At 42.0% G+C, this 276312-nt stretch overlaps 1 protein-coding gene and 1 long non-coding RNA gene across 7 annotated transcripts; one reads left to right on the top strand and one right to left on the bottom strand.

Moving 5' to 3' along the window:
- The first annotated feature begins 53151 nt into the window (after nt 1–53151).
- TBC1D30 (TBC1 domain family member 30) lies at nt 53152–176990 on the top strand. Of its 5 annotated transcripts, XM_075856890.1 has the most exons (15): nt 53152–53274; nt 54425–55383; nt 103473–103637; nt 117902–117963; nt 119334–119399; nt 130414–130539; nt 146610–146795; nt 161801–161969; nt 163438–163606; nt 164300–164405; nt 164911–165023; nt 165250–165389; nt 172816–173022; nt 173572–173628; nt 175067–176990. In XM_075856890.1, the coding sequence occupies exons 2-15, from the start codon at nt 54891–54893 to the stop codon at nt 175813–175815; spliced, it is 2808 nt and encodes a 935-aa protein (XP_075713005.1). In that variant the 5' UTR covers nt 53152–53274; nt 54425–54890; the 3' UTR covers nt 175816–176990. The 5 variants fall into 5 exon arrangements, with proteins under 5 accessions (XP_075713005.1, XP_075713006.1, XP_075713008.1 ...); XM_075856891.1 differs by lacking the exon at nt 173572–173628 and having other exon boundaries at nt 53153–53274; XM_075856893.1 differs by lacking the exons at nt 53152–53274; nt 54425–55383; nt 103473–103637 and adding an exon at nt 116772–117228.
- Nucleotides 176991–230479: 53489 nt separating this feature from the next.
- On the bottom strand, nt 230480–241038 carry LOC142747887 (uncharacterized). 2 transcript variants are annotated; one of them, XR_012882080.1, is made up of 3 exons: nt 240965–241038; nt 240392–240499; nt 230480–230656 (listed from the first exon to the last, which is right to left on the bottom strand). It is a non-coding gene; the product is annotated as an uncharacterized LOC142747887 (long non-coding RNA). The 2 variants fall into 2 exon arrangements; XR_012882079.1 differs by lacking the exon at nt 230480–230656 and adding an exon at nt 236790–237044.
- Between the last annotated feature and the right edge of the window lie 35274 nt (nt 241039–276312).

Below are 276312 nucleotides of genomic sequence, written 5' to 3'. Positions count from 1 at the left end.
ACTGTATGGGGGTATTATTCAGTCACTGTGTGGTTATGGTCTGGTGGTATTATTCAGTAACAGTATGGGGTTATTATTCAGTCACTGTGTGGTTATGGTGTGGCGGTATTATTCAGTAACAGTATGGGGTTATTATTCAGTCACTATGTGCTTATGGTGTGGTGGTATTATTCAGTAACAGTATGGGGGTATTATTCAGTCACTGTGTGGTTATGGTGTGGCGGTATTATTCAGTAACAGTATGGGGGTATTATTCAGTCACTGTGTGGTTATGGTGTGGCGGTATTATTCAGTAACAGTATGGGGGTATAATTCAGTCACTATGTGGTTATGGTCTGGTGGTATTATTCAGTAACAGTACGGGGATATTATTCGGTCACTAGGTGGTTATTGTGTGGAGGTATTATTCAGTAACAGTATGGGGATATTATTCAGTCACTGGGGTTATGGTGTGGAGGTATTATTCAATAACAGTATGGGGGTATTATTCAGTCACTATGTGGTTATGATGAGGCGGTATTATTCAGTAACAGTATGGGGCTATTATTGAGTCACTATGTGGTTATGGTGTGGTGGTATTATTCAGTAATAGTATGGAGGGTAATATTCAGTCACTATGTGGTTATGGTGTGGAGTTATTATTCAGTAACAGTATGGGGGTATTATTCAGCCACTATGTGGTTATGGTGTGGAGGTATTATTCAGTAACAGTATGGGGCTATTATTGAGTCACTATGTGGTTATGGTGTGGTGGTATTATTCAGTAATAGTATGGAGGGTAATATTCAGTCACTATGTGGTTATGGTGTGGAGTTATTATTCAGTAACAGTATGGGGGTATTATTCAGTCACTATGTGGTTATGGTGTGGCTGTATTATTCAGTAACAGTATGAAGTTTGATCTAGTCACTATGTGGTTATGGTGTGGAGGTATTATTCCGTAACAGTATGGGGGAATTATTCAGTCACTATGGGATTATGGTGTGGTGGTATTATTCAGTAACTGTATGGGGGTATTATTCAGTCACTGTGTGGTTATGGTCTGGTGGTATTATTCAGTAACAGTATGGGGTTATTATTCAGTCACTGTGTGGTTATGGTGTGGCGGTATTATTCAGTAACAGTATGGGGTTATTATTCAGTCACTATGTGCTTATGGTGTGGTGGTATTATTCAGTAACAGTATGGGGGTATTATTCAGTCACTGTGTGGTTATGGTGTGGCGGTATTATTCAGTAACAGTATGGGGGTATTATTCAGTCACTGTGTGGTTATGGTGTGGCGGTATTATTCAGTAACAGTATGGGGGTATAATTCAGTCACTATGTGGTTATGGTCTGGTGGTATTATTCAGTAACAGTACGGGGATATTATTCAGTCACTACAGTATGTGATTATGGTGTGGAGGTATTATTCAGTAACAGTATGGGGGTATTATTCAGTCACTATGGGATTATGGTGTGGCGGTATTATTCAGTAACTATATGGGGGTATTATTCAGTCACTAAGTATGCAGGTAATTTTTAATCTGGTATAGTGGTATGATTTAATAACTGTATATGTATATATTTCAGTTTTTTCTGAGGGGGTATATATGCTTAGGGGCTTGCAACATTCCTGGACACGCTAGAAAACAGCGATGCAGTTCTCTCCTTCTGAATTGACTGCATTATTGATACAGTAATTCAGAATTTGGGGCCCCACATTTAACTTTGTCCAGGGCCACACTTTGTCTAAAACCGTCCCTGCATATATGTTAGATGAATGTTGTAATAGTAGTACCACATGCTGTGCTTCCTGAGAATAGTGTCATAGGCTATGCCCCATACAATTAATAGTGCCCTACACAGTGCCTCCTGTAGATAGGGTTCCACACAGTCCCCCCTGTAGATAGGGCCCAACACAAAGCCCCCTTTAGATAGTGCCTATCTACTAGGGGGCAGAATCCCCAGCCAGAGCATTGCTGACGCTCTGGCTGGGGAATCTGGCATCACAAAATTTGGACAGTATGGACAGTGACGTCAGGGGCGTCTACCTGGCCAGAGCTCTACTGACGTTCTGGCTGGGGACTCTGGCATTGAGTAGCTCTTGACATACATAGACAGTGATATAAAGGGCTCCACCAGAAATAGAGTCCCCGGCCAGAGCGCTTACAAAGCTCCTGGCAGCTCCGGCATTGTAGCTCCTGAGATAACTGTCCATTTGCCTGTTACTAGGGTTTGTGACTGTTATTCGTTTCCTGTATCTAGGCAGCAACTCCCATTGAAAAGGGGGGGGGGCAGCACTGGCATGCTGTGAAATAAAGAACCACACCATGCCACTTCTCAAGAACGCTGAGGGTGGCTTTGCTCTGGTTCTGAGGGGCTGGCTACTGCAAAATGCGAGGGTGGGTGGGCAACTTCGAACGCTCTGCACTGATGGTAGATGCCACCTGGCACCGCCTCCACCTTTTCTGAATGCATCCCCTACTCTCCTGCAAAAGGGAAGGTGATGCTTAGTGAGAAGGTAAAAGAGGCGATAGCACAGAGCTTCCAGGCCAGGTGTTTTGCCCGGAGCCCTGGCGACTGCTGCATTCAATTGTATCTGCGTCCTCAAGATGCAGATACAATTGAATACTATGGCGGAGCAGGAAGCTATCAGCTCCCTGTTCCACCACTCACTAGGCTACAGGCCAAGTTAGGCCTGCAGCCTATAAGACGCTGGGACCGGATCCCTGTGCAGGCTGGCACGATGATGTCACTGCATCGAGCCGGTCTACGCAAGGGTCCGTCTCATAGGCTGCAGGCCTAACTTGGCTAAGGAGAACTGATGTGCAGCTCCGTCCTGCACCCCTGGTCCTGTGTCATTTGCTGTTATTAGGGTTCCTGCAGCTGTTACCGGGGGTCCACGAGCTGTTACTGTGGGTCTGTGGATGTTATTGAAACACAGTAGCTATCGATGTTAGAGTGGAAGGTATCTTGGCATTTGCAATATTTTCCCGAAAATCTGATTGGAAATTCCGCCACCCTTTCCCAATGCGGTAATGGAATGAGAGCTTATTCTCTCATCCTAGGTGTTTTCCATCAATGGCACTTTTCATATAGATCTTCTTATTGTTTCCTAATGTATAAACTGGATTACTATCAATCTTATCTACCCATTTGTTTTGTTGCCAGTTGTATTGCATTCTTTTATGAAAAAGGTTGAAATCAGTCTGATAAACCCAATTTTTTTTTCTTCTTCAGATAGTTCCAAATGTTGCTTGGGTATATCTGTCATTGACTTCCATTATATATTAAATTATAACTTTGTGGTACCAAATAGCGTTGATGACTACACTTTTCAGTAACCCAAAAAAAGGCATCCGACATCAACCCTTCCAAATGCATACATTACCAAAGTACGCACTTTCGGTATATGTGTGTTCCATAGAAAAGTGATGTGAACTATTTCTTTACCATTCGACAAAATTCACATGGTAAATCAGCACTATGTCTAAACATCCTCTGGTCGCAATCTTGCATTTTTTCTGCAAAACTGAAAATGGCAATGATGGTAAGGCTGGGTTCACACGAGCGTGTGCTTTTTGCGCACGCAAAAAACGTGGTGTTTTGCCTGCGCAAAAGGCACTTAACAGCTCCGTGTGGCCTCAGCATATGATGCGCGTCTGTGTGCTTTTCGCGCAGCCGCCATCATTATGACACTCCGTTTGGATGTTTGTAAACAGAAAAGCACGTGGTGCTTTTCTGTTTTCATTCATCCTTTTCACAGCTGTTGCGCGAATCACGCTGGTCGCACGGAAGTGCTTCCGTGTGACATGCGTGGTTTTCACGCACCCATTGACTTCAATGGGTGCGTGATGCGCGAAAAACGCCCAAAGAACGGACATGTCATGACTTTTTTTCAGCGGACTCAGGGCAGATACAGACGGACGTTGCGTTTTTGCGCGCGCAAACAACGTGGCGTTTTGCGCGCGCAAAAAACATTTGACAGCTGCGTGTGTCATCCGTGTCTGATGCGCGGCTGCGTGATTTTCGCGCAGCTGCCATCATAGAGATGAGGCTAGTCGACGCCCGTCACTGTCCAAGGTGCTGAAAGAGCTAACTCTTTCAGCACCCTCGACAGTGAATGCCGAACACAATATCGAAAAACCTGTTGAAAAAAAAGAAACAGTTCGTACTTACCGAGAACTTCCCGGCCGTTGCCTTGGTGACGCATCCTTGGTGACGCGCCTCTCGACATCGGGCCCCACCTCCCTGGATGACGCGCCAGTCCATGTGACCGCTGCAGCCTGTGCTTGGCCTGTGATTGGCTGGATCTGTCACTTGGACTGAATTGTCATCCCGGGAGGTCAGACTGGAGGAAGAAGCCGGGAGTTATCGGTAAGTCAGAACTTCGTTTTTTTTTCTACAGGTTCATGTATATTGGGATCGGAAGTCACTGTCCATGGTGCTGAAACAGTTTAACTCTTTCAGCACCATGGACAGTGACTATCTCCTGACGTCGCGTACCGATAAATTTTTTGCCGGGTTCGGCCAAAACGAGTTCGGCCGAACCCGGTGAAGTTCGATTCGCTTGTCCGGCTTCGCTCATCGCAAAGACACTCCGTTTGGATGTTCGGAAACAGAAAAGCACGTGGTGCTTTTCTGTTTACATTCATCCTTTTGACAGCTGGTGCGCTGTTTCAGTTGGTTCGCACGGAAGTGCTTCCGTGCAACCTGCGTGGTTTTCACGCACCCATTGACTTCAATGGGTGCGTGATGCGCGAAATACGCAGAGTTATTGAACCTGTCGCGCTTTTTGCGCAGCAGACAAACGCTGCGCAAAAAGCACCGACTGTCTGTACTGCCCCATAGACTTGTATTGGTCCATGCGTGGCGCGTGAAAACCACGCGGCCCGCACGGACCGAATACACGCTCATGTGAATCCCCCCTTACGCTGAGTAAAAATCACGCACATGTCTGCATGGCCCCATAGACTAATATAGGTCCGTGCGATGAGCGTGAAAATCACGCGCGTTGCACGGATGTATATCCCGTTCGTCTGAATAAGCCCTAATAGTAAGGTTACAACACAAAAGTATCATTGATGTACATTCTTAATGATAATGATCTCAGAACACTGTCACTTGGGGTGGAATATTAACTATGTTAATGGTCTTAATATTATCGATTTTATAAATTGAAAGATTAGATGTGATAAAACTGTCGGAAAAATGTCTACATTCACCTGAAGCCCAGGCTGACACAATGGTCTATTGAAAATTCAAGCCTTTAAATAAACGGAGATCCTTTGTTAATCTAGACTGGAAGGCCATGGTAAACATTTTTATTTTTTTTAAATCATTGACAGTCTTGTGTTCATCGGTCAATAGCAAATAATATAATGAAGAAAGGTAAACAATATAATCAAGCTAAGAAGATGAAATGCCGGGAATGTATAAAGGAGCGCTCTCCAAGTTTATTAATTTTACAGTAATAGCCTGTATAGTGTTTATTTAACACCACAGATCTTATGATAAGTTTTTACACAAGATTTACAGAACGGTGAAACATCCTTGCACACCATCATCATAAATAGTTGAAATATACATGTGCCATGCCATTTACAAGTGCTAAAATAGGACCAGGATTTGCTCCTTGGATCAATTTGATATTAAATAGAACTTGAGCCACATGGGGTCTCAATGGTGTGACCGAAAGCTACACCGTTATTGCACTGAAAATTTGCCATTTGTGTTTTTGGAGAATAAATAGTTCTATAAATTTTTCCTAAACTGTTTCTTTTGCCAATCTCCGGTAGATGGGTATAAGGAAAATATATTTCTATTTTGGGCCCCTTATGGCGTTTTATCTTCATTATTGTACAATGTAGAATGGAAAGCAAACAAAGTATTGCGATTGTTGGTGTGGTTTGCTGTTAATTTTCCCCACTAGGTGGCACTTGTACAGTGGTGGATCCGGCCACTGACTGAATGCTGCAGAAGAAAATATGCCAATAGAGGTGAAGAGGGTGGTTAATCCGGCCACTGAAGATGTCGTGTACAAATTTCATTGTGATGCATTATATGGATGTTTACATCAGGTAAGACAAAGGTGCTGGGCTTGCTGTGTCAGGTAAAATAAGTTGCCGGGATGTACGGCACGAATGCCATTTTAGGGCTACATCAGTCGCTTTGTAATAGCATGATGGCAGACAAATAAGCATGCATTTGTCATCACATTTCGGGGTGGCGCGTAATGTATAAAAAGCCAACCAAAATGTGTTCAGTAGTCGGGAGGAGTTGGTGTGACCTGGAAGAAGAGGAAGCTGCTGAAGTGAGAGACTGTAGTAAGAAAAACAGTTCTGACCGAGGAGACTGCATTTGTCCTGCGAGACTGTTAGGACAGTGATAGTACCGTTCATTGGGCTTGTAGGCAGAGATCTCCCCAAGAATTATTGTTCGGCCAGTTATTGGCCTGTTTAAGTTTAGGGCCACATTGAGAATTTTTGTAGCGCTACTGATAGTCCACAAGATTGCATGCAACTCAATGTATTAATTTGGACTGCAGCTGGAGCTTAATATTTTAATAGATTAAAATCAATCAGTAGCATTACAAAAAGTCTCTTACAACTCCTAAACTCCAGGGTTACTAAGGAGGAGGTAGATGGGGCTATTAGGAACTTAAAAAATGGGAAGGCGCCTGGCCCAGATGGTTTGACTGGAGAATTTTTTAAAGCAATGAGGCAACAGGTGACTGAGACTTTGGTCTCTTTGTTTAACAATGCTTTGGGATGGGCGACATAGAAATTCAGCGGACAGGTATTAAGATAGCGCCATCACACATAACGTACCTAGGGATCCAGATAGGGCAAACACCGGAAACACTGTATAAACTGAACTTTGATCCGCTCTTTCAGAAAATAAAAACGGAACTTGCTAGATGGGCGAATCTGACGCTTTCGCTGTTTGGTAGATGTCATTTAGTCAAAATGATATCGTTCGCGAGACTGCTGTACCCGCTCCAGACCTTGCCCATTCTTTTGAAGCATAAAGATGTCTAAGATTTTAATACTAGCATCTTAAAGTTTATTTGGTCAAATAAAAGGCCTCGAATCTCAATGGCCAAGCTGCAGGGCTATCACTGGCAAGGTGGGGTAAATATTCCACACTTGAGGGGATACAATATAGCCAGCTTGTTCCGACATGTCGCAGATTGGTTGCATCGCTCCAGTCATTATTCAAATTATGATTTAGAGGAGGCATTAGCGGGAACTCATGATCTCATTGCACTGCTACATACTAGGCTAGCATCGCTCCCTAGGCAAGTAAAGGGTTCTGTGTTATTGCGGGATACTATCATGTGTTTGAAGGAGGTAAGGAAAAAGATGGGGCTTTCATTTCAATTGTCCAAATACTTACCGTTATGGTCTCACATAGATTTTCCAGCTGGGAAGTCTAGTTCCCTCTTCGCTGTATGGAAACAACGGGGAATATCGACAGTGGGCCACATACTGCATGCCTCGGAACCCCGATTGAACACTTTGCCTGAGTTGGTGGAGAAGTTTGGGATCTCCCCGAATCACTTCCTCCAATATCTACAAATTAAATCTTTCTGCACAAAGTTGGTGAGGAACTTGGAATCAGAAATTGTAGACAATGTCTTTGATGAGGTTATTGGGGATGAATCACATAGAACATCACTGTCTATGTTATATAAAACAATTCGAGATTTGTATATTCAGGTAGCTCCGAGAGCTCATTTTGCATACTGGAGGCCCACTCTGAATATGCAAGACATTAGGGCCCCTGTCTTGGAGGGCTGGAAGACAGTACGGAAACATGTGGTAAATGAGGTGTGGAGGGAGTCTCACTTTAAACTTATGCATGCGGCAATATATGCCTTCAACATCCCCTTAACGGCTGCCAGCCCACATCGATTGCATGCATGTCCAAAATGTGACCAACCGGGCACTGACTTATATTATGGCATATGGTCATGTCCTGAGACAAAAAAAATTTGGAAGGAGGTTTTGGACTACATACAGTTACTCTGGGGCAGAGCGTTGCCGGCAGATCCTATGCTGCTTCTTTTTCACTCTATGGCCTCAATTGATGTGGAAGCAGTGGGGTCTCCAATATATGTTCCCTCCCTGATGCATATCATATTTATCATTGCCAAAAGATGCCTGTTGAAATTTTGGCTGGAATCGACCACACCACCATTGCATCATTTAACCCAACAAATGAGGGTCTGCATGTTTTCAGACAAAGTAGAAGCGACAAAACACAAGAGGCAAAAGACAGCAGGGTTTTTTAAAAGGTGGAGGCCATTTATTGAGCAATTGCCTGTAACAGAAATTGGGGTAGTGATGGAGAGTTTCAAACACACATCCTCACGGAAGACATTAAGGGGACTCTGGGAAAACTAAAAGTGCTTTAATTGGGATGGAGTTGTAGATGTCGCATGACCACCTGAACGGCCGAAAATATTGCGATGCAGGGGACTAGAATAGGCGACTAGAGGCTGGACGAAGACGTAGGATATGCTGGGACACGTTGATAGTGGTAATAGTGTATTGACTTATCTACGGGGCACTGTACCATTGTCATGAGTAAAGGAGACTATAATGCAATAAATGTTTAGTTTGTATGGCTTATAACATTTACATTACTGCCATGGAAGGTGGATAGAATACATGTACTACTGTTATGATGATATGTGACAACGCTTCAAATGTTGGACTATGTATGCTCCTGCGTGAGTTGAAAATTGCAGCTGTCTTCTTGTTAATATACTGTTTTGTATTGTTTGTACTGTGATTATATGATAAACAATAAAAATGTTTTTTTTTAAAAACAAAACAATGCCACCATCAGCAGACACGTCTTATGTGAAATTATTGTTAGAACCTGGAATGGACCCCCTATTGCCAGGGTCGTATAGGCCCATTTCGCTTATCAACGTAGACTCCAAGCTCCTTTCTAAAATTATTGCGGATAGGTTAGCGACTATAATGCCACATCTCATAGCCCTGGAACAAGTAGGCTTTATTAAAGGTAGGTCGGTGGTCACTATGTTAGATAGGGTACAGCATAGCCCATTTCCTAAGGAACATCCAGCATTACTTTTACTAGATGCGGAGAAAGCTTTTGACAATGTCCGATGGAAATGGTTGGATGCTGTCTTGGATAGGATGGAAATAACTGGGGCTTTCAGGGCTTTATTACACCACATTTACAAGGCCCCTAAGGCTAGAATTTCCACCCCAGGTTTTTTATCACAACCATTCAGTTTGTGCAAAGGTAATAGGCAGGGATGTCCGCTGTCTCCTCTATTGTTCAATCTGGCTTTGGAGCCTCTGGGGCGCTACTTGGCGTCATCCAATTTGTATAAGGGTATAATGGTAGGGAAGATGGAGGTCAAGGAAACGTTATTTGCAGATGACATACTTTTATTTCTCTCAAATCCCCTACAGGATGTTCCGCGTATTTTCCAGGCATTGAATGACTTTGGGAGCTATTCAGGTTACAAAGTTAACACGTCAAAATGTCAGTTATTGGATTTGGGGATGCAGGATTCCAAATTTCGGCGGTTCCTAGCCACCTTAGATGTTGAGATTGCAAAATCTAATATAACCTACTTGGGTATCAAGGTGGGTCGGGTACCTAACTCCCTTTATGATTTAAATTATCCTCCTCTGATTCATGACATCCAAGCGGATCTTTTGAGATGGCACAGCTTACCTCTTTCATTCTTGGGAAGGTGTTGCTTGGTCAAAATGTCGGGGTTTGCAAAACTACTTTATCCACTTCAGACCATCCCTCTTCTGGTTAAGCACTCGGATATTAATATACTCAATTCATCCTTTACCAAATTTATTTTGGGGGGAAAGAAACCGAGAATAGCGCTCACAACCGGGGGTATAACCTGGCGTGTTTGAGCAGACACCTGCTAGATTGGAAACATGACACAGGGTTTCATTTTAACACTAGATTGGAGAGGCAGCTAGCAGAACCTTGGGATCTCATAGCTCTGGTGCACACAACATTTGCATTTCTCCCGAAGACAGTCAAGAAGTCGTCTCTTTTATGAGACACCATCATTGCCTAGAAAATATTGGGCAAACATTATAATTTTTCTTACCGTATCTCAAAACATATGCCCTTATGGCAGCACCCTGAGTTTGAAGCGGGAAGATCTAACAAACTATTGTCAAAATGGAGAGAGGAAGGGATAGCAACTTTGGGGGATATGTTTCATGAACAGGATAAGAGGTGGTTGACCCTGCAGGAACTTCAGACCAGATATAAATTTGTACAGCATCAGCATTTACAATATTTGCAAATACTAATTCACTGTAAAACTAAACTTGCAGATATAGCGGATGAGGTTCCTTCTAACTTGTTTGACTCGTGGTTCTCGGGCACTCATAGACGCTCCATTTCCCAACTATATCGTTCTATCAGACCGTTACTACTGAAGATGTCCCCTGCACAGGCCTTTGGGTGATGGGAAAAACTGTTTAGCTTGTCAGGTATTGAAAAGCATATTGAAATAGGGTTGGTGGACTTCAGGGCTCATGTTCAAAACGAGAATTGGAGGGAAACCCATATAAGTTTGGGCACACCTTTTCATCCCATGGTTTTTCTTGCTTTTTCTTATTTTCTACATTGAAGATTCATATTTGTAGCACCGGCAGCTGCTGGTCTCACTCACCCCAGCAGCCACCAGCCTCTTTGTCCTCTGTGCCCTGCTTCGGGACGCCGGCGTACTCTGCTCTCTCCACCGCTCTGTGCCAGCAGGGTGTGCGCGCTTGTCCACGTTCTTAAAGGGCCAGCGCGTGCACCAGGAATATTGACCCCAACCTATCCCAGCACACCCTGGACATTAAAAGGAGCCCTGCCCACTACCTCTTTGCCTGAGCAATGTTGGGTCTTTCCCAGTGTTTGTCTGCAAAGGTTCCCTAGCTGTATCCTGTATTCCCGTATCCAGTATCTGTGTATGGTGTCCAAGTCAAGTGTCCGAGACAACTGCACTATCCACGTCCGGTGTCTGAGCCAAGTCAAGTTTCTGAGACGTCTGCACTATCCATGTCCGGTGTCCGAGCCAAGTCCAGTGTTAGAGATGACTGCACTATCCATGTCTGGTGTCCGTGTCAAGTGTCCGAGGCGTCTTCAGTGTTCAAGTCCAGTGTCTGTGTCAAGGCAAGTGTCCGAGACGACTTCAGTGTTCAAGTCCTGTTATCCAGCATGTTGAAGCCAGCTGCCCAGATACCCTCGCCCTAGTGTCTGTCATAGACATTCCATTTGACCTTTCTGAGACGTCTGCACTATCCATGCCCGGCATCCGAGCCAAGTCCAGTGTTCAAGATGACTGCACTATCCATGCCTGGTGTCCATGTCAAGTGTCCGAGGCGATTTCAGTGTTCAAGTCCAGTTTCAAGGCAAGTGTCTGAGATGACTTCAGTGTTCAAGTCCTGTTATCCAGCACAAGCCTGCTTCCGATAGTCCGGCACAAGCCTGCTTCTGCTAGTCCGGTTCAAGCCAGCTGCCCAGATACCCTCGCCCTAGTGTCTGTCATAGACTTTTTGTTTGACCAGCTGCTACTCCGCTGTAGCGGAGCTGCCTAGTGGGCCCACATACCCCACAGCCGTGACAGTTTGCTCAGGCCATGGACCCCGTTGGTCAATCCAAGACGCCGGTCCAAGCAATGCAAGCAGATATGCGAGATCTCCACGCATGCCAGGATCAGCTTCTGCTAGCGGTCAATGCCATTGCTACACACTTGGATTTTGCTTTAGTTGTTGCCCCACCTACTTCATTGCCCGCCATCACTCCACTCAGTTCTTGTTCTGGAATTTCGTTGCCACTTCCACCTTGTTACAATGGAGATGCAACAACCTGTAAGGGCTTTCTCAAACAGTACATGGTCCACTTCCAGTTGCATGAACACCTCTTCCCCTCTGATCTTACCAAGGTTGCCTTTATTGTCTCCCTCCTCTCTGGCAAAGCTCTAGCGTAGGTGAACCTAATCTGGGAACGTGAGGAGCCGGAATCTTCCAACCTACAGCTACTCCTGGAAAATATTCGCACAGTGTTTGAAGAACTGGACCGAACATCTTCTGCAGCTGCTTCACTTCCAGTTCCGTACTTTGGCAACAGAGCTTGCCTGGAATAATGAGGCCTTGGTGGCAACCTTCTGGCAAGGATTAGCTCCTCAGATAAAAGATGAGCTGGCAGCCCGAGATCTTCTCTCTACCTTAGATGCCCTAATTCTTCTGGCTACACGGATCGACACGACGTTTCAAGAACACACCCAGGAAGTTCGTAGGGCAAAAAGGTCCTACAGACTGGCGCCTAGGTTCCAGAGACCTCTGCTACATCCTTCAGTTGTTGACCCTGAAGAACCGATGCAGGTGAACAGACTCAGACTGTCTGACCACGAGCAGCAGCACAGACTTCAGCAAGATTATGTTTGTACTGTGGCCATAAGAGTCATTTTGTGCGTCCATGCCCCCAGAAGCTGGCAAACTCCAGCACCTAGGGTTGATAGGAGAGACTACCCTAGGTGGACCGACGCCTGCTGCGAAATTCCCAAATTATCGATTCTTGTGACAATCTCCTCTGGTGAAGAATCACACTCTGTTTCCGTTTATCTTGATTCTGGAGCGGCTGCGAATTTGATCCAACAGCCCTTAGTAGACCGTCTCCACTTGCCCACGACTCCTCTGGAGAAACCACTAGCAGTCACTTCGATGAATGGTCATACCCATTCCAAACCTACGGGTTTACTCCAACCTTTGCCTGTTCCTCATTGTCCTTCCTCCTTCTGCTGGTTGTACCACTGTCTGCGTCGTGGTAGATTGTTTTTCTAAGATGGCACATTTTGTTCCTCTGTCTGGGCTACCCTCAGTTCCTCCTCTGGCAAATTTGTTTGTTCAACATATTTTTTGTCTACACGGACTGTCCCTCCATATCGTGTCTGATCTGGTTGCACAATTCACGTCTAAGTTCTGGAGAGCCCTGTGTAAACTCTTGGATGTAAAATTAGACTTTTCTTCTGCATATCACCCACACTCCAATGGCCAAGTTGAAAGGATTAATCAAGTACTAGAAAACTATCTTTGTAATTTCTTATCTGTTTAACAGGACAATTGGGTGCATCTTCTTCCATGGGCCGAATTCTCTCACAGTAATCACACGAGTCAGTCTAATGCTTCTTCTCCATTTTGTGTTGTTTACAGCCAACATCCACATGTTCCTCTCCATGTACCAGCAACATCTTAAGTGCCTGCAGCCAATTCTTCACTCGGAAGCTTTCTTCAGGTCTGGCAGCAAACCAAGTCTGTGATCCTGCAGGCAGTGAATCGCATGAAGAAATATGCCGATATGAAGAGAAGACTTCCCACTCAGTTTCTTACCGGAGTCAAAGTCTGGTTGTCTTCAGAAAAATGTTTCAGTCCCTTTGAAGTACTGCAACAAATCAACCCGGTGTCTTACAAGTTACGTCTACACTCTACTCTCAAGATTCCCAACTCCTTCCATGTGTCCCTCCTGAAGCCTGTGATCTTCAACCACTACAGTAAATCTCCTGGCTCTGCAATTGTTCCCAGTAGTTCTTCTGACGTCTTCGAGATCAAGGAAATCCTAGACTACAAGAAGGCAGGAGGGAAGAGGAATGTGGATGCTCCAGCTCTCATCCAAAAATTCCTCTTCCGCTCTGAACCTAAGAAGAGGGGGCGTAAGAGGGGGTAATGTAGCACCAGCGGCAGTTGGTCTCACTCACCCCAGCAGACGACAGCCTCTTAGTCCTCTGTGCCGGCGTCCCCCTGCTTCGGGACGCCGGCGCATTCTGCTCTCTCCACCGCTTTGTGTCTGTAGGGTACGCGCGCGCCCCGTTCTTAAAGGGCCAGCGCGCACCAAGAATATTGACCCCAACCTATCCAAGCACACCCTGGACTTTAAAAGGAGTCCTACCCACTACGTCTTTGCCTTATCAATGTTGTGTCTTTCCCAGTGTTTGTCTGCAACGGTTCCCTAGCTGTATCTCATATCCTGTATTCCCATATCCAGTACCTATGTCTGGTGTCCGAGCCAAGTCGAGTGTCCGACACGACTGCACTATCCGTGTCCGGTGTCCGAGCCAAGTCAAGTGTCCGAGACGACTTTAGTGTTCAAGCCCAGTGTCCGTGTCAAGTCACGTGTCAGAGACGACTTGAGTGTTCAAATGTAAAGGATCTGCCAGACACAGCTTCTGTGTCGACGCCCGTGGTTAATCAGTCTGCACCTACTCCTTAGTCTGATAGAGTGACTCGATCTGCTAGCACTCAGGCTAGTAGGCTCAGGAATGGGAGAACCTATAACAGCCTGGCCAGGCAGTTCTAGCTCCCGCCCTCGGTCTATTTATACCTTCATTTCCTGCTTGTCTTTGCCTGTGATTCTTTCCTGTTTCCTGGCTCTGCTGCTCCTGCTATCATTATTGACCTTGCTTCATTTTGACCCTGGCTTTACTGACTACGCTTCTGCTCTGCGTTTGGTACCTCGTACACTCCTGGTTTGACTCGGCTCGTTCACTACTCTTGTTCCTCACGGTCTTGCCGTGGGCAACTGCCCCATTTCCCTTAGCTTCTGTGTACCCTTGTCTGTTTGTCTGTCGTGCACATATTGAGTGTAGAGACCGTCGCCCAGTTGTACGCCGTTGCCTAGGACGGGCCGTGCAAGTAGGCAGGGACTGATTGGCGGGTAGATTAGGGCTCACCTGTCTGTCTCCCTACCCCGTCTTTACATAATCACAGGCCCATATACCTTTTCTACCCTGGTCACTGTCACAACTATGGACCCACTTGAGACCCTGGCTCAGCAAATGCAGGGCCTCTCCCTACAGGTCCAAACCCTGGCTCAGAGGGGCAACCAGCGTGATGCTACCCTGGTAGTAACCCCCACCTCACCTCTTGAACCTCACCTCAAGTTGCCTGACCGGTTCTCAGGGGACCGGAAGACATTTTTCTCCTTTCGGAAGAGTTGTAGGCTCTATTTCCGTCTAAGGCCCCACTCCTCAGGTTCTGAGAGCCAGCAAGTGGGTATAATTATGTCCCGGCTCAAGGACGGGCCCCAAGAATGGGCCTTCTCCTTGGCTCCTGACGCCCCTGAACTTTGCTCTGTCAATATTTTTTTTCTGCTCTCGGGCTCATATATGACGAGACTGACAAGACTGCCTTTGCCGAGAGTCAGCTGGTGACCTTACGTCAGGGTAAGAGACCCATTGAGGAGTACTGTTCTGACTTTAGGAAGTGGTGTGTAGCTTCTCGGTGGAATGACCCTGCCTTGAGGTGCCAGTTTAGATTGGGTCTGTCGAACGCCCTGAAAGACCTGTTAGTTAGCTATCCCTCTTCTGACTCTCTAGATCAGGTTATGGCTTTAGCGGTACGTCTTGACCGACGTCTCAGGGAACGACGACTTGAACGTTTTTGTGCTTTCTCCTCTGGCTCCCCCATGATGGCTCCCGAGGTTCCGTTGCTTCATTCTTCCACGGAAAACTCGGATGAACCAATGCAACTCGGGGCCTCCGTGTCTCCCCAACAATGTAGAGAGCTCCGCAGGAAGAATGGTCTCTGCTTCTACTGTGGGGATGACAAGCATCAAGTGAACAACTGTCCTAGGCATAAGAATAAGCAGCCGGAAGAACTTCCGTGCCTAAGTGACCATCGGGGAGGTCACTTGGGCGTACAGGTATTTCCCGTAAATATGAAACCTAATAAGATCTTGCTTCCCTTTCAGGTCTCTTTTGAGGGAAGGTCTGCTACCGGCAGTGCATTCGTGGATTCAGGGTCTTCTGCTAATATTATGTCTGTGGAATTTGCTTTGTCTCTAGTTATGCCATTGATTGATTTGCCTAAACCTGTCCCGGTAGTGGGTATCGACTCCACTCCACTTGCTAATGGTTATTTTACACAGCATACCCCTGTTTTTGAACTCCTTGTTAGCTCCATGCATTTGGAGCAGTGCTCTGTACTGGTGATGCAGGGATTATCGTCCGATTTGGTTTTAGTCCTTCCCTGGTTGCAGATGAATAATCCCACGTTTAACTGGAATACTGGGGATCTTACCAAATGGGGTAATGAATGCATGACGTCCTGTTTTTCTGTTAATTTTATTTCTCTCCCTGAGGAGGTGAACACTCTACCTGAGTTTATTCAGGACTTCGCTGATGTTTTTTCTAAAAAGGCCTCCGAAGTGTTACCTCCTCATAGAGAATACGATTGCGCAATCGATTTGGTACCAGGAGCTAAGCTCCCTAAGGGTAGGATATTTAATCTCTCTTGTCCCGAACGTGAAGCCATGAGAGAGTATATCCAGGAATGCCTGGCCAAGGGTTACATTTGCCCCTCTACTTCTCCGGTAGGTGCTGGCTTCTTCGTAGGGAAGAAGGATGGTGGTTTTGGGCCGTGCATCGATTACCGAAACTTGAATAAGGTCACTGTAAGGAACCAGTATCCCCTTCCTTTGATTCCTGATCTCTTCAATCCGGTTCAGGAGGCCCAATGGTTCTCTAAGTTTGATCTTCGGGGGGCTTATAACCTTATCCGCATCAGAGAGGGGGATGAGTGGAAGACTGCGTTTAACACGCCCGAAGGTCATTTCGAATACCTCGTCATGCCTTTTGGGTTGTGTAATGCTCCCGCGGTCTTCCAGAATTTCATAAATGAGATTTTAAGAGACTACCTGGGGGTATTTCTTGTAGTGTACATTGATGACATACTTGTGTTTTCCAAGGACTGGTCCTCCCACATTGAGCATGTCAGGAAGGTACTCCAGGCCCTTCGGGAAAACAAACTCTTTGTTAAAACCGAAAAATGTGTGTTTGGGGTGCAGGAGATACCATTTTTGGGTCAAATCCTCAATCCTCATGAATTCCGCATGGACCCTGCCAAGATTCAGGCTGTGGCTGAGTGGGTCCAACCTGCCTCCCTGAAGGCGTTACAGTGCTTCCTGGGGTTTGCTTATTATTACAGAAGATTTATTGCTAACTTCTCGGTCATTGCTAAGCCTCTTACGGATCTTACTCGCAAAGGTGCTGATCTCCTCCACTGGCCTCCAGAGGCGGTCCAGGCTTTTGAGGTCCTTAAGAAGTGCTTTATCTCTGCCCCAGTGCTGATTCAGCCTAACCAAATGGAGCCATTCATCGTGGAGGTTGACGCCTCCGAGGTGGGAGTGGGTGCTGTCTTGTCCCAGGGTACCCGGGACACTGTGGCACTATCTACATGAGCATTGTGTGTGGCACTATCTACATGTGACACTATCTACATGGGCACTGTGGCACTATCTACGTGGGCACTGGCACTTTATATATGGGCACTCGCACTTTATATGTGGGCACTGGCACTAGGGGCAGCTAGGGGGCATTATACTATGTGGGAGGCACTATGGGAGCATGATAATTGTGAGCTGAACCGGGCAGGGATTGGGCTGGATTAGAGTCGTGGTTTAAAAGGAAAAAAATTGCCCTCTTTTTTATACTTGAAATTTGTGAGGTATGAGTAAGGGTAAGGCCACACAGAGTGGCATTGACAAGGCCATGATGCCACCACGTAGAAGTGATCTTAGCACCCGTACCCCCACCAATTAACTTAGATGTGATCGGTATTAGGGTTTTATAAGCTGTCAGAGTCACACAGTAGCCGCCATCAGCCGAAATGTCAATGCTGCTCACTGACAAATTTGGTTTAAATCGCCAACATGCAGCTTCTATGTAAAGTGGATGCATAGAAGCAGCATTTCTAAAAATAATCATAATTATTGTTTTTAAAAATATAATGTTTTTTAGTCAATAATACTCTTCATTTTTTTTAAAAACATAACAGTTAAGCTTTTTTCTATAAGGGCTTATTCACACGAACTGGTGTCAAATTGGCCTTGAAAAACTGCTGTTTTTCACGGCCGTCTTGCACCCGTGTGAGACCCGAGTTGACAGATCCCTCATAGATTTGAGTCTATTGAGGGATCCGTGAAAACGGCCAAAAATAGAGAAAAAAAGAATGGCCTTGTGAAAAGCCCCATAGAAATGCACTAAATTTAATTCAGCCATGTGACGGCCGTAAAAAAATGGCCAACTATCCCGTTCAGGTGAATAAGCCCTTACACTGCATAACGTCACATTAACGACACATACAGAGATGGAATACGGCACATACATCCCCATAGTGAATGCGAACGGGAGCCGTTCCATTCACTATAGTGTACGCCGTCTGTGTGGGAACGGTGCATGCGCCGCTCCCACACAGTCCACAAGGAAGGTCTTCGGCCGAGCGACATCCAGCGCCATTTTCATGTGGACCGGAAGCCACGGCTGGACAGTAAGATGACTACTTCCGGTCGCGGCTTCTGTCCATATGTTCAGAAGCAAGGACTAGGAGCGCAGGGAGCGGCGGCAGCGGCAAGAGAAGCTAAGTTATGTTTGTGTATGTTCGTGTTTTACTGTGTAATTACCACTGTATCTAAGCCTACTACACTGTGCATTCGCTCAAAAAATGGCGGCACACAGTGTAGGAGGTTTGAACATTCAACCCCCTCCTTTCTCCTGGCACTAGCCAGGATAAAGGAGGGGGATTGTTTGAGCACACTAGAGCGAGTATGTCTTCTCCAATTTTGCAGCATAAAGCAATGACGTTGCTTTACCACATGTCAATGCTGCAATTTTGGGAATTGCTCCCTCTAGTGACCAGCACATGGACATGTTATAAATTAGAATCTAATTTATAATATTTCCTGATTTGTGAAAAAATAAAAAAAAATTAGAACAATGTGTAATCATGTATATACTAACTGTTTAACAAAAAAATAAAAATAAATTTCTAGCGACACATTCCCTTTAACATGGTCCATTACAATATAATTATTCATTGCTTCCTCATAAAGTGATGGAGCCAGTTGTTAGGTATATCTTGGAGAACTAGAGACATAAAGAGAGGAAAAAGAGGAAGAGGAAGGAAAAAAAAAGGATGAAGTGTGGTATAAGGTATACAAGTTAAAAAAGACATCTAACATTAGGCCTAAGCATTTAATAGTACATACAGACGGATGTTCACGGGAAGGAGACTGCAGTGAACTCCTATCTGAATGCCTCATCCTTGCTTTCAAAGCACATAATCAAATCTGTCCCTACAGGACAATTCCTGAGCATGAAGAGACTTTGTTCATCCGAGGAAGACTTTGAAAAGCAAGCATTAACCCTTTCAAGACCGAGCTCATTTTGACCTTCATGACCAGCCCCATTTTCTCAAATCTGACATGTGTCTCTTTATGTGATAAAAACTCCTGAATGCTTTTGCCTATCCAAGCGATTCTGAGATTGTTTTATCGTGACATATTGTACTTTATGTTAGTGGAAAAATTTGGTCAATAAATTCATTGCTTATTTGTGAAAAATTATGATTTTTCTCATTTTAAATGTATCTGCTTGTAAAACAGATAGTAATACCACACAAAATAGTTACTATTTTTAATATTCCATATGTCTACTTTATATTTGCATAGTTTTTTGAACATTATTTTATTTTTCTAGGACGTTACAAAGTTTAGAACTTTAGCAGCAATTTCTCACATTTTCAAGAAAATTTCAAAAGGCCATTTTTACAGGGACCAGTTCAGTTCTGAAGTGGCTTTGAGGGCCTTATGTACTAGATAGACCCCATAAATCACCCCATATTAAAAACTGCACCCTTCAAAGTATTCAAAATAGCATTCAGAAAGTTTCTTAACCCATTAGGCGCTTCACAGGAATTAAAGCAAAGTAGAGGTGAAATTTACAAATTATTTTTTTTTTTTCTGAAATTCATTTGTAATACATTTTTTTCTGTAACAGAAGGTTTTACCCAAGAAATGCAACTCAATATTTATTGCCCAGATTCTGCAGTTTTTAGAAATATCCCAAATGTGGCTCTAGTGTGATAATGGACGGAAATACCGGCCTCCGAAGCAAAGGAGCACCTAGTGGATTTTGGGGCCTCCTTTTTTTAGAATATATTTTAGGCACCATGTCAGGTTTGAAGAGGTCTTGTGGTACCAAAACAGTGGAAATCCCCCAAAAGTGAGACGGTTTTGGAAACTACACACCTCAAGGAATTTATCTAGGGGTATAGTTAGCATCTTGACCCCACAGGTATTTTGCTATATTTATTGGAGTTTGTCTGTGAAAGTGAAAATCTACTTTTTTCTGAAAAAACATAGAAATGTTTAATTTTTACAATGAATAAAGGAGAAAAATTACCCCAAAATTTGTAAAGCAATTTGTCCTGATTACAGCAATACGCCATATGTGGTAATAAACTGCTGTTTGGATCCACGGTAGGACTCAGGAGGGAAGGAACAATATTTGGCTTTTGGAGCTCAAATTTAGCTGGAATGGTTTTCGGGTGTCATGTCGCATATGCAAAGCCCCTGAGGTACCAAAACAGTGGAAACCTCCCAAAAGTCCCTTTAGGGGACTGGAACGAGCGATCATTAGGTTGCTGGTACAATACACTGCAATACTAATGTATTGCAGTATAATGTCATTTTACAGGCTCCTGTAACAGCGCGATCGCTGTTCCTGTCCATTAGTCCCGGGTTTCAGCTGTAATACACAGCGGACACCTGCAGAATATGAAGCGTGCACAGCGCATGAGCCCGCTCCATAAATAACCCCTCGCACCACGACATGCTATTAAGTCGTGGTGCGCCAAGGCGTTAATGCGCAGCGGATGGTGCAAAGTGAAAATTTAAATTTTCCACTGATGTGCCATTTTAATGCACAATATATTGTGCCCAGTTTGTGCCACTGAAGACAAATACCTCATACAATGTTGAGCGGGTTCTCCCGGATATAAAATGTCATATATGTGGACGTAAGCTGGTGCTTGGGCACTCTGTGGGGCTCAGAAGGGTACCATTTTAGGGTACATGCGATTTTTTTTAATCACTTTTTATTAGATTTTTTTGGAAGCAAAGTGACAAAGAAACATAAATTCTGACAATGTTTTTTGTATTTTTTTTTTACAGTATTCACCGTGCGGTATAAATGACATTTTACTTTATTCTGCGGGTCGGTACGATTACGGCGATACCATATGTATATAGGTTTTTTATGTTTTGTGGCGATTGCGCAATAAAATCACTTTGATAAAATTATTTATTTTTTGTGTCACCATATTCTGAGAGCCATAACGTTTTTATTTTTCCGTCAAAAAAGCGGTGTAAGGGCTTGTTTTTTGCGGGACGGGTTGTAGTTTTCATTGGTACTATTTTGGGGTACATGCGACTTTTTGATCACTTTTTATTCTATATTTTGGGAGGGTTGATGACCAAAAAAAAGTGATTCTGACATTGTTTTTTAATTATTTTTTTTGCGGTGTTCACCGTGCGGGGAAAAATAATATTATAGTTTTATAGTTTGGGTCGTTACGAACGCGGTGATACCAAATATGTGTACTTTTTTTTACATTTTCATTTTTTTCCTATAATAAAAGACTTATTATAGGAAAAAAAGCATTCTTTTTTTTTGTAACTTTTCTAACTTGTTTTTACACTTTTATAAAACTTTTTTATTACTTTATTTTTTACTTTTTACTTGTTTTACTTGAAGCCTGGCAGCACTGATCGCTGCTATAATACATTACAATACCTAGGTGGTGTAACGTATTATAAACTGTCAGTGTGACGCTGGGAGTCACACTGACAGGAAGCTTATGAGAACCAGCATCCAGCTGGTTCTCATAGGCTGCTGTGCATGGCAGACCCGGGGGCCGTTATATGGCCCCCGGTTCTGCCTTGTAACCGACTGCAGCACCAGCAATCGGTCCCCGGGAAAGTTTGTTGTAGCAACAAACTTTCCAGTTCGTTGCTACAACACACTTTCCCTGCGATCACATGACCGGGACCTGAACTAATCAGGTCCCGATCATATCTCAGGGACCAGAGGCAGGTGATAACAGCGCGATCCGGGTGTCAGCGCTACTCTGAGACACCCGGATCGCGCTTTTAACACCCACCGTGAATTCACGTCGGCACTGCACAGAGCCCAGCAAGTGCCGACGTGAATATACAGTGGGCGGTCGGGAAGCGGTTAATCTTGAAACAACGATTCCTGGAGAGAGGATACAGCAAAAGGTGTATTGGCAAAGCGTATAGCGGAGCCCAGAAAAGCATACGTACACAATTAGGGTATGTTCACACTCAGTGGTTTCAGACGTAATTCGGGCTGTTTACTCCTCGAATTACGCCTGAAAAAACGGCACCATTACGCCTCCAAACATCTGCCCATTGCTTGCAATGGGATTTACGGTGTTCTGTTCCCACGAGGCTTAATTTTATGCGTCGTTGTCAAAATACGGCGTTTTTCATTGACTCCATTGAAAAACAGTTCCAATAACGGCCATAAAATACACCACGAAAAAACGTGAGTTGCTACAAAAACGTCTGAAAACCAGAAGCTGTTTTCGCTTGAAAACAGCTCCGGATTTTCAGACGTATTTTATTAAGCATGTGAACATACCCTTACTTCAACCTAGAGTCAAGAAACCAATCTGATACATGTATCAGGTATGTTACAACCTATCATGACAGATGGGGTGAAATGACACAATTCTTTTCTAAATACTGGCCCATTCTGCAGACTGATCCAATTTTGTCATCAATACTAACCCCAAGACCTGCTGTTGTCTCTAGACGGGCGAGAAATTTACAGGACACACTGGTTCAAAGTTACTACAATCCCCAGGGCACTAAACCAATATTTGGAGCACGTAAACCCAAGGTGGGGCTGTCGCCCGTGTGGTCAATGTATCACCTGCCCCAAGATTGACACAAGTGAAGATTTTTGTGACTCGGCTGGTTTAGCAATATATAAAATCACATGGCCCATCACTTGTAGTACAAGGGGGGTCATTTACTATGCCAAATGCCCTTGCACAAAAATATACTTTGGCCTTACGACTAGAGATCTAAAAGTACGGATAAGGGAACATGTCAATGGAATTGAGGCAGCAAGAAGCACTGTACCAGATATGGTGGAATATCTTAAAACGATACCTAGGCACTTCCTTCTGTACCATGATGTAACTTTAAAGCCTTACGTGTCAAGGGTATTGATCATGTGGAAATGGATTTAAGAGGTGGGTCCCTTATGAAGAGTTTATTGAAACTAGAGGCCCGCTGGATATGGAAACTAAATACGGTGCAACCATTGGGTTTAAATGAAAACTTGGGTTTTGCAGCATTCCTATAAGTGGTGTAGGGGTCTCCCTTGTGAGGTGTTTTTAAGGTGTTCAGTTACAGTCATAATTTTTTTTAAATTTGATTTTAATTATGTATGTATCTCTTTGTTTTTCAGAGGACCACTGTATGGTCCTTTGAATCTATTGTTACATATCCATCATTTTGACAAAGTCGACTGGAACATGAATCTGATATGACAGATATATGAAGATCTGCTCTTGGTGTCTCTTGTTTGGATCTCTTTCACCACATACACTTGTTTTTCAAAAAATGCCAAATACTTCTTAAGTTTTATTTTTAATTTTGAGTGTGGTGCGTGTGTATAATGTATGCGCACATGCACATTTCTCCATGTGAGACACACACACTTCAGTGGTCTGTTGACCTCGACTGCACTAATGTCAATGAGCAAGCCATAGCCTTTATGCCCTGTTAAACTCCTCCACATTTATTATATTATTTATCGTGGTCAATGCGCCCACGCAGTTTTTCTATAAAAATTTCTTTCTAATTTATTTTCACACATCACACACAATTTTTTACATATGCTTTTTAATTGGGTCACCGATTATGTGATTTTTCGCAGCCATTGTATTATTTTACTTTTTCGATGGTTGTGATTTATATAGTTACACATACATATATATTTATCTACAATGGCCCCTACAGGCAATGTTCCTTTATTTCAGTGCACGTGTCATCATTGGGTCACTAATTTAGGGTATCTTTTTCCCAAATTTATCCCCATATTCGCCAATATTATGCACGTAGAAATTGCACACACACTAGCATATACTGTTTTCTTTATATACATAATAGTTTAATTTTACATGTAGGCATGCATTGAAGCACGCATGCACATGGATGTGTATACATGTTTCTTACACATCCTTTACAAATTTCACACATTTATTTTTCCTCTTTCACATATTCTTGATCACTTATACTAATTTATTTAGTTTACTCATTCTAACTCATGTGCAACACTCATTTATTCACATTCCTAACTTTTTTTTACACATTTTTTTATTTTCTCTGCACCTTTTGATCTCTTTTTTTTCATCCTATTTTTCACAATTTTCTTCACTTTATGTTCTTGATAGAATGGTTTTCATGTGGGATGTGTACCACTCCCTTGGGAGAAGCTATGAACTATTTACGATGTAGGGCGAGAACAGGGACAGGTTATACCATATATATATTTGTTGTGAGCAATATGAGGCTATGGTTGTATATATATACAGTGAAGGAAATAAGTATTTGATCCCTTGCTGATTTTGTAAGTTTGCCCACTGTCAAAGACATGAAAAGTCTAGAATTTTTAGGCTAGGTTAATTTTACTAGTGAGAGATAGATTATATAAAAAAAAAAAAAGAAATATATTTATGTATTTTGATGTGATGTTGTCCCAACACTTTGCTATCTGTGATAATTCTACTATTCTTGGGGCACACACCCTGCTTACGCGATCTTCCTCCATTCAGCACATGTAGAGTTAACCATGGGGTCATGTGACTGCAAGCATGGTTACTCCCCCTTCTTGTGTAACTCGCACAGTCCCTATGTGCGGGTGTCTTTGGGATGAGCGGTTTGACGCATGCGCACCAGCCGGCTTTCAGTGGCGGCCTCCGCTGTCATGTGATGTGTCTGACGCATGACGCTTAGCGTCGTGGCATCTAATGTCATCAGTGACATTCCGGATGTCAGACCGATGACCTGGTGGGGACGTGATGCGTCTCATACCGACTTGTACTCACTCTTTATTTCATACAGCTGCCATTGGTAAGCGGATCTATTTTCATTCATCCATTTGGATTTAAATATGTCGCTATGACCGTCTGGCACCACCCCCAGACAAAGGCTTTCAGCCGAAAACGCACATCGGTGTGTGACACCAGGGTAAGTTTCCATCATAATTACACTGTCATGCATCGCTTCATGGACTGACTTTGTTATTTTTTTAACGTGATTTAAACAGCATCTAACCATTTAGACCGCTAGATGTGGGAGGGAGTTTACATTATCTCCACCATTTGTTGCCAGTACAAAACATTGTTTAACAAATAGAGCGTGCAACATTTGGTTTAATGCTGCGATACAATATATTGTGTATCCATGTCTATCTAAGCTTGCTGCTACCTGGTGTCCACTAACACACTGTGGCAAATCATCTCTGTTTTTATATATTTATACATATGTGTTTTACATTTTTTGGAATTAATACAATTTATACTTTTTATAATGAATTGGTGCCCAAAACACTTTTTGGCCGGCAACTTTCTAATATATTTTGTTTGGATTTATACCTTTTGCCCACCCCATGGAAAATTCGGTCCATATGCATTAAGACAGTTAATGTACCTGCTCTCTTTGATGGCACTGCGCGCTCCTGCTGTAGTTTTTATTGGTACCATTTTGGGTTACATGTGTCTTTTTGATCACTTTTTATGTCATGTTTTTTGGCAACTAAGGCAACCAAAATACAGCAATACTGTGGTTTCTCTGTTTTAATGTATTTCACAGCGTTTGCCGTGTGGGTTAAATAACATTACATTAGAATAGTTAAGACTTTTACAGACGCAGCAATACCAATTATATTTTTTTGTCTTACATTAGGGGAAAAATGGGATGTGGAAAACTCTTTGGAATCGGCGTGAATTTTCCGCCATGTGAACAAGGCTTTAGAGTCTCTTTTTTGTAAGAAGCCTACATGTGTGCCCTTTGGACATTATCAGAACATGTATTCCGTCTCTGATTATTTCTGTTCGCTGACAGCAAACAAAGATCTAGAAAATGGTGAGGAACTGAAATACAAAGGAGCACAATTATGAATAGTGTTGTTATAATTTACAAAGGAAAAATGTGATTTTTTTATTTAAAAAAATGGTGCCAAATTTATTAAAATGGTACACGCAACATACTTTGCACACTTCGCAAACATCCCTTTTCTGGTGCATTTCATTTGATAATGCATGCGTTAAGTTCCATAGATTTCCGCCAGTAGATTTCAAGAGGCAGGATTTAAGATATTATCCCTTTGGTACAGGGTACCTTCCAGATTGCATGCTATGATCCCGGCGGCCTCGCCACTATGCTGGAGATGTGGGGATCATGTGGGTACAATCCTGCATATTTTCTGGGACTGCCCACTCCTGACTGGGTTCTGGACCGAGGTGTGGCGTATTTCCGCAAAGTTCACGGATTGTCCTCTCCCGCGATCTCCGGGCCTCTTCCTGCTTCATTTGTGCGAGGTCCCACTGCCCTTGTATAGACGTTCGGTAGTTCGACACCTGGTAAACGCGGCTAAGGCATGTGTTCCTGCACTGTGGAGACAGTCCTGTCCGCCGACGGTGGGCATGTGGTTCGGCAAGATCCAGGAGATCATGAGAATGGAGGACCTCACGGCATCAATGAAGGGGACTCATGCCTCCTTCCTAAAAACATGGCGTGAATGGATTCGTTTCCAAACGACCGAGGAATATAAAACCATCATGGCCTCGTGAATACCCGTCTAGACACGGTATGTCAGGTCAGCTCCCCCCCCTCCCCTCTTTTTTGTTTTCTCCCCCTCATTCCCTTCTCTTTCTTTCCTCACTATTTTTGTCTTTTCTTCTTTCTGTCTCTGCATCTCTCTTCTCCTTTGATGCACCTGTGCGCACTCAGGATATATCATGCACGGCTGCGGGTTCAGGGTGCATATCGGAGATTCCTTAATTAACTGTATTTAGCGACATGGTACTTTCAGGTGACCCCATGTACTTATGCGGGGCAGATAACTGACCAGTGAAACGTAGACTGTTTTTCATTGCCTTTTTTCGCACTGTGTTGTGTATATTCTGTACAATTTGTAATATAAAAAACAAAATGACAAATAAAAGAATTTATAAAAAAAATAACAAAAAATAAAAAAAGTTCCATAGATTTCCAATATGCAATTATTATGCTTTAGTAAGAAAGAAAAAACACTCCAAAACCCCAATAAAAAGCTGCCTGCCTATACAAGCAAAAATATTATTTATCAAAATATAAAACATTCAATTTAAACATCAATTACCTTTCCTTTATTCAGTATACAACTCATTGTACAATAGGACACTCCATTTCAGTGCACAATGACTCCATAGACGTATAGGAATTTTCTAATTAAATAGGAATTGAAGCTGTGCAAAGTTCAGTAGGAGTAATGTTGTCACTAAAGGCCATTGTCTTCCCCTGCGGCTGAGTTGGTATGCTATTGATTTTGCTGGAACCCAGTGGTGTACTATTATATGTGACCTGGAAACACATCTCTATTGTTGCCATTTTCTCTACACTAGAAATATACAATATAATTATGATGGAACATTGGAAGTGGATATTTTAATACCAATTAACATTAATGGCTTAGTCTGGAAATCATACAAAATATGAATCCCTTGGCGGAGCAGCCATTTTCTGTTTTTGTCTCCCTGCATTCCAAAGGTCATAACTTTTATTTATTTTTCCGTCGATATAGCCATACGAGAGCTTATTTTATGCAGGACTAGTTTTTGTTTTTAATGGCACAATTTAATATACCATATAATGTACTGGGAAACTGAAACAAAACATCTTTGTGAGGTGGAATGGGGAAAAAACAGCCATTCCTCCATTGCTTTTTGGGTTTAATTTTTACGGCATTCACTGTGCGGTAAAAATGACATGTTTTTTGCAGGGTGAGCTGTAGTTTTTATTGGTACCATTTTGGGGTACATGCGACTTTTTGATCACTTTCTATTCTATTTTTCTGGCAGCTAAGGCAACCAAGAAATACCAATACTGGTGTTTTCCCTACTTTTATAACGTTATATTATAATAGTTCAGACTTCTATGGACGCGGCAATACCAATTATGGTTTTTTTTTGTGTGTGTTTTATACATTAGGGCGCTGTAAGATGGGTGTAAGCTGGCACTGCTTTCTCCTGAGGGCCCCAGCAAACAGTATCACACGCGACAGTCTTAGATACAAGACCCCGGCAGTCAGTATCACACATGATAGGCTTAGACACAGGGCCCCAGCAGATAGTATTATACATAATAGACTTAGATAGCAGGCTTCAGCAGACTGTATCACACATAATAGGCTTTGATACAGACTTCAGCAGACAGTATTGCACATGATAGGCTTTGATAGAGACCCCAGCAGACAGTATCACACATTATAGGCTTAAATACAGGGCCCAAGCAGACAGTATAACACATGATAGGCTTAGATTCCGAGCCCAGCTGACAGGGGTTTGCTGTGCTACGCTGTTTCCACACCTCCCGTAGAGGTGAATGGGAGTTACAGAAATAGACGAGCGCCTATCAACATGCTATATTTTCGAGAAGCGTTTGCTTAGCATGTAAAAGGGCCCTTAGGCAGGGCCTAAAAGGCTCACTTACATGGCAGACTTGGGAGCCTTTATTAGATGATGGGCTTACAGAGGGAGTCCAGCAATCACTATTGATCTTGGCATCTAAGGGGTCAAGTGTCTGGGATTTGAGTTATTCCAGTATTGCAGTGGGTGTCAGCTATACATTACAGCTGACACCAACTGCTGATGACGCGGACAGAAGAAGTATCCGCTTCCTATACCATACTATTAATGAGCCGTGTGGGAAGGGATTATTGGCAAAAGTAAAAAATAATATGAATATCATAACAAGAGGTATAATATTTAGCACAGTTTTAACATTAGGATTGTGGTATTCTTTGTTTAAACCGAAGTACTGACCTTTTTATTTTTCATCTCATTTTACTAGAAATGTTCAGTTTAACTGAAAAGTAAGTAAACACATGACAACTGTAGTAATGGCAGTAAAGGTACAAAATAAAAATAAAGAAATAACAAAAATATAGATAAACTGAGGTTCCATCGAGTACAAAGATCACAAAAGAATAGAATCACACTTTGGCCGCTATGCAGACATTTTTTAATTTAAAAAAAATAAATCTTTTATTTGATGATTTTACTTAAACTAAAGGAGGAAAAGTTTACATACGATACACTGCAATACAAGCATTAATTCTTTAGCCTTAAAGGACAACAATAACATAAAGATTCCGTTGTTTTTGACAGAATCAATAGAACAATCAAAACAACGGAACCCTGTCACAACGGTGACAAACGGAAACCATTAGCAAAGTTTCCATCAGCATTGAGATCAATGGTAATGCAAACGGAAGCTAGGGTTTCCGTTTGTCTTTCCGTTAAAGGGTTAACCCGACGCAAAGCTCCGATGGAACCCCTCAACGGAAAGAATACGCTGATGTGAACACAGCCTAAAACAAAAAAACAAATTAGGTAATTATAGATTAGTGTTCCGTAGACAAGTAGGAACCATTCCCAGGGTTGCCCTTCTGCGAAAGAGCAGAGGCGAGGCGACACCAGGTGTGTCCAGCCATAGGCCCCATAATTTTTCATAACTCCTCTTTTTGAATAGACATGTTTCTCCTATGCAGACATTTGGGCTCAAGTCATATAACCATAAAATCTAAAAGCCAAAAAGATTCAACCAAAAACCTGAATAACGATCCACATCAAAGAAAAAAAATGAGAAGTAGAGAATGGAAAGAACAAAAAGAGAGAAAAGACAAACCCTCCACAATCAGTAGTACTGCCCTTTTTATGTGCCTAAAGGCAAATGCAAAGGATTGTACTACGGATTTTTGTTGTACAGATCTGTAGAATAGCGACAATATTGCTATAAGTCCATATTGTATTCATTTTTTAAAGCCTTACTTATGCATTTTACAGATGTGTCCATCCTTACATTTTCTTGAATTGCGTTGTTATACAATTTGTCATGATACCAATTCGCCATACAGGGTCTGTACAAACGGCTTAGCTGTCATTATTGCTTTGCTTGAGGATTTTAAGAAATTACCAAAAGGTAAGAGACTAGAAAACTTTACGAAAAAACTATAGGAGTTTCCTGTAACAAATATGCTCTTGAAAGTATTCTGTTTGACCATCATTCATCTTTTGCTTCGTTCAATGGATACATTCAGACAAAAGCCTATATGTATAGAAAATAAAACTAACAGCTAGTGTAGTAAGTGCAAATTAATTCCAAACAAACCAGAACACCAATATTAGCGGCTTATGGCAGCATTGCATAATACTGATCAAGTGAAAAATAGGTTCATATAGCCATTAAAAGTACTCCAAAAAGTAATATAGACGCAAAACAATAATATTTTAGTCTTAAAACCGTAGTAGAGACAACTATGAGGTACAACCACATATACCGAGGCTGCAAGAACACACAGTAACAGTACAATGATAGGGCAAAACGGGGGTGGGGAATATATGTAAGCGATAGAAGATAGACTCTACTCTACATTCTACCTATACATCAGTAAAGGTCCTAGTACGTTTCCTAGACAAATGCCCTAAGAACAGCAGGGAAGGCTTCGCTCTGGGACCTTCTGCTATGCCCTGGTGCAGCCTTCAGTGTATTTATCTCACTACAGCAGATAGTTCACAGAAGCACTCAGATACCATGTAATAAAGAAAAAAAGATTATTACAAATCAAGCAAACTCCATGCATTTCCACAAACTTATTGGTTAATCAAGGCCTATATTGCAACATGGTATACACAACAACAATTTTATCATGAGGATGCATAGACATCCATAGACTGATAAACAAAGTGATGCATTTCTAACAAAATTCAATCAGGTAAAGCGGTCGCAGTGTACCACAATTTAGTAATGCATGGACCACAGTGCATTTAACTCTTATATCCCGTTACATATCAAGGGATCCTAAATGATTAATGAATATTCCTGGTCTGGTCCGGTGGATAGGTCATAATTTTTCCGGCAGTGGACAACCCCTTTAAGTAGATCATAGGCCCTGGGCAATTTGGGCCACCCTTTCCCACCGCCGCTCTGCCGTGGCTATAGTGAACAACACCTTTCTGTGCGAGCATTGACAAATGGGTGTTATGATTCCCCTTGTCAAAGGGCTGTATCCCTACATACTGAGAGTCTACAGCCATCGCTGACAGCATCACGCTGTGCAGGAACAGATGCTCTTGACAATGGGAATGGTAACACGCAATTGTCTATTAGTCCTGGACTACACAAAGACTTTATGTGGAATACAAGTATTTCCTATGATAGACATGTCAGGAGAGGGGACAGATCCTCTATAAATCCAGTGACTCACAAGTGATGTCTTCTCTTATGGGAGTAGCTCTCTTTTATTTTCTTCTCCATCTGATGCAGACCGCTATGGCGACTTCTCCTGATGACTGCAGAGTTTCCTGATGAGGAATATTTTGCCCTTGCTTCTGCAGCCATTTCCAGTCTCTATAGAAACACAAAAATTCAGACATCAAGGCCCAGGCCCATACATTATTGGGGTTGTCCGGGCACGGACCAGTTTTCCATACTGATGACCTATCCACAGGATAGTTTATCAGTATATGATTGGTGCGGGTCCAACAACCGGACCCCACACTGATCAGCTGTTGTGGCTGCCTCTGGGCAATGGATGTTGTGCAGTGTTCAGTGGCCGTAGTGCTGTAAGCAGATGGCTCCATATACTGCATAGCGGCCATACTGCAAAACTTCAACTCTGCTTCTATTCACTTTAATAGGAGCAGAGCTGCAATACTGCAGCACACCCGCTATTTTGTGACCGAAACCATCTGTTTTCGGCATGGACATCCGGTGCCCGGAGGCAGCCATAACAACTGATCGGTGCGGGGTCTGGGTGTCAGACCCCCACCGATCATATACTGATGACCTATCCTTTGGATAAGTCATCAGTTGTCCATGCATGACAACCCCTTTTACTCAGACTAATAAATTAGGACCCTAGACCAGACCCTAGAATACATACAGACCCCAGGCCTTCTAAACTATTGTAGTCCCCACACCAGAACCCTCTAAACAAATACAGACCCCAGAACAAGCACCCTAAATAAATACAGACCCTTTACAATACCCCCTAAATCAGGGGTCCCAAACTCGGCCGGGTAAATGGGCCGCACATAGAAAAAAATTGACGGGCCGCATCACTTTCAAATTTGATACAATACAAAATTATTGTGAACCAATTAGTTATTTGAACTACTATAACAATACTTCCTTCCTATAATAATACTGCATTACTATAAAAATAGCGCTAGGTTTAAATTTACAGAAAATTTGCAAGTTTACTACACGTGCTTATTACAGCGTTTGGCAGACACAAGAATGTCAAGATTGGGCAGCCCCTTCTTAGATAGTGCCACAGTGCCCTCTGTAGATATTGCCACAGTACCCTCTGTAGATATTGCCACACTGCACTCTGTAGATAGTGCCACAGTGCCTTCTGTAGATAATTACACACCCCCTCTGTAAATAATGCCACAGTGCCTTGTGTAGATAATGCCACAGTGCCCTCTGTATATAATGCCACACTGCCCTCTGTATATATTGCCACACTGCCCTCTGTAGATACTGCTACAGTGCCCTCTGTAGATACTGCCACACTACCCTCTGTAGATATTGCCACACTGCTCTCTGTAAATACTGCCACACTGCCCTCTGTAGATATTGCCACAGTGCCCTCTGTACATAGTGCCACAGTGCCCTCTGTAGATAGTGCCCTCTGTAGATAATGCCAAAGTGCCTCTGTAGATAATGCCTCAGTGCCCTCTGTAGATAATGCCACAGTGCCCTCTGTAGATAGTGCCACAGTGCCCTCTGTAGAGAATGCCACAGTGCCCTCTCTAGATAATGCCTCAGTGCACTCTGTAGACAGTGCCACACCCCCTTGAAGGTAGCGCCACCCTCTGTAGATAGCGCTACCCCCCTCCTGTAGATAGTTCCATTGGGACGCCTTCTTAGAGTGGAATCCCCTGCCAGAGCATCGGCAATGGGGATTCCGCTCCAGGAGTAGCCATTGACCTCACTGTCCATATATGGAAAGTGACGTCAAGGGCTTCCCCGGGCACATCTTAAAGTAGCGCTGTGTCTGGGGAGTCCTTGGTGAGCTTAAGAGCTCCCTCTGCTCCTCCGCTCTGAACTAATTTCAGCATTAGGTTCAACTGTATCTGCGTCCTGATGCAGATACAGTTAACAGCGGAACATACCCCCGGCCGCCTGGGACAGCGGGACACCGTCCGTAATCCAGGACTGTCCCGCAGAATCCGGGCCGTTTGGGATGTATGGCCCGGCGGGGAATGTAGCGCTATCTACAGGGGGGGCGATATCTACAGGGGGGTTGCACTATCTACACTGGGCTGTGTGACCATTGCTCACCTACCACCTTGGAGGTAAACATGGTTAACAGAAGAATGATTTCAAGCACCATCCCCCTTTAAAAGCAACCAGTTTGCTCTTATAATTCAATCAGCATGACAGAGTGATATCAGCTGCATTGTCCTCGTTAATACTTTATCCTAAACTAACGAGAAGATCACTGAAATGATGTTAGCAGGTCGTTTTGTGGGTTGAAATGACGTGGAAACAGGTTTTTTGTGATTGAGTTAATTTTCATGGCAAGGAATGACTTTGTAATTAATTGCAATTCATCTGATCACTCTTCATAACAATCTAGAGCAGGGGTCTCAAACATGTGGCACGCGGGGCACCAAGCTCCCTCAGGAGTGGAAAAAGGAGGCCAAAGGAGGAGCGCGCCGGCGCTCCTTCATGACGTCATGAAAGACCGCAGTCCCTTTCCCGCGCTGCTGGATCGTTGCTGGTAGGTGAGCAATGTCCACACAGCCCCCTTGTAGATAGCGCAACCCCCCTGTAGATAGTGCCCCACACACCCCACCCTTTTGATAGCGCTTCAGACCCCACCCTGTTGATAGCGCTACATCCCCCACCCTGTAGATAGCGCCATATGGACAGTGACTTTAGGGGCTCCTCCAGCAGAGGAATCCCCCGGCCCGAGCATCGACAAAGGGGAATCCGGTCCAAGAGGATCCCCTGACGTCACTGTGCATATATGGACAATGACTTCAGGGGCTCCTCCAGGAGAGGAATCCCCGGCCGAGCGTCGGCAATGCTCTGGCTGTGGATTCCACTCCTAGAGGGAGCCCCAATGGAGCTATCTATAGGGAGTGTGACACTATCTATAGGGGGTGTGTGTATGTGTGGCACTATCTACAAAGGGGTGTGTGTGGCACTATCTACATGTGGGTGTGTCTGGCATTATCTACAGAGGTCACTGTGGCATTATCTAGGAAAACCTAAGGAAAACAGGTGCTGTTTGATTATGAAATACCTCCTACTATATGACAGCCACATTATAAATGATAAATTCAATGAAGACTTTATTGTTACATATAAATTGATAAAAATACATAAAAATGTAAGCATAACCACAATGAAGGATTAACCCTAAGGTCTATAGTCAATCAGATACAGTACATCTAAAAAAATCGAAAGTGCAAATGCTACAATCAATGTGAGCCACATAAGTATACTAGGACTGGAGTTAAGCTTTAAGTACAAAATGCATACAATAAGCCGATCAAATACCTAGATACAGGACAAGTGGAACATACAGACCAAGGGGTAACACACCCCGACATGTGTTTTGCCCTGATTCTTCTAGGGGTCTGGACCCACATTTTTTTTGGGTAATAATGAATCATATTGATTATCGGACAATGTGTTACGTACACTTTGACACAATTTTTTTTAAAGGTAATTGATTGCGACCCCACATCTATTTTTCTAAACCGACTAGATAGTATTCTTAAGATAGCACTTGGAATAAAATTAATTAGTAAGACCGAATATCGATTCTTGTTACCAACATGCCCACAGATAGCGACCTTTTATGGGCTCCCTAAGGTGCATAAGCGTGTATCGCTCTTACATGGGAGGCCCATACTGTCAGGAATAGGGTCAATTACCGAGAATGTGAGCATTTATGTTGATATGGATACTTAGAGATTTTATCACTGCCTTGCCACAATACATGCATGACAGAATAGACTTGATGAGGAAGCTGGAAGAGATCACCATAGACCAACATATGTGGTAAGCCAGCATTGATTTGTAATCCCTCTACAACTCTATACCACACAAAGCTAGTCTGGCGGCAGTGGAGTATTACCTAAAAACTTTGGGGGTACAACTATTTGCCCATAATACTTTTGTACTCACACTGCTGCGTTTTGTGCTAACGCACAATTTTTTCTTATTTGACTCACGGTTCTACCACCAACTCATGAGGACAGCGGTGGGGGGGGGGCATGTGCCCCACGTATGCAAATGTCCTCCTGGGCTGGTGGGAGGACACAGTAGGGTTTCCAACTGAGGATACCATCTGGTCATCATATGTTTTTACTTGGTACCATTATATAGATGATATTCTGATTCTGTGGTCCGAGCAGTTCTTGTTGTTTGTTAAATCTCTTAACCCTTGACGTAACTGCACATCCAGACGAGCAGTTACTTTCTGCACCTTGACGTGCAGTTACAACTGGGCTTAAACAGTCAACCGCCGCGCGGTGCTACACCGCGGCAGTGGTTAACTGTGCAGGGTGTCTGCACTGCTCTCCCTGTTGCCGATCAGTGGCCCTTTGCCACTGATTTTGGTAATTAACACCTTAGATGCAACGATCGATTGCGATTGCAGCATTTAGGAGGTTTGTAGCATATCGGCAGCCCCCATAATGCGATTTCGGGGGCTGTCGATGGTTGGCAAGGCAACCAGAGGCCAGACAATGGCTTCCGGGTCTGCCATGTACGGAAGCCTATGAGGACCAGCCGGTCTATCAGTGTCAAACTGATAGACTACATTACACTACCTAGGTAGTGTAATGTATTCTAGCCGAAATCAGTGCTGTAAGTCTTCAAGTCCCCTAGTGGGACAAAAAAAAAAAGTTTAAAAAAAGTTTAGAAAAATATTTTATAAAAGTATAACAATAAAAGTTATAAGTTACAAGGACAAAAAATGCTATTTTTCCTATAATAAATCTTTTATTATAGGAAAAAAATGAAACAGTTTAAAAAAAAGTACACATATTTGGTTTCACTGCATTCGTAATGACCCAAACTATAAAACTATGAAATTATTTTTCCCGCACTGTGAACACTGCAAAAAAAAAGTATAAAACAATGCCAGAATCACAATTTTTTGGTCACCACCACTCCCAAAATATAAAATAAAAGGTGATAAAAAGTTGCGTGTACTCCAAAATAGTACCAATAAAAACTACAACCTGTCCTGCAAAAATAAAGCCCTTACACAGCTTTTTTGACTGAAAAATAAAAGTTATGGCTCTCAGAATATGGTGACACAAAAAATTAATTATTTTTATAAAAAAGTGATTTTATTGCGCAAACGCTGCAAAACATAAAAAACTATATACATATGGTATCGTCGTAATCGTATCGCCCCGCAGAATAAAGTAAAATTCTAATTTATGGCCCACGGTGAAGAATAAATAACAATGTCAGAATTGATGGTTTTTAGTCACCTTGCTTGCCAAAAAAAAGTATAAAAAGTGATCAAAAAATCGCATGTACCCCATAATGGTACCAATGAAAACTAGATATTGTCCCGCAACAAATAAGCCCTCACGCAGTTCCGTTGGTGAAAAAATAAAAAGGTTCCTGCTCTCAGAATATAGCGACGCAAAATGTGCAGAGCGTTCCAAAAGCAGATAAGATTGAGCACCATTTATCACTGCGACACTGGCCACACATCTGTGGATTATTATTTATATACCCCATATTATGCCCTACTGTACTTTGCACAGCTTACGTATGCCCCCCACATTATAAACTGAAATACCAGTAATACCCCAAACAGAACTACCAAGCAAATTCTGCGCTCCAAAAGCCAAATGGCGCTCCCTCCCTTGTGACCACTGCAGCGTGCCTAAACAGCAGTTTATGTCCACATATATGGCATCGCCATACCCGGGAAGACCAAATTAACATTTTATGAGGTATTTGTCTTCAGTGGCACAAACTGGGCGTAAAATATTGTGCACTAAAATGGCATATCAGTGGAAAATTGTAATTTCACTTTGCACCATCCGCCGCACATTAACCCCTTTGCGCACCACGACTTAATGGCATGTCATGGTGCGGGAGGGGTGATGTATGGAGAGGGCTCACACGCTGAACTTGCGCTATACACTGTGGGGGTCATCAGTGTATTACAGCTAACACCCGGGACTAACGGACAGGACTTATAAAATGTGTATAAAAAAAAAGTTATAAAATTATTATTAGTGAAAAAAAATGTCAGAAATAAAGTCCAAAAAAAAAACCTTTTGCCCATTTTTCCTCTAAAGCAATGTAAAAAAAAATAAAAAATAAACAAAATTGGAATCTCTGCGTCCGTAAAAGTGTGAACCTTTTCCCATTTTTCCTCTAAAGTAATGTAAAAAAATAAACAAAATTGGTATCTCTGCATCCGTAAAAGTCATAACTATTACAACATACCATAATTTAACTCGCACGGTGAACGCGGTAAAAAATAAAGAATTTGAAACTGCTTTTTGGTCACCTTAGCTCTCAAAATTTTTTTTATAAAAAGTGATCCGAATGTTGAATGTTGTATGTACTAAAAAATTGTACCAATAAAAACTACAGCTTGTCCGGCAAAAAATTAGCCCTCACACCGCTCAATCGACCAAAAAAATACAAAACTTTATGGCTCTCGGAATGTGGTGAAACAAAACAATTATTTTTTTAACAAATAGTTTTTACTTTGTAAAAATATTAAAATATAAAAAAAAACGATATAACTTTGGTTTCACCGTAAGCGTATTGAGTTGCAGGAAAAAATGTAAGTTGTCGTTTACCGCATGGTGAAAGCCGTAAAAACTAAACCAAAAAAACAATGGAGGAATCACAATGCAAAGAATTTTATTTTCAGTTTTCCAGTACATTAAATGGTACTTTAAATGGTGTCAAAAGAAACTACAACTCCTCCTGCAAAAAAATAAGCCCTCATACCGCTCTATTGACGGTAAAAGAAAAAACGTTATGGCACTTGGAATGCGGGGAGGGAAGAACAAAAATGAAAAAGAAAAAAATGGATCAGTCCTGAAAGGGTTAATTAATTTCTAATGAAAAAAAACATTTATGACCACGTGGGGTATTGCCGTACTCGGGAGAAATTGCTTTACAAATGTTGGGGTGCTTTTACCTCCTTCATCCTTTGTGAAAATGAAAAAAATTAAAAACTTTAGTGGAAAAAAATTTGATATTCATTTTCACGGTTTAATTCTAATAAATTCTGCAAAAGACCTGTGCGGTCTAAATGCTCACTATACCCCTAGACAGATTCCTTAAGGGGTGTAGTTTCCCAAATGGGGTCACTTTTAGGGTGCTTCCACTGATTTGGTCTCTCAGGGGCTTTGCAAATGCGACATGAAACCCGAAAACCATTCCAGCTAAATTTCAGCTCCAAAAGCCAAATAGCGCTCATTCCCTTCTAAGCCCTGCCGTGGGTCCAAACAGCAGTTTATCACCACATGTAGGGTATTGCCGTAATTGTGAGAAATTGCTGTACATTTTGGGGTGCTTTTTATTCTTTATTCATGTCAAAATTAAACAATTCTAAGTTTTTTTCAGAAAAAAAGTAGATTTTAATTTTCACAGACTTAACTCCAAAAATATAGCAAAATACCTGAGGGGTCAAGATGCTAAATATACCCCTAGATACATTTCTTGAGGGGTGTAGTGTCCAAAACGATGCAATAATAAAGTAGACATATGGGAAATGTGAACTAGTAAGTATTTTGTGTGGTATTACTATCTGTCTTACAAGCAGATACATTTATAATTTTCTCCAATTGTTGGTGTTTTTCACAAATAAATACTGAAATTATCGACCGAATTTTTACACTAACATAAAGTACAATTGCTGCTTGACAAAGGCTGCATTGAGCAGCTGCATCATCTCTGTTTCACATATGGGAGAATAAATCTGGATTCTTTAAATCTATGGTGAAGTGCTGCTTCCTTTTTCCTTTTTGCATAAAGTACAACATGTCACGAGAAAACAATCTCAGTATCGCTTGGATAGGTAAAAGCATTCCAAAGTTATTTCCACATAAAGTGACACATCAGATTTGAAAAAATCGGCTTCGTCCTCAAGGCTAAAAGAGGCTCAGGCTACATTTTACCTGTTTTTCACTTGTTCATTACTAAACATGAAATAAGTTGAATGAGCTACGTTCTCTGTCTGTTTTTTTGTTTTGCATAGTTTGGTTTTTCAGTGATATGTGGTTTTGGCAACATTACACACAGTATCACTCAGTAGCACTTGCTGGGCAATGTGGAAATGAGACTGGTAAACATTATAGAAAATAAATTTTGCAGCAAGAGGGATTTAAGACTGTCTTCCCCCCTTCATATCGTATTTTTCGGACTATAAGACGCAGTTTTTAGCAAGAATAAATCTTACCAAAAAGTCAGTGAATCTTATAGTCGGCAGTCAAGGGACCCCGCAGTGCCCGGCCCTTTGACTGCTTCTGACTTAACCCCTTCCCAACCCATGATGTGCCGGCACATTATGGAGCGGAGAGGGGATGATGTTTGGAGCGGAGTGGGCTCACGTGCTGAGCCCGCACCATACACTGCAGTTGTCAGCTGTGTTTTACAGCTGACACGCTGCTCTAACGGCCTGGAACAGCGATTGCGCTGTTCCTGGATGCTTAACTAGTTAAATGCCGCGGTCAATAGCAACCGCGGCATTTATAGGGGTCTTCCCATGAAGGACATTTATGACATATACACAGGATATGTCATAAATGTTAGATAGATTCGGGTCCCACCTCTGGGACCCACACCTATCTCTAGAACGGGGCCTCCTAAACCCCGTTCTATCTTACTCGGCACCACTGTCCCCCAGCCACTTCCTGATTAGGTGGTCGGGGATTACGGAAACACGGAACACACTTTGACACAATTTTTTTTAAAGGTAATTGATTGCGACCCCACATCTATTTTTCTAAACCGACTAGATAGTATTCTTAAGATAGCACTTGGAATAAAATTAATTAGTAAGACCGAATATCGATTCTTGTTACCAACATGCCCACAGATAGCGACCTTTTATGGGCTCCCTAAGGTGCATAAGCGTGTATCGCTCTTACATGGGAGGCCCATACTGTCAGGAATAGGGTCAATTACCGAGAATGTGAGCATTTATGTTGATATGGATACTTAGAGATTTTATCACTGCCTTGCCACAATACATGCATGACAGAATAGACTTGATGAGGAAGCTGGAAGAGATCACCATAGACCAACATATGTGGTAAGCCAGCATTGATTTGTAATCCCTCTACAACTCTATACCACACAAAGCTAGTCTGGCGGCAGTGGAGTATTACCTAAAAACTTTGGGGGTACAACTATTTGCCCATAATACTTTTGTACTCACACTGCTGCGTTTTGTGCTAACGCACAATTTTTTCTTATTTGACTCACGGTTCTACCACCAACTCATGAGGACAGCGGTGGGGGGGGGGCATGTGCCCCACGTATGCAAATGTCCTCCTGGGCTGGTGGGAGGACACAGTAGGGTTTCCAACTGAGGATACCATCTGGTCATCATATGTTTTTACTTGGTACCATTATATAGATGATATTCTGATTCTGTGGTCCGAGCAGTTCTTGTTGTTTGTTAAATCTCTTAACCCTTGACGTAACTGCACATCCAGACGAGCAGTTACTTTCTGCACCTTGACGTGCAGTTACAACTGGGCTTAAACAGTCAACCGCCGCGCGGTGCTACACCGCGGCAGTGGTTAACTGTGCAGGGTGTCTGCACTGCTCTCCCTGTTGCCGATCAGTGGCCCTTTGCCACTGATTTTGGTAATTAACACCTTAGATGCAACGATCGATTGCGATTGCAGCATTTAGGAGGTTTGTAGCATATCGGCAGCCCCCATAATGCGATTTCGGGGGCTGTCGATGGTTGGCAAGGCAACCAGAGGCCAGACAATGGCTTCCGGGTCTGCCATGTACGGAAGCCTATGAGGACCAGCCGGTCTATCAGTGTCAAACTGATAGACTACATTACACTACCTAGGTAGTGTAATGTATTCTAGCCGAAATCAGTGCTGTAAGTCTTCAAGTCCCCTAGTGGGACAAAAAAAAAAAGTTTAAAAAAAGTTTAGAAAAATATTTTATAAAAGTATAACAATAAAAGTTATAAGTTACAAGGACAAAAAATGCTATTTTTCCTATAATAAATCTTTTATTATAGGAAAAAAATGAAACAGTTTAAAAAAAAGTACACATATTTGGTTTCACTGCATTCGTAATGACCCAAACTATAAAACTATGAAATTATTTTTCCCGCACTGTGAACACTGCAAAAAAAAAGTATAAAACAATGCCAGAATCACAATTTTTTGGTCACCACCACTCCCAAAATATAAAATAAAAGGTGATAAAAAGTTGCGTGTACTCCAAAATAGTACCAATAAAAACTACAACCTGTCCTGCAAAAATAAAGCCCTTACACAGCTTTTTTGACTGAAAAATAAAAGTTATGGCTCTCAGAATATGGTGACACAAAAAATTAATTATTTTTATAAAAAAGTGATTTTATTGCGCAAACGCTGCAAAACATAAAAAACTATATACATATGGTATCGTCGTAATCGTATCGCCCCGCAGAATAAAGTAAAATTCTAATTTATGGCCCACGGTGAAGAATAAATAACAATGTCAGAATTGATGGTTTTTAGTCACCTTGCTTGCCAAAAAAAAGTATAAAAAGTGATCAAAAAATCGCATGTACCCCATAATGGTACCAATGAAAACTAGATATTGTCCCGCAACAAATAAGCCCTCACGCAGTTCCGTTGGTGAAAAAATAAAAAGGTTCCTGCTCTCAGAATATAGCGACGCAAAATGTGCAGAGCGTTCCAAAAGCAGATAAGATTGAGCACCATTTATCACTGCGACACTGGCCACACATCTGTGGATTATTATTTATATACCCCATTATTATACCCCTTATTATGCCCTACTGTACTTTGCACAGCTTACGTATGCCCCCCACATTATAAACTGAAATACCAGTAATACCCCAAACAGAACTACCAAGCAAATTCTGCGCTCCAAAAGCCAAATGGCGCTCCCTCCCTTGTGACCACTGCAGCGTGCCTAAACAGCAGTTTATGTCCACATATATGGCATCGCCATACCCGGGAAGACCAAATTAACATTTTATGAGGTATTTGTCTTCAGTGGCACAAACTGGGCGTAAAATATTGTGCACTAAAATGGCATATCAGTGGAAAATTGTAATTTCACTTTGCACCATCCGCCGCACATTAACCCCTTTGCGCACCACGACTTAATGGCATGTCATGGTGCGGGAGGGGTGATGTATGGAGAGGGCTCACACGCTGAACTTGCGCTATACACTGTGGGGGTCATCAGTGTATTACAGCTAACACCCGGGACTAACGGACAGGACTTATAAAATGTGTATAAAAAAAAAGTTATAAAATTATTATTAGTGAAAAAAAATGTCAGAAATAAAGTCCAAAAAAAAAACCTTTTGCCCATTTTTCCTCTAAAGCAATGTAAAAAAAAATAAAAAATAAACAAAATTGGAATCTCTGCGTCCGTAAAAGTGTGAACCTTTTCCCATTTTTCCTCTAAAGTAATGTAAAAAAATAAACAAAATTGGTATCTCTGCATCCGTAAAAGTCATAACTATTACAACATACCATAATTTAACTCGCACGGTGAACGCGGTAAAAAATAAAGAATTTGAAACTGCTTTTTGGTCACCTTAGCTCTCAAAAATTTTTTTATAAAAAGTGATCCGAATGTTGAATGTTGTATGTACTAAAAAATTGTACCAATAAAAACTACAGCTTGTCCGGCAAAAAATTAGCCCTCACACCGCTCAATCGACCAAAAAAATACAAAACTTTATGGCTCTCGGAATGTGGTGAAACAAAACAATTATTTTTTTAACAAATAGTTTTTACTTTGTAAAAATATTAAAATATAAAAAAAAACGATATAACTTTGGTTTCACCGTAAGCGTATTGAGTTGCAGGAAAAAATGTAAGTTGTCGTTTACCGCATGGTGAAAGCCGTAAAAACTAAACCAAAAAAACAATGGAGGAATCACAATGCAAAGAATTTTATTTTCAGTTTTCCAGTACATTAAATGGTACTTTAAATGGTGTCAAAAGAAACTACAACTCCTCCTGCAAAAAAATAAGCCCTCATACCGCTCTATTGACGGTAAAAGAAAAAACGTTATGGCACTTGGAATGCGGGGAGGGAAGAACAAAAATGAAAAAGAAAAAAATGGATCAGTCCTGAAAGGGTTAATTAATTTCTAATGAAAAAAAACATTTATGACCACGTGGGGTATTGCCGTACTCGGGAGAAATTGCTTTACAAATGTTGGGGTGCTTTTACCTCCTTCATCCTTTGTGAAAATGAAAAAAATTAAAAACTTTAGTGGAAAAAAATTTGATATTCATTTTCACGGTTTAATTCTAATAAATTCTGCAAAAGACCTGTGCGGTCTAAATGCTCACTATACCCCTAGACAGATTCCTTAAGGGGTGTAGTTTCCCAAATGGGGTCACTTTTAGGGTGCTTCCACTGATTTGGTCTCTCAGGGGCTTTGCAAATGCGACATGAAACCCGAAAACCATTCCAGCTAAATTTCAGCTCCAAAAGCCAAATAGCGCTCATTCCCTTCTAAGCCCTGCCGTGGGTCCAAACAGCAGTTTATCACCACATGTAGGGTATTGCCGTAATTGTGAGAAATTGCTGTACATTTTGGGGTGCTTTTTATTCTTTATTCATGTCAAAATTAAACAATTCTAAGTTTTTTTCAGAAAAAAAGTAGATTTTAATTTTCACAGACTTAACTCCAAAAATATAGCAAAATACCTGAGGGGTCAAGATGCTAAATATACCCCTAGATACATTTCTTGAGGGGTGTAGTGTCCAAAACGATGCAATAATAAAGTAGACATATGGGAAATGTGAACTAGTAAGTATTTTGTGTGGTATTACTATCTGTCTTACAAGCAGATACATTTAGAATTTTCTCCAATTGTTGGTGTTTTTCACAAATAAATACTGAAATTATCGACCGAATTTTTACACTAACATAAAGTACAATTGCTGCTTGACAAAGGCTGCATTGAGCAGCTGCATCATCTCTGTTTCACATATGGGAGAATAAATCTGGATTCTTTAAATCTATGGTGAAGTGCTGCTTCCTTTTTCCTTTTTGCATAAAGTACAACATGTCACGAGAAAACAATCTCAGTATCGCTTGGATAGGTAAAAGCATTCCAAAGTTATTTCCACATAAAGTGACACATCAGATTTGAAAAAATCGGCTTCGTCCTCAAGGCTAAAAGAGGCTCAGGCTACATTTTACCTGTTTTTCACTTGTTCATTACTAAACATGAAATAAGTTGAATGAGCTACGTTCTCTGTCTGTTTTTTTGTTTTGCATAGTTTGGTTTTTCAGTGATATGTGGTTTTGGCAACATTACACACAGTATCACTCAGTAGCACTTGCTGGGCAATGTGGAAATGAGACTGGTAAACATTATAGAAAATAAATTTTGCAGCAAGAGGGATTTAAGACTGTCTTCCCCCCTTCATATCGTATTTTTCGGACTATAAGACGCAGTTTTTAGCAAGAATAAATCTTACCAAAAAGTCAGTGAATCTTATAGTCGGCAGTCAAGGGACCCCGCAGTGCCCGGCCCTTTGACTGCTTCTGACTTAACCCCTTCCCAACCCATGATGTGCCGGCACATTATGGAGCGGAGAGGGGATGATGTTTGGAGCGGAGTGGGCTCACGTGCTGAGCCCGCACCATACACTGCAGTTGTCAGCTGTGTTTTACAGCTGACACGCTGCTCTAACGGCCTGGAACAGCGATTGCGCTGTTCCTGGATGCTTAACTAGTTAAATGCCGCGGTCAATAGCAACCGCGGCATTTATAGGGGTCTTCCCATGAAGGACATTTATGACATATACACAGGATATGTCATAAATGTTAGATAGATTCGGGTCCCACCTCTGGGACCCACACCTATCTCTAGAACGGGGCCTCCTAAACCCCGTTCTATCTTACTCGGCACCACTGTCCCCCAGCCACTTCCTGATTAGGTGGTCGGGGATTACGGAAACAGCCGAGTGCTTGCTGAGCTACGCTGTTTCTGTAACTCCCATAGAAGTGAATGGGAGTTACGGAAACAGCGTAGCACCGCGAGCTACGCTGTTTCCGGAACTTGGTAGATACAAAAACAGCGTACATGGTCGAGTTACGGAAACAGCGTAACTCGCTGAGCTACACTGTTTCCGTAACTCCTATAGAACTGAATAGTAGTTACGGAAAAAGTGTAGCATGCTACTCTGCTTCTGTAACTGCCATTCACTACTATGGGAGTTACGGAAACAGCGTAGCTCAGCGAGTTACGCTGTTTCCGCAATTCATCCATGTATTGCAGTGTATTGTACCAGCGATCTAATGATCGCTGGTTCAAGTCCCCTAGGGGTACTAATAAAATGTGTAAAAAACAAAAGGTAGGTAAATTTTCAGGAGTGTAAAAAAATATTAAAAGTTAAAAAAAATAACCTTTTACCATTTTTCTCCAAGCACAATGTAGAATAAATAAATAAATAATTGATATCGCTGCATCCGTAAAAGTCAGAACTATTACAATATAGCATTATTTGACTTGCGCGGTGAACGGAGTAAAAAAAAAAACAAATCTAAAACCCCAGAATCAATGTTTTTTGGTCACGATAGCGCTAAAAAGAATGAAATAAAACGTGATAAAAAAATCGTATGTACCAAAAAATTGTGCTAATAAAAACTACAGCTCGTCCTGCAAAAAATAAGCCCTCACAAAATATAAAAGTTATGGCTCTCAGAATGTGGTGAAACCCAACAAATTTATTTTTTTAACCAATAATTTTTTCTTTGTAAAATTAGTAAAATATGAATTTCATATTTTTTGTTGTCTAAAACGTGGGTGCGTCTAATAGTCAGGTACGTCTTATAGTCCGAAAAATACGGTATGTCCATGACTAGGAGGGTGATCTATAAGTATAGTTTGAATGGGCACCTTTAGTTTTTGTTTTTTTATAATCTAAGCAGGGTTAGGATTCAAATTTTTAAAACCAAAGGTCGTAGTGTTTTGCTGTGTATCGCACCATGGAAAATGATTCTAATAATCAAATAAAACAATTACAATATTCCAAATACACCCTATATTAAAGTGGATTTTAAATACAGAAATTCCACGTCCAGAATGTTTAACTGGATTTCCACACTATGTATATAATTACATAAGCATGCATACCTACCTACCCACACTCATTATATTAAATTCACCCATTACGTATAGACCTATAAGCGCACATTCAATATCCGCAACGTCATTTTTCATCTAACATTGTTTTTAATAATAATTCAACAATAAAGTATTTTTTATTTTTTACATTGATGAAACACACTACTTTTCCTACTCCCCGTTCCTTTATTCACATTCAATATCCTAAGTGTACTCAACCCATTTAGATAGGCTGTGCACTGTGAGAAAGGTGGAGGACAGTGTGGGTGCACAGTAAGCTGCGACAAATCTCCCAGCTAATGTAGAGATACGGTGCCAGAACCAAGATCAGTACATATATACCGTGCCAGAACAAAACTCAGTACATACATAGAACACCAGAACCAAACTCAGTACATAATTACAGCACCGGAACAAAGTTCAGTACATATATACAGAACCGGAACAAAGCAATGTACATAAATACAGTACCAGAACAAAGCTCAGTACATAAATACAACACAACAAGCAAGCTCAATACATATCTACAGTACTAGAACCAAGCTCAGTACATATATACAACTCCAGAACCAAGCTCAAATACATATATACAGCATCAAAGAAAAGCTAAGTACATGTATACAACTTCAGAACCAAGCTCAGCATATAAATACAGCTCCAGAACCAAGCTCAGTACATAAATACAGCTCCAGAACAAGCTCAGTACATACATACAGCACCTCAACAAAGCTCAGTACATATATACATCACCAGAACAAAGCTCATAACATAAATACAGCACCAGAACAAAGCTCAGTACTTATATACAGCACCAGAACAACCTCAGTACATATATACAGCACCAGGACAAAGCTCGGTACATATATACAGAACCAAGCTCAGTACATATATACAGCACCAGAACTAAGCTCAGTACATATATACAGCACAAGCACAAATACAGCGCAGTACATAGATCATTTGCAAATTCAGTTTAACCCCTGACATATAAGTTTGTGTGGCATAAAACTATAGCTCTCAGTATAGCCAGAACAATGGTAAGGATATGCTGGGAGTTGCTGTTTCCCCCCAAAAAAACACAATACACACATCATTTAGCTCCAGATCATACAGTGACTACAGTACTGATCAGTCACAGGGAGAATAAACATTTATATTTGGTGACTCACAGGTGACGTCTTATCAGATTGGAGTCGTTCTTTTTCAATTTAGTTTTCCATCCGGACGAGACCTCTATGATTGTGCCACCTGTCCACGACCCATTTCTGCAGAGTTTGCTGCTCAGATGTCTTCGGAAACTCACTTTTCCAACTTTTCCGCACCTATAAATGAAGATGAAATTCTCATGATACCACACTCCATGCCCCTAAATATAATAGTATCATACAATGTGCCCCTGAATATAATAGTGCTACACACTGCGCTCCTTAATATAATAGTACCATACACTGTACGCATGAATAAAATTGTCTAAAGTAATGCACCACACACACAGTGCCCCCTGTAGATAGTGCCCCTCAGAGCCCTCTGTAGATAGTGCTCCCCATAGAGCCCTCTGTAGATAGTGCTCTCCATAGAGCCCTCTGTAGATAGTGCTCCCGAAAGAGCCCTCTATAGATAGTGTTCCTCAGAGTCCAATGTAGATAGTGCCCCCCATAGATTCCCCTGTAAATAGTGGTCCCTGTAGATAGTGGTCCCTGTAGATAGTGGGCCCTGTTGATAGTGCTTCCTGCAATCCACAGGCTGTAAACAGTGCCCCCTGTAGATAGTGCCCCCTGTAGAGTCCCCTGTAAATAGTGCCCCTTGTAAATAGTGCACCTTGTAGATAGGGCCTTCTATAGATAGGGCCCCTTGTAGAGTCCCCTGTAGATAGAGCCCCATAGATAGGGCCTCCCTTAGTCCCCTGTAGATAGGGCCCCCCATAGTCCCCTGTAGATAAAACCTCCTCCAGTGAAACGATTAAGCTAAAACGACGAATACCAAGGAATCCTGTGCCTCACCAGGGCATCGCTAGGCAAATAATTTGTATCCACGTCCTAAGGACGCGAAAACAATTGAGTGCAGGGGAGCGGTTCCGATTTCCCGCTTCATCCCGGTTCTGCGAAACAGCTGTAATTTTAACAGTCGGTCCAGGAGAACCGGGGCGAACCGGCCGGATCCCACTCCTGGCTCCAAGGAAACATGAGAAAAGGGAGGAAGGGAATGTTGTAATGGACATTAAAAAAACCAACATAAAAGTGTTTGAATGTTTGTGTTTGCTGTGTAAGGCTTCGTTCTGCATTGGGGTCCCGTTCTGACATTCCATCTGAGCTTTCCGTCAGAACGGGACCCTGAACAGACACAAACGGAAGCCAGAGGTTTCCGTTTTCATTACCATTGATTTCAATGGTGAAGGATCCGGTGCCATTGGTTTCCGTTTGTCTCTGTTGTGCACCGGACCCGTCGTTTTGCCAGAAGCAATAGCGTAGTCGACAGTCAGTTTGTGTCTGTTCAGGGTCCCGTTCTGACGGAAAGCTCAGATGGAACATCAGAACGGGTCCCCAACACAGATGTGAGCGAAGCCTAAACTGTACAGATAATGATAAATATTAAAATATATAGTGGATAACATAGCCTTTGCAATACATAGTAGCTCGGTAGCAGTTACCTTATCCACATGGTGTCACATTAGCATGGAGACTGTATATTCTCCCTGTTCTTAGATCGATTTCTTCAGGCTACTCTGTTTTTTCCCACACTTTTAGCCCACTTTTACATGACCATATTTTTTTTCAGTTTTTGCACTAGGAGTGGGGCCAAAATGCAGCAGAATGCAGCCAAAAATGCAGCCACAATGCAGCACAGGTGCAAATCTTTCCATTTTTCAGTGTAGGTTCCACTCCTGGTTTTGGCATATAAATACTGATGCAAAATACTGACCTAAATATGCCTGTGTAAATGAGGCCTAAAATATACTGAGAGGCTACCCAGCTGTTTCCATAACTCCCATTGGGCGGCCACCTCCCCTTTCATACTAGACCTGAATGTGGTGGCCACATCATCAGGTGGGACTGAGGTCAGATGAACCCCGTGCTGAAGATGAGACCCGCATCTATCAGACATTTTTAATTGACATCCTATTAAGTTGTCTATAGTATGTGTGACAGGGACTTATGTGAGAGCTTACAATCTATGTATGATGTTGGTACTACCGTATATAAGCAATGGGAAGTTCAGATTTAATCCTATCAACAGTAATAAATGGGCCACAAAGTTAAAGATAAAAATAAAATATTATGCATTTTTTACGCAGTCCGTGGACTCTGTTATGCACTTTATATGTGTTTCTTGTCCATATACAATTGATGCTAGGTTACATTGTTGCCAATAGTGGTCATATCCATTGCTGTACATTTAATTTCATTGTACGATTGAATGGTATGATCTATGAGCAGCAGGTGTTTGGACATGGTATCTGATGCGTAGTACATGAAGCTTACTGCACTGAAGTGCGGGGCACAGTGTGGCTGGCTCTTGTAAGGATTTGATGTGCTTTATCTAAAATAAAGAGCGACACGTCAAGGATACTTAAGCAATTTTGGGGCGAACCTTTCAGGGCAGCACCCCTTTGTTGCCAGAGGAATGGCATAGGGGCTGTGATGAGAATGAAATAAGCAAATTACCATCAAAGATAGAGTGGTGCTTTGAGAATACGCTCAATAATTCTCTATACTACAGTATACAGGGCCCTCTGTACACATCCCTCTGATGTGATTGTGATATGTGTGCTGCTTTTCACTAAAAAGCACACCACTTTCTTTATGTATTTGGGGAGCTGTGTTCTCCACAGAAGGGGTACTTTCTACATGAATAAGGATTCATTTATAATCATAAACACACCACTACAGTTTTAATTTTTCCTGGTGGTCATTGAGGGTACTTATGCCACAACACTGCATTTTTATGGCGCTGTCTGATAAGCTGTCTAAAGATACTTTAGTCGCGGAAGTTTAACCCCTTCAATCAAGATCGCAGCATCTAAGACGTTAGAAAGTGGGGGGCGCCCCTCTCCGACAGCTCATCGGCACCCCCACAACACGATCGGGGGTGCCAATGGTTGTCATGGCAGCCCAGGGGCCTAATAAAGGCCTCTCATGACTGCCTTTCTTCATCTCCTGTTAAGCCCTGCCTCTGGCAGGGCTTAACAGGAGCCTGTAAAAATGACAATATACTGCAATACATTAGTATTGCAGGTTATTGTACCAGCGATCTAACGACCGGGACTAATAAAATTTGTAAAAAAAGTTTAATAAAGTTTTTAGCAGTGTAAAAAAATAATTACAATTATTTATTAAAATAAAAAAAAAATACTAAATTGGTATCGCTGCGTCTGTAAAAGCCTGAACAAGTACAATTTAACGCGCACAGTGAAAACCGTAAAAAATAAATAAATATAAAACGCCAGAATCGCCGTTTTGTTGGTCACTTCATATCCCACAGAAAATTAAATAAAAAAGTGATGAAGAAGTCTCATGTAGCCCAAAATGTTACCAATAGAAACTTCATCAGCTTGCCCTGCAAAAATAAGCCCTCACACCACTCAATCAACGGAAAAATAAAAAAGTTATGGCTCTCAGAATGTGGCGACTAAACACTAATTTTATTTTTATTTTTAACAATTAGTTTCTTCCTTGTAAAAGTAGTAAAACATAAAAAAAGCTATATCAATTTGGTATCGCCGTAATCGTATTGACCGGTAGAATAAAGTTAACATGATATTTTTACCATGCGGTGAATACCGTAAAAACAAAACCCCTCATAAGATTCAAGAATCGCTGTTTTTTTTCTATTTAACTTCAAATATTGTTTTTTCCAGTTTTACAATACACTACTATAAGGCTGAGTTCACACGAGGTGGATACACTGCATAATAGCACGCAGCGTATCCGCCCTGTCTGCCGCAGGGAATTCCAGGCGTAAAAGCGCACCAAACTTAGCTAGCATGCCGGCCTCCTGGGATGACGTCTAATCCCAAGAGGCCGGCCCTCTGACGTCATCCAGGCTGGCCTCCCGGGATGACAATTAATCCATGTGACCACTACTCCAGCCTGTGATTGGCTGCAGCGGTCACATGGATGAAGCACCATCCCAGGAGGATGAAACAGACTCCTAGGTAAGTTTAATATTTTTTTGTTTTCTGAGTTCCGTTTTTTGCAGGTGGATCGCTGCGAATCTGACGCAAAAAAACGGAACTGCTATTTGATGCGGGATTAACATTCCCATTGAATTCAATGGGGAAATCCTGCAACATATAAGCAGCGCTTACGTAAAGATAATTTACATGCTGAGCAATGAATTTCCGCACCACAGGTCAATTTCTGAGCGGTATTTCCGCTCAGTATTTCCGCAGCGTGTGGATGAGATTTGTTTTTACCTCATTCACTTTGCTGCTACTGTATTTGCTGTGGATTTTCCGCAACGAGTTCCGTTGCGGAAAATCCGCAGTATTTACGCATTGTGTGAACTGGCCCTAAATTAGGCAGTGAAAAACTACAACTTGTCCCGCAAATAACAAGCCCTCATATGTATCGACGGAAAAAAGTTATGGTTTTTGGAATGTGGGGAGGCAAAAATTAAAATGAAAATCAAAAAAATGGCTGTGACGGTAAGGCTGGGTTCACACACCCTATTTTCAGGCGTAATGGAGGCATTTTACACCTCGAATTACGTCTGAAAAAACGCCTCCAATACGTCGGCAAACATCTGCCCATTACTTTCAATGGGCTTTACGATGTTCTGTGCTGACGACCTGTCATTTTACGCGTCGCTTTCAAAAGACGGCTCGTAAAATTACAGCCTCGTCAAAAGAAGTGCAGGACACTTCTTGGGACGTAATTGGAGCCGTTTTCTCATAGACTCCAATGAAAACAGCTCCAAAAAAGGCCGTAAAAAACGTCGCAAAAACGAGTTGCTCAAAAAACGTCTGAAAATCAGGGGCTGTTTTCCCTTGGAAACAGCTCCGTATTTTCAGACGTTTTTTTGTTAAGTGTGTGAACATACCCTTTAGTGACCAGCAACTGGGACTTAACCCTTTAGGGTATGTTCACACAACTTTTTTTTTGCCGGTTTTCGTAAACGGCCGGAAAATCGGAAGCAGAACGCCTCCAAACATCTGCCCATTGATTTCAATGGGGAAAACGGCCGAAAATAAGCCGTGTGAACATACCCTAAAGGGTTAAGTCCCAAGAGGCTGGTCACTAAAGGGTTAACAAACTTACCATTTTGTCCATTGAATAGCACCTGTAGATGCAGAACGATTTATGTAATGCGGCCGTCAATGCCCGCGGAAAATTCATTATATGCAATGTATTCCTGCTAGTGGGGGAGGGTAGTTATTTTTTTATTTGCAATGTTCTATTGTTTCCTGACATATTACAGGACACCCCAAAAATGATACTTAGTAAGCATATTTATATGTATCATTAAAAGTGCCATTTGCTATCACCAAACACATGTATACACCCTGCGAGCTTAGCGGTATTTGCACATCCTGGCACATGACGCAGGGCACTGAAGCACCAGACTGAACACTTGACACCAGGTCCTGTATGCTCTTCCTAAATCCCGGCTCCGGCCGCTCCCGCCTTTCCTCACAACATGGCTCCGCCCTGTAAACTCCACAGCGGGGTGGCCGGTTTACCTCAGACACCAGCAGGCGGAGGAGTCGTGGAGAAGGCTGCAGGAGGCGCCTCAGCATGGCTGGACTGTCTTATCGCCAGGTGCGTATATTCTGCCATGTGTCGTGTGAATTGTGCCACTGCCATGAATGTGTATCCCTGTGGGGTAAACTATGAGAGGATGTGCTACACGGCTGTAGGAAACTTCACAGAAAATCTGCTAGAGAGGAAATGACAAAAGTCTGCGCAAGTCCCATACTTCCTATAAGCGTTTCCATAAACTAAATCTAATAACACCTCCACCTTGATATAACATTGGAAGTTCAGTGTAACAAAGTGCATAGTGGGTAACACACCATAGGGCCAGTCTATGGCAAGAGGAGCCACAGATTAGGTTGGCACCACATCCTTTTCCCGATAAATGCTCAGGACCCCTTCCCTGGCACCCCATGGTCAGAAGGGCTTGAAGCTTTTTATACAGGACGTGTGTGCCCATTATTTGGTGTGGCATTTTATATCTCAGTGATGCATCGGCCAGATGTTACATGCAATGTGGTACAGCACTGTCATTTTTTATGACTTTTTTCTAATCTATATGGGGTATAGTGCTGTTTGTAATAGGAAAAAATATTCTGTATGTTTTAGAAAAACAAAAACACCAAAAAGTCTTCCACTGAAATGTGCAGTATTTTGGTTGCAATTGTAACCACAGTGACGGTCTCTATCTGAACTGGGCAAGGGTGACCCCACTCTTCTCTCCTACAAGGGGACGGATGTGGTAAACAAACAAGTGGCAGGCCTTGCATTGTCCTGTGATGGGGAGCTGTGGTGACCCTGCTCTTCCTAGTGCTCGTCTAGATTACACAGTATTCCTGTAAGGGCTTGTTCACACACACTTTTTTTTTTACGTGTATTTCAGAATGTAAAATTGGTCTCATTATGCCATGAAAATGCCTGCAAACAGTTTACCATTGTTTTCAATGGTCAAAAGCTGGGTAGTGCATATGAGGTGTCATTTTACGCTGCTGTTTCATAAAACGCTGCAAAAACGTTTGTCAAATCTGCCTCAAAAGCTCATGGGGTTTCTCTTGAGAGAGCCTGATAATTTTTCTGCTGTGTGAACGTACCCGAAGTAAAACTGTGTAAACCCCTGTGAATAGATCATGTAAAGCTGGAACCTGTTACTTCTGTGTTGGTTGCGTAATCAAATTATTATTTACCTATTTAATGTCAATATTTTTTCTGTACACAGGGTTTGACTGCGAAGAAACTAAAAATCACAAATACGGATTAGTGTTTTACAGTGTCCCTTGCACTGTAAAGACATCTGGGATCATTTGTCGTCGTCGTCTTCGTGCCACCCCACCCACACTGCAAAGTGAACTAGGAAAGTTGACGTGCAAGCTGCTGCAGGTGGAATGACTGGAGACGTCACTCTTATTCACCTGTTCAACAAGTCACTGAGGAAAGTTACCAGACAAGTTTCAACCACTGTGACTCAGAAAGAAGGGGAGAGTCGATAAATGTGGCCGCTCAGGAGTTAGGACATAATAATGGAAAGTGCTTACTCCCACCCTGCCCTTGTGAATAGTACATTCCTGGAACTTTTTCAGTGTCTGAAAGTTGCATCTGCCGGTAGAAAATAAGACTGGTATGGATATTGTTGGGCCTTTCCACCATTGTTTCTGTATATTTGTCTCTTAGCATGTACTGAGACCATGTCTTCACAGTTAACGGAGGAGGAAAATGGGGATGAGTGTATCGATAACGAATTATGTATAGATGACGAGAATGATGTATTTGTTAACAACACTCATCCCGACTCCGGGTTCACACAAAACTTGAATTTATGGCCTAATACTTACCCAGTTGTCTGGCCACTTCCATCGTCTGAAGATTATGAGGCACAGGTGATACCGAGTGAAAACTCAAGTTGCAGAGGTAGCACTGATGGTGCCAACTTCAATTACCCCCAGGAAGTACGCAGCCGCACATCATCCCTGGTGAATGGCTTACTTACAGAACTCTATGATACGTACCGTAATGGATCTGGGTCTGCCCTTGGCCTATATCATGACAGTGTGGACAGCTCGACAGAGGCATCTGGGTCAGATGCCTTTTTGAGTAGGAGTAACCCTGCGTCCGGATTCCTACTAGAACTCTCAGAGAAGCAGAGCCGCAGGCATCAAATACAGTTCCTGAGGCAGAAAGGTAAGCGTGAATTATTATAGTGGCTTAGACATCCCATGTGTCAAATTATACAATAAGAAAAGAATACAAGTATCATTTAAGCCTTGTTCACACTGGTCCACCAAACGCATGCTCCATACGCATTGAACTGTACATCTGTTTTTTTTGGTATACAGTTGTATTGAAAAGCATACTGCATTTTTAAATACAGCTAAAGAAACCGTATACTGGCCATTTTTATGTCTAATGTGCCTGGCTACTAAAAGTTTATAGCCATGGCACATTAGACGCACATTTTATTACCAAGAATTTGTAACCATGTTGGCTAAATATATTCAAGTATGAGAGGCTTTTCTATAATTTGGGTGGTAAGATAGGGAGCAATAACTTTTGTCTATAGTTATCTGCAGAATTATCTTCAAGGTCGTGTTAAAATGGAAGTATCAGTGTGGAGAATGTAACTTAATAACAAAGTATACCCTGCCCTAAGCTATACCTAGACAACCTGGGGGTCTGAAAATGTTTGTTATATGCCTCACTGCGGTTAAATGTCCTATGGTATAAGGCCCCATGAACACCACCATGCCTGTAATCATAGGCCGCTGTCTGCATTTGCGGGACGTGCTCCCATTCTAAAGTATGGAAGCACAGTCCGTAAAATAAAAAAATAGGACGTCCTATTTTTTACAGACGGTTTCTGGGAAATATACGGGAAGGTGTCCGTCGGCCATAGAAATATATGGGTCCGTAATTACGGGCGAAATCTACGGTCGTGTGCCTAAATCTCCAGACCCCAGCCGTTACTCACTCTTGAAACTGGAGCTCCTAAGTGATTGCAGGGTACACTTCTTTAACAAGGCTCTTACACACACACACACACACACGCACACACACGATTTGTATTTTTTTTGTAATATTTTGACTGCATTTTTTTTCTGCCATTTTTGAAGTCCTATAGAGAAACAATTAAGAAAAATTCCAGAAAAAAACCACCATATCTAGAGCATGCTGTTTTTTTAAAAACACCACTGACCCCAAAAACGCTTTTTATGTAGCTTTTTCTGCATTTTACTATAGACTTTAACCCCTTCCCGCCGCAGCCCTTTTTTCAGATTTTCGTTTTTTCCTCCCCACATTCCAAAAGCCATAATCTGCTCTAGTTAAGGGCAGTATATTCTACATCTAGGTCCAAATGGTTAATGGAGTTTTTGTGGAAAAAATTCGCGTGAAACAGTTGTTTCAAATTTAACCCCTTCTCGCTGCAGCCTCTTTTGGCCTTCCTGACAGCCTTTTTTTTCAAATCGGACGTCCATTTATGTGGTAAGAATTCTGGAATGCTTTTACCTATCCAAGCGATTCTGAGATTTTCTCATGACTCATTGTACTTTAAATTAGTGGTAAAATTTGGTCGGTACATTCAATATTTACTTGTGAAAAACACAAATTTAGCAAAAAATTTGCGTTTTTCTAATTTTAAATGTATCTGCTTGTAAAAAAGATGGTAATACCACATAAAATAGTCGCTAATTAACATTTTCCATATGTCTACTTTAGATTGGTATTTTTTGAACATCCTTTTATCTTTCTAGGACGTTACAAGGCTTAGAACTTTAGCACTAATTTTTCATGTTTTCATTAAAATTTCAAAACGCTATTTTTACAGGGGCCAGTTCAGTTGGGCCCATACAATACAAACCCCCATAAGTGATCCATTTTCAAAACTGCACCCTCAAAGTTAACAAAACAGCATTAAGAAAGTTTCTTAACCCTTTAGGCGTTTCACAAGAATTAAAGCAAAGTAGAGGTGAAATTTACAATTTATTTATTTTTGCAGAAATTCATATTTAATCCTTTTTTTGTGTAACACAGAGGGTTTTACCAGAGAAATGCCACTCAATATTTATTGCCCAGATTCTGCAGTTTTTAGAAATATCCCACTTGTGGCCCTAGTGTGCTAATTGACTGAAGCATCGGCCTCCGAATCAAAGGAGCACCTGGTTGATATTGGGGCCTCCTTTTTTATTAGAATATATTTTATGCACCACGTCAGGTTTGAAGATGCCTTGTGATGCCAAAATAAAGGAAATGCCCCAAAAAAGACCACATTTTGGAAACCACATCCACAAGGCATTTATCTTGGGGTGTAGTGAGCATTTTGACCCCACAGATATTTCAATAAAAATTATTATTTTTTACAAATAAGACATAGCTTTAGCTCAAAATTTAAAATTTTCCCACATATAAAAGGAGAAAAAGGACCCCAACACTTGTAAAACTATTTCTCCCGAGTATGTCAATGCTCCATATGTGGTCATAAACTGCTGTTTGGGCACACAGTAGGGCTCAGAAGGGAAGAAGCGCCATTTGGCTTTTTGGAGAGTCAGATTTTGCTGGATTGGTTTCTGTGCGCTATGTTGCCTGTGCGACCAAAACCGTGGAAACCCCCCCCCCAAAAGTGACCCCATTTTGGAAACTACACCCCTCAAGGTGTTCACCTAGGGATGTAGTGAGCATGTTAACCCCGGTAGGTGTTTTTCAGAAATTAGTGTGCACTCGATGTTGAGGAAAAAAGGACATTTTCCCATAGATATGCTAATATGCGCTGCCCTGCTTGTGCCACCATAACAAGACAGCTCTCGTTATTAGGGCAGATACACACGAACGTTGCGTTTTTGCGCGCGCAAACAACGCTGCGTTTTGCGCGCGCAAAAAACATTTGACAGCTGCGTGTGTCATCCGTGTCTGATGCGCGGCTTCATGATTTTCGCGCAGTCGCCATCATAGAGATGAGGCTAGTCGACGGCCGTCACTGTCCAAGGTGCTGACAGAGCTAACTCTTTCAGCACCCTCGACAGTGAATGCCGAACACAATATCGCAAAACCTGTAGAAAAAAAAGAAAAAGTTCGTACTTACCGAGAACTTCCCGGCCGTTGCCTTGGTGACGCATCCTTGTGACCGCTGCAGCCTGTGATTGGCTGGAGCTGTCACTTGGACTGAATTGTCATCCCGGGAGGTCAGACTGGAGGAAGAAGCCGGGAGTTAGCGGTAAGTCAGAACTTCGTTTTTTTTTCTACAGGTTCATGTATATTGGCATCGGAAGTCACGGTCCATGGTGCTGAAACAGTTTAACTCTTTCAGCACCATGGACAGTGACTATCTCCTGACGTCACGTACCGATAATTTTTTTGCCGGGTTCGGCCAAAACGAGTTCGGCCGAACCCGGTGAAGTTCGGTTCGCTTGTCCGGCTTCGCTCATCGCAAAGACACTCCGTTTGGATGTTCGGAAACAGAAAAGCACGTGGTGCTTTTCTGTTTTCATTCATCCTTTTCACTGCTGTTGCGCGAATCACGCTCGTCCCACGGAAGTGCTTCCGTGTGGTGCGCGTGATTTTCACGCACCCATTGACTTCAATGGGTGCGTGATGCGCGAAATACGCAGAGTTATTGAACCTGTCGCGCTTTTTGCGCAGCAGACAAACGCTGCGCAAAAAGCACGGACGGTCTGTACTGCCCCATAGACTTGTATTGGTCCATTTGTGCCGCGTGAAAACCACGCGGCCCGCACGGACCGAATACACGCTCGTTTGAATCCCCCCTAATACTGTGTTTCCCGTTTTTAGAAACACCCTACGTGTGGCACTAATCTCTTGCCTGGACATTCGACAGGGCTCAGAAGTGAAAGAGTACCATGTGAAATTGAGGCCTAATTTGGCGACTTACAAAGTATTGGTTCGCAATTGCAGGGTTCTGATATGAGATAATAAAAGAAACCCCTGAGAAGTGAACCCGTTTTGGAAACCACACCCCTCAAGGCATTTATTAAGGGGTGTAGTGAGCGTTTTCACCCCGCAGGTCATTTCCATAAATGAATGTGCTGCAAATGGTGCAAAGTATAAATTGCAATTTTTCCCTAGATATGCCATTTCAGTGGCAAATATGTCGTGCCTAGCTTGTGCCACTGGAGACACACACCCCAAGAATTGTTAAAAGGGTTCTCCCTGGTATGGCGATGCCATATATGTGGAAGTAAATAGCTGTTTAGGCACAGTGTAGGGCTCAGAACGGCGGGAACGCCATGTTGCTTTTGGAGTGTGGATTTTGCTTGGTGTATTGCTTGTGTTTTTGTTTATAATGTAGGGGTATCTGTAAACTGGGCACAGTACATCAGGGCATTATAAGGTGGTATAATAATGGGGTAAGAAAACAATAAAGTAATCCATAGATTCGTGTTACGCTGTGAAGCAATCCTTCATGCACAGGCCAGTGGCGCACTGATAAATGGTGTCGTTTCTTATCCCCCTTTTGGTCCACACTCTGCACCTTTGCAGTTTGGGGAATTTTGCTGGGAAAGTGTTCTGGTATAATATGGGAACCCTCCCTTCCAGAAGATACTTTTGAGTTCTCCCCTTATGGTTCCCTAATTTTAGGGCCTTGATAAATCTCCTCTTGAAACAAAAGAAATGTTCCACTCTGGTCGGCACAACTGCGTTGTTTTCCTTTCTTGACTTACCGGAGCCTTATTTTATTTTTTCCTAGACGTAGTGGTATGAGGGCTGTTTGTTTGCGGGACGAGCTGTAGTTATTATTGGTACCATTTTGGGGTACATGTGACTTTTTGATCACTTTTTTAATTTTAGTCCAATTTTAGTAGAGCAAAGTGACCAATAAACAAATTTGTTTTTTCGTTTGTTTTTTTTTTTTTACGGCGTTCATCGCGTGCGATAAATAAAATACTATTTTTATAGTTCAGGCCGGTATGGACGCGATGATACCAAATATGTATGGTTTATTTTCCAATAATAAAGGAGTTGATAAGAGAAAAAGGGCCGATTTGTGTTTTATTACTTGAAACTTTTTTATTATTTTTACAACTTTTTTTTTTTTCTCCCTCTAGGGGTCTTAAGGGCCCAACTGTCTGATTTATTTTCTAATACATTGCCTATGTAGTGCTATGTATTAGATTTGTCAGTCGTTCACTGACTGCAAGCGGATCAGGCGGTGCCTAATTGGCTTCCGTAATGGGAGACCATGAGGCCATTGTTAGGCCTCCTGTTGCCATAGAAGCAGTCGGCAGCCCTGCGATCGCATGGCACGTCTGCCGATTTGCTACAAACGACTAAGATGTAGCGTGTGCTTCCGATTGATTGCATCTAAGGGGTTAATGGTACGGATCAGAGCAAGCTCTGGCCCCTTCTGTTACATGAGGGTGTCGGCTGTAACATACAGCTGACATCTGCTGCTGATGACATGCGCTCAGCTTCTGAGCCCGCGCCATCTTGCCATCGGTTCTGGAAGCCTTTGGGCTTCAGTACTAAGGAGGCCAGTATTAGGCCTCTGGTTGCCATTGCAGCTACCTGCACACCTCGTTGCTGGGATGGCAATTAGCTGCAAACACCTTTTAGGGTGAGGCCACACGGTGCGTCGATGACGGGGTTTTGTTGCGTTTGAAAACCGCGTACGGTCAACTGCATGCGTTTTTTTGTTTCTGTAATGCTGCAGTTCTGTTGCGTTTTTAAAGGAAATAATTGATATACATAGTTTTCACCCGTGTTGGTTTGTTAGGTGCTACTTGTATATAGGTCATTACAATACATTGCAGAACTGTTAGCAAAAACGCAAGCAGTTCAGCAACAACTTTGGCAGCGCGGTCAGTAACTGCATGCGGTCGGACGTTATGAAGATGCAGTTAGAGGCTCTGTCACCACATTATAAGTGGCCTATATTGTACATAATGTGATCGGCGCTGTAATGTAGATTGCAGCAGTGTTTTCTATTTAGAAAAACGATCATATTTGACAGAGTTATGACCTATTTTAGCTTTATGCTAATGAGTTTCTCAATGGACAAGTGGGCGTGTTTTACTATATGACCAAGTGGGCGTTGTGGAGAGAAGTGTATGACGCTGACCAATCGGCGTTATACACTTCTCTCCATTCATTTACTCTGCAGATAGCGATATAGCTATATCGCTATGTGCAGCCACAAACACTAACATTACTACAGTGTCCTCACAATGAATATACATTACCTCCAGCCAGGACGTGATGTGTATTCAGAATCCTGATCACTTCTCTGCACTTCTGTGTGATGCACAGCACAGCGAGATCTCGCTGTGAATGACCGCTTACAGCGTAATCTCGCAAATACGTTGTGCCACTGGAGACACAAACCCCAAAAATTGTTAAAAGGGTTCTCCCGAGTATGGCGATGCCATATATGTTTAAGTAAACTGCTGTTTGGGCACGCTGTAGGGTTCAGAGGGGTGGGAGCAACATTTGGCTTTTGGAGCGTGGATTTGCTTGGTAGTAGATTTGTTTGGGTATTGCTGGTGTTTCCGTTTATAATGTGGGGGCACATGTAAGCCGGGCAGAGTACATCAGGGGCATAGTCAGGTGGTATAATAATTGGGTTAAAAAAAAAAAAGTCTAATAATCCATAGATGTGTGTTACTCTCTGACACAATCCTTTCTCCACAGGCCAGTGTCGCACTGATTAAATGTCCTTTCTACCCCTTTTGGTCCACACTCTGCATTACAGTGTGGGGAATTTTGCTGGGAAGTGTTTTCCTGGTATAATACGGGCACCCTCGCTTCCAGCAAATATGTTTGGGCCCAACCCTTCCTGGTTCCCTAATTTTAGGGCCTTGATAATTCGCATCTTGTAACAGAAGAAATGTTCCCCTCGGGCCGACACAACTCTATATTTTTATTTCCTGACTTATTGGAGCCTTAACTAATTTTATTTTTTTATAGACGCAGTGGTATGAGGGCTGTTTTTTTGCGAGACGAGCTGTAGTTATTATTGGTACCATTTTGGGGTACATGAGACTTTTTGATCACTTTTTAATCCTATTTTATTTTTTTTATTTTTTTTAGCAGGCAAGGGACCAAAAAACGACAGTTCTGCTAATTTATTATTATTTGTTTTTTTAAATACAGCGTTCACCATGTGTTATAAACTGCATGTTAACATTATTCTGCCAGTCAGTCCAATTCAGGCAATACCAAATTTATAGCACTTTTTTTTATGTTTTACAACTTTTTGCCCAATAAAATTACTTTTGTAAAGATAATGTATTTTTTCTGTCGCCAAGTTGTGAGAACCATAACGTTTTATTTCAGATGATCTGTATGAGGGCTTGTTTTTTGTTGTAGTTTTATCGGTACTATTTTTGGATACATGCGACTTTTTGATCACTCTTTATTCCAATATTTGTAGGGCAAAGTAACCAAAAAACAGAAATTCTGGTATAGTTTTTTCCTTTTTTGTTTTTTATTTACGCAGTTCACCGCGCGGAATAAATAACATAATATTTTTATAGTTCAGGCGGTTATGGACGCGGCGATACCAAATATGTATGGTTTATTTTTTCAATAATAAAGGACTTGATAAGGGAAAAAGGGCCGATTGTTTTATTTTATTACTTGAAACTTTTATGTTTTAAAACTTTTTATTTTACACTTTGAAGGTCCAACTGTCAGATGTTTTTTTTTTCTAATACATTGCACTAGCTATGTAGTGCAATGTATTAGATCTGTCAGTCATTCACTGACAGCAAGCCACTTAGGCTTCGCCTCCCGATGGGGGCCTACTCTGCTTCCGTAATGGCAGAGCAGGAGGCCATTGTTAGATCTCCTGTTGCCATAGCAACAGTCGCCAGCCCTGATTGCATGGCAGGGCTGGCGATCTGCTAGCAACCTCCTAAGATGTAGCGATTGCTGCATTGAAGGGGTTAGTGGCAGAGATCGGAGCTAGCTCCGGTTCCTGCCATTACATTACAGCTTCTGAGCCGGTGCCATCTTGCCGTGCTATGCACAGCGGGAGGCCAGTATTAGGCCTTCGATTGACATTGCAGCCACCGGAACCTCAGCAATTTCATTGCTCCATTTAAGTTGTTTACAGCTCATCGGAACCCAAGCAATCGCGTTTGAGCGCTGCATTTAAGGGGTTAGTGGTGGGGATTGAAGCTAATTTTCGGTCCCTGCCATTACAGCCGGATGTCAGCTGTAAGATCCTGCTGACACTCGGCGATGGTGGCATTGACTCGGCTTCTGAGCCGGTGTCCACCATTTGTCATGGATACGGCAAAATGCGGGAAGCACTGGATACGTCACGGAAAAATATACGACAAATATCGGGAAGGGGTTAAATTACAACTTTTTCTGTATACAGGATTCTACAGCAGCAGCAGCAGCGCTCTTCTCTTGGATTTTTTTTAACCCAGTGTTCACATTTGCATTTGGTTTTTTTTAACTGTTGGGGAGAAAAACGCATCTAAAAAAAGCATGTGTTTTCTACGTGCGTTTCTGAACTGTTGAGGAGAAAAACGCAACATAAACACATGTGAACCCAGCCTAAAGGCTTATTAGATAAATGGCACAATATCTTTAAAATGTTTTTTGTTTTGTGTAAATAAAGGCAATTCATATAATTAAAATTGATAAAACTTTAAAATTATATTTTGTTTTGCGTTTGCCCGTCCTGTTTAGGATCATTGTTGTTTTTTTTCAGTGAATTAATTAATTTAATTTTTTTCCTGCCTAATCTTCTAGCTCGTACTCTGAAATTTTACCAATAAAAGCTACAGATTTTCCGGCAAAAAAACAAGCCTTCGTACTGCTCGACAGAAAAAAATCATGTCGCTATATTTTGAAAGCCATAACTTTTTAAAGTGTAAAAGTAGTGAAACATACTATGTAAATTTGAACTTGCTAAAATCCTACTAATCCACTGAATTAAGTTTAACATGTCATTTTATACCGCACGGTGAACGCCATAAAAGAAAAACCACGCCAATTCAATTGTAACTGACTTGTTACAAAAAAAAAAAAATAGGTTCTGGAAATTGTCCAAGGGGCCATTCACATATGTCCGGCGTCCGCTACAGTTTACCTCCGGCGTGTTGAAGAAAAGCCGGAGGTAAACTGATGCTAGAACGGATCCCATAGCTTTCTTTGGGATCTGTTCTGGCACAGGGGTCATCAGTTGTGGTGCCATATGGTGCTGGACCTCCCTGGGAGCCGGTGTAAAGAACGGGGTAGGGAGACAGACAGGTGAGCCCTAATCTACCCGCCACTCAGTCCCTGCCTACTTGCAACGGCCCGTCCTAGGCGACGGCGTACAACTGGGCGACGGTCCCTACTCTCACTATGTGCACGACAGACAAACAGACAAGGGTAAATAGACGCTAAGGGAAATGGGGCAGATGCCCACAGCAACACCGTGAGCTACAAGAGTAGTGAACGAGCCGAGTCAAACCAGGAGTGTACGAGGTACCAAACGCAGAGCAGGAGAGTAGTCAGTAAAGCCAGGGTCAATATGAAACAGAGGACAAATCGTTCAGGCAGCAGAGCCAGGAAACAAGCAGAATCACAGGCAAAGGAGAAGCAGGAAATGAAGGTATAAATAGACAGAGGGCGGGGGCTTTCTCCGTCTGGCCAGGCTGTGATAGGCTCTCCCACTCCTCAGACCCCCAGCCTGAGTGGTAGGAGTCACTCTATCAGACTTAGGAGCAGGTGCTGACTGACTAACCACGGGCGTTGACACAGCTGTGTCTGGCAGATACATTACAGCCGGATCCAAAAAATGTTACCTGTAACGTTTTTGGTACTGGCGCTGTATCCTATCTATTTTAATTGTGGCCAAATGAATGCCGGGTGCTGCCTCATCCACCTTCCGGTAGCACCTGGCCCCGGTCATAGCATTGCCGGGGAATACGCTCCAGTCGGAGACCCTGACGACTACCCTCCCACCTGTTCCGGATTCAGCGGGACTGTCCCGCAGCTCCGTGCGGACGGAGATACAGTTGAACTTAATACAGTTGAACGATCAGGTCCATGCTTCAGAATGAGTTCAGAGCAGAGGGAGCTCCTCCGCTCGCCGAGAATTCCACGGGCACAGTGCTACTTTAAGCACATATGGACAGTGATGTCAGTGGCTACTGATTGAGCGGAATCCCCGTTGCCGCTGATCTGGCCGGGGATTCCGCCCTAGAGGAAACACCTGAGGTTACCGTCCATATATGGACATTGACATCCGGGGCTCCTCCTGGAGTGGAATCCCCGGCCAGAGTCTGCAACGGGGATTCTGCTCAAGGAGTAGTCACTGTCAATATATGGACAGTGGCGTCAGGGGGTCCTCCATGAGGGAATCCCAGGAAACCGCCTCGACATTGCTATGGCGCTATCTACAGGGGAAGGGGGATAGCACTATATACAAGGGGGTGGTGCCATCTACAGTGGGGGCGCAGTGTGGCGCCATCTACAGTGGGGGCGCTGTGTGGCATGCCACAGTACCCCCTGTATATAGAAGGCACTGCGGCATTATCTACAGGGGCGTGTGTGGCACCATCTACGTGTGGTGCCATCTACGTGGGCGTTGTGTATAATGCCACAGTACCCCCTGTATATAGAGGGCACTGTGGTATTATCTACAGGGATGTATTGCTATCTACAGAGGGAATCGTGGCACTATATACAGAGGGCAGTTTTTCATTATCTACACATGAAATACATCTGTTTTTAAAAATGTCAAATCGGAAAACACGGAAAGGATGCAAAACGGCAAAAACGGACCTAGATGGCTGTTAACAGCCGACACCTAAACCCTGTTGTGTGGTTTGGGGTGGTAGGAGATGCAGGGTGGTATAGGGTATCTGTAAAGGCGCCAAAATCAATCTACTCCCTGAAGTTATGGCTAGTGTTTGCCGTCTTTTCACACTCCCATGGCTGCTTCAAAGATTTGATCTGAAGTCAGTGGACAGCAGCTGTCTTCTGGGCTCTCTCTCTTGGCCCCGGCCTTGGCACTTCACTGAATATAACACGTGACGTTACAATGTGTATGTCAGACTTCAGTGTTGCACCAAGGCTGGAGCAGAGAAGGAGAACCCGGACATGGTACACAACAAGTACCTATCATGTTGCCAATCTATCACAAGCTATACACCTCTCTTATAAAATTGTCACTTTTTCAGAGCCTAGACTACCTTTTTGGTGGAACATTGTGGTAAAAAACGGATGGTAAAAACTGATGACCACTAACGACAACTGATGGTTTTGTAGTAAAAATTGTTTAAAAGCCTGATGGTAACTAATACATTTATGCATCATTTGTAATCACTTGAGAGGCAAAAAAAGCTGATGCTGATGCAACTGATATTTGTGAACGCATCCTTAGAAATGTAAAACATTGCTGCTTAAAGAGGCTCTGTCACCAGATTTTCAAACCCCTATCTCCTATTGCAGCTGATCGGCGCTGCAATGTAGATAACAGTAACGTTTTTCTTTTTCAAAAACGAGCATTTTTGGCCAAGTTATGAATATTTTTATATTTATGCAAATGAGCCTTTCTTATGTCCAACTGGGCGTGTATTGTGTTCGTAAATTCTGGGTGTGTGTACTTGTTTTACTAGCTGGGCGTTCACAGACACACAGCGTGTCCTCGCTCATCCGACGCGATGAAGTTCCCGTGGGAGGAAGTGAGTCACGTCACAGCGTGATCTCGCGAGGACACGCTGTGTGTCTGTGCACTGCCAGAAGCTGGGTTGTAACGAAGAGAAGTGGATGATGCTGATTCGTCAGCATCATACACTTCCATTCACAAGGCCCAGCTAGTAAAACAAGTAAACACACCCAGATGTAACGAACACAATACACGCCCAGTTGGACATAAGAAAGGCTCATTTGCATAAATATAAAAATGCTCATAACTTGGCCAAAAATGCTCGTTTTTGAAAAAGAAAAACGTTACTGTTCTCTACATTGCAGCGCCTATCAGCTGCAATAGGAGATAGGGGTTTGAAAATTTGGAGACAGAGCCTCTTTAACCCCTTCCCTCTTTAGCCACTTTTGACCTTCCTGACAGAGCCTCATTTTTCAAATCTGACATGTGTCACTTTATGTGGTAATAACTCCGGAATGCTTTCACCTATCCAAGCGATTCTGAGATTGTTTTCTCGTGACACATTGGACTTTATGTTACTGGCAAAATTTGCTCGATATGTTCAGTATTTAATTATGAAAAACACCAAAATTTAGCGAAAAATTGCAAAAATTAGCATTTTTCTCAATTTAAATGTATCTGCTTGTAAGACAGGCAGTTATAATACACAAAATTGTTGCTAATTAACATCCCCCATATGTCTACTTTAGATTGGCATCGTTTTTTGAACATCCTTTTATTTTTCTATGACCTCACAAGGCTTAGAACTTTAGCAGCAATTTCTCACATTTTCAAGAAAATTTCAAAAGGCTATTTTTACAGGGGCCAGTTCAGTTGTGAAGTGGTTTTGAGGGCCTTATATATTAGAAACCCCAAAAAAGTCACCCCATTTTAAAAACTTCACCCCTCAAAGTATTCAAAACAGCATTTAGAAAATGTCTTAACCCTTTAAACATTTCACAGGAATTAAAGCAAAGTAGAGGTGAAATTTACAAATTTCATATTTTTCTGCAGAAATACATTTTTAATACAATTTTTTTTATAACACAGAAGGTTTTACCAGAGAAATGCAACTCAATATTTGTTGCCCAGTTTTTGCAGTTTTAGGAAATATCCCACATGTGGCCGTAGCGTGCTACTGGACTGAAACACCGGCCTCAGAAGCAAAGGAGCACCTAGTGGATTTTGGGGCCTTATTTTTGTTAGAATATATTTTAGGCACCATGTCAGGTTTGAAGGGCTCTTGCGGTGCCAAAACAGTCAAAATCCCCCAAAAGTGACCCCATCTGGGAAACTAGACACCTCAAGGAAATTATCTAGGGGTGTAGTGAGCATTTTCACCGCACAGGTTTTTTACAGAAATTATTGGAAGTAGGCCGTGAAAATTAAAATCAACATTTCTTCAAAGAAAATGTAGGTTTAGCGATTTTTTTTCTCATTTCCACAAGGACTAAAGGAGAAAAAGCACCGCAAAATTTGTAAAGCAATTTCTCCCGAGTAAAACAATACCTCACATGTGGTAATAAACGGTTGTTTGGAGACACGGCGTGGCTGAGAAGGGAAAGAGCGCCATTTGGCTTTTGGAGTTCACATTTAGCAGGAATGGTTTGCGGAGGCCATGTCACATTTACAAAGCCCCTGAGGGGACAAAACAGTGGAAACCCCCCACAAGTGACCCCATTTTGGAAACAACACCCATTGAGGAAATTATCTAGGGGTATAGTGAGCGATTTGACACCACAGTTTTTTTGCAGAAATTATTGGAAGTAGGCCCTGAAAATAATAATCTACATTTTTTCAAAGAAAATGTAGGTTTAGCTAATTTTTTCTCATTTCCAGAAGGACTAAAGGAGAAAAAGCACCACAAAATTTGTAAAGCAATTTCTCCCGAGTAAAACAATACCCCACATGTGGTAATAAACGGCTGTTTGGACACACGGCAGGGCTTAGAAGGGAAAGAGCACTATTTGACTTTTTGAGATCACATTTAGCAGGAATGATTTGCGGAGGCCAGGTCACATTTGCAAAGCCCCTGAGGGGACAAAACAATGAAAACGCCCAAAAAGGGACTCCATTTAGGAAACTACACCTCTTGAAGAATGCATCTAGGGGTGTAGTGAGCATTTTGACCCCACAGATGTTTCATAGAATTTATTAGAATTAGGCAGTGAAAATAAAAACAGTCCTTTTTCTTCAATAAGACGTAGCTTTAGCGCAAATTTTTTCATTTTCTCAACAAATAAAGGAAAAAAAGAACCCAACATTTGTAAAGCTATTTCTCCCGAGTACGGCAATACCCCATATGTGGTCATAAACTGCTGTTTGGGCAAACGGCAGGGCTCAGAAGGGAAGGACCGCCATTTGGAGTGCAGATGTTGCTGGATTGGTTTCTGGGCACCTGTGGGCCCAAAACAGTGGAAACCCCCCAGAAGTGACCCCATTTTGTAAACTACACCCCTCAATGCATTTACCAAGGGGTGTAGTAAGCATTTTAACCCTGCAGGTGTTTTGTAGAAATTAGTGTGCGCTCAATGTTGCAGAGTGAAAATGGGATTTTTTTCCATAGATATGCCAATATGTGGTGCCCGGCTTGTGCCACCATAACAAGACAGCTCTCTAATTATTATGCGGTGTTTCCCGGTTTTAGAAACACCCTACATGTGGCCCTAATCTTTTGTCTGGACATATGACAGGGCTCAGAAGTGAAGAGTACCATGCGGAGTGGAGGCCTAATTTGGCGATTTACAAAGTATTGGTTCACAACTGCAGAGGCTCAGATGTGAAATAATAAAAAGAAACCCCTGATAAGTGACCCCATTATGGAACTGCACCCCTCAAGGCATTTATTAAGGGGTGTAGTGAGCATTTTCACCCCACAGGTCTTTTCCATAAATGAATGCGCTGCGGATGGTGCAAATTAAAAATTTATATTTTTCCCTAGATATGCCATTCAGTGGCAAATATGTCATGCCCAGCTTATGACGCTGGAGACACACACCACAAAAATTGTTAAAAGGGTTCTCACGGGTATGACGGTGCCATATATGTTGAAGGAAACTGCTGTTTGGGCACGCTGTAGGGTTCAGGGCCGAGGGAGCACCATTTGGCTTTTGGAGAGCGGATTTTGCTTGGTACTATATTTGTTTGAGTATTGCTGGTGTTTTATAATGTGGGGGTACATGTAAGCGGGGCGGAGTATATAAGGGGCATAGTCAGGTGGTATAAAAAATAAAAATAATCCATAGATGTGTGTTACGCTGTGAAGCAATCCTTTCTGCACAGGCCGGTGTCGCACTGATAAATGGTGTCATTTCTTATCCCCCTTTTGGTCCACACTCCGCGCCTTTGTAGTTTGGGGAATTTTGCTGGGAAAGTATTATCCTGGTATAATACGGGCACCGTCGCTTCCATCGGATATGATTGGGCCCTCCCTTCCTGGTTCCCTAATTTTAGGTCCTTGATAAATCGCCTCTTGAAACAGAAGAAATGTTCTCCTCGGGCACAACTGCATATTTTTTTATTTCCTGACTTATTGGAGCCATAACTAATTTTATTTTTCATAGACGTAGCGGTATGAGGGCTGGTTTGTTGCGGGACGAGCTGTAGTTATTATTGGTACCATTTTGGGGTACATGTGACTTTTTGATCACCTTTTATCCTATTTTTTGGGATGCCAGGTAAACAAAAAAACGCAATTCTGGCACAGCTTTTTTTGGTTTTTTTTTATACAGAGTTCACCACGCATTATAAACTACATGTTACCTTTATTCTGCGGGTCAGTACGATTCCGGCGATACCTCATTTATAGAACTTTTTTATGTTTTACAACTTTTTGCACAATAAAATTACTTTTGTAAAAAGAATGTATTTTTTCTGTCGCCAAGTTGTGAGAACCATAACGTTTTAATTTTTTTGTCGACGGAGTTGTATGAGGGCTTGTTTTTTGCGGGACGAGCTATAGTTTTTATAGGTACCATTTTTGGATACGTGCGACTTTTTGATCACTTTTTATTGTAATATTTGTAGGGCAAAGTGACTAAAAAACAGAAACTCTGGTAACGTTTTTTACGGGTTTTTTTAACGCTGTTCACCGCGTGCAATAAATAATATAATATTTTGATACCTCCGGTCGTTACGGTCGTGGCGATACCAAATACATATGGTTTATTATTATTTTTCAATAATAAAGGACTTGATAAGAGTAAAAGGGGGATTGTGTGTTATTTGATTACTTGAAACTTTTATTGTTTTCAAACTTTTATTTTTTGCACTTTTTTTTACACTTTTTTATACTTTTTTTACACTTTTTCTCAAGTCCCACTAGGGGACTTGAAGGTCCAACGGTCAGATTTTTTTTTTTCTAATACATTGCACTACCTATGTAGTGCAATGTATTAGATCTGTCAGTCATTCACTGACAGCAAGCCGTTTAGGCTTCGCCTCCCGGCGGGGCCTAAATCGGCTTCCGTAATGGCAGAGCAGGAGACCATTGTGTCTCCTGTTGCCATAACAGCAGTCGCCAGTCCCGATTGCCTGTCAGGGCTGGCGATCTGCTTGTAACCGCTACGATGCAGCAATCGCTTTCGATTGCTGCATCGAAGGGGTTAATGGCAGGGATCGGAGCTAGCTCCGGTTCCTGCCGTTACAGGTGGATGTCAGCTGTACAGTACAGCTGACTTCCACCGCTGATGACGCCGGATCAGCTCCTGACCCGGCGCCATCTTGCCGGCAGCTACGGAAGCCGATCAGGCTCCGCCGCCGGGCGGATCTTGACCGGCTTCGGTGCTAGGCAGACCGGGAGGCCAGTATTAGGCCTCCGGTTGCCATTGCAGCCACCGGAACCCCGGCAATTTCATTACTGGGGTTCCGATGAGCTGCAAACACCTTAAGTGCAGCGATCGCGTTTGAGCGCTGCACTTAAGGGGTTAATGGCGGGGATCGAAGCTAATTTCGGTCCCCGCCGTTAGTCGGATGTCAGCTGTAAGATACAGCTGAGATCCGGTGATGATGGGATCGGCTCAGCTTCTGAGCCGGTGCCAAACGTTTGACGTACATGTACGGCAAGATGCGGGAAGTCAGTACTTTCCATGACGTACATGTACGTCAAATGTCGGGAAGGGGTTAACTTGCCATCTAACCTCAAAAAAATTAAAAGGATATTTAAAAATGTATGGTAATATAAAGTAGACATATGGGAAATGTTAATTGTTAACTATCTTGTGTAATATGATTATCTTACAAGCAGAGAACCAATGTTTTTCACAAATAAACACAATGCACAGGCCAAAATGTACCACTAACGTTAAGTACAATGCATCCCGAAAAAACAATCTCCGAAGTGTTTGGAAAAGTAAAAGCATTCCTAAGTTATTCTTACATAAAGTGACACATGTCAGATTTGACAAATGGGCCTTTGTCAGGAAGGCCAAAACTGGCTGCTGCAGTAAGAAGGTTAAAAAAATTAAAAAAAAAGCAGACCTTTTTTCTATTCAATTTTTTTATTTTTATTTTTTTTATGTCCTTTACAAGGTCATGGAGACACTCGTGTTTCCTGAGCTGTAGACGGCAGTTGCAGAGATTTGCTTTTCAGCAGCTGCATGGACATAAACTCTTGCACAACCTCTTCAAATATGTTAAGAAATTACAGGTGATGCAAGAAATGTTATAAAAAAAAAAAACCAATACTAAATCCCCTGCTGCTCCAGTGCCGATGCTTCGATGGTCACTGCAGGTCTTTGTTTTCTCCAGTCATCCTACATGACAGCACCACAGGAGGTTGACTACATGCCCTAATACGGACAGGAAACAGAGAGGTTAAAAGACCCTCCTCATCCTAACTCCATCAGTGTTTTTCCTCTCCCTATGGGGCATTTTTTTCTATTTTATTTACAGAGCAGCAGAGGTCGATCAGTATGCTTTCTTCTCCGCATCTGCATTGGTTTTGCTGCTCTCCTGCGTCTCTTCTGAGTTTAAGCTGAATGGTCCCAAAGAAACTTCGGCTCCGGTCCTCCATGAGCTCCCCAGTCGTATTTCCAGGGCCTCTTCTGCGTGTATGGGACGCTGGCTATTTGGATAAAGCCACTTCTGGTTTTGCAATGACAACTTCCGGTCGGTAGAATGCATATGTGTTCCAAAGCTAAACTAAGTGCGACCTACTTCCGATAGTGGCAAATGCGGAAATTATGAACATTCTAGCGTATTGGAGGCCCTGGAGAAAGATACCCTCGGATTGGACGAGGAAGGCGCTAATCCCGGCGGAGAGTCTATTATAATAGACCTGAGAAACATCTTCACCCCTTTTAAAAATGAATGTAGCTTCTACCTGTGTAGCCTGATCCATATTTCGCTGGCTAGTGTCACGTTTGGTACGTGGACCAACTGGGCCGTACCGCCTTGATGGTTTGACAGCTGGCCAACAGGACACAGGTCACAGTCTATAGTTCATATAGGTGTACCTGTGGTAGCTCAGGCAGTAGCAAGACAGGCTCAGCTGGGACTTAGGCAGCAGGGAGGCACCAGGCGTGGTACTTGGCGCAACACGACTGCAACTCAATACAGCACTTGACCAGGATAGTACGGGATACAGGTAGCAGGAACGGGAAACACTGGGAACTAGAAAACACTTAGGAGACCATTTGCATAGACAGACTAGGGTAACGACAACAAAGCTCAGGCAAGGCAGGGAGGGGCTGGGCCCCTCTTATAGTCCAGGGTGCTCATGGGCTAATTTGGCACTTTAACTCAGGTGCGCACGCACCCTACAGGACCTGGCTGAGAGAAGCGGAACTGAGCGCTGGCGTCTCCTGAGGAATTGGGGGCCAGCGCTCTCAGACCCATGGCTGCGGTCGTCAGGAGGTGAGGCGGCCTGCCGCCATGGGCATGACAGCTAGATCAGCTGGAAGCCCACTTGAGGGAGACTACTCCCAGAGATTAAATCCTGGCATCCCTTCCTTTACTAAAAAAAGCCACAGGGTTCTTAGCTGATGCTTCAGCTGAATCGGTAAGAGTTGCAGCAAGAACTGCTGTCCTCTCAAACGCTGCTAGATGAGCCTTGTGGCTCAAATTTGGTCGGGGTTTCCAAATTGTACTATCCCGTTCGAGGGGGAACATGGCTTTGGACCCGCACTGGATAAGATCCTTGAAAAGGTCTCCGACAATAAAAAAGCTTTACCTGAACTTAAGCAACCAAAAAATAAATATTCTTTTTGGCCTTCTGAAATTCAGTCCCAAGACTATAAAGGTAAGGGAAAGTCGGGGAGATGGAGTTACCCAAAAGGTAGAAAGGGAAGAAATATTTTCCTTAATACCAACCGGCCAAACGCAGATAAACCATGATGTCAAAGCGGGCGTAAAAATCTCAAAATTTTTACAAGAAATGTGAAAACATTGCCACAAACGCCTGGATCTTAAATGCAGTTCAACAAGGATACAAAATAGAATTTTCTTCATATCCCCCAGGGAAGTTTGTCATTACAAATCTACAGACCCCTTTTTCTTTAAAAAGCACTGCAAAATGGAATCCTGAAACTCCTTCAGATGCAAGTAATTTTACCAGTTCCTCAGGAAGAGGAATGATTAGGCCATTACACTTGCCTATTTTTGGTAAAAAAAACAAAAACTGAGGGCTCTTTGTGGACAATTAAAAATCTAAAACAGGATACAAATTTGTTTAACTACCATCATTTCACGATAGAATTATTAAAATTAACAATCCCACTGATTGGGAAAAACCACATGATGGCCACGATCGACCTTCAGGATGCCTTTTACCACATACCTAATCATCCCCCATATCAAAAATGTCTAAGATTTGCCATCATTAAGAATCGAAAGTTACATCACTTCTAGTTCTCATCCGTCCAGTTGGGGATTTTTTCCACCCCCAAGGATATTCACAAAGTTAATGGTGGAGATAGTTTCTTATTTAACCCTTTCATGCCGACAATCCTGTATATTCACGTCCTTTTCGCACATACCCCGTGCAGCCCGGGCGTGAATATACAGATCACTGTTCCAGCCGGCATAGCGCTGTGAAAAGCGCTCGGACGCCGGCTGTGTCAGTGTCTGCGACTCCCCAGCAATCTGATTTGGTTCGGCTGCAGAGAATATGATCACCGTCATATTCCGCTTCCTGACCACCCACTGTAAATTCATGTCGGCGCTTGCTGGGCTCTGTGCAGCGCCGACGTGAATTCACAGTGGGTGTTAAAAACGCGATCCGGGCGTCTCAGAGTAGCGGTGACACCCGGATCGCGTTGTTATCCCCTGCCTCTGGTCCCGGAGGCATGACCGGGACCTGATTGGTTCAGGTCCCGATCATGTGATCGCAGGGGAAGTTTGTTGTAGCAACAAACTGGAAAGTTTGTTGCTACAACAAACTTTCCCGATGACTGATTGCGGGTGCTGCCGTCAGTTGCATGGCAAAACCGGAGGCCATACAACAGCCTCCGGTCTGCCATTCACGGAAGCCTATGAGGACCAGCTGGTCCTCATAGGCTTCCTGGCAGTGTGACTGTCAGCGTCACACTGACAGTTTATAATACGTTACACTACCTAGGTAGTGTAATGTATTATAGCAGCCATCAGTGCTGCAGGTCTTCAAGTAAAAAAAAAAAAGTAATGTTTTATAAAAGTGTAAAAATACATTTTTTCCTATAATAAGTCTTTTACTATAGGAAAAAAACCCAAAACTTTAAAACAGTACACATATTTGGTATCACCGCGTTCGTAACACCCTCAACTATAAAACTATAATATTATTTTTCCCGCACGGTGAACGCCGCAATAAATAATTAAAAAACAATACTAGCATCACTATTTTTGTGGTCATCACCCCTCCCAAAATATAGAATAAAAAGTGATCAAAAATTTGCATGTACCCCAAAATAATACCAATAAAAACTACAACCCGTCCCGCAAAAAACAAGCCCTTACACAGCTTTTTTGACTGAAAAAGAAAAAAAATTACGGCTCTCAGAATATGGTGACACAAAAAATTAAATTTATAGAAAAGTGATTTTATTGCGCAAACGCCACAAAACATAAAAAAAGATATACATATGGTATCGCCGTAATCGTACCGACCTGCAGAATAAAGTAAAATGTAATTTATAGCGCACGGTGAGCACTGTAAAAAAAAAAAAAAGACAAAATCATTGTCAAAATGTGTTTTTTTTTTTTGTCACTTTGCTTGCCAAAAAATCTAATAAAAAGTGATAAAAAAATCACATGTAGCCTAAAATGTTACTGATGAAAACTACAGATTGTAACGTAACAAATAAGCCCTCGCACGGCTCCAGTGGAGAAAAAATGTAAAGTTCTGGCACTCAGAATATAGCGACAGAAATTGTGCAGTGTGTTCAAAAGCGGATAAGATTGGGCACCATTTATTAGTGTGACACCGGCCACACATCTATGAATTATTTATTTACCCCATTATTATACCCTCTTATTATGCCCTGATGCACTCTGCCCAGCTTACATGTACCCCCACATTATTAACTGAAATGCCAGCAAAATCTGCACTCCAAAATCTGCGCTCCCTCCCTTCTGAGCTCTGCCATGGGTCCAAACAGCAGTTTATTACCACATATGGGGTATTGCCGTAATCGGGAGAAATTGCTTTACAAGTTTTGGGGTTCTTTTTATTCTTTATTCCTTGTAAAAATTTAATTATATTTTTTCAGAAAAAAAAGTAGATTTACATTTTCATAGACATATTCCAATAAATATAGCAAAAGACCTGTCAGGTCAAGATGCTAACTATACCCAAAGATAAATTCCTTGAGGTGTGTAGTTTCCCAAACCACTTTTGGGGAGATTCCACTGTTTTGGCACCACCTCTTCAAACCTGACATGGTGCCTAAAATATATTCTAAAAACAGGAGACCCCAAAATCCTCTAGGTGCTCCTTTTGCTTCTCAGGCCGGTGCTTCCGTCCATTATCACACTAGAGCCACATGTGGGATATTTCTAAAAACTGCCGAATCTGGGCAATAAATATTGCGTGTTTTCTCTGGTAAAACCTTCTGTGTTACAGAAAAAAATGTATTACAAATTAATTTAGACAAAAAAAATGAAATTTGTAAATTTCACCTCTACATTGCTTTAACTCCTGTGAAACGCCTAAAGGGTTAATAAACTTTCTGAATGATGTTTTGAATACTTTGAGGGGTTCAGTTTTTAAAATGGGGTGATTTATGGGGTCTATCTAGTACATAAGGCCCTCAAAGCCACTTCAGAACTGAACTGGTCCTTGACAAAATAACCTGTTGAAATTTTCTTGAAAATGTGAAAAGTTGCTGCTAAAGTTCTAAGCCTTGTAATATCCTAGAAAAATAAATTAATGCTCAAAAAACAATGCATATATAAAGTAGACATATGGGGGATGTTAGCAACAATTCTGTGTGGTATTACTATCTGTTTTACAAGTAGATGCATTTAAAATTAGAAAAATTATAATTTTTGCAAATTTTCTTTACATTTTGGCGTTTTTCCACAAATAAGCTATGAATTTATTGACCAAATTTTTTCACTAACATAAAGTACAATATGTCACGAGAAAACAATCTCTGAATCGCTTGGATAGGCAAAAGCATTCCAGAGTTATTACCACATAAAATTACACGTCAGATTTGAAAAAATGGGGCTGGTCATTGAGGCATCGAGGACCCTTGGTCCTGAAAGGGTTAAGGAAACAAGAAATAAATATTGTTCCTTATTTAGACTATTTTGTCACTGTGACTCATGCATCATCACTCTTGCAGACTCTCCTAATAAAGACCTGCCAGGCTCTTCAAAATTTAGTCTGGATCATAACTCCAAAAAAATCTGATTTTCAGCCATCGTGACAAAGTATTTTTAGGAGTTCTACTAAACTCCCAAAAACAAACATATTTTTTACTTCAGGACAAGAGACTTCAACTTATCCAGAAGATAACTTCCTTCAGGAAACTAAGAGGAGTCTCATTGAGAAACGCCATGTCCGTACTAGGATCCATGACCGCGTGTGTTCAGTCAGTGGCATGGTGTCCGACCTCTTCAAAGCCTGATACTGTACAGCTGGGACAAGAATCCTCTCTCTCTGGAATAGAAGATTCCTCTTTCCAGTTATGTGACATCTTCTCTCCTCTGGTGGAGAATTCCCAAAAAATCTGAAACTGGTTTTGTGGCATCAATTTCCAGTAATATCAGTGACCACCGACGCCAGCAAAAGGGGCTGGGGAGCTCTGGTTCTACGGCAAACTTTCCAATGTATTTGAGACACGACAGTCTCTCACTGTTCCTCAAACTTCCGGGAGTTATTTGCGGTTTGGGAAAGCATCAAGTCCTCTAACTGCGGGGTCTCATGTTAGTCTATTCAGACAACATGACTACAGTAGCTTGTTTACGTCACCAAGGGTGCACAAGACAGTAAAGTCTACTAGTTTTATCAGCAAAAATACTTTTCTGGGCAGAATCATGCCTACTATCCCTGACAGCCATTCATCTCAAGGGCTCATGCTATATACAGGCCTATTTTTCTAATCTGGAACAGTCTAGATCCAACCAAATGGAGCTTAAACTATCAAGTCTTCCAGTTAATCACCCAGAAACGGGGATGTCCCCAAATAGATCTTTGGAATGCAAAGTCCCTCTTTTCTTCTCTCTAAACCCAAAAGATGCCTCAGGGGTGGACGCACTAGCTCACAAATGGGAATACCATCTGGCCTTTGCCTTTCCTCCATTTTTCCTGCTACCCAGCGTCCTACAAAAGATGCAGAGTGGAAAAAATAGATTTAACATTGGTGGTTCCCTTTTGGCCCAAAAGAAGCTGATTTGCTCTCCTAAACAACCTAAAGCTGTAAGACCCCATAATTTTACCCCATTCGATGGACCTTCTAGATCAGGGGCCTGCTTTTCATCTGGACCCTCAAGTTTAGCTTTTCTGAGAAGTCAATCCTAAAATCTAGAGGCCTGTCTGACTCCGTTACTCAGACACCAGTCCAGTAGGAAAAAAGTAACACATATATATGCAAAAGTTTGGAAAACCTTTTTTTTATTTCTTTTTGTGATAAAAGTCCACCTGACCCGTGGGCAAGACGATACGGCAGTTTCGGCATCGGATTAGGGAACATGTTGGAGATGTTACAAATGAAAGAGATACTTCCATATCAAAACATGTGCATGCAAAACATCAAGGCAGGGCAGAATGTTTAAAATTTCAGGCAATTGAATTGGTATGTCGTCCTAAACGGGGAGGGGATTGGGATAACCTCATTCTGCGTAAAGAGGCCCAATGGATCTACAGACTGGCTTGCGTACATCCTGAAGGTTTAAACGAGCAAACAAATTATACCTGTTTTATTTAATATACAATCCATATCAAGTCATAGGGCTTTTTTGGTCCTCTGGGTGGGGGTATGTTAATGCATTCCTAGTCCCAGTGTAGTCACTTGTAATATATCAATCAATAAGTAGCAGGTATGGCAATTGAGTCCAGGAGTGTGTCATATGTTTTATGTGAGGTTTACAATTACGTTGTTCATCCATCCATATATTATGTATTTTCAGGGTAGGTGCTCCTATCGTGGTAGTCCAATTGCGGTCCTGAGCTGATCCGCAACATATATCCAACCTAATAGTGTTCTACTCCATCCTTGAATAGCATGAGGCTTTGTGTAGCAAACAGATACTTCTACAGCCTCCCATTGAGTCAGCATGCTCTGTGTTGTTTACATTGTTACTTCCGGGTATGTCAGCTGACAGCCGGGAGTTACATGGTTGAGCATCATGGATGTGCTGGGCCAGTGTGATTGGCTGTTTGATGTATGCTGCCGGAGCCAGGGGGCGGAGTATTCAGTTCATAGTGACTCAGAGTCCCAGAGTGAAGCATGCCGCTGACATCTATGCGTGCATGCTTCCGTGTTGTGCAGTAGAATACCTGCTGCTGAAGATATATCGCTGGCATCCTGGCCAGACTGACAGACCCCTGATGATAAGTATAGAAACGCGTAGGGTCGGGTGAAGTGAGGGAATTTTGCGTAGGGGGCAGTGGCATTGTTGTGCATCTGTACATTAGGAGAATCTGGTGCGGTTAATGCAGGCTCCTGTGTGAACGAGGGTCCAAACCACTGCTTTACCAATGTTATACGCTGATTCCATATTTTGATATCTCTGTTTACATACCCAGTCACAAAGGGTTCGCAAACTAACTAGGACTGGGAGTATTGTGTTTAATACGTTTTTAAATACACGGTTGGGCTTTTCACAGTGGTGATTGTACCCCTGTTTTTAGATAGCTATGAAATAAAAATTATACATTTTACTCATTTATCACTTCAGTGAATTTTCAAATGTTCATATTTGTGGGAGCACAATATATATCGTTAAAATACAGTGAATTATTCCACCTGACCCGTTCCATCCTAATATATATCTAAGATTTTTGTTTTTTTTTTGTTTTTTTTTTACAGTAGGCCCTTGATAAAGGACTAAGACGTAGCACATTTAAAAGTACAGGTCTCCGCTTTGAGCAGTTTTTTTTTTTTTTTTTAGACTTAGCAAATCCTAGGTGGATTAATTGCTTTATGAAAGCAGCTGTCAGACTTTCTCCCAAAGTCTCAAATTTGCTTACTTCATTGGATCTAAATATTGTTCTTCAAGACTATCTATGTCAACCTTTTGAACCATTAATAGATTCAAATATCTGAGACCTATAATGGAAAACTGCTTTTCTTATAGCAATTACATCAGCCAGAAGAGTTTGTGAAATCCAAGCTCTCTCGATAAGAGAACCTTATTTAAGAATACTGGACGATGAAATCCTTTTCAAGATGGGCCCAAATTTCCTTCCAAAAGTAGTCTCTGAATTTCACATGTCTCAAGATATTGTGTTGCCTTCCTTCCGTCTGTCAAAATCCTTCTAACCAGAGAGAGGCAGAGTTATATTCCCTAGATGTACGCAGAGCGTTTTTAAGAAACCTTGAGGTATCCAGTGAATGGAGTCTAGATCAAAACTTATTTATTCAATTTCAAGGTCCAAATAAGGGAAAGAAAATAGAGTACTCTTTTCAATTTGGATTAAAAAGGCGATATGTCAATCATACACCATTCAAGGCTTATTTCCTCCAAGCAAACTTAAAGCTCACAATACGAGAGCAGCCTCTGTCACTTGGGCTGAGACGGCTAATGCAACAGTCGAGCAGATCTGTAGAGCAACAACCTGGTCTACCCCTCACACTTTATCAAAACACCACCGTTTGGACATTTTTTGAACTAAAGATCTCTCCTTTGGGAGAAAAGTACTTTAAGCAGTGGTCCCTCCTTAAAGGTGATCTTTTGGTATTCTCCTCCTGCGGTGCTGTCATGGATGACTGGAGAAAATAAAATTAGTTCTTACCGGTAATTCGGTTTCTAGGAATCCTCCATGACCGCACCTTTTATTTCACTCCCTATGGTTCGTAGGTGTCTTATTTGTAAAACACTGATGGAGTTAGGTTGAGGAGGGGCTTTTAACCTCTGTGTTTTCTGTCCCTATTATGGCGTGGAGTCAACCTCCTGTGGTGATGTTATGGAGGATTCCTAGAAACAGAATTACTGGTAAAAACTAATTCTATTTTTTTTTCCTCGTGTTCTACGTCCACGTGACCAACTAATCACTGGCCTCCTTATTGATACTAGCATGTACTGCACGTGACCGCTGAAGCCAGTGATTTTCTTCAGCAGTTACGTGAATGTACGTCCTGTCATCTCCCCAGTAAAACAAACAGACCAGTGGGGTCCACCGGAGCATTGGTCCTGGAGTAGCTGAGGATTTAACAGGGGAGGTTTTTTTTTTATTTAACCGTTCCTGCATCTACTATAATTTTTAAAACTATCGCACAACCTATTTAAGACAGAAAATTATCTATGTGAGGGAGTTAGTGAGCATGATTTTGACCTACGCAGAGGGGGAAGAGGGGAACTATGTACATCACCTATTGTCAGTAGTGGGGTCCTGTGTTGGGGTGCAGTCACACGTCCTTTCTGTGACTGAAAATTAGTTCTAGTAATCTGAATGGGTTGATTCTGCAGCAGGTACATAGATTTCTGAGTTCCCTTCAGATGCACACTGCCCTTAGGCCAAATGCACACTGCGTGTTACGTGTGGATTTGCCACGCATACTTTTCGTGTGGGAAATCCGCAGCGTAATACAGCACCTTAATAGGAATCAAGGAATCTACATGCTGCGGATTTTTTTTTCTGCAAGTTCATTGATCTACAAAAAATCTGCAGCATGTCAATTTATCTTGCGTTTTCGCTTGCAAACTTTATTTAACTAGTTTTAACAAAAATACACAACAAAAATGCACCTATTTCCGCATCAAATTCTAAAAACCGCATAAAAAAAACACTATTAGGTGCGGATTTTACCTGCGGAATTACCTTTGTTTACCTGCGTTTTTATCTGTATTTTATGCACCTAATTCCGCAACGTGTGCATGTAGTATAAAGATCAAAAGTGCACTTAATACTGCAAGTAATTCCGCACGTAAAATTTGCACTTAATATTGTGTTTTTTTTTAGCCACTTTTTACCCTGCAGATTTTGCGGAGTTTTTTTTTTTCTTAAAGATAAATTGAAAGAAATTAACATGCTTCGGATTTTAAAATCCGCACCACAGGTCAATAAGTGTGCATAAAAATTATGCAGCGTGCAGAAAAATTATGCAGCACTCAACGTCAACAGTTCTGTCACATACCATGTTCTGACGCTGCCCCGTCAGTAAATTGTATGACCTGCGTATTGCTGAGGAGTCCTGGAGGGAAGAGGAGGTGAGCATTAAATTTTTTTAATTTGTTTTTTTAATTTAATTGTTTGTTGGAAGGATAGCCCAATCAAGGTGTGCAAGGCATGGGCCTCTACCTTGCTGCTCTGCACAGAGGAAAATTTACACCAGCTAGAAGTTGGCGTAGATCTGCACTAAAATTTAGGCCAGTTTTTTGGCGTGAATTAGAATATATAATATATTATGTATTTTAATAATTATATTTGTCGGACTGCTTTGACCCCGTCCCCTTTTGTGAAGCCATGCCCCCTTTACACAAAGTAGCGAGGGAAATGTAAAAAGGCCAAAAGCAACGCAAATTGCAACTTTTGAACTCCATTGTCTTTTTTATGCAAGTTTTCCCCTATAGAGTGCACAGAGTTAAACTTTTTTTTTAATTAATCCATACTGTGCTATTTGTAAGTAAATATAGCAGTTGTCGGCGTAGAATAGGTTTTACCAAAGTGGTAGTTTAATACATATTTTAACCTTTTCCCGGAATTTGAACAAGGGTGGCATTATATTTAATTCCTCGGAGTCTCTGTTGTTGGAAATGTTAAATTAATGGTGGGCGCTGGTCTCTGACATACAGAGCCAATGAGGTGACCCACTTTCCATGCGCAGCTATTATACATCCAAGTCTCCCTATATTGGGAAATTAAAGAAGCGCCATGGATATTGAAGTACTGCCTGGGATTTGTGGTTCAATAAAAGATTTATTATACTCGCAATGTAGTTAAAACCAAACCGCATATCATGAAACCTCTGAGCTAGACCTTTTCAGTCATCTCAGCCCAACTCGAGTTTCGCACCAATGGTTTTGGCTTCAAAGCCTTAGGCCTGGTCACACTGTGTTTTTTTTTTTTTTTTTTGCAGGCAGAAAAATCTGCCTCCAAAATTCCTTCAGGAATTTCACTGCGTTTTTTCGGCCGTGACCATTGAGCGCCGTGGGCACAAAATGCTGCGAAAAACGTTCTCTGCCTCCCATTGATTTCAATGGAAGGTCAGAGGCGGAACCGTGGCAAGTGAGACCATGTCACTTTTTTTTTTACCGCGAGCAGTTAAAAACTGCAGCGGAAGAAAACACGCCTCCGCCTCCCATTGAAGTCAATGGGAGGCAGTTTTGGACGATTTTTACTGCCGATTCTGACGCGGTTTCTGTGTCAAAATCAGCGTAAAAAAAAAACCTCTAAGAACTGGGCCTTAGACTCCCTCGTCCTATTAAATATTTATGTCTTGAAATAATGTCGATTTAGATTGTTCATAGAGATCTTGTGTATAGAACTACTTGTCTCGTGTTTGATCTATGATTTGCTTCTCTTTTTCCAGAGTCTGTCTCTTTTTAATTCTACAAATTTATTAATTAATCCCCGCCTAAATGTCTTACTCGTTCCCAAGTGGCGTTAAGTAATACTGAGCCTATATTAAATCCCAAAAAAGGGGCTATCTCCTCCTCAATTTTTTTTGTGTATTGCTATATCTATCCATCATGAATTTAACTTCCAGCTTCCCTTTACATTTTTAGCCATAATCTTAATATTTGATTCACACCGTAGAATGGTCTGAAATTCCACTACAACCATGAAGTATATTTTCTGTTTGCTTATATAATAGCTAATTTACTGCTATTGAGTTCTTTTTTTATTGCTCTGTTCATATTCGCGTCATGGCTTATGTTGTTAACCCCTTAAGGACGCAGCCTAGTTTTGGCCTTAAGGCTCAGAGCCCATTTTTCAAATCTGACATATTTCACTTTATGTGGTAATAACGTCGGAATGCTTAAACCTACCCAAGCGATTCTGAGATTGTTTTCTCGTGACACATTGGGCTTCATGTTCGTGGTAAAATTTGGTCGATATATTCAGTGTTTATTGGTGAAAAATTGCAAAATGTAGAGAAAATTTTGAAAAAATTGCATTTTTCAGAATTTAAATGCATCTGCTTGTAAAACAGACGGTTATACCACCCAAAATAGTTACTAGTTCACATTTCCCATATGTCTACTTTAGATTGGCATCGTTTTTGAACATTCTTTTATTTTTCTTGGACGTTACAAGGCTTAGAACATAAACAGCAATTTCTCATATTTTTAAGAAAATTTCAAAAGCCTTTTTTTTAAGGTACCTCTTGAGTTCTGAAGTGGCTTTGTGGGGCCTATGTATTAGAAACCCTGATAAAACACCCCATTTTAAAAACTAGACCCCTCAAAGTATTCAAAACAGCAGTTATAAAGTTTTTTAACCCTTCAGGCATTTCACAGGAATTAAAGCAAAGTGGAGATGAAATTTGCAAATTTCATTTTTCTTGCTGAATTTCAATTTTATTCATTTTTTTTTCTGTAACACAGAAGGTTTTACCAGAGAAACACTACTAAATATGTATTTTCCAGATTCTGCAGTTTTTAGAAATGTCCCACATGTGGCCCTACTGCGCTCGTGGACTAAAAGACAAGCCCTAGAAGCAAAGAAGCACCTAGTGCATTTTGAGTCCTCTTTTTTATTAGAATATATTTTAGGCAGCATGCCAGGTTTGAAGAGGTGTTGAGGTGTCAAAACAGTAGGAATCCCCCAATAGTGACCCCATTTTGTAAACTACACCCCTCAAGGAATTCATTTAGGGTGGTTGTTACCATTTTGACCGCACATTTTTTTCACAGCACGTATTTGAATTGGGCTCTGAAATGAAAAAAATGTCATTTTTTCCAATAAAATGTCATTTGTGATCAAAATTTCTTATTTTCACAGGGAACAAAATACCCCATTTTGTTGCCCAATTTGTCCTTAGTGTGGCAGTACCCCATTTGTGGTGATAAACTGCCGTTTGGGCCCATGGGAGGGCTCAGAAGGAAAGGAGCGCTATATGTTTGTTGGAGTCCAGATTTTGTTGGATTGGTTTTCGGGTGCCATGTCGCATTTGCAGAGCCTCAGAGGTATCAAAGCAATGGAAACCCACCAAAAGTGACCCCATTTTGGAAACTACACCCCTCAAGGAATTCATTTATGGTTGTTGTTAGCATTTTGACCGCACAGTTTTTTTACAGCACCTATTTCAATTGGGCTGTGACATTAAAAAAATTTCATTTTTTCCAATAAGATGTAATTTTTTACCAAAATTTCTTATTTTCACAGGGAACAAAATACTCAATTTTGTTGCCCAATTTCTCCTGAGTGCATCAATACCCCATTTGTGGCAATAAACTGCCGTTTGGGCCCATGGGAGGCCTCAGAAGGGAAGGAGCGCTGTGTGTTCTTTGGAGTACAGATTTTGTTGGATTGGTTTTCGGGTGCCATGTCACATTTGCAGAGCCCCAGAGGTATCAAAGCAATGGAAACCAACCAGAAATGACCCCATTTTGGAAACTACACCCCTCAAGGAATTCATTTATGGGTAATGTGACCATTTAGACCCCATAGTTTCTTCACAGAACTTATTTGAATTGGGCTGGGAATGAAAACAAAATTATTTTTGTCAAATAATATGTCGTTTTGGCTGAAAATTTCTTATTTTCACAAGAAACAAAATACCCCATTCTGTTGCGCAATTTGTTCTGAGTGCCGCAATACCCCATTTGTTGTGATAAACTGCCGTTTGGGCCCATGGGAGGGCTCAGAAGGAAAGGACCACCATTTGGCCTACTCGGGATTTTCTAGTGCGAAGTCATGTATGCAGAAGCCCCTGAGGTACCAGTACAGTTGAAACCCGCAAGAAGTGACCCCGTTTTAAAAACTACACCCTTAAGGCATTCATCTAGAGGTGTAGTGACCATTTTGACCGGAGACCTACACCCCATAAACTGTAATGTGGGTTCTCCCGGGTATGGCAATACCCTACATGTGGCTGTTATCAGCTGCCTGGACACACAGCAGGGCCCAGAGGGGAAAGACGAGGGGGGATAAGCTGTGCGGAGTGCATCAGGGTAAGTAAAATTGGGGTAAATTATAAACCAAGGGATGTATGATAAATTTTAAAACACTTTCATACAGAGCTCTGGTTATTCGGGACACGTGTCACATTGATATATTGTGTCCTCCCTTATCCCCCTCTTATAGCAGACTTTGCACCTCTTTTGACTTTTTCCCTTCTTGCCAGTTTGGGGAACTTCCCCTGGAAAGTGTTGCCCTGGTACGATGCGTGTGGCCCCGCTTCCAGAAGTACTGGGTGCCCCCCCTTCTTGGTCCCTAAAGATTAGGTTCTTGATAATCACCTCTTGAAATTCCAGGAAAGTTCGCGTCTGGCCTGCACATCGACGTAGCACGTACGCATTGTACAAAGCCATCTATATGATGTTCCCGGCCAGCTTCTTATACCACACCGCATGGCGCTGTAGGGCTTCAGGGCTTGATCTTACAAGTCCATCACTCCCATGTACCTATTGTAGTCCAGGATGCAGTCTGGTTTGGGGGTGGCCTTTCCTTCATATATCCTAAACCTGTAGGTATACCCTGATGCACTCTCACAGCTTATACATCTTCACGCCATACCTTGCCCTCTTACCCGGCAGGTACTCGCGGAATTGAACCCTCCCTTTAAAATGTACCAGGGACTCATCAATAGAAATACACTTCTCGGGGGTGTATGCTTGGGAAAACCGGGCACTGGAACGGTCTAATAGGGGTCTCCGTTTAGACAAACGGTCAAAACTGGGGTAATCTCGGGGTGGGCACGGCTCATTATCAGTATAATGTAAGAAGCGAAGTATTGCCTCATTTATTTATTTTTTTAGGTTCCAGTTCAGTTCTGAAGTTGCTTTGAGGGGCCCATATATTAGAAACCCCTATCAAATACCCCATTTTAGAAACTAGACCCCTCAAAGTATCCACAACAGCATGTAGAAAGTTTATGAACCCTTTAGGTGTTTCACAAAAATTTAGAGCAAAGTAGAGGTGAAATTTACATTATTTTTTTGTCAGAAAATCCTCTTTATACCATTTTTTTTATAACACAAAAGGATTTATCACAGAAACGCAACTTAATACGTATTGCCCAGATTCTGCAGTTTAGAGAAATATCCCACATGTGGCCCTAGTGCGGTAATGGACTGAAGCACCGGCCTCCGAAGCAAAGGAGCACCCAGTGGATTTTGAGGCCTCTTTTTTATTAGGCACCATGTCCGGTTTGAAGAGGTCTTGTGGTGCCAAAACATTGGGAACCCCCCAAAAGTGACCCCAATTTGGAAACTAGACCCCTTGAGGAATCCATTGTAGTTTTCTTGGGGTGCATGCGGCTTTTTGATCAGTTTTTATTCTATTTTTAGGTGGCGTGGTGACTAAAAAACAGCAATTCTACTATTGTTTTTTTTTCGTTTTTTTTTACAGCGTTCACCGTGCGCTATAAATGACATATTCACTTTATTCTGCGGGGCGATACGATTACGGCGATACCAGATGTTTATAGTTTTTTTTTATGTCTTATGGCGTTTGCACAATAAAATACGTTTTGTAAACAATCATTCACTTTTTGTGTTGCCTTATTCTAAGAGCCATAACGTTTTTATTTTTCAATCAATAAAGCCGTGCGAGGACTTATTTTTTGCGTAACGAACTGTAGTTTCGATCAGTACCATTTTTAGGTACATGCGACTTTTTGATCTCTTTTTATTCCATTTTTTGGGAGGTGAAGTGACCAAAGAATTGTGATTGTGGTTCGGTTTATTATTATTTTATTTTACGGCGTTCACCGTGCGGGATAAATAATGAAATAATTTTGTAGTTCAGGCCGTTACGGACGCGTCGATACCAATTATGTATAGTTTATTTGTTTGTTTATATATTTTTATTAATAATAAAGGACTGATAAGGGAAAAGGGGGGATTTTTACTTTTAATACTTTTAAATCTTTTATTTTCTTATTTTTACACAACTTTTTTTAACTTTTTTTTTTACTTTATTACTTTGTCCCACTAGGGGACATGAGGGCAGGAGGCTCTGATCGCTATTCTAATACACTGCACTACATGCGTAGTGCAGTGTATTAGAACTGTCAGCTACTCACTGACAGCAAGCATAGTGGGTCCTGACGTTGTCAGGACCCACTAGGCTTCCGTCTATGGCATAGCCGGACGCCATTGTTTGGTGTCCGGTTGCCATAGTCACCATCGCCGGCCGCTATCGCGTAGCAGGCCGGCGATGGCAGCTTAACCCCTAAAAAGCCGCGATCTCTATAGAACGCGGCTTTTAAGGGGTTAATCAGCGGGGACACAGCGATCGGTCCCCGCTGTAGGAGCTGTGACAGCTGCTGAACAAGACAGCAGCGTCACAGCTCCTGTATGTGTCGGGAGGACGGCCGAAACGGCCGTTACTCCCGAGACGTACTATTACGGCATGGAGCGCGAACGATACAGCTGCCATGACGTAATAGTACGTCAAGGAGCGGGAAGGGGTTAAAGCAGATCTGTCATTTATGCAGCTCTCCTCACAGTAATTGATGAGCAGCCAGCTGTTGATCGCTGCTGAGTGTGGTGCGGGCAGCGCTTCCCTCATGAATATACCAGACTTATAACTATGAGTTCGCTGTATTCTCTGATCGCCCCAATTTGCCAAATGGCACAGTATTTTTTTTGTGTAGTTCCGGCTAATAGGAGAGTGAATCTATCCCCATACTATGCTCTCCTTACATGGGACACAGTGGCGGATTAAGTAGACCATAGGCCCTGGGCTGTTCCACAAACTTGGCCCCCTTACTCCACCACCGCCCTGCCACACGTGTCTATATTAAACACCACCTTTCTGTGTGAGCGTTGACAAATGAGCGTTACGATTCCCCTTGTCAAAGGGTTGTGTCCCTACATATTGACAGTCTCCAACCATCGCTGACAGTATCACACATCCTCTTTACAATGGGAAAATGGTAACACGCATTTGTCTACTATTACTCCTGGGTACACAAAGACTTTTTAGAGAATACAAGGATTTCCTATAACAGACATGTCAGTAGAGGGGACAGCTCTATAAATCCAATGACTCACAAGTGATTTCTTCTCTGATGGGAGTCGTTCTCTTTTCTTCTCTTCTCCATCTCGCACAGACCGTTATGGCAACTTCTCCTGATGACTACAGAGTTTCCTGATGAGAAATCTTTGCCCCTTGATTTCTGCAGCCATTTTTAGCCCCTATAGCAACACAAAATTTCAGAAACTAAACACCCTAAATTGTTTTAAACCCCAGACCAAACCCCTAAGCAAATTAAGTCCCCAGGTCCATACCTTAACTCAGACAAATAAATTCAGTCCCCAAGGGGTAAATAAACTTTTAAAAAACTCTTGGTGTGTCATAGTGATATGTCAGAAGTTTTGATCGATGGGGGTCTGAGCATTGAGACCCCCACCGATCACTAAAACAAAGCGGCAGAAGTGCTCGGGTGAGCTCTATTCCACTTCATTTCTGATAGTCTTTCCTCGGAACGGATCCATAGACTTTCTATTGAGCCCATACACCGCTTGCTCAGCTATCAGAGGAAAGACTATCTGAAACAAAGTGGCACAGCACTCACCTGAGCGCTTCTGCCGCTTTGTTTTAGCGAATGGTGGGGTCTCAGTGCCCGGACCCCCACTGATAAGAACTTTTGACATGTCACTATGACATATATATATATATTTTTTGTAAGTTTAGTTACCCTTTAAGCAGTCAGACATCCCTCCCCTTGCAGTAAAATAACGCCTGAGGGTTATATGGGGGGATTATACTGCAAGGGAGGATCACTGCATCTGAGTGCTCTATGGGAGGGTCTGAGCGTCTGACTCCTATGGCTCTGGGGGGGGGGGGGGAAGAATTATCCCTCCCCATAGAGACCTACGCAGTCATTCCGATGCTCTGACCCCCCCCCCTTGCAGTATAATAACTACTGAGGGCTCTATGGAGGAGATTATACTGCAAGGGGGGTTCTGAGCATCTGACTAGCTGCAGAGGGCTCTATGGGTGGGAAGCAACTTCACACACTCAGATTTAGAAACTAAACATCCTACATACAATTCACAGTAACACCACACACTATATAATAAAACAACACACACAATATATACACGCACACACTTAAACTATATAGACTTACATTATACACACTATAAACTCTTTACACACAGCACACACTATATACACTACACACACTGTATAGACTTACACACACACACACACACACACACACACACACACACACACACACACACACTATATAGACTTACTTTATACACACACATGCAATATACACACTTACACTATTTACACTTACATCTACCACATTATAAACCCTATACACACAGCACACACTATATAGACTTAAATTATACACACTATAATCACACAACATACACTTACATTATACACACACACACCGCACACACTATATAGACTTACACTGTTCACTACACGCGCACGCACACACGCGCACACACACACACACACACACACACACACACACACGCACACACCAGAGCCCCTTCCTCTGCAGTGCTTGTGCTCTGGCAGCCTCCAGGACCTTGATCATGTGACTGATGTCACCACTGTCCTTCACCTCCTACTTGCAGTCTTGCCGTTATCAAACAGCTCCTGGAGGTTTAGACAGATGGGACAGCGCACAGCAGCACAGAGGAGCAGACTGTCAGGGAGAGAGACTCCAGCACCTGCCGATCACAATATCTGACACTGCTCTCTACAGCTAATGTTCTGAGCCACCGGCCCCCTGTTCCCTGGCCGCAATTGACTCCCCCATGAACATGCCCCACCACCTTCATCAGCAGGTGGGACCGATGACCGCGAGAATCCGGCCGGCAGCAGCCCTGGACATTTTCTTTTGTTTTTTAACGTTTGGGCGGCCATGGGCCCTCTGGGAGCTTTGGGCCCCGGGCGGCCGCATGAACCGCCCATATGAGGATCCACCACTGATAAGGCAGCAGAGTCTAAAGACTGATCCACTTTAACAGAGCAATGCTCTCTTTTACACATCCGTTTTGAAATGGATCCTATTAAATTACAATGGGCCAGTCCGTTGCATACTGTCCTACTCTTGCCATCAAAAAGCAATGGAAAACCAGCAGAACGGAGACCAGTGCTGGTGTAAACACAGTCTAAGTCTTATTTATTGTATACTTCGGACGTAAATGCAGCACATGTGCACATTACAATTCTACATTCAAACATTTGAGCCAGTATATGTAACTACATAAATACAGCTTTATGTCTTGAACTGTGCAGTGCCCTTCAGGATGACCACGTGGTTTGATTATTGTTCACATTTTCCTATTTAGTTCACACACAGTCGATAGTTGTGTGGAGGTGAGCCATACAACTAGTACACCAAAACAGCACCATAGCTGTATTTTATATTTGTGCCTTATTACTGTGTATGAGCGCGGTGGCCTCTTCAAAGCCCCTGATTGGAGGGGGTGCTGAGAGTCGGGCCCCCACTCATCAGATATTGAGGATAGGCCATCAGTTTCTTATGACTGAATAACCCTTTTAAATACAATGAATCAAGAAGGAAATAGAGCCGCACTTACCGTATTCGACGTTTTCAAATGCTTTATTTGCTCACAAAGTGAAGTGGGGGGAGAGACTGAGTACACAGATTACAGGCAACTGCTGTTTCGCGTAGACACGCCTTCTCAAGCCTTCCCCTTTTTAATAACCTTGAATAACCCTTTTTAATGTATTACTGTATTATTGTAGATTGTTTCAACGGTCTAACAGGATTGAGTGAGAACTTTCATTTATCCTCTCCACATGTTTCACCCCATAGATCTTTGTCTTCAGGGGAGAAGCTATATGCGCCTTTCTTGTTTAAGCAATTTGACACAGAGTATATGATCTTTTTTATGATCGAATAAAGGTTAGTTTTTAAACTAATTAATAGTTCTCAGTAAGTGGTGGGCAATTTATTGGGCTGTTTTTGTTACAACCTATAAGTATATCTGAATTACATGGCACCCATTCCAATAGTTAGGACACAATAAAATACGGGGTGGCAGCATCCTCCAAAGAGGGAGTCACTCTTGGCAATGACTCACCTTTCTGGGTTGTAGGATTTCCGAGTGGAGAACTCCCCTCTAGGACACCTATATGCTCCAATAGGGAAAATGTAAAGGGTTTGTCCAGAAGGAACAACCATTTCCTGCTACATCACTTCCAGCATTTATAAACCGTAAATCTGATTCAAATGTACTAGATTTTCTAGTATCTCTAACATTTAGTAAATTGTCAGTGTGTGTGTCTCTGTCTCTGTCTATATATAGATCTATATCGGTGTTGCACAAGTCGCACAGAAATCCTTTGCCTCCTGTTTATTCTAGTAGAGGAGTCACCAGTTCGCATAGAACACAATGGTGCAGCAGCTTTGTAACTTCACTTGTTACTAAAGAAATTGTCACCCAATAGCGTTATGGAGAGTCATCTCTGAGTATTTGTAGGGGAAGTCTATTGGCTTGTTCACAGGGGTGTGTCTGGGTTACTCCTGAGGAAACACTGTGTGGTGATAGAAGCGTCCTGTAATTACTGGAGCAGCACTGTGCTCTCACCATGATACTAGAACAGTAGAAGAGAACTGAACAATTTGATTAAGGAACACATTGTAAAATAATGGCAGGGTTGAGATTTTATACATCATGCTTTTTATTTTAAAAAAAATGAAGCTCTCCGGTTTAACTGTATATAGAATCAAATTTTTCAACAGTTCATTCTGAATGCATAACTTTCAGTAGAACTGTTTTGCAAGTGCATTGCAGTGCATCAACATCTTTTGGAATCCTTATACATCTGGTTTTAGCCAATAATATCCTTGGACGTAGTGTAATTTGTGTGGTGCTTTTGACTTGTTACTGACGCTGTATCCAAGTTGTCCAGGCTTATGTAAATAATATACATTATATAATGAAAAGAAATGTAAACTTCGAATATCATCCCGAAGAGCAGAAGAGAAACGTACAGGACAATAGTATAAGGGTAAGGCCTCATGCACACGAACGTAAAAACGCCCGTAATTACGGGCCCATAGACTTCTATTGGCCACGGGTACCTTCCCGTATGCTTACGGGAAGGTACCCGTGCCGTTGAAAAATATAGAACGTCCTATTTCAGGCCTTAATAACTGCACGGGCAGGCCCATAGAAGTCTATGGGGCTCCCGTAATTACGGGTGGCTACGTGTGTGCACCCGTAATTACGGGAGCGTTTCTAGGCAACGTCAGGGGATAGTCACTGTCCAGGGTGCTGAAAGAGTTAACTGATCGGCAGTAACTCTCAGCACCCGGGACAGTGACTACCGCTGGAGTTAATAGTATTAAAAGTTAACTTACCTCCTCTTCTTCCTCCTCCAGTCCGGCCTCCTGGGATTACGTTTCATCCCATGTGACTGCTGCAGCCAATCACAGGCCAATCGCTGGCTGCAGCGGTCACATGGACTGCCGCGTCATCCAGGGAGGTCAGACTGGATGTCCAGAGAGGGACGGCGTCACCAAGACAACGGCCGGGTAAGTATGAATTTCTTTTACTTTTACTACGGAAAGGGCTGTCCCTTCTCTGTATCCTACACTGATAGAGAGAAGGGCTGCCGATTAGTGCAGTGCAATTTTGCAGCGAAAACGTGCCCATGAATACGGGTGGAATACTGGTGACACCGGACCTGTAGTTACGGGCACGGGTCCGTAAATACTGGTGCAATACGGGTCAAATACGTGTGACCAAGGACCCGTATTTACGGGAGGACAAAAATACGTTTGTGTGCATGAGGCGTTAATAGCGTATCCTGTACCAGCTTTAACTTCTCAGAGGCCCTTTGGAGTAGTTGTCCACAGCTTACTAGTCTTGTTGCTTACTTAACTTTTTCCCTTTCACTAGTTTTTATAAATCTATCCTTTTAACAATATTGGTATGACTGTTATTTTACTGTGAATGGTTTTCGAAGGTATATAATCTCATATACTAGGGAATTGCACCATATCCAGTTCCCTTATCTTGCTGTCATTCGCTATGATGCTAAATCACAGAAAAATTCTCCTCCACTTGTTTTTAGTCTGTCAACATGCTTTTGAATGTTTTCTAACTTCTAACAGTTTGTCAATGGTTTGACGGGACCGTTGCCCTGCACTAGCTAAAGCTCTTGCTGAAGGCAGTAACTATTTTTCTAATAACAGTATTTAGGGTATTACATATAATACAATTGCCTGATAAATATTTAAAATATCTGTGTTCTTCCCCTTGATGTCACACTGCTATAGAACATTAAAGGGCTGTTTGCAGCATCCTGGCAGCTACAGGTTCTGATGCTCAAAAGTACTGGCACCCCATTGTGATGTTGCCACCTGCCACACTATAATTAATCACCTGGGAGAAACTTCAGGCAATGTCACTTACCTTACCTATTACGCCATCAACCCTGCACTGATGCCCCAGAGAGGACCCACCAGCCTATGTCCCTGAAAATCCCCTGATGGTGTAAGCAGTGACGTTCTCAAGGCAGTAACATAAGCCCTCCTGATGTCACGGTCACAGAATCCTCGTCGTGTTATCACCCATGTGACTTTGTGAACGCTGTGACATCACAATAAGTACTAGGGACTGCCCCCATTTGTCACATCATCTGTTCTGGGACCTTAACCCCTTCCCGCTCCTTGACGTACTATTACGTCATGGCAGCTGTATCGTTCGCGCTCCATGCCGTAATAGTACGTCACGGGAGTAACGGCCGTTTCGGCCGTCCTCCCGACACATACAGGAGCTGTGACGCTGCTGTCTTGTTCAGCAGCTGTCACAGCTCCTACAGCGGGGACCGATCGCTGTGTCCCTGCTGATTAACCCCTTAAAAGCCGCGTTCTATAGAGATCGCGGCTTTTTAGGGGTTAAGCTGCCATCGCCGGCCTGCTACGCGATAGCGGCCGGCGATGGTGACTATGGCAACCGGACACCAAGCAATGGTGTCCGGCTATGCCATAGACGGAAGCCTAGTGGGTCCTGACAACGTCAGGACCCACTATGCTTGCTGTCAGTGAGTAGCTGACAGTTCTAATACACTGCACTACGCATGTAGTGCAGTGTATTAGAATAGCGATCAGGGCCTCCTGCCCTCAAGTCCCCTAGTGGGACAAAGTAATAAAGTAAAAAAAAAAGTTAAAAAAAGATGTGTAAAAATAAGAAAATTAAAAGTTTTAAAAGTAAAAATACCACTTTTTCCCTGATCAGTCTTTTATTATTAATAAAAATAGATAAACTATACATAATTTGGTATCGCCGCGTCCGGAACGGCCTGAACTACAAAATTATTTAGTTATTTATCCCGCACGGTGAACGCCGTAAAAGAAAATAATAATAAACCGTACCACAATCACAATTGTTTGGTCACTTCACCTCCTAAAAAATGGAATAAAAAGAGATCAAAAAGTCGCAAGTACCTAAAAATGGTACTGATCAAAACTACAGTTCGTTACGCAAAAAATAAGTCCTCGCACGGCTTTCTTGATGGAAAAATAAAAAAAGTTCTCGCTCTTAGAATAAGGTAACACAAAAAGTGAATGATTTTTTTACAAAACTTATTTTATTGTGCAAACGCCATAAGACATAAAAAAAACTATAAACATAAGGTATTGCCGTAAGCGTATCGCCCCGCAGAATAAAGTGAATGTCATATATAGCGCACGGTGAACGCTGTAAAAAAAATAGAATAAAAAAACTATAGTAGAATTGCTGTTTTTTTAGTCACCACGCCACCTAAAAATAGAATAAAAACTGATCAAACAGTCGCATGCACCCCATGAAAACTACAATGAATTCCTCAAGGGGTCTAGTTTCCAAAATGGGGTCACTTTTGGGCGGTTTCCACTGTTTTGGCACCACAAGACCTCTTCAAACCGGGCATGGTGCCTAATAAAAAAAGAGGGCTGAAAATCCACTAGGTGCTCCTTTGCTTCGGAGGCCGGTGCTTCAGTCCATTACCGCACTAGGGCCACATGTGGGATATTTCTCAAAACTGCAGAATCTGGGCAATACGTATTAAGTTGCGTTTCTCTGGTAAAACCTTTTGTGTTCTAGAAAAAAATGCTCTAAAAAGGATTTTCTGACAAAAATAAATATGTACATTTCACCTCTACTTTGCTCTAAATTCCTGTGAAACACCTAAAGGGTTCATAAACTTTCTAAATGCTGTTGTGAATACTTTGAGGGGTCTAGTTTCTAAAATGGGGTGTTTCATAGGGGTGTCTAATATATGGGCCCCTCAAAGCAACTTCAGAACTGAACTGGAACCTAAAAAAAATAAAAATGAGGCAATACTTCACTTCTCCTAATGAGCATTGCCTACTCTAAGATGACCCCAGTTTTGACCGTTTGTATAAATGGAGACCCCTATTAGACCGTTTCAGTGCCCGGTTTTCCCAAGCATACACCCCCGAGAAGTGTATTTCTATTGATGAGTCCTTGGTACATTTTAAAGGGAGGCTTCAATTCCACCAGTACCTGCCGGGTAAGAGGGCAAGGTATGTTGTGAACATGTATAAGCTGTGCGAGAGTGCATCAGGGTATACCTACAAATTTAGGATATATGAAGGGAAGGGCAGCAGTATTCAGCCCCCAGAATGCCCCCCCTTACTGGGAGTTAATGCAAAAATGGTGTGGGATTTGGTGCTGCTGGTCCAGGGTTACCACCTCTACCTGGATAATTTTTATACCAGCGTCCCACTCTTCAACTGCCACGCTTCCAGAAGTACTGCGGCACTGCTAGAAGAAATCTGAGAGGCCTCCCTAAGAGACTGCTGGGGCAAACACTCAGAAGGGGTGAGAGCAGGGCACAATCTAGCAGCAACATATTGTCAAGTACAAGACGAGAGATGCCACACAAGTACCCATGTACCTGTACGAGGTACCAGTACAGAGACCCCCAAACCAGACTGCATCCTGGACTACAATAGGTACATGGGAGGGGTGGACTTGTCAGATCAAGTCCTGAAGCCCTACAGCGTCATGCGGTGTGGTATAAGAAGCTGGCCGTGCACATCATACCGATGGCATTGTACAATGCGTACGTGCTACGTCGATGTACAGGCCAGGAGGAAACTTTCCTGGAATTTCAAGAGGTAGCTTTCAAGAAATTTTTAGGGACCAAGAAGCCCCCCTTTTAGGGGCCACACGCATCGTACCAGGGCAACACTGTCCAGGAGAAGTTCCCCAAACTGGCAAGAGAAAAAGTCAAGAGGTACAAAGTCTGCTATAAGAGGGGGATAAGGAAGGACACAATATATCAATGTGACGTGTCCCGAAAAACTAAGGCTCCGTATGAAAGAGTGCTTCAAAATGTATCATACATCCCTTGATTTTTAATCTACCCCAGTTTTACTTACCCTGATTCACTCCGCACAGCTTATCCCCCTCATCTTTCCCTTCTGAGCCCTGCTGCGTGCCCAGGCAGCTGATAACAGCCACATTGAGGGTATTGCCATACCCGTGGGAACACGCATTACAGTTTATAGGGTGTATGTCTCAGGTCAAAATGCTCACTACACCTCCTAGATGAATGCCTTAAGGGTGTAGTTTTTAAAACGGGGTCACTTCTTGGGGGTTTCAACTGTACTGGTACCTCAGGGGCTTCTGCATACATGACTTCGCACCAGAAAATCCCCAGTAGGCCAAATGGTGGTCCTTTCCTTCTGAGCCCTCCCATGGGCCCAAACGGCAGTTTATCACCACAAATGGGGTGTTGCCGCACTCAGGACAAATTGGGCAACAGAATGGGGTATTTTATTTCTTGTGAAAATAAGAAATTTTGAGCTAAAACTACATATTATTGGAAAATATATATATTTTTTAAATTCCCAGCCCAATTCAAATAAGTTCTGTGAAGAAACTATGGGGTCTAAATGGTCACATTACCCATCAATTAATTCCTTAAGGGGTGTAGTTTCCAAAACGGGGTCACTTCTGGTGGGTTTCCATTGCTTTGATACCTCTGGGGCTCTGCAAATGCGACATGGCACCCGAAAACCAATCCAGCAAAATCTGCACTCCAAAGAACACACAGCGCTCCTTCCCTTCTGAGGCCACCCATGGGCCCAAACGGAAGTTTATCACCACAAATGGGGAATTGCTGCACTCAGGACAAATTGGGCAGCAAAAAGGGTGTTTTTTTTTTCCCCCTGTGAAACGAAGAAATTTATCAAAAATGACATATTATTGGAAAAAATTTCATTTTGTTAATTTCATATCCCAATTCAAATATGTGCTGTGTAAAAACTGAGAGGTCAAAATGGTAACAACAACCATAAATGAATTCCTTGAGGGGTGTAGTTTCCGAAATGGGGTCACTTTTGGGGGATTCCTACTGTTTTGGCACCTCAACACCTCTTCAAACCTGGAATGCTGCCTAAAATATATTCTAATAAAAAAGAGGCCTCAAAATGCACTAGGTGCTATGGCTTGTGTTTTAGTCCACGAGCGCACTAGAGACACGTGGGACATTTCTAGAATCTGGACAATACATATTTAGTAGTGTTTCTCTGGTAAAACCTTCTGTGTTACAGAAATTTTTTTAATACAATTGAAATTCAGCAAGAAAAGTTACATTTGCAAATTTCACCTCTACTTTTCTTTAATTTCTGTGAAATGCCTGAAGGGTTAAATAAACTTTCTAAATGCTGTTTTGAATACTTTGAGGGGTCTAGTTTTCAAAATGGGGTGTTTTATGGGGGTGTCTAATACATAGGCCCCTTAAAGCCACTTCGGAACTGAACAGGTACCTTAAATAAAAGGCTTTTGAAATTTTCTTAAAAATATGAGGAATTGCTATTTATGTTCTAAGCCTTGTAATGTCCAAGAAAAATAAAACAATGTTCCAAAAACGATGCCAATCTAAAGTAGACATATGGGAAATGTGAACTAGTAACTATTTTTGGTGGTATAACCGTCAGTTTTACAAGCAGATGCATTTAAATTCTGAAAAATTCAATTTTTTTAATTTTCTCAATTTTGCAATTTTTCACCAATAAACACTGAATATATCGTCCAAATTTTACCACTAACATTAAGCCCAATGTGTCACGAGAAAACAGAATAGATAGGTTTAAGCATTCCGACGTTATTACCACATAAAGTGAAAAATGTCAGATTTTAAAAATTGGCTCTGAGCCTTAAGGGCAAAATAAGGCTGCGTCCTTAAGGGGTTAAAAGTAGTAAAATATAAAAAAAAAAAACTGAGCCACAGAATAAAGTTAAGTTGTTGTTTTTACGCATGGTGAAAGCCGTAAAAACAAAACCCAAAGAGGAATCGTTTTGTTGTTTTTTTTTCAATTTCAGCCCGCAAAATTTTTTTTTTCAGTTTCCCAGTACATTATGTGGTACTTTAAATGCTACCAATAGAAACTACTACAACTCCCACAAAAAATAAGTCCTCTCACCGCTCTATTGACGGAAAAATAAGCGTTATGGCTCTTGGAAGGCAGCGAGTGAGAAACTAAAATGAAAAATAAAAAAATGGCTGTGGCAGGAAGGGATTAATAGTAATTAACCCTGTCCTGTTCTCCATTATGACTGAGAAACATTAGGTACGTGATGGGATTAATTACTATAAATGTGAGGCAAATGGAGGTATTAAATTCATAACACCTCATGCCTCACCTTAATAAGGGAAAGAAAGCAGTTTTTATTAAAAAATTTTTTACAGTGTATATATAAATGTCACTATAAATTGTTCGTACAGGTTATTACGGTCGCAACGATACCGAATGTGTGTATGCTTTATGTATTGAGATTTTTATTTGAATATTTAGTGTAAAAAATGTTTTTTTTTTTAAATCTAACATTACTTTTATTTTTGTTTCAATTTATTTTTAAACTTTAATAATCTACTGGTATAAATCTATATGCCAGTACATTAGCCTGTATACTGATAGTACACAGGCAGTTCTTAGGACATGCCTAAGTATGCCCTAACAGGAAATATGGCCAGACAGCCCTGGGTCCTTCAATGGACCCTGAGCTGTCTGCCCATAAAAGGTATGTCCCTCGATCGCATCACAGTGATTTCCTGTGACACGATCGAAGGGGCATCCCCCTTCTTATTTTCCTCTTGAATGCTGAGGTCCGCTTTGATTGCAGCATTCAAGGGAATAGCGGCGGCGATCAGAGTTTTCTCTGATGTCCACCGTTAGAGCAGGGCTGCGGCTCTATAATACAGCAATTGCCCTGCTCCTGACAAAAGGTGTGCGCACGCGGTCAGCATGAGATGATGCGACCAGCGCTGCACTAATGAGCGGCGGCGCCGCCACTGAAGACAGAACATGGGGGTGTATTGCAGTGCGCCCGCAATGTTCTCTGACCTTCAGTACCGGCGCTCATCAGTGCAACGCCGGCTTCATCACCTCATGCTGACCGCGCGCGCACACTTGTCGGGAGCAGGGGGAATGGCTGTATTATACAACCGCAGCCCTGCTCTGACTACATTCATGTGTTAGAATACTAGGCTGTACAGCTTAGTATCGAAATACATGAATTAATGGTATTGAACCGTTTGAGGGTGCACGGCATTAAAACCGTATCTATTTCGATGCATCGTGCAACCCTAGAATGTCAATTTCTGACTGCTTTTTCTGCGGATTTTATACGCAGTGTGTGGATGGGATATGTTTTGTTGCTACTGTATTTACTTCCAGTGGATACAATTCTGTCCATGGTCGTGTGATAGACAAACAGGAGCTAGGCTTGTTAGACAGAACTCTGATACACATAATGTAACCGGCAAGCACCTGTGTGTAGGAAAAAAGAAAAAGAACCTCCTTTTCTATATTATTTTATTTTATTTTGCAATTCTTGCCCAGGTGTGCACCACTAATGTAATTCGTAGAAATTTGTGGGTATGGGTAAAGAGGAAAAAGTAGAGCAAGAATAAACTGTCGCCTTCATATATCGTCTATATTAATACCGACAATTATAGGGAAAGGAATGTCCAGTGCAGTGTCCCCTTGAGTTGCACTGAGAGCAATTTTTATTTTTATTTTATTATACTTTTTCATTCTTTCAAATCCCATCAATTGAACCTACCAAACTGTATGGATGGCAATGTGTACATCAATGGGAATAGGGAGGGACTGCTGTTTAAAGCTATGATTGTATAACTTAAATGATCTAGGAACATTGTTTGTAGATCTTTGTATTTGAGAACAAATGGTCAACCACATGTATATATTTTAATGGCTTGGTTAAACCGCAATTGTTCGCATTAAATGTCCTCTCATTAGAAATTGCCTAAGTGGAACCTAAATCCATGAGGTCACATACACAAACTGCTGGTAGTGGCAGGCAGCCGTAGTATAACAGGCCAGGAGAAGCCACTATCTCCCGGTCAGCGATACCAAAGTACAATAAAAATAAAAATGTATCTCTCTGTGCAACTCAAGGGGACACTGCACTGGACATTCCTTTCCCTAAAATTGTCGGTATTAATATAGATGATATATGAAGGCGACATATCATTATTTATTCTTGCCCTACTTTTCCCTCTATCCCCATACCCACTTTCCAAAAGACACTGTATATTTCTTTTGTCTAGGCTCCGTTCCGGGTTCTGGCTTAAAAAAATACATTCAAAATCCGCACTTGTGTGAACAAGGCCTAATGCAACATTAGACTTTTGGACAGGAATTTCAAGTAGTCCTATCTCTGCAAAGAAATAACAATTTAAACAGATTTTTTTTTTCCTTTCTCCTCGCCAGTTAGCAAAAAGGTATGTTACCTGGTTAATGTGATCCAAATTGAAAAATAAATACAATTCCATATTGTTTAATTTTTTGACACTAGATGGAGTTTACATCTACAATGTAATAAGTATGAACTCCTTTTCGATTTACATATTCAACTTTCATGTAAAATGTGGCATATTTATTTCAATGAATGCTCTTCCATTTAAGGCCTTGTTCACACGGATCTCCAAAAAAAACAAAAAAAAACAACTTGTACATGTGTCAAATGCTAGCGTTTTTGTAAAGCACCTTTTAAACTACAGGCGTCTTTGACGCGTTTTGTCACATATTTTGACACACTTTGTGTGCATTTTCAGCGCGGTTTTTGGGCAAGTAATTAGGACGCCCATTGACTATGGGAATTAAGCCCAATCCTGACGCCAAAGAATTGACCTGATGCTGCTTTTTTTTTATGCAACGCGTTTTTTAAACCTGTACGTAAAAACCGCGTTGTATGCGCTTTCCCATTGATGTCAATGGGAAGCTTAAATCATACGTTTTTGACATGTTTTTCGGAGAGTAAAAGGCAGCGAAAAACGCATCGAATACATGCCATGTGAGCAGGGCCTAACGTATATTTACATTGCGTCCGTAACTGGTTTCAATTGATCTGGACCATGAACATACAGAAGGGGTTATCAACAGAGTATAATTTTACCTGCTTAATTAAATACCATATTTATTAAATAAATTCCTCATGTGGTGATTTTAGTGCAGTTTGTGAAATTGCTGCTTAAAGAGCAACTGTCATTTCATAAAACGTTTCACATGTCTTAGTGACGTGTCAGAAGTTTTGATTGGTGGGGTCCGGGTGCTGAGACACTCCCCGATTGATGAAACAAAGGGGCAGAAGCGCTCAGCCAAGTGCTATGCCACTTTTGCTGTAATGGAATAAATTTGGCACACCTCAGCTCTTCTCAGAAAGGCGGGATTAGTTGAAATCGGGCTCATAGAAGTCTATGTTCCGATTTTTAGCTAACTCCGTATGTCCGAGAACAGCTGAGCTGAACCGGAGTTATCCTAATACAAACTAAGGGGCTCCGCGATCTCCCAGGCCCCACTAATCAAAACTACTGACTATTTAGAAGTTACATTAAAGAGTATCTGTCATTTCATGTATCTGTGTACAAGTAGTTTGTTTGTGGAATTTGTTTATGATTGACTGCATTTGATATTTACAGATTGCAATGGTTTGAAAGACATAAGAGAAGAACTTAGACATAGAATAGGAGTTCAGTCAGCCAAGCTACTTCGGCAACTAAAGCAGAAGGATAGACTTCAGCACAAATTTCAGAAGAATTGCGACATTGTCACTGCATGCCTGCAGGCAGTCTCACAGAAACGTCGTGAGTATTCACTGGAAAGTAACATACTGGATATGATTTATAAAGCTGTGATGCTTAAAATATGCATGTAAAGCCGTGTGCAGGAGGCTGTATGTTAGGACTTGGAGTCCCCGTGGCTCTGCATTATGGAGCTCTAGGCACTCCATGTGCTGCTGTATGTTGCTACATATGGCGCCGTAGTCCGAAGACATTTTCTCCCTTGTAAGCAATGCTTGTAATAGATTATCTCCGTAATACATTATCTGATAGAACGTGGTACTAATTAATCCGACAGAATAAAACCTTTATATTCCTCCTATTGAAATTGGAGTGAGTGAGTCCCTATACGCTTCTATGGGTGCTGTATTACAGCTCTGTACAACTCAGAGGTTGTACAGTGCTGTAAATACAGCCAAGTGCTGGATACAGCCAATCGCTGGGGCTTAACACGTTAGAGTTTTTACAGGTTTTATTGCAAAATATTTATTAATTGCCGTTTTTTTTTTTTTTTATAAATGTCGGCTTTTTATTCATCATAACACATATGGTGTCTTACTACCCTGTAAAAATACTCTAAAATGTTTTTACTAATGTCCTCTTTGTTTCATTGACATGCAGCACGGCATTATATTGTTTTAAGGTACAGTACATGTGCACAGAATGCATGAGGTTTGCATCATTGTTTTTCCTTTATAAAAAATATGTGCTTTTCTCTAACACTTTAATAATTATTCGCAATGCTTTTGAGTCTGAGTTCCAGTTGCATATGTTGATACATGATAACATAAATTAATGTTTTATTGCTAGTATGAAAACTAGTTCAGGCACATAACCACAGTTTTGCCCATGACCACAAGGAAGGTTCTTGTTTTTCTTTTAAAAGTCACTTGCAAAATGACAAATTGAATCCTCACCATTGTTAGGCTTCGTTCACATCTGTGTCAGGACTCCCTTCATGGGTTCTGTCGGTGCTTTCCGTCAGGGGAACCCATGAACGGAATCTAAACTGAAACAAGCGGAAACCATAGGTTTCCGTTTGCATAACCATTGATTTCAATGGTGCCGGATCCGTTACAAATGGTTTCCGTTTGTCGCCGTTTTGTAAGGGTTCTGTCGTTTTGACAAAATCGATACCGTAGTTGACTGCGCTATTCATTCCATCAAAACTACGGAACCCTTACACAACTGTGACAAACTGAAACCATTTGCATCGGATCCATTACCATTTAAATAAATGGTGATGCAAATGGAAACCTATGGTTTCAGTTTGAACTCCGTTCGTGGGTTCCCCTGATGAAAGGTCCGACCGAGCCCATGAACGGAGTCCCGACACAGATATGAACGGAGCTTTACTTTGGGAATTTATGGGGGTGGGGTGTTCTGGGGTCTTCTCATGTGAACAAGGCCTAAATATGTTCACACATGATGTAAAGCTTGTGTTATAAGGCTATTTGTAAGGCCGACATGTTACACCAGGATCAGCACACATTTTCATTTTCCACAGTGTGTTTTTAGTTCTGCTGACATTTGTAAGTAGATATTCAGGAAAACAGCAGCACAGCCACAACAAATTCCTCAGTGTGAAAGGACAACTCCCCAAACATGGGTGGTGCACGCAGCAAAGAATCCCAGGTCCAAGGGGGACAATCAATATGCAATCGAAGAAAGGAACTGCAGCACTCAAGATAATCCAAAGAAGTGTGTTTTGATTTATTCACCAAGCATAAAAACACTTGCAACGTTTCAACCCATGAATGGGTCTGTAAGTAGTCATCGGAGGTGTGGTTTAAAGAGGATATGTCACCAGATTTCACAATGCAAACTGCATACGTTTTTAAATCTCTTAGACCTGGTAACGCTGCCTGATGTTAAAATGAGCATTTTATTACCTCATAAAGTGCTCTTTTTAATATCCGGCTAGAAAAACTTGAGAAAAGATTAAAGGGAATGTGTCGCTAGAAAATATTTTTTTTTTTTAGTTAAACAGTTAGTGTATAAATGATTAAACATTGTTCTGATTTTTTTAATTTTTTCACGAGTCAGGAAATGTTGTTATAAATTAGATTCTAATTTATAACATATCCCTGTGCTGGTCACTAGAGGGAGCAATTCCCAAAATTGCAGCATTGGCATGTGGTAAAGCAACCACATTGCTTTATGCTGCAAAATTTGAGAAGACACACTCGCTCTAGTGTCCTCAAACAATCCCCCCTCCCTTATCCTGGCTAGTGCCAGGAGAAAGGAGGAGATTGAATGTTCTAACCTCCTACACTGTGTGTCGCCATTTTTTGAGCGAATACACAGTGTAGTAGGCTTACATACAGTGCTAATCACACAGTAAAACACAGACATAACTTACCTGCTCCTGCCGCCGCCGCTCTCTCCGGTCCGTCCGGTCCGTCTGCTCCCTCCGCTCCTAGTGCTTGCATCAGAACACATGTCCGGAAGCTTCCGGTCCATAAGAAAATGGCGCCGGACGTCGCTCGGCCGAAGACCTATTTCGACTGTGTCCCGTTCACATTCTCTATGGGGCTGTATGTGCCGTATTCCATGTCTGTATGTGTCGTTAATCGACACATACAGAGATGAAAAAAAAAAAATGGCAGCCCCCATATACCAGAAAAAGTTCAAAAATAAAAAAAAGTAAAACACAAACACAAAAATAAATAAAACATTTTTTAATAAAACACTGAAAGCAAATTGATATAAAAAATTTTTTTCCCCACGACACCCTTCCTTTAAATAGCCATTCTGACATTGAGTACACCAGCTTTATCAGGTCTAAGATATTGATTTAATAATGCAAGCCGTTTGTTCTGTGAAATCTGGTGACGGATCCTCTTTAATTTCAGTAAGTGTACCTAAATATGAGTGGGTGATCCCAAATAAGGCTCTGTACACATCTGCGTCGGAGGCTGCATTAGGGGTCTCCATTGCAGTTTCTGTAATTTTTGCTTAACAAAATGGCATAGCATGCAGCGTTATTTTGTCAGGCAAAGTGACAGGAACCGGATGGAACACATTAAAGTCAAACCGTCAGGCGCCGTATGTTTCAGTCATGTGACTGATCTGGCGCTTCTGTTTTTCTCGTTCTGCTCTTTTCATGGAACAGAATAACTAAAAATAAACCGCAGATGTGAACACAGCCTAATACCACTTCACAGCGCCTAATAATACCACTTCTCAGGGCCTAACAATACCACTATGTGTGTACCAAATTAAAGAGACACTCCAGTGAATTTTTTTTATTCTGGCCCCCGTTTGTAAAGTACACCCGATAAAAGATAGGGCAAGTCATCCTCTTACCAGGGGCTTTGTTGCCAAACTATTCGGACCGTAATTCTGTCACGTGACAGCACTGTGACCTGCCGATTTCTACAGCGTCTATTTCCGACTGCCCCTTCTGATTTTTCACGCAAGGTTACAAGTTTTCCTACTCTACCCTCTTCCAAATAATAATCACCTGAAATAATCAAATTTTTCTCCAAGGATCCCTGCTTTAGAAACTCTTCGTACCAATTTGGAGACGCCCGCCATATCACTGCCGTATCCTCTGATGGATAACTGGTATACTCATGCTCTGCTCTACTTAAATACTGCCTCAAGGAGTCTACCACCCGTCTCTCTCTCCTGTTCTTCTCAATATTTCTCTTTTTAACTGGTTCCCGACCGCTGGCTGTGTTTTTACGGCCAGCAGTCGGGGTCCTTAAAACCCGAGCCATAGACTTTTTACGGCTCGGGTTTTAGCTTGCTGCCCGAGCGATCGGGCAGCTGAATGTCGGGTCTCCGGCTGTCAGTGACTGCCGGGGACCCTGAGGAGACGATAGAAGCAACTTTCGCAACACTTCTGTCTTCTCCAATCTCTTTTACACAGCGTTCATTGAGCGCTGCTGTCTCTTGCTCCCGGTGTTCATGTGACTGGTCACATGATCGCCGGGTGCCGTTAGTAACAGACTGCTGCTGGGTCTAACTAGACCCAGCACAGCCCTATTAGTGACAATCGTCACTATGAGAGGGCTGTGCAGCTCCAGTTACAGGGGAAAAGCATGGTGTAAAAAGAAAAATAAATTATATAAAGTTACCCAAAGGTCTTTTTTGACCTTTGAGGGACAGACCATAGTAATAAAAAAAATTGTAAAGTGCAAAAATGTTTTAATAATAAATACACACAAAATACCCACACCAAAAAAAACGAAACCTCCCCCCGCCAATCATTGCTGTAACGCTAGCACTGGCCCAATTACCCTAATATAGACATGTAATATATTAAAATTTACGGTAAACAATGGATGATCACAAATAAAAGGTCTGTTTTAGGGTAATTACCAAAAAAAATAGCTGAAAAGTAAAAGAGCTTTTTTTTTTTTTTACTACTATTTTCAAGCTTTATGAATAAAAATTTTAAAATAGCAAAAAGGATGTGTATAAAAACGATAAAAAAAGAAACCTGTATTGTCTATGGAAAAATCGCAAAAATCACGTAGTTAGCCCAACAAATAAAAAAGTTATAGCCATTTAACTAACGCGTGCTACAAATGGCTAAAGGGTGTCTGGTCCTGAAGGCTCAAAATAGCCCGGTCCTGAACTGGTTAAAGAATCCTTTCACATAAGCTTTGAAGATGTTCCAAATTACTCTTCTATATGCGGTTCCCTTATTAATCTGGAAAAAGTCCATAAACTAAGGCCCCATGCACACGAACGTCAATACGGGCCGTAATTACGGCACGTTTTTACAGGCCCATGGACTTCTATTGGCCACGGGTACCTCCCCGTATGCTTACGGGAAGGTGCCCGTGCCGTTGAAAAATATAGAACATGTCCTATTTCAGGCTGTAATTACGGCAAACCTACACTGACCCCAATACCATGTCCACTCCGTCAAATCTCCGATGTAATAACACAAATCTTCCTGCATAGTCCACTAGGACCTCATGAATCTGAACCATAATACTCTTATGGACCAAAATAGTCACTCTAGAAAAGGACGAATAGACAGTGGTACATACGGGAAACCCACCCCCCTAGATAGACCACTGAACGTCGCAGGAAGAATCTATTGGGAACATCTGGATGAATGTCTTCAATAGGTGTGATATTAATTTTATTAAATTGGCAATTATGTGCCAGTGAACAATGACGGGAAACACTATGTTTTAAAAAACCTGTATTGACGTTAAAACGGTGTTTGTTTATTCTAGAACGCAAACATTGCGTGGTTCTCCCTATGTATTGTAGTTGACATGTGCACTCCATTAAATAAATCACATAGGAGCTACTGCAGTTGAGGAATCATTTCCAATCAAGTCGTTCCTCAACTGCAGTAGCTCCTATGTGATTTATTTAATGGAGTGCACATGTCAACTACAATATATAGGGAGAACCACGCAATGTTTGCGTTCTAGAATAAATAAACACCTAGTATTATCGGAAGTCTTACCAATAAAGTGTTCTTTTAGGTTTTACATGGGAAAACATTTTCCCTCTCGCTCCTTGTTTTTTTAAACATCACTAGTTTTATGCAACATTCTAATACATCATTATCATGGTTTTTATGTTCCCAACTAACCATTCACTATATTTGTTTTATTAGTGTGTTTTTTAATCCTGGTTTTATGTTTCAAAGTTTCTTAACAAAAGAACCGGGTGTGACGTCACGGTCACACTCTGACCCCGGCAGACTTGGCGGTTTTTTTGCTCCTGTTAATTTGAATTCATTCTTATATAAGTGTCAGAAGCACAATGTATACATGGCCTGACTTGTTCAGCGTCGAAACGCGTAGCCACGTCTTGTCTTAAATAAAAATATATTTTATTACCTGGACTTCATCTCCTTGTCCTTCCGTGATTTCACCACGCAGCAGCGCCTTCAGAAGATCCACTCCTTTTCATCCCTCTATTCGTTCTAATAAGCGGTCCCTTCTGGGAACCGGTTTGGATCTGGCAGCAGCACTTGTGGACCTTTTTTGCGATTTATATACATTTGACCTAGGTGAGCATGGCAATGTTTTACACTCTCACCTACCTAACCTATTGATCCGCACAAGGTGGCGCCGTGTTTTTTGCTCTTTTTCTTCAGGAAATTATCTAAGCCTTTTTTAAAGCCATCTACTGTCCCTGCTGTGACCAGCTCCTATTTCAAAGATTCACAGTAAAGAAGGCTTGTCGCTTCTGTAGATTGAACCTTTTTTTTTTTCTCCAGACGGAGGGAGTGCCCCCTTGTTTTTTGAGGGGGTTTTACATGGAACAGGATTTCACCATATTTTTTTGTATGTGCCATTCACATATTTATATAAGTTAATCATGTTGTTCCCCCCCCCCCCCTTAGTCGTCTCTTTTCAAGACTAAATAGGTTTAATTCTATTAATCTTTCCTCTTAACTTAGACTCTCCATGCCCCTTGTTAGTTTCGGGGCTCTACTTTGTATTTTTTTTCCAACTCCAGGGCATCCTGTCTGTGAAACTGAACTGCATATTCTAGATGAAGCCGCACTAATGCTTTGTAAAGTGGTAATATTATATCCCTGTCCAGCGAGTCCATGCCTCTTTTAATACACGACAATATCTTGCTGGCCTTTGAAGCAACTGATTGACATTGCATGCTATTATTTAGTTTATGATCTACAAGTACACCCAGATCCTTCTCAACAAGTGTCTCTCCCAGTGTGGCTCTTCCTAGGACATATGATGCGTGCAGATTTTTGGTACCCAGATGCATAACTTTACATTTATCTACATTAACCTCTAGGCGCACCACGACGCAACTGTACGTCCTGGTGGCCATTGTCTTAGCGCACGAGGACGTACAGTTACTGCGCAGTTCCCGATGCACACTGTCGGCGACGTGCACCGGGAACCGGAAGGCCAGCTGTCCCCGACAGCTGACACTCCACTGTTGCCGATCAGCGGCTCATTTCCGCTGATTTTGGCAATTAACCCCTTAAATGCAGCGATCAATTGCAATCGCCGCATTTTAGGGGTCTCTAGCACATCGGCAGACCTCACAATGAAATCGTGAGGTTTGCCGATGGCTAGCATGGTGACCGGAGGCCAAACAATTGCCTCCGTGTCTGCCATGTACGGAAGCCTATCAGGACCAGCCTCCTGATAGGCTTCCTGTCAGAGTGACAGGAAGTCACTGTCGTTCCCGATGCACACCGTCGGTGACAGTTTCGATGATCGTGTGCATTGGGAACCGGGAGGACAGCTGTCCACGACAGCTGACATTCCACTGTTGCCGATTGGCGGTTCATCGCTGCTGATTTAGACAATTGACCCCTTAAATGCGGCGATCGATTGCAATCGCCGCATTTAGAGGGTTTGTAGCACATCAGCATGCAATTGTGGGGGTTGCTGATGCTTGTGATTGCATCAGGAGGCCAGGCGACGTCCTCCGGGTCTGCCATGTATGGAAGCCTATGAGGACTTACTGTCAGAGTGACTGTGACGTCACACTGACAGTTGGAATACGTTACACAGTGTAATGTATTTTAGTAGCGATCAGAGCTGCAGGTAAAAAAAGAAAGTGTAAAAAGTAAAAAAAAAATGTTAAAGTTAATAATGTTTTACAAGTAAAAAAAAAGTCTCTTATAGGAAAACATGAAAACCTAAAAAAAAAATAAAAAAGTACACGTATTTGCCATCACCACGTTCGTAACGACCCAAACTATATTATTTTTCCCGCACGGGGAACACCACAAAAAAAATAAACTAAAAACAATGCCAGTATCACTATTTTTTTTTTTTTTATGGTCACCACCTCTTCCAAAATATAGAATAGAAAGTGATCAAAAAGTCGCATGTACCCCAAAATAGTACCAATAAAAACTACAACCCGTCCCGCAAAAAACAAGCCCTTACACAGCTTTTTTGACTGAAAAATAAAAATGTTATGGCTCTCAGAATATGGTGACACAGAAAATAAATACTTTTATAAGCAAGTGATTTTATTGTACAAACGCTGCAAAACATAAAAAAAACTATATACATATGTTATCGCCGTAATCATACCGACCCTCAGAATAAAGTAAAACTGTCATTTTTAGCGCATAATGAACGGCGTAAGAAATAAAGAATTTTAAAATGCCAAAATCTGTTTTTTTGGTCCTCGGCTCTTAATATAATGTAATAAGTGATCAAAAAGTTGTATGTACCAAAAATAAGCCCTCACACCGCTCATTCGACCAAAAAATAAAAAAGTTATGGCTCTCAGAATGTGTTGATACAATTTTTTTTTTTTAACAAATTGTTTTTTCTTTGTAAAAGTAGTAAAATATATTTAAAAAAAAACTAAACATTTGGTATCACCACGTATTGACCCGCAGAATAAAGTTAAGTTGTAGTTTTTACCGCACGATGAAAGTGGGGAAAACGAAACCCAAAAAACAATGGAGGAATCCGCTTTTTCCAATTTCACCCCACAAATAACTTTTATTTTTGGTTTCCCAGTACATTATATGGTACTTTAAATGGTGTCAATAGAAACTACAACTCTTCCCGCAAAAAATAAGCCCTCACATCGCTCTATTGATGGAAAAATAAAAAAGTTATGGCGTTTGGAAGGTGAGGAGTGAAAAACTAAAATGGAAAAGCAAAAAGATCAGTCCTGCAAAGGTTAATTAATTTCTATAAAAAAAAAAAATTACCACATAAGGGGTATTGTTGTACTTTGGGGGGCTTTTTCTCCTTTTATCCCTTGTGAAAATGAAAAAATTCAACGTTTTAGTGGACAAAATGTTGATATTAATTTTCACTGCCTAATTCCACTAAATTCTGCAAAAATCCTTTGGGGTCAAAATGCTCACTATACCCCTATAAAAATTCCTTGTGGGGTGTAGTTTCCAAAATGGGGTCACTTTTGGGGTGTTTCCACTGTTTTGGTCCCTCCAGGGCGTTGCAAACACGACATGGCACTAAAAACCAATCCAGCAAAATCTGCTCTCCAAAATCCAAATGGCGCTCCTTCCTTTCTGAGCCCTGCTGTGGGTCCAAACTTCAGTTTATTACCAAATATGGGGTATTTCCGTAATTGGGAGAAGATGCTTTACAAATATTGTGGTACACTTTCTTCTTCTTTATTCCTTGTAAAGATTACAAATTTCTATGTATTTTCAGAAAAAAAGTTGATTTTCACAGACACTCCAATAAGTATTCCAAAATACCTGTCCGGTCAAAATGCTTACTAAACCCCTAGATAAATTCCTTGACATTGTAGTTTCCAAAATCGGGTCACTTTTGGGGAGTTTCCATGGTTTTGGCACCACAGGACCTCTTCATACCTGACATGGTGCCTAAAATATAATTTTAAAAAAAAAGCAGTGCCCAAAATCCTGTAGGTGCGCTTTTGCTACTGAGGCCGGTGTTTCGGTCCATTAGTACACTAGGACAACATGTGGGATATTTCTAAAAACTGCAGAATCTGGGCAATAAATATTGATTGCGTTTCTCTGGTAAAACCTTCTGTGTTACAGAATATTTTTTTTATTACAAATGAATTTCGGCAAAAAAACTTGATTTGTAAATTTTCCCTCTACTTTGCTTTATTTCCTGTGAAACGCCTAAAGGGTTAAGAAACTTTCTGAATGCTGTTTTGAATACTTTGAGGGGTGTAGTTTTTAAAATGCTGTGATTTATTGGGGGATTCTAATATATAAGGCCCGCAAAACCACTTCAGAACTAAACTCGTACCTGGAAAAATAGCATTTTGAAATTTTCTTAAAAATTTGAGAAGTTGCTCCTAAAGTTCTAAGCCTTGTAACGTCCTAGAAAAATAAGAGCGTTCAAAAAACGATGCAAACCTAAAGTAGACATATGGGAAATGTTAATTACTAACTATTTTGTGTTGTATTACTATGTGTTTTACATGCAGATCCAGTTGCAGTTAAAAAAAAAAAAAATCCACATTTTTGCTAATTTTCTCTACATTTTGGTGTTTTTCAGTAAAAAATATTGAATTTAATCGAACAAATTTTTCCACGAACATAAAGTACAATATGTCACAAGAAAATAATCTCAATCGCTTGGATAGGTAAAAGCATTCCCAAGTTATTACCACATAAAGTGACACGTCAGATTTGAAAAAAATCTGCTGTCCCCCAAGGCCAAAACAGGCTGTGTCCTAAAGGGGTTAACCCTTATTTGCCAAGTGGATGCATCCAAATCAGCTTGCAAATTAGTAACATTTTCTATAGACTGAACAATACTACATGGCTTGGTGTCATCTGCAAAAATAGAAATAGTGCTATTAATCCCATCCTCTATATCATTCATAAATAAATAAGTTGAATAATAGTGGTCCCAGCACGGAACCATGGGGTACACCACCTATAACCAGGGACCATTCAGAGTAGGAATCATTGACCACAACTCTGGATACGGTCCTTGAGCCAATTCTCAATCCAATTACAAACTATACTTAATAAACCTATTGTCCTTATTTTACCCATTAGACGTGTATGAGGGACCGTGTCAAATGCCTTTGCAAAGTCCAAAAACACTATATCCACAGCGGCCCCTCTGTCTAGGCTTCTGCTCACCGCTTCATAAAAACAAATCAGGTTGGTTTGACCACTCCTGTCCCTAGTAAAACCATACTGGCGGTCGCTTGTAATACTATTTTTTTGTTACATAATCCTGTATATAGTCCCTCAATAGCCCCTCAAACATTTTTCTCCTGATTGATGTTAAAGAGAACCTTTTCACCTGCCCATACATGTGCAGCATGTAATAGGCAGGGCTTCACAAACACGGTCTCAAAAGTCCATGTGGGTGTGTTTAAAAGTAAAAGTCCAAGTGGGCGTGTATTATGTGCGTGCATCGGGGCGTTTTTAATACTTTTACTAGCTGGGCGTTCTGATGAGAAGTATCATCCACTTCTCTTCAGAACGCCCAGCTTCTGGCAGTGCAGATCTGTGACGTCACTCACAGGTCCTGCATCGTGTCGGACACATCGGCACCAGAGGCTACAGTTGATTCTGCAGCAGCATCGGCGTTAGCAGGTAAGTCGATGTAGCTACTTACCTGCAAACGCTGATGCTGCTGCAGAATCAACTGTAGCCTCTGGTGCCGATGTGTCCTCGCTCGTCTGACACGATGCAGGACCTGTGAGTGACGTCACAGCGTGATCAGGCAGAAGCTGGGCGTTCTGAAGAGAAGTGGATGATACTTCTCATCAGAACGCCCAGCTAGTAAAAGTATTAAAAACGCCCCGATGTACGCACATAATACACGCCCACTTGGACTTTTACTTTTAAACACACCCACTTGGACTTTTGCAAGCCTCATTTGCATAACTACAAAAATGGTCATAACTTGGCCAAAAATGCTCGTTTTTAAAAAATAAAAACGTTACTGTTATCTACATTGCAGCGCCGATCTGCTGCAATAGCAGATAGGGGTTGCAAAATCTGGTGACAGAGCCTCTTTAAGGGCCAGTTCACACAGGATTTTTGACGCGGAAACCGCGTCGTAAAACGCGCCAAAAAATGGGCGAAAATGCCTCCCATTCATTTTAATGGGAGGCGGAGGCGGTTTTTTCCCGCGAGCAGAAAAACAGTCTCGCGGGAAAAAGAAGCGACATGCCCTATCTTCGGGTGTTTAAGTCTCTGACCTCCCATTGACATCAATGGGAGGCAGAGAATGCGTACTTCGCTGCGTTTTTTGCCCACGGCGCTCAATAACCGCGGGCAAAAAACGCAGCAAAAAATGCGGCAAACGGCGTGCAGGCAAATAAAAATCTGCCTCAAAATTCCAGATGGAATTTTGAGACAGAATTTCTGCCTGCAAAAAAACTCTGAACATAGGGAAAATACGTTTTACTGCTATTTTGTTGTTTTGTCAGTGGTCATCTGCTATATTTTTAGTCAGTACAGTACAATGTTCCTGATGCAAAACACACAATGGTATTCTGCAGTACAGTACTTGGCATAATATAGTAATGTATATCTGACTTTGCACTCATTTTTATTTGAGTATACCCGCCTGGTAGTCCCGTACTGGTGACTCAGTATGAAAGTTTAAAGAAGTACATAAGAGGTTCTGAGAATCTTTTATATGTACTTATTTTACCTCTAAGGCCTCATGCACACGACCGTAGCCATGTGCATGGCCGTGATTTTTGGGTCGGCCGGCAGCGGAGTGTCAACCGCGAGCCACCCGCAAATCGCGGGCCGTGCACATGGCCACATGAATTATTTTCTGAGAGCCTGCGGCAATACACGGACCGTGGAAACCACTGTAGTGTGCATGGGCCCATAGAAATTAATGGGACCTCAATTCACCTGTGGATTTTCGGGGGAATTGCGGCCACAAAAGCACATTCGTGTGCATGGAGACTAATACTGAGCTGCCAGTGCAGTCCCACCCGGAATGAATGGCGTCTTGTGCATGACAATATGCATGAAACTTATTTGAAAGCGTTCAGTAGCTTGTAGAGGCTTTATTGCGACTGCTAGTTCACGGGTCTTTAACCTTTAGCGCTTTAGCTTTTGTGACGCTCCAATTCCTTGAATGTGCAACGAGTCATTATATGGAAGACCTTTAGTTGGAGTTTACGAACTCTGGGGAGCCTCTGGTAGAAGTCCATTGTACTATATTGTAGGAATAGGTGTGGGTTGTACAGTATTGTCCAAATGCAAGGAATTATCAACAATAGCACAATACAAAACTGTTCATTAGAGACATGATTGTCATGTGTTTCATCATTTTGTGTTCATGTGTATTTTTTCTGACGAAACCAAGTACTTTAGCCTCCATTTCTCTCATTCTCCCTCTCTCACCCTCCCTTTTTTTATTTTTTTTATTTATTTATTTTTTCCCTCTTTTCTCTTTGTCCCTCTTTCTATTCTTTTGTCCCCTCTGTCTGACTTTTACCACATATTGAATTTAATGAAGAAAAAAGTCAAACTTTCTAACAATCTCCCATGCATTTCATTATTTGGGGGCACATGGTTGGTCATTTTAACCCTTTATTTTAATTGTGTTACAATTCATTCTACACATTTCATCGGTCAGTATAAAAAAGATTCTATAGTAATTAGTAGCTATATCTACCTAAAAGTATATGGCAAAGCATTGCAGTGACACGTTATGCTGAGCATAGGAGGAGTGTAATGCTGTGGCATTAGGAGCTGGATGCTGTGCAGAGCGATGATATAATTGGCAGTAGGTGGAGCGCTCCCTCCTCATCCGTACATGCTCTCAGCCTCCTCTGCACTGCAGATTTCCTCGACAAAACAAAGCTGGAAATCGAGCGTTCGATCGGGACACGGAACAGCTGCTTCCGTTTCTGATCGCTTTTGTGATTCATTTGTTTGAATCTAGCGTGCTCGTGCCGGGCGGCTGTCCAAACCTAAAGATCTACCAGATGCATGTGCGTCATTTATGTGAAAGAGAAGGTCTGAGATCAGTCACCGTCACCGAGGCTTCTGCCTGTGGGATTTTCCAGCTGCTATAGATGAGACAAGAAAGGCTATCCTGTAGCCTGAGGCGAGGGGGCAAAGGCTTGAAGAGGCAGAATGCTGGAGGAGGAGGAGTGGGCAACATTCTCAGCAGTGTGCTCAAGAAAAGGAACTGCATCTCCAGGACGGCTCCCCGCCTGCTCTGCACCCTGGAGCCAGGTGAAAGGCTTTCCACACTGTTAGCGCTCTATAGGTTTCCACCCCATTAGGAAGGCTGGATTGTCATAGTGTTAGAAGTGGTGTTGCATGGGTGAATTGAGTCATCCGTTTGCCTTGGAAGGAGTTCCTATTAATCATGGTTTAACCCCGGTTTGCTATTCTAATCGGCTCAGCACTAGTTGCACTGTTATTTTCTCTGTATTTCTAAGACAGAGGCCGGAAAAAAAGCTGCACGATGGAGATGGCTGGTAAAAGGAAAACTCTTGTTACGGCTTGCTTATTGCTCATCCTCCAGCAGATAGATAGATGGCAGATTGCTATCGGGGATGTCCGTAAATCTCATGTTATTTTGTAGATGTATTTCCGGACGTGCAGTAATGTCGCTATAACAGGATTTGTAGGTATATTCATGCTGTGTGGAATTGACTGCGCATGCTGGTTGAAAGCTGTGTTTCAGCACTGGACAGCGCCCTTCTGCCTCTTCTATCCTGCAGTTGGTGATTGACATAGCTTTTCTCTAGACTTGCTGTCATCGCAAGCTCAACCGTATATCGCCTTCATTCTTCTTGTTTTTGCTATTGCTTGTTTCCAGTTTTTATCCATGTTTAAGAAAAATTTAACTAAATCTACAATGTATGAATTCTGGAAGTAACATTTTTATTCTTTACTGTAGGTGTGGACACCAAGTTGAAATTTACACTTGAGCCTTCACTGGGTCAGCATGGCTTTCAACAGGTATTGTTTTACAACTTTACCACATTCAGCTTTTCAGATATGGCAAATGTAATTATATAGGAATAGCTAGTAAAAAATGATTCTCCATGATTGTTTTTTTTTTTTAAAGAATCTTTGTTTTCCAATCTAACCATCAGGGTTTATTTTGAGAGCAATAAAGTTCTTTATATGTTCAAGAGTACATTGTTTTTTTTTTATTACACACACACACACACACACACACACACACACACACACACACACACACACACACACACACACACACACACACACACACACACACACACACACACACACACACACATGTTTGTGTATATATAATTTTTTTGATAGGAACAAACTGGACCCTTATATAATACTGATATGGAAGTAAGAAGAATACTTGTAATCATAATACATCTTCATGTGGTTATAGGGAATTGCTGATAAAACATTGTTTGCTGAACTTTTTTTGTTACTATCTCCCAGAAAATAAAACTAAGCCCAAAATTCAGTAAAATTTTTTTTTTTCTTCTGTCTCACAATGCTGAACAGATGGTTCTTTTCTCATTTTTAATAGATATAATTAACAAATGGAAAAAGATCTGGATTTATAGGTTAACCTATGAGAATAAATATATCAGAATCAAAGACTAGATCGGTCTTTATAATGATCAGGAATTTAGCAAGGCGATCCAGGATTGTTGTTTTTTTTTGTGCAAAAGCTTTTCTGCAAATGTTGTATCGCTAAAAGAAATCTGTCATAGAAACCGTTACAAATCACTTTTTACATTCTTTTATAGGAAGCTACATTTTTATGTGATCTTAGCAAGGTGTAACATAAATGATTCTTTGTGTAAATGTGGCATTTATCGTTTGAAATGAAAAAGTGATAAGAATGACTGATTCTTTTTTTTTTAATGCTTTTATTTATAGAGCATTTAAGCCTAAATGGGAAGACTAATAAATAGAAGTCTTTGTGTTGTCCTCTTCTGCCAAGTTGTTAAATTGTGTTCATCAATCTTTGAGTTACTTCTTTTGCATTTGTCCAAAGGCAACAATGGGAATTGGCTGCACTAATCGCTCAGAGGGGTTATTGACAAGTCTTCCCTATCTACTGAATGTCAGTTCTGCAGTCATATATTTTCCACCGTTATACTGTTGCATAACTGGGCAGATTTGCAAATCAGTAAAAGCCCAGTGATGTATTTTTTCGTGCTACTTTTTGAAAACCATGAGGGGAGAACTTTTTTTTTTTTTTTACTGGTGATTTTTCTATTTTAAGGAAAAAAATCTTTGTGCTGAGTAATTCTTCAGAGATTTGTAGGCAATAAAACAATCGCCACTTTTTTTTTTTTTTTGCATTTCATTTTGTTACTTTGTCTTCCTAGTGGTATGATGCTCTCAAAGCTGTTGCAAGATTACCCACTGGAATACCAAAAGAATGGCGGCAGAGAGTAAGTTTTTATAGTTATGTATGCATTTGTGAGAAATATACGGGATGTTTTATTTTTGCAGAGGTATGCAAATCTGTTCTACTGCAGTAATAAAACCGTGTGAAAATATATATGTGTGTGCGTGTGTTTTACTATAGTGTGTGAAAAGAAAGCGTATCTAAGTATTTGCATAGGGCTAGTGGATAATAACTTATCTGTTCAGTCCCTTAGAATGGAAATAAATCCATGCTAAATAGTTATTTTGTGTTATACATTAGTGTTTTAATCACAATATGAGATCAACCATATATTACATGAACAAATAAAAAGCGTAACATCTAGTGTTGAAAATCTCAATACTGAAACCAAAAAACAGGATTAAATCATGCAAGTCTTCCGATCTACATTATTTAACCTCTTCCCTCTTGGCCACTTTTGACCTTCCTGACAGAGCCTCATTTTTCAAATCTGACATGTTTCACTTTGTGGTAATAACTTCGGAATGCTTTCACCTATCCAAGCGATTCTGAGATTGTTTTCTTGTGATACATTGGACTTTATGTTACTGGCAAAATTAGCTTCATATGTTCAGTATTTAATTGTGAAAAACACCAAAATTTAGCGAAAAATTGCAAAAATGAGCATTTTCCTCAATTTAAATGTATCTGCTTGTAAGACAGACCGTTATAACACACACAATTGTTGCTAACTAACATCCCCCATATGTCTACTTTAAATTGGCATAGTTTTTTGAATGTCCTTTTATTTTTCTAGGACGTTACAAGGCTTTGAACTTTAGCAGAAATTTCTCACATTTTCAAGAAAATTTGAAAAAGCTATTTTAACAGGGGCCAGTTCAGTTGTGAAGTGGCTTTGAAGGCCTTATATATTAGAAACCCCCAATAAGTCACTCCTCAAAGTATTCAAAACGGCATTAAGAAAATTTCTTAACCCTTTAGACGTTTCACAGGAATTAAAGCAAAGTAGAGGTAAAATTTACAAATTTCATATTTTTTTGCAGAAATTAATTTTTAATCCAATTTTTTTTAGAACACAAAGTTTTACCAGAGAAATGCAACTCAATATTTATTGCCCAGGTTCTGCAGTTTTAGGAAATATCCCACATGTGGCTGTAGCTTTCTACCGGACTGAAGCATCGGCCTCAGAAGCAAAGGAGCACCTAGTGGATTTTGGGGCCTTATTTTTATTACAATATATTTTAGGCACCATGTCAGGTTTGAAGGGCTCTTGTGGTGCCAAAACAGTGGAAATCCCCCAAAAGTGACCCCATTTGGGAAACGACACACCTCAAGGAAATGATCTAGGGTATAGTGAGTTTTGACCGCACAGGTTTTTTACAGAAATTATTGGAAGTAGGCCGTGAAAATTGTGTTTTTTTTTCTAATTTCCTCAAGGACTGAAGGAGAAAAAGCACCGCAAAATTTGTAAAGCAATTTCTCCCGAGTAAAACAATCCCCCACAAGTGACCCCATTTTGGAAACTACACCCATTGAGGAAATTATCTAGGCGTATAGTGAGCATTTTGACCCCACAGGTTTTTTGCAGAAGTTATTGGACGTAGGCCCTGAAAATAAAAATCGACATTTTTTCAAAGAAAATGTAGGTTTAGCTAATTTTTTCTCATTTCCACAAGGACTTAAGGAGAAAAAACACCACAAAATTTGTAAAGGAATTTCTCCCAAGTAAAACCATACCCCACATGTGGTAAACAACGGCTGTTTGAACACACGGCAGGGCTCAGAAGGGAAAGAGCACTATTTGGCTTTTGGAGATCACATTTAGCAGGAATGGTTTGCGGAGGCCATGTCACATTTTGCAAAGCCCCTGAGGGACCAATACGGTGAAAACGCCCAAAAAGTTATTCCATTTAGGAAACTACACAACTTGTGGAATTCATCTAGGGGTGTAGTAAGCATTTTTATCGCACAGATGTTTCATAGAATTTATTAGAATTGGGCAGTGAAAATAATAACAATCCTTTTTTTCTTCAATAAGACGTAGCATTAGCGAAAATTTTTTAATTTTCTCAACAATTAAAGGAAAAAAAGGAACCCAACATTTGTAAAGCAATGTCTCCCGACTACGGCAATACCCCATATGTGCTCATAAACTGCTATTTGGGCACACGGCAGGGCTCAGAAGGGAAGGAGCACCATTTGGAGTGCAGATTTTGCTGGATCAGTTTCTTTGCGCCTGTGGGACCAAAACAGTGGAAACCCCCCAGAAGTGACCCCATTTTGGAAACTACACCCCTCAATGCATTTACCTAGGAGTGTAGTAAGCATGTTAACCCTGCAGGTGTTTTGTAGAAATTAGTGTGCACTCGATGTTGTAGAGTGGAAATGGGATTTTTTCCATAGATATGCCAATGTGTGGTGCCCAACTTGTGCCACCATAACAAGACAGCTCTCTAATTATTATGCTGTGTTTCCCGGTTTTAGATACACCCTGCATGTGGCCTTAATCTTTTGCCTGGACATTCGACCAGGCTCAGGAGTGAAAGAGTACCATGTAAAATTGAGGCCTAATTTGGCAAAGTATTGGCTCACAATTGCAGAGGCTCAGATGTGAAATAATACAAAGAAACTCCTGAGAAGTGACCCCATTTGGAAACTACACCCCTCAATACATTTATTAAGAGGTGTAGTGAGCATTTTCACCCCACAGGTCTTTTCCATAAATGAATGTGCTGCGGATGGTTCAAATTAAAAAAAAAATTATATTTTTCCCTAGATATGCCATTTCAGTGGCAAATATGTCATGCCCAGCTTGTGCCACTGGAGACACACACCCCAGAAATTGTTAAAAAGGTTCTCCCGGGTATGGCGATGCCATATATGTGGAAGGAAACTGCTGTTTGGGCACGCTGTAGGGTTCAGAGCGGAGGGAGCGCCATTTGGATTTTGGAGAGCGGATTTTGCTTGGTAGTAGATTTGTTTGATTATTGCTGGTGTTTCCATTTATAATGTGGGGGTACATGTAAGCTGGGCAGAGTACATCAGGGGCATAGTCAGGTGGTATAATAATGGGGTAAAAAAACAATCCATAGATGTGTGTTACACTGTGAAGCAATCCTTTCTGCACAGGCCGGTGTCGCACTGATATATGGCGTCCTTTCTTATGCCCCGTTTGGTCCACACTCTGCACCTTTGCAGTTTGGGGAATTTTGCTGGGAAAGTGCTGTCCTGGTATAATAAGGGCGCCGTCGCTTCCAGCAGATATGTTTGGGCCCTCCCCTTCCTGGTTCCCTAATTTTAGGTCCTTGATAAATCGCCTCTTGAAACAGCAGAAATGTTCCCCTCGGGCCAGCACAACTGCATATTTTTTATTTCCTGACTTATTGGAGCCATAACTAATTTTATTTTTTTTATAGACGTAGTGGTATCTGGGCTTTTTTTTTGCAGGACGAGCTGTAGTTATTATTGGTACCATTTTGGGGTACATGCAACTTTTTGATCACCTTTTATCCTTTTTTTTTGGAGGCCAGGTAAACAAAAAAAACGCAATTCTGGCATCGTGTTTTTTTTTAGGTTTTTTTTATACAGCGTTCACCACGCGTTATAAATTAAATGTTAACTTTATTCTGCGGGTCAGTACGATTCCGGTGATACCTAATTTATAGCACTTTTTTATGTTTTACAACTTTTTGCACAATAAATTAACTTTTGTAAAAATAATGTATTTTTTCTGTCGCCAAGTTGTAAGAACCATAACGTTTTAACTTTTTTGTCGATGGAGCTGTATGGGGGCTTGTTTTTTGCAAGTTTTTATAGGTACCATTTTTGGATACGTGCGACTTTTTGATCACTTTTTATTCCAATATTTGTAGGGCAAAGTGACCAAAAAACAAACTCTGGTATAGTTTTTGAGGGTTTTTTTACGCTGTTCACCGCGTGCAATAAATATAATATTTTGATACCTCAGGTCATTACAGTCGCGGCTATACAAAATACGTATGGTTTATTATTTTTTTCAATAATACAGGACTTGATAAGAGAAAAAGGGCGATTGTGTTTTATTTTATTACTTGAAACTTTTATTGTTTTCAAACTTATTTTTTGCACTTTTTCTCAAGTCCCACTAGGGGACTTGAAGGTCCAACTGTCAGATTTATTTTTTTCGAATACATTGCACTACCTACGTAGTGCAATGTATTAGATCTGTCAGTTATTCACTGACTGCAATCCGATTAGGCTTCGCCTCCCGGCGGGGCCTAATCGGCTTCCGTAACGGCAGAGCAGGAGGCCATTGTGTCTCCTGTTGCCATAGCAGCAGTCTCCAGTCCTGATTGCCTGTCAGGGCCGGCGATCTGCTAGCAACCGCTAAGATGCAGCGATCGCTGCATCGAAGGGGTTAATGGCAGGGATCGGAGCTAGCTCCGGTTCCTGCCGTTACAGGTGGATGTCAGCTGTAGCATACAGCTGACTTCCACCGCTGATGACGCCGGATCAGCTCCTGAGCCGGCGACATTTTGCCGGCGGCTCCGGAAGGCGATCAGGCTCCGCCGCCCGGCGGATCTTGACCGGCTTCCGTGCTAGGCAGACTGGGAGGCCAGTTCCGATGAGCTGCAAATACCTTAAATGTAGCGATCGTGTTTGAACACTGCATTGAAGGGGTTAATGGCGGGGATCGAAGCTAATTTCGGTCCACGCTAGTACAGCCGGATTTCAGCTGTAACATACCGCTGACATCCGGCGATGATGGCAACGGCTCAGCTTCTGAGCCGGTGTCAAGCATTTGGCGTATGGATACGGCAAATTGCGGGAAGCACTAGCTTTCCATGGCGTACCCAAACAAACGTCCCATTACTTATCACACCATATATACAATAGATATATAACAATATGGCAGTAACCAAAAGGCAAACGAGTGCAGGACTACTTAGGTACGTCTAGTGAATTCTAACTGGTGAGAAATACGTATGGCAGGAGCAAGCTACAACAATGAGACAACCAAAAGCGAACAAAAAAGGGACATAGCCCTAAGAATAATAGTCAACTATATAATATAGAAAAAATGAACAATCTTTATTAAGAAAAAATATACAACAATAATCACAGAATATAAAACACGAATGGACCAGATAAGGAGATAAAAACAGTGCGGTCAGATGAAAAAGACCAAAGACGTACAGAGTCAGCCAACCCAGGGAAGTCAAAAAAACCACTCAAATGACCCACAGGGAAATGATCGTATATGTGGAATGGCAATGCCCAGATATAAAAAGAAATAAATGACTAAACATCTAATGCAGAGTATCTAAACATCAGATAAATATGAGTGGGCTATAGAGAATCTCTGCACAAAATCAGGGCAAGGTAGACCTGTAGTAGTGTGTGGAAAGACAGAGAATCATGCAACAAACCAGGATGTACACATACCCTGAGACATAGTGGGGAGCGGAACAGACGACCCAAAGGGAAGGATGAAGGAGGCATCCTTCATCCTTCCCTTTGGGTCGTCTGTTCCGCTCCCCACTATGTCTCAGGGTATGTGTACATCCTGGTTTGTTGCATGATTCTCTGTCTTTCCACACACTACTACAGGTCTACCTTGCCCTGATTTTGTGCAGAGATTCTCTATAGCCCACTCATATTTATCTGATGTTTAGATACTCTGCATTAGATGTTTAGTCATTTATTTCTTTTTATATCTGGGCATTGCCATTCCACATATACGATCATTTCCCTGTGGGTCATTTGAGTGGTTTTTTTGACTTCCCTGGGTTGGCTGACTCTGTACGTCTTTGGTCTTTTTCATCTGACCGCACTGTTTTTATCTCCTTATCTGGTCCATTCGTGTTTTATATTCTGTGATTATTGTTGTATATTTTTTCTTAATAAAGATTGTTCATTTTTTCTATATTATATAGTTGACTATTATTCTTAGGGCTATGTCCCTTTTTTGTTCGCTTTTGGTTGTCTACTTGTATTAAGGGACCCCTTTTCATGCCATTGCTTTGGTCGAGGTTTGTGTAGGTTTTGCAAGCTACAACAATGCCAATAAAAATGGAAGTATCAAAAATACAAAAATCACCAGGGATGTAGATACAAAAACATACCTAGAGACATGGTGGAGGAAAGGGGGCGTAGAGAGATGTGGCACAGAATGCCTCGACTCGCATTTCGCCTGAGACCGGCTTCGTCAGGAGGTTGAGAATACACCGTATTTGATTAGGGAGCAAATCCATGCTCCTTGACCCTTTTGAGGTTCAGTATATGTGTGGTAATTAGCGAATGTTCTTTTTCTTGCTGGTGATTTAGTTTATTATTTTAAATATTTTATCATTACTGTAATGAACAAGCTCTCCATGCACCAACTTTCCACTGGTAGTGTGTTTATTCTTGTATGCAACAGCCAATTAGAATTTTCAGAGGCTCAATGTAAAGCATGTGGGAGGGACTGATGAGACAGTAGGTGGATTTTAGACTGCATCACTCTCCCATTAGACAATGCAGCTAAACTGTAGTCACTGATCATAGCTATGCCCTAATTTATCTATAACCCCTTAGAGTCCAAGCCATTTTCTTAAAAAATATTTTTTTACGTTTTACACTCCCCGCCTTCTATGAGCCATAACCTTTTTTTATTTTTCAGTCAATGGAGTGGTGTGAAGGCTTTTTTTTTTGCGGGAGGAGTTGGTTTCCATTGTCGCCATTTAAAGTACCATATAATGTACTGGGAAACGGAAAAAAATAATTTTATGTGGAATTGGAAAAAACTGATTCTTCCCATATATATATTATTTTTTTTGTTTTTACGTCTTTCACCCTACGTGGTAAAAATTACAAATTTACTTCTGCTGGTCAATACGATTACGGCAATACCAGATTTATATAGTTTTTTTTTTTGTTTTTTTTTTTATGTTTTACTCCTTTTACAAAGAAAATACTATTTGGGAAAAAAAATTCGAACATATTCTGAAAGCCATAACATTCTTTCTATTTTATCTTAGATTTGGCAGTCTGAAGGATTATATTTTTTGCGGCATAAGCTGTGGTTTTTATTGGTACCATTCTTTAGTAGATATGACTTTTTGACAGCTTTTTATTAAGGTTTTTTTCACCGCTAAGTTGACCAAAAAAACACAGATTCTGTAGTTTTTATATATTTTGTCTTTTTAGGCGTTCACCGTGCACATTAACCCTTTCATGCCGACAATCTGTACAGGGTGGGCCATTTATATGGATACACCTAAATAAAATGGGAATGGTTGGTGATATTAACTTCCTGTTTGTGGCACATTAGTATATGGGAGGGCGGAAACTTTTCAAGCTGGGTGTTGACCATGGCGGCCATTTTGAAGTTGGCCATTTTGTATCCAACTTTAGTTTTTTCAATGGGAAGAGGGTCATGTGACACATCAAACTTATCGAGAATTTCACAAGAAAAACAATGGTGTGCTTGGTTTTAACGTTACTTTATTCTTTCATGAGTTATTTACAAGTTTCTGACCACTTATAAAATGTGTTCAAAGTGCTGCCCATTGTGTTGGATTGTCAATGCAACCCTCTTCTCCCACTCTTCACACGCTGATAGCAACACCGCAGAAGAAATGCTAGCACAGGCTTCCAGTATCTGTATTTTCAGTTGCTGCACATCTCGTATCTTCACAGCATAGACAATTGCCTTCAGATGACTACAAAGATAAAAGTCTAAGGGGGTCAGATCGGGAGGCATTTCTTCTGCGGTGCTGCTATCAGTGTGTGAAGAGTGGGAGAAGAGGGTTGCATTGACAATCCAACACAATGGGCAGCACTTTGAACACATTTTATAAGTGGTCAGAAACTTGTAAATAACTCATGAAAGAATAAAGTAACGTTAAAACCAAGCACACCATTGTTTTTCTTGTGAAATTCTCGATAAGTTTGATGTGTCACATGACCCTCTTCCCATTGAAAAAACTAAAGTTGGATACAAAATGGCCAACTTCAAAATGGCCGCCATGGTCAACACCCAGCTTGAAAAGTTTCCCCCCTCCCATATACTAATGTGCCACAAACAGGAAGTTAATATCACCAACCATTCCCATTTTATTTAGGTGTATCCATATAAATGGCCCACCCTGTAGATTCACATCCTATTCGCATATACCCCGTGCAGATAGGACGTGAATCTGCAGACCTCTACTTCTGCCCTCATAGCGCTCGGGAAATCGCTCTGACGCCTTGTGGTGTCCGTGTCTGCGGTTCCCCAGCAACCTGTTCTCTGACAGCCGAACCAATTTGGTTCGGCTACAGAAAATAGGATCGCCATTTTTAACTGTTCCCGACCGCCCACAGTAAATTCACGTCAGCGCATGCTGGGCTTTGTGCAGCACCGACATGAATTCACAGTGGGTGTTAAAAGCGCGATCCGGGTGTCTCACAGTAGTGCTGACACCCAGATCGCGCTGTTAACCCCTGCCTCTGGTCCCGGAGACATGATCGGGACCTGATTGGTTCAGGTCCCGATCATGTGATCGCAGGGAAAGTTTGTTGTAGCAACAAACTGGAAAGTTTGTTGCTACAACAAACTTTCCCGGGGACCGATTGCGGATGCCGCCGTCGGTTGCATGGCAAAACCGGAGGCCATTTAAAAAAAGTAAAAATAAAAGTAATAATGTTGTACAAAATCGTAAAAACAAAAAAATGCTTTTTTCCTATAATAAGTCTTTTATTATAGGATGAAAATGAAAACGTTAAAGTACACATATTTGGTATCACCGCATTCGTAACGACCCAAACTATAAAATTATAATACTATTTTTCCTGCACGGTGAACACCGCAAATTTTTTTTAAAAACAATGCCAGTATCACTATTTTTGTGGTCATCACCCCTCACAAAATATATAATAAAAAGTGATCAAAAAGTCGCATCTACCTCAAAACAGTACCAACAAAAACTAGAACCCATCCCGCAAAAAACAAGCCCTTACACTTTTTTGACTGAGCCATAACTTTTTATTTTTCAAAATATTGTAACACAAAAAATAAATAATTTTATAGAAAAGTGATTTTATTGTGCAAACTCCACAAAACATTATAAAAAAAACCTATATACATATGGTATCGCTGTAATTGTATCGACCCGCAGAATAAAGTAAAATGTCATTTATAGGGCACGGTGAACACTAATAAAACAAACAGACAAAAAACATTGTCAAAATGTATGGTTTTTTTTTGTCACTTTGCTTGCCAAAAACTCGAATAAAAAGTGATGTACCCTAAAATTGTACCAATGAAAACTGCAGATTGTAACAGAACAAATAAGCCCTCGTCCGGCTCCGGTGGAGAAAAAATAAAAAAGTTCTGGCACTCAGAATATAGAATAATTGTGTAGAGCGTTCTAAAAGTGGATAAGATTGGGCACCATTTATTAGTGCGATGCCGGCCACATATCTATGAATTATTATTTATTTACCCCATTATTATACCCTCTTATTATGCCCTGATGATCTTTGCCCAGCTTACATATGCCCCCACGTTATAAACTGAAATACCAGAAAAACTCCAAACCGAACTACTACCAAGCAAAATCTGCGCTCCAAATGCCACTCCCTCCATTCTGAGCTTTGCCGTGGGTCCAAACAGCAGTTTAGTACCACATATGGGGTATTGCTGTAATCGGGAGAAATAGCTTTACAAGTTTTGTGGTGCTTTTTATTCTATATTCCTTGTAAAAATTTAAAAAAAATATTTTTTCAGAAAAAAAGTAGATTTTCATTTTCACAGACCAACTCCAATAAATATAGCAAAAGAACTGTGGGGTCAAGATGCTCACTATACCCTTAGATAAATTCCTTGAGGTGTGTAGTTTCCAAAACTGTCACTTTTGGGGGGTTTCCACTGTTTTGGCACCACAAGACCTCTTCAAACCTGACATGGTGCCTAAAATATATTCTAAACAAAAAAGAGGCCCCAAAATCCTCTAGGTACTACTTTGCTTCTTAGGCCGGTGCTTCAGTCCATTACCACACTAGGGCCACATGTGGGATATTTCTAAAAACTGCAGAATCTGGGCAATAAGTATTGAGTTGCGTTTCTCTGGTAAAACCTTCTGTGTTACACAATTTTTTTATTACAAATAAATTTTGGCTAAAAAAAAATATTTTGTAAATTTCACCTCTACTTTGCTTTAATTCCTGTGAGACGCCTAAATGGTTAAAACACTTTCTGAATGCTGTTATGAATACTTTGAGGGGTGTAGTTTTTAAAATGAGGTGATTTTATGGGGTCTATCTAGTACATAAGGCTCACAAAGCCACTTCAGAACTGAACTGGTCCTTGAAAAATAGCCTTTTGTAATTTTGTTGAAAATGTCTGAAATTGCTGCTAAAGTTCTATGCCTTGTAATGTCCTAGAAAAATAAAATAACGTTCAAAAACGATGCAAATATAAAGTAGACATATGGGTGATAATTCGTAACAATTTTGTGTGGTATTACTATCTGTTTTACAAGCAGATACATAAAAAATTAGAAAAATCATCATTTTTGCTAATTTTCTTTACGTTTTAGTGTTTTTCACAAATAACTAATTTTATTGACCACATTTTTGATTTTTTTTCCATGGCAACTGATGAGCTGTCAGAGGGGGCTGCCCCCTCCCTATAACGCCTCAAGTACTGCGGTCGCGATTGACCGCAGCATTTGAGGGGTTAAACGGCCAGGAAAAGCGTGATTAGTGCCGGGTGTCTGCTGTAATACGCAGCTGACACCCGCAGCGTATGGAGCGCGCTCAGCGAGTGAGCCCGCTCCATACTTCTCCCCCTGCACCTTGACGTGCATTTACATCAAGGTGCGTTAAGGGGTTAAGATAGAGGTTACCTGATATTTATGTTCTTAAGATCACAGCTAGACATCCTTTCAAGTAATAAGTTATGCAGCTATCTAATATACTTTTTATTTCCACTCCTCCACATTTTCTGTCAGGGGGTGTAATCAACGAGATGTGGAAAAAATATTCTGTACAGATAATGTATTTTTTTTTCCCCTTCAATTTTGCGGCGTTGACTTGTATTTGTTCATTTTTAGGTATGGCTAACACTTGCAGACCAATACTTGCACAGCATTTCTATAGATTGGGAGAAAACCATGCGCTTTACATTCAATGAAAGGAGCAATCCTGATGATGACTCAATGGGCATACAAATTGTGAAGGTAACAATCTTACAGTAAGGGAAAGACCACATGAAGTTGTTGATGTGCAGCTTCATTGAGGTAAAAAAAAAATTCTCCCACATGCAGTTTTGTACAAAACCATTTTTGACTGTGTGGTTTGACATGCTTTTAAACACGTTTTAGTTGTAAAAAATGTGTTTGCCAAAACTGCATCATAAAATCGTGGCAATTAGCAGTAAAACTGAATGCAGTTTGTTTTGACCATAGCATGGCCGTAAAGGCCCTTACGTGTGGCCTCACCCTGATGCACACTCCGGGGCATATTTATTAGATACTTAGAGGCTTGTTAGGTCAGATTACCAATCTGCGATTGTGTGGCAACAAAAACAGAGACCTGTTAAAGAGTTTCAGAATGGGAAAGTAAAGAGATCTCAAGAACTTTGACTGTGGAGTGCCAGACATGTTGGCTCACGCATCTTAGAAAATATTGATGATCTGGAATTTTCACACAGGGTCTTCTAGAGAATTGTGCATTAAACAAAAAAAACAAAAAACTCATCCAGTAAGGAATTTGTGCACTAAAATGCCTATTCCGTGAGAGGTCAGAGGGGAATGCCTGAAAGCCATAGGAAGGTGGTGGTAACCCAACCATGTGTTACAATAGTGGTGTGCAGAGCACAGCAAAACACTCCTTTTTGAAGTGGATGAGTTATAGTAAGCACTGCTTTACCAAAGTTAAGTAGTTAAATCACCTTGCCTAAGGAAATTACTGCACCATAATGATGATATGGTCAGAATTGGGGTAAACCACATGGGTTCATTTTGCCATGTGTGAATGTTTTCTTGGTGTAATTGTATGGGGATGTTTCTTTGGCACATATTAGGTCTCCTAATACAAATTGGCTATCCTTTAAATGGCACAGTATTCCTGTTTACCATTTGCATCCTTTGAACAGTCTACCAATCTTCTAATGGATACTTACAGCAGGATAGCCATTGTGTTACAACGCACTTGCCATCTCAAGCAGCTTCCATGAATATGACAATGAGTTTATTATACTCCAAAAGCCTGCATGTGAGATAAAACCTATTGACCTCAATCTAACAGATTACCTTTGGGATGTGCTTGAACAGTAGATTTAATTAAAACACTGGACAGTGTCTGGTATTTTATTACATAGGCACTGCACTTTCAACAAACTGTGTATAAATCGTAGTACAAGCAAATATAGGAAACTTTGTTATATATTTTATTATAAAAATACCTTTTCCTCTGCTTATTAGACTCCTTTCCTACACCTCCCCACCCTCCTAAGGGCTCAGTTAGACGAGCGTAAAACTCGTCCGTGTGCTGTGCATGCAAAGCACAGACAGCACACGGACCCAGTGATTTCAATGGGCCCGTTCACACATGCAGGAGTTTTCACGCAGTGAGAGTCCGTTACATGAAACTCACTGCATGTCCTATATTGGTGCGTTTTCACGCAATTAGGCGGCCATTGAAGTCAATGGGTGTGTGAAAACCACTCACGGCACACGGATGCATCAATCAAAAAAAAAATAATGTACTTTGCGAGTACGGATGGACGATGCATTGAAACTTCGATACAGTTTCGATGCTGTGCACCCTCAAACGGTTCGATACCGTTATTTCATGTGTTTCGCTACTAAGCTGTGCCGCCGCACATGCTTAGCATTGTAACACATGAATGTATGAGAGTGGGGCTGTGTAATACCGTGTCCTGGCAAGTGCGCACGGTCCACATCAGGTGATGCGACCAGTGCTGCACTAATGAGCGGCGTCATTGAAGACCGAACATGGCGGGCGCACTGCAAAACACCCCCATGTTCTGTCTTCAGTGCCTGCTCCGCCGCTCATTAGTGCAGCGCCGGCCGAATCGCCTCATGCTGACCGTGAGCGCACTTATTGTCAGGAGCGGGGCAATGGCTGTATTACACAGCCGCAGCCCCACTGTAATGGCGGAGATGAGAGAAATCTCTCATCTCCGCCGCTATTCCCCTGAATGCTGCGATCAAAGCTGACCGCAACATTGAAGGGGGGGATGCCCCTTGGATCACGTCACAGGGATTCCCTGTGCCGCGATTGAGGGACATACCATATATGGGCAGACAGCCCAGGGTCCATTTAAGTACCCCAGGGCTGTCTGCCCATATTTCCTGTTGTTAGGGTATACTTAGGTGTGTCCTAACAACTGCCTGTGTACTATCAGTATATAGATATATGCCAGTACATTATGTTTTTACATTTTCACTTTTAAAATGTAATGTTAAATAAAAAAACAACATATTTTTTACAAAAAACATTAAAATAAGTCTTAATACATAAACTAAACACCTATTCGGTATTGGCGTGGCTGTAATAACCTGCACATTTTTTTTTTGCGTAATATATGAGGTGTAAAGAAAAATGTAGGTATAGGGAGAGAGGAGGAAAGGTAGAGCATGGTGGACAATGTCGTCTTCAATTTTTTATTGATACCGACTAGTGTAGTAGGAGAAGGATTATACTGTGCAATGTCCCCTTTATTGCCACATTGTGTGGTATTTTGATTAAATTATTGCACAGTGTGATTACAAGCTTTAAACAAATTCCACTGGGTAGGGAGCTTGTTGGCCCTACTACTCAGGTGGAAATAAACGAGGTGGTGCTGCAAGGGTTATTTTTGTATCTGTAGGATACCTTGCATATGCACACTACAGGAGGTTGTGTTAAAACTCTATGAGCAACTGCCTGATCATTGACTACCTTTTAAGCGTTGCCGCTCCAAACTTTTGGTGAGTAGCAGCGCATAAGGATTACATTTTTTGTGTCAATGAACAGTTAATTAGTCTTCAGATTGTGTTGTATTTGTTCTGTTACCAGCGTTGCTGTTCCATTCCTGGCTCAAGCAGCAGCTCGGCCAGCAACGTGGACAGAAGGCAATCTATCTCAGTGAGCAGCTAGCTGGTCACCGAGTGCGTTTTGTGTTCTTAGCGTTGCCGCTGCGGTTCTTAATTATGCGGCAATGCAGAGAGACGCTGCTGTCTCTGTATTGCCGCCGAATTGTGTATCGCAGCGGCAACGCTGAGAACACTAAATAAAACACAACAGGCAGTTTGTCTCTCTGCATTGCCGCATAATTAAGAACCGCAGCGGCAACGCTAAGAACACAAAACGCACTCGGTGACCAGCTAGCTGCTCACTGAGATAGATTGCCTTCTGTCCACGTTGCTGGCCGAGCTGCTGCTTGAGCCAGGAATGGAACAGCAACGCTGGTAACAGAACAAATACAACACAATCTGAAGACTAATTAACTGTTCATTGACACAAAAAATGTAATCCTTATGCGCTGCTACTCACCAAAAGTTTGGAGCGGCAACGCTTAAAAGGTAGTCAATGATCAGGCAGTTGCTCATAGAGTTTTAACACAACCTCCTGTAGTGTGCATATGCAAGGTATCTTACAGATACAAAAATAACCCTTGCAGCAGCACCACCTCGTTTATTTCCACCTGAGTAGTAGGGCCAACAAGCTCCCTACCCAGTGGAATTTGTTTAAAGCTTGTAATCACACTGTGCAATAATTTAATCAAAATACCACACAATGTGGCAATAAAGGGGACATTGCACAGTATAATCCTTCTCCTACTACACTAGTCGGTATCAATAAAAAATTGAAGACGACATTGTCCACCATGCTCTACCTTTCCTCCTCTCTCCCTATACCTACATTTTTTATGATTTAATGGGTGGTGTACACCAGAGCATGGAGGGATAAATTTAACAACTTATAATATAAATTGGAGGTCTACTCTACCAATTTCATATATGAGGTGTACTCTTATAAAAAAAACAAAAAACTTTTTTCACTTATTAATGTTAGGCACGAGGTGTGATGAATTTAACCTCCATGTGCCTCACATTAATAGTAATTAACCCCATCATCTTTCTTACACATTAACCCAATGTTGTCCATTATGACGGAGAAACCTGATGGGGTTAAATACTATTAATGTGATGCACATTAAAAATTCGTCACACCACGTGCCTCACGTCAGAAAATGGAAGAACTTTTTTATTATTGTTGGCAAAGTATCGTTTTGGTATCAAATGGCAATACTACACAAAGTATGGGTATCGAAGTCCAAATTCTGGTATCGTGATAACCCTATTTGCGAGTGCGTGAAAAACACATGCCGCTCACAAATCACAGATGCAGTAACGCAACGCACACGGACCAGATTTACATGCGTTTTTTTACATGCGTAAATCTGTCATGCTCGTCTGAATGTATCCTTACTTTTCACTCTCTTTAACCCGTTAACGACCGGCGTATAGTGTTTTTATGTCGGCCGTTCAGGGTAGTTCTGAAGGGCCGCCTTTTCATCGTGCGGGGATCTCCTGAAGCCCGTGCTGTTGCTAACCGCCTCGGGCTTCAGGGCAACGATCATATTTAACCCCTTAGATGCGGTGCTCAATAGCGAGCGCCGCATCTGAGTGATTTTAGAAGGAGGAGGCTCCTTCTCTCTCCTCACTGGCATCCCCGCATGCATCGTGTGGTGCCGATGGGTTCTATGGCAGCCTGGGGGACCTTTGACAAGGTTCTGATGAGAGGACTGAAACGTAGCTATTTCTGTACATGGGTGAATAAACCACTATTTTTGCAACTACTCTTGGAGTGCTGCGTCTATTTCCTCGTTTGTGTCTCCAGTTCAGGACCGTGTGCATGACGGTCAAGGACGCATAGCACCGTGATACTTGGATTCTCTGAAGTGCTGCTTTTTTCTACCTACCATTTTCATAACCAGCTAGATACAATAAAGCAGCCTGCAACCTAGCATTACCAGGGTGGGAAGGACCACTGCTTTTGGCCCTTCCCAGCCTCATAATACCTGCCTGCGGCCGGCCTAGTGTCCGACCACTACAGATAGTTTGGTACTGGATTGTACCTGGCTCTATCCAATACCCCTGGTGGGTATCGGGGTAATATTGGGGGTTTACTGCTGGCCTTTTTACTGGCTAACACTAAGCTCCGCCTTAGTAATGGACGTCGTCCAACAGAAAACTGGCATTACTAAGGCGCTAATAAAGTATTAAAGAAACACAGGCATAAGAAAATATTTTTTTTACTGAAATATAAACTCCCCCACAAGACCTTCGTTAACCATTTTATTTTAAAAAAACATAGATCATCGCAGTAGTCAACCGAATCTACGACGTAGTCCAATAGGACCACCAGAAACCCGCAAAACAAAAGATTTGTCAAAGTTAGTAATCTGAAAAATAACAAATCTTATACTCCCCTACAACAGACTTCTGCCTTTTCCCCTGCGCCGTGTTAGAAACTAGACATCCATGATCTGTAGCTTCTATTGTGGTGCACAGGACCTAGGGATCTGCCAGAAATAGTACTAATTATTAATTCTGGCACAATATGGTATTTCCCCCCACACACAAACCCCCCACACACTCATGCAGCCGCTCCGCATAACCCCTCACACACGCACATACGCACACGCACCCCCCACATGTACAAATGCACCAACCCACCCCCACACATACTCCCACCACATATGCACCCGCCAAACATGCAGCCGCGCCCCACACAACCCCTCCTCCCCCAAACATGTAAAACAACCCCACACGCACGCACACCTTACCTGGTGCCGGTCTTCACCAAAATGGCGCCGGATTTCCCTCTACAAACCAGCTTCTATGCTGGGTCGCTCTGAACTGCACATGTCACAGAGCATGCACATTTTCAGAATTAGGGCAGGTTCAGACATGGTGGAATTGCTGTGGAATTCCGCTGCAGACAGTCTGCAGTGGAATTCTCCTTTGGCCGTTCTTTACATTTGTTTCAATATGTTTTTAGGCAAGTTAGTTCAGACGTTGCGGAAAACTCCGCTGCGGAATATAGGCTGCGGTGCAGAATTTTACCTCCACAGCATGCACTGTCTGTTGCGGAGAAGAAGCGGAATTTCACTTCGAATTTCAGCCTTTGCAATGCAAAAACTGAAATCTGTGGCAAGTCCACTGTGTTTTCTGCAAAGTCTGAATTACCTGTCACATATGAAAACCCCTTTCCTTTAAAGCTAATTCAATTTCGCCAAATAAATTAACACCCTTTCTCTCTCCTCTGATCTCACTCTGACAGAACATGGGAAGAGACACAGGATTTTATACAGCACAGACTCTGGGATAATGTGTTACTGCAACAAACATACCTGTGAGTGGCATGATCGATTGCCATGGTGGCACTCAGGTCCCAATAGTATCACTAGATGTTAGTAACATCCAAATCTTGTTGTTGGGGCTGCTGTGTGGGACACAATCGCTAGCAAAGGAATGAACTTAAATATGTTGGTTTTGCACAAAGGCCAGCAAATGTGGATGTATATTTACAGTGGGTAGTCCTGAAGTGCTAATGGTATCTATATTAGGGACACAAAAAAGATCCGACTCATTAATACAAGAGCAGATTAAAAATCAATTTCCAGCAGCATGCAAACAAGGCTCAATGCTATGTGGGAGTGAGAACACGCACACACACACACACACACACACACACACACACACACACACACACACACACACACACACACACACACACACACACACACACACACACACACACACACACCTCTCTCTCTCTCTGCCTTACAGCCTATTGGATACGCCAATAGTATTAGATCATACGCCCAGCATTTTCTAAGGGTATGTTCACACAGCTTATTTTCAGACGTTTTTCGGGGCGTAAACGGCTGAATGCCTCCCAAACATATGGGAAACATCACTGGGAAAAACTGTGTTAGTTCCGGCAGGGCGTTTTTTACGCGGCCATTTGAAAAAAAAGGCGCGTAAAAAAACGCCCCTGTAAAAAGTAGTGCATGTCGCTTTTTGAGCCGTTTTTCATGGACAATCGAAAAACAGCTTCTAAAACGACTGCAAAAAACACCTCAAACATTTGTGATTTCAAAAACTGCTGAAAATCAGGGGCGGTTTTCCTTGAAAAACGCTTCGTATTTTACAGCGATTTTGCGTGTAAACATACCCTGAGGCTATGTTTACACGGGGTAATTTCATCCGTTTTTCGGGCTGTAAACGTTCCGAAAAACGGCTGAAAAATTGGAAGTCAGAACGCCTACAAACCTCTGCCCATTGATTTCAATGGAAAATACGGGGTTCTGTTCTGACGGGGCGTTTTTTTTTACACCTCATTTTCAAAAAACGGTGCGTAAAAAGAAGTGCACGTCACTTTTTGAGCCGTTTTTGGAGCCATTTTTCATTGACTCAATAGAGAAACGGCTCCTAAAACGGCCGTAAAAAAATGCCACGAAAAACGCTAGTTTGATTAAAAAAAAAAAAAAACGCCTGAAAATTAGGAGCTTTTTTTCCCTTGAAAACATCTCTGTATTTTCAGCCGTATTTTGTTAACCGTGTGAACATAGCCTAAGTGTACCACACACAGTACTATCTTCAATCACGACACCTATATAAGACAAGGGATCCAGGTGAAGACATCCGGGGATCCAGGTGAAGACATCCGGGAATCCCACAATTCCAACATGTCAGCCAGAGACAAGAAATATAGATACATGACTATTATCTGCCACTAGAGTGGCTTATGTCCCCTCTTCTTTCTTCTCAAAACAGGGATATATTTGAACCTGAGAATCCTGCTATTCATTACCAGTACTACACAAACACACAGCTACTCCTCGGTTTCCTTTTTCAGCCCCACTGTGCATGCAACTCCAAGACAGGGAGCGGTGTGGTTACAACAACAAAAAACTTCTGAATTTATCCCCAATTACACCTGAGGAAGAAATTCATATTTTAAACTAGTCTTCATTTATTCTGACTTCAGCAGCGTTATATCACTTTTCAGAGAATAGACTCTCCTTTTCACCTAGACCTAATTTTGATCAATTCACTTGGATCAAAGATGTAAACCTGTTTGCCTGTAAACTATCATTACAAGAGTATCGTGCTAATATTTAGTCAGATCTCAGACAAACTCTGAGAAGAAAAGATTAGGCCATTAGGATTCTAGAGAAACTTGAGATAGAGAATGATCTTGGTATCGATAGTGTTAAAGCACCTTTTACTTTATTACATCCTAGATCTGTGAATACACCACCTTCTTCTTAACATGCAAATATTGAGACTTTTTGAAACTTGGTCAGTCAGGATCTTAGACAGTTTAACTGAAACAACTATTCACTCTAATTTGTGTTCTGAAGAAATAATAGCGCTGAACAATGTGTGAGTATATCCATTAATGGGGGGCGGGGGTAGTTATTTTAGGATAAATATGAAGATATAAATATGACCCATAAGCTCCTGAAAGTAAGAAATACTTTATATGGTTTTAGAAAGTAATTTAACTGCATGTTTACTAGGCCCTTTTACACCGACCGATAATCGGCAGGTGCATTGAGCGCCGATCAACAAGACTTTAAATGGTCCAACAGTCTGGTTCAGTAGGCTACACGATCATGGGGAAGACTGCAGACTTAACAGTTATCCAGAAGACAGTCATTGACACCCTCCACAAGGAGGGTAAGCCACAAAAGGACATTGCTAAAGAAGCTGGCTGTTCAGAGTGCTGTATCCAAGCATATTAATGGAATGTTGAGAGTAAGGAAAAGAAAAGTGTGGTAGAAAAAGGTGCACAAGCAACATGGATAACCGCAGCCTTGAAAGGATTGTCAAGAAAAGGCCATTCAAGAATCTGGGGGAAATTCACATGGAGTGCCCTGCGGCAGCTGTAGTCAGTGCTTCAGGAGCCACCACACACAGATGTATCCAGGACACGGGCTACAACTCTCGCATTCCTTGTGTCGTTCCACTCATGACCCAGAGACAACGTCAGAAGCATCTTACCTGGGCTAAGTAGAAAAAGGACTGGTCTGCTGCTCAGTGGTCCAAAGTCCTGGTTTCAGACGAAAGTAAATTTTGCATTTCATTTGGAAATCAAGGTTCCAGAGTCTGGAGGAAGAGTGGAGAGGCATCAATACAAGTTGCTTGCGGCTTAGTGTGACGTTTCCTCAGTCAGTGATGGTTTGGGGAGCCATGTCATCTGCTGATGTTGGTCCACTGTGTTATATCAAGTCCAGAGTCAACGCAGCCGTCTACCAGGAAATTTTAGAGCACTTCATTCTTCCCTCTGCTGACAAGCTTTATGGAGATGCTGATTTCATTTTCCAGCAGGACTTGGCACCTGCCCACACTGCCAAAAGTACCAATACCTGTTTAATAACCACAGTATCACTGTGCTTAATTGACCAGCAAACTCGCCTGACCTAAACTCATAGAGAATCTATGGGGTATTGTCAAGAGGAAGATGAGACACCAGACCCAACAATCCAGACAAGCTGAAGGCCGCTATCAAAGCAACCTGGGCTTCCATAACTCCTCAGTAGTGCCACAGGCTGATAGGCTTCATGCCACGCCGCATTGATACAGTAATTCATGCAAAAGGAGCCCCGATAAAGTATTGAGTGCATATACTGTACATAGTTTTCAGTAGGCCAACATTTCGGTATTAAATATCATTTTTGAAATTGGGCTAATTTTCTGAGAGACGAAATTTTGGGTTTTACTGAACGGTTAGCCATAATCATCAACATTAAAAGAAAAAAAAAAATGCTGGAAATTGTGTGTGTGTGTGTGTGTGTGTGTGTGTGTGTGTGTGTGTGTGTGTGTGTGTATATCTCTAATATACGACTATATGCCTCAGCACTTGACAACCACGCTCTGTAAATTTTACAGGGTCTGACACTGGCTGTGTTGCTGTGGTTCTTAAACGCTTCCACAATAATACCACTCACACTAACTCATGCACGGCTCAATAGCGTCGGCAAACATCTGCCCATTCATTTGAATTGGTCTTGCGATGTTATGTTCCGACGGTCATTTTTTTTACGCCCCGCTGTCAAAAGGCGGGGCGTAAAAAAGACGCCCGCGTCAAAGAAGTACCTGTCACTTCTTCAGACGTAAATGGAGCCGTTTTCCATCGACTCCATGGAAAAACAGCTCCATTTACGTCCGTAATGGACGCAGCGAAAAGCGCCTCAACATGCCATTACGGCTGAAATTACGGAGCTGGTTTCTCCTGGAAACAGCCCCGTAATTTCAGCCGTAACGGATGCTGCCGTGTGAACATACCCTTAGTGGATACGAATAGATATGCATATGACCTATAGCAAGCAGGCAATTTGCTTTTGATTTATTGCAGCTGATTTATTTGGAATGCCTATAAATCAGGGTCCACTGGGGGAAATGTCAGCAGTGGTCTCGCTGATTGGTTTCACTGATTGGTTTAGATAAGGAAATACTTCTGTGATGCGATATGAGGTTATTTAAACCTCAGACTCAGTGTTTCATTCATCATCGCCCTGTTTACCCCTGAAGACGCAGATTCACAGCAAAACTCATGTGTTGTTGGTGGATGGGGTTGACCTTGCTTTTTAATTTGAGCAGATTCTAACGTGATTAGTGCATGTATAGATTGTGTTTTTAATCTTTTTGAGATCAAGTACCTCCTAATAAAAATCGGTCATTATAGTTAATTAATTTATACGTTTATTATTCTTTTGTCCGTATTACAGAAAAAGGGTATTTTGTGCCTGTTTTGGCAATGTGTTTTTCCACACTGTGTAGTATTACCTTATTCTTCTCAACATCATAAGGCCAGAATGCATCCTGCAAAAAATCATAAAGATGAGTTTTGTTGATATTTTGGCCAAGATACTCAAGTTCGCAACCTGTGTCAAGGTTCCTCTTTGTTATGCGAGTTCCTACACTAATATCACAAACGTATCACAGAATATGGGAATCAAATCTACTCAAAATCACTGAAAAAAATCCATACTTACTGATACAAAGGAAGTTTAAAAAGTGATTTCTAGCAGCATGCAAACAAGCCACAATGCTATATAAGCGCGTTAACACAGGTGCAAAATACTGTTGCGCGTTCACTCACAAGCATACCTCCAAACCGTCCCGGATTCAGCGGGACAGTCCCGGATTTCGGGCGGTGTCCCGGGCAGCCGGGGGTATGTCTTGCTGTCAAACTAATTCTAAAGCAGGGAACAGTCAGCTCCCTGCTTCAGAATTAGTTCATAGTGAAGAAGCAGAGGGAGCTCTTCTGCTCGCCAAGGACTCCCTGGGCACAGCGCTACTTTTAGCGCTGTGCTCGTTGAAGCCATTGACATTACTGTCCATATATGGACAGTGACGTCAGTGGCTACTCCTTGAGCAGAATCCCTGTTGCCGATCTGGCCGGGGATTCCGCTCCCAGAGGAAACCCCTGAGGTCACTGTCCATATATGGACATTGACGTGAGTGGCTCCTCCTGGAGTATAATCCCCGGCGAGAGTCGGCAATGGGGATTCCGCTCAAGGAGTAGCCACTTACGTCACTGTCCATATATGGACAGTGACATCAGGGATTACCTCTAGGAGCGGAATCCGTGGCCTTTGCTCTGGCTGGGGATTCTGCTCCTAGAGGGAGTCCCAATGGGGAGGTGGTGCTATCTACATGGGACACAGTGAAACAGTGCCCATGTACATAGCGCCACAATCTACAAGGCACAAGGGGCAGCTATGGGGGCATTATGCTGTATGGGGGCTTCTGAATGAGCATTATACTGCATGGGTGCATATTCTGTATGGTGGCAGCTGGAGGGCATTACGCTGTGTAGGGGCAGAGATTTGGTATTCTACTGTGTGGGAGGCACTTTGGGAGCATGATACTGTGTGGGCAGAATAGGGTGTGTATGGGCGGGGATTGGGTGGGATTAGAGGCAGGCCTTAAAAGAAAAAAATTGTCGCTGTGCGCGCCGCATCGTTTGTCTCTCTTTGTGATACTTGAAAGTTGGGAGAAATGCTCACAAACATATAATCCTTGAGGGGGAGGTTATTTTGTATTACAATTGCATGCAGATAAGGCTTATATAGGTTGCCAGTCGCACGGTTATGAGTAGTGTACCTTGCTGGCTTACTGTCTATATTACTTTTATTTTTTGTTTTTTTAAAGTACAGGGTGGGCCATTTATATGGATACACCTAAATAAAATGGGAATGTTTGGTGACATTAACTTCCTGTTTGTATATGGGAGGGGGGAAACTTTTCAAGCTGGGTGTTGACCATGGCGGCCATTTTGTATCCAACTTTTTTTTAATGGGAAGAGGGTCATGTGACACATCAAACTTATCGAGAATTTCACAAGAAAAACAATGGTGTGCTTGGTTTTAACGTTACTTTATTCTTTCATAAGTTATTTACAAGTTTCTGACCACTTATAAAATGTGTTCAAAGTGCTGCCCATTGTGTTGGATTGTCAATACAACCCTCTTCTCCCACTCTTCACACACTGATGGCAACACCGCAGAAGAAATGCTAGCACAGGCTTCCAGTATCTGTAGTTTGTTGCTGCACATCTCGTATCTTCACAGCATAGACATTTGCCTTCAGATGACCCCAAAGATAAAAGTCTAAGGGGGTCAGATCGGGAGACCTAGGGGGCCATTCAATTGGCCCACGACGACCAATCCACTTTCCAGGAAAATGTTCATCTAGGAATGCTCGGACCTGACACCCATAATGTGGTGGTGCACCATCTTGCTGGAAAAACTCAGGGAACGTGCCAGCTTCAGTGCATAAAGAGGGAAACACATCATCATGTAGCAATTTCAGATATCCCGTGGCCTTGAGGTTTCCATTGATGAAGAATGGCCCCACTATCTTTGTACCCCATATACCACACCATACCATCAATTTTTGTGTTCCAACAGTCTTGGAGGGATCTATCCAATGTGGGTTAGTGTCAGACCAATAGCGGTGGTTTTGTTTGTTAACTTCACCATTCACATAAAAGTTTGCCTCATCACTGAACAAAATGTTCTGTGTAAACTGAGGGTCCTGTTCCAATTTTCGTTTTGCCCATTCTGCAAATTCAGTGCGCCGATCTGGGTCATCCTCGTTGAGATGCTGCAGCAGCTGGAGTTTGTAAGGGTGCCATTTGTGAGTAGCTAATATCCGCCGAAGGGATGTTCGACTGATGCCACTCTCCAGTGACATGCGGCGAGTGCTACGCTGTGGGCTCTTGCTGAATGAAGCTAGGACAGCCACTGATGTTTCTTCATTAGTGACAGTTTTCATGCGTCCACATTTGGGCAAATCCAACACTGAACCAGTTTCACGAAACTTGGCAAGCAGTTTTCAAACTGTAGCATGGGTGATGGGTGGTCTCGTAGGGTGTCTTGCATTGAAATCTGCTGCAATGACCCGGGTACTGCGTTCACCAGACATCAACACAATTTCTATCCGCTCCTCACGTGTTAACCTCTGCGACATGTCAATGGCTGTAAACAAAGAGAAGCTTGTAAATAACTCATGAAAGAATAAAGTAACGTTAAAACCAAGCACACCATTGTTTTTCTTGTGAAATTCTCGATAAGTTTGATGTGTCACATGACCCTCTTCCCATTGAAAAAACTAAAGTTGGATACAAAATGGCCGACTTCAAAGAGTTTGAAAAGTTTCCGCCCTCCCATATACTAATGTGCCCCAAACAGGAAGTTAATATCACCAACCATTCCCATTTTATTTAGGTGTATCCATATAAATGGCCCACCCTGTAGATTAAAATTATGTAATTCTTGTAAATTGCCCGTAAATCAATTTTCATGTTAATTAACCACTTTCTTTTTCTTTCAATTGTCTTCTTATTGAAACTGGAACAAGGGCAAGGGGAGTAGAGTAGACTAGCACAGGTAATAAATCACGGAAAATGATTCACATAAAAAAGAAACATAAATACGAAAGGTACAAGGTACATTGACATGAAATAAATGGAGGTGAGGAGCTATCTGGAATCCGTATAGAAGTGGAAGAACATGTTTAGAATCCAACAGTGTTCATTTAGGAGAACCTCAAAAAGTCCATTAGAGATGGCTAGAATGGTGAGCCCAATGAAGTGGCGGTTTGTCAGGCAACCGCTTGAGGCATGTATTCACAGAAATGTGTAGACCCATGGGGAGTCCCATTCTTGCATAAGAATTATGTTTAGCATTTTATAAATATATGACAAGGAAAGGTAAGAACAGAAGGGATGGGAGGAGGAAAGCATAGGAGTTTGAATTTGGGGGATAGAAAGTATTGTACAAATATTGGTTACTGCAAGGGTGAGAAAATATGCAATCCAAGATGACACCCTTGGGTATGTCACTCAGAGCGGCCCTGTAGTCCTCGCAGAACTCCACTTGAGGCTGTCCAATGTGTTTACTAATGCTGGCTGTTAGGTATACTATATAACGCACATCTCTGATCCTAATATTTCATGACTAGATGGTGGAGTTCCTTGTTTCTAATGAAGTGCAATGAGGCACTTTTCTGAAGTACGGATGTGGAAGAGCATTCTGGTGCCATTTCTACTAATAACTGGGGGAACAATAAGAAGTATATGCAGGGGATCCAAGGGGATAGTGTAATGCAACACATCCGCAATCAAAACACAATCCCCAAAAATGTGGAATAGGGTCCCTGGAAGCCTCTGGTACCTCCAGCACTTGTTGGAAATTAAGACGTGTTGAATTAGGAAGGGTTAAATTTGTGGAGCAGTGCCGGAGTATGGTACCAGTGCATTAGCACTTTGTACTGATTTTCATTATAAAAGGTGCACAGAGATTGTTTGGGTGCCAACTAGAGTTTTCCATTTATAACTATTTGTTATATGCTGGGTGTGTGGTCCACGACGGCAAGTGACGGAGTTGAGCTGCAAAGTAATATTTGGTTGTGTCAGGGAGGGCTAAGCCTCTCTTTGGCACACTAGCCGTCAAAACAGTCCTATGGATACAGTGGCAACAGTCTTTCCACAGAAGTTTCAAGAAGGTTGTTTGAATCTTCAGGAGTAATTGATGTGGGACTGTTGTTGGTAGGGTTTCGACAGGTATAGAAACTTAGGCAGTAGCGCCTTAAGGCTTGATTCACACGGGCATTGCGCATCTCGGACGTGAAAAACACGTTTTTCACATCTGAGGTGCATCCGTGCTTTGTGCTGCGGGATCCGATGTCACACTTCGTACATAGACTAGAGTCTATGGAGGGAGGCGTAAAGCATGAAAAAATAGGACATGTCCTATTTTCTCACGGACCCTTCACACGGTACATTGAAACAATGGCCGTGTGAACGGCCACATTGAATTATATAGGTCCGTGTGGCGGCCGTTGTTTCAACAGCCTTCACACGGATAGTTAACGCGTTTGTGTGAATAAGGCATAAGTGAGAGATGCAGGGAATTAAGTTTGACAGTAGGTTCTTGACCTCTTGGATGAGTGAAGTAAAATTATGATGGTGAAGTATGGAGTGTGAACTTTGTACTAGTGATATGAACACCTAAAATAGCATGCGGTAGTTTAACTGCAGACCTGAAGAACAGTCCCTCCAATGCTTTGACAAACTGTCCATGGAAGCCCAGATGTTCTAGGGTTGTGAACCTAAATGGCCAACAGAGGTGATCAAGTGCCTTTTTCGCATCAAGTAGCAGCATTTGAATGTCATGATTCTTAGTTCTATCTAGAAGTTCAATGATTCTTTTAGTATTGTCCGCAGTTAGCTTGAAGGGCACAAATCCTACATGGGGAAACCATGCGTTCAATTTTCTAGTCAGCAACTTAGTGAAAATGTTAAGGTCTGAGTTGAGAAGAGTGATCGGCCTGGCTTCTGCATGATTGTGAAATGTGAATGGAGCTCAGAGGCCAGAAAAGGTTCAGTGAGAGGATTTAACATGTTCCCATATGATTAATAACATTAAATAAGGGAGGCTACCTGAAACAGGGTACTTGGAACCCGGGATGTCATTATAGTGTTTGAGATTACATCTCTGGAGATCTCACTGTTGAGATTGCCATGGCTTCCTTGGGGATCAGCAGTTAGGACTGGAAAAATTGGAAAAGTACCTGGTATTTTTGAAGATCGGTTTTCTCTACTGTGGGGATCATGAAATTGGTGCCAATGCAAGTCATATAATGCGAATGGTGCTGCTTTGGACTGTGATGTTTTTGTGTGTATTTATCTATCTCTGATTTTTTTATTTCAGGATCTCCACAGAACAGGTTGCAGTTCCTATTGTGGACAGGAGGCAGAACAGGATAGAGTGGTACTTAAACGTGTGCTTTTGGCTTATGCCAGATGGAACAAGACTGTTGGCTATTGTCAAGGATTTAATATTCTGGCTGCCCTTATCCTGGAAGTGATGGAAGGTAATGAGGGTGACGCACTTAAGGTGGGTAAAGCCACTTAACATTCTCTTTTGGTGCACTAAAGGTCAAGTTAGTAATCTTATAAGTTTGATCAAAGACAGCAGTTGTACCTTTTAAAGGGTTATTCCCAGAATCGACAATTATTGCCTATCCATAGGAGAATGGGGAGAATGGTGACCGCAGCGAGGAGGACATTGAATGATGACTGATTCAGTCAGTCCCATAGACCGCTGCTCCATTCAAGCTCCTCCTTACTGCAGGGGTGCAACGAGGAGGAATGAGGAGCTCAGTCTCTTACCTCTATATAACCTACAATATGTATGTTCGTGAGAAGTAGGAGACAGATGGAAGGCCGTATGCCTTGACGATCAGGCTACACAGGGTTTGTTTATAGCCTGTTACCATGTAAACACATAGGTCTGCGTATGAGTTGTAGATATAAACCGATTTTTATTTTGGACTATTTGCTAAGTTTCTTCACTTTTTTTATTTTAGATGCATTCGAACATTAACAAAAAGTTGGTTACGAAGGTGGTACTTTCTTTTAACCCCTTTACGGCATTTAACCCATTAATGACATGTGATGTACTGGTGTGCGGCAGCCGTTAATGGGAAGTATGGAGCGGGCTCACAGGCTGAGCTCGCACCATACACCGCGGGTGACGACTGTGTTACACAGCCGACTCCTCACTGCAACGGGCCTTCAATCACGACCGCGGCATCAAAATTTTTAGAATCAGGAGGGCGTCCCCTCAAATACGTCATCCAGCCCCCCCCCCCCCCCCCGCGTGGCACGATCGGTCATATACAGTGGCAGCCTGAGGGACTAAAAAAGGCCTTCAAAGGAGACTGCCAGAATCACGATATACAGCAATACATTAGTATTGCAGTATATCATGCAAGCGATACAACGATCGCTGCTTCAAGTCTCCTACGGGGACTAATAAAAAAAAAGGTAAATAGTTAAATAAAGATTTTTATAATGTTCCAAAAAAAAATAATTAAAAGTTTAAAAAAAAAATCCCTTTTCCCATTTTTTTCCCTAAAGCAATGTTAAAGAAATAAAAGTTAACATAACTGGTATCGCCGCGTCCGTAAAAGTCCAAACTATCACAATATAGCGTTATTTAACCCGCTCGGAGAACGGCGTAAAAAAAAAAATATATAAAATATGCAGATTGCTGTTTTTTTGGTCACCTTAGCTCTCCCAAAAAAAAAAAAAGGAATAAAAAGTGATCAAAAAGTCGCATGTACCCCAAAATGGTATAGTGAAAACTAGAGCTCGCCCGCAAAATGTAAGCTCTCACACCTCTAAACTGATGGAAAAATAAGTTATGGCTCTCAGAATGTGGCGACACACAACTTATTTATTTTTTTTAACATATTTTTTTTTTTTAGCAAATCGTTTTATTTTTTAAAAGTAGTAAAATTTGGTATCGCCATAATCGTATCAACCTGTAGAATAAGGTGAATATCTATTTTTTACCGCCTGATGGACGGCGTAAAAACAAAACACCCCAAAAAATGGTATCGCTGTTTTTTGCCCATTTCACCCCACAAATAATTTTTTACCAGATTCCCAGTACATTATGCAGTAAAATAAATGGTCCCATGAAAAACTACAACTTGTCCTGCAAAAAACAAGACCTCATATGGCTATGTCGATGAAGAAATAGAAAAGTTATGGCTTTTGGAAGACGGGGAGGAAAAAACGAAAATGAAAAACTCAAATTAACCTGGTCTTTAACCCCTTTAGGACACAGCCTGTTTTGGCCTTGTGGACACAGATGATTTTTTTCAAATCTGACGTGTCACTTTATGTGGTAATAACTCCGGAATGCTTTTACCTATACAAGCGATTCTAAGATTGTTTTCTCGTGACATATTGTACTTTGTTAGTGAAAAAATGTGGTCGATAAATTCAATATTTATTTGTGAAAAACGTCAAATTTTAGCAAAAATTTGCAAAAATTAGCATTTTTCTAAATTTAAATGTATTTGCTTGTGAAACAGATAGTAATACCACACAAAATAGTTACTAGTTAACATCCCCCATATGTCTACATCATTTTTTTTTTTCACGTACTTTTATTGTTCTAGGACGTTACGAGGCTTAGAACTTTAGCAGCAATTTCTCATATTTTCAATAACATTTCAAAAGGCTATTTTTTCAGGGACCAGTTCAGTTCTGAAGTGGCTTTGAGGGCCTTATATATTAGAAAGCCCCCATAAATCACCCCATTTTGAAAACTGTACCCCTCAAGGTATTCAAAACCGCATTCAGAAAGTATTTTAACCCTTTAGGCGTTTCACAGGAATTAAGGCAAAGTAGAGGTGAAATTTACAAATTTCATTTTTTTTGCCGAAATTCATTTGTAATAAAAAAAAATCTGTAACACGGAAGGTTTTACCAGAGAAACGCAACTCAATATTTATTGCGCAGATTCTGCAGTTTTTAGAAATATCCAACATGTGGCCCTAGTGTCCTAATGGACTGAAACACAGGCCTCAGAAGCAAAGGAGCACCTAGTGGATTTTGGAAACTACACCCCTCAAGGCATTTTTCTAGGGGTATAGTTAGCATATTGACCCCACAGTTTTTTTCAGAATTTAGTGGAATTAGTCTGTGAAGATGAAAATCACCTATTTTTCTGTGGAAACATAGAATTTTTTCATTTTTACAAGGAATAAAGGAGAAAAAGCCGCCCAACATTTGTAAAGCAATTTCTCCCGATCACGGCAATACCACATATGTGGTCTTAAACTGATGTTTGGACCCACAGCAAGGCTCAGGAGGGAGGGAACGCCTTTTGGATTTTGGAGCGCAGATTTTGCTGGATTGGTTTTCAGTGCCATGTCTGGTTTGCAACGCCCCGGAGGGAGCAAAACAGTGGAAACCCCCCAAAAGTGACCCCATTTTGGAATCTACACCCCTCAAGGAATTTTTCTAGGGGTATAGTGAGCATTTTGGCCCCTCAGGATCTTTTTTAGAGCTAAGGTGACCACAAAACAGCGATTTTGGCGCTTTAAATTCTTTATTTATTACAGCGTTCACCGTGCGCAATAAATTACGTTTTAATTTTTTCTGCCGGTCGGTACGATTACGTCGATACCATATGTGTATAGGTTTTTTTTTTAAGTTTTGCAGCGTTTGCACAATAAAATTAAGTTTCTATAAAATAATTTATTTTCTGGGACACGCTATTCTGAGCCGTAACTTTTTTTATTTTTTCGTCAAAAAAGCTGTGGGAGGTCTTGTTTTTTGCGGGACGGGTTGTAGTTTTTATTGGTACCATTTTGGGGTAAATGCGACTTTTTGATCACTTTTTATTCTATATCTTGGGAGGGGTGGTGACCAAAAAATAGCGATGCTGATAGTTTTCCGTTTATTTTGTTTGCGGCGTTCACCGTGCGGAAAAATTAACATTATAGTTTCATAGATTGGGTCGTTACGAACGCGGCGATACCAAATATGTGTACTTTTTTTTAACGTTTCATTTTTTCCCTATAATAAATGACTTATTATAGGAAAACAAAACCTTTTATTTTTACTCTTTTATAAAACATTTTTATTAACTTTTTTTTACTTTTTACACTTTATATTTTTGTTTATTAACTTTTTTTTTTACTTTTTACATTTTCTTTTTTTGACCTGCAGCTTTGATCGCTGCTAGAATACATTACACTACCTAGGTAGTGTAACGTATTCCAACTGTCAGTGTGACGTCACAGTCACTCTGACAGTTGGTCTACGAGGATCAGCAGAGGCTGATCCTCATAGGCTGACATACATGGCAGACCCGGGGGCCGTTGTCTGGCCCCCGGGTGCCATCACAAGCATCAGAAGCCCCCACGATTACATGGGGGCTGCTGATGCGCTACAAACCCGCTACATGCGGAGATCGCACTCGAGCCCCGCATGTAACGGGTTAATTGCCGAAATCAGCGACGATGAGCCGCTGATCGGCAACACTGGAAAGTGTCAGCTGTCGGGGACAGCTGATCTCCAAGTTCCCGATGCACACTGTCGCCGACAGTGTGCATCGGGAACGACACAGTGACTTCCTGTCACTCTGACAGGAAGCCTCTCCGGACCAGCCGAAGGTTGGTCCTGATGGGCTTCTGTCCATGGCAGACCCGGAAGCCATTGTTTGGCTTCCGTTTGCCATACTAACTATCGGCAGACCCCGCTATTTCGGACGGGGGTTTGCCGATATGCTAGAAACCCCCAAAATTCGGCGATTGCACCCGATCGCCGAATTTAAGGGGTTAATTCGCCGAAATCAGCAGCAAAGGACCGCTGGCCGGCAAGAGGGGAGTGTCAGCTGTCGGCGACAGCTGACTTCCCGGTGCACACTATCGCCGACAGTGTGCACCGGGAAAAACTCAGTAACTGCACGTCCTCGTGCGGGAAGTAACCTCTCGCGAGGACGGACGGTTACGTCCTGGTGCGGATAGGGGTTAAGGGGTTAACATATACTTGCGTCATAGCCGGAAAGGGATGGTATGGAGCGGGCTCATGAGCTAAAACCACTACATGCTACGTGGGTGTAGCATAGGGGTTAACATATACTTGCGTCATAGCCGGAAAGGGATGGTATGGAGCGGGCTCATGAGCTAAAACCACTACATGCTACGTGGGTGTCGGCTTTATAATACAGCCGACACATCAATCTATTGTGTGGGATCCTGCTAGTTTAACCCCTTAGATGCCATGGTCAATAGCGACCGCACTAGACAAAGCCGTTAGAGAGTGGCGGCCCCCACCAATGTCCCATCGCCACCCTCATTCGATGCGATTGCAGGGTGCTGATCGTTTTCATGTCATCCTGGGGGCCTAATGAAGGTCTGCAATCCTTGTACTCCTATTAAGCCCTGCCACCAGCAGGGCTTAATAGTCGCCTGTCAGAAACACAATCTACTGCTATAGTATTGCAGTTTTATTGCGCACGTGATAAAAAGATCGCTGGTTCAAGTACCCAAGGGGAACTAATTTTAAAAAAACAAACGAAAAAAAACTTGATTAAAAACAAAATTTCAAGTTAGAAATTTTCCCTCTAAAGGAATAAATATATATATATATATATATACACAATTGGTATCGCCCCATTTGTCAAAGTCTGAAATATTACAATATATAATTTTTCAAGCCGCATGGTGAATGCCATAAAAAAAAACACGAATCCCTGTAGAATTGATTTCGCTCATCTTTACGCCTTACTTCTGTGTAATATCCATGTTGCTGCTGCTTCTAAGGGTGTGTTACAAAGCGGATTGGGAAGCAGAATGTTCATTTCCTTGTGTGCGGTGTATAGGAGACATTATACCAGTTAGGCTCCGACTCAAGCTCAGGTAAAACGGAGTATCAGAGAGCGAGCCTGCAGAGGGAAAAAGTGCTAAAAAAAAATGCAGGGCACAAGTCCTATAATTACCAGAAAGTGTTATTCCTCGTGTACACACATGACACTCTGAGAAGTTAATAATGAGCGCATGAGATACTATACAGCCTGGCAACATTCTATAGTAAAAAAGTGCCTGCTCTGGTTAATAATTCAAGGAGAACAGCAGCTGCATAAAAAAAAAAAGGAAAACCCATTAATTAGTTGTGTTAATTTCCTCAAAGCTTTCTAATGGAAAATATTTCAGAAAGCAAGAGAAGCACAAACCGAAAATGCATATTTATAAAAATAAATATATTTTTAGAAATCTTGAAAGGATGTACATGAATTATTTATCTGTTAACAGCCATTGTATCTAGCCCTTTATGAAGCTGTGTCGTCAGTTACTGTAACTCCTAATACTCAGTAGTTACTGGCTCTCATCTACACTACATTATTTTAATACATGTTAGGCTCTGTTCACACCAGGGCCGGGCCCCCCCCCCCTGTAAACTTCTCCCCTAAGTGACCCAACAATGCAGTACTAGCAGTCAGGGGCGTCATTAAGGTCTTAAAATGTTGGGAAATAGCCCCAATAAATGTCGTCGTCCCCCCCCCCCCCCCCCCCCAAGAAAGTGTGTGTGTGTGTGTATAGGAGACAGCATATCTACGACCCTATAAACTATGGATAGGATTAGATACAGTGGTTCAGCAGACCGTATCACACATGATTAGATATAGGGCCCAGCTCGCTGACATTGCAGATCCAGCGCTGGACCCAGGAAAGGTAAGAATAATAATTGTTTTGCTTCTTTGTGTGTTACTAATTATTTTTGTGTGTTTGTGTTATTTTACAGGTTCGGTCGTTGGACACTGTCGGATTCGAGGACTACTTCAATAACAGCATTTTTTTATTCTCAATAAAAATTGTATGGGCTTTTATTTCAATAAAATATTTTTTCTATGTCCCTGTATATTTTTAAACTTTATTGTTACCACCTTAGTAATAGCTGCTCTCTGATTGACAACGTCCATTACTAAGGCGGGGCTTAATGTTATGCCGCTGCAGAAACTAACACCCCCATTATTACCCCGGTACCCACCACCACCAGGTGTACTGGGAAGAGCCGGGTACAAACCAGTACCCAACTATCTGTAGTGATGGTCGGGCACTGGGGCGGCCGCAGGCTGGTAGTAGTAGGCTGGAGAAGGCCAAAAACCATGGCCCTTCCCACCCTGGTAATGCTAGGGTGCTGCTGCTGCTTTGTTTTATCTGGCTGGTCATAAAAATTAGGAGGGGACCCCACATCAGTCTTTCCAATTTTTATTTATTTTTTTAAATGAAGTGGGTTTTTCATGACCAGCCAGATACAATAAAGCTGCAGCAGGCTATCATTACCGGGGGGACGACGACGCTGTTTCTAGCCTTTCCCAGCCTGATAATACCAGCCCGCAGCCGCCCCAGGATCCGACCATCACTACAGATGGTCAAGTACTGGATCGTTCCCGGCACCCCTAGTGGCTTTGGGTACCAGGGTAATAATGGGGGTTACACACTACTACACCGGATAACACTAAGCTCCGCCTTCGGAATGGACGCTGTGAATCAGTCGGCGGCCATTACTAAGGAGGTAGTAATAAAGTTTAAAAAAAACAACACTGACATAGAAAAATTATTTTATTGAAATAAAAAAAACCCACACAACCCTCATTAACCATTTTATTGATGATAAAATAAAAAGCCGTCGGCGAAGTAGTCCTCGAATCCGACGTAGTCCAATGACCGAACCTGTAAAAAACCACAAACACAAAAAAAACGTTTAACACATGTGGTAGGCTTAGATACAGGGCCCATGTGTGATACTGTCTGATGGGCCCTGTATATAAGCCTACCACATGGTAGGCTTATATACAGGGCCCCAGCAGACAGTAATCGTATACCGTATAAGATTACTGTCTGCTGGGGCCCTGTATCTAAGCATCTTTTTTTTAATCAGTTCAATTTTATTCAACAAACTTCACATTTTTACAGGTCATTGTACTTTCTCATACAGTGTATAAGCCAATTTCCACAGACCCAATTATTTATGTCCAACCAAACATTCCCTTCCCCCCAACTCCCCCTTGTATCCCCCCAGCCGGTCTTCTCGATACCACTTTTTCAATCCTATCTCCTTCTCTTCCCCTTTTCCATTCCCCATCTTACGCCTGCTCTCCGTATGTACCCCACCATCAGTAGCCCTATACCTGAACGTGTGACCGTAGTGTCATTAGCTCCGCAGAAGCATACCCAGATTGATCAATCCACCTAGCCCATTGTTTTTCAAACTTGCCCTTGGACCCCCTCTTGGAGTATATCCTATATTCCATCAGAACCTGTGAGTTAAGTGCCCCTATGATTTCTTGTGTTGAGGTTGGCTCCGCATCCAGCCAGTGCTTTGCTATTCCTTTCCTAACTTGATATAGTATTTTAGCGATTGCCAAACCTGACATCCTATCCCCCTCCAAATCCCCAACATACCCTAGCAGCATTACCACAGGATCCCATGGAATCTGTACCTCAAACACTCTCCCCACTAGCTCCAATATTTCCGTCCACAGAATCCCCAACCTCCCGCATGTCCAGAACATATGGAGGATGTCTGCTTTTTCCTCCGGGCACCTAGGGCACTTGGCATCTGCTCTTAATCCCATTTGTTTCAGCACCCACGGGGTCCTATACACCCTATGTATCAGAAACAACTGCGATCTTCGTTGTGCTACATTAATGGACAAAGTACATGTTGCTGCCAATACAGCCTCCCAGTGGTCTGTCGGAATAGGCCCCACATCCCTCTCCCATATAGCTTTCACTGGTGCCATAGGATCCCCCAGATGTTCCACCAATAACCTGCGATAAACCAATGAAATTAATCCTTTTGACGTTACTGCTTTTGCAATATGTTCCAACACTCCCGTGGCATGTATTGTCATGTCTACACTGGCTGCTTGTGTCTGCACAGCGTGCCGAATCTGCAGGTACTGATAGAACATGCGGGAGTCCAGCTGAAACCCCTCCCTTATTTGCTGAAAGGGTTTGAGTATGCCTCCCTCGTACAACTGACTCAATCGTATTATACCTTGCTGCTCCCACCCCTGCATCCCTTCCAATTTACCCAATTCCCCCAGATAAGCATTCCTCCAGAGTGGTGTGTATTTCGTGCACTCTCCTATCCCCAGCAATTGCTTGCACTGCCACCACACTTTGTGTATGAGAAGCAGAGTGGGTCTGGTACTCGCCATCCGTTTATAGCTGTGCGCTTCCAGTCCTGCCAACGGGTTCTCCCCCCCCCCCCAGATATGATAGGATGCGCGCACTGGACCCCCATGTCTCTTCCTGCTCCCACCCCCAGAAATGCTGACATTGGGCAGCTAAATAATACACCCAAGCATTGGGCACCGCCAGGCCCCCCTCCTCTTTAGGCAATTGTAGTTTCTCCAGTTTAATCCTGGGTACCCCCTTCTTCCATACTAGGTCCCTAAAAAGGTTGTGCAACCTCCTAAACCAATATTTGGGGATCCATACCGGGGAGTTATGTAGGACATACAGCACCTGGGGCATAAGGATCATTTTAATCAGATTCGTCCTACCCAGAGCCGATAGCGGTAACTTATTCCACGCCTCTACTTTGGCTTTTATCGTTGTTAACAGTGGCATTACATTAAGGGACATATAATCCTGTGCTTTCGCCGTCACCCTAACCCCCAAATACTTAAACTCCGTGACCACCGGTATCTCCACCTCCTCCTCCCCAATCTGGATAACCCCCGGGTCCATGAGCATTAGAGCCGATTTTGACCAATTAATGAGCAATCCCGAATATTTCCCAAACCGCTTAATTAGGGCCATCACTAACGGTAGTGTGCGCTCGGTATCCGCCATGAATAGCAGCATATCATCTGCGTATAATGCAATTCGTTCCTCCAACCCCCCATATCTCAACCCCTGAATATGTTCATGTTGTCTCACTGCGCACGCCAATGGTTCCACCGCCAACGCGAACAACAATGGAGATAATGGACATCCCTGACGCGTTCCCCGCTCCAGCGCGAACCGATCCGATAGCACCCCATTCACCCTTATCTTTGCTGTCGGGGCTACGTATAACAACTTTACCCATTTTATGAAATTAGGGCCAAATCCCATTTTCTCCAGAACTAACCACAAATATTTCCATTCCACGCAATCGAATGCTTTAGCCGCGTCTAGAGACAGAATGGCTCTCCCCCCATGATTATCCGGCAGAACTTGTAAATTCAAGAACAGCCGTCTCAGATTCACCGCCGTTGATTTGGATGGCATAAAGCCGGCCTGATCTCCATGTACCACCCCAGCCACTACCTTAGCTAGTCGAAGCGGCAATACTTTTGCTATGATTTTAATATCCGCCGTCAATAGAGAAACTGGTCTATAGGAGCCCGGGAGCTGGGGATCTTTCCCCTCTTTAGGCAGAACTACTATAGTTGCTTCGTACATTGTTTCCGGGAGCCGCCCTCTATCAAAACTATCCAAAAGAGTGGCCAGTAACTGCGGTGTGAGTTCTTCCCCATATTCCTTAAAAACTTCCACCGGAAGACCATCCGGCCCCGGCGCCTTTTCACTGGCTAGTATCCCTATGGCTGCCTGGAGCTCCTCCAGAGATATGGGCTCCTCCAATGTCCCTCTCTCCTCCCCTCCCAGCCTGGGAAGGTCGATCTCCCCTATATACTCTTCCAGCTGTTGAGGTGTGTGCTCTGCCCTAGAGGCATACAATTCTGAGTAAAACTGCTGAAAAACTTTCAAAATCTGTCCGGTATCCGTCTCCGACTTCCCCCCCTCCCCCCTAATAGTGTGTATGTAATTGTTCTCCCTCTGAGCCTGCACCATCCTTTACAGTAACCGTCCAGTGGTTTCCCCCTCCTCATAATATTGGCGTTTTTAAAAACCTCCTTTTGTTATCTGCCCTCTCCAACTGATGCTGTTTTAACAACCGCTGCGCCTCCACCCAATGCTTCAGTGTGTCTGGTGTGTTATCTGCTATATGTAGCCTTTCTGTCTCTGTTACCCTTTCCAACAACGCTTCCCCTAATTGTCTAGACCGTGTTTTTACTGCCAAAATGTGCTGGATGAACACCCCTCTCAGCCACGCCTTCATCGCGTCCCACAGTATCCCTTGCGGTACCGTTCCCGAGTTGAATTGAAAGTATTCCTTTATGAGGTCTAAAATTTGTTTATGATCTATCAACTTCAGCCAAAAGGCATTGAGTTTCCAGCACCCTTGCCCCCGCCCTGTCCTCCCCTCCATCTCTACCTTCATTAACAAAGGAGAATGATCCGATAAAGCTCTTTGTAAGTATTCTATCCGGGCTACAAAGGGTACCGCTGCCGGTGAGCACAAGATTAGGTCTAGCCTGGATAAAGACTGATACGTGGAAGACGCACAAGAATACTGAAACCTATTTGGATGTTTATCCCTCCATATGTCCCGCCAACCCATTTCAGCCACAAGATGGCCAAACGCTGTTAAACCTCCCCCTGTCATGCCGAATTTATCCATATTAGTATTCAATACCGCGTTAAAATCCCCCATCACTAGTAACGGCACCTCCGGGAATCTAGCCAGTTCCTCCACCACTTTCTTGATACATCCGCTAGAAAATGGAGGGGGGACATACAACACCACCAACACACAATTCCAATGATACAGTGTACCCCCACATACCGCCCCTCCCCATCCTGGAAGGAGTCGTGACATATAAATGGCACCGCCCTATGTATGAGAAGACTCACCCCCCTTGAATATGTAGTATGGTAAGAATGAAAACTATGGCCTACCCAGGCCCTATGCATCATGGAGACTGAATCCCTAGTCATATGTGTCTCCTGTAGTCCTATCACCCTCGACTCCTGCTTCCTAACAAAATCAAATACCGCCTGCCGTTTTCTGGCTTCCCGCAAGCCCCGTACATTCCAGGACAAACAATTAAGTGATCCCATCATCCCTCAACATATCCCAACACATCCTTTCCTGTTCTCGTAATTTTACATATCCGACCGGCTGGGTCCTCTTTCCCTCCCTCCCCTCCCCCCCTGTAACCTCCCCCGTAAACCTACCCCTTTCCAAGGGTTGGGGCGACAGAACGTATCTGCCATTACCCATAACAAGCGTCGGCAGGTCAACTCCGCCCACCGTACATTCAACAATACCATAACTCGCTATTCACGTTTCCCGCGTAACTGACCATCCCTCCCGCTGCCTTTTCCTTGCAAATAAACAACCATCCCTTCAACATATCGGTACCCCTCAATGTCCATAAACACATTCCTCCGCTTCCGGTCTTCCGCGTTCACCGCAACCATGTCCTCCAACTCCAAGTCCAAACATGACCAGGAACCCTCAATGCCATATCTTGCAATTTTCTACGACACCTGGTTCAGTCCCGCATCCCCAGCCTCCTTTTGTCAGCCGGTCTGTTCCGGATCAACGCCGTCCCTCTGCCTCCGCCGGTCTCAGCTGACTTTCATGGCTATCCAACCATCTAACCGCTTCTCTCGGTGTCTCGAAAAAGGAAGTTGTGCCCAGCGCCACCACTCTCAGACGGGCAGGATACATCATTGAATATTGCACTTGTAACGCCCTTTGGCGTCTCTTTATATCCATAAACTGTGATCTTTTCCGTTGTACTTCCATAGAGAAATCCGGGAAGAAGGACACTTTCACCCCATTAAAGGAGATGTCTTGACGTTCTCTAGCTTTCCTCAGGATCTTGTCCCTATCTTTGTAATGTAAAATCTTTATCAGCACCGGTCTCGGCGGCCTTCCCGGAGGGCCGGGTCTGGTCGGCACCCTGTGCGCTCACTCCACCGCAAATAAAGGGGTCAATTCCTCTCTGCCAAATGTGTCTATCAGCCACTTTTCAAAGAAATCATCCGGATTTGCTCCCTCCACTCTTTCTGGAACCCCCACTAGGCGAACGTTATTCCGTCTCAGCCGATTTTCCATGTCATCTGTCTTAGCCAGCAATGTCGCCACTGCCTGCGAGTGTGCTTGTACATCCTGCTTTATGTGAGGAATCGCATCCTCCATGTCTGAGACTCTCCCCTCCACGGCAGTGGTGCGTTCCGCTACTTTTTGCAGGTCGTTCCTGAGCAGCAAAATGTCCTCCTTCAATCCACCCATCTGGCTTGCTAAGGTATTAAGGACCATAGAATTTTGCTTCACCGCTGCCAAAATGTCTTTTAAGGAGGGTTCCTCCTTCCTTGCTCCACTTTTCCCTCCAGCGCCTGGCTGATCCTGCATGGCGCCGCTCATCTCCTCCTCCTCCTCACTTCTCATGTCCCCCGCCAAAGGAGAATACCTGGATCCATAAGATGAACCTCCAGCTGCCTGATCTCCAGCCAACTTTCGCTGCTGTGCAGCCACCCCCCCTGCTCTCGGCGTGCGGGCGAACCTCTCTAGCTTCTCCACTACTTCCTGCCGGAGGCCTCTATTGCGGCCCTCCTTCTCCTCGGCGCCATCTTGAGCGCGGGACCCGGGACTCGCTGGCGGCGACTTCTGCTTCTTTGAGCGCGTCATTATGGACGGGCACTCGTGCTCCTCCACCTCTAGACTCTGGTAGGACCCTGGGGAAGCTGTTTTCCCCGAATTTTACAGGATATATGGACCTTACAGGATGAATACAGCAGGAGCTCCGGTCACACACGTCCTCTCACATTCACCGCTAGGCCACGCCCCCCTGTATCTAAGCATCTTAATCCCATGGTAAGATTACTGTCTGCTGGAGCCTTGTATCTAAGCCTACCATGTGTTAGGCTTAGATACGGGCTCCAATAGACAGTATCACATATGGGCCCTGTATCTAATCTTACCATGTGGTTACATAAGATGCTTAGATACAGGGCCCCAGCAAACAGTAATTTTATACTGTATAAGATTAGTGTCTGCTGGGGCCCTGTATATAAGCCTACTGTGTGGTAGGCTTATATACAGGGCCCTTCAGGCAGGATCACACATGGGCCCTGTATCTAAGCCTACCATGTGATTGGCTTAGATACAGGGCCCAGCAAACCGCATCACACAATCTGTGATCCTGTCTCATGGGCCCTCTAAGCCTTCTACATCGTAGGCTTAAAGAGGTTGTCCAGTCCATAAACATTGATGGCCTATCCTCAGGATAGACCATCAATAGCTGATGGGTCGGGGTCCGAATCCCGGGACCACCCCCCGCCAAACCGCTGTTTTGAAGGGGCCCCGGCGCTCGTACGAGAGCTGCTTCCCCTTAATTTCCCTCACATGCTCACACTGAGTCGCCGACACAGATTCACAGTGTGAGCAAGTGACCGGAATGAAGGGGAAGCAGCTCTCGTACGAGCGCTGCGGCCCCTTCAAAACACCTGATTGGCGGGGTCCCGGGAGTGGGACCCCGACCTATCCGCTTCAGCAGACGTGGATATTAATCCAAGGCCCTGTTCACACAGAGTACTTTGACGAGCTTTTTAGAGCGGAAACCGCTCCGCAAAACTCGTCAATAACCGGCCGAAAATGCCTCCCATTGATTTCAATGGGAGGCGGGGGCGGTTTTCTCCTGCGAGCGGTAAAACCGCCTCGTTGGAGAAAGAAGGGACATGCCCTATCTTCGCGCGTTTACGCCTCTGACCTCCCATTGACACCAATGGAAGGCAGAGAAGCGTATTTCGCTGAGTTTTTTGCTCGTAGCACTCAATGGGCGCTAGCGAAAAACGTGGCGCAAATCACAGCAAACACCGTGCAGGAAGGACAAAATCTGCCTCAAAATCCCAAACAGAATTTTCCTCCTGCAAAAAACGCCGTGTGAACCAGGCCTTACCCTTCTGTTCAGCCGCAGCGGAGGTCCTGTCCTGACTCTATCCAGGGTCAGGATGTTGTGCGCGGCGCATAGCGTTGTGACATCATGCACAGTGCTGTGACGTCAGGATCTCCGCTGCGCTCTGGAACCAGGCGGGTAAGTACGGTCAGTTAATATAGTAGCTTTTTATTCATGTGGTGCGGGGGGCGGTGGGCCCCCCTGGCTTCGGAGCCCAGTCGCAATTGTGACCTCTGCGACCTCTATAGCTACGCCACTGACCTATACTTTTCTTAAGTTCAGGGTGATAGCTCTGATGCCAGATAGATGCCCGGGTGTGGTGCAATATATGGCACTTTGGTCACTTTGTCTAGTTTTATTGCACACTATAATTTCAAGGCCAAAAGGTTGTTTTGTTTTTTTATCAATATGAATAGCCTAGTAGACTAGGGAATTCCAATAATAAAAATAAATAAATTGCAAACCGTGTGGTATGTATGTATTTTTTTAACATTGGAGCCCATAAATGCGGTATGCCACTGTATGTCTACGTTTTTATGACTTTGTCGACTGATGCATTAAACGGATGCCTAACAGTGGCATCCATCACCCATAGGCTATAGTGTTGCCCGGTTAATGGATATGTCATGAAAAGGATTGAAAGTTCATGATGTATCTGTTTAATGGATAAATTATAACCCATGACGTATACATTGGGAGCTTTTACCTGTGTATATGTCAAATGACCACCATCATGATTTTTGCATATTAGTTGTCTAATTAGAAGTATTGTTTGTCTCTCACCACAGATAATGATTTATCTCATTGACAAAGTGCTACCAGACAGTTACTTTGTCAATAATCTGCGAGCGCTGTCAGTGGATATGGCTGTGTTTAGGGATCTCTTGAGAATGAAGCTGCCAGATCTATCTCACCATTTGGATGTACTTCAGAGAACTGCAAATAGAGAAAGTGGAGGTATGTTTATTAACCCCTTAAGGACATTTTATTTCTATTTTGGCCTTCTGGAGTGATTTTTTTTCCATCAACACAATTCATGAGAGAGTGTATAAAGTTTTTTTTATTTTTCCATCAACAATGGTGTTTGTTAGTGTTTTTTAGTTTTTTTTTGTAGCTGTAGTTTTTATTGTTACCATTTTGGGTACATATAATTTATTAGTTAACTTTTATAAATAAATTCAAATTATTGGGGGGGGGGGGATTAGAAAAAAACACCATGCATTAATGCGTTCTTTTCGTTTTTTAGGTTGGTACAATTACAACGATCGTTTTTGTTTTAAATAAAACATTTTTGTGTTGCCACATTTGAAGACCCTCAAGTCTATTATTTTTCCATCATTGTAGATGATGCCACACCGCCTCCCTGTAGATGATGCCACACCGCCTCCCTGTAGATGATGCCACACCGCCTCCCTGTAGATGATGCCACACATACTCACCGATGCAGCGTTGTCGTCTTCAGGGGAGGCCTCTCGTCTTCACGGGATCTGCGGCGACGCGATGACACATACTCACCGATGCAGTGCCGACTTCTCCTGGTCTGGTCGCCTTCGCAGAACCCGTGAGACTAGCGAACAGACCAGGAGAAGTCTGCGCTGAATCGGTGAATGTGTCTCATCGAGCCGCCGATAGCCAGCAAGTGAACTAGAATTTCCCTTGCAAATCCCCATGCCACAGATCCGTTTTTAACGGTTGTTACATGTATTGACAGCCGTTAAAAACTGATCCATTGACTTCTATGGGGCCCGTCAGGCCGTTAAAACGGGCAAAAATAGGACACCTCCTATTTTGTGATGGCCATTATTCACGGGCCGTTAAAAAAACAGCTGTGTGAATACACTATAGAACATTGTTCTCAAAACGGCCGTTAGAAAAACGTTTGTCACACAGCCCTTTTTCATGGTCATGTGAATGTAGCCTTAGGCCTTTCCCCAGGCTTTAAGTACCTGGCTGCCATGGTAGGCCATTGGCACCCTGCGATTTGTATTGTGGTGCGCTGATGGGCTTACAGAGGGAGCGTTGACTGCAGGGTCAAGAGGGTTAAACTCCCGGTATTTAATTGATCTCTGATCCCGGCAGTTGCGGAAGGATCCTGGCTGTATATCTCACTTGTGCTTCTGACACTGATCTCGGGGGTACATTGGCAGTATACATGAGATCATTGTGACGATTAAAGAGCAGTAACTAGTAATCTGCTGTGACCAGTAGATTAGTCACATAATGTAAAACCCATCTTTTATATATTTATTAAAGATACTTTGTCAATAACTCCCCTCTGTGATATTCATACGTCCTAATTGGGCACATGGGTAGGGGTTTGTTATTGTTACGAAAACCTCTTTTAAGGTGTACTAGAGTATTCATTTAATATATAATGTCTTCCTTTCACTTCACAAGCTAAATAATGTGTGTGTTTTTGTTTCAGGTGGTTATGAACCCCCTCTCACTAATGTATTTACTATGCAGTGGTTCTTGACTCTGTTTGCAACCTGTCTTCCAAACCACACTGTACTTAAAATTTGGGACTCTGTGTTCTTTGAGGGGTCTGAGATCATTCTAAGAGTAGCACTGGCCATTTGGGCAAAGCTGGGAGAGTAAGTTTGTTTGGTTTTTTTTTTCGTTTTTTTTATTTAAAAAATTATATATAATTTCATGTTGATGGTAATGCTGTTTGCTTTAGATGTCTATTTGCCTTACACGTTGAACATTTACTATGCAGTGGCTATTAAGGTTATTAATTATCTATCACTATATCCTGTTGAGATTGTACCTCAATTGCCACTATGCAAAGACTATGCCCTGTGTAAACAATGCAGCTGCCGTTAAATAATATCCTTGCAGTTACATTACAGCATTGTCAATTACCTCTGGCACTGCATGTATATCCTCTGTATGCACAGACGTACATATGGTACCATAGCCGATGGATGATGTGGTCATGTGTTTACGTCGCATGGCTAAATGGACATGATTCACAAGGACGACACGGCACGTGACACTGCACTCGTGAAGACAACCACCTTCTGTCATAGACATGACATATAATTGATCTACGCACAAATTATATACCATAGACCAAGTTACACATTTCATTATAATCCAGGGAGTTTTTTAAAATTCTGCTGATTTGAGAGCTGATATTGCCCAGCATTCTTTGTTTTTCTCACTGCCTGCACAGACTGTTTTTTTCCCGTTTTTAATGCATGTTTTATTTCTTTCTTTTGCGTATTTATGGATATTCATTAGTGGCATTACATGAGATTGAAAAGGATTCTGTTTTGTTACAGACAGATTGAATGTTGCCAAAATGCAGATGAATTCTACAGTACAATGGGAAGAGTGACCCAGGAAATGCTTGAAGACAACATAATAGACCGCAATGAGTTGATGCAGGTTATATGCAAATTATGATTTTCTAGGCTACACATTTGTTTAGAACGTGTGTACAATTTAACAGATGTACACTGCAAACTGGAGGGTTTTGGTATGTGAACTACACAGTGTATCATTAGTGTCATGTAAAATGGGCCTTGGCCACAATTGGTAACACCCTTTTGGGTTGCGTCTCACAGATACTGCTGATACTAAATCCCTAATTAGCTTTCCATTCCTACTATCTGCAAGCTCACCTTCCTAAATATTTGAGGAGGAGTAAGCGGACATGGCCGTGACGGAACTTTATTATGACACCACTCATTTGGCAAACTGCGTAAATCATGTGGAAAAAGTACAAGAATCTATTTTTTACCATCTGTGTACATGAATTTCTGTATTGTATATTGCTAGTTAATATAATTAATATTGCTCACTATTCATTTGGGTATGATTTATATTTGTTTATTATACAATCTTGATAATGAATGCTAAACTTTTGATTAACACATTTCTGTTTTTGTAGACCGTGTACTTAATGGCTACTTTCCCATTTCCACAACTTGCTGAGTTGAGGGAGAAGTATACATATAATATAACACCATTTCCAGCACCAGTCAAGTCTGCTTCATTTTCAGGGTAAGCCATTAAGATTCACTTTCATCCAAACATGAAATATTTAGTTAAACTCTTAAGTGATTTGTTTCTAGAAATGAAAGCAGGTTGCATGGCATCTCTATGATATACTTTCAGCTCTCAAGTTATATAACAATGTGTATAAATATAATAATCAGAATTTAGAAACCTAACAAGTGGCATTAAAACAGTGTACTGTATAAAATGTATAATTTTTTTAATGTTCCAGGCACCCAAGTAAAATGCAAGACAGTGACGAAGAAAACGACATTGATGATGACGATGTAAATGCTAATTCTGTTGGGTGTCTTGGCCCATTTAGTGGACTTTTGGCTCCAGAATTGCAGAAGTATCAGAGGCAGATTAAAGGTAAATGAGGAAGTCAGACATCTATTAATTTGTTTTCGGAATTTTTTTCCTAAAAGGGACCCAAGCTTAAAGAGACTCTGTCACTACATTATAAGTGCCCTATCTCCTACATAAGGAGATCGGCGCTGTAATGTAGGTGACAGCAGTGCTTTTTATTTAGAAAAACTATTTTTACCACGTTATTAGCGATTTTAGCTTTATGCTAATTAGTTTCTTAATGGACAACTGGGCGTGTTTTACTATTGACCAAGTGGGCGTTGTACAGAGGAGTGTATGACGCTGACCAATCAGCATCATGCACTTCTCTCCATTCATTTCCTCAGCCCATAGGGATCCTGCTAGATCAGTATGTGCTGTCTTATACTAACACATTAACGTTACTGAAGTGTTTAGACAGTGAATAGACATTCCTTCCAGCCAGGACGGGATGTCTATTCACAATCCCGACACTACGTTAACGTTTCTGTAGTACTTATAGCAGAGCAAGCGTAATTTCGCGAGATCACGCTGTAAATGACAGGTTACAGTGAGATTATGCTTTGCTCTGCTGTAAATACCACAGAAACGTTAACGAAGTGTCAGGATTGTGAATAGACATCCCGTCCTGGCTGGAAGGAATGTCTATTCACTGTCTAAACACTTCAGTAACGTTAATGTGTGAGATCAGTGTGCTGTCTTATACTAGCAGGATCCCTATGCGCTGACTAAATGAATGGAGAGAAGTGTATGACGCCGATTGGTCACTGATTGGTCAGCGTCGTACACTCCTGTACTAGTACAGAAAAACAGATTGTGACCCTGGGTAGTCAGCAGGTACAATATATATAGTCAAAAGAAGGAATGCCTGCAGGCAAACAGAACCCTTTTTCCTGACTACCCAATTTATGGATAGAAGATAAATTTATTAACACTTTTACGTTTTTATTAGGCTACGTATAGCAAGGAACAGACCACATATACAGTTTAAAATTATCACTGCCAAATGCCGATGTGAAGTGAATGCAAACAGCTGGCAGAGCCCAGCGTGGTGTGCAAACAGCCAAAAGTAAATGCTGACTGACAACAGCAGGTCAGTCACGAAGTAATGCTATATAGTTCCAAGCAATGCCCGGATACTCAGAGTCGTGGAATCGGCTAAGGCAGGAATTAAAACCAACAATTAGAGCCCCCCCGACATGTTTCGCTACCTAGTAGCGTCCTCAGGGGTACACGGGGCTTTAGCTTTTGGCTTTTATTTAAAGCATACTTAGCTTTTCAGATGCCTTTAAAGAATAAGCGATCATTTTTCAAATGAGGAGTGACACTATTTCTGGCCATTATATAACTTGTATTCTGCATTTTTTAGAAGTTTTCTCTCTGCAGGCTCTATCTCTAATTCTCAGTTTTCCCTGAGCTAGTGGGTGGAACCTAACTGCTATTATGTCTTCCTACTAAAGTAAACTTCTGCTACTCAAGGTACTTTTACACCTGCCAATTTTGGTCGGTGCAACGAGCGCTGGTCAACGAGACTGGTTGATCAGCGCTCATCTGCTCCTTTCAAGGCATTAGTCTGGGGACGAGTGCTCGTTGTTCCGATCGCTCATCCCCATACATTTCTATCGTGTTAGCAGCATGTCTCCCTGTTTACACAGGGAGATGTGCTGCCGACAACGATAATATTTTGAGCATTTAAAGCAATATGATCACAGATAAACGAGCGTTTGCTTGTTCATCTGCTCAATGCTGCCCTGTTTACACAGGGCAATTATCGTGAATAAGTGTTCTGTGAAAGGGCCTTATGTTTTGTCTTTCTATAGAAAAACCAGCTTGGCATAAAGCGACTTCATGTCATGTTTATTTATCAAAGTGTGAAGATGGGGTTCTATATGACCTGTGAAGTCCTAATTTTATGGATATTATCTTAAAGCAGAACAGCCCGGAGAGCTCACCATGTCATCCGTGAGCGAGTGAGGGGGAAGGTTAATGGATTACATAGCTCACAGATAAATTATAGTCTTATCTGTGTGTTAATGATGGTACAATCACCTTTTGCCTCCTGCACCTGAAAAACATTTCTCAAATCCACACTTTCCTCAACCTCGAGTCTGCTAGTACACTTTCCTCAACCTCGAGTCTGCTAGTATATGTTCTCATCTCCCGCCTAGACAACTGCAATATTCTTCTATGTGACCTCCCATTTAACACTCTTGCACCCCTCCAATTCATTCTTAACTCTGCTGCTAGGTTAGTCTACCTATCCCCTCATTTCACCTCTGCCAAGGCCATTACTGGCTGTCCACAACCTGTACCCTCCAAACATATCTGCCATAATCTCCCGATACCTACTCACACGTAATCTCTGGTCCTCACAAGACCTACTTTTCTATCGTCATATCTGCTCCTCACATTATAGTCTCCAAGATTTGTCCTGTGCACCCTTCATACTGTGGAACCCGCTACCCCAACACATCCGAGTCTCTCCCACATTCAAAAGCAACCTGAAAACCCACCTGTTAATATAAGCTCACAACCTGTAATAAACCTGATCCCACTACTCTACCGGATGAACAGCTTCCATCCTACTGTCTCCTTCCCTTGTAGAATGTAAGCCCTAACGGGCAGCGTCCTCTCTCCTCCTGTACCAACCTGTCATTCATTAAGCTCATGTTTATTGTTCTTGTTTTTTTCTCATGCAATGTACTTAAAGCCTTCTTCACATGTACATATAAAATTAATGGCGCTTTGAAATAAATAATATACTGGCATTCATGCGCAAACCAAGTACACAATGTCAAAAAGCGCATTAAGGAAAGAGTCGTTTACCCTAGTCAACTAAATAGTGTGTTACATAGTACGGTTGAAAAAAGACACCTGTCCATCAAGTTCAACCAAGGGATGAGAAAAGGGAAGGGAAAAATTTCTACACTGACATAGGAGCTAATATTGTTTCGTTATAGGAAATTATCTAAGCCTTTTTTAAAGCCATCTACTGTCCCTGCTGTGACCAGCTCCTGCGGTAGACTATTCCATAGATTCACAGTTCTCACAGTAAAGAAGGCTTGTCGCCTCTGCAGATTAAACCTTTTTTTTTCTTCAGACGGAGGGAGTGCCCCCTTGTTTTTTGAGGGGGTTTTACATGGAACAGGATTTCACCATATTTTTTGTATGTGCCATTCATATATTTATATAAATTAATCATGTCCCCCCTTAGTCGTCTTTTTTCAAGGGTAAATAGGTTTAATTCTTTTAATCTTTCCTCATAACTTAGATTCTCCAGGCCCTTTATTAGCTTTGTTTTTCTTTGTATTTTCTCCAACTCCAGGGCATCCTTTCTATGAACTGGAGCCCAGAACTGAACTGCATATTCTAGATGAGGCCGCATTAATGCTTTGTAAAGTGGCAATATTATATCCCTGTCCCGCGAGTCCATGCCTCTTTTACTACACGACAATATCCTGCTGGCCTTTGAAGCAGCTGATTGACATTGCAAGTACAAGTACACCCAGATCCTTCTCAACAAGTGACTCTCCCAGTGTAGTTCCCCTTAGGACATATGATGCATGCAGATTGTTGGTACCCAGATGCGTAACTTTACATTTACCTACATTAAGACTCATTTGTCAACTGGATGCCCAAACACTTAGTGTGTCTCATTCAGCTTGCAATTTAGGAATATCTTCTATAGACTGAACACTACTAATAGCTTGGTGTCATCTGCAAAAATAGAAATAGTGCTATTAATGCCATCCTCTATATCATTAATAAATAAGTTAAATAGTGGTCCCAACATGGAGCCCTGGGGTACACCGCTTATAACCAGGGACCATTCAGAGTAGGAATCATTTACCACAACTCTCTGGATACGGTCCTTGAGCCAATTCTCAATCCATTTATAAATTATACTTTCCAAACCTATAGTCCTTAATTTACCCATTAGACGTCTATGAGGGACAGTGTCAAATGCCTTTGCAAAGTCCAGAAACACTATATCCACAGCGTGTTGTTTATAGCTTGTTACGACGCTGACCGCTACCTGTATTTACAGGCCGTGCTCCCATATAAAGTATCGGAGCACGATCCGTAAAAAGCAAAAAATAGAGCATGTGCTATCTCTCTATGGCACGGACACCTTCCCATAAATATATGGGAAGGTGTCCGTGGGCAATAGAAATTAATGTGTCAGTCGTTGTGGATTAATTCTACGGTTGTGTGCATGGGGCCTCAGTCTGTGTTTTTATTTAATGAGGTTTATATTTTCATTTGTTTTTGTTCATACTATGAATGTCACATAGTATAGATCTTTACTGCTTTGGATCACATGTTGCCTGTCTGCATGGATAGTAAGAAGGGGACTATTTTGTCAGCCAGCAGAGGGGTAAGGAGACCTATTCTATTTAGATCCCCTCCCCAGCAGCACAAATTAGCAGCAGCCCCAAGTGGGACAAAGGGAAGCAAAAATAAGATCGTAACACTGCAAATTAATTTGAAACCGCCATTAACAGCACTTCTGTACTTTTGGTATGGAAATTATTCATGAGATATACCCTTTAAACCCCATCATATGTGAAAAGTGCCATTTGTGATATGTCCAAATAACAATGTGACTTTCAAAGAACAGAAAATGTGCAATAGAATTCTGGGATGAAACTCCTAATAAAATAGAATATCCAGGTCCAAAGGTTCATTTACAACACCCTGCTCCCCTGTGCATATCACAAAGCAGCTTCCTCGAGTGAATATATAACATTCAGAAGACATATAAAAACAAAATATACATGTATGGTTAAGTCATCATAATTGCCAATTCTGAATTTAGAGAGGCCAGTTAGTCAATTCTTTAGGCGTCCAATAAGGGTATAATGTGCAGTTGTCTAATATCATATAACGTGTACACGTTCTGTGGTAAGGTGTCATTCTTTTAAACTTTTTTTTTTTTTCTTTTGTGATGGAGTACACATTTTTTTGTTAGGCGCTTGGCAATTCTTTTTCCGTTTTAAATATATTGGCATATAAGAAATGCTGTTTACTTTTATAAATTGTAGTCTGAGGCCCCATGCACACGACCATAAAATCGCCGTAATTACAGACCCATTCATTTCTATGGCCGACGGACACTGTCTCGTATAGTAATTCTAGCTAAAAAAAACGACATGGTCAACATAATCACTATACCCCTAAATGAATACTTTCAGGGTGTAGTTTCCAAAATGGTGTAACTTTTTTGGAGTTTCCACTGTACTGGCACCTCAGTGGCTCTGTAAACGCGACATGACACCGAAAACCATTCCAGCAAAATCTGTTCTCAAAAAGCCAAATGGCAATACTTCCCTTCTGAGCCCTGCCGTGGGTCCAGACAGCAGTTTATTACCACATATGAGGTATTCCCGTAATCAGGAGAAGTTTCTTTACAAATTTTGTGGTTCTTTTTCTCCTTTATTCCTAGTAAAAATTAAAAATGTCTACGTTTTTTTCGGAAAAAAAGTCGATTTTCTTATTCATGGCCGAATTCCACTAAATTCTGCAAATAACCTATGGGGTCAAAATGCTCACTATACCCCTAGGAAAATTCCTTGAGGGGTGTACTTTCTAAAATCTGGTCGCTTTTGGGGGGTTTCCACTGTTTTGGTACCTCCAGGACGTTGCAAACGCGACATGGCACTGAAAATCATTCCAGCAAAATTTGTGCTCCAAAATCCAAATGGCGCTGTTTCCCTTCTGAGCCCTGCCGTGGGTCCAAACAGCGGTTTATTACCACATATGCGGTATTCTCGTAATCGGGAGAAGTTGCTTTACAAATTTTGTGGTTCTTTTTCTCCTTTATTTCTAGTAAAAATTAAAAATGTCTACGTTTTTTCAGAAAAAAGGTGGACTTTCAATTTTACAGACTATTTCCAATAATTTTAGCAAAAAACCTGTGGGGTTAAAATGCTAACTATACCCCTCGATAAATTCCCTGAGGGGTGTAGTTTCCAAAATGGAGTCACTTTTGGGGGGTCTCTACTGTTTGGGCACCACAAGACCTCTTCAAACCTGACATGGTGTCTAAAATATAATCTAAAAAAAGGAGGCCCCAAAATCCTCTAGGTGCTCCTTTGCTTCTGAGGTCCGTGTTTCAGTCCAAGAGGACACTAGGGCCACATGTGGGATATTTCTAAAAACTGTAGAATCAGGGTAATACATTTTGAGTTGCAATTCTTGGCTAAAACCTTCTGTGGTACAATTTTTTTTTATCACAAATTAATTTTGGCAAAAAAAAATGAAATTAGTACATTTCACGTCTATTTTGCTTTAATTCCTGTGAAACGCCTAAAGGGTTAAGAAACTTTTTGAATGCTGTTTTGAATACTTTGAGGGGTGCAGTTTTTAAAATGGGGTGATTTATGGGGTCTATCTAGTACATAAGGCCTTCAAAGCCACTTCAGAACTGAACTGGTCCCTGTAAAAATGGCCTTTTGAAATTTTCTTGAAAATGTGAGAAATTGCTGCTAAAGTTCTAAGCCTTGTAACGTCCTATAAAAATAAAAGGACGTTCAAAAAACGAAGCAAACGTAAAGTAGACATGGGGGATGTTCACTAATAACTATTTTGTGTGGTATTACTATCTGTCTTACAAGCATATACATTTAAATTAAGAAAAATGCTAATTTTCACACATTTTCTCTAAATTTTGGTGTTTTTCACAAATAAATACTGAATTTATCGACCATTTTTTTTCACTAACATCAAGTACAATATGTCACGAGAAAACAATCTCAGAATCGCTTGGATAGGTAAAAGCGTTCCAGAGTTATTACCACATAAAGTAACACGTCAGATTTGAAAAAATCGGCTGTGTCCTGAAGGCCAAAACAGGCTGTGTCCTTAAGGGGTTAAGTAGTGACAATGTTGTTGTTAGGCTCTGTTTACACAGTTATAATTGAAACCATGACAATGGTACTGAATCCGTCACACGACTGATGACGATGGCACCCGACAGCCACTTTGCTTTGATGGGAAGAATAGCGCTGCATGGTGGAGCATCAGTGCACAGCAGGATGCTTTTCCGAAAACAGCCGAGCTCGGTGAGCTATGTTTTATTCACGTCTATGGGAGTTATGTAAACGGCATAGCTCAACGAGCTACGCTGTTTCCAAAATCCCCAACTTACGGAAATCATAAATCCATTTCAAGTCTATGGGAGCTAGAGAAACAGTGTATGTCAACTAGCTCAGCTGTTTTTGGAAACCCTTCCTGCTGTGCACTGATTCCCATCTGAATGTGGCGGCTAGCGGGCAAGGCAGGGTCAAAGGACCCCGTTGGGTACATAGTTGCGAGTCCCAGTGTTGAGACCCGCATCTATCAGACATTGATGGCATATACTGTGGATATGCCATCAATGTCTGTCATGACACAACCCCACTAAGACTTTTTAGAAATCACATTTTTATTCTCTCTGTCCACTCTTCAGATCAAAGAGATGAGCAAAGCTTGAAATTTGGCAACATTGCAGAGCTTAGCCCCGGTGCAATTGACTCATGCCGAGCAGAATATCATGCTGTATTTAATAGTATGATGATGGAGCGCATGACAACTGATATCAATGCCTTAACACAGCAGTACTCTAGGATTAAGAAGAGGCAGCTGCAGCAAATCCATCAGGTTTACATTCGAGCAGGTACCTCTCCTATAATATCAAGATTTTCTTACCATGCATTAGATTTGGCCATTGTTTTTTGTTTTTTTTTATGTTTATTTTTTTGTGGTGTATATTGTCAATATACAATGCTTAAGGCTCCTTTCATGCTACCGTTAAGCTCCGTTTAGCTCTCTTCCGTCAGAGGAAGAGCTGAACGAGAGTCCAAACTGAAATCCGTTAGAATTAACATTGATTTTAATGGTAATTCTTTTGTTTCAGATGCATTACATTTGCCTCTGTTCGCTAGATTTCCGGGTTTTTTTTCCCCCACCAAAGCTAAAGTGCTGTAGACTGCACTTTTGCTTCTCTTGTTCATCTCTTCCTCTGACGGAAGAGAGCTAAACGGAGCTTAAGGTAGTGTGAACTTAGCCTGACATGTCTGTCCAATTTAGTAACTATTATAGAGAATTATTGTATTATTATATTATTGAGTGCATTAATGTTGCGGAAATTGTAAAATATCACAATGCTCATATATGTAGATGATTTCCTTTGTAATTTACCTGCATGTTTTATTTTTTAACATAGGACTCGAAGAAGAAAAAGATCCTGGGATCCCATTTGATCCTAGGGATCAGCTTAATGGTATTTAAGAAGAAAATGCCTTTTTGGGGTTCTTGGTTCTGTTTCTGACCAATATGAGTGGTTATCCTTTGTCATGAAACATCTTGAGCTAACTTATAGATTAACAAAATGAGCGTATGGAAATCTTCTGTATCTGCACATTGCTTTATATGTGTACTAGGTTTATTTCTAATTTAAATTACATCATAATGCATAATTGCATACACTTTCCTCATATATGTAATGTGTATTATGTTAAATATATCGTATGACTCTAAGGGTCAGTTCGCACTGCGTTTTTTGACGTGGAAAACGCACAAAAAAAACGGCCGAAAATGCCTCCCATTGATTTCAATGGGAGGCGTTTTTTTTACGCAAGCAGAAAAAACTGCGGGAAAAAGAAGGGACATGCCCTATTTTCGGGCGCTTACGTCTCTGACCTCCCGTTGACATCAATGGGAGGCAGAAAAAGCGTATTTCGCAGCGATTTTTGCCCGCGGTGCTCAATAGCTGTGGGCAAAAAACGCAGCGAAAATCGTCGTGCAGGCAGAGCAAAATCTGCCTCAAAATTCCAAACTGAGTTTTGAGGCAGATTTTCTGCCTGCAAAAAACTCTGTGTGAACCCAGCCTAAAGATGTTTCCCTCTGTAAAGGATTACCATGCATATTTTCAAAATTTTAAATAAAAAAAAAATAGCTTTATAAATCTTGCTTCTTTAATCCGATTGTGAAAGTGAATCACCACATTTGCTTAAATATGTGATTACTTGATATTGAATATACGGTCTCAGGGGCAGACACATACTGCAGAGGGCCCCTGTGCAAGAACTGTATATGGGACCCTTACTCTTGAATATCTCATAATAGAGAAACCCTCTTATGTCTCACTCTCAAGTCACCAGTAATTAACTCATTATCTCAATACCGTACCTGTAATCTACTTTGAAGGTGATCGTGGGCCCCTTACCTCTTCTGCTCCTGTGCAACTGCATAGCTTACACATATGATGTATCCGCCCCTGTAATATCTGTCTAAATGTTAGATGGGAGTTCTAATTTAAATGTATATTCTCAATCTTGATGAAGACATTTACCACTGCTGTAGTCTTAGCAGAAAAACTCCTTTGGAAAGTTAGTTTTCCCATATTCTGTCTCTCTATTTTCCCCTTCATAAAAATACTTTTTCTTGTTATAAAACACTTGCATAGGATTTATTTGCCCTAGTTATTATCATCTTTTTTTTTTATGAGGGATTAGGGAACAGTTGTTTGCTTTTTTTGTGAAGTGGTGCAGGGCTTCAGATGCCTTCACAAAAAGTCTGTATGTAGCCTGAAAGTAAATCCTCTATTGTGGTGAAAAAAATCCATCTTTATTCAAAGATAATTGCAGATGGTGGTTGGCGTGCTAAATGTGTACTAAAAAGGTGACTACATGTTTTACATCTTATGTAACTCATTTCAGACAAAGGACCTGTGAGCAGCATACTGCCATCGCAAGTTAATCATTCCCCAGTAATAAACCATCTGTTACTCGGCAAGAAGTTAAAGCAAGTAAACAGAGCTTCTAAAAACACAGTCCTCCAGTTACCAACGTCTAAATCCATGATCCTACCCAATGAAGAAACCAAAGCAAAGTTGAATTCCCCATGGCGAACCCATATTCGAGTTCATCGGAAAAACATTGCAAGGGCCAAAGGCTATGGGGACACAATTGGACTGATAGAAGATCAAAATGAAGTCCCAAAAGATCAGGTTGATGCAGCTAAAGAACCTGAGGACATTGAGCACGATACACCCACAGTGGAAAGTGGAGACAGCAGCTTGGATAGGACTGTTATGAAAGCTGATGGACACTCTCCAGAGCCTATTTTTGAGGATGAAAATGCAAATGTGACTGTTGTCCAAAACAAGCTGGAAACGTTGGAGCTGAACTCCTGTAATGAATCAAAAGACATGTCTGAGGTGAACCAGAATGTTCAAAGAACACTGTCAAAGTCACAAGATCCCTGTGAAAGTGAATCTCTATCAAGATCCCCCAAAGGGTCTGTTTTCAGTCCCTTCCCAAGTGTTAAGCCTCTTCGAAAATCTGCAGCTGCAAGAAATTTGGGGTTGTATGGGCCAAATAATAGGACCCCAACAGTAAATTTTCCTCATATGAGTAGAAGCTTCAACAAGCCTGCTAATGGTGTCACTGGGAGCAAAAAACGATAAAACAACTCTAGCACTTTATTCTTAATGTAAACTTTGTTCAATTTCATTTTCTCTGTCCTTCATCGATCAGCTCTTGTGGAAAATGTGTCCATACTTGTAGATTTGTTGTTCCACGTGAGAGACTGTTTGGGTATTAAAGGGGAATTGGCAGTAAAAGGCTGCAAAGGAAGAGTCTGTTAGATTCATATGAAAATAATAATTTATTTTCTGTTCAATTATTTAGCAATCTTGTATTTTGCCATTTTCTATATTGGAATCTTTGTTGTTTGCAGTCATTCCAGTATTAAGGTAGATTACTATAATTAAGAAATCTGAAACATTCTTCATCTGCTGAGTAAGGGCATGGGATTTGTAACCACAAACAATGGATAGTCTTTATGTGCTATCTATCGGAAGGCGCACAGTCTTTCACCTTTCATTTTCAGTGAAACTATGGATTTTCAAAGCTGGAATTTATATACTGTACTTGAATGATCTAATCTAGTTATTTGTTGTTTGTATCAAGGGTTATATAACAGTGGACATTTCCTAGAATAATTGAGGTGCCAAATGTCTGCATATGAACGCCTAAATATAATCCAGTGGCACTTGGTTCATGCTTCAGTTTTGTGTTATTGACACAAAAGTAAAGTTATTGCAGAGCAACATAACAGTGGAATATTTATATTTTTATGCTGTGATATTTACCATCACACAATCTTATTTAATTAGATAACTGTCCTATATATTCTGAAATTGGCTAAATGGCTTAAGTTTGTGTAGTGAGGCAACATGGTAAAAAGAAAAAACAAAAATGTGCCTTCCTTGGGAATTGGAATTGTCTAAAAGTGAATGTAACAGTTTCCATATGAATGCTTCATTTATGCATGCTTTATTTTGCATCTTGTGTTGGTTTGTTCTTCAGATATGTTATTAGAAAGAGATTATTCTTTCGAGAATGCAGTTAAGAATTTCTTGTCTCTGTTCCCATAGAAATGTTTCACTAACGTAGTAGCTTGACTTACCTGTAAAATGTCCGACTACTTGTAATTCTGATTCCTAAATATCATTTGTTCATGTTTCAAGTGCCAAATGCATGGTTTCTCTAGAAAGGTAAAATCTACAAGGTGGAATGTAGACATGTTGTATGTGTTGTCTCCTTAACTTCTTTTCAATAATAAAGTCCTAGAACCGCACGATGTTTGTGTAGTGATTTATCACAGATATTGTTCAATAACCGACAAATGCTGGATAACAAGAGACTCTTGATTATTGGTTTATAAATTATGCATAGAGAATGTTCCCATGAGAAAGTCCTAGCCTTGAGGCGCAAATATCTCTACAGGGAAACCAGTTTTTCCATGTACAGCTTCCTGTGCATCCATGGCAAATGTGGCTCAGGGAGACGCAAGGAAAACAAATTTATAAACAATAGATGAAAGACTGTAATCAAATCCTCCTTAAACAATTTAACCCCTTAGTGACCACCAATACGCCTTTTCACTGCGTTCACTAAGGGGCCTTAGGCTAGGCCACCGCCTTTTCACGACGGCCCAGTCTGTCCTGCACGGGTGTCCCGTGCAGGCTGAAGCCGAGGCTCCGCTGTCTGATGACAGCTGGGCTCCTCCTCCAATTCCCGTGATCAAAGTTTACTTTACGTTTAACCCGTTAAATGCCGCCGTCAATAGCGACCACGCCATTTAACTTGTTTACAGAGCGAGTGAGCTCCCTCTCTCAAATGCAATCGCGGGCCTCCGATGGGGTGTCATGGCAGCCGGGGGCCTGATAAAAGCCCTCAGGTCTGCACTGGGCATATGCCTATTAGGACGTGCCAATAGATTGCCTGTCAGATTTACACTGACAGGCAATAATGCTCTGGTATACTAAGTATACCAAAGCATTATAGCAGCGATCTGAAAATCGCATAGTAAAGTCCCCTAGTGGGACTAAAAAAAAAAAAAATTAACAATTAATGTGAAATCAAAAATCTTAATAAAAATGACAGTAAAAAAATATATTTTTTCCATAAAAGTGGTTTTATTTAGTAAAAGTGTAAAAAAGAAATAAAAGTACACATATATGGTATTGCCATGACCGTAATGACTCAATCAATAAAGTTAATATGTAATTTAAACCGCAAAGTGAACACCTTAAAAATAAACCTTAAAAAACAATGGCGAAATTGCTATTTTTTTTCCATTGCCCCCCAAAAAAGTCATAATAAAAATTAATCAATAAGTCCCATATACCCCAAAACAGTACCAATCAAAACTACATCTTGTCCTGCAAAAAACAAGCCCAAAAAATCACTACATTGATGGAAAAATTAAAAAATTACGGCTCCTGGAAAGAAACAACGCAAAAAAAATAAAAATTTTTTGTTCAAAAATGTTTTTATTGTGCAAAAGTCGTAAAACATAAAAAACGTCTATATGTGGTATCATCGTAATTGTACCGTAATTGTACCGACCCATAAAATAAAGGTATCGTGTTATTTACGCCGTGAACGGCGTCAATTTAAAACGCATAGAACAATGGTGGAATTTCAGGGGGATTTTCTAATCCCCCCCCCCCCAAAAAAAAGTTAATAAAAGTTAATTAAAAATATGTACCCTAAAATGGTGCCATTAAAAACTAATCCCGCAAAAAAAAAGTTCTCATACAGCTATGTCGACAGAAAAAGAAAAAAAAGTTATAGCTCTTTGAATGCGACTATAGAAAAATGGGAAAAAATAATTGCTTGGTCTTTAGGGCCTAAAATAGGCTGGTCACTAAGGGGTTAAATACTTTTACACGGTGCCATCCTGTATACTAACTAGCCAAAACCAACAGGCAAAAATTATATAACCTCAGAACATAGCCAGCACTCTAAGGCATTATTCACACGACCGGGTCCGAGTGTCGGACGTTTTTTCCTGGCCGGACTGCATCCGTTCCGATTCCGTTCGGGGCCGGGCATATCTGGACAGTGACATCAGGGGCAACTCCTGAAGTGGAATCCCCATGTGGCCGGTGATTCCACTTCAGGAAAAGCCACTGTCGTCTGTTTCTATATATGGACACTGAACGTTACTGGCTTCTCCTGGTGTGGAATCCCCGGTCACAGAGTGTTTGGGGATTCCGCTTCAGGAGTTGCCCCTGATGTCACTGTCCATATATGGACAGAGACATCAAGCGTTCTGTCCAGGAGCGGAATCCCCGAACACATGGGGATTCCGCTCCTTCAGGGAGCTAAAGTTGGGCTAGCACATAGCAGGGCAGGGAGATACCTCCCTGCTCTGCTATAGTGGCGTCGCTACAGCAGTAGCAGCTGCTAGTGGCGCCATCGCCCATGGGAGGTGTCGCCAGGCCAGAGCGCTTTTAAAACAAGCGGTGGAAGGGAGCCAGCGCAGCGCCCCCTTCCACCTGCTGAGCACCCCAGCCCTGCCACACTGTACCCCTGTATAAGGGCAACCCCACATTGTAGAAACTTACCTGCAGCATACAGCGCTTCATCCGAATGGCATAAACTCCTCCTCACATGCACTCTGCGCTGTGAGGAGAGCGAGCGACGGTAGACACGACCGTCACTCGGGACACATTCAAGTGATGGCTGTGTATTACCCGGCCCCATAGACTTCTATGAGGGCCAGGTGAACGAATGAAAATAGAGCATGACCCATTTTTTGTCGGGCCGGGTTTCCCGGGCCGTCAAAAAATCGGTCGTGTGAATAGCCCCATTAGGGGTATATTGTTCCTACTGCGGCCGGGTGACGGCCGTTTTATGAACGGCCGTCACCCGGCTGGGAAACCCTGTCGTGTGAATAAGGGCGAAGGGTAAAAAAAAAGTACAAATTTTACTAAAAGATTATTTTTAGAAATGTAGCCTTCTAATATCCTGTTAAATTCATTAATCACAAAAACACGCTATAAACCGAAAAACAAACTACCTGCTCCAGACAAAAATATTAGACCACAAGATAGACTTATATTACTTCACACATTTCGAATGTTTACTATTGGTATCTCTTAACCCCTTCACGCACCGTGACGTAACTGTACGTCGAGGTGAGCAGTAATTTTGCGCACCTTGACGTGCAGTTACGTCTGTGCTTTGACAGTTAACCGCCACGCGGCGCTACACCGCAGCGGTGGTTAACTGTGCAGGGTGTCCCCTTTTTTGACTGAAAAATAAAAAAGTTATGGCTCTCAGAATATGGTGACACAAAAAATAATTTATTTTCTAAAGTTATTTTATTGCGCAAACGCTGCAAAACATAAAAAAAACTTATATACATATGGTATCGCCATAATCGTACCGACCCGTATAATAGTCATTTATAGCCCAGGGTAAACGCTGTCAAAAATAAATAAAAATCATTGTCAGAATTGATGGTTTTTGGTCACCTGGCTTGCCAAAAAATTGAATAAAAAGTAATCAACAAAATCGCATGTACCCCAAAATGGTACCAATGAAAATTACAGATTGTCCCGCAACAAATAAGACCTCACGCAGCTCCGGTGGTGAAAAAATAAAAAAAAGTTCCGGCTCCCAGATTATGGCGATGCAAAATGTACAGAGCGTTCCAAAAGCGGATAGGATTGGGCGCCATTTATAAGTGTGACACATATATGTGGATTATTATTTATTTACCCCATTATTTATACCCTCTTATTATGCCCTGATGTACTCTGCCCAGCCTACATGTGCACCCACATTATAAACTGAAATACCAGCAAAACGCCAGAGCTACTACCAAGCAAAATCTGCGCTCCAAAATGGCGTCCCTCCCTTCTGAGCCCTACAGCGTGCCCAAACACAGCCGTTTACGTCGACCGATATGGCATTGCCATACCCGGGAGAACCCTGTTAATATTTTATGTGGTATTTGTGGCACAAACTGGGCACAACATATAGTGCACTAAAATGACACATCAGTGGAAAATTTTAATTTTCACTCTGCACCATCCGCTGCGCATTAAACCCTTCGCGCACCATGACTTAATAGCATGTCGTGGTGTGGGGGGTGATATATGGAGCGTCTCGCGAGCTGAGCCCGCGCCATACGCTGCGGGTGTCAGCTGTGTATTACAGCTGATACCCGGGACTAACAGACAGGTACAGCGATCGCGCTGTTACAGGAGTCTGTAAAAATCACAATATACTGCAATACATTAGTATTGCAGTGTATTCTACCAGTGATCTAACGATCGCTGGTTCAAGTCTCCCAGGGGGACTAATGAAATATGTAAAAACAAAAGTAAATGGTGGTTATTAGTGGAAAAAAATTAAATAAATATTTAAAGTCCAAAAAGAAACCCTTTTCACATTTTTTTTCTCTAAAGTAATGTAAAAAAAAAAAAAAAAATACACAATTGGTATCGCTGCGTCCGTAAAAGTCCAAGCTATTACAATATACCATTATTTAACTCACACGGTGAACGCCGTGAAAAATAAAGAATTTTAAACTGCAAAATCTCAGTTTTTTGGTCACCCTGGCTCCACCATAAAATGTAATAAAAAGTGCTCAAAAAGTCTTATGTACCAAAAAAAGGTACCAATAAAAACTACAGCTCGTCCCGCAAAAAATATGCCCTCACACCACTCTATTGACGGAAAAATAAAAAAGTTGTGGCTCTCGGAAAGCGGGGAGGAAAAACTAAAAAGAAAAAAAGCAAAACATGAATCAGTTCGTAAAGGGTTAATTACTTTCTAATGAAAAAGCATTTATGACCACATGGGTATAGCCGTACTCGGGAGAAATTGCTTTACAAATGTTGGGCGGCATTTTCTCCTTTATCCTTTGTGAAATTGAAAAAATTAAAACGTTTTAGTGGAAATAATGTTGATATTAATTTTCACGCCCTAATTCTAATAAATTCTGCAAAAGACGTGTGGACCCTAAATGCTCACTATACCCCTAGATAGATTCCTTAAGTGGTGTAGTTTCCCAAATGGGGTTACTTTTGGGGGGCTTCCACTGTTTCGGTCTCTCAGGGGCTTTGCAAATTCGACATGACACCCAAAAACTATTCCAGCTAAATTTGAGCTCCAAAAGCCAAATAGCGCTCCTTCCCTTCTAAGCCCCGGTGTGGGTCCAAACAGCAGTTTATTACCACATATGGGGTATTTACGTAATCAGGAGAAATTGCTTTACACATGTTGGGGTGCTTTTTCTCCTTTATTCCTTGTAAAAATTAAAAATGTCTAAGTTCTTACAGAAAAAAAGTAGATTTTGACCTTTACAGACTAATTCCAATGAATTCAGCAAAACAACTGTGGGGTCAAAATGCTAACTTTACCCCTAGAAAAATTCCTTGAGGGGTATAGTTTCCAAAATGGGGTCACTTTTGGGGGGGTCTTTACTGTTTTGGTACCACAAGACCTATTCAAACCTGACATGGTGCCTAAAATATATTCTAAAAAAAGGAGGCCCCAAAATCCACTAGGTGCTTCTTTGCTTCTGAGGCCGGTGTTTCAGTCCATTACCGCACTAGGACCACATGTGGGATATTTCTAAAAACTGTAGAATCTGGCCAATAAATATTGAGTTGCATTTCTTGGGTAAAACCTTCTGTGGTATAGAAAAAATGTATTACAAATGAATTTTCGAAGAAAAAAAATGAAATTTGTAAATTTCACCTCTACTTTGCTTTAATTCCTGTGAAACGCCTAAAGGGTTAAAACACTTTCTGAATGCTGTTTTGAATACTTTGATGGGTGCAGTTTTCAAAATGGGGTGACTTCTGGGGACTTTCTAATATATAAGGCCCTCAAAGCCACTTCAGAACTGAACTGGTCCCTGAAAAAATAGGCTTTTGAAATTTTCTTGAAAATATGAGAAATTGCTTCTAAAGTTCTAAGCCTTGTAACGTCCTAGAAAAATAAAAGAATGTTCAAAAAACGATGCAAACATAAAGTAGACCTATGGGAAATATAAACTAGTAAGTATTTTGTGTGGTATTACTATCTGTTTTACAAGTAAATACATTTAAATTTAGAAAAATTTACATTTTTGCTAATTTTCTCTAAATCTTGGCATTTCTTACAAATAAATATTGAATTTAACGACTAAATTTTTTCAGTATCATAAAGTACAACATGTCACGAGAAAACAATCTCAGAATCGCTTGGATAGGCAAAAGCATTCTGGAGTTATTACCACATAAAGTGACACATGTCAGATTTGCAAAAATCTGCTGTCCCCACAAGGCTAAGGGGTTAAAGAGGCTCTGTCACCAGATTATAAATGCTCTATCTCTTACATAATCTGATTGGCGATATAATGTAAATAAAAGCAGTGGTTTTTATTTTGAAAAAATGATCATTTTTGAGCAAGTTATGAGCTAGTTTAGATTTATTCTGATGAGTTTCTCAATGGACAACTGGGCATGTTTTTACTTTTTACTAACTGGGCGTTGTGAGGAGAAGTGTATGAGGCTGACCAATCAGTGACTAATCAGCGTCCTGCACTTCTCATTGTTCCAGCCCAGCTTCTTTCACTGCACAATCTCACTGTGCTCTGGATCATGCTGGGCTGGAACAATGAGAAGTGTAGGACACTGATTAGTCACTGATTGGTCAGCCTCATACACTCCTCTGTACAACACCCAGTTGGTAAAAATTAAAAACACGGCCAGTTGTCCATTGAGAAACTCATTAGCATAAATCTAAACTAGCTCATAACTTGCTCAAAAAGGATCGTTTTTCAAAATAAAAACCACTGCTGTTATCTACATTACAGCACCAATCAGATTATGTAGGAATTAAGCCAAAAAAGAATACCTATAAATTCAAGGTCATATATCAATGAGTATAGTTGCATTTAGAATCACCAAAAAGTTATCCCTACATGCTATAATAAGACCAAATCAAACGTATCTTAGAAAAATACAAAATGACTTTACTGAAGACAAACAGCACAGTTGATCAAGACACTTTAAAAATCAACACCCATAAAAACAATGTACAACAGTACACAGAAAATAGACAGTGTTGAATATAGGGCAGGGCAAACAATGGTAGTATAATGCCTACTATATCATGGACTATAAAGTATGTATCCTGAGTATAAATATACTGATAATAATCACCACAGCAAAGGCCTATAATATGACCACAAGGATTGTAAGGTAACAGTCATAGAAGAGAAAAGTCATTAAGACCTCAAGATACGCATACCAAAAACCCACCATGCGCCATTCCACTGCCACAACACTGTCAGAACACCCCAACGCGCGTTTCGCACCTGGCTTCGTCAGGGGGTGCTGGAAGAGTGTGATCAGAGGATTTAAATAAGGGGTACACAGCTGAGCAGTGTACCACACTTACTTGTCCATAGGATGTTCAGCTGGCGCCTGCACGAGGAGAGGCGGCACCTCAATCATGCAGTACACGGCGTCCGGAAGTGAGCAGTGCGCAACTGCACAGAGCCCAAGTCCATGTTGCGCCGTGAACTACGTGATGAACGGCCCTGCACATGCGCACAACAACCACAGACCACCGCATCCATCTTGGAATAGGGCAAGGCATCCGCAGTTGCCGATGTCCAAGAATAGAAAGCGGTATGTATACAGGAGTGCTATTGACAATTAGAAAAAAGATTCAGAAGTGTCAGGATTCTGAGTACACATGACGTCCAGGCTGGATTTCATGTATATTCATTATCCGGACACTGTAGTAATGTTAGGGTTTGTGTATGAGGCTGCACATAGCGATATATCTATATCGCTAGTGCAGTGTAAATGAATGGAGAGGAGTGCATGATGCCGATTGGTCAGCGTCATGCACTCCTCTGTACAACGCCCACTTGGTAGAAAGTAAAAGTACGCCCACTTGGGCATTAAGAAAGCTCATTAGCATAAACCAAAATCGCTCCTAACTTTGTGAAAAAAGATCGTTTTTTTAAATAAAAAGCATTACTGTCACCTACATTACAGCGCCCATCTCCTTATATAGGAGATAGGGCACATATAATGTGGTGACAGAGCCTCTTTAAACCAGGACATAATGAGTGTCTTTTGCTCAATGTCACTTATCTGGTTTCTAAGGGCCTAAATTGATCATCAATCCCTCAATCATAGGATCCGTTCACTTGCATAGAGATAGCATTACTTCAACCGTGTGAGAAGTCAATTCACACAAAAGGCTACTAGGAAAAACAGAATTCTATTTGTTTACATTATTAATGGCAAACCCTTATCTTTGTGCTGGTGGATTGCTGTCCGTCCACGAATTGATATTGCAAATTTGTTCCGCCTTAGTTGGCAATTAGGCAATAAACTCTTAGATTGCTCCTTCCCAATATGCGTATCTTCCGGGGCCCTGAATATCTATAGTTATGTACTAACAGGCAGGGAGTTAGGAATGAAGGTCCCTCTCCTATAAATGTCACTGGTTCATGCGGAATACATTCCCAGTGTTCTGCCAGAGTCAACTGCACCCAGCATCAGATGGGGTATCGATTTGGTTCAACAACGGCGTGATATCGCCACTTAGACAGCTATTGTGTCTCATGCTTGAGGTACTGATGATCGTTTAGACCTTCAAAACCTGATATGTGACTTTGAGCAAAAGGTTCTTATTTTGTCGAATATCCATAGGAAATATTCAAAATGTGAGAGGTAATATTGTATGTATCATGTGGTATAAAAGTTTCGGCCGGAGCGGGTAGTTTGTTTTCGGTTTTTAGCGTGATTTTGTGATTACTCTATTTGAGAGTAATTACCTTTAGAAGGATACATTTTTAAAAATGTATTAATAAAATGTGTACTTTTTTTTTATTTTTTATCGTTTTAAAGATTGCTGGTAACGTATAATTTACGTGTCCGTTTTGGCTAAACACTAGGAAAAGCCTACAAAAGAAGCTGGGAGATTTCCAGAACCCTGAAAAGGCAAGCTAAAATCTAGGGAAGGGAGTCTGGGCAAAAGTAAAAAAAAAAAACAGATTGCACAGAGTGTCACTTTAAATTAACTATGAATAAGTCTAAGCCATGTTGTGTGGTGTAAATGTTACTGAAGGGACCTTTTGGTAATTGGCACATTGAGAGGGAATGGAGATTACCACGTGCAAGGCTCACATGTCTGATTTGGCATAGATAAATCTGGTGTGTTTGGTTTTTTTGAGTATGTGGCAGAAGCTTTTCTCCTGCAGATGTGCCAGCACATCTGCATCCAGATTAGCCTGATTGTATTTCAGCGGGACTAATCTGTGACTTTTGTGTGCAGAATCCGTAGCCATCGGCCCTTGTTCACCCGATGGAGGTTAAGAGTGTAGGAAAGTGCAGCAGTGTGCTTTCCTGTACAGTAAGCCACCGCAAAGAAAAAGCATACTGCATGGTTTTCGTGTTTGTTTGTTTTTTACTTGCCCAATCGCCAACGTATGGCACGATATGGCCATACAGTGACATACGTCGCAGGCATACTTCCGGAGTTTCTCCTAATGTATACCTCCGACATATATCCATAGCATGATGTGAACCGGGGTGGATATACTATATGTACAACCTGTGCACCTAGGGTCCTGCATGTAAGGGAGACTCTGCCACCTTTTAAAGCAGCTAGCAGCATCCTATTGTCTATTAGAATGCATTTAAAGGGAATGTGTTGCCAGAAAAACATGTTTTTTTAAAAAAAATTAAACATTTAGTGTGTGGGTGATTAAACATTGTTCAAATTTTTTTTATTTTTTTCACGAGTCAGGAAATATTATAAATTAATTCTAATTTATAATACTACCCATTTTTGGTCACTAGATGGAGCTGTCCCCAAAATTGCAGCTTTGCAAAATTGGGTAAAAAGCCCTCGCTCTAGTGAGCTCTCAGCATCCCCCCCTCCTTTATCCTGGCTAGTGCCGGGATAAACGAGGGGTTTGAACGGTGTAACCTCCTACACTGTGTGTCGCCATTTTTTGAGCTAACACACAGTGTAGTAGGTTTACATACAGTAGTAAACACACACAAACACGAACATACATTGAAATCTCTTACCTGCTCCTGCCGCCGCGGCTCCCTCCGGCCCGTCCGCTCCGTTTGCTGCCGCTGGTCCAAGTGCACAAATCCGGAAGCCGCGACCGGAAGTAGTAATATTACTGTCCGGCCGCGACTTCCGGTCCACAGGAAAATGGCGCCGGACGGCGCCAATTTCGAATTGGACTGTGTGGGAGCGGCGCATGCGCAGTTCCCACACAGACGCCGTACACTGAAGTCAATGGGACGGGAGCCATTCGCAGTCCCTATGGGACTGTGGCTGCCGTATTCCATGTCTGTATGTGTCGTTAATCGACACACACAGAAATGGAACAAAAAATGGCAGCCCCCATAGGGAAGAAAAAGTGTAAAAATAAGAAAAAGTAAAACACAAACACACAAATGAATATAAACGTTTTTAATAAAGCACTAACATCTTTAACATATAAAAAAATAATTTGTGATGACGCTGTTCCTTTAAAGAGGCTCTGTCACCAGATTATAAGTGGCCTATCTCCTACATAATCTGATCGGCACTGTAATGTAGATAACGACGATTGGGTCAGAGCATCTTCAAAGCAGCAGGTCTTGTGGAGTGCTCTTGGTATGCAGTGATTAGTACCTACCAAAGGTGGTCCAAAGAGGGACAACCGGTTAACCGGCGACAGGGATTTGGCCGCCTAGGGCTCATTGATGGACGTAGGGAGCGAAGGCTAGCCTGTCTAGTCAAATTCCACAGAAGATCTACTGCAGCACAAATTGCTAAAACGTTACTGTTGGCTATGATAGAAAGTTGTCAAAACATGCAGTGTATCTCAGCTTGATGCGTTTAGGGTGCGTGATCGTCAGAACTGAACCATGGTGCAATGAAAGAAGGTAGCCTGGTCTGATGAATCCTCTTTTTTTGTCTTTTACATGTGGATGGCCGAGTACATGTGCGTTGCTTATCTGGAAAAGAGATGGCACCAGAATGCACTATGGGAAGAAGCCAAGCCGGTGGAGGCAGTGTGATGCTCTGGGCAATGTTCTACTGGCAAACCTCCCAACCTAAACATTGCTTCAGACCAAGTACACCACTTCATGGCTACAGTATTCCCTAATGGTAGTGGCCTCTCAGCAGAATAATGTGCCCCTTCCACTCTGCAAGAAAGGTTTGAAGAACATGACCAAGAGTTCAAGGTGTTGACTCAAAATTCCCCAGATCTCAGTCCAATGTTGCATCTGTGAGATGTGGATCTGGATCCGTGGAGGCCCCACCTCTCCACATAAAGGATCTACAGCTAACCTATTGGTGCCAGATACCCCAGGACACCTTCAGAGGTCTTCAGGTGTCCATGCCTTGATGAATTATAACTGTATTGGTGGCGTGAGAGGGACCCACACAATATTAGGCGGGTGGTTTTAATATTATCGCGTGTATATATTGTGTGGTTTCTCTGTTGCCACCTATGTGCGTGTGCCTGCCGGCTCCCCGGACTCCCTCACCTGTATGTTTTTTCACACATGCTCATTGTTTCCCACTACTCAGTTATGTATTCCTGCATGGTCATCGCAGAAGTGTGGCAACTCTGCACTGACCCCACCTCCTTTGTGGGTGTCTGCTCGGCACAGAGGTCTTGCAACACTTGGTGACGGCCATGTCTTAGTTCTGTACTTGCTGGCTGCGCCTGGTATTGCCCTTGACCCACCCCCTTCCCGTTCCTCCAGGGGTGGGGCTTGGCAGCAATGTAACGGGCATGTCAGGTGTATCCTCCAGGCCTGGCTCAAATGTGCATGCCCGGACACATATGACGCGTCACTGACTGGGCCAATTGATGTTTTACCCACATGACCAAATGTATGGCGTTTGTCTCACATGCCCACCCCTTTGCTCATTTACGCTACACTTAACAGATGCGTCCATCAGTTTATCCTACTATTGGTCCATTTGTATTTAAATATGTGCTCTACCACCCCCGGACGAAGCATTCTCTGTGAAACTCACGGCAGGTGTAGTGTGTTGTTCTGTTGCCTTGCTTATGTTTTTTTGACGTCGGTACATTAACCATTAATAATGCACTTGCACTTTCATTCCCTTAGGGGTCATATTCCTTGTATCTATGAGATTTATTTATCACGGTCAATGATTGATTTTAGGGATAGTTCCCCTCTGGTCATTGTTGTCAGTGTTATTCTATTGATACCGTTTGTATGGCTATGTGTAAGTAATGATACACTTTATACAATGTTGCTTGCAAGATAGAAGAGTTGGTATTTTATAACTGAACCAACAATTTTTTTTTTGTTCCAGAACATTCATATACAAAAATAGGTAATAGTTTGTATTCTCAAAGTATGGAAATCCTCCCCTTATTTCTGCTCCTTGTTCTTGTTCTACCGAGCTTTATATATAACATATACAATATTTACTTACTATAGATCAAAGACAAGCATTTGATTGAAATATGCTTAATATACAGTTTTTAAACAGTAGAGGGCAGTATTGTACTATTCTACTTTGGCAAGTGACTGTATGTATCTGACTTTAGAGTACATGCATTTGTTAATTTAAAGGGAGTCTGTCTCTAGAAACGTACCTATCAAACAGATTCAGGTTAGCCTACTCTATATTACCCTAACGTTTATTATCTATTTCACATGGGTGCCTCCTTTGCAGAGAAAATTGTTTGATTCAGTATATGCAAATGAGCATTCTGGAGCAACGAGGGCATCACCATTGCTCCAAAATGCTATGTCTTCTATCCCCAGTGAATCTCTTCCTCTCTTCTTTCATTGATTGACAGGGACCAGGCAGTGTAATAGGCAACTTCACACCTGACCCCGTAGTCTCCTGAACACGCGCGGCTCTGCCTCATAATCGGCGCATGCACAGTACTACCGATTTAGACTGGTGAAACATCAAGGGTGTACTGGGCATGCGCCAATTATGAAGCAGAACCGCGAGCATGTTTAGGAGATCAGGTGTGAACGTGCCTATTACACTTCCTGGCCCCTGTCAATCAAGGAAGGGAGGGTTGGATTGGGGAAAGAAGACATAGCATTTTGGACATAGCATTTTTGCTCCAAAGTGCTCATTTGCATGTACTGAGTAAACAGATTTTCTCTGCAAAGGAGGCACCCATGTGAAATAAATAATAAATGTTAGTTTCAGGTAAGGCCTACTCTATATTACCCTGTTTAATTTGATAGGTACATTTCTGGTGACCGAATCCCTTTAACCCCTTCCCGACATTTGCCGTATGGATACATCATGAAAAGCTAGTGCTTCCTGCATTTTGCCTGATCCATACGACAAATGCATCGCACCGGCTCAGAAGCAGAGTCGGTGCCATCGTCACCGGATGTCAGTGGTGTATTACAGCCGACATTCGACTGTAATAGCGGGGACTGAAATTGGCTTAGATCCCCGCCATTCACCCCTTAAATGCAGCGGTCAAAAGTGATCGCTGTATTTAAGTTGTTTACAGCTCATCGGCACCCCAGCAATGAAATTGTAGGGGTTCCTGTGGCTGCAATGGCAACCGGAGGCCTAATACTGGCCTCCCGGTCTGCCTAGCACGGAAACCTTCCAGGCCCCGTCCGCAGGCTGAAAGGCTAGGTGGGGGCTGAAAGGCTTCCGTAGCCAGCCTCATCAGCGGTGGATGTCAGCTGTATGTTACAGCTGACAACCACCTGTAACGGCAGGAGCCGGAGCTAGCTCCGATTCCTGCCATTAACCCCTTAGATGCAGCGATCGAAAGCGATCACTGCATCTTAGAAGTTGCTAGCAGATCGGCAGCCTTACCATGCAATCAGGGCTGCTATCTGCTTATATGGCAACAGGAGGCCTAACAATGGCATTACGGAAGCCGGTTAGGCCCCGCCGGGAGGCGAAGCCTAATCTGCTTACGGTCAGTGAATGACTGACAGATCTAATACATTTCACTACATAGGTAGTGCAGTGTATTAGAAAAAAAAAAAATCAGACAGTTGGTCCTTCAAGTCCCCTAGTGGGACTTGAAAAAAAAATGTCAAAAAAAAAGTTTTAAAACATATAATAAAAGTTACAAGTAATAAAATCAAACACAATCGCCCTTTTTCCCTTATCAAGTCCTTTTATTATTGAAAAAAATAAACCATACGTATTTGCTATCGCCGCAACCGTTACGGCTTGAGCTATAAAAATATTATGTTCTTTATTGCACGCGGTGAACAGCGTAAAAAAAAAATTAGACAACTAGACCACAATTTCAGTTTTTTGGTCACTTTGCCCAACAAATATTGGAATAAAAAGTGATCAAAAAGTCGCATGTATACAAAAGTTGTACCAATATAAACTATAGCTCGTCTCGCAAGAAACAAGCCTTCATACAGCTCCGTCGACTAAAAAAATAAAACTTCATTGTTCTCACAACATGGCGGCAGAAAAAATTACATTCTTTTAACAAAAGTAATTTTATTGTGCAAAAAGTTGTAAAACATAAAAAAGTGCTTTAAATTAGGTATCGCCGGAGTTAGACTGACCCGCAGAATAAAGTTAACATGTACGCATGGTGAACGCTGTATAAAAAAACAAACTGCCAGAATTGCTGTTTTTTGGTCCTCTTGCCTCCCAAAAATAGGATAAAAAGTGATCAAAAAATCGCTTGTACCCCAAAATGGTATCACTCAAAACAGCCCTCATACCACTACGTCTATGAAAAAAATAAAATTAGTTAAGGCTACCATAAGTCAGGAAAAAAATATATACAGTTGTGCAAGACCGAGGGGAACATTTCTTCTGTTTCAAGAGGCGAATTATCAAGGCCCTAAAATTAGGGAACCAGGAAAGGGAGGGCCCAAACATATCTGCTGGAAGCGGGGGCGCCCGTATTATACCATGACAACACTTCACACCTTTGCAGTTTGGGGAATTTTCCTGGGGAGTGTGGACCAAAAGGGGGATAAGGAAGGACATTTATAAGTGCGACACTGGCATGTGCAGAAAGGATTGCTTCACAGCGTAACACACATCTATGGATTATTTTACTGTTTTTTAATAACCCCATTATTATACCACCTGACCATGCCCTTGAAGTAATCTGCCCAGCTTACATATGCCCCACATTATAAACGAAAGCACCAGCAATACTCCAACAAAACTATTACCAAGAAAATCCACGCGCCAAAAGGTGCTCCCTCCCCTCTGAACCCTACAGTCTGCCAAAACAGCTGTTTACTTCCACATAAATGGCATCACCATACCCGGGAGAACCCTTTTAACAATTTTTGGGGTGCGTGTCTCCAGTGGCACAAGCTGGGCATGACATATTTGCCACTGAAATGGCATATCTAGGGAAAAATTTACATTTTTACTTTGCACCATCCGCAGCGCAATCATTTATGGAAAAGACCTGTGCGTGAAAATGCTCACTACACCCCTTAATAAATGCCTTGAGGGGTGTAGTTTCCAAAATGGGGACACTTCTCAGGGGTTTCTTTTATTCTTTCACATCAGAGCCTCTGCAATTGTGAACCAATACTTTGTAAATCACCAAATTAGGCCTCAATTTTACATGGTACTCTTTGACTCCTGAGCCCTGTCAAATGTCCAGGCAAAAGATTAGGGCCACATGTAGGGTGTTTCTAAAACTGGGAAACACAGCATAATAATTTTAGAGCTGTCTTGTTATGGTGGCACAAGCTGGGCACCACATATTGGCATATCTATGGTAAAAATCCCATTTTCACTCTGCAATATCAAGTGCACACTAATTTCTGCAAAACACCTGTGGGGTTAACATTCTCACTACACCCCTAGGTGAATACCTTGAGGGGTGTGGTTTCCAAAATGTGGTCACTTCTGGGGGGTTTCCACTGTTTTGGTGCCACAGTGGCTTTGCAAATGCGACATAGCAACCAGAAACCGATCCAGCAAAACCTACACTCCAAATGCCGCTCCTTCCCTTCTAGGCCCTGCCATGTGCCCAAACAGCAGTTTATGACCACATATGGGGTATTTCTGTACTCGGGAGAAATTGCTTTACAAACGTTGGTGTTCTTTTTTTCCTTTATTTGTTGAGAAAATGAAACATTTTGAGCTAAAACTACGTCTTATTGAAGAAAAGGGATTGTTTTTATTTTCACAGTCTAATAAATTCTATGAAACACCTGTGGGATCAAAATGCTGACTACACCCCTAGATGAATTCCTCAAGGGGTGTAGTTTCCTAAATGGAGTCCCTTTTTGGGCGTTTTCATTGTTTTGGTTCCTTTAGGGGCTTTACAAATGCGACATGGCCTCCACAAACCATTACTGCTAATTGTGATTTCCAAAAGCCAAATAGCATTTTTTCCCTTCTAAGCCCTGCCGTGTGTCGAAACAGCGGTTTATTACCACATGTGGGGTATTGTTTTACTCGGGAGAAATTGCTTTACAAATTTTGCGGTGCTTTTTCTCCTTCAGTCCTTGTGGAAATGAGAAAAAATTAGTGCCTACTTCCAATAATTTCTGCAATAAACCCGTGGTGTCAAAATGCTCACTATACCCCTAGATAATTTTCTTGAGGTGTGTAGTTTCCCAAATGGAGTCACTTTTGGGGGGTTTTCACTGTTTTGGCACCACATGGTGCCTAAAATATATTCTAATAAAAGGAAGGCCCCAAAGTCTACTAGGTGCTCCCTTGCTTCTGAGGCCTGTGCTTCAGTGCATTAGCACATAAGGGCCACATGTGGGATATTTCCTAAATCTACAGAAACTGGGCAATAAATATTGAGTTGTATTTCTCTGGTAAAACTTTCTGTGTTACAAAAAAAAATAGATTTAAAAATGAATTTCTGCAAAAAAAATATGAAATGTGTAAATTTCACCTCTATTATTCACCACTTTAATTCCTGTGAAACATCTAATGGGTTCAGAAACTTTCTAAATGCTTTTTTGAATGCTTTGAGGGGTGAAGTTTTTAAAATGGGGTGACTTATTGAGGGTTTCTAATATACAGGGTGGGCCATTTATATGGATACACCTTAATAAAATGGGAATGGTTGGTGATATTAACTTCCTGTTTGTGGCACATTAGTATATGGGAGGGGGGAAACTTTTCAAGCTGGGTGTTGACCATGGTGGCCATTTTGAAGTTGGCCATTTTGTATCCAACTTTAGTTTTTTCAATGGGAAGAGGGTCATGTGACACCTCAAACTTATCGAGAATTTCACAAGAAAAACAATGGTGTGCTTGGTTTTAACGTTACTTTATTCTTTCATGAGTTATTTACAAGCTTCTCTTTGTTTACAGTCATTGACATGTCGCAGAGCTTAACACGTGAGGCGCGGATAGAAATTGTGTTGTCTGGTGAACGCAGTACCCGGGTCATTGCAGCAGATTTAATGCAAGACACCCTACGAGACCACCCATCTCCCATGCTACAGTTTGCAAACTGCTTGCCAAGTTTCGTGAAACTGGTTCAGTGTTGGATTTGCCCAAATGTGGACGCATGAAAACTGTCACTAATGAAGAAACATCAGTGGCTGTCCTAGCTTCATTCAGCAAGAGCCCACAGCGTAGCACTCGCCGCATGTCACTGGAGAGTGGCATCAGTCGAACATCCTTTCGGCGGATATTAGCTACTCACAAATGGCACCCTTACAAACTCCAGCTGCTGCAGCATCTCAACGAGGATGACCCAGATTGGCGCACTGAATTTGCAGAATGGACAAAACAAAAATTAGAACAGGACCCTCAGTTTACACAGAACATTTTGTTCAGTGATGAGGCAAACTTTTATGTGAATGGTGAAGTTAACAAACAAAACCACCGCTATTGGTCTGACACTAACCCACATTAGATAGATCCCTCCAAGACTGTTGGAACACAAAAATTGATGGTATGGTGTGGTATATGGGGTACAAAGATAGTGGGGCCATTCTTCATCAATGGAAACCTCAAGGCCACGGGATATCTGAAATTGCTACATGATGATGTGTTTCCCTCTTTATGCACTGAAGCTGGCACGTTCCCTGAGTTTTTCCAGCAAGATGGTGCACCACCACATTATGGGTGTCAGGTCCGAGCATTCCTAGATGAACAGTTTCCTGGAAAGTGGATTGGTCGTCGTGGGCCAGTTGAATGGCCCCCTAGGTCTCCCGATCTGACCCCCTTAGACTTTTATCTTTGGGGTCATCTGAAGGCAATTGTCTATGCTGTGAAGATACGAGATGTGCAGCAACTGAAACTACGGATACTGGAAGCCTGTGCTAGCATTTCTTCTGCGATGTTATCAGTGTGTGAAGAGTGGGAGAAGAGGGTTGCATTGACAATCCAACACAATGGGCAGCACTTTGAACACATTTTATAAGTGGTCAGAAACTTGCAAATAACTCATGAAAGAATAAAGTAACGTTAAAACCAAGCACACCATTGTTTTTCTTGTGAAATTCTCGATAAGTTTGATGTGTCACATGACCCTCTTCCCATTGAAAAAACTAAAGTTGGATACAAAATGTGCGACTTCAAAATGGCCGCCATGGTCAACACCCAGCTACAAAAGTTTCCCCCCTCCCATATACTAATGTGCCACAAACAGGAAGTTAATATCACCAACCATTCCCATTTTATTTAGGTGTATCCATATAAATGGCCCACCCTGTATAAGGCCCTCAAAGCCACTTCATAACAGAACTGGCTCCTACACAAATAGCCGTTTGAAATTTTCTTGAAAATGTGAGAAATTGCTGGTAAAATTGTAAGTCCTGTAACGTCCTAGAAAAATAAGTGTTCAAAAAACGATGAGAATCTAAAGAAGAGATATGGGGGATGTTAATTAGCAACAATTCTGTGTGGTATAACTGCCTGTCTTATAAGCAGATACATTTAAATGTAGAAAAATGCTATTTTTTGCAATTGTTTTGCAAAATTGTGGTGTTTTTCACAACTAAATACTGAATGTATCGAGCAAATTTTGCCAGTAACGTGAAGTCCAATGTGTCACAAGAAAACAGTATCCGAATCGCTTGGATAGTTAACCGTTCTTACCACATAAAGTGAAACATGTTAGATTTGAAAAATGAGGCTCTGTCAGGAAGGTCAAAAGTGGCCAAAGAGGGAAGGGATTAAAGCTGCATTTTGAACTTTTATTTTTAATCTTCATTGAACTCCTAGTACCACTGATTTTGTTTTATATAAACTTTAATATATAGTTAGATTTTTTTTTTCCCTATTTGCTTATTATGGTTGCTTTAAATTTTCTCTAGACTGTATTCTGGGAGACAGACTGAATTGTGCATTTTGTTTACTTAATCCCTTAGTGACCAGCCTATTTTAGGCTCTAATGACCAAGCCATTTTTTTTTTTTTCGTTTTTCCATAGTCTCATTCAAAGAGCTATAACTTTTTCATTTTTCAGTTGACATAGCTGTATGAAGACTTGTTTTTGGCGGGATTATTTGTACTTTTTAATGGCACCATTTTGGGGTACATATAATTTTTTGATTTAACTTTTATTAACTTTTTTTGGGGGGGAATAGAAAAAAACCCTGAAATTCCGCCATTGCTCTATGCGTTTTAAGTTCACGACGTTCACTGTGCGGTGTAAATAACACGTTTATCCATTATTCTATGGGTCGGTACGATTACGACAATACCATGTACGTAGAGGTTTTATATGTTTTACGACTTTTGCACAATAAAAACACTTTTGAACTAAAATTATTTTTTTGGGCATCGTTGCTTTCCAAGAGTCGTATTTTTTTTATTTTTCAGTCAGTGATATGAGGGCTTGTTTTTTGCGGGACAAGATGTTTGGATTGGTACAAAATAGCAATTTCGCCATTGTTTGCGTTTTTTTTTACGGTGTTCACCTTGCGGTTTAAATTATATATTACATTTATTGTTTGGGTCATTACGGTCGTGGCGATACCATATATGTGTATTTATTTTTTACACTTTTACTAAAGTAAACACTTTTTATGGAAAACAATTGGTTTTATTTTTTTTACTATAATTTTTATTTCACATTTATTACTTATTTTATTAGTCCAACTAGGAGACTTTTTACTATGCGATCTTTAGATGGGTGCTGATGGGTGGCAGAAGGGGGCTCCCTCCCTCTGTAAACAAGTTAAATGCCATGTTCGCTACTGACCGCGGTATTTGACGGGTTAAACGCTTAAAGCTTAAAATTCAGTTTTGTAATTTTCGAACAGAACTAAAATCGGAAATTTTCACGTTCGGAAGCTTCAAATACACGTGTGTGTGTGTGTGTGTGTGTGTGTGTGTATATATATATGTGAGCAGTTATGCACAGAATAATAATTTTTGTATGGTGTCTGGCAATGTGATTATTCATAAAATATGTGTAAAATGCTCAGTTGTATTTGGTTTAGGGCTCATGTACATGGCAAAGCTTTGTGCTGCTGTGTGGCATCTCAGTGAGGCCTTGTATTCTGTCCGAGAAGCAATGATTTATTTTTTTCGTCTCCTATTCATACCTTTCGTGGGCCTCTATATTAAATTGGCGGCACACAGAGGTACGGTATATGCCCATAACACTATAGGTGCTGTATCACAGATCAGAACAAAACTGATTCATAATACGACCGTGTGGATATGAGTCCTTGTGTACTGATTGGGACAAATCTAAACCTCATTGGTTCAGTATACTTTGTTGCTGCCCATATTGCTACCATTTCTCTAGTCTTTAACCCCTTCGTGACCAGCCTATTTTAGACCTTAATGACCAAGCTATTTTTTTTTTTTTAAATTCTTTATTTTCAAGGCTAACAGCCAGATTTTTACAATAAAAAAAGAATATAGATAAATGTACATACATACGGGGAGGGTGATATACATGTACAAGGTTAGGAATGCATTGAATTGAGTGATATAACCAAAATTTAGCCGTATATAACAACCCCGTCTAGATTATAGTGTTATAAACTCCCCCCCCCCCCCCCCGTGCACATAAGAGGTAGTGAAGGACACAATGAAGGAGGAAAATATGAAGGATGGACAAGTGGGTGGAGGGATAGTTGCTCCCCCCGGGGACATCCCCGCCGCCCCAGGCCGCGTCCAATAAAGACTATTCACCAATGCTCGTCTGTCCCAGAATGTCTTTGTAGGAGTCAGAGTCCTGGAATATAATGCACGGAGCCCAAGTGTGGCAGATCATGAATGCTCGAGGTCAAGTCCTCCATGTGCATTATGTCGTTAACCTTGGAGACCCAGAGGGACAGAGTGGGAGGAGAAGAATTCTTCCATCGCAAGGGAATGCAGTGTCGCGCCGCCATCACTAGATAGTACAGAAGGGAGCGTTTGTAGGTGTTTGCTGGGATATCACAGTGATGGAGAAGGAAGAAAGTTAAGCTGGTATCTGTTACCTCGTAAATCACCCTTTTAACCCCATTCCAGAATTCTGCAAGTAGCGGGCATGACCAGAAAGTGTGAAGGAGGGTACCATTGTCCAATCCACATCTCCAGCAGAGAGGAGATACATTAGGAAAAATCCGATGTAGGCGCACCGGGGTCCTATAATTATGGGCCTGTAATTATGGCCGTTGTTACGGTCGTGTGCATGGGGCCTGTCTCTTTTTTTTTTTAGCATCGACATAGCTGTATAAGGTCGTCTTTTTTTTGCGGGACAAGTTGTAATTTTTAATAGCACCATTTTGGGGTACATAATTTATTGATTAACTTTTATTATCTTTGTTGGGCGGAGCAATGGAAAAAACCCATAAACTTCGCCACTCTTTTTTTTGTTTCCTAGATTTACGCTGTTTACTGTGTGGTATCAATAACATAATAACTTTATTCAGTGGCTCCTTACGATTGTGGCGGTACCAGATTTATATACAGTGAAGGAAATAAGTATTTGATCCCTTGCTGATTTTGTAAGTTTGCCCACTGTCAAAGACATGAACGGTCTAGAATATTTAGGCTAGGTTAATTTTACCAGTGAGAGAGAGATTATATAAAATAAAAACAGAAAATCACATTGTCAAAATTATATATATTTATTTGCATTGTGCACAGAGAAATAAGTATTTGATCCCTTTGGCAAACAAGACTTAATACTTGGTGGCAAAACCCTTGTTGGCAAGCACAGCAGTCGGACGTTTTTTGTAGTTGATGATGAGGTTTGCACACATGTTAGATGGAATTTTCGCCCACTCCTCTTTGCAGATCATCTGTAAATCATTAATATTTCGAGGCTGTTGCTTGGCAACTCGGATCTTCAGCTCCCTCCATAAGTTTTCATTGGGATTAAGGTCTGGAGACTGGCTAGACCACTCCATGACCTTAATGTGCTTCTTTTTGAGCCACTCCTTTGTTGCCTTGGCTGTATGTTTCGGGTCATTGTCGTGCTGGAAGACCCAGCCACGAGCCATTTTTAATGTACTGGTGGAGGGAAGGAGGTTGTCACTCAGGATTTGACGGTACATGGCTCCATCCATTCTCCCATTGATGCGGTGAAGTAGTCCTGTGCCCTTAGCAGAGAAACACCCCCAAAACATTTTGTTTCCACCTCCATGCTTGACAGTGGGGACGGTGTTCTTTGGGTCATAGGCAGCATTTCTCTTCCTCCAAACACGGCGAGTTGAGTTAATGCCAAAGAGCTCAATTTTAGTCTCATCTGACCACAGCACCATCTCCCAATCACTCTCGGAATCATCCAGATGTTCATTTGCAAACTTCAGACGGGCCTGTACATGTGCCTTCTTGAGCAGGGGGACCTTGCGGGCACTGCAGGATTTTAATCCATTACGGTGTAATGTGTTACCAATGGTTTTCTTGGTGACTGTGGTCCCAGCTGCCTTGAGATCATTAACAAGTTCCCCCCGTGTAGTTGCAGGTCTATGATCTTGTCCCTGACATCCTTAGAAAGCTCTTTGGTCTTGCCCATGTTGTAGAGGTTAGAGTCAGACTGATTAATTGAGTCTGTGGACAGGAATCTTTTATACAGGTGACCATGTAAGACAGCTGTCTTTAATGCAGGCACCAAGTTGATTTGGAGCGTGTAACTGGTCTGGAGGAGGCTGAACTCTTAATGGTTGGTAGGGGATCAAATACTTATTTCTCTGTGCACAATGCAAATAAATATATATAATTTTGACACTGATTTTCTGTTTTTTTTTTAAATATAATCTATCGCTCACTGGTAAAATTAACCTAGCCTAAAAATTCTAGATTGTTCATGACTTTGACAGTGGGCAAACTTACAAAATCAGCAAGGGATCAAATACTTATTTCCTTCACTGTAGATTTTGTATATTTTACTACTTTTACACGGTAAAAACACATTTTTTTCAAAATTATTTGTTTTTGAGTCGCCGTGTCTTAAGAGCCATAATGGCTTTATTTTTATGCCGATGCAGCTGTATGAGGGCTTGTTTTTTGCGGGACAACTTCTAGTTTTTATTGGTACCATTTTGGAGTACATCCGACTTTTTGATCACTTTCTATCAAATTTTTTTGAAGGCAGGACAAACCGAAAACAGCAATTGTGTCGTCTGTTAGTTTTTCTTTTTTACGGCTTTCGCCGTGTGGGTTAAATAACTTAATAGCTTTATAGGTGGGGTTGTTATGGACGCGGCGATACCAAATATGTGTAATGTCTTAATTTTTTTGTTTTTTCACATGAAAGTATTTTATAAGGGAAAAAAGTGGGTTTTTTATTTAATTATTAACTTTTCTTAAACTTTTTGATAACTTTTTATTTCTAGTCCCACTAGGGAACTTCACTATGCGATCTTCTGATTGCTTTTATAATACACTGCAATACTTCTGTATTGCAGCATATTATTGCTGGTCAGTGTAAAACTGACAGGCACCTGCTAGGTCTTGCCTCAGGCATGGCCTAGCAGGCAACCACTTACAGGCAGACCTGGGGTGCCTTTGTTGGGCCCCCGGCTGCTATAGAAGCCATCGGCACCCTGCGATTGCAATTGCAGGGTGCCCATGGGGTGAGAGTGAGCCCCCTCCCTCCAAAACCACTTGGATGCGGTGCTCGCAATTGAGCACCGCATCTTAGGGGTTAACGGGTGATATCAATGTTGAAATCGAACCTGCCCGTTAGAGCAGGTGCCCGGCTGTCTTTGGACTGCCCGACACCCGCTTTAGCGCCGTGAAAAGGCAGCGCTCTTACATAAGTACCGTTAACGGCCGCTGTGAAAAGGCCTATTGGCGGTCGTTAAGGGGTTAAACGACTTTCAGCAGGAAATGCAATGCGTATCAAAGATGCCTTGGTCACTGAATAAGTTCAGAAACCTCAAATATGCTTTGTGCAGTAATCTGTACAATGGTTACATGGCAAATAGTTTTTTTTATCTAAATGAAAATGTTTTTGTTTGCCTTATGAATTCTCGGTCTCTCCGAACAACCTTACAACGCTCGTATTTTGATTATTATTTTGCATGAGTATTTGTAAGCTAAAACACAGAAGTGATTCAAATGTTTTTGTTATTCGATTTCTCTGTTTATGTTCCACTCCTGAATAAGAATACGGATGTAAAATATTGACCAAACTACACAAGTTTGAATAAGGCCTCACTTTTGATTTACCTCTGCATTTTCATAATCCACAATCTATATAGACACCATCAGGATTTATTATTTCATATCGGATACCAGACAAAGAATTTTACTGTGTATTATGTTAAACAATACAATAATGTCTGCCAATAATATAACCACAATTCCATTTCAGAAAATGTATAAAAAAAGAGCCATCTCCAATCTACCTAATAGACCAAAAGCAAACAACAATGCATACTTTACAAATATTGGCCTGGCATAAGTACACTAAAAAATACCCACTGGTATACAGACGTGAGCATAGGGATATAGCCATTAATTGCAATTGTTGGCCCGACCACAGATTAAGTTGAAATCACACTCTAGATTTATTTCAGAATTTACAAAGCATTTGAGCAAAAATGTACGTAAACATATTATCCACTAAACAAAACATTTGCATGGTTTATGTTACACTAATCTTCTTGGACACTAGATCTTTATTCTAACCCCACATCAAAAGAAGCGTGTTTGCTATGGTTAAGAATTTGATACTAACAAGCCATTCGTACAGTAGGCTTTTGTTTCCAACCTTTTATTTTTTCATGATGGCAATGAATTCCTGATGTGTACTCTATTTTGCTACAAGCCGCTGTTTTACAACAAAATATTTAGCCAATATCTGTCATTCTTCTCCAGAGAGAATGTTTTCCTTAGAAACTACAACTGCCTGCTGAGAAGTTATTTAGAGGCTGGATAATACCATAATTTATATTGTGGTCCACCATCAATTAATAATGAAACTAATACCAACTTGTGATTCCCCATATTGGGTCATCCTTTATCTCCGTACTGGTGATGAGATTGATGGTGGTGATATAATGATGTATATCTTCAGTTGCCCTCGAAGCATAAAATCCGTCACAAAGCTATGAACAGATTTTACTGGCATATATTTACCACTTGGCCCTTAATTGGTTTTCTATGTAATGGTAAAGGCTAGGATTATTTCCAAATGTGGCTGTTACCATTTCATACAGGCCGATCCCATTTTGTAACTTGAACTTGTTCTCCATTTTAATTCTCTGGTTAATACAGTAAGTATCTGAATAGATAAATAGATGTAGGGTATTTAAAATTAGGTTCATCCATCAGATAATGGCAGCCATTATGCCGTTTACAATTTTAAATGACCAATAGATTTCTCCAGTGACCTTATTTATTGTATGTTGGCTGCACGTACATTGCATCACAATTTCCTGGCATGGTGATCGAATGACCCTCTGCTTATGATAGGCTGAGATAAGGGTGTATGAAACTTCCACAAAGGCTGCAAAAAATCGCCTGTTTCAATGTTTCCCTATGGAAAAAATATTAATGACCAAGTTGCCTGCATCTTTTTTTCCTAAAGATAGACAATGAGGACAAACACCACTAGAACTGGGATTATATCAAAGAAGTATAAAGCTTTCCCTTTTACCTCGGACAGTTTTATATTTATATCCTTAAAGAGAACAATGTTGCTAGATTTTGAGGCTCTAAACCACCAGCATGTAGTTATACAGCTGGGAAATGGCACCCTAAACATGTCCCTCTCAAAACTGTCCGTTTTAGCATTTTGTCTAAAAAGATCTAATATAGCGTGCACGGTTTGTAAATGATCTGAGTCTAGCCCTGGTGTACCGGCTTCTGCTTCATCTGAGCATATGCAGGACACCATCAGATTTATAATACAGCGTGCACTGTATGTAAAATTAGCAGAGAAGAATCTTAAGAACTTGTTTTTAGAACAAAATCCAAAAACTGCAAATTTTGAGTGGTGCATGTTTAGGACACCATTGTCCAGCAGTATAATGACATTCTGGTAGTTTAGTGCCCTAAAAACCTAGCAACAAAATCCCTTTAACGCTCTATCGCCAATAGTTAAATCAGAAATTGTCATTGTCTGCTTTTTGTCACCACAATTGTTTCGTTTGTTATTCCAAATGTTTTATATTTTTGCTTTTGTATTGTAGGCTTTTGAAATGAGTAATGATGTCTTTTTGATCAGTGATAATTGGTGCTACATTGGCCTCGGCTGACCGTATATCTTCATGTTTTGCTCTTTCTTTCTATATTTAGTATGCGAATACCTGCTGAAGGTGTTTGTGTAAAATGAAATGTGGGATGTCTTATGTGTTTTAAAAAAAAAAAATGTCTGTTTTATCTGTCAAGTTTAGTATGCAGCTATTTACATTACTGGCAAATAACACCCATTACTACTGAAAGATCACATCTCTAAGTAAGTGTTGTATGATATTCTATACACAGTGGCTACAATGGTCCTCTTTTGTAAGAGGACCTACATCTGGAGGCAGGATGGAATATCATAAGTAGAGGGTATACCTGCCTGGTTCTGGTTAACCAGCCCAGCATAGTTTTACATTGATGTTTTACTGGAATGTTAACAGTTTAAGACTTCTGGATAGAAATTCAGTACAAGAATGATGAGCATTTAAAAACCCTTTTCATATGCCATGCTGCTACCGTATGTCTCCTCTGTGTTCAGTTAACCTGTTAAATGCTTACACCTAGTTTTAAATTTTTTTATTTTTTTTTACCAATCTGAAAATCTGCCAAAAATAAATTTGATTTATGACCCCTTTATTCATGCCAGCCTCTGGTGTGACCTGATGTTCTTAATTTCCTGTTTTTAATAAAATCATTGAAAGGACACATGCAAGGGCCATATATAGACTTCAAACACCATGTTAATGAAGTCTAATGAAGTATTCACATGTCACGCAGTTGAAGCTGGTATAGAAAAATAACTGTGTACATAACTAACCTGTTCCACAAGAAAACAATCCCTGGCTACTTGTGAAAGGAAAAAGGGTATACCTAAAGCATTAGGGGTTCCAGACTCTCCTCTTACGGAGGGTCATTTGGCTCCGTGTATGTGAGGCGGTTACCTCATACATTTCTTGATTTCAATAGCCCTGTGTGAACTCTGTCTTTTACAAAAACGAATAGATATTTAATAAATGCATGCTATAACTCGTGGGACAGCAACTGCTTGCATGATTTTTGTGATATAAACCTTATTTTAATTATGCACTAGTTCTCTGACTACAACAAATGTATATAATTGATGTTTTCATTCCGATTGCCATGGCTATACCCATTGAGTTATTGAGATGTCTGGTCAACTCCTCCTAGTGTTTACTTGATAGATATAATATTTAATTTATGACTAGGGGGCTTTATAAAAAAAAAAAAAAGTGCAGGAGCAAATTTTGGGCATTTTTTGGTTTGTGAATAGTAGAATCTTTCATCGATTGGGATTCTTGTTCCCATTGCCTTCACAAAATTCATTGCTGCGTTCAGACAGGGTCTTGTTAAAGGGTTATTCCCATCTCCCTTGTTTAATTTATTTTTATTTTTTTACGAACCTTCTGCTATACAAAAAAATATATATTGCACATCTCCATGCGTTTATCCTACCGTGATTTCCTCATCAACCATGCACTTTTCCCTTCTTGTTCCTCTTCAACTTTAGAAATGGTGGCGTGGCGCTTCTACAAAAGCATCACCAGCAAGCGGCACTGTGATTACCTCACAGCACCACTTTCCTCAACAAGTGCGTTCCCCATGATACTATCTAAAATACTGATAGCAGCATCAAGTGTACAAATACAAACAAACAAAAACCTACATTCCCTATGCTGCAGTGAGAAAGTCTGAGACACTATGCTTGCTTCAAAGACCACAATAGAGAGAACACTGTATCTGAGCAAGCACAGTGATTCTTACCTAATAAGTGCTCTGCAGCCATGTGAGAAGTGGAAAGCGATTTACGGCTCCAGGGAAGTGCGCATGCCCTGGAGCCCTCCCATTGATTTACATAGAAAGAGGTGGCGGGGCTAGGAGCTAGTGTGCAAGCACAATCTATGCGCACACTCGAAACCTGGCCAGGACCAAGAAAGTGTCAAAGAGGAAACTGCGCAAGCGTGCCACCGCACATGGATCCCGGCAGTGGCCTTATCCATAGGTGATGGCAATCAAACAAAGAAGGGAACGTGTTGTACAGCATGAAATATCTGTCAAACGCTGCATCATTAAAAAAAAAAATGAAGGTATTTACAAAGATTCTTATATTTACATTCTGGATGACATGAAGATGGGAATACCCCTTTAAGAGCTCTGCATTCAATTGCTGCCACAGAACTTGTCTGAATGAGGCCTATAGGAAGAAGTAATGCCTTGTAGTTTAAATAAATAAATTCAGAAACTCAAGAAAATAAAAACATGGCTTTTTTATTAACATTGTTCAGTGCACATATGTACCAAGGGCATGGCTATTGGTTACCAATTAGCTTTTGTCTGTTAGTGATTTATTTACAAACCCTCAAATACACAGAAGTGCAACACATGTTGACTTGTATAATTGCAGCTAATTGCTTTACACACTACAGCACGCAGACAAATATACTTTTTTTCTTCTTATTTAGGGGTGTACATGGCCCCTATCTTTTGATACTGCTTTGGAAATCTTTTTTGTTATAAGGGTTCCACTGATCAGCAGGTTCCACTGGGACTTGAAGTGATCAACTGCAATCTGTGAGGAAACCCAGCAGCAAGTGTTCAATTCCCCTATAGAGCCACAGTGGGCAAAATAGAACGTAACATGGTGACCATTGATATCAGTGGGCTGTCCGTGTAATGCACAGACCTGCCAGGTCCTACCAATAGGGAGATGCTCTTTGTAGCTGCCCTCTGCCCTGTCTAAGGCCTCATGCACACTTCCATCACCGTTTTCACGGATCCGTGTGTCCGTGATTGGATTAGTGTGGTTCCCGTGTGTACTCCATGTACACTTCCGTGTTTCTGAGCGCCGCGCATGGTACTCACAGTCCGGCAGTATTCACTGTCCAGGGTGCTGAAAGAGTTAAGTGCTGGATAGAGAGAAGGGGTTGCACTGATCGTCAGTAACGCTTTCAGCACCCTGGACAGTGACTACCGCTGAACGGTGAGTACCATGAGCGGCGCTCACAATATAGATTTCGAATGTTTCCTACAAAAACCCCAACTTAGAAAAAAAATAAGTTTATACTTACCCACAACTTCCTGCTTCTTCCTCCAGTCCAGCCTCCTGGGATGACGTTTCATCACATGTGACCGCTGTAGCCAATCAGGCTGCAGTGGTCACATGGACTGTCGCGTCATCCAGGGAGGTCGAACTGGATGTCAAAAGAGGGACGCGTCACCAAGACAACGGTCGGGGTGCGTATGAACTGCTTTTTCTTTCTATCGCTGCGGATGCTCTGCCCAAAAGGGCTGCCCCTTCTCTCTATCAAGCACTGATAGAGAGAAGGGGCCACCGATTAGTGCAGTGCAATATCTCTTCTGTACTTCTGCCCACCTGGCCATTGCTAGGCAACGGCTCCGTCACACAAAGACGGCACACGGATGCCTTCAGTGTTTTTGATGGACCCATTGACTTGTATGGGCCCCACGGTCACGAAATTTCGGACCAAAGTAGGACATGCTCTACTTTTGTCGGAACGGGACCGTCAAAAAAAACAAGTGTGTATGGCCCCATTGAAATTAATGGGTCGGGGCTAGTCGTCAAAAAACGGCTAGCACCCTGAAGGAAAAAACGGAAGTGGACATGGGGCCTTATTGAGATTCTGTAAGAGACCCTCCTTAATTAACTCAGAATTCCTGAATAATTTAGGAATTACCTTCATAACCCCATGTAACATGATACATTCTTCTGAGGTACCCCATAGATTCCTAATGGCTGCAAACGTTAAGCTAGTTGATGGTCAACCCATCATTTCTATTAGTGATGGTGTATCCAAAGTTTGCTGTGTGTAAACCTATGTAAGTGTTAGTACATTCCTTGTAAATAGCACACGTCACTTGTAGTATAACCTTATATTATGTTATATATGTTATTTTCATATTCAATAAAAAGTTACAAACAATGGATTTGACTTTGGAAGATTATCCGAAATGTTTCCTTGGGTTTCCAGCGAGACCCACATCGGAGTGGTTTTAATGGGAGGGAGGGAGGGTGTCACGATCTAGGGGTATGTGTACCCACTAGGTCACTCCGCCCTAGCGGAGAGGAAGCTGACCAAGTCAGTCTATGCAAAAGCCTATACGAGTTCATAGCACCAGCGTACCTGAAATAGTCCAGATGGTGGCAGGGGCTCTGGCACAGATGGTAGAAGTAGACGTGGTAGATGGATTTAAAAAAGGGTTAGATAATTTCCTAGAACAAAAAAGTATTAGCTCCTATGTGTAGAAATTTTTTCCTTCCCTTTTCCCGTCCCTTGGTTGAACTTGATGGACATGTGTCTTTTTTCAGCCGTACTAACAATGTAACTATGGATGACAGCAGGTTGCGCCAGTCGTGGTGGATGACAGCAGGTGCAGTAGGTTGCACCAGACATGGCAGATGACAACAGGTGCAGCAGGACACGACTCCAAACACTAACAGGTTCAGGAACAAGGACACAGCACAGGATACAGGTAGCACGGCACGGGTAACAACGGGAACGGGATAACACTAAGGGACCATTTGCAAGACTGACATGGAAATACTAACAACGCTCAGGCAATGAGCAAAGGGGCAGGGCCTGTCTTATAGTGCAGGGTGATCATGGGCTAATTGATGATTCCCATGTGCGTGCGCTGGCCCTTTAAGACTGGGCACGAGCGCGTGCGCACCCTATGGGATACAGCAGACCAGAGCGGAAGTGAGTGATGGCGTCTCCTGGGGAGGAGATACGGGCCTGCGCTCACCAGATCCACGGCTGCGCCCGCCGGGGGGGGGGTAAGTAATCCCAGCGGTCCGTGACCATGGACACTACAGTATCCCCCTCTTCTTGGGGCCAGAGAGTGAGAGGAACTTCTTAATAAGGGCAGGCAGGGCCGCCATCAGGAATTTCAGGGCCCCCTACAGCTAAATTTTTTGGGCCCCCCTACCGTGGCACCGCCTGTTAACGGTACTCCGTCCAGAACTATATCATGGTACCCAGGGCCGCCATCAGGGGGGGTATTAGGGGTACTGATGTGAGAGGCCCGGCCAAACCTAATTGAAAGGGGGGCCCGGCAAACTGCCGCGACTTGCCTTTGGTAGAAAAAAAACAGGCCCCTGCATTGGGGCCCATTTTTTTCACCAAAAGAATGTCGTGAGCTGCGAGCCCCCCTTTCAATTAGGTTTGGCCGGGCCTCTCACATCAGTACCCCTAATACCCCCCCTGATGGCGGCCCTGGGTAGCATGGGGGTCGTCATGGGGGCCGTCAAAGACCGCCGCCCGTGCGACCGATCGCGCGCACCCGCAAACTCCCGCGCATGCGCACCCGCCTGGAACCGCGCACCGAATTTTGAGGCAGATTTTGACCTGCCCACACTATCTTGCCGCGTTTTTTGCCCGCGGCGATTGAGGACAGCAGACAAAAAACGCAGGGAAAAATGCATTTTCTGCCTCCCATTGATTTCGATGGGAGGTCAGAGGCGGAACCGCGACAAGAAAGGACGTGCTGCTTTTTCTTTTTTCCGCGACTGGCTCCCATTGATTTCAGATTAAATCAATGGGAGGCGGTTTTGGAAGTTGTTTGGTGCTGATTCTGACGCAGTGTCCGAGTCAATATCAAGGCCCAAAAACTCTGTGAACTGGGCCTTATTGTTAGGGCTTATTCAGACGAACGTGTAATACATCCGTGCAACGCGCGTGATTTTCACGCGCCTCGCACGGACCTATGTTACTCTATGGGGCCGTTCAGACTGTCAGTGATTTTCACGCAGCGTGTGTCCGTGTGTCCGCTGCATAAAACTCACGACATGTCCTATATTTGTGCATTGTTCGAGCATCACGCACCCATTGAAGTCAATGGGTGCGTGAAAATCACGCCCAGCACTTCCGCAGCCGTATAAACTATGAATGAAACAGAAAAGCACCACGTGCTACAAACATACAAACAGAGTGTCATAATGATGGCGGCTGCGCGAAAATCACGCAACCGCGCATCATACGCTGCTGACACACGGAGCTGTTATGGACCTTTTGCATGCGCAAAACGCCACGTTTTTGCGCGCGCAAATAGCACACGCTCGTGTAAATCCGGCCTTAGGGTAGGAACACACTAGGCATGAACGCTGCGGATTTTATGCAGCACATTTTATTGTGGATAATCCGCAGCGTATCACAGTCGTAGCAGAGTGGATGAGATTTGAACTAATCCCATCCACACGCTGCAAAAAAAATGGACCTGCAGTGTGGCTTTTGGCTTTTTAAGCCGCAGCGTGTCAATGTATTCTGTGGAATCGCTGCTCCTCTGTTGCGGAAATGCTGCGGTTCTGCCGCAAAAATCACAAAGGAGAAAAAATAAAAAGGCACTTTTTTAAATTTATAAAAAAGTTTAGACTTGCTCCGGCCGTAGTCCTGGTGACGCGATCCTCTATTCTTAGCGCAGCCCGGCCTCCTGTCATGACGTTTCATCCCATGTGACTGCTGCAGCGGTCACATGGTCTACAGCGTCATCCCAGGAGGCGGGGCTACGTTCAGAAGAGAGAGATGCGTCACCAGGACTACGGCCGGGGTAAGTCTAAACTTTTTTTTCCCTGCAGGATTCCCGCAGCGGACACGCCTCACCAAACCTGCGCCACTATTTGGTGCGGTTTTGCTGGCAGAATTCCCTGCGGCTACCGGGGCAGATAAGCTGTGGAGTTTTACTCAGCGTATCCGCCTAGTGTGTCCCTTATGTTTTCGCTCCTGGAGCTGCTGCCGCTCTCTAAATAGTCAGTTGGTCCAGTAGAATTTGGAATTATTTTTTTTTGTGAACCAGCTTAAAAAAATACAAAACTTTTGTGTTAGGGCCTGTTCACATCACCGTTCGCTTCCGTTCCGGGGTTCCGTCTGAGGTTTCCGTCGGGTGAACCCCGCAACGGAAAGTGAAAGTGACAGCACAGCTTCCGTTTCCGTCACCATTAGCGCAGTCGACTACGCTATTGATTCCGTCCGAAAACCAGCCAGAATGGTGACGAACGGAAACCATTAGCGATGTTTCTGTCACCATTGAGATCAATGGTGACTGAAACGGAAGCTGTGCTATCACTTTCCGTTGCGGGGTTCACCCGACGGAAACCTCAGACGGAACCCCGGAATGGAAGCGAATGGTGATGTGAACAGGCCCTAACACAAAAGTTTTGTATTTTTTTAAGCTGGTTCACAAAAAAAAATAATTCCAAATTCTACTGAACCAATTGCCTATTTAGAGACCGGCAGCAGCTCCAGGAGCGACATCATAAGGGACACACTAGGCGGATATGCTGAGTAAAACTACACCGCTTATCCGCCCCGGTAGCCGCAGGGAATTCTGCCCGCAAAACCGCACCAAATAGTGGCACAGGTTTCGTGAGGCGTGTCCGCTGCGGGAATCCTGCAGGGAAAAAAAAAGTTTCGACTTGCCCCGGCCGTAGTTTAGGTGACTCTCTCTTCTGAACGTAGCCCCGCCTCCTGGGATGACGCTGTAGACCATGTGACCGCTGCAGCAGTCACATGGGATGAAACGTCATGACAGGAGGCCGAGCTGCGCTAAGAATAGAGGATCGCGTCACCAGGACTACGGCCGGGGTAAGTCTAAACTTTATCAATTTAAAAAAGTACCTTCTTTTTTTTTCTCATTTGTGATTTTTGCGGCAGAACCGCAGCATTTCCGCAACAGAGGAGCAGCGATCCCACAGAATACATTGACATGCTGCGGCTTAAAAAGCCAAAAGCCACACTGCAGGTCCATTTTTTTTTGCAGCGTGTGGATGAGATTTGTTCAAATCTCATCCACTCTGCTGCGACTAATACGCTGCGGATTTTCCACAATAAAATATGTTGCATAAAATCTGCAGCGTTCATGCCTAGTGTGTTCCTACCCTAAGGCCGGATTCACACAAGCGTGTGCTTTTTGCGCGCGCAAAAAACGTGGCATTTTGCGCATGCAAAAGGTCCATAACAGCTCCGTGTGTCAGCAGCGTATGATGCGTGGCTGCGTGATTTTTGCGCAGCCGCCATCATTATGACACTCTGTATGTTTGTAGCACGTGGTGCTTTTCTGTTTTCATTCATAATTTATACTGCTGCGGAAGTGCTGGGCGTGATTTTCACGCACCCATTGACTTCAATGGGTGCGTGATGCGCGAACAATGCACAAATATCGGACATGTCGTGAGTTTTACGCAGCGGACTCACGCTGCGTGAAAATCACTGACAGTCCGCACGGCCCCATAGAGTAACATAGGTCCGTGCGAGGTGCGTGAAAATCACTGACAGTCTGCACAGACCCATAGAGTAACATAGGTCCGTGCGAGGCGCGTGAAAATCACGCGCGTTGCACGGATGTATTACACGTTCGTCTGAATAAGCCCTAACAATAAGGCCCAGTTCACAGAGTTTTTGGGCCTTGATATTGACTCGGACACTGCGTCAGAATCAGCACCAAAAAACTTCCAAAACCGCCTCCCATTGATTTAATCTGAAATCAATGGGAGCCAGTCGCGGAAAAAAGAAAAAGCAGCACGTCCTTTCTTGCCGCGGTTCCGCCTCTGACCTCCCATCGAAATCAATGGGAGGCAGAAAATGCATTTTTCGCTGCGTTTTTTGCCTGCTGTCCTCAATCGCCGCGGGCAAAAAACGCAGCAAAAAAACGCGGCAAGATAGTGTGTGCAGGTCAAAATCTGCCTCAAAATTCTTTAAGGAATTTTGAGGCAGATTTTTTTTCTGCCTGCAAAATACTTTGTGTGAACAGGGCCATACATAAACAGCACTTTGACACACTTTACTCACCATGTCAGAAGAGCTGCTGCTCCCACTCCAGTCCTCTTCAGGCGAGGTCCTTCAGGCGAGGTCTTCCAGGCGAGGTCTTCGGTCCAGACGTCCAGTCCTTCACCTCCAGCCAGGCTCCAGGTAAGTTGGGTCCATGTGTGTCCGCGGTTGCGCGTGCTTCGTTCGCGGGTGCGCGCGCGGCCGATCGCAAGTGCGCGCGCGGCCGATCGCGGGTGCGCACGTGCTGTCGAGGCTGCGAGCGTGCGTGCTGTTGCTTCTGCGAGCGCCCCTGCTGTCGCGGTTGCGCGCTTTTGCCGGGTGCGTGCTCGGATGGTCGCGAGTTTGCGGGTGCGCGTGATCGGTCGGCGGTGTTTGACGGCCCCCATGAGAGGGGGGGGGCCCGCAGCTCACGACATTCATTTGGTGAAAAAAACGGGCCCCTTTGCAGGGGCCCGTTTTTTTCTACCAAAGACAAGTCGCAGCAGTGGCCGGGCCCCCCTTTCAATTAGGTTTGGCCGGGCCCCTCACACCACTACCCCTAATACCCCCCTGATGGCGGCCCTGAGGGCAGGGGCATTAAGGTTCTCTTCCGGCTCCCAGAACCTCTCCTCAGGACCAAACCCTCTCCAGTCAACCAAATAGAAAGTCCTTCCTCCTACACTTTTGCAGTCCAGGATCTCCCTCACCACAAATACATCAGAAGAACCGCTGGGAGCAGCTGTGGGACTGGGAGTCTTACTGTAGCGGTTCAGGACCACTGGTTTCACGAGTGAAACATGAAAGGAGTTGGGGATTCTGAGGGTAGGAGGCAGCAGAAACTTATAGGAGACAGGGTTTATCTGTTGTATCTCAAAAGGGCAGGGGAACCTGGGAGCAAACTTGTACGAAGACACCTTTTAAACAAATATTCTGTGAGGACAGCCAGACTTTGGTACCTCGAAGATACTGAGGCGGCTTTTGGCTTCATGCGATCGACTGCTAGCAAAATAGAGGAACGGGTCTGTTGCCAGATTTGCAGAAAGTCCCCAAATGTAGAGTCAACAGCGGGTACCTGATATGTAGCCGACACAGGAAGAGGGACTCTAGGATGTTGACTGTATACAATGTAGAATGGTGTGGAAGTGGTGAACTTGTGTGATTGTTGTATGAGAATTCGGCCCATGGAAGAAGCTGTACCCAGTCGTCATGCTGCATGGAGATGAAGTGGCGGAAATAATTCTCCATGATCTGGTTAATCCTCTCGACTTTACCATTGGACTGGGGGTGATAAGCTGAGGAAAAGTCCAATTTCACATCCAGGAGTTTACAGAGGGCTATCCAGAATCTCGAGGTGAACTGAATCCCCAGATCAGACACGATGTGAAGGGGCAAGCCAAGCAAATGGAAGATGTGCTGTTTAAAGACATTTGCCAGTCAAGCAAAAGGAAGACCAGTCAGTGGGATAAAATGTGCCATCTTCGCGAATCGGTCCACCACCACCCAGACAGTGTTGCATCCTGCTGAGGGAGGAAGGTCTGTGACAAAGTACATCGCAATGTGCTGCCAGGGAACATTGGGTACAGGTAGAGGTTGTAGCAGGCTGGTAGAGGTTGGAGCAGGCCGGTAGGCTTGGAGTGAGTAACCTTATTAGAAGCACACACCGTGCAGGAAGAGACAAAGTCCACAACATCTTTGGGTAGCGTGGGCCACCAGAAATTATGAGTAATCAGGTCTCTGGTCTTACGAACACCAGCGTGCCCAGCCAGTTTAGAGCTGTGTCCCCAGCGGAGAATTCTTCTCCTGTATCCCAGCCGAACAAATGTCCTCCCTGCAGGTATGTGTCTAACCTGCAAAGGATTGGCAGTGACCATGCAGTATGGGTCTATGATACTTTGAAGGGACTCCACCGTATCATCCGTCTCAAATGACCTGGACAGGGCATTGGCCCTCACATTCTTGTCAGCAGGACGGTAATGGAGCACAAATTGGAAACTGGTGAAGAACAGCGATCACCTGGCTTGACGGGGGTTTAATCGTTGAGCCGACTGGAGATAAGTGAAGTTATTGTGGTCGGTGTATATCAGGATCGGGTGAGCTGCGTCCTCTAGCAGAGGTCTCCACTACTCCAGAGCCAATTTGATGGCCAGTAGCTCCAGATCCCCAATAGAGTAGTTGTGCTCTGCGGGGGAAAAAAGTCTCGAGTAATAGCCACATACTACTGCCTTTCCTTTGGGGCTCCTCTGGAACAGAAGTGCACATGCACCAACAGAAGAAGCGTCCACCTCCAGTGAGAACTGCTGAGACACGTCAGGATGATGGAGGATCGAGGCTGAAGTGAAGGTTTTCTTGAGGCTATTAAATGCAGATTCTGCCTCCTGGAGTCCATATCTTGGCATTCGCACCCTTCTTGGTAAGGGTAGAGATGGGAGAAGATTAGGATAAACTGCCGATAGAAGTTGGCGAATCCCAAAAACGGTGTATGGTCCGGTGCGTCCCTCTTTCGACATCCAGCCCGACCTCCCTGGATGACGCGGCAGTCCATGTGACCACTGCAGCCTGTGATTGGCTGCAGCAGTCACATGGGCTGTAACGTCATCCCAGGAGGCCGGACTGGAGGAAGAAGCAGGGAGTTCTGGGTAAGTATGAACGTCTTCTTTTTTTTTTTCTTTTTTTTTACACGTTGATCTATATTGTGATCGGAAGTCACTGTCCAGGGTGCTGAAAGAGTTACTGCCGATCGTTTAACTCTTTCAGCACCCTGGACAGTGACTATCCACTGACGTCGCCTAGCAACACTCCCGTAATTGCGGGTGCACACACGTAGTCACCCGTAATTACGGGAGCCCCATAGACTTCTATGGGCCTGCCCGTGCCGTAATTACGGCCTAAAATAGGACATCTTCTATATTTTTCAACGGCCTGGGCATCTTCCCGTAAGCATACGGGAAGGTACCCGTGGCCAATAGAAGTCTATGGGCCCGTAATTACGGGCTGTAATTACGGCCCGTGATTACGGGCATTTTTACGTTCGTGTGCATGGGGCCATAGAGAAGGTCTCGGAAGATATCCTTGATGAATTCCTGGAAGACCGCGGGAGCGTTACACAGTCCGAAGGGTATCACCATGTATTCGTAATGCCTGTCTCGGGTGTTCAACGCCGTCTTCCACTTGTCACCTTGACAGATTCGGATCAAATTTTAAGCCCCACGCAAGTCTAATTTTGAAAAAATTCTGGCTCCTCGTACACGGTCAAACAGTTCGGATATAAGTGGCAACATGTATTTGTTCTTGACCGTGATCTGGTTGAGACCACGGTAGTCAATGCAGGGTCGAAGAGATCCATCTGTTTAACGAAGAAGAAACCGGCCGGGGAGGAAGACTTTCGTATGAAACCCCTCTCCAAATTCTCCTTGATATAGGCCGACATGGATTGAGTGTCTGGCAAGGAGAGAGGGTATACTTGTCCATGGGGAAGAGAAGCATTTGGGACCAGTTCAATGGGGCAGTCAAGTTCGCTGTGGGGGCAGCGTCTCAGCCTTCCTCTTGCTGAAGACATCCGCAAACTGAGCGAAATGAGGGGGTAATCCTGCCAATGACAGGCAGAGGACGCTGGACAGGATGGATCTGCAACAGACGGCGATTGAGACATTTGAAGCCCCATTGGAGAACCTCTCCGGAATTCCAGTCCAGGACTGCCTAGTCGAAGCCAAGGCAGGCCCAGCAGAACAGGAGTGATGGCTTTGGCAAAACAAGAAATTAGATTAGTTCCGAATAAAGTGCTCCAACTTGGAGCTTCAGCGTCTTGTACTCTGATACAATCGGATCGGGCAGAGGCAGTCCAGTCAATGAGGCAACAGCCAAAGATGTCTCCAGTGGAACTGTGGGAAACTGGAGATGACCCACTGCGTCTTTTTTGGGTGAAGTTTGCAGCGGACCCGGAGTCCAGATAGGCAGAAGCCTGGTGCGTCTTCTCGCCGGACACTATGGTCACAGGAATGGTCAGCTTGGAATTTATTTTTTATTTAGTACCGTACAGCCTAGGGTTGTCTCTCCAACCAATCCTAGGCACTGAGGTCTCTCTGGCCTCTGGGGACACAAACGCACAACATGACCTCCGAGGCTGCAATACAGACAAAGTCCTGAAGTGCGTCTGCGTTCTCTCCTGGGTAGACAATTTGGCCCAGTCCATCTGCATAGGCTCCTTTGGAAGGGCGACTGAAGAGGACAGTAGGGATTGCTGGAAAGTAGAATCTAGCCTAATAAATCCTCTCTCCCGGAGAACCTCTTGGGAGCGCTCCCGGAACCTCATGTCAACCCGGGTGGCTAGTAGGATGAGATCGTCCAGGGTAGGTGGTAGATCACGAGCGGCCTGCTCTTCTTTAATCCCAGAAGACAGTCACTGCCAGAATGTGATCACCAAGGTCTCATTGTTCCAGGTTTAGTTCAGCAGCCAGGGTATGAAACTGAATGGCATACTCCCCCCCCCCCACGCAGAGGTCTCCCTGGTGTAGGGTCAACAGGGATGCAGCAGCAGAAGAAACTCCCCCAGGTTCTTCAAATATCTAACGGAAAATCTGTAAAAAGCACTGCAAGTCAGGAGTATCTGGTCCCTGATGTTCCCAAAGAGGATTTGCCAGTAAGAAGAGAGAATATGGAGGCGATCCTAGCGTCATCAGAGGAGAAGACCCTGGCATGTAGTCTGAAGTGGATCTGTCACGGATGCAGAAATCCCCTGCAGGACCTCGTGTCTCTGTCATAGCGAGGAGGTAGCGGCAGGAAGCATAGGGTAGGTGGCAGATCACGAGCGGCCTGCTCTTCTTTAATCCCAGAAGACGGTCCCTGCCAGAATGTGGTCACCAAGGCCTCATTGTTCCAGGTTTAGTTCAGCAGCCAGGGTACGAAATTGAACGACATACTCCCCCACGCAGAGGTCTCCCTGGTGTAGGGTAACAGGGACGCAGCAGCAGAAGAAACTCCCCCACTTTCTTCAAATATCTAACGGAAAATCCGTAGTGGCAGGAAGCATAGGGGTCGGCACTGGAATTGACTGGAGGTGTAGCAGGAGGAACAGCAGAAATAGATGCGGTGAGCACTGTGGCTTGAGCAACCAGCCGATGTGCAATGGCGTTCACCGACAGGAGGAGTTGGTCTTGCCGTGACTGAAGGTCTTGCATCTCTGCCAGCATGGCTTGTGTCGTCAAGGTCTCAGGTTGACCAGCGGGGTCCATGGCCTGAGCATGCTGTCACGATCTAGGGGTATGTGGGCCCACTAGGCCGCTCCGCCATAGCGGAGAGGCAGCTGACCAAGTCACAGGCTATGAAAAAGCCTATATGAGTTCGTAGCACCAGGAAATATTCCAGGTGGTGGCAGGGGATCTTGCACGGATGTTAGTAGGTGCAACAGGTTGCGCCAGATGTGGCGGATGACAGCGGGTAGAGCAGGTTGCGCCAGACGTAGCGGGTGCGGCCGGTTGTGCCAGACGTGGCGGATGACAGCGGGTGCAGCAGATTGCGCCAGACGTGGAGGATGACGACGAGTGCAGTAGGTTGCGCCAGACGTGGCGGAAGATAACAGGTGCAGTAGGTTACGCCAGACGTGGCGGGTGACAACAGGTGCAACAGGACACAACTCAAAACACTAACAGGCTCAGGAACAAGAACACAGTACAGGATACAGGTAGCAGGGCATGGGTAACAACAGGAACAGGATAACACTAAAGGACCATTTGCAAGACTGACATGGGAATACTAACAACTCTCAGGCAATGAGCAAAGGGGCAGGGCCCTTCTTATAGTCCAGGGTGATCATGGGCTAATTGATGATTCCCATGTGGACACAGCGGAGCGGAAGTGCTCGCTGGCGTCTTCTGGGGAGGAGATGCGGGCCAGCGCTGACAGATCCATGGCTGCGGCAGCCGGGGGTGAGTAATCCCGGCGGTCCGTGGCCATGGACGCTACAGAGGGGGCTCCCTCTCTCACCCCACCGGCACCCTGCGATAAGATCACAGGGTGCCGATGTCTCCTAATAAAGGCCCCCAGGTCTGCCTCTAGTTAGTTTTCATCTATTTCTATCACTTTCACTAATTAATTTTTCTTATATTTATGTATTGCTTTTTATTCGCATATTTTTATTATTTTTTATTATATATTTATATATATATTTTTCAATATTGTCTTCACTTTACACTCTTATCATCTATTCACTTTCGAGTGCTTATATATGTACTTACATGTACAGTTTATAGATGTATTATATGATCAAGATATTTTAAGCATACTATTTATTTTTGTTTTGTTGTATATAAATTTTGTATATATATTGGTATGTATTATTTTTTATGATTTAAAAAAAATCTTTCAAATGGTTTAATTTTTTCAGATGAATTATATCACCTATCATTATATATATTTCCTATATATGACCTATATTCACACCCTGCTGCCTTCCATACTATTTCCTATTCACCCTGTGCACTGTGTGTACGTACGCTTTTCCACGCATGCGCTGTGATGTCCTCATTCCGGAGTGCCTCTTTGTTTGTCTGCATTTCCATGGTGATGCGCGGTGCCGTCATCTGACGATACGCGTCATCACCATGCAGACATACTGGCGCTTCCGGTGATGGCGGCTGTTGCAACATGCGGCCAGAGCGTCGATTTACACATCGTGCACAGGTGTGTACCATTATTGCTGCCAGCCGTTTTGTATATATAACCCCCCTATTTTTAATATCGTCAGCCTCCTGACGAAGCCGGTCCCAGGCGAAACGCGCGTCGAGGCATTCTGCCCTTGTGCCACATCTCATCACGTCCTGTCTCCCTACCATGTCTCTAGGTATGCTTAGCCATCTTTACCATTAGATTTTGCTGCTATTGCTGTCATTGTGTTTATTTATTTATTTATATAGGTTACACCTTATACCCTCATGTATTATTCTACATACACTATGCAGCTTTTTTAGCGCTATTTGTGCTTGGCATTTCCTATCTGTACATACATTGCTCTCTACCATATTTTTGTATGGGGTTTATTGTATACAGGACGTTACATGTTGAGATGGGTTAGGTCTGTTAACCTCTTGGTATATTTATTGATATACCTGTTGCTGCTGCTCTCCATGTGACCATTTGTATTTATATTATATTCTATGTGATACCGTGTATTGTTTACTAATAAAGCTATATTCTTTTACAATACGTGGCTGGTATTTGTGCTATATCATTTATTGGGGTGTTCTGTCCCCTCTTGTGCTTTTAGTTTTTTGCTGCCTCTAGTTAATGCCTGCTAGGCTATGCAATTAATACACTGCAATACAGAAGTATTGCTATGTATTCTAAAAGCAATCAGGCAATCGCACAGTAAAGTCCCCTAGTGGGACTATTAAAAAAAAAATAAAAAAAAAAATAAAAAAGTTTATCAAAGTTAGGCCCCATGCACACGAACGTATTTTTGCGGCCGCAATTCACCCGCAAATCGATTCACTTCAATGGGCCCATGCACACGACCGTGGTTTACACGGTCCGTGTATGACCCAGGAGCCTGGACCGCAAAAAGAATGGACATGTCTTATTACGGCCGTGTTTTGCGGTCCAGGCTCATAGAAATTAATGTGCGCGGCCCGCGGGTGATACGCTGCGGCCGTCCGACCCGAAAATCACGGCCGTGCACATTGCTACGGTCGTGTGCATGAGGCCTTAATAAAAATTCAAAGTGAAAAAAAATAAAAAACCCACCTTTTCCCCTTACAAAATGCTTCATTATTAAAAAAGAAAAAAATCAAGTTACACATATTTGGTATGGCCACGTCCATATGACCCCAACTATAAAGCGATTACATTATTTAACCCGCTCGGTGAAGGCCGTAAAAAATAAAATAAAAAACAACGCAAGAATTGCTGTTTTCTGTGCATCCTGCCTTAAAAAAAATTCAACAAAAGTTGCATGTACTCCAAACTGGTACCAACAAAATCTATAAGTCGTCCCGAAAAAAAAAAGTTCATACAACTGAATCGGCGGAAAAATAAAAAAGTTATGGCTCTTCAAATGGAGCCACAAAAACAAATAATTTTGAAAAAAAAGTGTTTTTATTGTGTACACGTAATAAAACTAAATAAATTTGGTATCATTGCAATCGTAACAACCGCTGAATAAAGTTAATGTTATTTATGCCACACGGTAAACCGCGTAAATTTAGCGTGCAAAAAAGTGTGACGAAATAGCTGTGGCCCCCCCCAAAAAAAAAGTTAATCAATAAATTATATGTACCCAAAATGGTTTTAAAATATGCAACTTGTCCCGCAAAAAGCAAGACCTTATACGGATATATCACCGCAAAAATAAAAAAGTTACAGCTCTTTCAATGAGAAGATGGAAAAACCTAAAAAATAGGCTGGTCACGAAGGGGTTAAGAAGCACATTTTCAAAAAACATTCTGCTATCAATGTCTCCACCATGGTGACCATAATCAGCGAGTGGGCATTTGTATTTATGTTTGACTGCCAAGTGAACAGAATTGAATGAGTCTATGTAATTAAAATGTTGTCTTCCAGCATTGTCTGGGTATTCCGTTGCAATATGTTTTCCATCAATACTGCCACAACAGTGTGCAAATTGTCACCCTGTTTGAAACTTTCTGTAATTTCCTCCCATTCTACTTTGTATTATGTAAAGGCAGATACAAATTTTCCACTTCTTTTCAAATGAGTTGATTTTTTTTTTTTAGAACCTATTTTCATTATGTTGCACAAACAGTATAGAAAGATGAGAACAGTCCTCTTTTTTTTTTTTGTTGTCACCTAATGGACCATAAAAAAAGTAAACGGTATTAATAAGTATGTTAAACTCATGACCGACATTTCCTGAAAGTTGTGTTTAAAGTTCCTTATAAAATGTCACTACTTCAGATTTAAAGCTTAAGGGGGTATGAAGAGAACAGAAATAATGCAATGCTATAGAGTACATTCTGACCAAGGTGTTTTGATGCCCAACACTGAGATGACAAGCACACCCCTCCATACAGTGCTGATATAGTAGTGCCATAAAAACCTCAAATTATATCACTATACAGTGTCAAAACAGTAGTGTAAAACAGAGCTAAAAAAATCACCAAACAGTGCTTACACACTACCACCAAAATGCCATCACAATTTACACATATAGTGAATGTATCCTTTACTTCATACCTATGTACTTCTTCCTACCTTTGCAAGGCAGCGGGTAGGTTTATAATGTCATGTTTATAAATTTATCTCGAACTGGCGTCATCAAATTCTTTGTGACTTCTTGGTATTGAAATAGTGCCATAAAATGTATAGACTTGCACCTGCCCTAACAATATCTATATGTTTTATACTGAGAAAAGTATATGGATTTTTATGTATGTATTGTTGAAATGTTTGTAGAGACAAAAGCATTATAATGCCAGAAATCCAATAGTTTATTGTTTTAGTAGCAATTAAGCTGAGCCTGTAAATGGGGCTTATACTATTACCAGTCTGTTCATTATAATCCAGATAATAGACTAAACTTTACCACTCTTCCTTAGGTGATATCATATGTGCGTTTCAAATGGAGAATTTTATATTTAATCTCTAGCAAATATCTGATCACATTCCAACTCCAGTTCCTCTTCAAAGGGAAATCCTCAAATAAGGCCAATAAATGTTTTGTTTTGCATTATTTTACATGTGTGATTAACATGACCATATACAGATGTAGCCATTTCTATAGACCAAGACCTATTTTAGCTATTAATCCTTCTACTTCTACTCATGGTGCTAGTGTCACAGGCCCACCTGCCTGCCTTCCCCCGCTCTATAAACATTCAGCAGGTGAAATGTAAAGGACAATTAACTAAGATCAAAAGGAATGTTCAAAAGAATTTGTTAATCCATCTGGAATTCCTCAGAACTGCCAATCACAAATACAAGGCCTGCAGGAATTTTAAGTTTCCTCTCTTTTCAAGCTGGAGGAAGTTAAACTGAAAACTTGGATGGCAGTTGGCACTTTCTTTGAGACTAGAATTGTTTTGTTGGGATGATTGAAACACCCAGTTTCAAGTAGAAGAGTTCACGTTTCCTCTTTCCTTACAGGTCCTTGCTTGTCTGTTTTTCTTCCAAGCTTCTATTCACTTTGTTACATTGTAGTAATGAAGCAGAACATTCACTTATGTTTTGCTGTTCCTGTAGAAAGTTCTACTGATCTCTTAAATGCACTTCTATTTCTCTAGTCATTAGGACAAAATGCAGAGCATTACTGCCATTTGGTTCACCAGTTATGGTGATTTGTTTCTTTATAGATGTACATGGGGATTTCATTTTCTCAATCCAGAATGATATTCGACACTGCAATGGACTGCGCGTGGTGGCTTCTTGTCTGAACTTTTTAAATACAGCTTTGATGTTTGAAGTTCATGTTTGTTGGAACAATTACGTCATGGAGGCAAGATTGCCAGGAGTCTCTGACGTAAAGGGCAGAGTGATTAACAAATACTGCATGCCCTCTCCTCCCGTTTCAATAAATAGTAATGACGTGATATCAAAGACAGGCAATATAACTGTTTCAAGCCAAATGGTAAAAGGAGCATTTAGGAGAACTAGGATTAACACATTAATAATCTGGACTAGTGTTTATTTGTTTTATATATCTGATAGTCCAGGCATCTAGTAAGATGTAAATTTAGCAAACTTTCTTCCTGAGATTTTACTTTTTGGTAACACATTAGATAGGTGTAAGGTGCTCTGTAGCTTTTAAGATTTTCACGGAAAGCTCGATTACTTTTTTGAAGTGCTGGAGAAATCTGTGTCGTTGTTGTCCGTCCCCCCTTTGTATGATTGTTACATATATAAATATATCTCATGCTTCAGAAATCGATACATCCCGGCCACCCTATATATTATTTTTCATTTACTGATATCTTAAATCTAGAGGTTTCTATACTCAACTTGTTTTCTTGTAGGACTCGAATGAAATTTGTATTTTTTTTTAATCACAATTTAATTACTTTTTTTTTTATTATTATTATTTTTTAACATTTTAAAGGAAAAGTGGGAACACATACCATTGCATGTAAAAGGATACAGCACTTTCTTTATCCTCCTTTCTCTTTTGGAAGCCGTTCCAATGTTAAAAACCTAGCATGTATATGAACTTATAGTGCCCCTCTTTAACCTACTGAAATGTTGGGAGATATGGTTCTAGTATTGAGCTAATATTGTGTTGCTATATCATACTGTAACTGTTCTTTCAGAATGCTAGAAAGAAAATCTAACCAATAAAGATTTTATCCCTCATCTGAATTAGTGGGCAGTGTGCAAAGAATATTTAATTAATGATGAAATTTATACATTCAATATTGATCCTTTTAATAATGGGTTCACAGTCCAGATTACATGGTAAACATTTTACAGGCCGATCGGATTGCCTGTAAAGTTAGTACACCGTTAGTAGATTCATATGGACATTGCTGTCTCTCTTTATAGGTAAACTTAGGAGGGGCCCAAGGCACTGAAAACCTCCCATTTGTGAGCAGTTTTGTCCAAAACATTGTGGTAAAGGCCAAAAAATATCTGTAGTTGCTTGGGGGTGTTTCCTGCGTATTAAATATTATTGATTTTAATCAGAGCTGTATAAATCCCTATGCAGTGAGCTCCCTATAGTGGCGACAGACAGAAATGTATAATTATATATGATAGTTGTGTGAAGAAAAGAAGTGGACTTGGAGCTCTGTATCAGGAAAAAAGTCATAAGGCTACTATCGGTAGCAGTAACAGAGGACGATGCTGTCTAGTGGTATCACAATGAACCGCACAGGGAGATAAGTATCCACTTCTTTGAGTAATTGCTTCCGCTTCTTTGCTTGGTAGTTACATTTATGACACAGTTTATACTTTGATTTGCTATTTGTTGTATATGCCACTGACCCCTACGAATTGTTCCCTGATGAGCTGTACTTATGGGATACGCACTAGGCAAGTGCTGGGTAGCTTTCTTCTATGATCTATGTTATATATTTGGGCTTCTCAGGGTCTATGCAAGGATATATTTTTTCAGCGCGGTGCTGCACCTTTTGGGTGATAACTCTGCATGTCCTGAGGATTGAATGTTTCAGGGCTATCTTAGAGTTAAATAGGGTACATACCCTTCCTCTCCTTCAACATGTACATTCATTACACCAATTGGTTGCTACTGACAACATATGTATTTGTTCATTGATTGACATACACAATTTAATTTGGATGTAGTAGATCCTCCTCTTTATGGGATGATACCCCTGATTAGGGATGTCACGATACCAGAATTTGGACTTCAATATCGATACTGTGTGTAGTATTGCGATTTCGATACCAAAATTATACTTTGCCAACAGTGATAAAAAAAAAAAAGTTCTTCCATTTTGTGATGTGAGGCACGAGGTGTGATGATGAATTGTGCCTCACATTAATAGTAATTAACCCCATTATGTTTCTCAGTCATAATGTGTAAGGTACATGATGGGGTTAATTACTATTAATGAGAGGCACATGGAGGTTAAATTCATCATCACACCTCGTGCCTTACATTAATAAGTGAAAGCAGTTTTTATTTTATTTTTTTACAGCGTACACTTCATAAATGATGCAAAAAAATTGTTATGCAGGTTATTACGGCCGCACCAATACCCAATATGTGTATATTTTATGTATTGGGACTTATTTTAATGTTTATTGTGAAAAAGGTGTATGTGTATTTTTTAAAATTTAATAATACTTTGTTTTTACTTTATTTTTAAACTTTAATGTACTGGCATATATCTATATGCCAGTACATTATCCTGTGTACGTATAGTAGAGGCAGTTGTTAGGACATACCTAAGTATGCCCTAACAACAGGAAATATGGTAAGACAGCCATGGGGTCCTTCAATAGACCCTGGGCTGTCTGTCCATATATGGTATGGCCCTCAATCGCGTCACAGGAATTCCCTGTGACGTGATCCAGGGGCATCCCCCCTTCTCATTTTCCCCTGAATGCTCGGTCAGCTTTGATCGCAGCATTCAGGAGAATAGCGGCGGAGATGAGAGGTCTCTCTGATCTCCGCCAGCGGGGCTCCGGCTGTGTAATACAGTCATTGCCCCGCTCCTGACAGGAAGTGCGTGCGCGGTCAGAATGAGGAGATGCGGCCGGCGCTGCACTAATGAGCGGTGGTTCAGTCACTGAGGACAGAACATAGGGGTGTTTTGCAGTGCCGGCGCTCACAAGTGCAGCGCTGGCCGCATCACATCATCCTGACAGCGCGCGCTTGTCAGGACTCTGGAGCGGGGCAGTGGCTGTATTACACAGCCGCAGCCCCGCTCCAATACATTCATGTGTTACAATGTTCAGCTGTGCTGCCGCAAAGCTCAGTATCGAAATACATGAAAAAACTGTATCGAACCGTTTGGAGATGCAGAGTATCGAAACAGTATCGAAGTTTCGATGCATCGTGCATCCCTACCCCTGATGTAGGGTTTATAAAGCTGGAATAGGTATTTGCATACAAAATTTATAGACTTTACCACTCAAACGGTGCTATAGAAACAGTCCAAAATTTTCTCAGAGGACACGCTTCCAGTGTCTGTATGCAATAGACCATCCGCAGTCCTGCTTGTGTGTGCACGGCTCTCCTTTGCCCTGTTTTTGCACGGACAAGGTATTTGCATGTTTCTGCCGGGTTCCTATTGGCAACGAAAATACAAGCCATTCAGTACACATGCTAATGTTTGCATGAAACACATCGATGCCCCTATTGGTTTGCGTCTTTTTGTTTTGGTTGTATTTTTCCTATATGGATTTAACTCTGGTCTAATATTTTAGGGGATTATTATTAAAAGCTATATTTTAGTTTTGACATTGTAGTACTCTATTTGCAAATTGTATCTGTAAGGGTATGTTCACACGCTGAACAAAAAACAGTTGAAAATACGGAGCTGTTTTCAAGGGAACTAGCGTTTTTTGTGACGTTTCTTACGTCCGTTTTTGGAGCTAATTTTCTGTTGAGTCAATGAAAAACTGCTCCAAAAACGACTCGGGAAGTGACATGCACTTTTTGCGAGGCGTTTTTAAAATGCCCTGTGGGAACGGAATGCCGTTTTTCCCATTGAAATCAATGGGCAGATGTTTGGAGGCGTTAAGCCCTCGCATTTTTAGCTGTTTTTCGGGGCATTTAGGCCCGAAAAACGGCTAAAAATAGCCCGTGTGAACATACCCGAAGTATTATTTTTACCTTGATGGAACTGTTAGGGATCTCTTTTTTTTTTTTTGTGAGAAGAGGAGTTTTGCAGTGTATTATATGCCTGTCAGCATAACCTGCCTCTGGGAGGGCCAAATAGGTGTGCTAAAATAACAGACCTGGGTCCATTGTTAGGCCCCTGGCTGCCATTGCAACCCATCATCAACCCCTGAGATCACGTTGCAGCGGTTGATTGCTGGAAAGAAGGAGCCCCCTCCCTGTTAGCCACTAGAATACCCCGGCATTGACCGTGGCATCTAAGGGGTTAAACATAAGATCAGAATTATATCCGATCCTGGCCATTAGAGTCAGGTGTTGGCTGTATAATACAGCTGACACCCACAAGTGTTGGTGCAGGCGCAGTATCTGTGCCGTGCCATTGCCTTAACATATTATGTAAATTTGCGGGAACTTCTTAGTTCCCATGACACAATACTACGTCACTGGGCGGAAAAATGTGAATGCTTTATTTTGTCAAAAAATATAAAGCAAAAAAAGTATACATAATTGGTATAGCCGGGTCCGTAACGACCTAAAATGTAAAATTATCACGTTATTTGACCCGCACGGTGAACACCATAAAAAAACAATGCCAGAATGGCTGGCTTTTTTTTCTGCCTTACAAAATAAATAGCGATCAGAAATTCATATGTACCCCAAAATGGTATCAATGGTGAAGTCCACTCATACCGCATTAAACAAGCCCTCAAACAGCTCGATGGAAAAATAAAGTATGGCAGCGCATGCTTTTTTTTACTCTTTTAATAAAAACTCTAACAAGGAAACAAAAAGTAGCTTTGCTTGTCCCAACTGACCCGTTTTAGCCAACATCTTAAGGTTTTTCGAATCCATACAGTGAAACTATAATAAGAAAGTAGAATTAAACTGACCATAATGGTACGTGCACACGCTAGCTGGCTTTTACGTCTGAAATGACAGACTGTTTTCAAGGAGAAAATAGCTGCCTCGTTTCAGCCGTAATTGCTCCTCCTCGCATTTTGCAAGGCTTCTCTGACAGCCGTAAATTTTGAGCTGTGCTTCATTGAGTTCAATGAAGTACGGCTCAAATTACGTCTGAAAGAAGTGTCCTGCACTTCTTTTGACGAGGCTGTATTTTTACGCGTCATCTTTTGACAGCTGTCAAACGACGACGCGTAAATGACAGGTTGTCTGCACAGTACGTCGGCAAACCCATTCAAATGAATGGGCAGATGTTTGCCGACGTATTGTAGCCCTATTTTCAGACGTAAAATGAGGCATAATATGCCTCGTTTACGTCTGAAAATAGGTCGTGTGAACCCAGCCTTAGACTTATCTTTTCAAACTGGAAACGTTACAGATAGTCATTTTCAGGCTGTATTACAATAAGGCTGGGTTCACACGACCTATTTTCAGACGTAAACGAGGCGTATTATGCCTCGTTTTACGTCTGAAAATAGGGCTACAATACGTCGGCAAACATCTGCCCATTCATTTGAATGGGTTTGCCGACGTACTGTGCAGACAACCTGTCATTTACGCGTCGTCGTTTGACAGCTGTCAAAGGACGACGCGTAAAAATACAGCCTCGTCAAAAGAAGTGCAGGACACTTCTTTCAGATGTAATTTGAGCCGTTCTTCATTGAACTCAATGAAGCACAGCTCAAAATTTACGGCTGTCAGAGAAGCCTAGCAAAATGCGATGAGCAGCATTTACGTCTGAAACGAGGCAGCTGTTTTCTCCTGAAAACAGTCTGTCTTTTCAGACGTAAAAGCCTGCTACCGTGTGCACATACCCTAAACTTTGTTATTCTTGTTTCATACTAAATGTAATTTTTTTTCAATTAAATTTTTTTTGCTTGATCTCTTAAAAAAAAAGAAAATACAGAAACAAGGACGGCTATTCCATGGGCCTCACACAGAAGCCCACGCTATACTGTTATGTTTCAAGGTTCTCAGTCATTGACTTACAGAATAATCACCTAGAGGAGGCACTGGAGAGGAGAGCTATTTTGCATCCTCTGCTCCTGACTTTTATATCACTTGTAGTCTTGACAGTAAGGCTGGGTTCACACGACCTATTTTCAGGTGTAATGGAGGCGTTTTACGCCTCGAATTACGCCTGAAAACACGGCTCCAATACGTCGGCAAACATCTCCCATTTATTTCAATGGGTTTGCCGATGTACTGTGCCGACGACCTGTAATTTTACGCGTCGCTGTCAAAAGACGGCGCGTAAAATAACGGCATCGTCAAAGAAGTGCAGGACACTTCTTGGGACGTAATTGGAGCAGTTTTTCATTGAATCCAATGAAGAACAGCTCAAAATTACGTCCGTAATGGACGCCCCGCAAAACGCGAGTACGAGCAATTACGTCTGAAATTCAGGAGCTGTTTTCACCTGAAAACAGCTCTGTAATTTCAGACATAAATGCAGTTATCTTGTGCACATACCCTAAAGCTATGTTCACACAGAGGTTTTTGCAGGCAGAAAATTCTGCCTCAAAATTCCGTCTGGAATTTTAAGGCCGTTTTTGATCTGCCGCCTGCACGCAGTTTGCCGCGTTTTTTTCAGCTTTTTTTCGCCTGCGGCCATTCAGCGCCACGGACAAAAAACGAAATACGCTTTCTCTGCCTCCCATTGATGTCAAGACGTAAATTTTCATACTTTTTTTGCCAAAAAAAACTCTGTGTGAACTGGCCCTAACACATCCATAATAAACAAAGTAATCATGGGAGATTGATTGTAGGTATATAAATGAACTGCTTTGCTTTGTGCAAGGACATCTGTGCTTGGATGTCATGATTAGCATAAAGGTGCCCATATACTTTAGATAGCTGTTGGCGAATGGCTGAGGCTCGGATGTTTATTTTAATCGGTTGAGAGGAATAAACTGACCCCTCTGGCAGCAGCTTATCTCCCGCACGAACAATGGATCGGAACTATAGATGTCCATAATACCCAATCATTATTTCCTCTGACATCTGCCTATTGGGGAGAATCAGGGGACCCCACACACATTAGATCGTTGGCGGTTTCTGCTGAATTTCATCTAAGGGTATGTGCAAACGCTTACCAAAAAACGTCTGAAAATACAGAGCGGTTTTCAAGGGAAAACGGCTCCTGATTTTCAGCTGTTTTTTAAGCAACTCGCGTTTTTCGTGATGTTTTTTTATGGCCGTTTTTGGAGCTGTTTTTCTATAGTCTATGAAAAACAGCTCCAAAAATGTCTTAAGAAGTGACATGCACTTCTTTTTCGCTGGTGTTTTTTTTACGCGGCCGTTTTGAAAAAAACGGCCCTTCGGAACAGAACGCTGCAGGTGTCTGGAGGCGTTCTGCTTCTGATTTTTCAGGGATTAACGGCTTATATAAGCCGTGTGCACATACCCTAATGTGTATGGGCACCTTAAAGAGTCTCTGTCACCAGATTATCAAATCCCTATCTCCTATTGCATGTGATCGGCGCTGCAATAACAGTAACGTGTTTTTTTTTTTTTTTTAAACGATCATTTTTGGCTAAGTTCTGAGCAATTTTATATTTATGCAAATGAGCCTTTCTAATGGACAACTGGGCGTGTTTTCTCTTATTTCCAACTGGGCGTGTATTGTGATTTTAGCAACTGGGCGTGTTTACTTCTTTCACTGCACAATCACACTGTGCTGTGGATCATGCTGGGCTGGAACAATGAGAAGTGTAGGACACTGATTAGTCACTGATTGGTCAGCCTCATACACTCCTCTGTACAAAGACCAGTTGGTAAAAAGTAAAAACACGCCCAGTTGTCCATTGAGAAACTCATTAGCATAAATCTAAACTAGCTCATAACTTACTCAAAAATGATTGTTTTTCAAAATAAAAACCCCTGCTGTTATCTACATTACAGCGCGGGTCAGATTATGTAGGAGATAGAGCACTTATAATCTGGTGACAGAGCCGCTTTAAGTCATCTGTCTATAGCTGATGTCTTCTACTGCGTCATTCAATGATGACATGGAGTTTTAAATTAGCAAAATGAATACTCTAAAACATTTTTTGGGAAAAGTTAAAATGTAAGAGACCTAAATGTACACACCTAAATGTACACATTGAGTTATTTCACCAAATGCAAAATAATTGCATTTTGTTAATGGAGCTTTTGCTACAATATTAGAGGGACAGTGTCGACATTGTAGGAAAAAGTCTGCAGAACTGTAAAACAATTATCATGAATAATGACAAAGCGTCATATTTAAGCAAGGCATCATTCTTTATTTTTAATTATGTTCCTTAGTGAAAGAGTTGACCGTTACAATTACAGAATTCCACGCCATAGTTAGGGCTGTCTCTTGACCTCTCTTTAATGTCTAATTTTGCTTCCAACAGGTTGCCTAATGACACATCCTCTCTGGCTCCCTCCAGTCTGCTGCCACTGTTGACTGTTTATTTTAGTGAAACCACTAGAAAGAGGAAAGTGTGGATGGGCTTGAGCAGGCTGATGTTGATAATTGTGCACGACGCAACAAGCAATGGCATTGTGTATGGCTGCTGTAAAGGTGAACATGCTTGTAAAACTTATAGATTGAACATTAGAATATTGAGTAGATTGTTGATAATACATCAATGTGTGACATACCCCTTGTATCATCAATAGATAATCTTACAATGAATGTTGTTAATAGTTCCAATGCCTCTCTATATAAATTCACATACTTTACTGCAATAGATGGCTTACACAATTCATAAATATGGCATTATGCTCACAGAGTAACTACTCACTAAGAGTGTAACTGTACGGGGTGCAAGGATTGAACCCGCACCTTGTCCCTAGGGCCTGAGAAGGCTCAACAGCCACTCTGCCACATGAGGGAATATCAGTGTTATTATCTGTATACTGTGACATGACTTTGACATTCATGTTCTAAAAATTACTGCTGCTCTATAACGTCACTGTGCATCACTATTTGCAAAAAGACTTTCCTATGTGTTTATTTATTATCCATGTACTGTGACTGTACTGTTTTTGTTAATTCCTGTTTTGTGATGCCTCTTTGTGCATCATACTTGTATTATGACACTCTTGGCCTACTGTGATTATTGAAATGTGACATCACTGTGTGCAATAACCCTTTACAGTGACTTCAGTGTTTGTCTCTGCACTTTGACATTGCTATGACTTGTATTCTTTTGCTGTCACATTACTTTGGGCACTACCCCTGTCCTGTGACAGCACTTCTTTTTCCATCCCTGTGAAGAGATAATGAATTATCTCTGTATTATGATATCATTTTGTTTATTATACCTGTAGTGTCATGTACTGTAATGTCTTTATTATCCCTTTGTGGAAATGTCCATTTTATTTTTTTTGTTTTGTGACATTACTGCCTTTATTCTCAGATTACTGTACGGTTACATAATTGTGTTTAATATATTAATCTTGGCATCCCTGTATTTATTTTCCCTGTAGTTGGATATCATTGTATTGTCTGCTGTATCTAGGTTCAGTGACATTTAAGATTTATACCTGTTCATTGTCATCATTGTGTGTGTGTTTCAATGAGGGACCCAGGATTTTGAGGTTACACCTCTGGTAAAAACACATTTGAATAATCCTAACAATATAGCAAGGAAATAATTAAAACAATTCCACATGCCACGTAGGGCACCTTACATTTAACGGAAATTCTTATGTAACACAACCATAGAAACCTTGATACAAAAACATTGCATTATTCCTTGAACTATTTCCACATGGCAATGGGGAGTGAAAATGAGTGACCAATCACGAACGCTAATGATTTGGCTTTTCTGCAGTAATAAAATATTGTAGTGACCTGGAATAATATGATTGTCCAACTGTGTAAATATTTCAACGGCTTCAAGTAGCATGCGAAACAACTCTCAAATGACTGTCCATCTGACAGCAAATTCTATTATTTGCCAACTGGAGACGTATTTTACATTTGGGCCATCTGTTTCTAATTATTCTATCCCATTTTTTTAAAAATCTGGACAGTATCAGATTTAAAACAATCACAAAAACATTTCAAAAAATCTTGTATTTTTCATTTTCCGGAAAAAAAAAAAAAAAGAAATCCCTTAAATCGTGGCTAGTCTGAGGTGGTTCAACGTACGGAAAGGAAATGTTTTATTCAGTGGAACGATACCAAGAGCAATTTGTTTGTCCACCTTTCTGGTGGACAGACAGTTGAGTTTGATATGGGCAAATCTGCTCCCTCTTACAGGGCCCCACCAAGACCTGTCAAATTGGCAATTTCTGCTGCTCTTTTGACTTCCTCTCTGCCGAAGGAAGCTAGAGATGCAGGGTGTTTGAGAGCCAAATACCCCATAGTGGCTGACAAGCTCCACCAACAGGTGACTAGCCCTGAGTACAGCCATTGAGAGTGGAAAGCGTTACAGAGCATGGGGTTAATGACCACATGCCACCAATCCCTGAGTCTATGCATTGGCTCAACTGTGTAGCCTCGCGAGTGACAAGACCAACCTTCAGCAGATCTGCAACCATCAGTAAGGCTACAGAATGTCCCGGTGCTGCAAAGATGGGAGGTAGCTGTGTTCGCAACCATGGCGCAGCTCTGAACAACTGGTATGCCAACCAGAGAATAACGTGGAGTGCAGACGACTGCACTTGTTAAATCCAGGGTAAGTGTAGGCGGCAGTACAGCCCCTTTAAATTGTTAAATACATGCCTTGTTATGTTTCAACTTGTGTGTAGTGACTTACTTTGTCCTGGTGTGGTCTGCCTGCAATGTTTCCGCATGTTTGTGTGTTTCAGGCACTCCTCCCCTCTCATGTCTGTGCTGCTTGTTATCTTTGGTGGAACTGCTGCCACATTGGTGAAACTGCTACTGACAGCTAGGGGAAGGAGAGCAGGAAGGGATATATGGGAAGCTGAGTGGTTAGGGCAGGAACAGTTAGTGTGGCGCCATTTCTAATGAGGAGAGAATTAGAGACGGTATATAATCAATGTTATCCACTTCACCTGTCAATGGTTTTAATGTTATGGCTGATTGGTGTGTGTATATACAGTATAATACATATATAGTAACCCGTCCGATAGTCACTTAACCAGCTACTGTGGTGTAATTAGGGTATAATATTCAACCAGCCATATTATCATCACTATACCTCACGTCCCAGGGTCTGCCCCTTAGACAAGCCAATAAGTTTTATATCCGTACCGGACCAAGGATTAATAATGAACTGTTGTGATGGACCAGCCCCCCAGTTACAATTAAAGACTGCTCCGCAAATCAAGGGACGAAGCATTATACATCGAAAATAATTTTGTGTGTCCCTCCTACCTGGATTTCACATGTGTGACCCCTAATACAAAGACCAACTAAGGGAAGGGCAGTGTTAGGGATCTGCCAGGTACTTCATCTAGCTATACTCCTGGGATTAATCAACCCACACCTGAGGCCAGACCTGCTCGACTGACACCATCTCCCACCAACCAGGGTGGCAGGCTCAGGAGTGGGAGAGCCTATCGCGGCCTGGTCTCTCGGAGTTAGCTCCGCCCCCTGCCCTTTATTACCTGCCCTGTGCTCTCCCTCAGTGCTTGTAATTCTTTTGGATTCCTGGCCTTTTCTTCTTGCTCCAGCCTGCTTCTGCCGTGCTTCTGCCTTGCTGCAGTTCTGCTTGACCTGCTTGCTTGCCCTGGCTTGCTTCTGTCTCTGTGCCTGCTCGGGTGTACTCACTTCGTCCTGGTCCTGACTGTTCGTTCGCCGCCCCGTTTCCTCGTGGCGTTCCGTGGCTACTGCCCCATCCCTTGCGTGTTCCCTGTTTGTCTTCCTGTGCACTTAGCCAGCGTGGGGACCGCCGCCCAGTTGTACCTCGTCGCCTAGGGCGGGTCGTTGCAAGTAGGCAGGGACAGGGCGGTGGGTAGATTAGGGCTCACTCTCCCTTCACCTCCTTCCTGCCATTACAGGCAGGCAGGACTTTCATTTTTCTAGACACAAAATGGCTGCCCTGTCTGTCTCTCTATTTAACCACCCCTTAATCTTCTCCCCCCAGAGCTAAATCAGACTATCTAACAGTGATAATACCACCCTCCCACACAGCTACCGCCCATACCAAATTGTCCCCTTCCTGCCCAGCCATGTCATAAACGAGCCCACACCTATTCTCCAGTCCAGCTCCATGATTGCATTTTTTTTTTTACAATGGAGCAAGTGCTTACATTGTATTTTATAAGTAACTTATTTAGTATTGGATATGTATGAATAATTGCATTTTACATGGGCTTCAAAACTTAAAGGGGTTATCTGGGACCTAAAATTGCACTGCAATAAAATATTTATGTGAAAAGAAGTAACTTACTAATGTACTTTCATTTAAAATTCTGTATTAAATCGTGCAGTTCAAACCTCGTGAATTGTTCCCGGAAGTCCTCAAGCTTTTCTAATAATGATGACATGGCCCCTCGTGACCGAGGGCTTTCTTCCTGTGCTGTCCATGTTGGTGTGTTATCAAGAACATGACCGCAAGAGGCAGTCACATTGCGTAAAGCTGGAGTCCCCGAGCAGAGCATCAGCTAGCGCTCTGCTCGGGACTCCAGCCCTGCTCCCGACATCCATATTTGGTCAGTGAATTCTGGGGTTTCCTATCACTTGAGTTCCGAGCAGAGCATCAGCTGATGCTCTGCTCGGGAACTCCAGCGATAGGAAACCCCTGAAGTCGCTGACCATATATGGACAGTGACGTCGGCAGCAGTGCTGGAGTCCCCGGGCAAAGCATCAGCTGTGCTCGGGAACTCCAGCGATAGGAAACCCCTGAATTCACTGACCAAATATAAATGTCGGGAGCAGGTCTGGAGTCCCGAGCAAAGCGCTAGCTCAATGTGACTGCCCCTTGCGGTCATGTTCTTGATAACACGCCGACACGAACAGCACAGGAAGCAAGCCCTCAGTCAAGTGGGGCCGTGTCGGCGCGTCATCGATATTAGAAAAGCTCCAGGACTTCCAGGAACAATTCACGAGGTTTGAACTGCAAGATTTAGTACAGAATTTTAAATTAAAGTAATTAGTAAGTAACCTCTTCGCATATAAAAATATTAATGCAATGCAATTTTTGGTCCTCGGATAACCCCTTTAATGCTGAAGTCTTATGACCTAATATGTACGACAGCGCCATACGCTTATAAACACCTATAGATTTGGGCATATTATCCAAGTAATTCTATAGGTAATCCATATTTATGCTTGCCAGAGAAATCTTGTAGTGTATGCTGTTTTACACTAGTTGTTTAGCTCTAGAAACATCCAGTATTAACCAGGATTGCTGGTGAACGTTGATGCTTTTTGAATTGGTATATAGTTTTAAACAGTGCAAATAATGCAAAAAATGACAGGAAACTAGTTCAAACTTCAGGACAGGCAATCCAACTGGTCTTTGTTTGAACACATGTAAACGAGGAGTTTTATTGTAATTGAATCTATTTCCTTTGTTTCCTCAACAATAGACACAGTGACATTCACTGAGAACAGACTCTTGAAAGGCACTTTTTCAAATGACTTTTTTATTTTTTGCTCCTATGCTTCTAAAATAAGAAATAAAGCAACTTTTTAAAGGGTAACTAAACTGCCTAAAAACTTCTGACGTCATAGTGGCATGTCAGAAATCCATTTATTTTTTTATCCCCACAGAAAGAAATGGCATATCTATGAATATTTTTGTTTATTAAATGTATTGTTAATGAATTTGTTATAGCATTTTTGTCTTTATTTACTGTTTGAATAAAGATGAAATATTCATATATCCACATATTCTGAAATATACAATAGTCTTTGTTAAGGCATTGTTACTTTTTCATAGGACTGTGGGTCTGCATAGGAGCTGTATACACAAAATGGGTGGAATTTTTAATTGAAGACTATTTGTAAAATGTCTTAATTTTTTATTTTAGGTGAATGGAAGCAATGAAAATATAGGCTGCAAACATGTACTTATTCTTTTGCATTAACTGTACTTTCCACTAAGCCTCTCACTACATGGAAACGTAATTTTAAAGACATGATGCAACAAATTGTTAACATGCTAAAATAGTCTGATTTAAAGTCCCATGTAAATTCAGAGATTCTCTTATTTGTTATTTGGAATGTTATTTGAAATAAGATTCATGATGATGTGTGAGGGAAATTTCACTCCCTCTCACCAGTCTCTGTGTTTGTATTGGGTTATAATTGTGAGCCAAACATGTTGGAGATGAATAATAATAACACAGCCTAAAGTGAGCAGAATCTAATGATTGTGTATGTGATACGTTGAATCATCTATGCGTATAGCAGTTACAGTCAAGCTGGCTTAATCCTTCAGCATTCTTTACCCAATGCTGATTGATGCTGCGCCAGTAACTTCAAACATAAGATGAAGACCAAATGAATCAAAGAGCGAGAGAGAGCATTGCCGTGACTCCAGAAATTATTGTAATACCAATGTAATACAATTCCTTGCACTTGTGCAGTTTCTCATGGTTGTAAATATTTATGAAATCTAGTACAAAGGAAAAAATGTGACAATCCTATAATTATTCACCAAATGCGATCATCTACTTTGAACTATTTTTGCATGACTATTTTTTAATTTTCAACCTTGTCGTATGGGTAATGGAAACACTGCATTGGCAATGTAATGCTAGTTTTACACTGCATTTGGTCACAATGTCAGGAGTACAGTCCTTTTTAAAGCAATAAAAGAATCCAGGCATATACTGTATATTACCCATAAGTTTGTATGTGGTAGTCATATGCCAAAAGACTGTCCTTTTGGCATATGTTTGGCAAGTGTAAATCTTCTTCTTTTTTTTTTTCCTAGTAGTGTAGGCTGCTACACTTTACAGAAGAAAAAAAGAAACAAATAAAAATGCGTTAAAGTATATTTGTTTGTATGCATCTGCGAAGAACTTTTAACAACATACGTTTTTTGTTATACAAATGTATACGTCAATCGTATGGCGCAAACATGGGGTGAACTTAGCCTAAGGACAATATTTTATACTAATGATGGTAACCCTGATAACATTTCATGTACAGATGTAGTCATATTCATCTTGACTTTTAACGCATTAAATACACAGTGGCAAGATCCTTTATCTTGAGTTTTTCAATGGCTTTTGTTGTGTGATATCACGCTGAAGCAAGTTATCAGTCAAGATAAAGATGGCTACATCCGTATATGGTGAGAGGAAGTTGTTTCATTCAAAGGAAGTCCCTGAGCAATGCAAAATTCCTGTGAGATGTTACCATAACTATTGCAAAAACACTCTGGTTTAAAAAAAACCCAATAAAAACAGCCTTTTTGCCAATCGCCACAAACCCTTAGAAGGCACCAAAACAAAGTCCAACCCCTTCCCGACATCCGCCGTATATATACGGCGCACGCCGGGTGGGAGAATATGGAGCGGGCTCACGGGCTGAGACCGCTCCATAGAGCGAGTGTGTCGGCTGTGTGTTACAGCCGACACTTCCGGGTAACGAGCGGGATCCCGCTTGTTTAACCCGTTAAATGCCGCTTTCAATAGCGATCGCGCCATTTAAATTACTAAAAACAGGGAGGCGACCCCCTGTAACGTCCCAACGCCCCCCCCCGCGGCAATATCGGGGGGAGCCGTTGGTTGGCACGGCTGCCTGGGGGCCTGACTAAGTCCCCCAGGTCCCCCATCTTTGTACTCCTTTGAAGCTCTGCCTCTCTCGTAGGAGACTATCAGAAACGCGATATACTGCAATACATTAGTATTGCAGTATATCGTGCAAGCGATCTAACGATCACTGGTTAAAGTCCCCTAGGGGGACAAGACAAGAAGTAAAAAAACGTAAAATAAAGTTTTTTTTAACAAATAAAAAAAAAATAATTAAAAGCTAAAAAAAAAAACCTTTTCCCATTTTCCCTCAAGCCCAATGTAAAAAAATAAAAAAGCTAGCATAACTGGTATCGACGCGTCCGTAAAAGTCCAAACTATTACAATATATCATTATTTAGTCCGCACGGTGAACGCCGTGAGAAAATAAAAAATTCAAAACATCAGAATTGCTGTTTTTTGGTCCCTTCTTCCCCCACAAAAAATGAAATAAAGAGTGATCAAAAAGTCTCACGTACCCCAAAATGGTACCAATATAAACTGCAGCTCGCCCCGCAAAAAATAAGCCCTCACGCGGCTGAATCGACAGGAAAATAAAAACGTTATGGCTATCAGAATGTGGCGACAAAACTCATTTTATTTTTAACAATCAGTTTTTTCCTTTAGTATCACTGTAATCGTATTGACCCGCAGAATAATGTTAACATGCCGTTTTTACCATATGGTGAACGCCGTAAAAACAAAACCACCCAAAAGGTTGAGGAATCGCTGTTTTTTTCTTATTCCACCCCACATATATTTTTTTTCTTTTTCCCACTACATTATATAGTACAAAAAATGGTGCTGTGAAAATCTACAATTCGTCCCGCAAAAAACAAGCCCTCATACGCCAATATTGATGGAAAAATAAAAGAGTTATGGCTTTTGGAAGGTGGGGAAGAATAAACAAAAGTGAAAATCGGCGGCGGGAAATGGTTAAACTAGCCCAACCCCAGAATGGTGAAAAAAATCAAGAGCTAGATTATTTGTTCCTATTTCTATAAGATTATGGCTATCAGAGTGGCTATCTACACAGAGATTGAGTGTTGCATAGTAATGCAACCTGTTTGTATTATGATCAATGCACCTGAAGTGCACAATAATTCATATATAGATTTATCTGGCAACACTGTGTTAGAGTAGTCTCCCACATTGCTTTTGCAGACTAAATAGATTATCATAGCCATCTACGTACTGGACTAAGCCACTTCTTTCTACAGGTTTAACATTGGTATACCTTACACTGAATATTAAATATTAAGATCTTGTGTACCAGCCGTGCATGGCAGCATGTATTATTTTACACACTGGCCTGTGCAGCTGATTCTATGAACTACACTGTAAGGTTACTTTTTGATGCTTCTTCCAATGAACGTAAAATGTTAAACCTATAAGAACCCCTTTAATTCTGCTGCTGTTATTGTTTAGGAAGTCTTGAAATTATGTATATAGCAAACACAGAAATATCTGCACAATAGACACTTGGAAATATCGGACGCCTTCATAATTTAGATATCCCCAAATGAAAGCGAGCCTCTTATATCATTAGCAAACTCTGTTGTTTTATAGGATTTTTATAAGATCCATATGTATTAAGTGTTGCCAAGAAAAGACAAGTAGTTAGTTTCATATGTCAAATATTGCAAGCATTTTCTGTAACCCAAATCTACTGTCAGAAACAGTAAATAACGGAGTACTCTGCTGTCATGTTTGGCTTTAACTTGAATCATATGTGGAACTGAAAAGAACTTTCCAGGTTCACATAATGTCAACATTCCAGAAAATATTACAGCATAATGTTATTTCCTATACATAATTTGTATTTCCTCCCTCCTCCATCTTGGTGAACATTTACTTATATAATTGGGAGTTACCATTATAGAAAAGTATGGATATATCTATTAGCCATATAGCTACAATTACTAATGATTCTGCTAGAGGAAATCCCATTTTCTGCATCTGCTCTTACTGCCATACCTATATTGGAAAAAGGCTGGGGGGAAATAATATTGGACTTTGTGGGCCAGCACCTTGGCTAGTACTTGAGGAATGTGTGTCATACATATTACTGTCAACATTAATTGGAAACTAATTTCTCTAAAAATATGTATTGCACATAGGAGGTGGGTGTTGTCTATCATTATGCCCATCAACCTTACAGTATTTTTCCTGCTTCATTATGCATGCATATTCCTATAGTTGGCTGCAGAATATTGGCTGTGGACATAGACTATCAGCAATGTTTGAAGCATGAGCACTTAGATTGCTGTTCGAATTCAGGGGATGGGAACCACATTAGAGGTATCTATGCAAGAACAGTATGTAGACGCTATGCTCTTCAACAATACTCTCATGCCTCTGTAACTAATTTCTTTACTGAATCAACATCCAGTAACGGTGACCAATGTAACTGATTAGTAGAGCCTCACATGCAATCAAGTAGACATTAGGAAGCTAGCCATTTTCCCTTAAAGGCCTTCTTGCCTACTTGGCTGTACATGTGGCATGTCTTGACTTATTTACTATTTGTGCTTCAGTAGCAAAAAAACAATCTTACCATTGCTAGCTCCATGTAGACAGTATACAGAGAACTTCAAACTTGGATACTTCTTCCCTGCTATGTTCTGCATATGTTAAAATATATTGCATCTTCTAAATTATTCCCCTGAGACGTCCAAAGAAAGTCAAAGTTTCCAGTTTAGCAATGGCCCGATTATGGGTGAAATCACACCTCTGCCCTCCAGTACATATTTCCAGAAACTTACTTCACCCCTGGTACACAATTTCATTGCTTAGTAAAATTTACAGAACACACTATGGGAAAAAAATAGATTCTGCTCGCATCACTAGCTTTGGTTTAAAAATGAAAATTATTGTGTCCATATTATTTGATCACACCAGGGGCACCATATGAGAAACATGTGCAGCTGCTCAAAAGCCCTGCAGGCAAGGGGGCCCACAGCTACCTTCAAAACAATAATAGTACTTCCTAATGTCTATTAGATTACCTAAATGAGGTTATGCTCCTTCCTATACCTGATTTACAATTACAGATTTTTTGGGGAGCGATAGTCTATGGCTAGCACCTCACTGTCACCAAATTAGCAGTTGTATCAAAGAGCCCACATACTGTTGTACAGGTGTCCTCGATTGTTGGTGGCTGACCCTTAGTGAGATCTTATATCTTCACAAGTTTGTTTCAGTCAGGTACACAGTTCTGGCATCACAAATGTTTATCTGTAAGCTGCTGTGACATCACTAGTGGGATTTAGTCAGGTAAGCTGCTGTGACCTCACAGGTTTTTATTATTATTATTTATTATGGCATAGTGGAATGCCTGTTTTTAGAATTTCCATAAATAAATGATGATGATAAAAAAAAAAAAGATGTACGCTCCACCCCTATTTCCATAGCCAGACAAGGAAAACCAACAGCCGCAGTCTGATATTATAAGAATGGAAATGTTCACGGCTATTGGTCACTTCCCATCATAAAAAGAAAGCATCCTGCGGCTCTTTGCTCTGGACATAGCACAGTTCTGGCTGACACCAAGCCCAGAAAGACAACTCCATTATTAGCGCTGTTATACAGTAAAAAATAAATACTTTATTGAAATAAACACTGAAATATTGAAATAAACACTCCCCCACTCTTTGACCATTTTATTGTTAAAAAGTAAATGACAATCCAACATCCAAGACAGGGAAACCTGTAAAAAAAACAGACTATATATCATGTAAGACCGTTACAAGCATACGATTATATACTTAAATCCGGAATCGGGTTCCTGATGTTCCCGCCACTGTCAGTGAGGATGTTGCTGCAGCCGGCACCCCTGTCAAGAGCCCATATTTGCAGACAACGCTCTCCATATGCAAGTCTGAGACAGCGGCGGACATCTTGGATTCTGGACAACGGGGACAGAATAAGGGAACGGAGCCAGAAGCAAGCAACCAAGTAAAGGCCACCATGTAGGTTAACTATCATTTTGCAGTTTTAAAAAAAAAAAAATTATTCTATTTTTTATTGGGGGGTTGCTTTATAGCGGGTGATGACAGTGTGTCATGTGTAAACATAATATTACATTGGTGGCAGTGTGTCAAGTAAGTATTTAAAGCGTATCTAAACTTTCGCAAAAAAATAAATATTTAAACTGCTATTATGTCACTCTATGTGAATACATTACTCTTAGCAATTTTTTTAACTTCAAAGTACCTTTTTTGCAGCTTTTTTTCTTGTGAAACCGTCCACATCTATTTTCTCACATGTCCAGATTCTGGCAGTTGCTAGGGGCGTGTCTAGGGGAGCGTCTTACTGTGTGTGATGTTATGATTTGTCTGTATCTTTCATGGGCAGTGAACTCTGAGGTGATCATTACAATACTGTGAGCGAGCACTGAGCTATGCACAGCACAACACATTATATACAGAGATGTAAATATATCTGCACACTCCAGAAGAAAGCAATCAGAGTTTCTTTTCACTTTCCCTGGCAAGTGCAGGGAAGATAAGACAGGAGGACAGGGTGCTTGGGGCACGGGGACGGAGCAGTCCTAGTCTTATCTGATGCTAATTAGCAACTCAGATTAGTGTCCTGACAGTTTGCCGAAAAGAAGGGGAAAAAATCATGCAGGCACAGAGACCAGTGCACACAGTCTCTTCCATGCGCTCTGCTGCTAGAGAACTGTGTAGTGTATAGAGGCAGAGAGCTTCCTGACGTCACGATGGGGGCGTGCACATCTGACGTCAGGATGGGGCCACCACCCACCCGGGCCACCACCCACCCGTACTCCTAGGCAGCAGAATCCGTACACTGATACATTCAAACGGTGTACGGATTTCTGCTAGCAACAATGTGTCAGAGTGGCCATTTAAAACACATATAACACAAAAAGGAGCCCAAATTCATTAATAAAGTATATTACAAAATATATTTATATTACACATGCTGCTAGAAAATAAAGAGTTGATTGAACGTTTAGTTACGCTTTAATAAATAATGTTAGACATTTAACATAGGGGGAATGCAATCCTGTATTTGAATACTTGCGGTCACTGGCATCCAGAAATCATCAATTGCGCATGTCTGGATGTAAACCAGAGTCCCAGTCGGAATAGATATGCTGCACTTTCGCTTAATCTAAGCAAAGCGCCCTGGTTGCCAAGTGACCAATGCTGTTACATTGGTTACACAGTGGTAGATCTACTGTGCAAGTGCCTACTCTGGCATAGGCACAGAACACTATATACAATATAGCAATTCTATATAGCATTTAGATTAATAGGAAATCTTTAAACAAAAACCTTGGAGTTGAATACTATGGATAATAGAAAGTTTAAAATTGGTGGTACATATTCATCTTTGGTCCATCTATGTTAATTGTGGCAATGTTTCCCTATGAAATAAGTATCTGAAAATGTTGCGCCCTACCTTGAGTTAATATATTACTCTTGATTTTAGATTGCACTAATTTTTGGATAGACAGAACACATAGGCTCAAACTAGGGGCAAAGCAGTTGTGGATTAAATGATTATGGGCATCTGGCGTCATTTATTTGCTTATAGTTTATGACTATTTTAAATTTATGTCCTGTGGAGCTATATTTTGTTAAATTTCTGAATGAATTATATGTATGAATGCACGGAAATTAATAAGACATTTTATATTTAAATAATTGGCAGTATGGTCTGTGGCACTGGGGTCTGATATACAATATTTGGATACCCCTATTACCTGCTCTACATCTGGGTTGTGATCTCCATGCATCTACATAATATATGTAGATACTGGTGACTATAACCTGATATCTTGATTTGGGGCCTCATTGCTGTCCCATTATATCCTTTGGCTCCCTTATATATGATGCCAGAGGGATAGGGAATTTGCAGGGTGTCCCTACTGGCGTTGAGTTGACATGAGAGGTGGGACATACCATCTATATAGTGGTATTGACACACCTGATCTGCTTATCTGGATTCTACCATATTTGCTCTTATAAAGTAGGACTGTTTTTACTTTAATAAAATAAACAATCCGGTACCTTATTATGCACTATACATATGGTTGTGCTGGTGAATTGTCACCAGAACTAGAGTAGATCTACCACTGTATAACCAATAAAGCAGCGTTGGTCACTCAACTGGGACGCTTCACATCGATTAGGTGCATGCACAGTATATCTATCCCAGAAGTGGCGGTCACTTAGAGACCAGGAAGCTGGTTGAATTCTAGACATGCGCAATTGATTTCTGGACGCCAGTCACTGCAAGTATTCAAATAGATCTGCGATGCCGTTATGGATGTAGCCATCTTTAGCTTGACTCTGATAACTTGCTGTAGCGTGATCTCACATAACAAAAGCCATTGAAAAAGTCAAGATAAAGGATCTTGCCACAGTGTATTTAAAAGGAATGTGTCGCGAATTAAACCTTTTTTTTTCAAGTGTCGTTACTTATTTCTATTATATATTTTACGTTTTTTGCTGTATTTTTTTTTTTCTTCCATATGGTGGAAAGTATTAAAAATTAAATAATTTGACATGTTTTCCTATGTTGGCCACCAGGGGGAGCACTTCCCAGAATTACAGCAAGGTGAATAAGGCAAAGCAATCTGACTCACAGCTGCCGTAAATGTGGGAGGGAATCTCACCCCCCCTCCTATAAACCAGGAAAAGGTGTCTTCAAATTGCTAAGCAGTGTCCGGCAGCCATTTTGGGTGTGATTCTGCAGCTGGCAGAAGTTATAGGACACACCAAAAGGCTGAGGGTATGTTCACACGCTTACTAAACAAAGGGAAAACAGCTCCTGATTTTCAGCCATTTTTTAATCAAACTCGCGTTTTTGGCGGCATTTTTACGCCCGTTTTTGGAGCTGTTTTTCTATAAAGTCAATGAAAAACGGCTCCAAAAACGTCCCAAGAAGTGATGTGCACTTGGCGGCCGTATTTTTTTAAAAACGACCACGTAAAAAACGCCCCGTCGGAACAGAACGCCGTATTTCCCATTGAAACCAATGGGCAGATGCTTGTAGGCGTTCTGCTTCCGATTTTTCAGCTGAAAACATTGTGCGTGAACATACCCTTAGAATGATGAAAGTGAAGTGAATTACTTTTCAGTTGACAGGTTCACACGGCGTGTATTTGGCACTTTTGTTTTTGCGCATTTTACGTGCCAAAAACCGCATCAAAAAATGCTTGATTACGCTTGATTTTGCATGTTGTCCCCTAGGGAAGGTGTCATGATTTTTTTTTCATTTGTTTTTATTATATTGCTTTTAATATAATGTAAAAAATGTTTTTATTTATTTGTGTTGTCACTATTTACTTTTTAATGTTTTCATACTTTTACTTGTCTATGGGGGCTGCCATTTTTTTTTCATCTCTGTATGTGTCGATTAACAACATATATAGAGATGGAATACGACAGCTACAATGCATAGGAGTCAATCAACGGCTCCCGTCCATTACCTTTGCTACCTGGAGTCATACAGCAGGGAAGCCAGTTTGTAGGGAGATAGCAGGTGCTTTTATGAAGACCAGCTGTGCTGCAGGTAAGGTGTGTGTCTCTGTCTGTCCCTCTCTCTCACAGACCGCCGCTCACATTACCCCCGACGGGCCCCCCACCCGACGGAACCCCCACCTTGAGGCCCCCCCCCCGACACTCCCCCCTCGACGGCCCCCCCCACCCGACCCGAAGGTCTATTTGATCTTAGAGCCTCTGCAATTGTCGGCTAATGCTGCATAAATCATCAAAATTACCTCAAATGCGTATGGTGCTTTTTCACTCCTGAACCATGTCGTATGTTCAGGAAAATATTACAGCAACATGTAGGGTGTATCTAAAGCCAGGAAACACAGCAATATAATTAGAGAACTGTCGTTCCATAGTGGCACAAGCTGGGCACCACCTATTGGGCACTGAAATTACATATCTGAAAAAATAATTCATTTTCATTTTGCACCATCCGCTCTGCATTCATTTCTAATAAAAAATACATGTCTTGCCAAAATGCTCAATACACACCCCTTTAAAAAATGGCTTGAGGGGTGTAGCTTCCAAAATGGCATAACTTCTTGGGGTTTGTTTCACTACTTGACCTCAGAGCCCTGCAATTGTAGGCCAATGCTGTGAAAATCACCAAAATAGGCCTTAAACGGGCATGGTGTGCTTTCAATTCTGAGCCCTGTCATATGTCCACGCAAATGATAAATGCCGTGAGGGGTGTAGTTTCTAAAAAGGGATGACTTCCCTTTCACTGTATTCTGGTATCTCAGGAGCTTTGGCATGGCACTAGAACATCAATCCAGTAAAATCTGAGCTCCAACTGCCATTCTCGTCCTGTTATGTGCCCAAACAGCAGTTTACGATCACATATAGGGTATTGCCATACTCTGGAGACATTGAGTAACACATAAAATCTATGAAACAACTGTGGGGTCAACATGCTCACTACACCCCTAGATGAATGCCCTGAGGGGTCTTTTTCTCCTTTATCCCTTGTAAAAATTCTACAATTTAGTGGAAAGCAATGTCGATTTTCATTTTCACGGCTTAATTCCAATAAATTCTGCAAAAAACCTGGGGGGCTAAATACTCACTTTGCAAAAAACAAAATATCACAGCCAGTGGCATAACTATCGCTGGAGCTCCCCCGCGGCATGACGGCGCCCGTGCCACCCAACGGCACGGCACCCCCATAACCAGTGGCACTGCTAGCAGCCGTTAAAACTGCTACAGTGGTAGCGACGCCACTACGAGGCCCACTAACATTTACGGGCCGGGTGGCATGGGACCCCGGTGCTAGCGACAGCCACGTTCAATTGCATCTGCGTCCTCAGGACGGAGATATAAATGAATGCTATAGGCTGCAGGCCACTTTAGGCCTGCAGCCTATAAGTCACTGGGAAGACTCCCTGCGCAGGCCAGCGTGATGACAGTATACAGGCTGAAGTGGATCTGGCACTGGTTCAAAAATCCACGATAGGTACCTGCGTCTCCATCATAGCCTCCCGGAGGGTGTGCATCGCTCCGTCCATCTCAGGAACAGGGCAAGGTAAGTACAAGATATTTTTTTGGGGGGGGTTTGTGGCAATATATACAAGGGGGTGGAAAAGGGTGGCACTATGTACAAGAGGGGAGCATTGTGGCACTATATACAAAGGGAGGAGCAGGGTGGCATTATATACAAGGGGGGAGCAGGGTTCTTCCTCTTACTTTTTTAATGTCCAAGATCTCCTTAACATCGAAGGTGTCTGAAGGGCCGCTGGAGGCAACCGCAGGGCTTGGAGTCTTGGTAAAGCGGTTCAGAATCACTGGCTTCAGGAGAGAAACATGGAAGGAGTTAGGGAACTTGAGGGTAGGAGGCAGCCAAAGCTTGTAGGCGACAGGGTTGATCTGCTGCAGGATCTCAAAGGGACCGAGGAACCTGGGAGCAAATTTGTACGATGGCACCCTCAGTCGAATATTCCTGGAGGACAGCCAGACCTTCGTGCCAGGAAGAAACTGAGGGAGTTCTCTTCTCCTTGTGTCCGCATTCCGCTTCATGCGGTCGACCGCCAGCAGGATGGAGGATCGAGTCTGCTGCCAGATCTGCAGAAAGACCCCAAAGGCTGTGTCAGCAGCTGGCACCTCGGACGTAACAGGGACCGGGAGAGGAATTTGTGGGTGCTGGCCATAGACAATAAGGAACAGTGTCTTCTGTGTGGACTCGCTGGTATGATTGTTGTAAGAGAACTCAGCCCATGGAAGCAACTGCACCCAGTCATCATGCTGTTTGGAGATGAAGTGGCGTAGGTAGTTCTCCAAGATCTGATTGATCCTCTCGACCCGACCATTGGACTTGGGATGGTAGACCGAGGAAAAGTCCATCTTTATACCCAGGAGTCCGCAGAGGGCTCTCCAGAACTTTGAGGTGAACTGAACCCCCTGATCAGACACAATATGCTGCGGCAAGCCGTAGAGGCGGTAGATGTGTTGGATGAACAGCTTGGCCAGCAGAGGAGCAGAAGGAAGACCGGTCAGAGGAACGAAGTGGGCCATCTTAGAAAATCGATCCACCACCATCCAGACAGTACTGCACCCGGCACAGAGAGGCTGGTCCGTAATAAAGTCCATAGCTATATGCTGCCAGGGGGAATTGGGCACAGGCAATGGCTGGAGCAGACCAGTAGGTCTGGAGTGAGCGACCTTGTTGGCTGCACATACTGAACATGAAGAAACAAAGTCCATAATGTCCTTAGGCAGCGTGGACCACCAGAAATGATGAGCAATCAGATCCCGAGTCTTACTGGTCCCCGCGTGACCTGTCAGTCTAGAGGAGTGTCTCCAGCGGAGGATTCTTCCACGGTCAGCCAGGCGCACATAAGTCCTCCCTGGAGGAATGTCCCCAACTTGCAGGGGATTGACAGAGAAAATGCAAGACGGATCAATGATGTTCTGTGGAATCTCCATGGTTTCTTCTGTCTCTAAAGACCTGGACAAGGCATCGGCCCTCACATTCTTGTCAAACTAGAACCTGGTAAAGAACAATGACCACCTGGCCTGACGAGGGTTCAGCCGTTGGGCCGTCTGTAGATAGGTTAAGTTCTTATGGTCCGTAAAAATCAGGATGGGATGAGCTGCGCCCACTAGTAGATGTCTCCACTCCTCCAGAGCCAATTTGATGGCCAGTAACTCACGATCCCCAATCGAGTAGTTGCGTTCTGCGGAAAAGAAGAGCTTAGAAAAATATCCACATACCATTGACTTTCCCTCAGAGCCTCTCTGGAACAAGAGGGCACCAGCACCGACAGAGGATGCGTCCACCTCCAACGAGAACTGTAGAGAGACGTCTGGATGATGGAGGATAGAGGCTGACGTGAAGGCACTCTTCAGGCTATTGAATGCGGACTCTGCCTCAGGAGTCCACACCTTGGCGCTCATGCCCTTCTTAGTGAGGTTAGAGATAGGAGAAGTTTGGAATAAACTGACTGTAAAAATTGGCGAATCCCAGGAAGCGCTGTATGGCCCTCAAGCCTTGAGGGCGTGGCCATTCCAGAACAGACTTTACCTTTTCAGGATCCATCTCGAGACCTCGATTTGAGACGATATAGCCCTGGAAGGGTAGAGCATCTTTTTCAAACACGCACTTTTCCAACTTAACGTACAGACGATTCTCCCTTAACTGCAGCAAAACTTGACGGACATGTCTCTGATGAGTCACAGGATCTGGAGAAAAAATCAAGATATCATCAAGGTAGACTACTACACAAACATGGAGGAGGTCACGGAAAATGTCATTAACAAACCCCTGGAAGACCGCGGGAGCATTACACAGGCCGAAGGGCATTACTAGATATTCATAGTGTCCATCACGGGTGTTAAATGCAGTCTTCCATTCATCACCCTGGCGAATCCGGACTAGGTTGTAAGCCCCACGCAGGTCTAGTTTAGAAAATATCTTGGCACCACGTGTACGATTAAACAGTTCTGAGATCAGCGGCAACGGATATTTATTTTTCACAGTGATCTGGTTGAGACCTCGGTAGTCAATACAAGGACCAAGAGAACCATCCTTCTTTTTGACGAAGAAGAGAAAGACTTCCGTATGAAGCCCTTCTCCGAGTTCTCTTTCACATAGGCGGACATGGACAGAGTCTCTGGCAAGGAGAGAGGATATACCCTATCACAGGGAAGGGATGCACCAGGAGTCAGCTCGATAGGGCAGTCATATGCCCGGTGTGGAGGCAATGTCTCCGCCTCCCTCTTGCTGAAGACGTCCGAAAATGCCGCATAATGACCCGGCAATCCTGCCAATGACCGAGGCAGCAAAGGCTTAGCCGAACGAATCTGCACCAGGCATCAGCTTTGACACTCGGGGCCCCACTGGAGAACCTCTCCCGAATTCCAGTCCAGGACTGGGGCATGTAGTCAGAGCCAAGGCAGGCCCAGCAACACAGGGTTAACGGCTTTGGATAGGACATAGAACGACAGGAGTTCGGAGTGAAGAGCTCCCACTTGGAGCCTCAGAGGCTTGGTCACAGCTATAACTGGGTCTGGCAGAGGTAGTCCATTCACTGATGCAACTGTCAATGGCCTCTCCAGAGGGGTAGTGGGTAATTGAAGAAGATCCACCAGGTCTCTACGTATGTAGTTAGCAGCAAATCCAGAGTCCAGATACGCAGAGACCTGATGCGTTCTCTCGCCGGACACTATGGTCACTGGTATGGACAATTTAGACAGAAGTCCTTTCTTACCCAAGGTTGCCTCTCCTAGCAACCCTAGGCTTTGGGATTTTTGGGGATACAGGCGCACAAGATGGCCACCGAGGCCGCAATAAAAACAAAGTTCCGAAGTGCGTATGCGTTGTCTCTCCTGGGTGGATAGCTTACACTGGTCCATGATCACAGACTCCTTAGGAGGATCGACATCTGAGGACAGCAGGGGTTGCTGCAAAGTAGGGACCAGACTAGGAAGGCCTCCCTCCCGGCGAACCTCTTGGAGGCGTTCTCGGATCTGCATATCAATCCGGGCGGACAGAAGGATGACGTCATCCAGGGTAGATGGCAGGTCTCGAGCGGCAAGTTCGTCCTTAATCTTAGGAAACAGTCCATGCCAGAATGCAGCCACCAGGGCCTCATTGTTCCATAACAGTTCTCCCCCCAGGGTGGGGAAGTGGATGGCATACTCGCTCACAGAGGTGTCTACTTGGCGAAGGTTAATCAAGGAAGACATTGCAGATGAGACCCGTCTAGGCTCCTCAAACACCATGCGAAAAGTCCGGCGGAAGCCCTGGTAGTCATGGGTCTCTGGTCCTTGTCTCTTCCAGATAGGGTTCGCCCATGCAAGAGCCTTGCCAGTGAGGAGAGAGATGATGAAAGCGACCCTTTGCGCCATCAGATAAAAATGTCCTAGTATACAGGCTGAAGTGGATCTGGCACTGGTTCAAAAATCCACGACCGGTACCTGCGTCTCCATCATAGCGGTCCGGAAGACAAACGCGGGTCGACACTGCCAGGAGGTGTAGTCTGAGGATCAACACTGCCAGGAGGTGTAGAAGGAGGAACGGCAGCTGGTGCTTCCTGCCGACGTGCGAGAATGTTCAAAACCTGGAGGAGTTGGTCCTGTCGAGACCGGAGGTCTAGCATATCCGCCCGCATCTCTTGTGACGTCGTCATGGTCTTGGATCGACCAGTGGGGTCCATGGCCTGAGCTTACTGTCACGTAGGGTTCATGGACCCACTGGGTCGTACCGACTTGGCGGTAAGGCAGCTGGCCAACAGGACGCAGGTAAAAGTCTATAGTTCGTATAGGGTAGCAAGGCAGCTCGGACAGTAGCAAGGCAGGCTTGGCAGGAACTTGGCAGCAGGTGGACGTCAGGCAAGGAGAAGCAGGACAGGCGTGGTATACAGCACAGAATGACTACAGCTCAGCACGGCACTAGATCAGGATACAAGTATAGGAAAACAGGAACACTGGGAGCAGGAAACACTAGGGGGCCATATGCAAGACAGACTAGGAATACACAACAAAGCTGAGGCGTGGGAGGATGGGCTGGAACCTTCTTATAGCCCAGGGTACTCTGGACCAATTAGCTCAATCACAAACATGCTTGCGCTCTGGCTTCTCAAGTCTAGACTGAGCTCGTGACCACACCCTGGTGGTCACTGTGGAGCAGGATGGCCGTATGTGCAAACCTCTCTTGAGAGAAGGGCGTCGACTGGATGGAAGGAGTTTGTGGTCAGCAACCACGGACGTTACAATACTTAGCGTGTCATTGGTGGAGCCGGAGACGGGAGCAGGGGAGCCGGCGTTGTTGGTTTGGGAGGCAGGCAGGTCCCGGCCCAAGCTCCACTCGTCAGAGTGATGAGGGGGGTAGGCTCCTCGGCCGAGCGAACTGACTCAGGGCTATTTAAACCCTGTCGGTACACTCGTAAATGGGGGCGAGTGACAATAACTAACTGTCCTGCCTTTTTGTGGAGCCGTTGCTCACGACCAGGGCTGTGTCTCTACAGCCCTGGCTCATAAGACTATATATATATATATATATATATATATATATATATATATATATGTGTGTGTGTGTTTATTATGGCGGAACTATATACAAGGGGGGAGCAGGGTGACACTATATACAAGTAGGGTTGTCACGATACCAGACTTCAATACCGATACTTTGTGTAGTATTGCGATTTCAATACCAAAACGATACTTTGCCAACAGTAATAAAAAAAAAAAACAATGTTCTTCTATTTTCTGATGTGAGGCATGAGGTGTGATGAATTTTGAATGTGCCTCACATTAATAGTAATTAACCCCATCATGTTTCTCAGTCATAGTGAGTTAATGTGTAAGGTACATTATGGGGTTAATTACTATTAATGTGAGGCAGATGAAGGTTAAATTCATCACACCTCGTGCCTCACAATAAGTGAAAGAAAGCCGTTTTTATTTTATTTTTTTATAGCGTACACATCATAAATGACACAAAAAAATTGTTGTGCAGGTTATTACGGCCACGCCAATACCAAATGTGTATATTTTATGTATTGAGACTTATCTTAACCCCTTAACGCTCCATGACCTACTATTAGGTCATGCTAACTGTAGCGTTCGCGCTCAGTGACCTAATAGTAGGTCATGGAGTAAACACGGCGCCGTTCGCGCGGGGCGCGTTCATGAGCTGTGATAGCTGCTGTTTCCGACAGCAGACTATCACTGCTCGATGTGCCGGGACCGATCGCGGAGCTCCCCCGCCGATTAACCCCTCAGAAGCCGCGTTCAATAGCGATCGCGGCTTCTTAGGGGTTAATCCGCCATCGCCGGCCTGCTACACGATAGCGGCCGGCGATGGTGACTATGGCAACCGGACACCAAACAATGGCGTCCGGCTATGCCATAGACGGAAGCCTAGTGGGTCCTGACAACGTCAGGACCCACTATGCTTGCTGTCAGTGAGTAGCTGACAGCTCTAATACACTGCACTACGCATGTAGTGCAGTGTATTAGAATAGCGATCAGAGCCTCCTGCCCTCAAGTCCCCTAGTGGGACAAAGTAATAAAGTAAAAAAAAAGTTAAAAAAAGATGTGTAAAAATAAGAAAATAAAAGTTTTAAAAGTTATAAAAGTAAAAGTCCCACTTTTTCCCTTATCAGTCATTTATTATTAATAAAAATATATAAACAAACAAATAAACTATACATAATTGGTATCGCCGCGTCCGTAACGGGCTGAACTACAAAATTATTTTGTTATTTATCCCGCACGGTGAACGCCGTAAAAAAAAATATTAATAAACCGTACCACAATCACAATTGTTTGGTCACTTCACCTCCCAAAAAATGGAATAAAAAGAGATCAAAAAGTCGCATGTACCTAAAAATGGTACTGATGGAAACTACAGTTCGTTACGCAAAAAATAAGTCCTCGCACGGCTTTATTGATTGAAAAATAAAAACGTTATGGCTCTTAGAATAAGGTAACACAAAAAGTGAATGATTGTTTACAAAACGTATTTTATTGTGCAAACGCCATAAGACATAAAAAAAAACTATAAACATCTGGTATCGACGTGATCGTATCGCCCCGCAGAATAAAGTTAATATATCATTTATAGCGCACGGTGAACGCTGTAAAAAAAAAAGTATACAAAAACAATAGTAGAATTTCTGTTTATTAGTCACCACGCCACCTAAAAATGGAATAAAAACTGATCAAAAAGCCGCATGCACCCCAAGAAAACTACAATGGATTCCTCAAGGGGTCTAGTTTCCAAATTGGGGTCACTTTTGGGGGGTTTCCAATGTTTTGGCACCACAAGACCTCTTCAAACCGGACATGGTGCCTAATAAAAAAGAGGGCTCAAAATCCGCTAGGTGCTCCTTTGCTTCGGAGGCCGGTGCTTCAGTCAATTACCGCACTAGGGCCACATGTGGGATATTTCTCTAAACTGCAGAATCTGGGCAATACGTATTAAGTTGCGTTTCTCAGATAAATCCTTTTGTGTTATAAAAAAAATGGTATAAAAAGAGTAAATTTCACCTCTACTTTGCTCTAAATTTCTGTGAAACACCTAAAGGGTTCATAAACTTTCTATATGCTGTTGTGAATACTTTGAGGGGTCTAGTTTCTAAAATGGGGTGTTTGATAGGGGTTTCTAATATATGGGCCCCTCACAGCAACTTCAGAAATGAACTGGAACCTAAAAAAATAAATAAATGAGGCAATACTTCGCTTCTTACATTATACTGATAATGAGCCGTGCCCACCCCGAGATTACCCCAGTTTTGACCGTTTGTATAAACGGAGACCCCTATTAGACCGTTTCAGTGCCCGGTTTTCCCAAGCATACACCCCCGAGAAGTGTTTTTCTATTGATGAGTCCCTGGTACATTTTAAAGGGAGGGTTCAATTCCGCCAGTACCTGCCGGGTAAGAGGGCAAGGTATGGCGTGAAGATGTATAAGCTGTGCGAGAGTGCATGAGGGTATACCTACAGATTTAGGATATATGAAGGAAAGGCCACCCCCAAACCAGACTGCATCCTGGACTACAATAGGTACATGGGAGGGATGGACTTGTCAAATCAAGTCCTGAAGCCCTACAGCGCCATGCGGTGTGGTATAAGAAGCTGGCCGGGCACATCATACAGATGGCTTTGTACAATGCGTACGTGCTACGTCGATGTGCAGGCCAGAGGGGAACTTTCCTGGAATTTGAAGATCTAATCTTTAGGGACCAGGAAGGGGGGGCACCCAGTACTTCTGGAAGCGAGGCCACACGCATCGTACCAGGGCAACACTTTCCAGGAGAAGTTCCCCAAACCGGTGGAAAGGGAAAGAGTCAAAAGAGGTGCAGAGTCTGCTATAAGAGGGGGATAAGGAAGAACACAATATACCAATGTGACATGTGTCCCGAAAAACCAGAGCTCTGTATAAAAGATTGTTTTAAAATGTATCATACATCCCTTGATTTTTAATTTACCCTGATGCACTCCGCACAGCTTACCCCCCTCATCTTTCCCTTCTGAGCCCTGCCGTATGCCCAGGCAGCTGATAACAGCCACATGTAGGGTATTGCCGTACCCAGGAGAACCCACATTACAATTTAAGGGGTGTATATCTCCGGTGGCGCATGTTGGGCACACTATATTGGACACTGAAATGGCATATATATATATTAAATTGCAAATCTCACACTGCACCATCTGCTGCGCATTATCTTTTACACAGTACCTGTGGGGTCAAAATGCTCACTACACCTCTAGATGAATGTCTTAAGGGGTGTAGTTTTTAAAATGGGGTCACTTCTCGGGGGTTTCAACTGTACTGGTACCTCAGGGGCTTCTGCATACATGACTTAGCACCAGAAAAGCTCCAGTAGGCCAAATGGTGGTCCTTTTCTTCTGAGCCCTCCCATGGGCCCAAACGGCAGTTTATCACCACAAATGGGGTATTGCCGCACTAAGGACAAATTGGGCAACAAAATGGGGTATGTTGTTCCTTGTGAAAATAAGAAATTTTGATCAAAAATGACATCTTATTGGAAAAATTATCATTTTTTTCATTTCACAGCCCAATTCAAATAGGTGCTGTGAAAAAACTGTGCGGTCAAAATGATAACAAAAACCATAAATGAATTCCTTGAGGGGTGTAGTTTCCAAAATGGGGTCACTTCTGGTGGGTTTCCATTGCTTTGATACCTCTGGGGCTCTGCAAATGCGACATGGCACCCGAAAACCAATCCAGCAAAATCTGGACTCCAACAAACACATAGCGCTCCTTTCCGTCTGAGCCCTCCCATGGGCCCAAACGGCAGTTTATCACCACAAATGGGGTATTGCCGCACTAAGGACAAATTGGGCAACAAAATGGGGTATGTTGTTCCCTGTGAAAATAAGAAATTTTGATCAAAAATGACATCTTATTGGAAAAAATATAATTTTTTTCATTTCACAGCCCAATTCAAATAGGTGCTGTGAAAAAACTGTGCGGTCAAAATGATAACAAAAACCATAAATGAATTCCTTGAGGGGTGTAGTTTCCAAAATGGGGTCACTTCTGGTGGGTTTCCATTGCTTTGATACCTCTGGGGCTCTGCAAATGCGACATGGCACCCAAAAACCAATCCAGCAAAATCTGGACTCCAACAAACACATAGCGCTCCTTTCCGTCTGAGCCCTCCCATGGGCCCAAACGGCAGTTTATCACCACAAATGGGGTATTGCCGCACTAAGGACAAATTGGGCAACAAAATGGGGTATGTTGTTCCCTGTGAAAATAAGAAATTTTGATCAAAAATGACATCTTATTGGAAAAAATATAATTTTTTTCATTTCACAGCCCAATTCAAATAGGTGCTGTGAAAAAACTGTGCGGTCAAAATGATAACAAAAACCATAAATGAATTCCTTGAGGGGTGTAATTTCCAAAATGGGGCCACTTCTGGTGGGTTTCCATTGTTTTGATACCTCAACACCTCTTCAAACCTGGCATGCTGCCTAAAATATATTCTAATAAAAAAGAGGCCTCAAAATGCACTAGGTGCTTCTTTGCTTCTAGGGCTTGTGTTTTAGTCCACGAGCGCACTAGAGGCACATGTGGGACATTTCTAAAAACTGCAGAATCTGGACAATACATATTTTGTAGTATTTCTCTGGTAAAACCTTCTGTGTTACTAAAAAAAAATTGAATAAAATTGAAATTCAGCAGAAAAAATGAAATTTGCAAATTTCATTTCCACTTTGCTTTAATTCCTGTGAAATGCCTGAAGGGTTAAAAAACTTTCTATATGCTGTTTTGAATACTTTGAGGGGTCTAGTTTTTAAAATGGGGTGTTTTATGGGGGTTTCTAATTAATAGGCCCCTCAAATCCACTTCAGAACTGTACTGGCACCTTCAAAAAAAGGCTTTTGAAATTTTCTTAAGAATATGAGAAATTGCTGTTTATGTTCTAAACCTTGTAACGTCCAAGAAAAATAAAATAATGTTCAAAAAACGATGCCAATCTAAAGTAGACATATGGGAAATGTGAACTAGTAACTATTTTGGGTGGTATAACCGTCTGTTTTTCAAGCAGATGCATTTAAATTCTGAAAAATGCAATTTTTTGTAAATTTTCTCTAAATTTTGCAATTTTTCACAAATAAAGACTGAATATATCGACCAAATTTTACCACGAACATGAAGCCCAAAGTGTCACGAGAAAACAATCTCAGAATCGCTTGGATAGGTTTAAGCATTCCGACGTTATTACCACATAAAGTGAAATATGTCAGATTTGAAAAATGGGCTCTGAGCCTTAAGGCCCAAACTAGGCTGCGTCCTTAAGGGGTTAATGTTCATTGTAAGCGGCATCCCCCCTTCTCATTTTCCCCTGAAAGCTGCAGTCAGCTTTGATCGCAGCATTCAGGGGAATTGCGGCGGAAATGAGAGGTTTCTCTGATCTCCGCCTTTAGAGCAGGGCTGCGGCTGTGCAATACAGCCATTCCCCCTCTCCTGACAATAAGTGTGCGCGCAATCAGCATGAGGTGATGCGGCCGACGCTGCACTAATGAGCGGCTCTGAAGGCACTGAAGACGGAACATGGGGGTGTTTTGCAGTGACTATGCGCGCACTTCTCAGGACTCCGAAGCGGGGCAATGGCTGTATCAAACAGGCGCAGCCCCGCACTCATACATTCATGTGTTACAATGCTAAGCTGTGCGGCCGCACAGCTTAATATCGAAATACATGAAATAACAGTATCGAACCATTAGAGGGTGCACGGTATCTAAACAGTATCAAAATTTCAATGCATCGTGCATCTCTATATACAAGGGGGAGCTGTGTGTGGCGCTATCTACTAGGAGGGCTCTATGGCACTATTTACAAGGGGGAGGTCTGTGTGGCGCAGTCTACAGGGGGCTGTGTTTGGCGCTATCTACAGGGGGCTGCGTGGCACTATCTATAAGGGAGGGCTGTTTGGCACTATATAAAAGAGGGGGCTGTGTGGCACTATATACAAGGGGGTGAAATGCGGCACTATATACAAGAGGGGGCTGTGGCCCTAAATCAAGAGGTGGCTGTATGGCACTATACAGGAGGGCTGTGTGGCACTATACACAAGGGGGGAGCTGTGTGGCACCATCTACCAGGGGGGCTGTGTATTACAGGCAGGTCTGTGTGTGGAGCTATCTACTAAGGGGGGGCTGTGTGGCACTATATACAAGGCGGGAGCTTTTTTCACCGCATGCGACGTTTCAGTCCAACAGGACCTTTCTCTAGAATGCTTGAGAAAGGTCCTGTTGGACTGAAACGTCGCATGGGGTGAATAAAGCTCCCACTTGTTTTGGAAGTGCTTCCTTGCTTCTTTATTTTTGCTTAAATGATCACTATACCCCTAGAAAAGCTCCTTGAGTGGTGTAGTCACTTTTGGGGGGGTTTTCACAGTTTTGATCCCTCAGGGGCTTTGCAAATACAACATGGCACTTGAAAATCAATTCAGAAAATTTGAGCTTCAAAAGCCAAATGGTGCTGTTTCTTTTCTGAGCTCTTCTGTGTGTCCAAAGAGCAGTCAATGAGAACATATGGAGTACTGCCGTATTCGGGAGAAGTTTCTTTACAAATGTTGGGGTGATTTTTCTTTTTTATACCTTATTGAAATGAAAAAAAAGCTAAAACGACATTTTATGAGAAAATGTAAATTTTGATTTTCACTGCCTAATTCCAATACATTTAGCAGAAAAACGTTGGGGTCAAATTGCTCACTATACTCCTAGATAAAACCTTTGGGGGTGTAGTTTCCAAAACGGTATCTTTTTGGGGGTGTTTCCTATGTTTTGGTACCACAAGACCTCTTCAAACCGTCAGAGTGCCTAAAAGAGGTCCCATCCTCTAGGCGCTCCTTTGCTTCTGAGGCCAGTATTTCAGTCCCGTAGCACATTACGGCCACATGCGGGATATTTCTAAAAACTGAAGAACATGAGCAATAAATATTAAGTTAAATTGCATTTCTCTGGTAAAACCTTCTGTGTTACAGAAAGAATTGATTAAAATGGATTTTCTAAAAAAATAAATAAAAATGAAATTTCTATATTTCACCTCCACTTTGCTTTACTCCTGTGAAACACCTAAAAAGGTGCAGTTTTTAAAATGGGATGACTTATGGGGTGGTTTCTAATATATAACGCATTTAAAGCCACTTCAGAACTGAACTAGTCCCTAAAAAAATAGGTTTTGCAAATTTTCTTCCAAATTTAAGAAATTGCTGCTAATGTTCTAAGCCTCCTAATGTCCTAGAAGAATAAAGAGACATTAAAAAAAACGATGCCAACATAAAGTAGACATGAGTGAAATGTTAACTTGTAACTATTTTGTGTGGTATTACTATCTGTCTTACAAGCAGATGCATTTAGTTTAGAAAATGCTAATTGATGCAAATTTTCTTTGGTGTTTTTCGACAAATAAATACTGAAATTATTGACCAAAGTTTTCCACTGACATAAAGTATAATATGTCGTGAGAAAATAATCTCAGAATCGCTTGCATAAGTAAAACCATTGCAAACTTATTACTACATAAATTGACACGTCCGATTGGAAAAAATGGGCTTTGTCCACAAGACCAAAATTGGCTGTCTCTCCAAGGGTTTAAATTACACTTCAGTGACATTGTTCGTTGTGATCACTGCAATACCATATACACTATAATTTATTTTTTACACTTTCGCAAAGTAAAAACGCTTTTTATGGAAAAACCACTTTTTTTACTGTGCATTTTTTTTCCTTTAGTAAACTTTTTTTTTTACTGTAGTTTAATTATTTTTTTAGTCCCTCTACGGGACTTCACAAAGCGATCGTTTAATCACTGATATAATTCTTTGGTATACTTAGCATACTAAAGCACTACTGTCTGTCAGTGTAAAATAGAAAGGCAATCTATTAAACTGAGCCTCTGGCAAAACCTAAAATGCCACGGTCGCTATTGACAGCAGCAATCAAGGTGTTAAATGGCTGGGTTAGTAGTTACTATATCTCTAATCCCAGCTGTTGCAGAGAAATTCTGCCATTCTGCGGAAACTAGACCTAGCAGATAACGTACATGTACGGCATTCTGCGCTAAGGGGTTAAACAGTTTCTTTATTAAAATTCTATCTTGCTCCTCTATGAACTCTGGCTGCTTGTGCCTTGGCTATTTCAAATTATATTGTGCCAGATGGTGCTGCCTTTGTGCTTAGGTTCATCTGACCCTTATCAAGTGAGCTTGTTCAATTTGTAAATAAATATATTCCATCCACTTGATCTGCTTATACACCAAAGGCAACACTCAACATTTCAATTGTATAAATGTTATATAATTTTTAACAGGTAATCTAGACTGTTTAATATTTTAATAATATATCAATCCTTAAATATATCAAGTAAAATGTTTTTTCACTACCCATTAACTGTTTAATCTGATATCTCAAACAGCCTTTGTATTGTATTATGTACAGGGTGAATGAAAGGCGCAGGCTGAGCAGGAAGTCAGTGTGGTGCTTCCTCAACCAAAGCAGGAAGTGATGTCAGAGAAGGGGGTGTCCATTTGCAACTTCTCCTGTACAGCCAAGTAACATGCAGCCAATTTGTTAGTTCCTATAGTATATGTATTTTAAATATTAAACATCGCACATGAACACGTTACTATTCAGCCTATCACTTTTCAGGTTGTATCTGTGTGGCAGGAGCTAAAGAGGCATTTACAGTATAGACTTATGCAATTCAATAGACAGCCAACACATAATACAATAAAACATTCAAGGTTCATCACGTAGATTTGATTTTTATAACGGTTATTATAAAATGCACTGACTTCACCTATAAATCTCCCATAACAGTACACAGGATATAATAAAGGCGCAAGTATTAATTTGTCATAGGTTAAAGAGGCTCTGTCACCAGATTTTGCAACCCCTATCTGCTATTGCAGCAGATAGGCGCTGCAATGTAGATTACAGTAACGTTTTTGTTTTTAAAAAAACGAGCATTTTTGGCCAAGTTATGACCATTTTTGTATTTATGCAAATGAGGCTTGCAAAAGTCCAGGTGGGCGTGTTTAAAGTAAAAGTCCAAGTGGGCATGTATTATGTGCGTACATCGGGGCGTTTTTACTACTTTTACTAGCTGGGCGTTCTGACGAGAAGTATCATCCACTTCTCTTCAGAACGCCCAGCTTCTGGCAGTGCAGACACACAGCGTGTTCTCGAGAGATCACGCTGTGACGTCACTCACAGGTCCTGCATCGTGTCGGACGAGCGAGGACACATCGGCACCAGAGGCTACAGTTGATTCTGCAGCAGCATCAGCGTTTGCAGGTAAGTCGATGTAGCTACTTACCTGCAAACGCTGATGCTGCTGCAGAATCAACTGTAGCCTCTGGTGCCGATGTGGCCGACACGATGCAGGACCTGGGGCAGGAAGTGAGTGACATCACAGATCTGCACTGCCAGAAGCTGGGCGTTCTGAAGAGAAGTGGATGATACTTCTCGTCAGAACGTCCAGCTAGTAAAAGTAGTAAAAACGCCCCGATGTACGCACATAATACACGCCCACTTGGACTTTTACTTTAAACACGCCCACTTGGACTTTTGCAAGCCTCATTTGCATAAATACAAAAATGGTCATAACTTGGCCAAAAATGCTAGTTTTTTAAAAATAAAAGCGTTACTGTAATCTACATTGCAGCGCCTATCTGCTGCAATAGCAGATAGGGGTTGCAAAATCTGGTGACAGAGCCTCTTTAATCATTAAAGATATAGTTTTTTTTCCCTCTAATATGACTAGGCTTCTTTTTTATATTATCACAAATATATCCTGGAGTAAGTTGTGTTATTTTGACCAGCACTAGTGTCAGGGGCATAACTATAGGGGGCGTAGAGGTAGCAGTTGCACCCGGCCCCTGGAGACTGAGGTGGCCCCAAAAGTCCTTCTGCCCCATTAAAGACTATTATGATGAATTACATGTGAAAGTTGGAGGAAATGGGCCCTATTATAGATTTTGCATTGGGCCCACGAGTTCAAAGTTCCGCTACGCCTGGCACCAGGCATAGCGAGATGCCGACTGATCCTTCATGTGTAATCTCTGCTGAAGTTCAAGAATGAAGTTACCCAGGAAAAATAAAATCTAACCGGATCTTCTAACGGACTCTAGCACATTGGGTGATACACTTTATCTTTATATACACATAACCAAGAAATGTGTGTGATTGATAAAAAAAAATTATATTGATGAAAATAAATTTTTGCAAAAAAAGTGTTTTTAATGTCATTCGTTCTTTGCCACCTATACTAAGTCTTCTATTGTCTGCCTTTACAAATGAACAAGCTGTGGCTAATGGTCGGCCTTTTTATTGTTCCGTGACTTATGAAATATTGATGGATGTTCCTACAATTAATTCTTTGTTAACCTATGAAGCCCAGAAGTCTATTTACACTGTAATGTAGGCTCCAAGCCTTTGAAGTACAGATACAGTGGAAATCTTTGATCGATGGTATTGATTCAACGCAATATGGTCTAGGCTTTTCATCCATTGGTTGTGGTACCTTATAGTTTCCCCACATAGTACATAATAGAATTTGTGCACAAGAGCAATGGACTTCTGTGATCTTCCACTGAAAATTAGAGAAATAAAAGTTTCTCACAGTAAATTGAAACATCTGACTTGAGCAGTGCGACTCTTCACATCCCAGCATCATGCAGCTCATTTATCAGGTTTGTATATTCTGAACAACTATAGTTAAAAACGCTAAAACTGGTTTTTGATTTTTTTAAATATTATTTTAAGGTGAAGAGGCTGATGTGTGTTATAATCTTTATACTAAAGAGGCATAACTTTTTAAATGTCTACTTTGCTTCAGACATTGCAACAGAAAGTAAAACAAATTGTAATGACAGTATTTTCAGTGAGTGGTTAAGCATTAAGTCATTATTTTTTATTGGTGTTGAATAAGCCAAATCATAATTCAGCTCATAAAAAAAATGAGTCATTTGTGAATACTGAAATGCTTAAACTACTGCCAAAGTGGATGGATTTGGGTGGTAATTCTCATTACCACTTAACTTCTGTTAACTTAATCTTTCCTTACAGGTCCTTCTCAATGAATTAGAATATCATCAAAAAGTTAATTTATTTTAGTAATTCAATTCAAAAAGTGAAACTCATATATTATATGGATTCATTACACACAGAGTGATCTATTTCCAGCACTTTTTTTATTTTAATGTTGATGATTATGGCTAACCGTTAATGAAAACCCAAAATTTAGTCTCTCAGAAAATTAGATTATTGGGTAAAAGTTGAAGATTGTAGACTCATGGTGTCACACTTGAATCAGCTAATCAACACAAAACACCTGCAAAGGTTTCCTAAGCCTTTAAATGGTCCAACAGTCTGGTTCAGTAGGCTACACAATCATGGGGAAGACTGCTGACTTGACAGTTGTCCAGAAGACAGTCATTGACACCCTCCACAAGGAGGGTAAGCCACAAAAGGACATTGATAAAGAAGCTAGCTGTTCACAGAGTGCTGTATCCAAGCATATTAATGGAAAGTTGAGAGGAAGGAAAAAGTGTGGTAGAAAAAGGTGCACAAGCAACATGGATAACAACAGCCTTGAAAGGCTTGTCAAGAAAAGGCCATTCAAGGATGCGGGGGAGATTCACAAGGAGTGGACTGCAGCTGGAGTCAGTGCTTCAAGAGCCACTACACACAGACGTATCCAGGATACGGGTTACAAATATCGCATTCCTTGTGTCAAGCCACTCGTGACCCAGAAACATCAGAAGTGTTTTACCTGTGCTAAGGAGAAAAAGGACTGGTCTGTTGCTCAGTGGTCCAAAGTCCTATTTTCAGATGAAACTATATTTTGCATTTCTTTTGGAAATCAAGGTCCCAGAGTTTGGAGGAAGAGTGGAGAGGCACTCAATCCAAGTTGCTTGCAGTCCAGTGTGAAGTTTCCACAGTCAGTGGTGGTTTGGGGAGCCATGTCATCTGCTGGTATTGGTCCACTGTATTATATCAAGTCCAGAGGCAACGCAGCCGTCTACAAGGAATTTTAGAGCACTTCATGCTTCGCTCTGCTGACAAGCTTTATGGAGATGCTGATTTCATTTTCCAGCAGGACTTGGCACCTGCTCACACTGCCAAAAGTACCAATACCTGGTTTAATAACGACAGTATCACGGTGCTTGTTTGGCCAGCAAACTCGCCTGACCTAAACCCCATAGAGAATCTATGGGGTATTGTCAAGAGGAAGATGAGAGACACCAGACCCAACAATGTAGATGAGCTTAAGGCCGCTATCAAAGCAACCTGGGCTTCTATAACACCTCCGCAGTGCCACAGGGTGATCGCCTCCATGCCATGCCACATTGATGCAGTAATTCATGCAAAAGGAGCCCCTGAGCAAGTATTGAGTGCATATACTGTACATACTTTTCAGTAGGCCTACATTTTGGTTTTAAAAACCATTTTTGGAATTGGGCTTATACAATCTTCTAATTTTCTGAGAGACAAAATTTTGGGTTTTATCTAATGGAGAAAAAAGAGGAACGTAGGGCGCCACATTGTGCAATAAATCCAACAGGTTTAAACGTGAGAGTTTAAAGATTATAAGCGCTCACTTTGTCTGGTTGTACATGCTAGGTACCACACTAGTGTGTGCGTTCGGAGAGTAAGTTGTCAGCTGCTGCTGTCCCCGACCAGTGGGTGATGGAACACTCAAGATTGGTCGTATGTGTGGAACAATATATAATTATATTACTGCACTTTCACCTGCTGACAGCCGGCCAGCCTGACTATTGGTCCTCTCAGCTGCCTGTCAAAGTTGAAACCTTTAAACCTGTATGACATCAGCGTGCCCATGATTCATCACTTTTTAGTGGGGTTTTTTAAGTGTTTTTTATTTGTATATATGAGTGTGCTTATTTCCCTGTTTGTACGGGCCTGAAGAAGACACCAGACCGGTGTTGAAACTCGTAGCCACATCACTTATGGATTTTGTTTCATTACTTTTTTTTTCTATTAATAATAACTTTGATCTTAAAACCTTTGGATATCAGCAGCGCTTTTCTTGAAACCCCCCATTTTTCTGTGCTTCCTTGTTGGAGTATTCTTAAATTTTGGGTTTTCATTAACTGTTAGCCATAATCATCAACATTAAAAGAAAAAAAATGCTGGAAACAGATCACTCTGTGTGTAATGATTCTACATAATATGAGTTTCACTTTTTGAATTGAATTGCTGAAATAAACATACATATTTACACATAATTTATTCACTTATTTTTACTTTAATATATTTATATTTTTCGTTTATATACTTTTTATTTCTATATTTTCACTATCATTGACACGGCTATTTTTTCGGTATGAATGATATTTTTGCGCTATATATATTTATATTGATTGTTAGTATTTCATTAATTATATATATGTATTTTTGTTTACTTGTATATATGTATATCTAACATGTTTATTCTATATTTTGTGTTTGTTGTATATATGCATTCATGATATATATATATATATATATATATATATATATATATATATATATATATATATATAAATATTTGTATTAGTTAATATATATATATATATATATATATATTTTTTTTTTTCAGTTGACTATATATACATAATATTTTTATTTTTTTTCAGTAGATTATTTATGTCTATGTAAATTTAGAATAGTTATTAATTTATGTGTATACATTTATACAAATTTATTTATTTATTCTCTTGATACCATTTGCATTTTTATTTTTTATTTATTAATATTTATTATTTATCATATTTTTTCATGTTTTATTTTTCACTTTTTATTATATTTTTTCTATGCATGGCCGTATGTATATATTATTTATTTATATATTATTTCATAGAATTTATATAGTTCTACTTTTTTGAATGATGTATTCCTCTTATATATGATCCAGCGTGGCAATCTGTATCAATATTGAATATATATTTTTCTCACCTGTGTGCTTTATGCACAGACGCTTAACGGTGCATGCGCTGAGAGCACCGTATCCCGGAGTGCCTTAATGTTTGCCTGCGTTACCTTGGTGATGAGCGTCTGACGTATTTTGACGAGACGTCTCTGCAACCATGCAGTCACATGGCATTTACGGTGATGCGGTGCCCGTCATCATGGCTTTTACGCGCCGATTTGCAGATTACCCACAGGTGAGAACTTTACTTGTTTGTGCTCCCAGTACTTCCATAAAAACCCCTCATATTTTAAATTGGTCAGCCTCCTGATGAAGCCGGTCTCAGGCGAAACGCGCGTCGTGGCGGTCTTTTTTCTGTGCCACATCTAGGTTGACGTATCCATCTCCTCTCACCATGTCTATAGGTGTGTTTTACGTCTCTTTGGTGATCTACTTCTTCCCCTATTGATACTATTATATTTAGGGCTGTACACTAATATGTATTCACCATTTATGTCCACTTACCTATAGTTGCACTTTGTTTGGGCTGTGTATTTATGCTGTCTTTTATAGCTTCATATGTCCTGTACATTACATGGTGTTTCTGTGGACATGGTATAATTGTCTCTAGAGGGGTTGTTCTGTTTACCCTGGGTATAATTACATCTATAGCTCTCTGATGCTGCTCTTGGAATCTGACTTATTTTATCATTGACATTATTTCTGATACTACGTATTGTTATTTATTATGCACCAATAAAGATTTATATATTTTATGAATATACGTGTCAGTTATATAATCATATGTACAATATTGGGTGCTATGTCCCCTATGTTTTTTGGTTGTTCTGCATATAGTGGGGACTCGCTGTTTCTTCTGTTTTGAGGTTGTTTTTAGGTTTACTAATATATATATATTTTGCCCATGATTACGTCAACAGTTTATGGTGCTGAAACCCGGGAGCTGTGATGTCATGACAGCTAATTCCATCCCTGGCAAATACATGAGTGAAAACGGTTTGTGTAAGAATAAGCTTCTTACTTGCTGATGCAATGCCAGACCTACTGTGACAGCTATCAGATGATTAATCTCCCGGTTTTCGGCACCAAAAACTGTTGACGTAATCATGGCCAAAATATATATTAGACTGAAGTTTTAGACGGATGTGTCAACCGATACCCTCCCAGGGAACTTATTCAAATCATAGGTTATATCGATATATCGGAAAGAAGTAAGAGACACTGCTTTGTATACCCAGAAATCCTTCTCTGCCCTTTATTTACAAAAGCAATTACAATAATATCATTCGAAAATAGGAGTAGCTTGATTCCGGCCAATTGTTTATAATGTGACGTTGATTTTGATTTAGCCAATAGCATACAATGAAAATATGTTTCTCCTGAACAAATCATAGGCTTAGAAGGCTTTTTAAATGTAAAACTATGATTTCCAAAAATATACCACATCATCAAGGCTAAGAGTCAAACTGCCCCCACCTTTACAATAAACAAAAAATTATTTGACTAAAATCTGGCATAAAACTAACAATGTTCAGGCAATTTTCACTTCCTTCCCATCTGAGTCTGTAAAGACTCATCTGTGAGTGATGTCACCTCGGCCTCCTGTGCAGATTTGCTAGAGGGGAGTGGTCTGCTTCACAATACCTAATGTTGAGTGACTACAGCACAGCATACCCGGTGCCATATTTACCGTTCTGGAAGAATCTGGAACCATCTACATAAAAACTCAAAATCTGGGTTACTCTCATACACATTTAATCTGGGTTACTTATTAGGGTCTCATACACATTTTGTAGATCTCCTAACTCTAAATTCATTTATTCAAAACAAAATTGTTGCTTGTCTCACTGAGACCTAACTAATCAGTCTCATCACTACTCCCCTCTTTTTGGAAACTGTGGAAGTAATGCAGCAGGGTTCAAAACTGCATATCTCAATATAGTAAGGTTGGACACTCTATCTGGGGACAAATATTTGGCCTCTTGTAATATGCAATGTCCTAGAACAAATATTCATTTTATCTGTAGATACCTCCCAAAAACAGCAAGAGACTTAAAGAGGCTCTGTCACCACATTATAAATGGCCTATCTTGTACATGATGTGATCGGCGCTGTAATCTAGATTACAGCAGTGTTTTTTTTATTTAGAAAAACAATCATTTTTGACCTATTTTCACTTTATGCTAATGAGTTTCTTAATGACCAACTGGGCGTGTTTTACTTTTTGACCAAGTGGGCGTTGTGGAGAGAAGTGTATGACGCTGACCAATCAGCGCCATACACTTCTCCCCATTCATTTACACAGCAGATAGCGATATAGCTATATCACTATGTGCAGCCACATACACACACACCTACGTTACTGCAGTGTCCTGACAATGAATATACATTACCTCCAGCCAGGACGGGATGTGTATTCAGAATCCTGACCACTTCTCTGTGATTTACAGCATAGCAGGCGTAGTCTCGCGAGATTATGCTGTAAACTGTCATTTACAGCGAGATCTCGCTGTGCTGTAAATCACGGAGAAGTGGTCAGGATTCTGAATACACATCTTGTCCTGGCTGGAGGTAATGTATATTCATTGTCAGGACACTGCAGTAATGTTAGTGTTTGTGTATGTGGCTGCACATAGCGATATAGCTATATCGCTATGTGCTGTATAAATGAATGTAGAGAAGTGTATGACGCTGATTGGTCACTGATTGGTCAGTATCATACACTCCTCTGTACAACGCCGACTTGGTCAAAAAGTAAAACACGCCCAGTTGTCCATTAAGAAACTCATTAGCATAATGCTAATATAGGTCATAACTCCATCAAAAATGTTAATTTTTCTAAATAAAAAACACTGCTGTAATGTACATTACAGCGCCGATCAGATTATGTACAAGATAGGCCACTTATAATGTGGTGACAGAGCCTCTTTAAAGTAACATCTAGGCATGCTTATTCTGACTCACACCATAACACATGAATATGTAAAAAGGGAGACGTCATACGTAGCTTTTCTCTTTTGTGCAGACAGACTAAACTTGTTTATAATATTTTACTCAGTCTCTACGTACTGAGGCTGGGTTCACACGACCTATTTTCAGACGTAAACGAGGCGTATTATGCCTCGTTTTACGTCTGAAAATAGGGCTACAATACGTCGGCAAACATCTGCCCATTCATTTGAATGGGTTTGCCGACGTATTGTGCAGACGACCTGTAATTTACGCGTTGTCGTTTGACAGCTGTCAAACGACGACGCGTAAATTGACTGCCTCGGCAAAGAAGTGCAGGGCACTTCTTTGCAACGTAATTTGAGCCGTTCTTCATTGAACTCAATGAAGAGCAGCTCAAGATTACAGGCGTCAAAGACGCCTCGCATAATACGAGGAGCTGCTTTTACGGCTGAAACGAGGCAGCTGTTTTCTCCTGAAAACAGTCTGTCATTTCAGCCGTAAAAGCCAGCTAGCGTGTGAACATACCCTCAGGGAGCAGCGCATGCGTAAAGATAAGACACATTCTTCTGACACTGTAATCAGCCAGCTGCCTCCCCCTATCTCGTCACTCACATAACCTCCCTTTCTTCAGATCCATACTTTGGTGGAAGAACTCAAAACTCCTGACAACATCTATAACTCTAAAATCTGACTTTACACAGTTAACTATAATTATTTAACCCCACACACAAGGCACACCAAAAAGCCAGAAACATTTATGCCTTGTACTTAAATTTAGTGTGGTATGGCTATTTTTACACACTCAAAAATAACTAACAATCCAATTAGTTCTGCTCAATTTATAAACTCTGCCACGCTTAGTCCATTTTAATTTGCATCAGTCTGCCCCCCAGACTCCACACTGCATATATATTACATCACACATGTTCAAACATCACACACCTGTCACTTTACACCCCCCAGCCCCGTCATAATCCACATTAGTCACTGCAATGTAACTGGCTGCTCCGTATTATTCACTTTTCCTGTCAGAATCTATGCCTGTATTCTTCTTTGTTATGCCTGTATTCACATGCCACTCAACACCAACTTACTTGTAACCACCTGTAATCACTTTCTCACTTTAGACCACGCACTCTGCTTTCGTAGTTAACTCCGTTAACTCCTGGTCATTCACCATCCCTTGTTCATCCCTCAACAAACAACCATTTCCCAACATGCCAGCCTTTCTAAAAAAAATGTCACAGTTTGTTATAGCGCCTTGCTTACCCGATTTGTCACAATTTCTTTGGCTATATACCACGGGGTGCCGTTCCCCTGTCACTCTGCCCTCTGAGTTCCTGACTGTGCTACTGGTACTACATACAGGATATCACCTACCAATATCCAACCTCCCTGCCCTCGACTCTCTACCACCGACGGACAGTTTATCGCCACAGGACAGTTGTGTTACCAACAAACACTTGTGCCACCGACGGACGCTTTTAGTACCGCTCTACCATTCTGTCACCGACTGACAGTTGTGTCACCGACAGATACTTTTAGTACTTCGCCGAGTCAGGCGTCCCCGACACACGTTCCCTTGAACCTTGACAGGTTACACAAAAGACAACAACCTACAACAATACAAGTCAAATCCAACAGCACACTTCATTGTAGGTTCATTCTATAAAGCCTTTATCTTCCTCACCTGAAACACAGACACTACCAGACCTCTGAAATTAGGTTTCTTTATTAGCACAAGTTTTTTTTTACTGTCCAAGCTACAATTATTTTACTTTAAAACTCTCACATGTAAATTTGAAACACCTCTCAACTGTCCACTACCTCACTGCATTCCAAGGTGGGGGGTCATTCACTCATATCTCAACAATTTTAACACGTCTGGTTCTAACCTTAACAGTTTCACTGCCGGCAAAATCCTCTCATGTCCTCCATACCATGAACTCACTCATACCAACAACTCAAGATTTACACATCTTCAACATTAATTCAAGATGGACGTATGCAGTATTATGGATATGGGTTGTCTGGATCTGTATTATTGATACACCGTTACATACTGTAGTCAGTGCATCAAGTTCAACCATTTTATACTTACAAACCCCTGTTGAGCAAGAGGAAGGCCAAAACCAACCTTTAAATAGCAGAGTGTTATGGTGCTCATAAATTGCTATGGACCCATACTGTACTAGTGTGCCTTTATTTTTATACAGAGGCAAAGGGAGGTTTTTCCTCACGGGTTCCATAACAATCCAAAATAAATCTTAGCATGCTCCAATCAATGCATACCGTATTAAAGAGGTATGCTCAACTAGAATCATTGCTCCACAAAGCCGGGGCGCAACTAGGTGGTAGGGAAGGATGGGCGCCGCTGCAGAGCAGCTGATCGCTGCTGATAGACAGCCTGTATGTTGGCCACCTGCAGCAGCGATCAGCATTTGGAGCCCTGAGTTCATGTGGGGCCGTTCTGACTGGGGTCGGTGACGGCCCAGGAGTGGACTAGTCTAGTCATCTGACCTGTCACCTGACCTCACATCAGTGATATGAGGTAAAGTGACTGGACTGGTCCACTAACGGGCTGTCACCGACCCTAGTCAGAAGGAACTCCGCTGCTGCCTGTGCTGCATGACCTCCTCGGCTCCTCTGGTGAGTCACGTCAGGCAGAGCGGAGAGTGGTAGTGGTAGGCTACTGCTCTCTGCTCTGTTTACAGTGTGGCACTAAGTACAAATGGGGGGAGTGTGGCGCTATTTACAAGAGGGCAGTGGGCTGTTTGTGGCACTATCTATAAGGGGGGGAGTGTGGTGCTTTCTACAATGGGGCAACGGGCTGTGTGTGGAGCTATCTACAAGGGGAGGCTGTGTGACGCTGTTTACAAGGGGGGCTGTGTGGCACTGTTTATAAGAGGGCTGTGTGACACTATTTACAAGGGGGGGGGGCAATGTGGTGCTATTTACAAGGGAGGCAGTGTGGAGCTATCTACAAGGGGGGGCTGTGAGGAGCTATCTACAAGGGTGGGCTTTGTGGCACTATTTAGAAGGAGGGCTGTGTGAAGCTATCTACAAGGGTGGGCTGTGTGGCACTATTTAGAAGAGGGGGCTGTGTGGAGCTATCTACAAGGGAGGGCTGTGTGGCGCTATTTAGAATGGGGGCTTTATTGTGCTATATGCAAGGGCACGGTTACAGATGGGGCACTTTTATTGTATCGAGCACTGAGGGATCATTATTACTATCTAGATCACTGGATTACGAGTTTGTTTAGAGGATGGGGTATAGGTGTGGAGGGTGCTGGAAAAGCAAGAAACCAACATTTCTGTGTGTCAAATTCTGCAGAGACGAGTCGTCGCTGGAATAAGTCATCACAGCGGTCTGGGCCGGATGGAGAAATTAAAAGAGAAAGTGAACGACTAATCAGAGAAAACATCACCTATGTCAGCTGGGGAAAGCTATGAGCGGGGCTGTGATTGGGGAGTCACTCCTAACACGCTGCACAGGCAATGATTTTGTAATGTGTCCGTAAAAATTTTAGTCTGTGCGTGATTTTTAGCTCAGTTGTCCAGAAATTTGTGAAGTGGAGGCTGGCAAACCTGTGGCACTAAGTACAAGGAGGCAGTGTGGCACTAGGTACAAGGGGGTGTGGTACAAGGGAGGGCTGTGCGCAATATCTATAAGAGGGGGCTGTGTGTGGTATTATCTACAACAGGGGGCTGTATATGGCGCTATCTACAACGGGGCTGTGTGTGGCACTATCTACATGGGGGGCTGTGTGGCATTATCTACAAGAGGGGGGTCTATGTGTTGCGCTAACTACAACAAGGGGCTGTGTGTCGCACTATCTACAAGAGAGGTGCTGTGTGTGGCATTATGTACAAGGGGGCTGTGTGTAGCGCTATTTACAAGGCGGGATGTGTGTGGCACTATCTACACGGGGGGGCTGTGTGGCGCTGTCTTCAAGGGGGGGCTGTGTGGTGTTATCTACAACAGGGGAGCTGTGTGGCGTTAACTATAAGGGGGGGCTGTGTGCGGAGCTATCTACAGGCGACTATGGGGCATTATATACAACAGGGGGGCTGTGTGTGGCGCTATTTACAGGGGGCTGTGTGTGGCCTGTTTAATTAATTTTCTTTTAATTTATTGTTATGGTAACTCCACTATAGAACTATATCGCTTGTAAAATGTAGAAATGCTTTTGTGCTCGAGGTACATTAGAAAAATTGTGGGCAAAAATTACACCTCATTAATTGGTAGAGAAAGCAAACATGGCGAGGGGGAAGGAGATGTCAGGAAAGAAATGGGGGGGGGGGGCATCAATCTGAATCTTTGCCCCAGGTACAGGAGAACCTAGCTATGCCTTTAACAAAGCCACTATACAGCGGCACATGGAGTGGCTGCAGGTCTGTGATATGTACAGGGTCCGAACATGCAGCAATGCTGTAAGCACGAACCCTAGGAGATCCAGGACGATAAATGAGCATTCATAGAAAGAGCGCACATTTTTAATGTTTTTTGAAGAAGCATTAATATAAATTATTTAAATGCATCTATGATATCTGAAATGGTGTTGGAGAACATGAACAAGTTCTATAATTGGGATCTAGTAATCCTACAAGCTTCGAAGACTCTGCCATTCATAATATAGAGCTTACACCTAAATAAAATGGGAATGGTTGGTGATATTAACTTCCTGTTTGTGGCACATTAGTATATGGGAGGGGGGAAACTTTTCAAGCTGGGTGTTGACCATGGCGGCCATTTTGAAGTCGGCCATTTTGTATCCAACTTTAGTTTTTTCAATGGGAAGAGGGTCATGTGACACATCAAACTTATCGAGAATTTCACAAGAAAAACAATGGTGTGCTTGGTTTTAACGTTACTTTATTCTTTCATGAGTTATTTACAAGTTTCTGACCACTTATAAAATGTGTTCAAAGTGCTGCCCATTGTGTTGGATTGTCAATACAACCCTCTTCTCCCACTCTTCACACACTGATAGCAACACCGCAGAAGAAATGCTAGCACAGGCTTCCAGTATCTGAAGTTTCAGTTGCTGCACATCTCGTATCTTCACAGCATAGACATATGCCTTCAGATGACCTCAAAGATAAAAGTCTAAGGGGGTCAGATCGGGAGACCTAGGGGGCCATTCAACTGGCCCACGACGACCAATCCACTTTCCAGGAAACTGTTCATCTAGGAATGCTCGGGCAGCACTTTGAACACATTTTATAAGTGGTCAGAAACTTGTAAATAACTCATGAAAGAATAAAGTAACGTTAAAACCAAGCACACCATTGTTTTTCTTGTGAAATTCTCGATAAGTTTGATGTCACATGACCCTCTTCCCATTGAAAAAACTAAAGTTGGATACAAAATGGCCGACTTCAAATTGGCCGCCATGGTCAACACCCAGCTTGAAAAGTTTCCCCCCTCCCATATACTAATGTGCCACAAACAGGAAGTTAATCTCACCAACCATTCCCATTTTATTTAGGTGTATCCATATAAATGGCCCACCCTGTATATATATTTCATCTTCATATTGTAATGTTGAAAATAAATCTTTCATGTATATAGCTCTTTTCCCATAACAATTCAGTCTCCATAGAAACTGTGATTAAAAACTAATATACAAATTTAAGAATAAAATTTGTTCTCATTCGAGATGTATAATGATAATAGCAGATGTACAAAATGGCTTTTGCATTTTCAGCTGCCAACTCAAAATATTACTTATGACATAAATATAATGGGAGGATATCAGATAAAGACGCTTTCCAAAACTGTGCTGAATAGATGCAAGAAACCAAGTCATTGATGGGCGTCATTTACAAGGGATAGTGACTTTTCTGGCTGAAAGTCAGATGACTAACCAGAATGGAACGGTACCTGTTTTATAGACATCAACAATTCTAATATTATGTAATGAACCATCCAGCCACGTGTCCATCATGTGTAGCAGACTTTGTTGACTGAGATATAGAGGGTTTTCAGGAGAATATATGTTTAGATAAATTCCTTTTAATGATAAAATAAAAGTTTTAATATTTGTAGAAAAGGAGTAGAGGAACACAGAGTAATATGTATGCAAAATTAAGTGTACTCTTGTTAAGTCAGTAGGATCTCCAATATTGTCCAGGTACTGTATATAACGTCTGGGAATGGAGACATTTCATCCCTGCTGAAGTGAGAGGAAACCGTTTTGGTAGAGCTCCCATTCCCTGTTCCTGTCGCTAAGAATGGACAATACGTGGATATTACGTTCCTATTTTTTATTTTTTTACCATTCATGGGTGATCTCTGAAAATCGCATTCCTGGTCAAGAGGTTAGTAAGAAGTAGAACCAGGATTGAGTAAATCCCCCAATACTCTCAAAGGTAAGTTGGGAAAGTAAGGTTTAAATTTCCATCAAGGGAGAAAAACATGGACATCCACTTTTTATACATTGATCTATTGTAGCTAAGCAAAATTTATAAACGTGAACATGAAGTTCTTCGTAAACATTTTGATCAAACTAAATAAATCCACTTGCCACTTCATCACAACCTCTTGTAAGTGGGTCCCTAATCTATTAGGTGAAGCACTGCATAGCAGCAGCCACCCCCCTCCCCCAGGCACAGCACAGAAGTAAGGTTTAAAGATCTCTGGGAACATCACCTAAGGTTTTTTGGGGGGGATTTGTCTTTTTATTTTATTTTTTAAGAGGCAAACAAAGATAGGATCAGCTCACCACACTTTAGCTGCTAGAAGATTATGTAGCCCGATTCTGTTGATGGATGAGTCACATATCACAAGAAGGTAAAGGTCTGTAAAATCTTAAGCTTATTCTCAGTAACAAGAACTCATAGTATCAATTGCGGTGCCCCCACATTTCTGATCTTTGTTTAGAAAACCAATTTTATTATACTGGGACAGAGACAATCCGCTCCTTCTCCAGTACCGGCGTCCCAGTCCAGAGCACTATCGAAGCATTCTGGGATAATAGACGGGGTCCCCTGTTCAGAATACTCCTCTAGGCTAGCATGAAAAGCAGTTAGAAAGAGTGTCTCTCTGTTTTTGGAGAAACTGTCTTGTCCAGCGTTACACACACAATCCATTGTTTTAATGGACACTTTTTAATGCTTAATTTCCCCTGTGGTGACACTGCAGGGAAATTGAACACTTACTGCCAGGTTTTCCTACAAATTACAGCTGATCACTGGGGGTTTTAGCAGGGGGACACTTTGTGATCTGCTTATTTTTAAGGGACCCTTCTAATAAGTAGGGGTTGTCCAAAGCGGAGAACCCCTTTTATAATGGTCCTTAGTGATTTAACAGCAACGGTCATAAATTTATAAAATTGTACCTAAGATGGCAACTTTTACTGTGAATCTTTTCTATTTACATGAAGGAACTGCGGTATGGCAATGAAGGTGAATATTTTATTATGGGACCTTGTGTGAACCACATTACTTCCTATATAAATATGTAACCCATGTGCATCATGAGGTGGTTTTCAGGAGTAAGAATAGTACTTATAATAATTAGTGGTAGCTTTCAACAATACATGTCTGTTCACTTGTCATTGGCAGCTGGGATAGAATG

The sequence above is a fragment of the Rhinoderma darwinii genome, chromosome 3, assembly GCF_050947455.1.
Source record: "Rhinoderma darwinii isolate aRhiDar2 chromosome 3, aRhiDar2.hap1, whole genome shotgun sequence".
Classification (NCBI taxonomy): Eukaryota; Metazoa; Chordata; class Amphibia; order Anura; family Rhinodermatidae; genus Rhinoderma; species Rhinoderma darwinii.
Note: the sequence above shows the minus strand (reverse complement) of the source record. Positions and strands in the feature narration are given on the sequence as shown.

Bases quoted from the DNA above. Each gene is read 5' to 3' on its own strand.
- TBC1D30 (XM_075856890.1), top strand. From the start codon at position 54,891: ATGTCTTCACAGTTAACGGAGGAGGAAAATGGGGATGAGTGTATCGAT. The intron at 173,023-173,571 runs GTACCTCTCCTA...TTTTTAACATAG, and splicing joins TCAGGTTTACATTCGAGCAG to GACTCGAAGAAGAAAAAGAT. The intron at 173,629-175,066 runs GTATTTAAGAAG...AACTCATTTCAG, and splicing joins TCCTAGGGATCAGCTTAATG to ACAAAGGACCTGTGAGCAGC.